Here is a 288,358-nt window from a genome sequence, read left to right as displayed (position 1 = left end):
CTTTAAAAAAAATATTTTTTCTTCGTATCATAGACAAAGGCAGATTATTCTTCACTATGAAATTACCCATTATTTTTTTTCAAATTTCACAGTTGCATTAAAAAAAATTAAAAGTGCTAAGGCTCTGCTGGCAGAAATCTGGCTATATTATTTTCACATGTAAGGACTCATAACAAAAAGAACGCTGCTTCACATAAAGCAATAAAATTTCAAGGATCTGATTCTAATATTAATCTGCCATTGTATCTGAAATTAATTACTATGTAATTATAATTAGACAAAATGCATATTTTTTTTAACACTATCAACAGCTGTTTGAAATTACATTTATCTGAAAACATTGGAAAACAGAAATGCTCCTTCACTATCTACATGGCACTGAATTTGCCAGCTATCTAGCACAGTATAGTGAAACCTGTTTCTTATATAAGGAGCCCTATATAACAGATATAATCATGAATATACAGCATGACTACTACAGCTCTTCCCCCAGCTCCTGCTAGGTAAGCAAGGGCATGTAAGAGAAGTATGTCTGAGAGAATGCCAGCACTCATGACCCCTTCGGTGTCAAGAAATTATCAGAAATACCTACCACAGGGAACTACACAGCTAATGAAAACAAAAATGATCTGAACCTCAAGGATAATGATAGTTCAATGTCTAATTATCCGAGATGAATTTTTGATGACACCTCCCCCGGCCAATTAGGTTGCTAGTCACCAAAGAGTGCTTTTGGCAAGGAGGGTTGAGCAGAAGGCTGGAAAAATAACAAGAGAAAATAGGACTGAAAATGCTGGAGCCAGAAGGGTACCAATTCTTCCGCCACTCTTCTCAGCAGCAGAAGTAGGCTCTGTGGGAGCCAGGAGAGCTACGACAGGTTTAAATCAGAGTGAGAAAGAGGATCAGCAGTCCTGGGAAGCTTCCCACAGCATCCAGGGTAAGTACTAGCACCGCCGCGAAACACAGTCCAAGCTGAGCGCTACCACCTCTCCCCACGACCCACAACACCGGTACCACACACAGCTGTGCAGCCTGCTCTGCCATTCACTGCCCTGACAGACAGGCTCTCTGAGCAAGGGCTGCAGTACAATGCCCAGAGACCTCAGCACTCCCTGTGTACACTAGAAATTGCACATGCCCCTGCCACAGCCTTCAGGGCTTTGTCCATCATGTGGTAGCATGCGTGTTCCTCTCTGTGAACTGTGACACTGGTCTCAGACTTTGGCCAGAAAAAGATGAAAGGATATCAATTTGGCTGCTGGCCAGCAATAAAATAAAAAGTAGCTATAAAACAGTAGAAACTAGGTATACGAAAGGCCCTGTACTCCATGTACATAAATCAGCATAGCTCCATTAAACTTCTCGTTAACAATCCCAAATGCTAGCACCAACACCAGCCAGTAACACTTTCCTTTCTTAGCCCACTCAGGCATTCAGGACATCATGTGGAAACAGCATTAGTTCACTCTTATTAAGCTTCTCCAGCTATTTTTCCAGCACAAGATGAATAGTGACATGGCAACTTCTGGAGAAGACTGATGAAAATTTTACTTAGTTGGACTTAAAAACTTGTTTGGTTTAAAAGAGTTCTGTTATAAATAACAGACCTCTGCAAACCAGTATGTCTGTATGGCAAGCTGGAAGAGTAGGGGGAAGACAGACAAAGAGAACAAACAGACGTCATTTTTCTTGATTTTTCTTCTTTCTCTTTGAATTTTACAAGTTTACAACTAGCAAAGCTCCGGTTTTTGATCTAGAGCCAGATAGACAATCTTTTTAACCAGAGCCAGCATTTACCATAGTGAAAAAATATCCACCAGAACCTTGTATCTTGTCATTTTCAATAATCCTACTGTATCCCACTAGGATTATTTTTCCCTAGGCAATAAATTTGTTCTCACCCAGTAACCTACCACCCTCTGATCCCCATTATTTCTGAAGCTTGTTACAGACAGATTTAGTTACAATTCTTTCTTTTTTTTGCTATTCCATGAAGCAGAAGTACTATATCATACCTGCATAACACATTGCTCATTCTCTCTGAGAAGTTACTGAGACAGCTGGTATCTCACCGAGATGTTTATTTTAGACTTTTCTCCAGCTGATGAGAACAGTGCAGCAAAGGAGGTGATATAGGAGGTAGAGCAAAGATCTCACTAAAACAAGTCTAGAGAAAGTCTGAGGTGTAACCTGTTCCTCAGTTCTGGGAAATATAAAAAAATCAGTTGTGTTAGATTTAGACTTGCTTGACTTCAAATTAATTTCTGCAATACCATCAGGCATTAATATTGACATTTCATGGTATTTGAGATGCTATTTATACTCTGTACACTAGACGTACACCAGACAGTTTACCTTCAATGCAAGCAGCTGGCCACTCATTTGGGAAGCCAAGGTGCAATAGTGTGGCTACTATCACCTTATGACCCTTAAAGATGATTGAACAAAGACTGTGATGCCAAAATAGCTCCAGATGCCTCTTGTATTTGGAACTGACTGCAGTCACCACCTATACATAGAAGAAATCAGTGCTGCTCTGTACTGTATTTTTATCAGCCATACTAAATGACCTATCTTATGCCTGGTAGGCTGACCATGTATGTTGGCTCTATAACATAGACTAATACAATAATTTAAGTTGGAAGAGGCCCTTAAGTCCAATGTCTTCCTCAAAGCAGAACTAACTTTCAAGTTAGATTGCTCAGAGCCTTGTCCGGGTGAGTTCTGAACGGCTCCAGGGATGGTGATTCAACAGCCTTTCAGGGCCCTGTTCCATTGTTTGACCACCCTCATTGTGAAAAACAAACATACATTTCTTCTGGGCATACTTCAGAAATATCCAAGTGACAACATGACCTAAAAAAGAGCAACAGACCGTGTTAAAAAGTTTGAGTAACTTCATGATATATAGTAAAGACTGCTTGTGAGTCTAACTGGTGGCAGTGGTATGACTGCAGGGCTACTTTATGTTTGCCCTGCTGCTACCTGAACAAAAATACAATAGTTCTGGCAAGCTCATGCTGAAACAGACATTGCTATAGCACTAACGTGGTGTCACCAGTATCCTGTTCTCAGCCCGACCATCCCAACACTTCTCTTTGATGCAGATGAACTTAAAATATTCTTGGGATAGTTTCACCACCAAGCTTCTATATGGTTCAGTTTTCCACATTTTAGAAATTATTTCCCTCTTTCAGACATGGGTGTATGCTGACTTCCCTTAGGCAAAAACATGATATCATTGATGTGTTCATAATCTAACCTTCTACCAACAAGAAAAAGCAAATTAACAATTTGAAAAAGCAGTTATTTGATACAACTTGATTCAGTTATGTTTATTTCCAAATAATGCCTTGGGTAGGGTTGATCTAAACCAGTGACAAGCACTGCTTTCTGCTGTATACCTAAACTAAGACTAAATTAACAAACTCTTTTAGTTTGTAATCAGGTTATAAAAATAAAGTGCGGCAAACAGAAACTAACCTGTTTGTTTTGTAAGTAATGTATGTTCTGTATCCAGACCTTAATTAGACCACATAGTAAGAGATTTTTATAGGCGGATTTTTATAGACACTTTTCCAGACATGCTGTGCTCCTGGATATTCCTTCCCCAAGCCCCAATCCACACCTTGCTAAATAACTTTTATAGGTCTAATTAAACAGGCTGGTGATTCAGTAGTAATCCTATTAAAACAACAGTACTTGAGAACTGGCGCTCTTACTATAGCATCCTCCTTTCTTTCCAGTAGGATTCCATAAAAATTGCTACTAGTAAGATCTCAGGACATTTCTATGTTGCACAATCTGATGACATCCTAGAAACGCCTCACGTAATTCTGTGTGAGCTGGATTGCCTACACAGTTCAATGCAGCACCAGAAAAGACAGATTAACTCTACTGCCAGAAGCAGTATGGCAGCAGCAGAGCAGCACTGCGCCCAAGCTAATTACATGCTTTTCTGCTATACTCCTCCTTCTTATGGAACTAGGAGAGAGCAAGCATTATTCACTGAAAACACCTCCTCAGATCTTTTATATCTAATGTTATTGAAAGAGAAGATAAACCTCCGTCTTTAAAATGTTGCCTAGAATTTAATAGGAATCTATAAAACTTACTCTCCAAAATAGAAGAATTCGATGGAGAATGATTTAATTCATTTTATTCTGATATTATTAAATTTAAGGAACTATTCTATAGAAGGCATGCAGGCCCATTAAAGTTGATAACAAAGCTCCTGATATTGGAATTGAAGCCACAATTCCAGAAGATAACTCAGAAAAATCAGAGACTGGTTATAATACTCTATACAACTCTGCAGGCATTTTCCATGAAGAATAAAGTGTTGGAAAGCCCTCAGAAATTATTACAAAAAGATGTTCATGCTCCAGGATTACCACTTTTCTAAGAACTCCCTTCAGTCACAAATATGTCTCTCACATAAGAATTTGTGTCTTGAATACTCCACCAGTACTATCCAGGTAATTCTGGGAGTTATGAAAGAATAGAGACAGTTGCTGTCAGTCAGTCCTGCTTTAGCCTTCCAGCATCGTCGTGGCACATTTTGTGAATGCAATATTGTAAGTTTGATTGTATTTAGCAAGCTGATGCTGCACTTTCCAAAATTAAGAGGATTTTTCTGGACTCTGTAAGAAACACAAAATTATGTGCTAAATTTTATTCTCAGTTATATAGAAGTATTTTTACTACTGATATGAGGCATTTTTTTTACTACTCTGAAGGAACAACTTCTGTGCTATAAGAGACTGAAAAAGGCTTCCTATCACACTTCCAGCAGGATCTTTAAACATATTGAAGTTATCCTCACACTTCAAACTCCACATCACAGTAAGAAGGTTTTTCTTGTGTCAATTTTATCAGACATTTTTATGGCAGAAGGTGAAACATTTTGAATAAAATAAGATATTCTCACCCAAAACTAATTCCATATTTTTAAAGGAAATTTTGCAATTCTAACATTTTTTAAAATACATGTTTTTCTATGGCTGAAACAACAATACATTTCTTCACTACTTTTATGGATAAGGTTGATAGATGCTGCAGTCTAGAAATGCTTTTGTACTAAGAAAACAAAGTTGAATAGATGGTTTGCAGCCTCAGTCTCCCCAGAATTCCCTAATCTTGAGCCAAGAAACTAAAAATAGCTAGAAATATACAAATTTCCTGCAAAATCCAATCCTAACCCATATTTGTAGTTAGCAACTAACATTTTAAGGTCATCTGCAATGACCCCCAAAATCATAACACACAAACTCTACCTTACATAGTTTCCTGAGAAAGCTCCAGCCAACAAAGAGTTAAGCACTGCAGCAGCCAAACACTTCCTATCTGGGCAATCTGTGCCACTAAAATAACAATTCCTCTTATTTCCACCCTGCTCATAGGGAACCAGCAGGCCTTTTACTCATTATTATTTATTTCTTTGATCTTCTCTCCCCTTGAACCTTACTGCACTTCCTTTTACAAGTTCTCCAGTTCTTTGGCAAAGGTGTACATATCAACACCATCTGGCTGCATGTAAAGAAACATGACTACATGCTTCCCTGAAGACAAGCCTGCTGCGCTAGCCATGAGCCACTGACATTATTTCCAGCTCAGAACTTCAGAAGTGTTCTACTCAAACACCATTGTGAGCACTTCCTCACAACAGAGGAGACGGAAAAAAACCTAAACCTTCCACTGGATCTATAATAGCAGGGAATGTGCATCTCATGTTTTATGAACACAAAAATTGCAAGCTCGATTATGTGTTACCACTATGTGCTCTGCCTGCCAAGCCACTGCTCTGTTTCCGATAAGTATGCAGCCATATAATGAAAAGACAAACTATAGATCTTGTAAGTTGTTTTTAAGAACTGCTTTTTGCACGTTAAAACCATCATAGGAGAGGCTTTGCATCTTAGGAAGCATGTTGGGATACCTTGCCAGTTGTTACTATGTTTTACCAAAATATTTAACCAATTGAGTAATAATAACCTCTATTTAACATACTCGCAAGTGGTGAGCAACCTCTGCTTTCCAGCAGCAGATTTATGACGAAGTAACATTAGAAGCAGCATTCTTAAACCAAAGCCTGTCATTTGTTAGTTAATTTCCACAAGCACATATTTGTATGTCTAAATAACATAGGCAGGACTCCCATGACAAATTAAAGTTAATGGAAAGTGTATGCATCTCTTAATTCTTGGAATAGAAATAATATCAGCACTGCATGCAATACTAAATGAAAGCTCACTATGAGCCTTTTAAGCACAGCACTTTCTTCAGATCACTACCTTTGGCTACGCAGTCCGTTTCAGTTTATGTTCAGAAATTACCCATCGTTAAGCTGCTTTGACTAATTAACCAAACTGAGCCTTACATTTGTTGAAGTGTCGTAATCTGTTCAAGTCAAGCTCAGCTCCTTCTAGTGATACACTTATCAAAACCACAAATACAGCCAGAGGCAAATATTACAATCACTACTTTGCCCTCAGGACCCCAAAGGGTCCAAAGCTCAAGCCTAGACAACATATTGTCAGCAGAGGCCCCCTCTCTGCAGCGTGCTTCGTCTTGACCATATGCCAAAGCCAGGTTTGTTGCCATTTTGGCTATCGCACAGAGTACGTTACTGGATCTGGGCCTTAGCTTGAAGACTATTGATGACAATCAGCCAGCTCTGAATGAAACACGTTTACGTACAGAGAAGTGATTTGTTAAAAAAAAGGCAAACAAAATATTATGGAGGCAAATTCAAATTGATGGCTGGACGTTCATTTTGAGGCCTGCACCTTTTAAAGTAAAAAAATAAATTCAGAACTTTACTCCCCTTTACCAAATTGTCCATGACACAGAAGCATGCTACACTTGGACACTATCCTGGCTTAATTCAGTCAATAAATTTTGCAGAGCAAAGGTCAGCACAGGACTTCAAAATAATCTCCAGCTTAACTCATTCCAATATATCTATATAAACCCCTCTGCATGTGTATGTGTAATAGTAAGGACATGTGTAAATGTAAGGACATGTGTAAGGCATGTGTAAATGTAAGGACAGAAATTTTCAGTCCACTGCAAAACCCAACTATACAAGTTGGGTTCTTGAAATCTGATAACTACTAGAAATGCAAATAAAGTCCTACAACGTTAGAATTTTCAAATACATTTTTTATAAGTTTGCCATCTGTATTCTTCTAAAACTACAAATGTGATACCATAGATGCTTTCTAATCATCCTGAAGAAAATGTAGAACTGTTCCTTAAGATGCAGAGAATGTGCATCTCAAATATACCCTAAATTTAAAAAAAAGACAAAAAAAGACATAAAAAGGCTCCACATTAACAAACTTGAAGACAGATACTACCTTACTACATTAAACTGTATCAAGCACAACACCCACTTATAAAAATGAGAATAATATATCATATTCATTTTATTTCAAGACAGTCATTGATAGTGAATTTGGAAGCCAGCTGTACACAGATCATATAAATAGTCTTTATGGTCTTGTTTTATGCTAGGTTTCTGTGAATTTTCAGGCTTCTTATTCACTAATTCTTTAGGCATAAAAACACCAGCAAGTACCAAATGAAATTATCAGGCAGAAGGTTTAAAGCAAACAAAAGGAAGTACTTTTTCACACAATGCATAATTTAATTGTTGAATTCCTTGCCACAGGATGGTTTGTGTGCCAAAGTTATAGGCCACTTGAAGAAAAAAAAAAAAGCATAATTTAAAGAATAGAGTTTCACCAAGGTCTACTGTATAAATAGGGCAAATATGATATTCAGCTCTGGAATTCGCAAAACCACAGAATGTTAGAATTTGACAGAGTAAGTAGGGGGAAGTGTCATTCCACTCTTGATTTACTCCCATTCCCCTCCCTGCAACCCCCCAATCTCCCTAAAAAAAGCCCCACACCAAAAAAAGCCAAACACAAGTCTGCTAGAGGGTACCATTGGAGGAAGATGTTACTGGGCTAGCTAACCTTTGGTTAAGCCTATCTGGCAGTGTTCTTTTTCCCATTCACTAACTCTAGTGAGCATGCAAAAATGTCTATCTGTAAAGCGACATCTTCTTTATGTAAGACTTTTGACATCATATAGCAAAAGTTTCTAAACTGGCTTTTCTAGCTGCTTTTTTTGTCAATGTTATCAAGGCAAATGCATCCCAATTTGCAACTGATAGTCTGTTCTTTTCAAATCAGACAAAGTTTGGATAATCATAGCTTACTAAAAATATCTGTTTAACATTTACATCTCAATTTAACTACAAACAGGCTATGTATATACACTGACCTCACAAAAAAAAAAAAAAAAAAAAAAAAAAAAAAAAAAGAGAGAGAAAGAAAAAGCTTGTCTCCTGCAGTTAGTTATTACTTTGATATTGAGTTGCAAGGTACATGCTGATATAATGCCAGGGATGGATCTGTACTGCTTCTAACTCTTGCATATGAATGAGCTCTGTTATGTGACCCAGACAAGACATTACCACTAAGGATGGAATTTACTCTTATTCAGAGAAATGCTTCTTTAGTATGAGAAGAATACATGTTGATCAAGGATAGAATATGAATAATATATACCAATGCAATATAACAATTTTCTGTATGTTACCATGTAGATTATTTTCCTCCTCCAAAGCAGCTATCTACATGCCTACACATTGGTGCCATATTTACTACGGAAAATGAAAGCTCAGGCGATGCTTGGCTCTCAGCTCACTCTTAATTTTTGCAGTAGCAGATGTTGCCATAATTCTTTTTCATAGCATCACCTTTATGGTTTTATCTTCAAAGAGGGCTGTCAAATTTATCTTCTGTTTAGATCATCAGCAACAAAAATCAGATGCTTTTTGAAAAAAAGCCAACTTTTTGAGCTAGGTGAAGCATGAATGTTTTTAAATCTTGCTTGTTTATATTTCTAGCAGAAAACTAAGGGTACATGCACGCTTTGTGAAATCATGAGGTAACTCAAATTCTTTGGATTTTGTCATGTTTTCATTTTTGAAAGAATTTTCAAAAATAGTTAAGTTAAAATACTATGTAGAATCTCTCCTTTGGAATTAATATAAAATAAAGCAAATATATTTTAATTTACTTCTATGTCTAACCTAACCTAAAGCAATTTTAATTTTGAATGAGGGTTCAGAGAAGGAACTGATGTCATTTAAGCAATCCCCATTAAATTCCAATGGATTAAGTTTCAGTTTAACTTTTCTAATACATAAGTATCAAGAAGTCATTGTGGCTTTTGAAGAAGTAATGAGTATTTTAGAGAGACACTCCTTAATAGGTACATGGGTAATAGAGTAGATTTCTTTCCACATTATTTATGGAAACCAATCTATGCTACAAAATACATTTAATTTGCTATTGAAACAAAAGACCTGAATATTGGGTTTATAAGCTTGTCAGAGAAAGGTACTTTAGAATCATGTAACAGCTTATCAAAATGCATCGTTTAATTTTTAACTAACAAAATGTTGCTGGAAAATGTGTGGGAAGAAGCTAATCAAAACCAGGAAGATTTTAATGGAAGAAAGTGTTCATAAAAGTGTTGAATGAAAGCCAGAGGAGTTTTTGAAAAAACTCCTGCTAAATCCACTGCCTCGGTCAGCATTATGTATAGTGTGATTCACAGTCATGAAGTTGGGCAAACTTTTGAACAAGTTATTTGTTCTGAAATAGTTTCCCTGATTACATTACAGTAGGAAAATATGTTTACTGTATAAGGTCAAGTTAAGTGTTTTCATTTATTTTCACATTTAACAAGGTTTTCTAACAAAGTTCTGAAACACCCTAAAATATTAGCTGTTATGAGGCTGATATTGTTGCTAGGTGTCACTGTTTGCAGATGAGGATGAATTTCACTTGTAAGAGAAGATCAAATGCCTACAATATTGGTGATACAAAATCCATTAGTGATAAAATAAAAAGATTTAATAAATAAATATATAATATTTCACATGTTTAAAAGCTAACTTGGGACAAACATAAGTTAGTAAAGGCATGCTACCTGGAAAAAGGAACTGCAATAGTTCAACCAGCAGGTTGCTTTAGATGGTCTATCCCAACTCTGCTACTTTGTTTAGATCTTTAGCATATGGGATTACAAACTGAAACGACCAGCTTAGCTGTAATACAGTTCTGATTAACTTGCCCAAGCCATGACTGTTTTCCAGTGGAAAATTTTGTCTACAGTTAAAACACGGATACATTATTTACTCAAATACTTCACTGTTTCAGTGATTTTTCTTGTATGAACTGCTTAAGGTCGAATGCAGCTTGCTGACTAGTACAACAGGATTTAGACAGTTTTCAGTCCAAACAAGAAAGCAATGTGAATACAGCTTTAACTACAACATGTTTCTGTCCACAGTGAATAAATGGATTCTTCACTCTTCTGCTTCTCCACACAGCTAGAAAGAGTTTGAGGATATTAGCGGCAAACATGCATCCTGAAGAATAATGGTGCTGACATTCTCAGAAAAAAATCATCATCTAGTCCACATTTTGCAAACCATACGGACATTTCTAAGGCCACCTGGACTTCCTGTGGTTTAAAACAGTAGAAATCTCTCAAGGAGGGGCTATAACTCATTCAAAGGCACACTCATTGTATGATTTGAACATTTCTAAAATTTTATGTAAGAAAATTAACACAGGGTTTAAGGAAAAAAAAACAAAACCCAAACTTGGAAGAAGTAAACTGTATCCAAACACCTGAAGAAACACATTAGTAAGTTGATGAGATTCTGATCAGTAGTCAGAGATGAGCCAGTATCACACAAATATGATGGAAGTTCCCAGACTGGAGATAATATCATCAGTACATGACAAAAAAACAAACAAAAAAAACCCAAAAAAAACAAAAAAAAACAAAAAAAAAAAAAAAAAAAAAAAAAAACAAAAAAAAAAAAAACAAAAAACAAAAACAACTGTCTGACCTGCCAGCTGATACCACACTATATCTACAGAACCTGAACAGCCACCTCAGATTGTCTCTCTTGGAGTTGTCTATGCCAGTGGTGAAACACATGGAAGATCAGAGGTCAGTCATTTCACTACTAGTGGCATAGAGTAGAGATGATATAACTCATGAAGGTCAGTAAGAAAAACAATTATTAAATACAGTGTATCCTGCAAGATGTTTGGTGAAAAAGAAATAGGAAAAAGAAAAGTCTCCTGATTCTTCTTAATTTGGTTAGTTTTTACTTTCCCCAATATATTTCCACCAGCCTGCTGTTCTAACTAAAGTCTATGTTCTCAGCAGTATAGTATTTAAACAGTAACAACAGCAAGAGTAATTTAATTACTTTAATCTTTAATCACTTCTTGGAGTAACACTTGCATAACAAACAAGTTTGTTTCTGTATGTGTGTATGTGACCAAGCACTTAAGGATAGAAAAATGATTTTTAGTTGGTTTTCTTTCTTAATAGAAGCAAAAGCTGAAGAGTTTCCTGAAATCTTTAGGGTCTGTAATTGCTTGTCAGCGCTGCAGACATGACCTTCTTAGTGAGGTTTTGGCTCACTGGAATGTCCTGATACTGGCAGACATACCAGCTGATTTTCAGGGGTCCTATGGATGTCAACCTCTCGAGAGGAGACTGAGAGAAAGAAAAATCTCTCACACATATATAAGCCAACCCTACAAAAAGTCTTCCTTATCAGGATAAAATACTATGGCAACAGTCTATATTTTACTGGACAACTACATAGCTTGCTCTATTCATTAAATATAGAGTCTGCAACATCTTACAGTCTACACATCTTTTAGTAATACTTTATATGTACATTATTATTAGAGTTTTAACAGTACACAAATGTACGTCGATTTGGTGTTCAGGAAAATGTACAGACTGTTAAAAAGGCTAGAACCCACTGGTCTCTGGGGAAACGTCTCTTTATGACACTCCTTCCCTGCCAATGGCCAGCTATCACATTTGTGGAGCCTTTCTTGAATTCCTGTCAATGACACTGGATCATGTAACAGTTCTGTAACAAAGCTGAAATCAACACCTCTAAACTAAATGGGAAGACGACAAAGAAAAGGGAACTGGGACATCATAAGAGGAAATACGGTGAGGGTAAAGTAATTTAGGTCAGAAGAGAATAAAGGAGACTAGAAAAATATAGGAAGAAGAATGAGAGAACGGTATGGTATTGTACTGGCTCTGGCTGAGCCCCACGGCAGCCCAGAGTGCTGTACTTGTACTGGTAGCGAGAAAGGGGGTGATAGCACACCAGGGGTTTGACTTCTGCCGAGCAGTGCTCACACAGCATCAAGGCTGTGTCCCCAACCTTCCCAGCCCTCCCAGTAGGCTGGGGGTGGGCAAGACCTTGGGAGGGGACACAGCCAGGACAGCTGACCCAAAGTGACCAGTGGGATAACCCACACCATACGACAACTGCTCAGATGTAAAAGCTATGAGAAAGGAGGAGGAAGATGGCGGGTATTCATTGCTTACATTTGTCTTCCAGAGCAACTGCTATGTGTACCAAAGCCCTGCTTCCCAGGAAGTGACCAAACATCACCTGCTGATGGAAAGTAGAGAATCACATTTTTTGTTTTCCTTCACTTCCACACATGTGATTTTTGCTATTGCTTCATTAAACTGCCTTTATCGTGACCAAGGTATTTTCCATCATATTTTCTCTCTTCCCATTCTGCTGAAGAGGGGGGTGATAGAGTGGCTTGGTGGGCACCTGGCATCCAGCCAAGGTCAATCCCCCACAGATATAAACAGTGACATAGATTTTTTTTTTTTGCCTCTTTTCTCTCCTGGCACTCACTGCTGTGTCAAGTGCACACTTGTCTCTTTTGTGAATGCTCACAATCAGCAGCTAGAAGAGAAATAGTCTGATGGCACTGTCCTGCTATGCAGCTTGCACAAATCAACAGTAGCATGAAACATTCTTTTTGGTTTAAAAAAAAAGCACTTAGCTTCAGCACATCCAAAATCCTGAACTAGGGAAGAATACAAACACATGAACAGTTTTATTCTATTGCACACTATTAGAAGATGAAATTTCAGCCACCAAATGTTAATGTTCTCAGTACACTGCACAATTTCATTTATCTATCCTCACTTACCCAAAACGTTTTGTGACAGACTGCGTTGACACAGTGAATAACAAAAGACCCATGTTAAAGTACCAGTAAGGACCTTGGGAAGCAGCAGAACTACAGCATCAGGAGTCTAGAGCGAACATAAAGTCTGTCCTCCTATTCACAGTTTTCTTACCAAAACAAAAAAAAAGAACACGTTAAAGTAGAGAAAAATGTTTCACATTAGTATTATTATGATTCAACTATTTCATTATTGCACTCTTCAAATAAGAAAATAGAGCTTCTAAGAAGAAGAACGCTTTTTTCAGGAAATCTAAGCTCAAGGATTGCTGTCAAACACAGAATCATAGAACAGTTTGGGTTGGCAGGGACCTTCAAGATCATCCATTCCCAGCCCCCCTGCCATGGGCAGGGACACCTTCCACCAGCCCAGGTTGCTCCCAGCCCCGTCCAGCCTGGCCTTGGGCACTGCCAGGGATGGGGCACCCACAGCTGCTCTGGGCAGCCTGGGCCAGTGTCTCACCACCCTCACAGGAAAGAATTTCTCCCTAATATCTGACCTAAATCTGCCCTCTTCCAGCCTCCAGCCATTCCCCCTGTCCCGTCACTCCATGCCCTTGTCAGAAGTCCCTCCCCAGCTTTCCTGCGGGCCCCTTTAGGCACTGGGAGGCTGCCATAAGGTCTCCCCGGAGCCTTCTCTTCTCCAGGCTGAACAGCCCCGACTCTCTCAGCCTGTCTTCCTAGGAGAGGTGCTCCAGCCTCTGATCATCTTCGTGGCCTCCTCTGGACTCGCTCCAACAGGCCCATGTCCTTGTTACGTTGGGGGCCCCAGAATGAAACACAGTACTACAGGTGAGGTCTCATAAGAGCAGAGCAGAGGGGGAGAATCACCTCCCTCGACCTGCTGGTCACATTTCTTTTGATGCAGCCTGGGACACGTACTCATCAGATGTTGTTTTGTTGACATGTTTTCAGTTTATATTGTATCAACCTTTTTACAATTTGCACAAAACCAAATCTTTCTTTGTTAGGGATCATCTTCTCCAGCTGTTTTTTATTGCACCTGAGATTATGATCTTCTGTTCACATCATTATTCTCAGGAGAGTGTATGGAGGAGGGGTAAAGTTTTCATGCAGCGAGAGGTCAAATCTCTTCTCACAGGAAATACCTACTGTCTTCCAAGAACTATAAACTAAAACTAGATTTGAAAGTAGGATTAAGACATTCATTGCAGACATGAACAATGGTGGTCCACAAAGCTCCTGGAGAAAAAGCCATGAGGAGATCATAATAAAAAGAACACAAAAACCCCAAAAAAACTAAACGTAGGGGAGGCAGGGGTGGGAAGAGAGAATTTGCCTTTGAACAGAGTTTTAAAGTCTTGTTGCCAATTGTTTCCTGGATGGCTGTGTGCAAGTTCTTTCACCCCTTTACACTTCTCTGCTCCCTGGTTTGTGCACAGTGTGTGTGTGTGTGTATATATATATATATATATATACACACACACTAATAACTGCCCTTGTGAATTGCATTGAGATCTATAAAGAATGAAGTATGGTTAATAGATAACTAGTAATATCACATTTAAGCACATCCTTCTAATTCCAGCTCTTCTCATACCATCATTCTCTACAAAAAGTCACCTCAAGCATCTGTTATTTTTTTTAAAAAAGCAATAGTTTCAAGTGATTACATTTATAATTTTAATAATGTAAGAGTTTTACAGTAAGATACCATGCACCCAAGAATTCATTACTTTTGCTTGCAGATTTTAATAAAAATACACTGTGAATTATTTAAGCTAAATGAAACTTGTCAAGATAAATTAATTTAGTACATGTTGTGATGCGGTATATTCCGGCTTTAATTGTGTTTGCTACTTACTGAGTATAGTGATTTGTAAAGTCCAGTAATACATTTTCCCAGCTATCAGAAACAAGAACCTTGGGAATGTTGTATCATTTTCATTACTCAGATTTTTTACTTGTTTTTTAATAAAAAGTTAAAGTTAGGTTATTACACTAAAAAAAACAAACAAACAAGTAGTGAAAATATTGAAGGGTTCAGAGGATTTCTCATGTACCTCTTCTAATTCAGCTCTAGTCAGCATTACCTAGGAGTAATCCCAGGATGATGTGTTTTCAGAAGCTGCTGTGCAAAAATTGTGAGATTCCATTTGTTACTGTTTAATTCTCATCACAAAGTAAGAACAGGGTCCCAGGAAAGTCAGTACAAATTTTGCTTCTGACATGAGCAAAATAGAAGACTCAATCCATTGCTTAAATATAGTTATTAGTGCCATGTGAGATGTCCTGGGGGACCCCACCTGGCTCCAGCCAGAGAAGTGTAAAGGGGTGAAAGTCTAGCAGTGCCTGAGTTTCCTGAGTAGGTCCTGTTCCTGTACCTGTCAGCCTTATGGGGAATCCTTGGATGACTGGGACACCTAAAATAGCACTGAGCTCTACTTTAGATCACTGAACTGAGCCCAAGATGTCTCCCATTAGACATTCCAGATTGATGGTGCCTTACACAGATACTGTTGTACATGTCTGCTGACAGCCCCAACCTAACAGATCTGATGGCATTCCTAACATAAAAATAAACATTAAGATATTTATATAATTTACATATATTTATATACAAATATTTTTTTAAAAAGCTGCACATTTGAAAGGAATCATCCTTTCCATTCAATTATGCCGTTACGTCTCACAAAGGCTACATATCAAAAATCACAACCAATGCTATACAGGTAAAATTTGTATAAATCTCTTTTCCAAAATGTTTTGCAGGGTAATTTTCTGGAAGGATCAGGTTGCAGGAAGCAGGATTCACTTTTGTAAGTTCTATACTCTGTATTGCTGAGAATAACATTTGCTTCTAAAGAAAGAATTCTATGTCATTGCTAGCTTGTGAGAGAGATGTGGTTGTTCACTTTTATCAGAATGGGATAGTCTTCCAGTTTTTGCTCATTTTAACGGAATCTGCGAGTTCTCTGCATGTCTAGAAACCAGACAATCTATTTTTCAGTTTATGCTAGAAATGAAGCCTGTATTGAGTTTTCTGGGTAAATTAATCAAGAAAATAACCTCGTTATCAGGAAGGCAGCTCAGTTTAGGAAGAATGATGCAACAGTCTTCCAGAGTCAATTAATACTCACTATCTAGGACAACATTTGAAACTCCAACAGTGCTAAAAGCTGGAATTATATAATAAAATAAAGCAATCAAGTTTGTTTGGATGAACTCAGAATCAATTTTTTTTTCTAAGAAAAGTAATGCTTATAGCACATACAATCTAAATTTCAAAACTGAATTCAAAAACTACTCTTTGTAACAAGTCTATAGATAGAGCAGTCATACAGTACTGTCTGAATAGTCCACAAGGCATTAACTTTTTTTCTTAGAGGTCGTTCAGTTCAAGAAGACTGATTCACATCTTGGTACAAGTAGAAACTTCATAACTTTGGCAGAAAAACACAGCTTTTAAATTTCTGAAAAGCCGTACACTCTTCTTGAGAGTAGGTATATTTAAAGATGCTGAATCAGGTTCTTTGTTTACTACAGTTGTCTTTATGCTGTACCATCTTCCCTTACCTTACCCACAAACTGAACAGGTCACTCCATCATCATTGGACATAAGAGAGCACACCATGTTCTTCTTATATCTGACTAAATTCAAGCGCAGATGATCTCACCCAGAGCAAATGTCATGTGCAGACCCAGTGTGCCTAAACATCAGAGCCGAGTTACATGGTCAGTCAGAGCAACCTGACAGTGCTCTGGATTGCCCTCTGCAAAGTGGGCATTCCCATAGTGTCATTGACACTATTACTGCAGAGCTGTTTGCTCCTTTTTTCTTCCCATTATTTTTCTTTTTCCAGTTTCATGTATTCCTTTAAAGACTTCTCCTGCTCTCACCCCCCTCACAGCACTTGCTGGTGGCTGATAGAAAATTGACTGGCCTGGTACAGAATAAACTTGCCTTGCATCTCAAGGAAAATAAGACACCAAGATAGACATTTGCCTTGCATCTCAAGACACAAATGAGGTAGACTCTAAAATTATAAACACGAATCTCCAGGTTTAGAAGAGAGGTCCAGGGGTTTTCACCAGTAATGAATACCTGTATAGCAAAAAATGAGGGAGGGATATTGCCACATACAAATGGGATATTTTATGCTGAATGAAAGGGTGGTCATAACATGTTGATAAGTCTAGCTGCCAGGAAATGGAAGGAGGAACAAAGAAAACATTGTGATTCACAACGAATCAACCTTCTCCAGTATATTGGGAATGTATGGGATGAGCTCTAAAGTGATTACATTTCCTCAACATAAATGCTAGGAAAAGGCATGTTGGGAAAGGCTGAATTGGTCTCATTCTTTGGAAAAAACTAACTTGCATTATAACAACTTTTTAATGTTTATATAATAGGTTTTCTTATGAAGAAACCCCAAGTTCTGCTCCTGGGTTGGGAAGCAGTAGTCCTAGTACATGTTGGTTTATGAGAGGAAATAGAGAAAAGAATACCATATCCAATTGATACTTCAGGGAGATTTGAAGGAGAAAGAATGCATATTTGGAATTAGGCCAGGACACTGGGGCTACTACGCCCTGTCCTACAAAAAGAGCCATTGGACTGTTAATAACCATAAGCAATCAGGCGCCTGGTTTTACGTCTGATCAGCGAGACTACACTATATATTCATTTAACTCACGCTTGCTTTTAAGTTCTCTCAGCTTCTATGGCTGGTGGGTTTAATTCTTTGTCTATCAATAAAGTGTGTTCCTTTACTTTTTATTCATCAGAAACCTGTAGCTGACTCATCTAGTACTACAGTGACCAAATCGTAAATGAAGAAATCCTGCACTGACAGAGAAAACAGATCAAGCAGCTTAACGTCCTCTTAAGATTTCTTATGTCTCTATACCATTCCTCATTTTACAGGCTTGAGATTTTTCTCAGATAAGATCTCTCTGAAATCATGAGATTATTTTAAAATAGATTAATTCTTTTTTTTTTAAATAGATTAATTCTTTTTTTTTCCCCAAAATGGTGGTACACAGTAAAATTCAGACTTTTAAATACATGCTGATGAAGAGGACAAAATGTATACACACTAAAACAAATAAATTGTTTACTTTACTGCCTTGATAAACTGTGACAAACTTTTCCAGTTTTTGAGGAGTTTCTCAATCTTCTGTCTCTATTATTAAATTGCTAATAGATATAGCAATAAACTAAGAGTAAAACCAATGTGGGAGGGTGGGGAAAACTAGCATTTAATTGCTTCAGGAGATAATGTTCCTCTAATCTAGCAAGCTAAAAACAAGTTGTAAGGTTTTTGAACAGAAAATATCAGTTAGGAAATAGTCTGGAGAAAGAATCCCAGTCATGTGTGCTCTAAGCTTCAAAATTCTTTATTTGTTCTGTAGTCCATATTTTATAAAACAGTTGCATTGAAAATTCAAATCTCCAGAAGTGCCTGAAGATTAATTCGGTGGAGCTCAGAAGCCTTCCTGTTTTGACTTTTCTTCAGAAACACATCCATTATACTGTCCAACTCTTACAAAGCAATATTTTCTAAGAGGACACCAATAAGCTCTCTTGCCATGTATGCTTCAACTGTTCTGGGAAGGAAACCTGCATTTTCCAGTATTCAGCTTGAATGACACCTTTCAGAGACCATTCTACAAACACTGTAAAAAGCTGTGGTTTTGAAGACATCTCTAGTTAGGTATTCTAAAATTTCTTGTGCTTTTTTGCAAAGAGCTTGCATATCGTTATGGCAGTGTAGCTGACAAACTATGAAGCCACATAATTTGATCAAGGCACTAGCAAATCACAAGCTTGTTTTAAAAGTCTAGTGTCAACCAAGTAAGACCTAGGCCACTTCATCACATAGCATTAAACACACATTAAACCCCAGTCAAATGAATGCTCCCTCTGAAATAAGCTGCCTCAGTTAAAAAAAAAAAAGTTTAGTCCTGCACATTCCTTACCTGGTTCATGTCTGTTATTCCACTTGGATAATACAGTAAATTTCCAGACCATGCTACACTTCTCAAAATTTTGGTCTGTCACCTTCCTTGTTAGCTCTGCAATAGGAATGAAGCATGTAGTAACCGGTAAGACCAGATCACTGAACGATGCTATTTTAAAAGCTATACCTATAACGTTAACACCAGAAGGTAGAATTCAGGTTTCTGAATTAAAAAAAAAAAAAAATAAGATTAACTCTAGCTGTTGTGTTCAATTACTAATTATATATTTATTTACATACCATGAGTACTGTTAACAGTCACACATCCATACTGTCCATAACATTTGCATCAAATCAGGAGGGTTATAATAAGGTCGGAGCAATATTGTGATACTCTTTGTTTTCAGAACTGAAGAACCCATCAGTTAGACACTTCTGCAAGAGACACGGGTTGAATTCACACAACCACTGTTTTCTGTGCTATTAGGGGTTTCATCTATATATGACTTCCAAAAACCCACAATCCTGCAAAGCAAAGCATATGAGCTGCAGCAGGACAGATCAAGGACAACTGTCTCTTTCCTACTTCTGTGAAAATTATGAGGGGAAAGTCCATTTAAGGCAGCACATTACTTTCATTTAGCAAATGGCACAACTAAAATGAGACTCAAAAAAAGTCAAAGCTGGGAAAACACCCTGTCAGTAGCCTGTAGCGCCCTGTAGCACCACTGAAAGTACAAAGCCTTGGGAAAAACAATGGTAGAAGGACCTCTTTATGTATTTCTTTTCACATAGTTACCTTTCTCTTAGCATAAATTATCCTATGTTGAACACTTCGAGATTTTGCATGATCATGAAAGTTAAACCACTCTAGGCGAGTGCAGTACAGAATACAGACCACCTAGAAATAGTAAGTATTGCAAGTACAAACCAAGTTGCCCCAGCTGAGCACTAGACCACTGAAACAGAGTATGCTGAAAGACTCCTTTTGGTCTTATCTATACTAATTAATAGAAGAATAAGAGATACTTAATGCTTATGGTCTCCAGATTTGGATGAAGCTATCTAAACTAATACTCTAAAGCTTTTATTTATATCAGCATGATTTCCAGCACCATCTACAGAGGACAGTTATTTGCACAAGGATCCAGTGCATCAAAGAAACAGAGACCACACTGCAGGACGTTCTTTACACAAATATGCACTCTCTAGATTTCTATAGACACAGGTACTTCTACCACATCCCAAGCAAAAGAAAAGTAGTGGGCATCCAAAGCAGCTTCACAACAGATACATATTGTACTGTAACAAAAACATTCTGATTGCATCTAAGTGGGCAAGCATTGCAAATTATCTGAAGCAACAACTTCACTCTTGTTAGCAACGTTCTGAGCTATTTATACTTACACTGATTGTTATCCTGTAGTCCTTGCCAGGAAGCATTTTGAGAGCCTTTTAGCCACCATTCGTCAGCTCTTCAAGAGCTAGGTCAGATGCTGAATATATATAAACAACCCTTTTGTGCTTGAACTTGAAAGGGAAATCAGTCATCTGTATATGATCTGTGTTACAGCAAAATGTAATTTTTTCCCCTGACAACGTGTTTATGGTTGTTAAGTTATCCTGATTGCCAAGAGAAATTTGTTTTCTGTGGAGAGTTCTGTAGCGTAAAATGTCACCTGTTTTACCCAACCCCCTCTTCATTCCTTTTTCAACTGATTCACAAATTAAGTTGACCCTCTGTTAGGTTGAAAAAATAAGATTCCTGAAAATTAAGAGTCTGGCACAATCCTATCCTAAGAGTCCATTTATCTTGTCTTTCCTACAAAGATAGTTTGCAGATTCTGGCAAAGATCCCATTTCCAGTAATAAAAATCCCCAAGGACTTCTGGTACCTAAGACCTTTTGTTCCTGGATCCTAACCACATTACTGTGATTAAACTATTACAGAAAATATTATTATTTGTATTTATTACAGTAAAAGGGAAAGAGCACAAAAATATTTGCATATTAAGTGCCGGATAATATTGTCACTGATGCATCTGAAGTGGCTTTGCAAGCCATAGGTTAAGTTCAAAGGTATTTTTTCTCTCTACGCGTTGCTTTGTTACTTTGATCTGAGAGGGCTACTGGTATATCACACGCAGCATAGTCTTTGACTGCCCAGCAAAGTCATGGAATAAGGCAGACTATACAGAGCACGGAAATTAATCAGATTCTATAATCATCCATAAATAGGTGCTGCCTGATACAATCATCTCTCTGCAAACTATCTGAAATTCAGCATTGGTTGTTACACATAGGTGTATAGTCTATAACCTTACCTTGCTTAACCTGTGCCTCACAGTGAATAAATTCTGAGGTACATGCTCCACATCCATTTGCCAACCAGTACTAATGTACATGTGCACCTCTCCCTGCCACTGGCAGGATGAGGTTTTCCTGGTGACCTCAAGGTTTTGCATTCCAAACATGAAGACCACTGTCTTCCCTGTAGCTCCAACTCACTCCAGTAAAATCATTATAACAAACTGCTTCATCTTTCTCGGTGTTGAAGGATAAAGTGTGTGTGAAGAATTGCATGCCTGAAACTATTTCTGAGCACTGAGCAGTTTTGCAGATGGGGCTAGGAGGCTGTTCAAAGTTCTTGTGACATTTCCCTTTCTTTTAACCACAACTCTATTCACTAAGCAGTATAATCTTCATTTTACCATGGGGTACGCTAATGTAAAGCCACTTTGTCAGCAGGCAGGTGACACCACAATTGAAATATATATCAGTTCAATCATTCACAAACCAATGTGTGTATTCCTCCTAAGATTTAATGTCATTTTATCAATGCAGTCCTTACTTTGCAGTTATTGATACTGAATTCCAACATGATTACAAAATCACATTTTTCACTTTATATTTTGAATGTTGAAGGGGTTTCCCCTTTATTAAATTACACTATATTAAGAGAGTCTGAAAATCCTCTGATGCATGACCAAGGACATAGTTCCATCTGTTTTGTTTTTCTCATTCATGACATAAATGATTCTGTTTTAACCAGTACATATATATTATCACTTTAATTCAACTTCATGTCTGTCGGGTTACATCATTTCTGATGTGTGGATACTCTGCTACAGAGCTTTGCAAAGCGATTTAAGTTTAAAGTAAAACCAGCTTTTTGCATAGCTCAGGTGTTTGGAAATGAGATATAGGTACTTAAGTTACCAGTTTTAATCGAACACATGGCACAAAACCATATCAAAACCTAGCAAGGCCAGTCTGGCTAAAAATAATTTTTATCTGAAAGTTGCTTGGTAGCCTATATAAAATGAATTAATTTCCTAGCAGTTTCTTAGTAATGCAGGTGTTTACACAACCAGACCTGTTAGCATCATCGGTAGATTGTCAGCAGTCTTAGCCCAAATTCCAGGTGTTTAGTCTTGAACTCAAATACTGTACAGTAGACCAGGAGAAACTCTGTTCTATGTCTTAGAGTCACACCATGCAAGTTTATTGGTTCTATTACAAAAAACAAAAGACTGTGTAAATGAGAGCAAGACCTCATGGCATTACATGTTGTACAAACACACATGTGCCTAAAATGAAGAGGGATTAATCCAAAATGAACTGAAACTTAACTTAGGAATCTAATCATCTTCAGCACTTTCAGGAGACACCTATGGAAAAAGTCAGACTGCAGTAAGCTGAATCACCTCCTAGAAGTACCTGTCTGTCTCTATGAAGCACCCAGCAAGCAGGCATACGTATAGCTCACAATAAGGGAACAGTCCCCAAGCTTCTTTGTCTAACAAACAAGTCTTCTAACCTAGAGTTCTCTACATTAAAAAAGAGGAAACAGACCATGTGAGATGAATTTAAAATTTCAAAGCTAAGCTATGGAGATTCATTGACCCAGACTGCTACACTCTCTGGTGATGGTACCACATTATGTTCTTGGTTCCTTTGATTCAAATGTTGCCACATAGCAAAAGAAGAATAAGAATGCAGAAATCCAGGAGGATTTACTAGAAATATCATGTGAATACATAAATATTTTTAAAAAGGTTCACTTATTTCCTTGTGGACATTGCACTGTATTAATGACTATCCGTTGGCTACTGAAAATAAAAAATAATCATGCTTATGTTGATCAGGGTATTCTGCCATTTCCTGTACAAACAGCACCTCCAGAAGCACACTAAATGAGGAACTAAACCACCACTGGTATCTGAGGACATCGGGGAGAAGAGCTTTCATTAATCACTGACCCTACCTCACCACAGAACAGCAGGCAATCCAAAGGCTTTTTTAATGGCTTATCATTTACAACGCGCAAGCTCAACATACAGACTAAGAACTATTACCCTTCGTTTTGTTTCCAGGGAAAAAAAATAAACCAAACAAAAAAAACCAAAAACCTGCCATATCTTAGTTTTAAGGTTTAGAAGTGTATCATTGTAAAAAAGAGGCCTGTTTCTTGCCTGCAACAAGGGGTGTTCAGATAGGAAAGCAGAGAGGAATAAATCACCTCCTTGCACAAAAATAACTTCAGTTATTTGCAGGATCTAAGCTGAAGCAGTGAAATTCTCATTTCTTCTCCTTTCGTGCCCAGGTAAAGGTTTTTACCCTCATGACACTCTAAGGAATTCTCTTTCAATAGCAGATATCTTCTATTTGTAATGCTGCAGCTACATAAATGTGCGTGACTATGAATGTACATGTAAATTTTTGTTTTTCCATTAATGCTGCAGGTAGAAATTGACAGACTTGGTCTCCTTTCCCCCTAGTCCAGTGATATTAACAGGCAACACACATTTACACCTCTCCAGAGATGGTGATTTTGCAGTTGAATGGCAATGAGGACAGCCCACAGCAGCAGAGGAAAGCCTGGACAATGGCAGAGGCTGGGTTCATGTACACCTCTATTTCAGAGAATAAATTATAAAACCATAAGTATGTGAGCTCTGAAGTTTAAAGCACATTACCCTTTCTCCCAGTTTAAACTACAATTAGATTAAAGCAATTTAGCTTGAGACAGAATTTCTCACTAGTACAGGAACAAAAATTAAATGTATCTATGCCCCCCATTCCCTCTCTGCTTCTTTCAGCACTTTTGCACTCCTGAATAGAAGAGAAATTGCTATCTCTATAGCACAGCAATTCTTCACGTTCTTAGTTCAGTTGGGCACAGCCGTGTAAGAATGAAGTAATAAAATGAATTATTTAAGAGATTACAGACTATATATAGCAATATGCAAGGGTCTTAATGTTTTTTAACCTTTTAATGCACAATCCCCCCCCCCCCCCCCCCAGCAAAGAACAACAGCATTGTTTAAAGCTCTGCACAAAGATAGGCATTGCACTGAAATCACTTTGGTGGGTTTTGGGGGTTTTTCTACCAATATAACAAAGAGTAGAATTTGTTCCATTAGCCCTGATATTTAAGGTCATTTTTACAAGTATTTGCTCAGAGATTGTGCTTCCCAGCTGTCCTCATTGCAATTTGCTTTGCTAATGTCATCAGAGGTTGCTGAAACTTGAATACGGGATGAAAAAACAGCAAAAAGCAGTTTGCTTTAAAGGTAGTTCTTTAACTGAAATGTAGCTTTTTGTTTTGAGGTTTCGGTATTCTATGCAACTCTCTTTAATAATTTTGAGCTCACACATGCATAAGCAACATAAAATCATCATCAGGGTTATTACCTAGGAGACACAGGTGGGTTGCTCTCCTAAAGCAAGTACCATTTCCCAATCCATTACTCCTTCCTGTAACTCTATAAATAATTAAGACAATATGCCTGTTTCACAGGAACGACTCTTATCATGTGCCATCTACAAAGGCCTCCACAGCTTTACTGCACACCAGAGTGTGTGCTACAAACTGTACTGCTTTGATTTTCCGTGTGTATGTGGAAATGTTTGGCTCAAACATAAAAACATAAAGTGGCATGCACTGAAACTGTAAGTCTTCAGTACCTCCACTTGTAAACTAGTTTTACAGCTGTAAATTAAAGGGATTTAAAGGCTTTTGTGCAGATGCTAATAAATTCCATTCACAAAATATTTTTTCCTCTCCTTACAGAACTCTCCCATGTGCTTTCACGTGATACACCTGTTCTCATTATGTGGGCATACACCACTGTCCTGTGATAAAGCATTCCTTCATCATAGAATAATTAAATGTCACATTTCTCTCATTCCTCTTGATTACTGAGTAAATACCTCATAGCAACAAAACAAATTGCAGTAAATGGACTGTACACAGTAAGGTACACTTCAATATTCTGAACAATATCTGACCACAACAAATTAAGACATTTCCATTCAGCATGAATTAGCACACACATAAATAAGAAATTATATCTGTAACAAAGATAAGTTTATACTCTTCCTAATTTTGTGTAACATGTATGATATACAATATGGAATAAAAATAGTTAAAGACACATATATTTGAAGCATTGAATCTTGTTCAGCACACTGTTTGGAATGGTTACACAAGCTGGTTTGTGACTGAGGCACAGCCTTAGAAACAACAAATGATGAAAACTTACATCAGTTGAAAGCATTGGCTTTTGTTCAGTTGCATAAAGCTAATATAGCAGGATGTATTCCTGTACGAGTATATGGCAAATGCATGAATATGATTGACAGAATGAAGTATAAAACAATAGTTCCTCATTCTCTTTTGTAATATTTCTCATGCATAGCTCAAGACAGCAGTAAGCTCCCTTCTTTCCCTTTAGAAAAAGATTATTCAGGTTTTAGGATGATCTCTTAATCCGCTGGTGCTGTGGGTTTAACTGGAAAAATGACGACTGCTGTCTAGTCTGTGAGCTGGGGAGGGCACCATCACAGCACTGAGCTGTTACCAGGAGTTCTGTACTGGGAATACCTCTGTGGATATCCTTAAAATATCGTAATGAAATCCTTCAAACATGCAAACTCAGGTTTGCATTCTATCGTTGGTAGTTGTAAGAAGGATAACCAAAGGTTCGGCCAACTGGACCCACGCAGCGTCTGTACAAGCAGAAGACATGTCCCAAAGAATAGGCAGATAGATGCAGAGTGTACCATATTGATTAGCTTCAGGCATTTATATACCTGCACTGGATCTGAATTGCATTCCCATCCACTGTGACAAGTGTAGGGAGGTCAGTCAACCCCTAAACTGTGCACTAACTAGGTTAGGTATTGTGAATACACTGTTCTCCTTCCACATTCACCTGAACTCCATTCTTCACTGTGTCTGGTTAGGATGCTGGGCTGAACGTATGCAACATCAGAGTGCTGCATTAAAAAAAAAAAAATATCTCAAAGATGTAGGGAGGAAATTAACCTTTAAGCAGCCTGTTCAGTTTATCAGCCTCTTAGGCTACTATACACACCAGAAATTTCTGCCAGTGCATCCCAGCTGGTGGAGAAGATATCTCTGCAGCCAGGTGAGTTCCCTAGGCTGCACAGTTATGCTTTATATCAGGATCTAGGAACATGGAGATTTTTTGCCTTACTGCTGCCCCCAGTTTAGCCAAGGTAAGGTAGGGAACATGTTCCCTACCATAATCAGTGATTGCTAAGGGAACATACAACATTTGCACAAAGGAAAAACAGACTGTCTTTGAAGACACAACCCCACTAATGACAGGAGACAAAAGGACACATCATAAATATGGATATTGCTTTTTAAAATAAGTACAATAATGCATTCACAGTTGAGTAAGCACATGAAAGACCAGCAGCGCACAGACAATGTTCAGGTCCTTTGCACAGAAGTGAGTTTACCCAGAAAAGAGAAATGTATTTCCATAAGCGGTTTTAATTTGGAGTGTTTTAATTGTTGGATGCACTTGTTTAGAGACATAGGTACTGTTCCTCTTTCAGAAGTTCTAAACATATAACACCTTCCCCGCCCCTTGTAATCAGTGAGGTTACAGTGCCATAGGAGAGATCACAAATACGGACAGAGCATGATTTTTCCAGTGTCATTAAGTGAGGACAAATTCTAAAGTCAGGAGAGAACAGTCTTTTTCAAAAATGCAAGAGAAAGAGAAAGAAATTGATGCCGTTTAAATCACGCTTTATAAATGCTAACATCGTCACGTTATCTTTATATCCAACTAAATTATGTGCGTTACACAGTAATAAGAGCTATATTTTCTGGAACAGGAAATCAGTAAAACAGTTTTCTATCAGACATTGCATCTGCTAGTGCCTCAGGACACTCAGACTGACTAATGCCAGTTAGGCTGATGTGTGACAATCATAGGCAAATTACATTTTTCCTGGTTGGTTTATTTTGTTTAAATTGTGTTAAGTGTATAAATTAAATAGCTTAAATGTATTCCTTCCAAACAAATAAAGTTCTCCTACAAAAGCAAAAAGACTGACAGTCATGGAGTCCTCTAACTGGTGGGTGTATCTCCATGGAAGCTTGCACATTAAGCCATTCTAGTTGTCACTGAGTGCTACAATTATGTCACTTGGCTCTATATATTTATATATCTACCTCTGAAAACTACTGAGAAATCTGAGCAAACCTCCTTTAACTGAATAAATTGAAAACCCCAAGAAGAAATATAATTGCTTTGGGAAATTATTCCTAACCCTTAAAATTGTAACCATTCTCGTTGCTTTAATTAAGTGTGGTTTGGGAGAGTAGATGGCTCAAGAGATTGGTAATCAGCCATTGGTTTACCTCTAGTCCAGGTCAAGGACTCAACAAACGGGATGCTGAATTATTGCCTCTCACTAAAATGTGATTAGGGAATCGCATTTTCCGCCCTAAGTGCTTGAATTCTTAAGAACCTTAGTGATACTAGTCCTCTAGCAAGCCTGAGTGAGAAATCAGGCAACGGCTCAGCTCCCAGACCACCTTTAAGCTCAAATTAAGTGTGTGTCATCCACTGGGCTGTGGGAAGCAGAGACCACAGATATATTCACTTCAGTCTGCAATCGCTGATCCACTGCCTTGTCTTTTGGACAGACAACATTTCAGTCCCCATGAAATAAGTGCAAAAAAGAGATTTAGAGAAAGATCTGCTGTTAGGTGGAAGCTCGACTTAGCTTCATTTATCTTTTACCCATGTCATGAATTCAGCAAGCAAATGGGTATAGTTTATCCAAGTACTTAAAATATTTTCACTTTACAAGCAACCAACAAGCTCCTGTGTTAATGCATAAATGCTAACATCATAATCCCTTCTTAATCTGGCAAGGGGTGGATGTTTTCATCCTTTGGCATACTGAAAGGTAATATTATTGGAGAGTTATTTGCCCATTCCCTGGTGATTGAGTCTGCAGCATTCAGAATTTAACTATGGAAGTGGAATTCTTGCCTTTCAGGGTTTATTTACAGATTTTGCCAGATGAATGTGTAACCTGTGAACTATAATTAGGGATTTCCAGCTGTTACCAGAAAGCTTGGAATGCACAGCTTGCAAGCTTTGAACATATTTAAAAATCACTACTGGTAATCCTAAAAATGTTATTAAACTACCTGGGATGGAATAGCATACATTTAAAGGTGTATTAACCCTTTAGTCACTACAATTATAGCATCTGTCTGTTATAGACTATATGTGGAGACCTTTGTGTGTCTGTGAGGCATTTAAGCACAGTCTAATTCAAACACCACCAGCTCAGTATTGTATTTCTCTCATCTGCCCACTAGGCAAAACTGGAAATCCCTGATTTTTGTTCTGAACTGATCGAAAATAATTTTGTGGAGCCTGAAAGAGACTGCCTTGGTCCTTTATTTAGGTATGTAACTAGAGGAAACACTGAATAGAAGAGGAAAGAATCATCTCCATCCATTCCTCCATGTACTGCATTAACTACCTATTTTCCAGAAACCTTTAATTCAGAATGTTTACTGCATTTCCTACAGTACCCATTATAAGAGTTATTCCTCAACAGGTTTTGTTTTAAATACAATTTACACAGCTCAACATTCTCCAAAATCAAATCTTTGGAGAGTAGCCTGACATTTAGCTTGTCTGAAGACAAATCTCCTCTAAAAAACAACCAAAAAATCAACAGAAAAAGTGTTTATATCAACTAGAAAAGCCAGATCTGAATTATGAAACTTTTTGAGAAGACAGATCTTAGTATATGGAAAATTGTTTTAATATTTTGGTTCATGACCAGCTCAAGCACTATTTGACATAAAAACCCACAGTTGTACCTTTACTACTTCCCAAACAAAGAACTGGTGAAGGACCTATTTATTTTTTTACTGTGTACAAAATTTTAAGTTCAGAGATATTTGAGTCCTACACCTCAGTATTAGTTAAGAGGACTTTGTGTCTACACAAAAAGAGATCACCTAACTTTCCAAAACTCTCTCCTGCCTAAATGAACTCTTCAGCTAGGAAAAAGTGTATCTTCAGAGTAAGAGAGAGAAAAACCCAAATGTCATTCTTGTTAAGAAGCAGGTCTGAATGGTTTCCATCACAGGAAACCATGATAGCTTCATTCCAAAATCCAGCCACAGTCCAGATTAACATATACTCTGAGACCATACACGTAAGTTCCCAGTGCTGGCCGCTTCAGTTTGAGCTAGTTTATTATTTTTTCTCATCTGATTTCTAGTCAATATTTCCAGAGAGACATAAAACAAAAGCAATCAAGAGGTCCTTTTAAAAAATACAGACATGTGTAAGCTTCCATAAATTATTTTTTTTTCCTCATGTTACTAAGTACAGCAATTCAAGCTTTGGCTGTCTGCCTAAAATTACAGTTTCCTTAAGTTTTAATTCAAACTTTCATCTATAAAATTGATTGTGCCATTAAAATGAAAGTGACATAGTTACCAACTACTCTCTATAATTAGATACTGTTAGGTGCTTCCTGTTACTTGAAAAACATTCTTCATTTAATATACAGAGAGAGGTAGTGTTGACTAATGAGCTGCTCCATTACTAACTTTTACCATTTAGTAGTAATAGTTTTATCAGAGCTGCAAACACTTTTGAATAGCTACAACTTTGTTTTGAGAGCTGAGCTGAAATGTTCCAAATACAGTAAAACTCTGGAGCACACATGCAATATGGATTCTTTGTTCACCTCCTATACAGGCTGAAAGAGACAACCTAGACTTAAATGGCCATTTGTTCTCATTACTGATCCCAAAGAATATTGTGAAAGAATGCAGCAATTAATCTAAGTATCCTGGCTATGTTCCAGCTTGGATAACTACATCCTCTACCCTAAACATCTCTATTTCTCTCCACTCTTTAATTTCATTTTAATAAATTACTCATTTCCCCAGTTATAAAACACTGCCTAGTGCTGCTGATGAAGAATGACTATCACGTTCCTCTCCAAGGATGGCTGCAGACCAAGCCTTACCTCCCCAGGGTCAGGCTGACTGGGGAGACAGCATCCCACCCACTTGAGTTGCTCCTCAATGGGAAATGCTGACTAAACCTAAGAGACGAGCAAAAGCTGGGAAGACCAAATCTGAAACAGTACATGAAACCTCTATAGGCAGGAGAATGTTCCAACCTAGGAGGGGAAAGAGCTCACTGCCATATAAAAACACAGTTTGTGTTTGCAGTTGTGGAGCCATATTCTCATCAGACTTTGAACATCTTTAACTTCAGGCTGTGGCCACACATTCTTAATTTCAGCTGTGTCAGCAGAAGAGGCCCCAACAGCCTATGTCCCCATCATAGCTTCCCTCTACCCTCTGGCTACTGCTCTCTTAGACCTCCCAGCTAAGCTACTTCTCCGAGTGCTTGTTTCAGCCAAAGTAAATCTGATTAGCATAAACAGCTTAATAACAGGTCTTTGCTAACACTAATCCAGTCCATGTTGACCGGAACAGGGTTCGAGAAAAGCGTAGCTCAGCTGCTAGATACCAGAGGACAGTGTATTCTTTCAGGGTGACAAAGACAGCCACCTGGAGGCTACTCTCTTCTTCCAGCTTATCTGCAGCCAAAGAAGGATCTAAAGACAAGCATTACTGTAGACATAGCCAAAAATGTATAAAGCAGGATGCTCTGGCATTAAACTGGAAATCCCATCTCTTGTCATAAAGCAGAGTTCAGATGATTAAATTTATACAGAGCTAACCTAGCCACATGTAAGGGCACAGAAATATTGAAACATAAGTCTATAAGATCAAACTACTGTTTGAAGAGATCTGACTTTAATAACAGAGGTCTTTCAAAAACCTTTTATACCTCTTATCATATTTTGTTGGTTGAACTGAAGTTTTCCACTGTTGCCACATCCTATTAACACTAGAAAAAAATACTAAGGAAGGAAGGGAAGTGATTGTCAAAGGTGAGCAGCAACAAGGAAAAGAAGAAAAAAGAAAAAAAGGACAAGAGCCAAATGTATGTAGTTCAGTATATAGCAGTGATACAGTGCAAGTAGCCATCCTGTTCTCTAACATCTAGTTCACATTTTCAAAAAGTGAAGTGTGCACCCAATTTCTAATCAGTTTTCTGGACTGTACAAACTGAATAATCCTGGCTACATGACCTTAGAGGAGACTATGCTTTTCAGTAGGATTGAGAGGTACAAATGTTAATGGGATGTGACAAACCAGAGAGGAAAAGAGTTGTCACTTTGCTGTTTTTCCTGGCTGGAGTAGAGGTGATCTTTCCCTGCCTTTCCAGAATTTGGCATCCAACACCAGGCTTCATAGCACTTAGAAGTTACGCTTTCAGCTCGTCAAATGGCCAGTGTATCAGATCCACTCAAGTTTTCCAGAAAGGACACAACACTCACAATGTTATTACTCAAAAAAAAAATGGCACCCTGCGTTTGTCAGCATTAAGTAAGCTCATTGAAACATCAGTTCAAGGCTGGAAATATTAGAAGCATATCCTAGCAAAAGAAGGTTGAATACTGAAGGTGGATTGCAAAGTTGGAAACAAGGTTACAAAATAAAACGTCAAGCGAAGAATTTAAGAGGACTCGTTCCTGAGTCCCTTCCAATTAAGCCTACATTTTTCCCTTTCTTTCTTTACAACAAACTCCCAAACTATTCACAAACCTTAGGCTAACAATAGCTCTGATAATTTATATTTGCTTCTACCTTTTCCTCATGAGCCTGGCTTTTCCCTTTCTTCTTTCAGTACAAGTAAAGCATTTGGTGACTGGTGCTGGAACCAATTCAAGGCAAATCAAACATTTAGGGTATCTCTGGAAAGGAAGACAGATAAAGGGGAAAGGGGAGTTAACTTTCAAGACTATTAAAAAAAACTTTTATGAATCCAGTATCATAGGAAACGTTCACTGGATGAACATCCTGTCTCTGGCTCAGTTTAAGCTCTCCACAGGGACCAAACACAGCACATTAATAATATAGATGACAGAACTGGCATGTAGAGTCTTTGTCTGAACTGTATTCCCTACTCTCTTCTTGTCAGCTTTGAGGCTTGCAACAAGTGGGTTGCTTCATCCATCACTCTCTTTTATATATCCACAACGCTAGATCCAGCAACTAAAACACTACTTCAGATATTTCTCTTAAGTGTGGCAATAGTATCAGAGTTTAAATAAAGATGTTTCTCATTTTCTTTTCTTTTTTATACACTTTATGTTCACACCAAATTTCTATTGTTTCAGTCAGAAAGAAGTGACATTGATTTTCTTCCTTATTTCTCTGTATAGCTTTACCCAGGGCACCCAGTTTTTGATTTGCAGTGCCAGTGATCATGACTAAATGGATAGTTAATCCATTCTGTAAACTAGGATGGCAGCTCAGTTCCTTTACCCTTTCTTTCAGAAGACATTATCCATGCTATCATAGAAAGAAAATTCTCTTATGAAACCATAAAAGCCTGAAAGCTGCTTTCTAACTTTCACCCCTCACTTTCCCTAAGAGCAGCTAATGGTTCTACCTATGTGGGCTATTAATTGGCTCTTAGTATCAGAACAGCTAAGCTCCCCGCAACCCTTAATTGTAGTTACCCTCACCACACTCCTGAGGTAAAGCAATGGTACAATTTCTGCTGTACTAACAGGAGGCACAAAGAGTCTGTATAACTCTCTCAAAGCATTCACGAGGTCTGTGGTTGAGGCAAGGTTTCAGTGCTCCCTTTGCAAGCCAGGGCTCTTTTCTCTTCCAGAACCAGGCAGCACAGAAGCAGGGGAACTTATTTGCTCCCTCCCCATCACCCTCCTGCTCTTCCAGTTTTGATGGATAGGAGGGTCATATATTGGCAGTTGTCTATAAACCCCTTATTTTGTGGGCAGGAGGAATAAATGGTTCTGTGTTGCTGAAGGAGATGTTACTACCAGTTCAGTAAGTCTGTGAATACAATCATTTCCTGTAGCATTTCCCTCAACCCAACTAAAGATTCCCCCAGCCACAGAATAGACATGAATAGCACTTCAGCCTCTCTGGAGGTCTGTCATCTTTGCCATCAGTTCATAATTTCAGGAAGAACCAGATCAAACATGCAAGAACGTGGTTTTGTATAACATTTGCCAGCCTCAATACAGACTTATAAGGAAACTTCTGGGTTTCTGGGCGTTCTGTAGTTATGGCAACTTAACTTAAAAACGTAAGTGTCCTGTCACAACTGAGACCATTCACCATTGTACTGAAAAGCATTCTGTTGTACACTTGCATTGGTAGCAGGCTAAGCACTCCCACCAATAGTCCCATAAGCAGTTTTCACACTTGTACTATCCAATTTAGGAGGGAATGTTGGTTTCATCTCAATTATATACTGTAATCCTCTATTTAATCCCTTCTTTCAGGTTTTACTGAAATTTATTCTATTCAAACTCTGCCTTTGCTGTTAAAGATGTTACTATCCAGTATGGACATATGCAGTGCACTACTTTCTTCTTAGATCACACCAGATGCTTTCTAGGTTATAATTATTCCTTAGGCAATTTTTCACATTTTTTTTAACAAATGAAAGTAAAACGCTGAGCAAATTGTCTTGCGGCACCACAACTATGTAAAACAAGTTTCCTAACCATTTGCATCCTCCATTCTTTAGTGCTCCTCTCCTTCACACCCTTTCAATATTACACCTGCCTTCTCTCTTAGTTCATAGAAAACTTTTTAAACCAGAGAGATTAGTAGCTGCTGCTGTCAAACTTTAATTACATGTGTGATGACTGTCCAGCTGGCTGCTGCTTTCTGGAATGGCTAAGATGCCAAGTTATAATCATTCCGCTTCAGGGGGGACATGCATTCTAGCCTCTTCTGAGCCACCAATATGCACTGCTAACACCTTTGGAACTAATATCCCTTTATTAAATTTGGCTGAAGATGGCCAGTGAGTTCCAAAGCTACTAAGAACTTAAAGATGGACAGATTGACAGCAGGGTTACATGTATTTGTCTTGAAAGCATATTGCATCTCCCCATAACAATTCAGCCATTAGCTGTCTCAAGATTCAAGACAATGAGACAGGTTTAATGACATTCCAGTACAGTCAAAAGACACACATTTTAAAAGCATATGGTCAATCAACAATGATTATCCTTACTACAGTAAAAGTCAGTGGATCTGGTTACTACTCTGCCTGGGGGTGGGTAGCCTTCACTTCTGTTAGAAGCACAAAGAACCAGTGTCGTATGGAAGCTCCACATTTAGCTTGTTTTGAAGTTTAGAAAATTGTCCCACCTCCCACCATATCTATGAGATTGCAGTGCTTTCCACACAAGAACACAAACCCCATCTCTGCCTTTGCCAGCCCAACTAACTATAATGACAAATACATTCCAGTTGTCATTATAATCCTGACGGGGGGGGCAGGGTAGTTTAGGTGAGCAGATTTTTAAAGTAAATCCCTCTTTAAGCTTTACTTAAAAGGTTCAAAATTAGTTCCGAGTTAGCTTTTCATGTCCCTTTTAATTTCTTTCATCTTCTGAAAATCTTGCTTGTGATGAACAGAGAGAAGCAAGCATTTCAAGGAAGGTAACTCTGGTTTTCTTCAGAACTTACTACTAAAAACAATCCTAAAGCCTCCATTATTTCTCATGTAAATAATAATGAATAAGTCAACCTTATCAAATCAAGGTTGTTGTGGTAATGATGCATCCACTGCCTCCAGATCTTGAGAGCCTCTGCAGCGAGGCCTATGCTGTTCAAGTAGGATATGATCTGATTGTAAGCAAAAGTACTTTCTAACCTTTACACATTGACTTCCTCTGTTCTGCCAATATATCTTCCAAACACATGTATGTCAATAAGGTTGTCCAGGTATCACTGGGTAGGTACACAGAAAGCAGTGCAATCATACAATCAATATATATTTTGACTTGGTTCCCCGTGCTTCATAACTACATGGTAAGCAGAAACATGAGGGACAACACAGTACTCAACTGCTTTTTTATAAGAGACCTTAGAACTTCAACACTTTCTTAGAAGCATGGGAATTTACAGTATCCAGATGATAGCCAAAAACCAAGTTACACTTTATGTTTACTTTTTATTGAGATAAAGTTTTGAAAGACCATCTAAAGGGCTTTTAAAAAAATGATGTAGGAGCAGTAGTAAATAGGGACACATACACCGATAACAACATAAGTTTTCTGTGGGGATATGTGTTAGCAGAGGTATTGGAGTGTACCAGTTTCTGACTGTAGCCTCTTCCTGTGTACCTCAAGCAAAGTGAATTTACCTTTTTTGCAATTTACCACACCACCATCAAAAAATCTGGGTATTGAACTTACAGCCAGTGGTCAGCTCTGAAACAGAAATTGCAGTGAGGTAGCAGAGTGTAGAGGAGTTTTCAGGAAAAGCAGAAGTGCTGCCAGGACAGAGGGGCATCTTCTTGGAGAAAAGGCAAACAGGATAGTAGAGCCATAAGAAGATGACAAAAATGAATATTTTACTCCTGAAAGAAAAAAGAAAGATTTAGAACCAAAGAAACAAGAAATCTAGGATTTTTTTTCTAGTAAGTTTTCCTCCCAGAAAGGGGAAAGATGGAAGGAAAGAGAGGTTAGGATAGTAATAGGTCTAGTGAAGTTTTCTGGGGTTTCCTTCTTTCATAATTCCTGAACAATGCTTGGAAAAATTTTGCATTTAAACCTTTTCCTTTGTAAAACTATGGCAGAAAGTGAGGCACTCCCCCAGACCAACAGGGATGTAAACTTTGAGCTATTCAGGATTTTGTTGAAGCTTGCAATTCTGCCAAATATGGAAGAGTTAAGAAAATGTAAGCTGTTTCTTTGTACAAATCCCACGTCAAGCAGAACCGCGACACTGTTGCCGTGCACAGCCAGAGACAGGTACCTCTGTGCTTAATCCATTTGGTTTATTCTCCCAAAAGGAATTCTCTGCTCCTTGATAGAACACTAATCTTCCATAATCTTACAAGATCAGGTTACCTGTTTATGCCCAGAAACTGTCTCTATCCTTATCCTAGCTTGCTTTCATGTCTTCTCCCTTTCTGAACAAATGCATTGTTTTGTGTCTGAGCAGGGGCTTACAATGTGTTTTCTCTTGTGAGTGGTATTGACCCAAAGGCATTTAGTACACCCTTCACTCAGACTCTGAGCAACATTTAGCATCACTTAAAAAAGGATGGCAATAAAATCTGTCACCCACAGCCAAAAAAAAAAAAAAAAAAAAAGCTAAACCTAAGACAAACTCCAAACAAAATAAAATTATGAAGAGACAGAGATCAGCACATCTCCTTATATTTACCTGGAGGGGAATTTAAAACTACAGCAAGTTTTGGAATGAATAAAAGGAACACAACAGAAAATGCAAAGAAAGTAAAGTTCCTTATAGTGTTAATTTCCCTGACTGCTTTGCACATGCTTTGAGGAAGATGCAGGGCAAATCGTTTCAAGATCACAGCATTCTGAGGCAATAATGTAGCTCATTTTGTCACCACTACAGATGGCAGGCTGTAATGAGCCCACGTTAATGACTACTATAGATATTCTATACACAGATATGCAATGGTGCGCTGTGAGATGTTGGCAATGAAAACAAATGCTGAGAGCCTTGGCCTCATTTCAGGTTTTGTTACAAGCACAAAACTCAGACCCAGTTTGTTCAAAGGTGGACATAAGATTAGTACATTCAGGAGAATTTGGTCCAAATTTAAAAAACAAACACCTATTAATGGGTTTGTACCAAATCATTTCCTCTCAGATAAAACCAGGTAAATCTCACAGGTTTTTTCTTGAACTGCCACATTCATTTTTGGGAATTATCTGACCGAACATAAATGACAAAACTGGACACCACAAAAACTGGAACTCAGAAACACACCTGCTTGGATTGCTTTTAGAGGTCACAGAGATGTCCTTTTAGCATATAAAGCCACACAGAATCTTGCATAAACATGCATTTTAACTACATACAGGCAGGGCCCCGAGCACACCAATAGATCCTACCTGCACCTGCCAGCCTCACCCAGGACCTGCACCCACACCATCCAGCAGTGTAATCTAAACTCAGCCCACCCATCCAGCAGTGTAATTTAAACTCAGGCCTAGGCCGGCAGTCCTGGCCTGAGCCGTGTCACAAGTATACCTGTTCCCTTTCTCACACCTGAGCTGCTGCTGTTTACACTGCCCACAGTGACCACAGACCTGTCACCTTACTCCCACCTGATGGTGGCTGGACTGCTGCTGTCACCACTCTGCTCTTCCAGCTCAAGACTGAAGGCCAGGTTTGAGCTTAAATAAGGCTCCTGAATGCACACGTGAGGGTGGAGGTCTCAGATGAAGCTCATCAGCACAATTAAGGCTTATTGGTATACTCAGGGCCCTGACATATACAAAATATGTGAAAGCTGGAAAAAAAGCCAAACAAAACCCAAACCAACTTGTACTGCTTATAGTCTTTCCAAAGAAGGTATTTCAGTGACAGCCTCCAGTCCAGGGAAGATAGAAAATGGCACCGTCTGGGGATGGGAAATTATTTTTCTCTTTGAAAAAAGGCTAGCATTTCCAACAGCAGTTAGGTGAAATGTGCTATAGAAATGCCTCTGACTCAACAACAGGCAGGCAACCTGACAAAGGATGTGCAATTACACATTTGCATGCAAAGCTGAAGCTACATTTTCAGCCCATAGGTCACATCAAAACAAACACTACTTTACTTCTTCCTGAAGTAGGAGATGAGTGAAGGCCATACCATGTTGGTATATGGCATCTCCAAGAGCTCTATCACATGGAAGAATCAAATTACATTTGGGTTGACCAGCTATGCTCTGTGGAATGGAAGCAATTCTGAAGGACAAGAATTTATCATATGAAGAACTGGCATTTGGGATTAGTAAACGAAGAGGGATCATTTGAATAAACTACCAGATGGGAAACACACTCGTCATTAAGGTCCCCTTAACCAGCTCCAGCTCAAAGCTAATCTGAAAAAATGGGTTTGGACACAGCACCAAGAATCAACATCAGTAACTCAGGTAACAATGGCCCAGGAACCAGCTAAATTAATCTGATGCGAGGATTATAAGGGTGTCTGATGTCATAAAGTTCTAATGGAGGAATTATTGACCTTGTATAATTTCTGTCTGAAGGGGTGATAAACTAATCATTTGTCACAGCCACAGGAGCAAAATTAAAACAATGTGAGAGTACAAGCTGAGAAGCTTGGTACAGCTATGAAAATTCATTGCCTTGGTATTAAAGACATCTTCCACTGCTCACTGTGAATAGTTTCACAGAATCTTGTTATCCTTTATTGAGCTACTGAGTGGGAGTGATTCTTATCTCTTTTCCAGTATCCTTACAGTGATGTCAACCTTTTCTTGTCAATGGAAATAGTTCTGATTTACTGCTTAACCAGAATAAAAACAGATGCACTAACTTTCCGGAAATTATATCTATATATTTGTAACATGGGCAAACAGAAAAGCTGTTTCTTTTTCAAGCTGCCACAATTTATTCCCAATAGGTATAAGGCTAATGGACAAACTTCTTAGACACTACCTGAAATCCTCTTGGGGGAACTGCTTTTTCAATGTTAGCATCACTGTGTTTCAAAGAGTATGTTGTTCATAAAGCACACTTTTCCTGCTGCAAAAAAGCTCAAGACACTTAAGCCCTGCCTTTTACCTGAAATATCCCCCAAATATTTGTAGTGCCTCCTGTATAATAATAGGTTTTCTATATGAGACCCATGTTATACACAAAAAATACAATAATTGGGTTTTATTATCTTAATAATTGTAAATTCCCTCATCTAATTGTGGTTAATTTAACATGTCTCTGTAATGCACTCCTAAATTACTCGTTTATAAAATAAATAAAAACAAAAACCAAACAAACAAAAAAAAATGTAAAAAAAACCCCAAACCATGCTGATTCCAGGTTTCCACACATTGCATTAATTACCTAGGAATGTCTCTGAGACTTCCTAGAGCAGATTTTCACAATCTCTTTATTATCCCTGTACAGACGTTTTAAACATACTGTAGCTACTCCAAGTTCATCATCCTTGTAAATTACACAAACCTTGTAATTGATATTTGTAAGCACAGAAAATCTGGAAGTGAAAAGAAATATTAGATGGCCTCCTGCTTTTAGCTCACAGATCTTCCACTTGAACAGATGGACTGAGAACTGATGCTATAAAGAGATGCAGATCCCGTCTCCACTGAATCCTGGGGAAGTGACTGAGAGTGCACACAGCCTAGTCTTATTCTCTTCGTATACTTATTTGTTGCTTAGGGAGATTTACTTGTGAGTCATGCAGTAAGCAGAACTTGGGGGGGTGTAGAAAATGGAATTGGGAAAACAAAACTATGCAAAAAAACTAAAAAGCCTTCCTAACAGAGTAGAAAAATTATTGTAATGACTAGTAAGAGCATATGCAAATACCCAGTAAGCCACAAACTGAAAGGTATAACTAGATAATTCAGATATTAAAGTGAGTTCTTTCCTCCCTCTCCCACCATCAGTGTGAGAGCCAGAAGCCTAGATCCTGAATTTGCTAAATAAAACTGTGTGTGCGCGCACACACACACACACAAAATTGCACAGCTCAATATATTCTGGACACAGATAACAACTGTTAGGAAGCAGAATATAACAGGCAGAATATTTAATGTATGTCACAGTGTAGTGTAGAATCTGAGCATCTCTTCCACTTCCTATTTCTCTTGTGGTACCAGAGTCCAGTGTTCTCTGACAAGGTTCTTTTAGATATTCCATACTTGGAGGGTGCAATGTCTAATAACTAATTTACTTATTTAAATACAGCTGATGTTGCAGAGGATTTCTGATTTAGCAAAATAATAAAAAATACACTGAATAACATAATGTAACCATAACTTACACTTAGAAAAATATATAGCATTTGTAATACACAGTTTGATTGCAGTCCTAATGTGATTCCCATTACCAGTCTCTACGCTCACCATCACAACACTGGGCATCCATAGTTGCCAGGAATGAATACGTGGCTTGAAGCCAGGTCAAACACTTTGCTTTCTTCAGTTTTTATACTCTGTGTTGGGCTGAGCAACATATTCACTCCCCACATGCTGGTCTGGCTAACTCAGGGAGACATTCACACTCTTTTAATGAACTCAGGGAGTTTATCTAAAACAAAGGTCATTTTACAGACACCTTTGTGCTGAGATAAAGTCAGCTTATTGTAACAGTTGTAGTCAGTCATATCCCTGCACTGTTCCCTGGGCTTCACAGGCGCATCGCTGTGGCCCATCTTCCTCTGAGCCTTCTTCCATTTCAGGGGTGTACTGGTCAGTCACACAGCTCGCAATCCCTGTTTCTCAAGATACACAGCATCACTTTCTTCTGAACAAGTTGAAATATGGGAGGGAGGCTGGGCAGCTTCCACCCTTTCTCTCGGGGAAAGAATGACATTATCTTGAGTGAAAAAGTATTTGTATCTGCTTCATCAAAGAAAGAGTACACAGCAGATCCACAATTTACACTTTAAAGAGTTTATCACCCATTACAGTGAACGGTTCACACATCCAAAACCTAGTTTGTGCCAGCTGCAGACCTGGAAAGGTGTTGCTGGACATCAGGTATCCTTCAGCCACATTGTGACTTAGGTCAGAAATATTTTTTTCACAACCATGACAAATCATTCTTGGTAAAATAAGGTTGTTAGGGCTATGACTTTCAGACTTTTTAGGGCTATGTCTAATACATTTGAGTCTTAACCTAGTTGTGTCAGGTACAAAGAGCACAGATTTGAGGACAGCAGTAATACCGATTGCTGAACAAACAAGTTATGCACCAACAGAAGCTATGACCACGTAGTGGCAAAAGCTCTTGTATACATCTCACCGTCACTAGCAGACACACCTTCTAGCATAAAGCACTTTTGTGCAACAGCAGAAAACTGTAGGGGCTTTCACCACTACACTAAAAAACAAACTGTCTTTGTTTGCCTCCAGCTACTGCAGAGGTTGCTGCCAGCCTCTCTGTATCTCAAGGTGAAAGCACACAGGTGAAGGAAAACAAGACTGCCAGATACCTCTAGCACTCCCACAGGCAAATGTAATTCACAGAGAATGACCATGACAGTATTACTGCATGTGCTTTTGTGAGTAGTCCCACTGCAGACAAGGTGTCTACTCAAAAGAGTGGAGTTAGTTGCAAAATTCGACAAATATCTATTTACACTTGGAAGTCAGTAACAGAACAGTTAGGAGAAAGCTCTGCAATCAATTAATTTTGTACCATTCCAGAACTCAAGCTAAAGAACACACCAGTTGGGTTGTACCAGTGTTGGAGGCAAGGTCTACCCTATAGCAGCTACAAGCCAGATGGGAATGCTCTAATTGTCCTCACTGAGGCCCTAAACAGCGCCAGGCATGGCTAAGGAAGGCTTCTCTTTGTCAGTAGCAGTCCCTTGGACTATGACCCCGGAAAAATCCTGACAAAGCTTAAATTGTACCACTTACAAGGTATAATGCAAGATGCAGCTCCTTGTTCACCCTAATTTTATTATCTAGGACAATGGCAATTGGCTGATGACCTCTCAGGACTAGCCTGATTTAGGAAGTTGTACTGGTCTGTATGAAGGAAGAGAAATTATATGATTTCTTCCTGCTGGAATTCATGTATGGATGGGGGGTGGGGGTGGAAGGTGGGCAGGAAAAAAGAAAAAAGAAAAAAGGAAAAAAGAAAAAATACTTAACTGAAAGGCAAATGATCCATTTAGAGAAGAGCAAATTATATGTATGCACACCAGCGGGGCCTGAACAGAAACAGTCTTGACCAGCAGTATATAAACACTTGGGCAGAGGAATGTTATGTTGATAAAAATACTGAAAGAAGTACTGAAATTTAGTCCTTGGCTCATTTATATACATAGTATATTCCAATTCCCTTTGATCAGCCACACTCTTCAAGGTGTAGTTGTGATGGTTTGAGGCTTTTTCCCCAAAAATCCATGGCAAAGCAAGCAAGTTACTGAATCACAGTCTTAGAAACTAGTAACTACATACTGGTGAGTTTGTGCCAGCCAAAGTACATAAAACATAACAATTGTTCTTTCCCCACCCACTGGCCATTTTCCACATTCTAGGTTTCCTTCTCATTTCCATCCTCCTTCATATTTCTTTATCTATTGCTACTGTTCTCTTAATTGTTGAGGACTTTGTCCAACTTCCTTGAAAAAGTCACCTTCTTTATCTCCTCCATTGGTTTTGATCTCACTTTAATTGTCAACTCTTCCTACCCTTGTGACTGTCATGTACTTGATTTTTTTTCCTCCCTTCTTTCAAAAAACTGTTGTTTCCACAATCACCTTTTTTTTGGAAAAGCTTCCTAGAGTTTATCAGCCATGACATTACACCAAACCAGTTATTTGTTAGACCAGAGTTTAATAGGAGAAACTGAGCTCTGCTATTTATACGGTTGGATTGTTTGGATATGGTCCTGTTGTTTTGTTGGGTTTTTTTAGTTCTAGACTCACAAGGACATAGTAGCCTATTAAATGCTACAGAATGACCTGGAAAGCCTATTAAAACGTTCACATTGTCTACTATATTGTATAAAGCGGTTTATAACACCTTCTTTCCTATAATATCTGAGTGTCTTATAATCAATATTACAGCTGTACTTGTAGCATGCAGCATGGCATATAGCAAATGAATAGCCCTGTTTTACAGCTAAGAGAGATACAGCTCTACATGCATAAAAGAGCATGCAGCAGCTTTTAGGTATGCAAGGCAGGCTATTTGAGACTCTGCGTTCTAGGGCAGTGGGTTAGTGACCCTGTGTGCCAGGCCTATGTCCCCACTGGCAAACAGATTGTTTTCTGACAGGGCTCCTAAGACACCTGCATCTCCCTACAGACTGTGATGGACCACTGGAGACCAGCATACAAGGAATGCTACCCAGTGAAGCTGACTCAATGATCAGCTTTTGTCTGGTTTGCTCCTGGAGAAAAGACTATAGGAACATGCTGTGTCTCCTCTGTTCCCTGTTGCAGCTATTATGACAGTCATCTCATTTCAACTAAATTTTTTATAGCAGAAAGATATCTCAAAAGAGCATTTCCTGCTGATTTCAGTCAAGTTGAAAAAAGAAGTATGTCCTGAGACCTGATTCTGAGAAGACTTATATCACTGTATCTCCTCATTAGACACCAGGGAATATGCAGAAAATTTATAAATGCCCAGCCATAGGAAGGATTCATGCTTCTCAGATACAAAAGGAAGAGCAACATAAGATACTTGTGCAGGAAACTGTAGGATCATACTCCATAAGGAATGAGGTTTTACTAGTGCCAGTACTCAAATAATTGCATGGTTGCAACTGGTGCCTGAACAATTAAAAAATAATAATAATAATTCAGAATAACTCAGAATTTAAATTGTAGCTTATGAGGTTCTCGCTGACAAAACAAAACATTCATCCTAAAATCAAAATATTTTGTGTCAAGCTAAAGATAAGCTTTCTGATTTTAAGACATTTAAGAGAACACACTTTCTTATGCACATCTAAATTCATGGCAAAAGTGGCAACTTGGAATTGTGCTTTCTTTTGAAACCATTTGCCTGTTTTGATCCTAACTCAGTAATTATTTTTGTTCTACTTGAACTCCCTTTTTCAGCAAAATCCCACTGGTCTTTAATTTTTGTAAAACTGTATTTCACATAATTTAAAAAAAACCTCAGTTCTGAAAAAAAAAACAATTCTCGTACATTCACTACTGCCTCACTGGCCAGTTTGTCTTATAGATTGAGACAAAAAATACCCGTGGAACAACTCTAGTGGGTGAAAAAATTACCAAGTTCAACCTTCACATTAGGAAACAGGAAAACAGAATGAGATTTTTGGATGAGCTTTTCCATGTGCATTCTTCATCCAGTGCTACCACTTTTGCTTTAGATCACACAGAGGCAAACATCAAAGTCAGTAAAATCTCTCATCTTTATCTCCTGCCTTGTTTTTCTTTCCTCTGTTCACAATAGCAGCCTCCCTCAGTGTGGGATAATTCCCTGTAAGGATCTGTCTTGCTCCCTGGTCCTGTGTTGATTTTCTCTTTTCACACCACAAGCATACCTTGAGTGGAATAATGTCCTGTAAAAGCTTAATAGTACGTGCTGCATGTTACCTATTTATGTTTTGAATTCCCCATATATTCTGAAAAATTCTTAATTTCTAGAAAAAACTGTGCATATAAATAGGTGGTATTCTGTATAAAGCACCACTAGCAGTAAGTACTTGAACTGTTAGAGGCTGACGGACAGGTGTACTAAGAATTTGAGGACAGACATTCAAATACTGTAGGCACACACAGCTCACACCTACTCTCATCCCAGTTTCTACAAGTAATAATAAGCAAAAATTAAACACAGTTGTGCTTACCCCACCCAGAGTGCAGGGGAGAAAAGAAGAGGGTTTGATCTGGGATGGTATTTCTATCTGTTATCTTCTCCAGCCTGCTGTTCAGGGAACAGAAAAATTAAGTCGCAGGGCTGTACACAGATAGCTCTCCATAATGTAGAGTAGCAGGAAGCCTGGATATGGTAGATAATGCAAAAGCATGAACAATATAGGCACTATATTCTGCAGAACACGGTGCTGAGACCCCAGACAAGCTCAGGTCCGCAAAAGCTGCTTAGCTCCTGCTCAGCTAGTTCTCATACTGTGTTCATTCCACTGCTTTTTCCCATTCTATCAGCACTATGCATGCTCATTTTCTTTTTAGCTAAAACCCCTTCATCACCCACAAGTGCAAAAAACAAGTCCCAGCAACGCTGGAGTTGGATGATCATTTTCAGTTACACGTTACTGCTTTACATATTTTCTGTGGCAAATCAACATTTATTCAGAAGTAATTTTCTGGTCTCAACTAATGAGCAATGAGTGTGACAAATACTGCTGTTAGTGACTGTGCTTTTTGAGGCAATTTCAGAGTGCATGATATCTGTGGGAATAGCCAAGCATATTTTGTTTCTCGTACATATAACTTCAAGTCCCAGTGATAAAGTCCCATTAAAGATATCCTACCCTCTTGACCGGGGTTTTTATATTTGCAAATGTAATGCTAGTGGCCCTGTGCAAAATGGATGTCCTTGGACTGATTTAATTGGGCGGAAACCTTTGAAATATGCCACAGGCTAATTCTCTTTGAGGGTTAAAACAATGAATCCCTGTAGAAAATAATATATTAGTGGGTAAAAAGATGAATTAATGGCAGTACTCAAATATATCTCTACAGCAACCAGAACAGCTGAATTAATAACATACCAGGGTTTTATTATGGCTTGAGAATTACAGCTATGATGACACTATGAGTAGCTCAGCCTTCCCCTTTATGGGACCTTTGTAGACATGGTAATCCTTTGCCCCTGGAGAATTTGTTCTCTCATGATGATCAAGCAAGGTTACTCCATTTACATGATCATCTCCTCCCTTAACCATCTCTCTCACACATGAATTTCTCCCCCTTCTCCCTTTCTCCCCCTTCAAGTTCACACACAGGTCACACACCAAAGTATCTGTGTTATACCTGGACTCGTGCAAATCAGTAGCTTTGAATTTCATTGCCCTAACTTCAAATTCATAGTTTTCAAGGGAATAAATGAGCTCTCATTCTGCTGACAAAAAGTTTCTTGCAATATATATAAAGGCATAAAAAAATCCTTCTTAAGTAATACTAAGAAATCAGGATGGAAACTCTCCTGTCATGTGCCTTGGTAAGAAGCTGGAATGGTTCTCTGTACAACCAGTGTAAATCTGGTATCCTTCATCTGGAGTAACAGTGGGCAGGCTGCACCTTGTGTTTCTATTCCTTTAATCTAATTGTCCAACGGAGGCCTCCTTGTGTGCTTCTGACACCAGAATATTTATCTTAATGTACTTTTTTCTGCAGCAAGAGTTTCAGGAGAAAAAATCCATCAGCTACAGCATTATCTTCAGTTGGCTAAGTGCTTCCTTGATTGATACGAGTGCCATCTTGTATCACAGAACCAGGGAGACATTTTTACCAGTATGTCTAGCTCTTGCAAGTGCAAGATGAGGCCATTGAATACTATACACATCTCCTAATATTATTTCTCACTTCAGTCAAAAACTTTATGTTGTTTGCACTACAAAAATTGGTTCAAGCACCAAAAAAACCCAAACAAACCTCAAGAATTTTAAGAGGATTTGATTAACTTGAGGGACCAAATGGATAAAAGATCATTTACTATACTTTTAAAATCTCTTTATTTCAGTTTGCTGGAGAAAACAAGGGCTTTGGGTGGGACTAAGAGGACCTGAGATTTCTTGGCCAGTTGTTTGGTTTTTTTTTTTTTCCCCAGGTAATTTTTCTAGTTAGTAGAGGAAGCATTGAGTGTATTTAGAAATTTGTGTAACTATTTTTGATCAGCTCAGAATCAGAGCTGCATAGGGCTGTAGGCAGAACCGCCATTCAGCTTCCAAATGCCTGGAAGAACCTGACAAGAAAGGAGGACAAAGACCTGCAAAAAGCAGCAGAGGCAATGGTGGAAGGAAATGAAAAGAGGAGGCAAGGAATTTAGTGTGGTAGCTTTACTTTAAAGCTAAAATTACTTTCCACTGCACTCAAACTCTTTTTACCACACATAATGATCACTTGGCCACATCTCTAGATATTTCTATTCTGTTTCATAGACATTTCCTGCAGATGGGGATTAGGCCATTTCAATCATGACCTGTTCACATAACAATTACTCAGGCAAAAGAGCTATTAAAATCAATGGGAGAGTTTGGCCCATTTAGAGAATGCAGAATAAACTCTATTACTGCTGGCATTTACCTAAATCTATGTTGTTATGGGTACTGAAAGGCGTCTTTTACTGTGCAGGGTTTCATAGAGGATAATTTCATCTTTAAAAGACTGCTATGTTAGGAACAGATCAAAATGACTTTGGCAAAAGCAATGCCTATAGCTCTCAGGGTGAGAGCATGGAGCTTGGTTTGGCTCCAGACTTTTTCAGATATCCTTGTGCCACCACTAACCTCTCTGCACCTGGATCCCCACCTGCCCTATACTGGGTTTGCTTACTTATTGGTCCTTCTTCAGAGAGGAAATGGTGTTTGTCTACACTACAAGCAGGTATGAGTTTGAAGCATGCATAGACGTACCCAAGTTAACACCTACAGGAAAAACAGACCTAGTGGTAACAACGGTAGAAAAAAAGCCATAGACAAATGCAACAGCTAGAAATTAGTAAATCAGTTACTTCAGACTAGAACTAAGCCATATATTTTTAAATAGATAAGCTAATTAAGTCATTAGAAGACATTACCAGAGGAATGTTTTAGTTTCTCGTCAGTTAAGTCTTTGAACTCTCTACATTTGAACATGTTTCCAGTACATTTCCCCATGTACAAATCTTTTCAGATGCAGTATCACTCAAGCTGAAGTGGTAATCTTCATGCCAAAATTGCTAGTTTGGGTGCTCTGACCTACATCAGCACAATGCCAGGTACACATTAAATAAGGTCTCCTCTTACTTCAGAAACTGGGATTTTCCTAATTAATTCCTGAGTGAAGTTCCAGAGACCAAGTAGGAAAACACGCTATCAAAAAAATTCCGGTCAGCTTTGTAGATTGACACTGCATCATATTTTGTATAACTGTCTGAATTCAGGGTGTTTACGCTGAACACCACCTTAGTAAACCTCCTCACCAGTCACTTACATCCATACAAGGAAATACCTCATTTAACTTTGCAAATAGATATATGCGAGACTGAAAAATCACATTAGAATTGATAGCAACAGGCCAAACAGAGAGATAGAGGGGGAGAGAGAACACAAGAATTGTCGCTCATTCGAGATAGGGCAAAAATGTCATCCTTTGCTGTAATAAATACTGCCTGTGTCAAAGCAATGCAATTATATACCTTGAGCAGAAATGTGAGTTATTACGAATCTGCCCCAGGCCAGTATGCTATGAACAGTGCATTGTCAGTGTGTGAGTGTAGTAGGAGCCGGTAATCTTCAGAGATTACAGGTGAGGGGGCAGGCCTGCCATCTTAAACTAACAAAATGCATGTTGTCTTTAGCTTACAGTTCCTCACAAACACTACCCTACATTCATTCTCAAGCCATTGTAAATTAGACCCTCAAAATCAGGTTTTCTTTGAGGTCTAGAAGTTGAGTTATTGACACTCCTTGGGGGAACAGGCTACTAAACTTTTGCATCAGAGTAATCTGGAATGTTTTGCGTGCTGTTTTCCGATCAGCTAGTTTGTCTAATGAATGAGATGTGAAATGAGTTCCTAGGGCTCAGGAGAAAGCTGAAGAAGGATTTCTCCATCTCTCTGAAACGCATAGCATTAACCCTGCATACGCTATTGCATGTCACTGTGTAACAAACACCTAGAGAAACCAATCCATCACCAAACCTTCTGCAAAGCATTAGCAGCCAAAAGCGATGGAAAGGGCAGGATGACTGAATTCCAAGAATTTTTAAAGAAAATAAAGTTTGACACACTAAGTTTTTGCCAGCATAACAGTGTCTGCTGGTGTTCTAAGGTTTTGTGCTGAAAAAAAGTCCCATACAAACACAACGCAAGATATCCCTAGGGCTATAGGTTGTTTTCATCCCAGAACCATACACAAATGCACTTTTTTGCTGGTATAAAGAGTCCACACTATGTCTGTTTGCCTGTGCAGGCATGTCAGTATTGCTAAAAAACACTGAAGGTGCTTGAAACTATTTTTAAATACCACAGTCTGAACCTCTTCCACAGCTAAGTCATTGCAGGAACTGAATAAGGACTCAGATTAAAGAAAAGAAAAAAAAAAGTTTCTCAGTTGTAAACTGCAAATGCTTTGTCACTTATTTGCATACATAAATGTAGAGCAGAGCATGTGGGTGCCACCCTAATATAAATGTTTCTTATAAGCTGTAATAATATCATATTTCCATATATAATGTCCCATATATAAGCACTGAAGGGTTTCTCCCCAAATTCCCAGGCCTGCCCCTACCAGCCAAGCTAGGCTCTTTCCTTCTCATGCAAATGTTGTATAAAAAGGGTGTGAGCAGAGCAGGGAGCCGTAGTAGAAAGATTCCCCAGGCCAAACTGGAACTTCACTAACATCCGTGGCAACCCTTGGCGTTATGCCTGTAAAGCCAACCTCTTTGCTATGCAGCTGAAGGTGCATGCTGAGTAAGAGAATGCAGGACCTGCTACTGGTTCTCTTCCTAGAGCCAATAAAATTGACAAGGATGAAGAGTTTAGAGAATTCACGGACAACTCAAATGAGGGAAGCCATCAGATGTGGGAAAAGGCTTATTTTTCTAATTGAACAGGATGGAAGAAGGCTTCCAAAATGGCATAAGCTTTCGGAGAAAAGGGAGGAAGCCAAAGCTGGCATTACTGTTGCCTCAGGTATCGTCCTTCTCTCCAATTACCAAAGATACTGTTATCATCAAATGCCATCAGTCATATTTATGCATTGATATTTCTAGATGAGTAAGATGCCCCCCTTTCTGGGCTGTATAAAAATCAGATTATATCTTCACAACAATATAAGCATCTAAAATGTTTCCCAAACAGCAGAGGGACGACTACTAAAATGTATCAAAATCATTTATTGAAACAAATCTCCATCAGAAGCATAGCATTCAGAGCCAACAGCGATCAGCACTTTAAACAAGTGTAAGCAACAATAACTGTAGCTGCTCAGTAGGTTCCCAGTATCTCAGCTTCACTCAAAGTTCGTATTAAGGATTCTCCTGTGGCTCACACAGTCTTAGTATTTAGCGAGCTGCATTCTGATATAGAGCTTAAGAAGAAACAAATCACACCACTTTGTGAGCAACTCTGAAACCAAATCCTTCGAGTATTATCCACTGTTTGAACTCTCTCACCACATAGTTCTTCAGCAAATAGCCTTTGTTACTAAAGTCACAGTTAAACAGTGTTCCTGTTTGTCATTTACACTCCATAGATATAAAGAAGTATAGATAAAAATCTGTTAGTACTGTATGGCACCCAACCACCATTCACTGGCAGTAATTAAATCCTGCTGTAAAACTGCTACAAATATTTCTCAAAAGCAGGAACAGATGTTTTTTTGCAACCAAGCAATGACGAAAATCTGACAAGCTCCATAAACCAAAGATGTGGGCACTTCAGAGAAAACTTCCTCTATGATTTTGTTACCATGCTGTCTCAATTTGCCAGCAATATTACAGAGATAAAACACGACCATTTTCTGGTATTATTATTCTTGTCTTTAGTAACACAATAAGTGTCAGGGGAACTGTGGAGGAAAAAAAATAATAATCACAATAATGAGGCACAAGGCTTACAAATTTACATTTCTGTTTCCAAACCATAATAAATTAGCACAATCACTCAGACATAGTTATGATTCACAAATCATAATCTCATATGGCTTTTATAAACTATGATTGTCTAATTAATATCGGTACTTACAAACATCTCCTGGCTACTCAGTGCTACATTTTTGGGGGGAGGTACTGAAATTCAATTACAGCACATGAGATGTTCTGAGCTGTGCCCAAGCTGTGAGACAGTTAAATGTATTTGAGATGTGGTGGGGCAGTACATACTGCATTTTACTGGTTTAGGTTTGCTGCAGAGAGAACCTTAGTCTTTCCTTCAAAACATGTCACTAAGCCACCCTGAAGAATTGCTTTACAATAAAGCAAATCTCCCCTCCAGTTCCAGAGTGTGTATGTTCACCATGGCGTTGTCATGATAGCTTGTCAGTAGGGTGAGATGAAGAGATCTATTTGATCTGCAGGGATGTAAATTAATAGCAGATACACCATGTTCAATCAAGAGTCACAGTAGTGACTGAAAAGCAAGATTCTCAACCAAGCTGGCTTTAATCCAGTGAAATGCAGTTTAAACAAAGAAGAGGAAGACACAGATCAGCTTTTCAAGAATGCTTAGCACCCGCAACTGAGGTAATATTTTTAAAGAAACAGCTCAGATGCAAGATGGGCACCTGCAAAAACAAATGCTTCTGCTCAGTGTCAAGAATTTATGAAAACTGGGTCATTTGGACTAAATGTCTTAACAGCAGCTGAGCCACTTAGAAAATCTGACATGTAAATTACGAGGAAAATATAGTGCCTGTATAGGCTCTTTACTGAAAAGCATGATGACACCAGCTATCATTTATTTAAACTAGTGCATTTCATTATGTCAGTGCGATTGCTACCCTGGTACATATCTTATTAGTGCTTATTTATTATCAATGTTAAGGAGGTTAACTGCACTGTTATTTCCTCTACTACTGGGTTTTATTACATGTCTGAGGCACAGAGTTTTGACTAAGCTCAGGCAGCAAAGGAAGTAACACAGGCTGTGGCTTAATAAAAAATATCCTCTAAAGGAATATAGCAATCAGGTAGGGAAAAACAAAGCAAATTTCTTTTGAGGAATATCAACAGAGGAAACCTAAAGCATCCGGTCTGATGAGAGCTAGATGAATAACTCATAAAGGTCATTTATCCAAGAAACTGAGTAATTTTTTTCTGTTGTGAAATATCTGTAGAGAATGTGATCTTTGTTTGCTTGGCAAATTCCCAGTGTTCTTTGATTTAACATTATGGGTTGATTCCTATCAGTTGCCGTGGAAAGTAGTTTCTCATTGTACAAGTAACATTAATTAGTTGCTGCCTGGTCAGAAAAGTTACCTTGTACTACTGCTGATCTATCATTGCATGACCTCAAAAGCACTTCCACTACTGATGCTCATAGTCAATTGGAACATACACATGTTTAAAAGCTTTCCCATTAGACCTTCAAACACTTGCCAATGTGATTACAAAGGAAAATTATATCAATAGGAGTCCATCTCTCAGAAGAAAATCATGGAGGGGGAAAAAAGAAAAAAAAGTGTTGCATTAGTAGTAGCATTTTTGTGTTATTCATCCACTAAACAGGAGCTCTGGTACAAGAAAACAGTATAACAGTTAAGCTACCAGCACGCAAGTAAAGATACATTAAATAGACCACAAAAATTTGAAAAAATTAAGGAGAATAGCTACAATGGTAATCAAGCTGTAAACCAACAGCTGCAATTTTCTGTGCCTTTCCTAACAGTTGATGGTGAGTGCTACATTTTAAATTCCTTTACATATTGTTAAAATTAGATTAACTCACATAGATTTTTGAAAAAAAAAATACAGTCTTCTTAAACAGACAGGAAAGCATGGACTCATTTCACAAAATAAACCGCTTGTTTCTGACACAAAATTATGCTTATCCTCTTGTAATCTCAATTTACATGAGCAGGCTCATCTGTACACACAAAAAAAACAGTCACTGGAGTTCCTGCAATATGCAAGCCAGGAGTTGGACCTGATGTTTCTTAAGGGAGAAAAATAAATCCTGGTTCTCAACAGGAAAAAAGGTTTGCTGCATGTTATGAGACAGACATCTTGCAGCTTTCTGTGTTTGCTGAGACAGCAGCTAACACGTGACACACAGACGGGGAATCAGAGTAGCCACCTCAGTTGCTGCATGAGGCTTCTGGATAAACAGACATTTTCCTTTACAATGATACTGGGAACACTGAAGCCTGGAGCGCATCTCAACCAGCGGTTGATACAATGGCTACTTCAGCTGTTGATTTTTACGTAACGTAACACTTGGGAATACATTTGTTGGACTTACTGTTGCACACTCAGAAAACACCTTTTATCTTCACTCCTCTCAGCTTGACTCCTTCAAATACATGCATACCTATATCCATGGATACATTTTGTATGTATGTCTGTAAAATAGCTCTTACCTTTCAACATTGCTTTCTTCAAGTCCTAGGAGGAATATAATCAGGATCAGCCCCCCCCCCAGCCTGAGGAGAGGCACCGGCTGCTGGGAAAAACCCAGCACCCTGGCAGAGGCAGGCAGGCAGCCCCAGAGGGGCATGGGGGTCCAGTGCACCAACCCAGCAAAAATAGCTGAAACAGGGGAAAGAAATTATCCCCTTTGCCTTCAGTTAGTACCCAAGCACGTCGCTGAACACCATTTGCTCCTGAGTGCTGTGGTTCGTTTTGCTGTAGGACTGCTGTGTGATTTCCATGAGCTGGGTCAGTTCTGTGGCATTAATACAGCCTCACAAGCAGCTATTACTTTCAAAAAAATCATTACTAGGCTTAGGAAAAAATGCCTTGTGCAGATGAACTCACTGCTTACCTTTCCTTTGTGTTTCACACCCTGCCGGCAGCGTGGATGGACCCTTCCAAAGGGCAGGCAGCGGGTTTTGGAAGGAAGCACCCTCCTGCCCCACAACAGCTTTTTAACAAAAGCACTCACTGTGCTTGTTAACCCCAAACCAAATAAAATCACCCACTGGCAGTTAAAATACAGGTCACAAAAGACCACAGCACTGCAGGAGGCAGTGGGTGCCCTGCACAGGGCTGGCCGCGGCTGCTGACCCACGCTGAGGCACCACAGCATTGCGGGCCGAGCTCAGGGGTGAGGGGACCTTTTGGGCTAGAAACTTTGTTTTCCTGAAGGATAAAAAAAATTCTCTCAATTGCCCCAAAATTCTGCTTTTTCCTGTTAAATCAGCCTTTCCATCACCAGCCAGCCAGTGCTGCCCTGGCAGAGTGAGGTTCCTGTGAGGCCACTGGGCCCACGGGCGAGTGGCTGCCAGGCTTGGGCGAGCACCTCGGCCCCCCAGGCTGGGACACCCCGGAGAGCCTGACCCCACCACCGCAGCCCTGCGGAAACTTTCTTGGCAACGCATTCCCAGGGAGAAAGCTTGACTACGAATAAAAAAGGGTCTCAGATCTGTGGTTTGCTCCTGCTGGAAGGGGTGGGCTGAGCAGGGAGCGGGCAGGGCCGGCAGCCGTGGGGTGTGCGAGGGAGAGCTGGCGGCGGGGCTCAGTCCCCCACACCCGCTCCCAGGGGCTGCCAGGCAGCATCAGGCGCACACATTTTACTCCCAAGCAGGTTTCTGTCACTTTTCCTCTCATTGCTCCTTCCCTCGTAAAAATTTCTGCTCCATTTTGCTCCTTTTTTCCTTGACGTACTGCTTAAGAGGGTGTTACGTTGTACCTTCTGCTCTTCTCCCCTCCACATGGCTCATTTCTTTGCCCTTTTCCATTTGGCGCCTGCAGGGCAGCCTGGCTCCATGTTTCACCAGTTGGAGACATGGCTACTGCTTTTGCTCCTTCATCTGCAATAAGGCAGAGGTGTTAGAGACAAAAAATATTGCACAGGCCATTTGGGCAGTCCCTCCAGGAGAGATAAAAATGCTGTCTATTGCAGGTTTATTGGTTCTTTAATTAACACCTACAGGATCAATTTTCAAGAATCCCCCAAAACCTCACTTGGGATGTCATCTGAAAGGCTTAAAGGCACTCCATAATATTTTCCCTAATATTCAAATTAGTTTTTCCTTTTTATGTTCATTCTACAGCTCCTAATTATATCATAACTTCTATGGTGTATGTAGAAGAAAAACAAGGATTCAGTCACATCAATTACATTATTTTGCATTAGTTTGCTCCTTAGCTGGCATCCTGCTAAGCATGTAATATTTATCAGAACATCTTACATTTACTTCTATACAGCAGTCCTTCCAGTACACTTTATTTCTCTGTTATCAGTATTTTTCAGGTCACTGATATCTTTATAAGATATCCCAAACACAAGTATGTGAGGATGCATGCAAAGATGTCAAGGCCTCAAGATACCACTTTGAAAAACTGAGGGCATCTAATCTAGGGGAAAACAGATTGTCTTTAAAAACTCAAGGAGTTAAAGCCAGACACAATCTATGGTTTGTTTGCTCCAGGACACATTCCAACAAATGCAACCTCAAACTGTGCTAGCCTTTCTTCCTGTTATATCACATCACAGATCAAAGCTAATTTTATGAAAACAATCGATCCCAAGTTTTTCTTGCTTTACTTAGTAAAGAAAAAAATCATTTCTTGCTATATACTTCCTAATTTGCAGCATGCCGTAGACAGGTTTTGTACTCCTCTATATAAGTTTGCATTTTTCCACTGTATATTTTATTTTATTTTCAGCTCAAGAGTGAAATCTACCTGTGGAATTAATAGTTTTCACTAGATAAATCAGTTTTTGTCTATAGGCAAAAGCAAAAGGGGGGGATGATGGAAAAAACGGAGAAATAAAGAAATCTCGTAAGAATATTCATTCAAATTTAAACACAAAGATGTTCCAAGTATATTAGCATCTATGATATCTTTGCTTTCTACAAATACCATTGAAACTGAGTTTTATGAATGCACGGGAAAGCAAATCTTAACTTTCTATACATGACCACTCACACAGGAATCTGATTAGGAGGGTTATGTTCATCTAGTTAAGTAAAAATAATACCATAGACTTTATGTCAATCAGTCCAATAGATTCACACAGAGCAGTGTGACAGTCAATTCCTTTCACTGCAGGACTGAATCAAAAATGAATAAACAGCCTGATAAGGACTGCTAAGTATGGAAATAGTTAACTACAGTGCAAGCAAAATCCATGAAACATTTAATCAAATCATTGTAAAATATGAATGAGCTTTAAAAGTAGTCAGAGACTGTACCCAAACACCATGAAAAGAAGAAAAAAGGAAAAAAAAAAAGACAACATTGGAAAAATACTATTCATGGAGATTTACGTACTTTCTTCCTTAGGAGGTTAAGTTGGGCTACACAGTGTTAGACAACAATCAGGTGAGAAGACTTGTGAGGTAAAAAAGAACAAGACTGGGGGATAATAATTTGATCTACTCAATTTTGATGAGAAGCGTGAAAAGAAATAGATGGGAGGAAAATCCTACTGGAAATCTGGATAAGCAGTCCCACAGGGAGCTTTCTAACCCCAGGAGATGCCCAGCCAAGCATCATCATACCAAGGAGCACAGAGATGCTCAGAGCAGCCAGTTTGACCTCACTGGCATTGCAGGGATCCTGCAGCTCCCTTCCTTTGACCTTGTTTACTGCCTGGGACACAGGACCAGGGGTGAACCCTGCTGTGGAGGAAGGCAACTCAAATTTATTTCTAGATGCAGAGCCCAGATTTCCAAATTTCTTCTCTTCAGGATGCCTGTGCTCTGCTTACCTCAGCAAGCTGGTGGACTTCACAGCTTGCTTGCTGCAGCCAGCTGCTATGCAGCAGTTGAAATCCTGTTTTAAAGCAACAATTCTTTCTGGAATAATGCAATAGAAAAACAAATTTGGAAGCAAATTATTCTGTTGGATTCAAGTGTTTCTTTCAACAGAAGCAGCCCAGCTGTATTGTGAGTCCTACCATATGGATGGCGTGATCACATTACCATTGTTCTCCTTCCCTGATTAAAATGGACATTGGATATGGAGAATGTATCTCTCAAGCCATTATGGATACTATATGCTGTAACAGAGCACTGTTCCTGTAACATCTCAAAGGGGACATGAGAGATCACTTTCTTGCCATTCTTCGGTGACCATTGTTAAATAATCTATAGGCAAACAGGTGGTTTGTCATACAAGAGGGGGGGAAATATCTTTTTCTATGACTTCCAGTGTTACCTCAGTGAAACACTCAGAGACTTTATTTATTTAGATGCTTTTAGAAAGTGCCTGAACCACCCAGGTGAGAAAAGAATGAACAAGTGTCTTCTGGAAAAGGAGATCCTGAACGAGGGTAATACTGGCCTTAACAGAGTTGTGCCTACGTTCAAGATGTGTCCTGCAATTTTCAGTCTTCCCAGCCTAGCAAAATGCTATGCATTGCCATACAGGTGATTCCAGGTTTGATTTTCATTTCCACTTCCCCTTTGTCAGATGAAGGTGCCAAATCTGCTTCAAGATAGTAATCGAAACCACATTCTCACTCCCAACCATGTTCTCAGCTCATTCAGTCTTCAAAGACAGAGTGTACCCCACTGTGAGGTCAAATTGGCAGGGGCTCTAGGAAAAGGCCTGGCAGGATGAGAAACACCCTGCTTTTAACAATCCAGAATTTGCCAGTTACCGTAGCAAAAAGAAAAGCCCAGGAAAAGTGAAGCACTTCTCAAGCCTTTTCAGGACCTGCCTTGCTCCATGCAGTGCAGAGCTGAGGAAATTCTTGCTTGGAAGCCCAGTTGATAGCACATAGATTAATCACATTGGTGTGCAAGAAAATAAGTAGGTGCATAAATTCCTTAGCTACGCTGTGCATTTCCCAATGCAGACTTCCTTCACTTTAATGCTGACAAGCTGTTGATTTTTTTATTTTAATTATGAACTGAAATTCCTTTTGCTGTCAGCTATAAATATAACAAACAGTCTGCTGTTTAACTTCAAATTCCATATCACTCATGCAAGTTGTAAGTTTAGTCAGCTTAGTATCTCTGAAATAAAATATTTGCCGGCAGGAAAATGAAAGGTTATCTCATATTAAATTAATACATAGTGATATGACTTGGTAGTGAAAATTCCAGCCGGATGACTACTGTTAATCTTGTAATACCATTAAACAAATCCACAGTCATAAAGGGTTTCTCAGCCCATTTCAAACAGTAAAAATGAAGGTGGAAAGATATTCTTGTGATTAAAGAACAGGTTTGTGAGCCTAACCATCTGACTTCTGTTCCTTGCCTTGTCACATACTGTCTGGGTAACATTTAATAAAATAACAACCTCTCAGTGTGCCTCAGTTCCTACTTTGTAAATTGGGGATAATCAAACATTCCCTTTTTTATAAATAGAAAAGACTATCTTTGGTAGAGAAACTAACTGACGTCTTTAAATAACACAAGGGGAGCCTCTAAGACAGGGATCTTCTGACGTCTTAATAGAACTAACCTATAAAAATAGTAAGAAAATTACCACTGTTCTCATCTGGGGCAGAGGGGCTACTGACTGTGGAAATTAAGCTGTTAAATGACTTTATTATTATTATTATTATTTGATACATTCCCAAATGTCAGTGTCTCAGGCAGACTGATCCATTCTGCAGCCGCGGTGTTCGCTTCTGCCCTGCTCTGTGAACGAGCTCTCCTCCTCCTTTCCCTGCCCTCCCCTCAGGTCCTTTACCTCTGTCTCCTTCCTATGTCTCCTTCACTCTATTTTCAAGACTGTCAAGGCTACAAGAGGTTCATGTTCAGAGCCTCTGACGCACTCAGAAGTCATAAAAAGAGGATGTCTGCCTTCTGCAGAGAAGCAGATAATCCTTCATTTTTCTTAGGACAGCAGGTTTATAAGAACTTGCTTTAACACACCTTGTCAGCTACTGGGATCAACAAATCTGTGAGAAGGAAATGCTGTTACCAAAAATATCTTTGAAAATCTGACTGGCATCTTTTTTTTTTTTTAATTTTATTTTATTTAAAAGGAGGAACAGAAAACCTAGCCAAACCCTTTGCTTACTTGACAGACATGCTATAGGGAAGAAAAAACGTCTCCAAAAATGAAGCTCTGTTGAAAGGCGGTACAACGCCTCACAACTCCAGTGAGTGGCAATAGGCAACATGGAAGAAAACAAGCTTGTCTTGAATTCATGAATCAACAAACTGGTTTCTTATAATAATTATGCATCATTATAAACTTTAAACTTCTAACTCATTATATATTATTAGCTGCTAATTCAGCCCTTCTCTTTCTTGTCTTTTGTCTCTTGGGAGAAATGGGAAGGTGTTTCAGAGCTGCCTTGGAACCTATCCCTCATGGTTGATTGCTTCAGTGCTATCCCCAGGACCATCTAGTTACCATCTCAAACACGGTTATTACTGTAATTTAGAATGGTATTAACAATTCTGTTAATCCATCTATGCTGGAAAAAAAATGCGTCCAGATATAACCGCGCACACTGAGAAGGAAGTTTTTATAGCAGAACTATACTTTCATATCTATTATTCTGTTCTGAGCTTTTGAGGGTGGGATAAAACCCTGGCTTTGTTGTAGTCTTGCAATAGAAAATAAAGTATTTACTAAGCAGAGGTAAGCCTTCCTGGGAATACACATTGCTAATCATCAGTCTTCACCCTTACTCCAGAGAATCAATGTCACAGACCGGGTGAAGGTCTTTCAGTGAGAGCAAGTTATTTTCAGGGTCATGAGGCCTCCTATAGCCTCAGCAACGTCTACAGTCTGTAGCGTCATTTAAGTAAAATGTACAAACACAAGTAAACAAAACCTATTATTTTTACTACAAGTGAATGTATTTCCTTCAGAGAATAACTACTTATAAGCTCAAGGTAGAGTCTGTAATTTTTGCATTTTAAAAAACCTGTCACAACAGGTACGCTTACAAAAGACCATTTCCTGCTGGTGAAGTCAAGCAAGTAAAGAATATTTTCCAGTAATTTCAGAGAAGGCAAGCAAGACCTAAGACCCAGCCCTTGTCTGAATTTAAGCATCTAACCCCAAAAAGTTTGAAATTCAAGTGAGGTTCCTAACAAACATAGACGCACCCAACCTGAAGTGTCCATAGTTCTAAAAAAAGCATGTTTCTGATGAGAGAAACCATCTAGATTCTCTCACTACCCATATTGCTTCATAATGCTTTGATAGCATTAATTGTCCTTGGTGCGGACCTGGTTGGAGATCACTCAAAGGAGCTGAAAAGACCCTCATGGATTTGATTTCTTTGGATCTTGAGTGAAAGAATACAAGTCTTGCAAACAGCCTATTTAGAAAAAGTTGTTAAACTTAATTACAAGCACTTATCCTGTCTTTTTAAAATGAGTGGCTGCATAAAGTACTCAGCCCCCGCAACCAAAAAAACAGAATCAAAAACGCCACAGAACCTCTTTAGTTCCCAAAGGTCATTTTGCAAAGTAACACATGAAAACGCAAAGAATTATTTGGAGTAGGGTATATAAACTTTTAAATTACAACTAGGGCAGCATCTGGGCTAATGGCATGAGCATGGACATCTGTCTATGGACCAAGCAATGGAAAGCTGTTTTACAGGCCACTGGACAAGCAATTTCTGTTACATCAAGGCAAATATCAACCTTTAACTTTCATATGATACTCATTAGTCTGTTCAGATAGTGCATAATACAGCCGAACCAGCAAAAAGATTAGCTGCAAAAAAGCATTATTTCTTTAAAAGTGTTAACAAAATTAGTCAAACTTCTTCATTCCGACTGCTGTATCTATTTATCTGAATCTAAATATATTCCTGAGAAAGTAGCTCCAATGGTATGCAACAAAATGCTATGCTTCTATTAAAGCTAGGTGAAAACAGAGAGGAAACTAACCTAGTTTATCTCATTATCAGTGTGCGCTTCAACTGTATCAGGTCCCAGCCCTGCCCACCTGTACCAACACTTCTGTAATTGATTCCTACAAGTCCTCATATGCTCTGGCTCCCAGTTCCATTTAAATGCAGATGTGGACTAATGGAAGGGCTGCACATTTCTGAACAGAAACTCAGGGAAAATATTACTTGCCTATTCAGCGATCTGAAAGCTTTTATTCTTTCCCTTAACAGCCTTTATTTTGTTGTGTGTATTTTTTTTTTTTTTTAATTTAAACAACATGGGGTTTTTTCCACACTCTGTTAAAGGAGGAAGGGGGAAAAGAGCTAATTATATCTGAACTGAAGTGTAACCATGGCCCTATTAAATAGGTAGCAGTTATGGGCTATTGATCGCAGTTCACAGGAAAAGCTTGTCATGTAGTGTCAAGAGGTTAATGTAATTACAAGAGCGGGCAGCAGGATCAGCTGTGTCCTCGAATAGGCGAATAACTAAAAGCTGCTTTAGAGACACATAATGTTGTCAAAGCATAAATAATTCATCCCAGCATTTGAGAAGAAATTACTGCTCCGTTCCAGCGTATTATTCAGCCATTAAAATCCTGCCCTTGTAAAGTCTTTTGATGTAGTCATATTTTCAGTTCTAAGAGCAGTTTTGGAGCATTCAGCTTTTATTAAGCCTTATATTGTGCAGTTTTCAAAGTATTAAAAAGGATATGAAATAGACTTACAATTTGTTTAATAACTGCATTGCGATTCAGATAAGAGGGAGAGAGCTGTGTGGATTTATAGAGTGCCTGTCCAGCATGAAGAGGAAGCCATGGCGTGATGTGATGGAATTTTTAAGTCCCCTAAGCTGGCCAGAATTAAAAGGGCTTCAGCTACTTACGAGCATTGATAGCTGCTGCAGTCTTCACAGCATTTGGTGACCCATTTCCTCGAGAGCCAGCTAAGCAGTTCTCCTGTTACAGCCCCTTGACTCCAGCTCTTTGCTTGTCCTTCTCAAAGTCTGTGGCAATTTGATACTGAATGGCTCCCACTCTTTGTATTTGTAGCCTGAGCCATATCTTGCTGTTGGCCGTGATGTGTACAGTTGCTCACATTTGCTGTCAGGGTGTATGGTGCTAATTTATGTTAAATTACAAGAAAAAGGCCCTAAGTAATTGCTCCTCTACCAGACTGCAGATAGCCCCATGCAGATAGGTAGTTTGGTGGAATGACAGAAGAGAGAGAGGAAGGACAGGGTGTTACAAGGAACTGCTCTCTCATCGATCCTCCTGTCCCCCTACCAAGTTAATCTGATGCTCAGGCATTTCTGTTACACAGCCAAAGCACACAAACTGCCCTTCTCTAATAACCCCTAAATGAAATTCCCAGTTCAAATTTGCAAATAAAAGAGAGCTTTAGGGAATCAGCCCATCTATTCACAAATTTAGGGTTGCCGTGACTTCGACCACACATGTGAAGGAAAAAAACCATGGAATATGAATATATAATTTTGTTGTCTGATGACTTTTTATTCTAATATTGAAACAGAAAAACAATTGCTTGCTTGAGAACAGGCTAAACAGTTTGAATCTTTAAGGAGAAGGGTTGTGGCGTGACAGAGAAAACAGGCTTTCATTTCAAGCTGACCGAAAGGAAAGTCACCCTGCACACAACCCCACGACTGAGCTCTCCCCACCATAATTATTCATCTTACTCTCCTGCTGGAGCCTAGTCCTTGTCCTTCCCCTGCCCACAAATGTGACCAGAGCTGGAAACCTACAGCTGGAGACACGAGCCTTACCCTGCCCTCTGCCAACACCACTTCTGCAAGAGCATTGCCAATATTATGAAGTCTATAGTGGGCTTTCAGATAACGATGGCTGGCTGTGAAACACTGTTCATTTCTTATTAAAACAGCAGCCTGTATTTGGTATACTAAAGAAAACAATCATAGAATGAAATATTACAGCTCTCAGATACTACAGGGATTGGCAGCAATCTGACACAAAAGAAAAAAAAAAAGGAATAAAAATTTAGTAATTAAGCCAGTCCAACTAAAAAAAAAAAAAAAAGTAAAATAGAAACTAAAGGCAAAACTGAGAAGACCACAGCTGCATGAAGTGGAAGCTTAGAAATAATTCTGGGGGAAAAGTTCAGCAACATAGGAAAACATACAGAGAAAACCTGAAGAAAGCAAAAACGTAGATTGCCCATTATTGTTTGCCTTATGAAAGCCCTTGAAACACCACTATTCTGGTGTAACAGTTTCTCTTCTGGCTTATTTTCAAGAAATACAAAACAAGTGAAGTCTTGCCAAAAACTGTTATTCTAATTTTAAATCATCTTTTGAACAGGACATCCCTCAAAGTTAGACATTTTAACAACACTACCGAAAGAGACCACATTTCTATGGTAAGTAACAGCTAGGTTTTATCCAGACATTTCTTTTCAACAACAAAAAATAAACAAATTTTCAGGAAAAAAAAAAAAAGCCTCAGGGCAAGCAAGTTGGTCCTCACCATGAACATCCTCATCTTTGAGCCATGTATATATTGTTTTTCCATGTCTGCTTCCAACGCGCTGGTGTACGGATGTTTGCTGTGTTATGAGGGGAGTTTGTCTTGGCTTTGTGTATATCTTATGGTGTTGACAGTGGGATTTTGATGTTTCTTGCACTATTTCATTCAAGGCCTGGAAAATAGAGCCAAGTTTATTCCTAAGGGACACTGAATTAGTATCTTAAAGTCACCATACATGAGTAAGATAATTAGGAATGTGTCAATGTTCTGTATACACAGGTTACAACTCCACATAAACAGAGGAAACTACAAAAACAAGCCTAAATAGCAAACTAAATGCAGCTCTCTTATGGTTCAAAAGTTATAACCCATGGAAAAAAAAGATAAACAATGCAAAATTAGGAGCTTTATGCTGTTTCTCTGTCCCTTAGGGTTTGTGTGGCCTGTGGCAGCCTTAAGATCACACCAAGTGTGCATAGGGATAGCTAAAGGCTGATCCCACATTGACTCCATCAGGTGGAGATTTAGTCCAGCTGAAGATCATGCTTTTTGTCATTCCTGTCATTAAATCTCATCACCCCCAGTCAGCCGGCTTGGTTCCCACCTTACAGTAGCGTTTGGCTTCCTTGAACATATCCTGTGATAAGCAAGGATCAACACCTGCTTCCTCTGCATGTCACATAGTAAAAAAGAAATCTATGCATGTGCTCCTGTGTTTGGTTAACAGCAGCTCAGTTGCCTACCATGACTAGGTGAAAACACGTTATTCATTGCCACAGGTTGGACGTAAACCCAAACTCTTCTTAGGAAACAAGCCAAAACCTGAAGTTTTTTCCTAGTTCAGATTCGAAAATTTGGCTGTTCAGCAGTTTTGAATAGTATCTGTGAAAAAAACAAACCACTAAAATTAAACAAAGGCTTGTTCAGAAGGTTTTTGACAGTTTTTTCCAGAAAGCTAGTTCCATGTTTCTAGTTCATAAAGCAGCCTGAACCCCATCACTCCCACAGGGGAGCAGTGGCTGAGCTGAGGTTTTTTTACTGTTAAGAGATTCACTAGGTGGCTGAATAAAATAACTCACAGGTTAAAATATTTCTTCTTTTGAAGACAATGATACAACTCTCAGTGGGGCTGGGATTTAACTTGAGGATTACAGATGCGGTGAATCAATCCTCTACCAACTTTAGAGGAATTAGGCCAATTAACACCAGCCAAGGGCACAGCCCTTTCATTCTACCCAGAAAGCAATAATATCCATTATTGTTTTTCCCAGCCAGCACTCTGCCATTCTTCTTCACCACCATTTCCCCTCCATATCCCACCTTTTCTTGTTTCCCAGTTCTGACACTTGACTTGCAGAGCCCTCTGAACCCTTAAAAATATTTGCTTTCTGAAAGCTAATAGAAATGTTTAGATTTTTGCTTTGTCAGCAATCTGCTTTACTCATATCCAGTTAAAACAGCTAAAAAGTAATCTCCCCATCTTCAGTGAGGAAGAAGCTGAGCTTTTAAAATATACAAATCAAGTGAAATAACAGCACAGGCTGCCAGCCCCAGATCAGATGGGCATGGAGGGACCTGTGCGATGCATCCACATCCCAGGCCACATCCAGGGACGTCTCAGGTCCATTGCCCACATCCTGAACTCTGTAGCACACAACAGACTTTGCATTCTTAGAATATCTTTTGGTTTGATAATTAAGAAATATAGTTAGGTGGGTTTCATTCATCAGAGTGAACATTAACTTGTGACTTCACTTTTCATTATGCCAACTCTAAAAATTAGCAAATTCTCCTCTTTGAAAAAAAAACCACCACCTTTGTAACATGCCCTTTTCCATATTTTTTTTTTTGTTATAAGTTTTTCTTCTGCTCCTTTTCTCCTCTTTCCCAGCTTCCCTTTTGTTTCTCAGCCTGGCTGCAGCTGTGCCCCAGCCACCACCGTCTACTTTCAGACAAACTTTTCACAGCCCAGAGCCCAGACTGAAGCAAAAACAACCTCCTAACTCGTCAGGGCTGCCCAGATTTATACCTGCTTGCAATGCTTGGTCTGAACTGAAGCGCTGCGAGACAAACAGCTCTGTGCTGTTTCATGCTAGGAAAACCCCCGTTGACTTCTTAAGCCATCTTTACGGTTCCACACTTCTAAAAAGCTGGGCCATAGAATATGAACAGGGTTTTTCAGTTTTGTGGGGTTTTCTTTCAAATTACAGTTTCTCACTGAGAAAGTGTGATTGATTCAGGCAGCATAAAAAAATCCCGTGCAACTCAGCTGGCCAGTCACACACTGAATTTCTAATAGCGATGCATCAGAGGACAGTTCACAAGCTGAATGCTTGTCTGTGCTCTTCAGCAGATCCATTAAAACAATCAGGTTTGTTTTACGAAGTGATAGATAAACAAAAAAAGCAATACTGCGTATATCAAATATCATCTACAGATGAGCACACAGCTGAAATGCAGCTGCTTTGACTGGGTTCCACTTGAACCAAAGCCCCAGAACCCAATACTGATGCTGAAGAGAAAAGAAAAAGCTGCAAAATTAATCAAATGAAGCAACACAGCTCCGATCCCACCAGTTCAATCATGCCTGAGGTAAATACTCAACTGCAAGTCATCTCATCTACAGGGATAACTGCTAGGTCATGCAGTCACGTATGGAAGAGGCATGCTTTTTTTGTGCAGACTCAGACTTTACAATAGACACAATTTGTTCACAAATAAGACCTCCAGCTGCGCAATTTAAGATTCCATATCCTGTTCCTGCTGAGATACATCAACAACATGAGATATTAGATATTAAAGATTATGAGATAAAGCAACATGGCATTCTGATCCAAAAAGGTAAGCTTGCAAGTCCATGAAAATCCCTTTCTAATACAAGCAGAAAGGGCTTAGCATTAGCATAAGTTTGTTTGACAGTCAATAAAAATTAAAACCATTAAGGATTTATATTCCAGCAAGAAAACAAAACTTAGCGTTACAAAAATCATCTGGCGACTTGTCCTGTGCTAGGAAGCTGTTTGGGTTATGTGAACACTTCGAATTGCCTGGGCAGCCCCATGGCTGTTGACAGTACCACGTACAGCTTCCCAGCCACACGTAAGGGGCAAATCCATCCTCAGAACACGAAGCACATCTATAGGAACGTGTGTGATGTTTAAGAGCTGCTTTATTTGTGAACAAAGGGAGGAAGTGTTCCAGTACCCAACAGCACGTTGTCTTTATTTCCTCAATGATTTAGATCGAGCTGCTTCTCATTTATTACTGAAATATGTTTGTATCTGTATTAGATACATAGATGTGCTCTCTGGACACGTGACAAGCATGAGCCTCTCCAGTCCTATAATGGGAGCGGGGCTGCCAGGAAATCATAGTGCATCCAGGCCTTGGGAAAAATGGAAAATCCTCACCAGTGGCAATATAAGAGTGAGGGACAAGGGACGTTTAATGGTGGAAAGGAAAAAACCTGACATAAGTGGGAATTGGACAATAGGAAATATGAATAATTTGGGATGGGGAAATGAAGGAAGCAATCAAAAAAACAGCAAGCCAGGACTTCATCAGACAGACTTTGACCTGAGATTGTCTTCATCAAGAATGAGCACACTAAGGGACTGAAGAACCAAGCAGAGGTCAAGAAACCCAGTTCTGGCACTGCTGATAATAGTGGGTGGTGTAATTACCAGTTAATGTGATTTTTCAAACAAAAACATCCAGCTTGCTTGAGAGAGAAGGAGAATTCCAGGTGAAACCTGCCAAGCATACCTAGTGATTTTCTAATGACAGTCCAGACTAGACCCTTGGTTTATTTATTGCTCTATCTGGTTTCTTTGATCAATACAAAACAAATCTGAGCTCAGGCCCAGAGCTGGCCATATACACTTCTGGAACACAAACCAATTCCATTCAGCCTTTCCTTCTCTGCTGTGAATAACAAAAGCTTATTTCAGTTGGCTCAGTGTTTAACAACAATTAACTCTGGGAGGAGGGAACGGAGACCGTATCATTTTTCAACAAACTGCAAAACTATAACTTAAAAAAAAAATCTCAAAAAAGCCCCTGTGTATGTATTTTAACTGAAAGCAAACAAACTTAGCATGATTTTGCAGGTGTTTCTGATTTAAGCCACATTTATTTGTTGTTTGCTACTTTCCCCCACGCCTTTAAGTAAACAATCTAAAGGCTTGCTATGACACAAAGCATACCCACCACAAAAGCACCAGCCAAGGCATCAGATCTGCAGCTTCCCAGCCCAGAAATGCCATCCCTCAGGATGCCCCAAGATGCGCAGAGCTTGGGTGCAACCCTGGCTGAGCCTGTAAGCACGCTGTAGTCAGGAAGGGCTTAGGGCCACTTCCACAATTAATTCCCATAGAGACAGCATTTGCATCTCCTGATACTGTGACAACTCCCAGACATGCTACCTGGCCAAAAGAGGAAAAAATGACCTTGTATCCTCAGGCAACTGTCTCCTTATGAGTTCTTCCTCCCCTTCCAAGCAGCGGCTGGCTAGCTAGTAGAGCCAAGAGCATGGGAGCACTGTAATTGTGGCTTGCAATTAAAAGAGATGCCCAGCAGCTGGGAAACACCACCTTGGATAATTTCCACAGCTGGCAAAGGCTAGATATACATTGACCACTGGTGGTTTTATACACCTTGCAAAGGTAATGTTGAAGAGAACCAGTTGCATTTACTGCAGATAGAAGCAATAAAAACGTAGCTGAAGTCAAGGTAGCAAAAAGGTGCAATGTCAACAGTGTATTTGTTTTTTCTCCTTAACCACACTACCCCTATGCACAAGTAAAAAGTGGGCCCAGAGAAAGAATCTTACCAACCCAATCACTATCATTTTAATTTGTCATCATTCCCACCCAAACTCTTCAAGTCAAGCTCAGGGCCAGATTGGTGTGACTTACTTATGTTCTTCTATAAGACCGAAGACTTTGTGGTGTGGTTTGTTTTGTTGTGGGGTTTTTTCCTATTAAAATGTTTGCAACAAGATATTTCTTATTGTTATTAGAGAAAAGACGCTGAACAAGGAAGAAGCCTGTGCTTTACAGGGAAGGTGATTGCTCCCAGGGACTCTGATTGCTTGTGGCAAAAATCCCCACAGGTTCAGAAGCATTTTTTAAATGTTATCCATCAATCCCATGAGAGTCCTGGTCTCAGCCCATCACCAGATAGCTCTGAAAGCCAAGAGTGATGAATTAGTCCTGTCAAGTGAGGGCTTGTATCTTTGGATCCAACGGGTTGCTCTGTGTCAAACGAAGAGCATCCTTGTGTGTTATGCACAATCATTGCCAGCTGGAGTTGTCTTATTGTGTTGAAAATAAACAATAATGACTTTAATGATTTGCCCTAGAACACACACTGGCAGCAGCATTGCTGTGGAAATTGTACTTCAGTACTTGACAGGTTCATTTTCAGTTGTGCAAGTAAAAGTAGTTGTCAGTAAAGTAAAAATACCGGTAAAAATCTGACACTGGTATTACAAAACCTGTCTGAATTGTCTCCTAAGGGTGGTCCTGCGACAGGCAGGTCCATGTGCACGGTGAGCTCATGGTCACATCCTCCAGAGCAAACTCTCGCTCAGCGTGTCGGTGCAAGGTCAGACACAACCTCAGCAGCTGCCTCCAGCAGCAGGTCTGCCAGAGGCAGGGGTGGACCAGTGGGGAGAGCAGAGGTGCAGCGCTCAGTGCTGCATCAGCCAGAACAATGCTCTTTTCATGCACATGTGTGTATACAGGGCAATTTCATATACACATGGCTAGATAGAGACAGATTTTGGACTACTTTGTTGGGATCCAAGAAGTCTTTTTGCAAACTCCACTGCCAGATGCTACCAGGCAATATACCAGGAACTTTTTGCTGGGAAAAACTTCTCAAACCCTTTTCAAAGGATCCAGAAACTTATTCCTCCCACCATATAACCTGTTACTCAGTAAGAGAAAAAAAACACCCACGCTTAATCCAGCACAGCTCCTGCACACCCGTCTCTGTATTTTGCTTATAATACTTGGTAGTGTTGAATTCAAGCACAGGTTTAACACGTAACTTACAAGTTATTCCCAGAATTGAGAGAGTTGTGTAGACTTCGTTGGTTTTCAGAACAGCTACCTCATAGAAATGCCACAGTCAATCAATTAAGAAAGCTAAAAGTAATCAGTCACCCACAGTTAATTGGATTTAGCAGTTGGTGAATGCTTTTGTTCTTGGATCAACTACACTCACTTTCAAAGCTGATTAAAAACTTTTGATGATCTCTTCCACCTGTTCAGGATGACAAACTGGCTCCAAAACCAATCACCTCCAAAACCCTGGGTAAACCAAAAGTAGCTCTTAGCAGGCTGCAGCCTGGTGTGAAGAGAAAAACAGGTGAAAAGTGAAGCAACACGTGTGTAAGGAAAGTCCCTAGACACCAGTTTTTGAAGGCAGCTAACGCTTAGGAAAGCAGAATCCTTGGGCACAGGAAGAGTGGAGATGCTGTCTGCAAATATTTGGTAACTGCCAGTGGCTTGTCTCCTCCCTGCCTCACCCAGCGCTGCAGGGAGCCCCCACACAGGTGCACGTGGTGTGGAACGGTGTCGAGGGTGAATCTTCAAAACTTGAAACAACAGAAACTGAAAAAAGCAATAGCCAGCTTATTAGGGTGCTTCCCCTCTGTGAGGGATCAGCAATGTCATCAAAAGATTCCCACAGCTCCTGCAGGCAAGGCTGAGCTGCTGCTGCCCCTTTGGACGGCTGGGTGACTAGGAGCAGGTCATGCCTCTGTGCACCTGCCCAAGCCTGAAACTCATGCAGTGGTATGAGGGGGGTCTTCAGTTTTCCATTTCTTTCCTCCATCTGTGGATACTAGAGGTCAAAAGTTGGTGAATGATACACAGATGTCCTGCCTCCTCAACAACCATAGTGGAGCACTTTGAAAGAGTCTGCAAAAATGACAGAAAAGGTCTCCGAGGACATCACGTTGCAATCCTAACCATTTGGCCAAACAAACCCAATCTGCTGTCATAATATGAACCTAAAAACAAAGCTGACAAAGAGAGGAGTTGCAGGACTCCACAGAAACCTTCCCGTCTGTTGTTGGATACCATTACTTTATATTCTTAAACATGTACTTCAAATATTTGCATGAATAATAAAAAAGACCAACCTGAATGTGCTATCACTACTTGAGTCATTGCCAAAACGCACTTCAAACTGTATTTCCTGGTGAAAAATATGCATAAAAATTACCTTAGTTTCCTGTAGCATGCAGCTAAGGACAAGATCCTTAAGCTGATGCAAGTCAGGGCAGCCCAAGTTAAATCAGTTCATACCACGTGCAGGACCAGATCAATCCATTTATCCTCATTTTCTTACTATTGTCAGTGTCACCTTCCCTAGGACATCCACGTTATGCTGCTTCAATCAAACCAGCAGCCTCTTTAAGTGTGGAAGAACATCGTCATTCAATTTTAACCTCATTTTTTTCCAGAAGCATTTTTTTTCCAAGGGAAGTTTATCCAATTTTTAAAAAGGTGAAAGTAAATGCTCTTTAATACTTGTATATTGTGAATCTGCTGGCTGGAAAGTCCCAGGTAAGTGCTAAGGCACAGATTAATGAGGTAAGCAGATGAACTGGGCACTCCCTGGCTTGCCCGGGGATTCTTGTGCTGAATTTTTAAGTGTTTGAGTTTCCAGGGGATCCCATTGGCACATGGCAACACGATGGCTCCCAGCTCCATAGCGCTTCTGAAAATGTGAGGCCAGAGTGTTTAAGGGGCTTTTGGATTTAAGTCTACTGAAAGCTCTCTCTCTGATGCCTGCTCACCTCCCAGATGTTTGTATTTTCAAAGCATATATGACTTGGCCAGCCATCTGCTGCACAGCCTAAATACTGATGCTGTCCCAGAGCCCATGACCTTCCCTCAGCCTCCAAATGAGCAGGAGCTCAGAGAGCATCTCCCAGGATAGGGGACGCCCACTCATCCCCTCACTTGCCAAAGAACCCTCCTGTACCTTTGACCCTGCTCAGCCCAGGTGACAGGAGGCCCAGGTCAGACCACCATGGCTGATAAGGAGGCGGCAAGACAACACCTTTCATGAAAGTCAACATCCCAGTAACACTTCGATTGTGCGAGAAGGACTGGCTGTGAAGGCCACGAGAGGCAGGCAGGAAGAAGGTCCTACACGGGCAGGACCTGCCTCAGGCAGCTCTCACCAAGACTGGCTCAGGGCAGGGTATGCAGCAGGCTCCAAGGCGTGAGAGGCACCAGAGCAGCACAGCAAGTCCCTCAGTAGCTTTCCAACCCCTCCAAGCTCACGTGGCCTCTTGCTGTGACGGTTGGCTTCTCAAAACCCCTCCCCCAGGTGATTATGATGGAGACACTTTGGGAGCTTCATCAGCAAGATACTTAATGCAAGGCTGAAAATCCAGCTGGGAAGCAGGAGTGCATTACGTGAGCTGCTGCACCCCTCGGCTGAGCAGCTCCAAAGCATCATTAGAAGTTGGCAGTAGGCACCCACCTGCACCTGTAATTGCCTAACAGCCCCAGACTGCCCAGCCCTGAGATTTTAGCTGTTGACCTCAGGGAAGACAGGTTACCTTGGTAGAAATGGGAGAAGGGCAGGATTCCTGATGGTGGTTTTGTTCTGCTGACCAGCTCTTTTTTACTTATTTTAAATAAAAAAAATATTAATGCCAAAATGCCTCAGACCATTTAATTCCTGACAACACTTTATAGAACAGAATCATGAGTAAATTCAAGAGCACTATAAAGACAAGGATTTCATTATCTTTTGTTGGTCTGGTTACAGGCTAGTAATCCATGGCAGATTACTGGAATATAATTGCCCTATATATATATATATATATATATATATGTATGTATGTATGTAAAAAAGTAAGTTAGTGTAGCATATTCCTGTGACTACTCTCTCAATCCAGTCACAGAGAATACATTTTACTAAGCTGATTGGAATGGAATGCTTTAGGTTTTAATTTTACTTTTTAAAGAAAATGTCTCCATATTCATGTAACTTTCTCGGAGGCTCCTGTAAACAAAGAATTCTGCTCAGGGCCACTGCCAGAAATAAGATATGTCAGAGGTCTGTAACCCATTCAATAGAGAATCAGTCAATGGCCCAAGGGCACTTCCTTGCGAGGGAAAGGGTAAAATAACTGAGGTCAAGGCCTCAAATGCAGCTCTAGTTTTAACCGTATTGGTGACTTAAAGCATAACATGCTTTTTTTTTTTTCCCCCTTCCCAATTGTCAAAAAACATTTTGTTTCTCCTGACACATCTACAACGGTCCCAATGTCTCCAGATAAACCATGTCTGTTCTCCACGCTGCTCCACGCTCTGCCCATGGGCAGCTATGTACGTTGTCACTGAGATGCAAATATATAAGGCTTTAGAAGTAAATAGGTTTGCTTGCCTCATGCTACTGCATAAATAAATACGTGGAGAGAGTGAGGGGGCAGAGAGAGAACAAATGTCTTTTTGGTAAGGAAATAGTCCAGTAAAACCCATATAACTGGAAGAAAATGAAACCACTGGGGTAAAAAGTTGTGATAGGATGTTTTCTTAGATTGGGGAGCTAAAAGGAAAAAAGAGCAGAGACTCCGAAAGAGAAGGGACAGTCCCCAAATATTCAGTGCTCACTGCACATTTTCAAACAGCTGTTTCTTAAAAAGATGCAAAGGTTTTGCTTTCATTTAACAATAAAACTAAATAATTTGTAAAATTTCTTTATGTGTGTGAAATAGGATCTGTATTTCAAGCCATGATACATTCTCTCTTAATAGACCAACTGGCTGAACAAAGGCATCAGAGACACACCCACTTGGCTGGCTTGCTCTCTCAGGTACAGAAGGACACAATGAACTTGCTTTTAAAATACAATAACCTAGTCCCATCAGCGGGATTTTCTTGGGACCAGCACTGTACGATACGGTTCTGCTGGCATCACTGGAATCTTTCCCAAGAAGAATGTGGTTCAAAATATTTTCCAGAGAGACAAGTCAAAAGCTTAAGAAAATTCCTAGAAAAGCCGCCATCCTTTCTGCCATACCTGTGAACTGTGCACATGTATAATTCAGATAAAGTGCCAGAACACCTGTATGTCCTAAAATAAGCAGCAGCATTGTAAAGTGACGGTTAAGGACACTACACCCTTGGCACTCAGGCTGCGCAGCACACGTCTGTACACGTTACCATTACACAGCAATATCCTTTACACAATATCCACTCTCAGTATCTGGCTTGGAGCCCTCGTCGCAGAAACTGCCCCTCTCCACCTTCTGCTGTTCTGGATGCTCTCACACCTCTGGTTTGCATTTTGCCCCTCCGCTTCTCCCTCCCCTCCCTCCTGCTCCTTTCACTTTCCCCCTCTCTGGCCACTAGTTTCCAACACCAGCCCACCAACCCGCACAGACGTAGCCCACAAGCAGAGCAACAAGTGCAGTAACTCAGCAGGGAGGTCGTGGTTCCCACATCGGAGGCGAAACCCTGGCCCAAAGGAAGCTGTGAAAACTAGGATTTCTGCCAAGGTGACATCTGGCCCCAGGCGAGATCCCAACAGGGGAGGGTGACTATTCCCAGCCGATCCCAGGCGTGCCCATGAAACAACATTATGATCCTGCAGGTTTTTCTCAGGCACAGCGCCCACGGATACTACCTGGTCTCCAATGAAAAATCATTGAGATCATTAACACGGTCAGCCTGACTGCAGCATCCTTCACACACTACAAATATCCAGCACACCACACAATCCCGAACAGTAACAAGAAAAAGTAACTTGCTTTAAGGTACATGTAGGAGTTACACAGTTTAAATGAACTTCAGGAGTGCGTTCCTGCGAAATGTGCTGAAGAGAATTAATTTCTTTGGGGCAAACATCAAGATTATTATTCTGAGTTCTGTATTCATATCTGTTGTGAGTGAATCACTACATTAAAAAAAAATATAATAATTACAAATAGTCCGTTTCAGGTTTGTACAGCAACTACTTTATTATTTTCAAATGCAAATGTTTGCATTGTTTTCTATTTTACAATTTTACAAACTAGGTATAAAAGACCATAAATAAATGACATAAGTTATGTGTACCTAAAATTCATGGAGGGGGAAAAAATTACAAATTAACACAAAATAGAAAAATCTATATATCTAACCCAGAGATCGTTCAAATGCACGAACCAAGAAATGCTGTTAGATTTTTTCAGTATGAACTAAATTATAATATGCCTCATACATTCTAATTTTAACCACAGTCCTTGCATATTCCAACACACTTGCAGTGATACAAAAAAATAAATGCACTCTCTTTTTATTTGTCTGATTAGTATTTCAGAATTTTTTTTTTCTGGTTATGAAAATGTCACATAAAAGAAAAATACTGCTTTTTAAGTCCCATTTACTGGTTACTAACCAGTTTTTTGTATTTTATACATATATATTTTCAATACATAAGATCCATCACAAAATTAGTACAGCAAGAAACCCGGACAAACATCAACCAGTGGTGTGTGAGCAGGACAATTTCTTAACAAGCAGAGCCTTATCAAGCGAGACAGTCCCGGTGGCAACCTCGCCCCCAAGGGAAGCGGTGCCGGGGCACCCACTTTCCTTGCAGCACCCACTTTCCTTGCAGCACCCACTTTCCTTGCAGCACCCACTTTCCTTGCACCCCAGCTCTGCTCAGAGCAGGTGGTGATGGCCCATGGTGGGTGGCGTGGCTGGCACCTCCCGGCGCCCTGACCATGCCTGGCTGCCACCGACAGCGTGGGTGCCCTCGCTGGCCCTTCCACAGACCTGCTGCTCCTCCTGCGCCAGAGCCGGCTGCACCGCGGTTAACGATGAGCGCAGAGGGTCGGTGAGGAGGGCAGAGCGGAGGAAGCAGGAGCAACCTGGGGACACCGCTTCACAGCTCCTGTGGGAGCGACCCCTGTCCCCCAGCAGTTTGCTGGGCTGCACTGGGCACCGCGGCAGACGCCAGCCCCCTGTGGCTAGGAAGCAATCGGGGAGCATCACCTGCCCCACTCTTAATACCCAGTGCGCCCTGGGCTCTAGCGCGCACAGCTCCGCTCAGACTCGCTTACACTAGGTTAACATTGAATTCCCCAAACACAGAAAGCTTCTCTAGGTAGTACCAGCAAGTTGCAGCACTGTTCCTCAGGCCACGGAAGAAAGAGTGCTTTCCACTGCGCTTCACCAGCTCCTCATCACCCGCACGAGGAACAGGACACATTTCACAACTCTCTCGCTAACTACTGTAACCTTACAGGTCTTGTTGCATTTTTGTTCCTTAACTGTGCTGGGAGCAAATGAAGTGTTTCGATTATTACAAGTTTTCACAGCTTGCACACAGAGCAAGGTGCTTCTGTGAACGGAAGAATTGCATATATTTATTCGCATTCAACAAGTCTCTAAAATCCTCTTTTTGCAGGTAAAAAAGGCTACTTAAGAATTCCGTTCAGGGTTACCAGTGGATGGATATGCAGGTGTTGCCTCCATCACCTTGCCATTGAGAAATTGGCCGGTCTTGATCATGAACAGGGTATTAGTACAAATAAATGACACTTAGGAAAATATTTAGCACCCTTACAGATCCTGTAATCCACAACTCCAAAACTAACTTGAAATTGTCCCGTCTCAGGCTGCAGAACTACTCATTAAGGTTAGTGTGGCAGCTAAAAGATACACCTATAAATACAGAAATTTAAACATTTTTTAACGTGTGTGTTCTTGTTACCATTGCAGACACGAGCTACTGGCCTGCTCTCACATGGCAGGGAACTCCTGCGCTTCCAGAGGTGTTTTCGGCACATTCACAGGCGGTTCTACACACGAGGTGACTCACACACAAACACAGGCACACAAGCACACATACGCACCTTTCAGAGGAGATAATAATCCATTATCCATTCAAGGAAAAAAAATATATTCATATCACTGCAATGGCACGTTTTGTGTAAAATGTCACTTCGGCAACGTATATTGGCAGCTCACAGGAACTGGGTTCTTTGCTGCGGCACCGGGCCTGGTGTCCATGGTAGGATGGGTAGTGCTCTGTCATCTGCATTCGTCCAAGATGCAGCAGTGACAGCCAGGGGGATGAGGAGAGAAAATAACAAAATATATAAATAAAACTGAAGGTAGGAAGAGAAAGCAGAAGGGGAGGAAAAAAAAATATCCAGAAGTCTGCAGGGCTTTGACAGTACATTCCTCAAGTGACAACTGGGTGCTGAGTCTTAACGAGTTAGTTATCTCTCAAAGGAGAAAAAAAAATGGAGTGGGTGGCATGGAAAAAAAAAAAAAAAGAAGAGAAAGTAAAAGTCACACTCTCTTCAGGGACTGATGACTGTTCAGCGTGTGTTTTCCAGAATCAGTGCTATGGAAGACGCAACTGTGGATCCAGAAGGCTTCATGTCTAGTCTATGTTCCTCCCTGGTCACTATGATCAATAGGACGGGCTGTGAGGCCATGAAAAGCAAAATCTGATTTCCCTGCACAAAAAGAAAACACAAATATATTCAAAATCTCTTTTGATTCCCACAACAAGAGAGACACCCACAGCTGCCCAACTGCCTCCTCTCCCATTCCCCAGCAGAAGTGCTGCTCCATGCAGCCAGCGCCTCCTTGGCTGGTGCAATCGCTGACTCACAGAACAGGCAAAGACCTGAACTCATCTCTGCCTCCATGAAGAGGGGACACGGCAGCAGGTTCATGGAATTACACCTCTCCCCAGTGAGGGGAGAAGGATTTTGAAAAGGACGCAGGAGAAAGCAGGAAGAGATGCAATTCTTGCCCAAGCGGGCGGCTGAACATCAAAGGCAGGAGGCTGCAGCGCATCGCCGTGCTCCCACCGGCTGCTCCGGCCAGCGAGACAGATACAGCCAGCAGGTCTCAAAGGGTGAGAACCCTCCACCTTCCTTGTCCCTTTCCTTTCCCTCACACTATTTCAAAGCCTTGCTTCCATGACATAGCTTATAAACAGGTATGGGGTTTTTTTTATATATATATATTTATACACACACACACATTTCTGTGCCACCTATTCTTTTATATCACTCTCCTCCAGCTAAAATCACATTCAAACGGATGCCCCCTCACTGGCCATATTTTATCACAGCGAACACAACCATCAATGGCAGTTCTGAAAACCTGGCATCTGAGCTGCCTTCACAGTTTTCACTCTACAGGGACACAGTTTTTCACTTTGTGTGGAAAATATTGGAGTGTTTTGAATTACCATTACTAGACTCCAAGAAAGCAATTTTACAAACAGGCCAGAAAATTGGGTATATTTTGGTTTTGTGCAAAAAGACAACCTCAACAGAATGCAACAGATTTACAGCAAGAGGAAACTTCAAGACTTTCTGCACTTAAGAAGCAAAATAACCTTTGCTGCTGAAAGTACACGAGTGTCAGGTCTTTAAGATGAGTAATCACTTCTTATGTTGCCTGGCAAAATGAATTTAAACATGCTGGTTTAAGTAGTTTTTTTTAAAGAAATCTTAAATTTCTTGAAATGGAAAAGCTTTTACAAGTAATACCGCAAAACAATTTTTACTAAGCTGTCATGACTTGACAGGATCCACATTTAGCATCCCATATTCTGAACAAGTTGTTCTCTGAGAAAGTTGGGGGTGAGGCAGAGTTAAGTGGTTAAAATCAGCAAGTTATTGTTAAAAGTGACAAAAACTGACGTGAGTGACAATACAGTAAGTGTGACTTGTCCAACTGAGTGAGCTCTTTTGGATTTAGAATAAAAGCAATTATTAAAAAAATCTGACATATAAAGCCACTAAATAATTTTCGAATTTGCTGTCAGGTGTGGAGTGGGACCAAAATACTACAGACAAAAAAAACAGTCTTAGCACCACCTTTCTGACATTGTGCCTGGCACAGCTGAAACACGACGTCTGTTCTAGAGGATGTGTCATGAAAACCTTTCTCATACCCAGCACGGCATAAGTGGGCCTGATCCTGTCTCTTTTCTAAGCTCCTCTCATAACTTTGGTCCTCGAAAGGACTTCAAAAGGAATCTAATTTATACGTTCTGTTCAAAAAGAGTAATAAAAGTTTTAATATAAATAAAATTCAAGCCTAAATGTGTTCAGAGCTTTACCAGATAAAAGCTTTGTCCTGTGTGACCTTACTGAGGACAATCACATTCCTGTCGCAGTCCCCTCCACCTAGCAACCCAGGGGATGCTTTCACGCACTCAACTTTCCATCTGTTTCCTAAGAGGAGCTGAAGGGCAGCTCTTCAAGCAGCTCATGCTCCACCTTGTTTGCCGTACTTGCAGAGGGGCACTTAGACCTTAGCCATGCAGCCCACACCTGGCACTCACACCCACAGCTGCCTTGATAATCCAGCCTGCGGGGCTGGTTTCAAAAGTGAATTTGATTCCCACAGCCACTAAGACTGGATCGCCGTGTCCAAAGCTCCTAGCACTGAACCAAGCGCACCCCAAGACACACTCCTACACCTTGTCTGCACACAACATCCTGACAGCAAGACCAGGGTTTGAAACAGTGCAATTTTCAGTCATCAGATAGAGAAAACAATGAGAAACACTCAGCGATTAGTCTGGAAAACCAGCACAGGTTCATACAAACCAGCTGGGAACCCCAAATAATACACACCACAGCACTACTTTTTTTTTTTTTTTTTTCCTCCAACAGCGATGAAATCCTAGCACAGTTTAAGAAATAAAGCACCATGAACGTGTTGGACACTGTACATCCACTGACCTTCTCTCCATGTGGCAAAGAGAATCGCTTCTTGAAAGAAAAGAAGTCTGAAAGCTCCACAGCCATGATTGTCACAGCTGACTACCGGCAAGATGTTCACAAATGTCTTTAAGCGGTAGGCTTCAGCACGGCACAACAACTGCCAATAATCTCCCCAGAAGTCCAGTTTTGCCCAGTAATCCGCAAGGTGGGTCATTTCATGTCTCAAGCCCGTAAATGGGTAGATCACAAATCAGCAGGCACCGATTAGCCAACTGATATTCTCACTGAGGTTTCTGCAAGTTATCAGCGATGCATCAAGTCCACAAAAAATATCCTAGGGCAGATTCTTCATTCCAGTGAAAGATGCACAACGGTGGTTTCACCCACAAATAAAACACTATGGTTGTAATCCTACAGGTCACAGGGAGAAGGAAAGTAATTTTGTTTTTTAAGCACAGTATCTGGCAGCAAACATAGCATCAAAACTTGAATGTGACTTTATATTTATATAGATACATGTATTTTACATATCGTTGATCAACAGAGAAGTATGTTCCAAGAAACAATTTGTTCCAGGTCTGGTTTAAAATGACGGCTTGTCATTTCTGGAGGCCCCCCTCCCAACACACACACTCGGTTTCCGCAATCTGTACATCAAGCAATGCTGCAGATCTTTATTTCGACGGGCGAGGAGACGAAGTAAAAAAAGTGCAGTTCTTCAATTAAAGTGCATGGATGAGGTAAACTAATTTCAAGAGTTTTGAGTTTATTTAGTACTGGCTCAGACGGGAACCATCCTGCCGTGCATCTGTTGCATTTGGGTGCGCATTGCTTGAACATTGCTCAAGATCTTGTTCTGGTGCACAATGGCAGTGATCCCAATCCTTGCCAGGTCACTGTGGAAAGCAAGAGAAGAAGCAGGGGGCTGAGAACCGTGGATCAGATGCCGGTGCAGAGAAAAATATTAAGCGTCAACCACAAGCAACACAGCAAAAGCAAGGCAGATGTACAGAAATGTTTAATTAAATAAGTGAAGGCATTGTGGAGGCATTTTAAAGTTATCCTCCATCCAAATGAAAGGCATTCCATTCCTTTAATGAGTGTAATGATATGCAGCATAAAGCAAAAGAGGATGATTAAATCCAGATTTACCAGTTTTTTTGCTCTATCGCTGAATACTTACTCCTGGTTCATATGCACCACAGCCTCTAGGGTGGTATAGCCGGCAGCTGTGAAGTTATCCTTGTATCGCTCCATTTTAATGGCTTGGAGCCAGTCACCGACAGAAACAACCGCCGAGAACTCGGGGGAGCTGGGATCCAGCAGGGCTGTGCTAGGTCTGGATGCCAAACAGTGAAAGGACAGAGAAATGGTGTCAGCTGCATCATGAATCGCAAACCAAATTATCCCCAACGATTAGGGAAAGTAGGGGCAAGACGTTGTGCCCAGCGAGACTGGTGGCTCTCTGCACAACAACGTAGGTCAATGCAAGAACCTTAACAAAACACAAATAGGCCAATTTTTGCTAAGAATGAATCTGACCTTAGGTTTCCATTTTTGCTTTCAGATCTAATTCGAACCACAATGCTGCTTACAATTTCTACTTCAGATGCAACCAAGTTCATAGAAAATGCTTTTACGTCAAAAAACAAAGAAGATGGCAATGCTGGAAGGCATTCAGCCTACTGGGTCTGTATGTCAGAAGCAGCAATGCACAACTTTGCCAATCCTGCATGTGTCAGACCTCAGCTCCGCAACTATAGAAACACTGCTGAAGTATGTGCAAAGGAACTGGGAGCTCACAGCCTGCCAGACTGGTTTGGAGAGCAAAACTCAGGGTGGGTTCAGAAAAATCCCATTTCTAGCCAGGTTCACAGGCATGCTCAGTACATTCAATCAAACTCAGGACAGCAGGGAGTTAATCCCCTCTTTAATCAATCCATTCCTGACCAGTGCGTGTGCCAGGAGTGGCAGGAATCATGCAAGCTTTGATCTTTGTTTCCACGGTGGAATGTGCTTCTCATTTTCCCTTGCACAGATTTGTGAATAATTATTTTTACAAAATTTCCTTCTCTTATTAATCTCTCATTCATTATTTCATGTATACTGTAAATCACAGTTTCATTAAACCATTATAAATTACTATTATCTATCCAACCAAAACAATTATCATTCAGCAATTTATTTGAAAATGCAGAGCATCAAAGATTAGGTGTGCAATAGCATAGTTATGTCTTGCCTAAGGCACCGAGTACGTGCTGGTAATACTTGGTACAACTCTTTTGCTGTACTATCTAACACAAGACCAATGATGGCAACCTAATTATATATAATTATGCTTCACATATAATGTCGTATAAGATATTAATAATATTATACACATATTTGGAAATCATATTCCGAAGAGAAGATAAATAAAGATCTCTAAATAGCCATGAACATGAAATGACCTTGAATAGGCTATTAACTTACACACACACACACAAAATGACCTTGAACAGGCTATTAACTTTTGTAAAATCTATCCATTTTCAAAGAGCACCTGTACATTGGAAAGAAAGCAAAATGGAGGAGTTCATACTGTGATTCTCAAATCAAATTACCACAGCAGACCATATTGTGATTCTCACCATGTAAATTTTTTAAGCCTCAAGGGTGGATACATTTTTGCCAGGCTACCAATGCAATTAGGGAAATCCGGGAGATATGTGGTGATAGTGGCCTTACAGGGTTAATAATCCATCTTCTGATAATGCACATTGTAAGCAAGAGTCACAAAGGAACTTACAGGTTTAAAAATGGAAAAAGCTTTTTTCCAGGATGCTGTTCTGTTGGAAGCTGAAACAGAACCTCTGTTACTCCTTCACTAATTCAAGAAACTTATTTTTGTATTGCCCGATGGATATTTGTGTATCTTCCCATCTACTGAAAAATATTTTCCCATTATCTTCCTCTTTTCTTTTAAGCTCCATCTTTGCTGTAAGCAAATTTACCTGACAAAGCAAAGACATTTGAAAAAAATAGAACAAACCCTGTGTAAAGTAGTAAAGCTCCTATTACTTCAGCAGCGCTTCACCAGCTTAAACAAACTGCTGATCTGTCCCAACAAAGATATTTTGGGCTTACCCTACAACTCTGAGAGTTTCCTTCCTACCATACTTCTTTTGCACATACCAGGTATACCATGCTCAGCAAACCAAAAAAAACAGAAACGTAATGCAGGATCGGTGGAGACATGAAACTGGCTTTCCACAAAATTAAATTCAAATTCACATAAAAATTAATCCACACCTTCCTGATGTCTGCAAGGCGTTGGCTGTAATGCCGTCATACTCATTTGCAAATCCTACACAGATCTAGGGTTTATAAAACTTGGTGATGTATTTTTCCTGCAGAAAACCACATCACTCCTGTTAGCTACGCTGCATTAAGGCTACGCGTTCGAGCCCTTTCACTGGAGGGGAGAGGGAAAAGACGCAGCAAACTTTGAGCTTGCCAGCATCAGAACTTTTCCAGGACGGGCTTAAAGCTGTGCTCTAAACCTGGGTAGTGTTGGTGTGATACAACAGCTCTGCTCACTTGATTTCCTTCTCACAGAGCTAAGAGAGTCTGGGGTGCCTGGCAGGGTTCAGCAGTGTGCCAGCACGACCCCTCTGCTCTCTTGCAGGGTGCAACATCTGCTGTACAGTCTGGCGCTGCAGAGCTGCGGAGCGCGCCTCCAGCCCAGCGCAGAGGTTTAGGTGACTTGCAGGTTTGCCTGTCATCTCCACTGTGCTCCCTCATACATCAGCATTACCAAAGCCCAGCTGACCTGGAGCTCTCGCTGCCTGTCCTCTTCAGGCTGTTGGGGTTGCGGATGAGTTTGTCCAGCATGTTGACGATCTGTCCGAATTTAGGTCTGTCACTGCGTTCCTTCTGCCAGCAGTCTAACATCAGCTGATGGAGAGCAATGGGGCAGTCCATCGGGGGTGGCAGCCGATACCCTTCTTCAATGGCTTTAATAACCTATAAATGGCACAATTAGGAAGACATTAGAGAACATCAGACACTACTCACATCTACCAGCTGAGCATCATTTATCCTAGGGCAATCCAAAGCATGGAAACAAATCCACAATTAAGTGAAACAACATGGAAAATTGCACTCAGACTCAGGCAGTTGGTGGTCTCAGAACTGTCATTGCTCTTCAGCAATTCAAAACTAAAAGGGTACAGCATCCAAAGTAGGCATCGGATACAGCAGGGTAATGTATCACAAAGAGCACGTGGGATACAGGGATGACAAAATAGCCCAGGTTAGAATTAAGCAACTATCCTTGTTGGACAGAGAATTGGAGAAGCAACCGCTCCACAGCAAGTCTTTAATATCTGTCACAGTTTTGGCTTCAATATGTTGAAGATGAAATTTTATCCATCATTTTTAGGATACAGTAGATCACCCCCTTCTCCCTCTCCTCCTGGGATAGCTCATCTCTGCCAGTAATACAGGCCTTGTAGTGAACCTGTTCTCTCACCACTGCATGCTCTGAACCAAGAAATGCAGAGATGGGAATTCTTTGTGCAGCTTTATCAATAAAGTTACACAAGTCCAATGCAGCAGCTTAAGTATGCACTTCATATTTAACAGAAAACAGAAAAACTCACAAGCTAAAGTCATTTCAGGCCCTCCAAAAAGGGCTCCAGGGTTCAGGACTCTGGCGGTTTCTTAGCACTCTCAGGAGAACACAATGTGGCCAGGACTCAATTCTGATTCAACAGGGACATGACCCAGAAGCCTTCAGATCTTAATTAATTTATATGACTTTGCTGGCAGGATTCACCATGAGACTGGAGACCAGGAGTGCACAGAGACTGAACTGCACTAAATTCCGTTCTGGGTTTGTCCAATTAGTGGCTAAAATCCACTGGGAGGACAGGGCGAGGGATACACTTGCACTATTAGCAGCTATTCAGTGACCTCAAACGAAGTGACACTCACTACTCCAGAAAGTACGCAGATCCTTTTGATTTCTCTTGATTCAACAGACGCTGAGAGTAATTTGAAATCCACTTCTGCTTTGTTGTGAAAAGCATTGCTCTCACCGTCGTTAAGGAGGAAAAAAAAAAATGCTATGTCTATGCCATGTGCTAAAAAAGAGAATGCAAAGACGGCACCAGTGGCTTTCAGTGTCCTGTTCAAGCCAGCTTCTTGACATGGTCTAGCACCACACAGTAGCAGAGTACACCAGCCTAACATGCTTGCTCTGCATTTGTTGCACTGAGTTCCACTGTGCTGTGTAAACATGCCTGATATAACCGAGACACATCTGGTGTTTTATTTTCTTGCTAAGTCTTGATGACTTCCTGTTAGCAAAGGAAGGCAAGACTGGGTGCCAGAAGAGACACTTCACATCAGAAGGAAATTAAAATTACATCCCCCGTTTAGATTAAATGCCATCCGCATCTAGACACTCTTTGAAAATGTTCAGCTCTACGTAAGAAAGCAGATGACTTGTAAAATGACTTAACCACTCCCTTGACCATATATTCAGATTAACATTTTCTTCTTCCTTTTTATGTTTGTAAATCCCCTGGGAAAAGAATTATGGATAATCTATGCCTCATTTTCACTGGGATATTTTTTTTTTTCATTTAATAAAAATTCTATTAGCAAAAGCTCTTATTAGCATTATTATTAAATACTCTTCTGGAATAGCAGCCATTGTGCATGCTCCCTCTTGGAATACACTGAAGTAGTCCAGATGGTATGGTTAAACAGGACATGCATAATTTAAGAATGGTCATTTAGGAAAGCTGCTTTTTAATGTCCTCGGGGGGCAGCTATACAATTGTCACAAGGATGCTCTGACGGATAATCAGAAGGGGATTTCATATGTGTTCTTTTAGATATCCTACAAGAAATAAAATCATCTGGAAGAATTACAAGCATGCTGGGGCTTGAAGAATTAACTCCTAACGGGAAGCCCCATTAGACTCAAGTGTTTCCTCTTAAAGACTTTCAATAAAGTTGAGATTTAATATCAACATTCAAATCTGCCTCCTTTTGACAGTATTACCATCTGACAGTTTAAATATATTTGTTCCCTTTCCCCCATTCTTCTTTCTTACTTTAACTGCTCATAATATTTTTCCTAAAATTTAAAAAAAAGGAAAAAAATTACCTGCACAATTTATAGGCCCTACCTTGCGAATCCCCTATCCCCTGACCATAAACCAGGCTTCAAGATCCAAGGAAGTCTTAGTTCCAGAGAGGTTCCCTAAGAAAACAGGAATCTACCACCCATGATATCCTTTGAAAAACGTGGAGTAAATGTCTTGTAACCATATAGCAATTGACACAGAAACACATCAGCAGACATCTAAGGACAGAGATAAAGGTGCAGGGAGAGAGGGAGAAAAAAGGAAGAGGAAGCTCAGAAGACTCACATCTTGATTGGACATATCCCAGTAAGGTCTTTCTCCGTAGGACATCACTTCCCACATAACGATGCCATAGCTCCACACATCACTAGCTGATGTAAATTTACGGTAAGCAATTGCCTCTGGTGCAGTCCACCTGATGGGAATCTTGCCACCCTGTCACAAATAAAAGAAACCACAGGCTGAGTCACTGACCCAGTAATGTGCATGTCTGACACTGTTCTACGCTGCCATTAAAAATACAAAATGGTTCTCTGTAAGCAATTCCAGAATCCTTCTTAAAAAGGCATCCACTTTCTCTTTTGCTTGCCATAAAACTGTCAGATCCAACCAGGAGGCAATGCTGCCCATCTGTTTTCTTCAGTCACAAGGAGGCGAACCAGTAAATGGTTACATGTATTTTTATCAGCCCTCTAAGAGATCTCTGCTTAGGGCTATGCTGAAGCATGAGAACAAGCCAGGGGTTTTACAAAGTATATATTAGAGATTTAGTTGACAAAACAAATAAGTACATGCTGTTAATTACTATTTCCTTGCTTGCCTGTCTGACCTGTTTGGCCTGTTTCAGAAAAATGGGATTATAAATGTTTTGCTTTTCAAAAAGGTGAAATAAAGAGAGGATGAACTGGGAAGATTTATGAATACCGTGGTGTTTCCCATGGGCAATATCCCAACCCCTACCAGAGATGTGAGATGGCAAGCAAGCCTCTGGGCTCTCTCAGTCCCTGTGGGAGGAGCTCAACATCACTCCATGGTGCAAGGCTGCTTTTGATACCTGTTGGAGAGAGCTGCCTCTTGTTGCAATACCTCTTTTTAAACAAATAAAACAACCTGGGCATCTGATTTGGGCCACTGAGGTCCTGCACTGTTTTAAAAGGAACTCACACCATCCTGTTTATCTGATTTTTCCTTAGCTGAGTGATCCCAGGCCAGAGATTTCTTCTTTTGTTTATGCTAATATGCAAGGTGTTTTTAATTGAGCTTTTGGTTTCCTGCAGTTCCATCTGGGGAATGACTTAAGCTGAACAAAGGTTTTAGGGCTTTTTCATTTGCTTTTATGCTTTTTTGATTAAGTTTATTTTGGTAGGTTTTTTGTCAGCAATCTTCTAGATAGTTTTTATCCATAACTGAGGGCAGCATGTGCATGCTTAATGGTTTATTGTTCTAATATCTCTCGCAAGTGTTTAATACAGACTTGTTCCAAAGCCAAGTGAAATCAAAAGGGGTTCTCCTGGCTTCTTTGGGCTTTGCATCAGGCTTTTTTTCAATGCGGTTGTAGCAGTATGTGCCTTGTGTGGCTATAGGATGCTCTCACTTTAATGAGTTAACACTACTAATAGGGAGCAGAACACCTCATTCTCTTAAAAAATGATGCTTTAAAAATTGCATTCTATTGCACCGACTCTGGTTATGAAAGCCTTCTTTCAGACGCAGATGCATGGACATGGTTTATACACGGTTGCTGTTCTAAAACTTGTCAACAAGGTCTTTTTACTTAGCTGCTTGAGCACAGTGGAGTTCATTCAAATTTTCCTGATCCTTCACTACTGATACCAAATGAAGACAATGCACTATAAAGCAAATGTCATCGATTCCCTGCAGTTCACTCTTGAGAGCAAACATAATACTACATCTCCACTCACTAAATTCAAAGGGAAGCTTTTCAATCATTTCTGTCTTGCCCTTGTGTGTTTGGATAAATTTTGATTTCCCTGAATACAGCTTTTCAGACCTCTGCTTCTGCTTCTTCAACTTGCCACCCTCACGAGTGAGAAATACCAAGGCTGGCCAGCATTTAATACTACATGTGTCTATCCTTCCCTGTAATGAACTGTGAATCCATTAAAGGATGAGTGTTGAGATTAAACCGCAAAATCTGAGTGCTGCAGACAAACTCTGCACTAGGGAGAACAGATGGAGAATGGCAGATATTTAAAAACGAAGAAAATAAGCAATTAAAAAAGGAGATTTTATAAACTCCGACTTTTTTTTCTTCGCACACATGTTAATTACAGAGGTATTGGTACAAAGGCTGGTAATGGTTGGGATGTTGTTTTGTGGCCAGAAGTACTTGCATTAGTACTATTCCACATGCAGCATATTAAAATGGCTTTTAGCAAAATTAGTTAACAGTGGGATGCTGAAATATAGATAAAATGAGAAAGAAACAAAAAACAGGAATGAAGGCCTCACACTTTCCCCAGTCCAAATTATTTAGGACAAATTTATGACTAGCTTTGCGATGTGCAAAAGTGGATTTATCTTTTTTTAATTTTTTTTTGGTGGCATATCTAAATTTGCTGCATCAAACCTCAGTGGGACTAGCCACTTGGAAATCATTTTGCATGTCTCTAGAAGTCAGAAGGAATAGAAGCCCAAGCTCTAATTTCTGGCATCAGATTCCTGTCACGCACTCCAGCACGCTGAAGGAACAAGAGGAATACATGGGTCACATCCTCAGAGAAGAAATACTGATGTAGCCACTGATGTAGCAGTAACAGTACATCAATTTACACTAGCTATGGAGTCTGGGCGAATGCTTATTTTTAGGTTGTGATATAGGTTTTCACTTGTGACTGAGATTATTTTAAAACAAACCATTGTCACCTCCCACATAGTCAGACAAACCCAAAATGTAGGAAAGAAAACCAGCCCACTGGACATTTTCTTTCCCTCCTTACCCGTGTGGTGTAAGCTGCTTCAGGGTCATCTTCCAGGACTCGGGACATGCCAAAATCAGACACTTTGCAGACCAGGTTGCTGTTGACTAGTATGTTTCGAGCAGCTAGATCCCGATGCACATAGCTCATGTCAGACAGATACTTCATCCCTGAGCCAATGCCACGAAGCATCCCCACCAACTGGATGACTGTAAATCTGCCATCATTCTTCTGCATATGGGGAAAGGAAGAAAATCACTGAGCATTAAGCTAAAAGCTACATTATTGCCATTGCTGAAATTGGCAAAGAGCATATCTCTGGATCCCCATCTTCTCTCAAATAAAATGCAATGCCGTTTCCTCGCTCTCCTGACTAGTGTCTATAATTCACCAGTAAAGTAAAAACGCAGAGGTTCTGTCACAGCTTCCAGTGATGCAGTATCCAGTTTGCAATGAATCTGGTTTTAATGAGTCTATAGCATTGCAATGCTTTCAAAAACGGAGCAAATCAGAACTCTTCCTGTTAAACATGGATTATTTAAGACCTTGCAATTTTAAACATTACATTGATTCTATATTCTTCCACTTTACATTCATTCTGGTTTTCGGTAGGAGCAACACCAGAAAACAGAATTTCCCAAGTACAAACATAATTTCTTTAAAAATGCTCAATTTTCAGTATCTTTCTGGAAAAAAAAACACCAAAAACAAACAAAAAAACCCCAACAAAACAAAAAAAAACCCACAAACAAACAAAAACCAAACCAAAATGAAAACCAGAAAATGTTTCCCTATATAAAATCTCCTTTGCTTATTATGAAAAAATCACCTACCCTGAGGAAGGCATCCAAGGAGCCATTCTCCATGTACTCAGTTATGATCATTACAGGTTTACCTAGAGTTCGCAGAAAGAAAAACACAATTCCTTGATGAACGCCAATGTTAATGGGATAAAAATGGGTTGCACATGATTTTACTGCCAAGACACCTGGCTTACACAATCTAATTTAATTTTAAAAGCAGCAAGCTTATGCCTCAGCTGTAGGGAGCAAGAGAAGAAATATTATAGGACAGAAACATTTAAAGGGCCCCATCTGGAAGGTTAACCCTTTGGTTGGCTCATTGACAAGGTCTTTAACTAAAGTGGCTACTGTTCTCTAAGGAATATAGGAACTGATAATTGAGAGCTAAGAACCAAAGATCTGTTCAAACTTGACAAAATCTTTAGTGTAATTAAATTGCTTGCAGACTAGAAAGCCTTCCTCTTTCACGATGGAATTTGTGAATATTTTGGTCTCTCTGCCTCTTTTGAAAGATCAACGCTTTAGGCAATTTAGAAGCTGTCAGAAGCTACAAGGTATTCCAAGACAACTGTATTCAAGAATGAAAAAAAAAATACAAGCTGTTCCTCTCAACTTTCTCTGTCCCAAATTTGTATCCCATGTCTCTCGTTATTTATAAATGAGTCAAAGCCATTTGCTTCGCAAAGTCAACCACAGGATAAATGATTCAATGAATTGTATCGCATGTGGGGCATCGTGCTTCAGCAGCGCTCAGCTTTCCACACTGCAATACGGAGAGCCAAGCTGGGCAATCTGAAGAGAAATGTAATGTAATTTTACTGACACGGGGATGCTTTCTAAGCACTCTCCTGCCTAAAACAACAGCAAATACATAAATAATGCTTGGTGTTGTCTTTAAGAGCTTTACAAAGCCATACAACACTGAAACTGAAAACATTTAGGTACATACAAGTAAAAGTATTATTTCACAGTGTTAAATCATGCTGGGTATTCAGCATCTAGACATTTGCAGAAACAAGTCCAATATCATTTCCATTCTAAAAGTGAACAATGGTGGATGTAAAGAAGTGACTTACCAAAGGTTCAGTAGCAAAAGCCCATCCCCAGATAAGCACTGTCTAGCCCACCTGAAGCCAAGGGAGCGTCTGATGATCAGCGCCGGGCTGGCATGGCAACCCTTCCTCCACTTAGGCTTTAGCTACAGGAACTATAGTTTCTCCCTACATTAAAAACTGTGTCCCAGAGGAACTCTGCTTTTGTACTTCCTTGAGCAGGTCAAGGGAACACTATGGGGAAAGAAGGGTTCAATGGACCTGTCACCTATACTGTAGATAGCTCAACTCTGTCTTGGCATCAGAGGTATCAGAACTACTCAGCTTTGTCTTGCTTCAGCCACCAGCAAGTATCTGCTCCAGAACAACCAGCTGTGAAAATCACCCTACCATGAAATGTTACAGCGTTGGAAGTTTCCTTAATCATTACTACCTCAGTGTGTTTTTCACCAAGATGTTTTTCTCTTCATTTCTCGGGGATTTCTGTTTTTGAAGTAACCTTCTTCTTTTTTTATTAGAAAACAATATTCTATAAAGACTGACAGTATTGAAATTTTTCAATTTTCAATGATTTATTTCACTTAGATCACCATCTATGTGCAATACATCATTTACTTCATTCACCATTACTTTTTTCACCTCTTCAGTCCCAAACCACCCTTTGCACACCTTTTACTATTTCTGCTTCTCCTTCCCTTCCCAACTGATATCAGAACTCTTATTATTGTTTTGGTCCCATGCAAATTGGCATGCCTGTGAAATGCCAGTCTGGCAGCTGAACCCCTTCTGATTTGCATGAATGCAGCAGAGAAGTGATGGTATTGCACAAAGCAAACTGGTCTAGATGAAGGGCTTAGTGACCTTGGCCGAGTACTTGCACTCTTAAAGGAAAGTGATGCAATAAAACATAATTCTCCCTCTAATTCACCTTTGCAGGCATTCTTTGGTAGAAAGAGAAAAACTCCAACCGAATCTGCATATGTCACTGTTTCATTTATCCTTTGCAACTGTGACCAGAACCCTTCCACTGAACAAATACAGCTAAATGAGTTTTAATTAACCTTCCTCAATCAAAAGATACTATGTCAACGTAGAAAGGAAGAAGGGGAGACTCTTTCAGTGCATTAACATGTAATTTCATTACTCAGGCACTTCTTTAGCAGGGGAGGGGGATAGAGAGAGGAGAAGTTACCATCAGTGACTCAATTATTAAAGTACTTGACTAGCAGCCAATAATTTATTCATGTTTTTCTGCTGCCTCTCTCAGCCCCCATCTACACCAGTATTTATCTCACATTTTAATTTTCAGTTTATTAAATGCATTCATTTATCACAGCATTCAGAAAACCTATGGAGAAATTGAGATAAATGTCTCCTTAAGTAGCCCTGTTTACCAAACACACCAGCTCCGAGGTAACCAAGCTGGCGTGCTGCAGAAACATCGCAAGCCAGGCAATGAAACGTTCTTGGGTCAGGTTACCACCTCCTCGGTGAAAATTTCAAATCATTTTAATTCAGTGATAACTGCATTATGCAAATGCACCCAGTCATTTATAACTGCTAGAGCTGTAATAGCTCAGGGGGTTCCAGCCTCGGTGGGATTTCAACACAAAGATTCCCCTGTTGCCTTTTACAGAGGTGCTAGAAAAATCACTGTCTGCAGCAAACACGGCGGCCTGACCGCAACCCTCCCTCTTTGTTATGACAAAAACAAAAGGAGAAAAAGAGATGCAGACCTTCAAAATCTAAAGAGAGTACTATCTTTTCATCTCAGTTTTGAGGGAGGCCCTCAGTAAACAATGGTCAAAATTAGTCCAAACCCCTGTTTTCCCCAACAGACTTTGTCTTGAAAAGCAAACAGCCACACGCTCTATGAGCCATTTTCAACAGCTGTGAGAGAAGGCAGTTTAGGAGAGGGCAACACAAATGAGCAAGGGTAGGATTTCCAGAAACACAAGTGGCAGAGTAAGCATCCAGCTCCCACCGACAATTCAGGAGGGACAGGGTTTTTCAATGATATTGATGGCTTTGACAACCCTCTGTGGGAGATACTTTGTTCTTCTAGTAATATTTCTCCTCCATGTCTAATTTTAATTCCTTACACTATTAATATCCTGCATTCATGTTCATCAAGCACACCATCAGCTGCAGAAAATAAGCTTCACAAATCCACCCTTTAACAGAGCTCACAAGATTACTGTCTGCTTGCTTTGCCACCCTGAGCACGAGCCCCTGCATCCAAAGGGTCTTTCAGGATCTGCGATCAGCGCCGGGCTTTGCCAACATGCTACCTAGGGCAGTCAGAGAAGGGGCAGTAACTCCACCATCGCAGCAGCACCTTATCAAGTCCAACCCAAGCACACCTGTCACACAGGTGTATTTTCAGTTCTAGTCTTGAAACAGCATCCAACGAATGCTGTCATTCTTTTTTCTAAGGCAGGGTTCATGGCACAATGAACGCTAACAGACTTAAAAAAACCCCAAACCAAACAAACAAAAAGATCAGCCAGGTAAATTCTGCAGAGTGAAATTATCACACCTGTAAATCAGAGAAAACAAATAAGCAGGTTTCATGCTGAAATAGCTGACTTCATTTCAAAGGCTTGCTCCTTACATCTGTGCTTTACACCTTAAACATATGACTCCATAGTTTTGTTTTGGTATTTTTCCCCCAACCATTTTAAATTCTTTGCTCACCATCTGCTTTTGCCTATCCTGTAACAATCAGCTCGGTCTAGCAAAGATGTGAAAGATGCCTGTTTGGCATAGCAAGAAGGGAGAAAAAAAAAAGTTCACCCCTGCAGTATTAATTCCCCTTACAAAATCTTGTACAAGCTGCCTACAGATAGAGTATCAGTTGAAACCATAAACCCATTTATAGCTGACAACAAGATTAATGACTTGTCCTGCACTGATTTCCTCCTATTAGCTATCAGTGGATCTGTTCCATCTGTCATTTCACAGGAATGAGAGTAAAAAGGGGAGGAAATAAAAAACAAAAAACAACCAGCACACACCACCGCATACTTAATTTCTCAGTGACTTCCAAATTGGCCTTGTCATGAAAATGACCTACTTACATTTAGTAACTACACCTTCCAAGTGAATGATATTGGGGTGGTCAAATTGTCCCATGATGCTGGCCTCGCTCAGGAAGTCTCTCCTTTGTTTATCAGTGTAACCAGCTTTTAGAGTCTTGATAGCAACACAGATCTCTCTTTTTCCTGGTACTTTGAGGCGTCCACTGCATACTTCACCAAATTCCCCTTAAGGAAAAAGGCACAAGAATAAATAGTCATGAACATGAAGCACATGCTTATGTTGTCAAACTGTTATGTCAGTTCATTTGGGGGAACTGTCATGCAAAAATCATAGGATCCCATGTTTCCTAAAAGCAAATTTAGAACTATATTTACAGAAAAAAATGCAAAAGTTCTGGCACTTACCCACACCAATAACTTTTTCAATCTTTATGCAGGAGGCATCAATTTCTTTGGCAAATTCCCTCACAGCTTGGTTTGGATCCTCATATGTAAAAGGATCCACATATGTTCTAACACCTGCAAGGCAGAAATGTTTTATTTGAAGTCACTGATCTACATGCTGCTAAACACAGAACATATGAGACTGAAGCCTTAATGATCTACAACAGCAAAGAGAGTGTACAATAAAAATGTACTGTAAGCCAGGAATGACTGATGAAGGAAGGAAGGTCTTAATGTATTTTTCCCCTGATGCAATTTTTTTAATGTAAACATTTAATATTTCCCAACATTGATGTAAGGAATCAGGCTTTTGCCAATAAATGAACTTCACAAATCACCAACATCACTCAAAGGCCAGTAGCCTGTCTATGGACCTGTGAGACACATCCCATTTCCCTTCTGGGAGCCAAGAAATTCTGAGCTCAGATCCTAGGTTTGGTACCTGGATGACTGAGATGGAACTAACAGTAGGATTCGGTCCTAGAAAAAAAGGCAGCAAAGTTCACATTCCCTTTCCTGCGGGATTGCCTCCAGCCCATCCAGCAACTGTTTTAGCAGAGTATTGTGGGGTAAAGTCATGCCTAGATACCGCTGTCCAAGGACAGATATCTTTCAGCAGAAAGGCACAACGGAAGAATTTGATGAACCTTTCTCCTGCCTGACCCCTCAAAACATTTTACCCCGATACTTCTACTTTGCCTGTTACTAAAGCACATAGTTTCAAAGAAAGATGTTTTCAAGAGAGGAAACCAGAAACATATTCATCTCAAGAGGAATGTCATCCCTTATTTCTCAAGCATCAGAACACGGGACATGTTTTACGAACCACATCAAGAAACCGAAGCACCACTGCCTTTTACCTTGGTTCAAGTGTTTCTCCTCATCTGCCTCTTGCTTAGCCTTACTGTACTTGCTGCGTCTGTCAGAACAAAAAAAAGGCGTTACAGTCAAAATAAATATCTTACTTTGAGACAAGCTCAGTCTTCTCGACCTGCTGAGACTTGAGCTGTTTGCACCTGCCACGACCTGTGCTCGGCAGCTCCCCTACAACAGCCCCTGACACAATATCCATTTACCAGCAGGGTAGGAGACTCCTCAGACTGCTTTAAGTGTTATTGGCATCAACAAAGCATCAAGAGAAACACCAATCTATTTGCATCTTGGCATTTAAAAAAAGAAAAGAAAGCTTGCGTTTTGGCTACTTTTTCTTCAATGTATATTTGCAATTCTGTGCAAAAAGGGGCCAAATTGCTTTTTAGCCCTATCATACAGGGATTTCAATGCTACAACAGAGTGTTTTGGTAGATTGATTTTCAAACATAATTAGGCCAATGCCAACACACTTATTTAACTGCAAATTTAAAACTGGAAACAAGTCTATTAACACAGAAATCAGGATGGCAGCAAAAAAACCCCTATCAAACACGCAGATCCCAAAGATTTTGTTTATTATTTTAATCACTGTATAATTGAAGGGGTAAACAAATCCCAATGGCAGAAGTCCTCTACTAACCTTCTGAGTTAGATACAAGGTAGTATAGCATTTTAATTCTATAGATTACTACTTCTATGCCTATAGACATGATATTGTGTCCAGTTACGTATTTAATTAGTTCAGCTTTAAATGTCACTGGATAAGAAAAGTTAATGCAAAAGGTTAGCTTGTTAGGGAAGATACTGAGGATTCAGCTCAGCCAAACGCATACTGGGACTTGAAGTTCCCCAGCATCTAACAGTACGTAGATGCAGAGATTTGGTTTGGGCTTTTAGCCATCAGTTCAGAACCAGGTGTAAGAACAGACACTGCCGAAGAGAAGGGCTTGGTTGCTTCCTCCTGGGTATGCCTGTTCTTACGGCAGTCCAAGTCTCCCAGGCTGTCAGACTCAGGTTAGCTAACTGGGATGGGCTTGGGCTGGAGTGAAGAAGAGGGAAGGCAGAAGGAGAAAGCAAGGCTGGAGAACAGGAGGTAAGATTTGGCACTGCCTGCAACGTGCAACCTGCTGCCTGGAGTGGGGCAGGAGATGACCAGGCCTGCCAGGGACACTGGGGTGAGACTAGGTTAGAAGTCTGGAAACGGTGAGTGGGTAGAGGAAGAAAACAGGAGTGGGTGAGAGAAAGACCTATCTGGAAATTTGAGTTAAAAGAGGTCAAAAACTCACAGATAACGTGAGTTATTCACAGATAAGAAGAAAACGTGGCTGCGAACCTCGCTTGCAGCAAGTCTTCCCGAGTCTCACCATTCCCCTCCCATCAGCAAAACTCATCTGCCCATTAGCACAAAGCACCTCACTTCCCACTCAGTGCCTGGCCTGTGGGGAACGGCAGCTTCCCATCCCGTCAGCGGAAAGGACATTTCCCAGCCTCTGTCTTTGCAGTCTCTTAACGCTGGGTGTTAAACATGCTATGCCAATAACAAAAACTATAAATTAACCATGAAACAGAAGGAGAGGAATATGCCATTTGACATGTGAAGACTACCCGACCTTTGAACCGAGCCTCACGGCTCCCAACATCATCATCATGACTTGTGTTCAGACATAAAAAGCAGGTACACATCTAACCATAAACGGTTGGGAGCTTTTTTTCTTTACGAAAGTCAATTAAACGCAAATGGCTCCAAATCACAAGAGCATTATTAAAAACCACACTGGATCCAAACATCAATTTAAACCATTTATTTGCCCGAGGACTTCCAGCACTGGTATAACAGAGCTGAGTTAAATAAAAGAACTATGCTCTGCTCGCAGTCACTGAACTGAGTAAGGAGGAGGCAGCACAAATCTCACCCAGTGCCATATGGGACCGAGTCAGCTAAGGGGATTGCAGAGATGATTTCAGGTATTATGCAACATCTCTCAGAGGAAAGAAAAAAAAGGAATTTAAAAAAAAAAAAAAGAAAAAGATTCTGCATTTTAAGCAGGACCCCTTCAAATTCATTTTATTAATGCTCAGGCACAGATGGGAAATATGAAACAAACAGGCTTTGCATGAAAGCATTTTGAGTACGAAAAAATGCTCTTTATCTTATTTTTAAGAGTACCAGCACCCTAACAACAGACAAAAAATAACCTCCCCCCCCAAACCAAAAGACATACAAAAAGCAAAGGGAAACAAAGGGATTACTGTTCAAGCAATATAATTGTAGCTTATTAAGTTTAAATAATACCTTCCAAACTAACTACCTACTTCCACTTCTGCCTGTGTCACCCGTTGACCTCTCCCGCCTGGCTGGGGGCAGGCCAGTCCTGCCTGCCATTGTCCCCTGGCACGGGCACCCCTCGGGGGCGGCTCACCTGGGCGGCAGAAGGGAGCCTTTGTCGCAGGTTGGAGCCCCGTAATTACAGGGATTTTGGCGGTGGCGATTAAATAGCCAGCATTCAGGAAAAGAACACAGAAGCTTTCAGGAACCGTGGGGGTCAGAGGCACAGGCAGAGCTACAGGTGGGGGCTGGCGATGAAGAGGAGGTCACAACAGAGGGTATTAGCACGCACTGAGGTGAAACGGCACGGCCCCACCGCCCCCACCGCCTGCCCCCCAAGCAGAGGGGCTGGGCGGCCGCGGCGCTCAGCACCAGGCTGGCAGGGCACCTGCTCCAACGCCACCGGCAGCTGGTGGCCAAAGGCATCCTGCTGTTGACGGAGCAGAAGACAATCCATCAATCAGAAGACTTTCTGACAGAAGCTTTCAGATGCCCAGAGGATTCTGCAGAGCCGCCTTACTCTACCCAAGCCCTCCTAGAACGTGGCTCTTTCTGTTTTACAGTCTCCTAAATCCTTTACAACTCCATTTGAGATATTGTAACTTCACTCGACGTTCCTGCAAGGCAGAGTTTAGAAACACGCTACCTACCGCACTCTGCTCTACAGATACACTCACCTTAACCTCAGTAAGTTTAAACTGACGTGTAGGCAGACTAGTTCTCCCATTAACACAAATGCTGTGGTCACGGGATGGAACCAAACAGTCTGAGCTGCCTGCAGGCAAAGTCCTATGACAAATTCTGTTGTAAAGATGAATTTGGGGATTTGAGCAATGACTTGAAAAAACGTAATGCTAAATGAGTAGCAATAACTCGGGGTTCAAAAGCGGGCACCTACAGCATATGCCCGGTTCCCACGTTTGCCTCACAGATGCAGAGAAGCCACGTCTGTGGGCCAAAGCACGGGTCTGATAGGACAAATATGACTTTCAGGGTCATGGTTAGATTACAAAACCTCCACAGGGGAACTGTATGGACAGAAAAGCTTTTTCTCATCTGAAGTCATTTTGGAACAAAGTATAATTATTTTGCTATTAACTTCTGCTGGCATAGGAACATCATGAAATATCCCAAAAGCCTACACCTCTAAATGACATTGGTAAAGTGGTTAAAATTGTTAGAGTAATAGTGAATATTAAAGTAGATTCTGTTTATTGAGAGCTACTTCCAGCTGCTGGAGAGCTGTGTATTGAGGAAGGCTATTAATTAGCAAGGCACCATGCATTAGTATGCACAGAGCAATTTCGCTGTCCTAGTATTTCATTCATCTTGCCATGTCTTTCCCCTTCCACAGCCTCTCCGAGACCTAGTGGTGCAAAGCTACGGGACACATCTGTACTCATGGCCACCAGGATACTTTTATCTCCCTTCCCACCAGTCCTTGGAGCAGCCTTTTTGTCCCTACCGCCCACCTGCTCTTTGTCCTGCCTTTGTCCAAGCTGAACACTTGTGGGCAGAGATAGCTGCACAGGCGGCCCGAGCGGTGAGGAGCCCGGCCGAGCACGAACCCGCATCAGCGTGTCCGTCAGGTACCTGGCTCCAGGCAGCCTTTCCTTTGACAGCTTTATGGCCGATACTAAAGAGAATCAATATGAGGGCAAGGGGTTGACATTTCATTTTCTAAAAAGTGATCCATTGAGGGCCAATCACCAAGCAGTGTTTATCAGCCTTGAGAAGCGACATTTTTTTATAGGGGGAGGAGAGGAAGGAATCATCTCAAAGCAGCCCGACAGGCTCAATTCTCCAAGGTGGCGACTCATAATTAGAAATCCAATGCATCCTGCTATCAATCCTGCCTTAAATAATAAAGTGATCAATAAAAGCGGAGAGGAGATTAAGTCATCAAGCTCAGTGATGCTATTTTCTGTTGCAATGGCTTTTAATAAACCTGTCTGTCCGCATTACATTTTCGTATGTTCTGCTCTTCTTTCTTCTTGCCAGCATGGAGGCTTCGAGTTGAACACCCACAGAAAGATATAGCAATGCATGCCTACTTTCCAGATACTACAATCATAGTGGCTTAACTGTTCTTTAAGACAATTTAAAGTAAGAGAGCAAATCAAAGAGGAAATTGTGCATATTTACGGCTGATGCCATTAAACTGATCAACAGAGACTGACAAAACATGCACCCCTCAGATCTCAGGCTTCAGGTACAGTAATGACACATCCATTTTTGTCTCAGAATTACACTGAAGCAAAATCATGCTGATCTTTTTAAGTGAGAGTGAACACAAAGATGAAGACAGAAACACTCACACTGTGTTTCTGTACACTGTTCTCCCATTTGCAGGACTGTTCCTGATGCCTGGGTTGAAACTGGGAGAATGAACAAGTACTTGGTAGAAGATTATGGTCTTGCTCTGATGAAATAACCATCGATCCAGTCTGCTGTGCTACTGCATATGATGCTGAATGACTGTGGCCTTCTGTTTTACAGTCATATCCACTCACACTGGAAGGACTAACCCAAAAGACTAATGCAGACTCATACAGACTTACACAAAAATCACAGCCATAGCAGCCTGATGGCTTAGTCCACAACAGTGCAGTTGTTTATTCCCTGCCTATGAGGAGTCAGTCCAAGAAAATCTACTGTACCCATACCCATTAAACTTAACTTCAAATTACACTAACCACAAATCTCTAGCTGGCATGCTTCTCAATGCCAGTTATTGGAATCAGCTTTGCATCTGAAGGGCAAATAGAGCTGGAACTATTGCCATTACATCACATGCTGCTTGGTACTAATGTTGAGAAGATCAAAGCTACATGGGAGAAGGCTTGTAATGCAAATTCACTGTTTATGATGCTAATCAAAGAATTTAGCTTTGTTTGGAGGAGACAAAAAGCTCCCTCATGAAAGAGAGAGAGGGAGAGAGAAGCTTAAGTTCTTACCTCCTGCTGATGACAAAGGCTGCAATGAGAATGACCACAAGAACAACACTGCCAGCCACTGAAACAAGAAGCACTGTGGGATTGGTACCATCGCCAATGATGGGGGAAGGAACTGGAAACAGAAAAGGGAGCATTAGTGTCAGACACCCTCAAAAAATCAACTTTGGTAGCACTCAATGAGGCTTTCTGGCTTGTGAAGGCAGTTTAGAGTAGCACTCAAATCTACTTTCAGGCCTTTACTATATAGTCATTTGACACAATTTTCCAACAGGGTGCTAATGAGCTGAAGACATGATGTTTGATAATGATTTGGGGAACTCCAGTTCACTAGGAACAAGGACTCCCTCTCCTTCTCCCTTTCACTGTTGCTTACAGGGTGTAATGGCTATTTTTTGCCCGCCTTTCTAATTGCTTTCCACTCTTCTTTCCTCCTCTTTTTTCTCTTAGTGGGGCCAGATGATCACTCCCCAAATGATGCAAAGAGAATAAGTTATTTTAAAATGTCTACCCTCTTCCTGATGGATTGATTATTTTCAGCTGTTAACATCCTGAAGAATGCTGCCACTAACTGGCACAACCTTAAATTGATTTAAGCAAACCTGTATGTCCAAAATAGAACAGGCTTGGTCACGTTGCCTTCCTGTCACAGAGAAGCAAACATTTTGGGGACTAAATCTGCACGTTTATTTGAGCAAAGTGAAAAGCTCTACTGACAACGTAATTCGAACATTCTGTCTTTATATGACTGCCTAAGGAAAAGCGCAAATATGTGAGCTGATGTAGGACACCTAACTGATCTATGTCAATACCTTGCAAAGAGGAGTAAGAGGGTTCTATTCTCCTACAAACAAGATATCCCAAACACATGTGCAACACCAACATGTACAGTAAACAAAAAAGGTACATAAATCTATCAAGCACCAATGGCTTCCAAATGTTTATAGGCTGTGTGTCTCCTTATGCCACACCAAAGTACTTCCATTGCTAGAATCTAGAATGTAGCATATCCAAATAGATGTCTCAGGTCAGATTCACGACACCCCTAACAGTCACGTGGCCATGGAAGAACATTTTCCCAGAACAGACACACCATAGACCAAGCAATCAATGGCAAACCCCCAGCATGCAGCTCAGTTACATTTGCCCTCTTTGCTCAAGGAAAAGAAAAAGAAATTGGTGGGCATGTCATTACCTGTGTTCGTTGTGAACTCAAATGGTCCACTGAAGTCTCCATATCCCGCTGCTGTCCTGGCCCGCACGTGAAATACATATGAAGTGAGGGGGTTCAAGCCTTTGATGTCAGTATTCCTGGAGGCTGTCTTCACAATGCGATAGCTGCGCTCGTTTTGGTCCTAACAACAAAAGAACACAGTGGTTGATCAAGTAAAAATGCCTCACTGCACCATGAACCATGGAACCTCACTTCCTTGCCAAAACTGTCATGATGAAAGAAGATGAGTAACAACGATGGAATTCGCAAAATATGTCCCGAGGGCCTTGCTCAATACCCCTAGCACTGTGTGCTGCATGAAGCTCTGAGCAAGCCAAAAAAGGATGATGAGGGCATAGGTATGATGCTTATATATCACTGATTATTTAAGAAATCACACAATTAAATCCTTTGGAAAACTGCCAAGCCTTCAAATAGGATCCTCTTGATGAACAAGCAACATTTTACTCATACGTGCTGGCACTTTATTTTTCTTCCTACCAGCCATGAGCCATATTAAAAAAGAAAAAAAAAATAAGAAAGAAAAGACTTAGAAAATGTCTTCCAGAAAGTTCAATCTTAAAAAAAATTCTATTTTTGGCTGGCAAATCCACCAGAAAATGTTAATAATCTAGCTTCCCTGCAAATCACATGCCTTTTTCTCTGTGTGCTAGGGAAGAAAATAAGTGATTATCTTTATAAAAAATACTAAAAGTACACATGTGCATGTCAGAGAACGAAAGCTTGCACAAGAAGAACAGGTAATCATTCCTTTTTGCAGAGAACCTTCAAAGAAAATAGCTCTTTTCACAGTTCCATACTTGAGAAGTTACTTGTAGGAATAGCATCTCCACCTAACTTGGAAAGTAAGAAGAATCTAATTTTCTTTCCTTATTCTCTATTAAAAGCCATCTTAGCCCACACTATCACTCTGAGTGGAAGCTATCGGCAAACAGATATTATTATTATTATTACTGTTATATACTTCATTATTATACTTCTGTCTGTGAAGTAAATCTAATGTCTCACTTCTGCCCAACATTATTGATTCTCATTATAAATACGCTTGCTACGAAAGCTCAGCTCCTAGGTAAGAAAAAATAACAAAATAAACTTATACCATACAGTTGGAACAGCCTATGAGTCTCATTCTTTCAAGCGACTATTCAAGTGCACAAAATCCTTAATTGCATTTTATTAAACTGAATCTACTTGGTTTCAAATGACGGAACCATAATGGAACAAAATAAAAAGCTCTCCCCAAACCCAAACAAAACTCCTTGCTTGTCCACCTCTGAACAGTACCTTTTCATAGTATTTGACTTCATACTCCAGGATGACTCCATTTGGCCTGTCAGGTTCCAGCCAAGCCAAGGCAACACTGTGCCTTGTTATCTCTTTAGCCTGGATCAAAGCAATTGGGGATGGAGCTGCCAGAAGAAAAAAAAAAAATTAGTTTGAATGAGGAACTTATATTTTTAATCATAGCTTTCACAACACAACCACTTGCAGAAATCGTGTTTTTCTTGCAGTGGAGGGAAGTTAGAAGCATTAAATGTTTTTTGTGTTTTCTCTTACAAAAATCACATTTAATCCTCTCTAATAAAGCTCATTCTTGGATTCTGGGCAATACTAGATAGGTGGGTTTTAAAGTAACAATACGGTTGTCTAAACACTGCAATGTTCATCACACCTAGGTATAAAACTCTGTAAGAAGCTAAGGTACTAAAAGATTCTGCCTTATTTTTATCCTTTCTTAGGCACAGTGCATAGACTTCTACTTCTGTTTTGGTTCACAGTGACTCTCTTCTTCCATCTCCTCAAATTAACTGATGTTACTTCATTAGCTATTTGCTTTACAGGAACTATGAAATTCCTAAGGGACCAATATGGCTTTCTCTAAAGCTGAGAAAATACTGCCACTGAATTAAGTAAGACCAGAATAAAGCTGAATACATATGAATTTGGACCCTCCCATGAAAACCAGGAAACTTGTATTTCAAGAGTCTGAGCCAATTTGTGCTTCGTAACTTGCCCTGCTTACGTCTGAGTCTGTGAGCAGCCACTGGAGAATGGGGAAGCTCAGCACCCAAGGGCCAGATTCTGGCTTTGATGGCTCTTTCTCAGCCAGAAGATATCAGAGATTGGTCCATTGTGTACCAAATTGGCATCATCTGACCCTGCCTCATGTGGCGCTGTACTGATGTGAGGAATGGAAAAAGCAGGATTACACTGCCAAGGGTAAGGGCTGAGCAATTTTTGGAAAAACTCTACCTAGCAACAAGCTAAACTCAAAGATCCTTTAAACTGTATCTGTGTGCAGTAATAAGGGCTGCAATGAAGAAGATAATGGAAAACATCTCATCGTGCACCCTATACTTTCAATAGAGCCCCCGCTAATGCTGAAGTTCAGGGTTTTGACTGGCTGGAGGACAATGCAGTCTCCCTTTGACTGTGACAGCAGCAGATTCGTGGCTGCGCTGGGGGAACGGGTTTTCTGAAGATTTATGAACCCGGCTGCCCCTTTCTTGCTGTTGTGTTGCTGTGTGGTCACGTCTCTAGCCAGCTGTTATCAAGCTCTTTTGACGGTGACAATAGCTGGTATAAATGGTGGAGTCTCCAGGGATAAAAAGGGACATTCATGAAATTTTTAATCTTATCTAACAAAGCTGTCCTGTATAACCAGAGATTAGAGGTCTTCCTAAATTGAATATATTTCTTCTTTTGTCCCCTGAAGCTGTAGCCGTGTTGCTCTTCCCCCCCCCCCCCCCCCTTTCCCTTTCTTCTTGTTTCTTTCCCTACCCTTAACTTTGGGATGACGATCCATGAAGCTGCTGGAGAGTAAAAAGTATCCTTGAAACACATATCCTTGAAAACTACCAAGAAAGACAAATAAATAAAAGTCACAATAAATGAAAAGAAAATTGAATGTCGAAAGCCTCAAACCTACTTGACCATATCAGACAGTTCTGACGGAAGTGAAAATAACCAGCAGACACTGCACAGCCACAAAAGGGTGTCTTCTCTTGATGTGAAACCATCAGGGAGCTGCCTCCTGATTTACTATTTGACAGTTTGGCATCTCTGTTAGAAATGCCTCCAGAACCTTCATCTCTTTTTCCTTGTCTGTCTCTCACATGCAAAGGCAAATACTGGATGACAGAGGAGACTATAAACACAGCCAGCAGGGAGGATCCAGGTGTGCTACATCAAGTTGTATCTGTGGCATGACTGAGAACCTGCTTAATAACCTCACAGTTCCTCAACAGAAAATCAGGCTTTTTTACTTCCCTTTTGCAGTAAGAATACTGCAAATTAGAAATCAGATTTCTTGCCCTAAAACACACACACATGTGACATTACTGATCAACCAACCACAAAGAAATCTGCTTGATCAGTGCCTCGTGCAAGGCAGGTAGGCAACGCTTTTTACTGAGGATCTGTCACTTATGCTGGTCTGACCTCAGGAATCGTAGAAAGAAAGTTCACTTTCCTCCCTTTATCCTCTTTTTAACTTCCTTGGTTTTCCGATTCATTTCTGCAGGCATTTATATTGGAATTTAGTGAATCCTTCAATATTGGGCCGGTAAGTGCTGTATGAAAATGCTTTTCTTCTCTGTTGTAAAATGGCTATTTGCAGCAGAAGAATATATATATTAACTACCCTTTCTTGTGAAAGATGCTTAGCTTTATATATAACAAGTGCTTTCTCATGTCTCTCAAAAAAGGACAGCTGATCTGAGGCACTACACCATACTGGAATAAACAACCTGCTCCTGGCCTCCAGGGCACAAAACAGACTTATACATCAATTCCTTTGTTACTCCTTACAACTGTAAGAATGGCTCTATTTTTTTCCTTCCTGTCCTTTATATGCAAATTCATCCTACTTGGCTTTTAATCTCTTCTTTTGTCCTGTATTCTGCAGATGAGCAATTTGTTTCTGAGGGGTTTTTTGTTTTGACTGTACATCCTGCCTCTGCATATGCCATACAGAAATGCTAAGAGTGCTGAAGTCCAGCGACAGGATGAAGTACCCGAACTGCAAGAAGCCGTCCAGGAGCTCTTTGACATCCCTGCAGCACAGACCAGTAACGGCCTATGCAATAGGATGGTGAGCTGCAACTCTGCAGACCTTAACAAACTGGGCTTGGTAAGCACAGGGAGTACTAACGGTTATCCCACTGCATGGATAAAGTCCTCCCTTGCCAATTCTCTCTTATTTCTGCAAATAGCCCGACCATCAGGTTTATTTGTTTCCTTGTTTTCCAGGATCCACCAGTTGACCTGAGTAGCTGAAAGACCGAGCTTCTGGAAGAACAACAGGTCTGGGTCCCCTTGGACATGTATTACCAAAGGGGCTTAAGAGTATGGTCAGTAGAGTCCGGGACAAAGAAGGCACTACCACTGCCAGCTCGTCATGGAAATGCGGGCAGCAGCCACAGCCTTCTGGGTGAGCTTCTGCAAAATATTTACTTTCATTGTTCTTCTCCCTTTTGCCTTTAAATTGCCTCTTAGGGATGATGTGAAGATAAACATGAAACAGGTTGTAAAATGATATTTTGATCATGAGTGGAATAAAAGACAGAATCTTCTCTTCTATGTGCGTGGGCTAACTGTTCATTATATACTTGCAGTCCTAGACAAAAAATGCTGAGGACAGCCTGACCAAAAAGAATACGCAATTAAGATGTTCACAATAAGATCAAATAATGCTTTTGGAAGAAAGTGGGAGATCACTTTTTCTTTCTCTTTTTGCACTTTCCTCCTCCCTCCTCCCTGACATTTGGAAAGGAACAGTAAGCAAAAACTCGTTTCTCAATCATCATTGCTTACAACAGCAAGTTTTTCTCCCACGTGTGCACAGACTGTACACACCAAGCACCAGTTCTGCCAGAACAGCCCATTTCACAGGGAAGAATGACAAGGTATTTTGGTGCCTAAAAAGGGGTCCCCTTGAACAAAAGCATGAAGTGTAACTTTCCCTAGTTCAAAGCTCAGCAGTTCCTCTCCCTTAAAAAAACCCACTCCCTACTGATGTGAATGTTGCAATTTTCTTTTATCTACTTCCTCAATAACCTGCCATTAAACACCTACTACTAGTTTTATTACTGCGGTTCTGAGCTTGCGGCCTACAGAGAGAGAAAGAGCACAGATGTACTACAGAAACTTCACCCAAATGCCATAAAGCCATATCCCAAGGCTAGTAAGTGTTGAATTGTAACAGTTTTGAGGCACTTTAAAAGATGGCAGAAGCAGAGTGTCAGTTTTTCATTACTGGTTCAAATTAGAAGAGGAGGGAGAAGGGAAAAAAAACCAGGAAATAAATAGATGCAATAAAGTCTCTGGCATGTAGGCATCCATGAGTGAAAACAGCCCTTTATAAAACTACAACACGTGAGTGCTCAGATATCAAAGATACACAATGCCCAGTGTTTTATTGAAGATGCCTTCTTAACCACAGCAGGGTTTACTTTCCACTCCCCATGATTTGAATTTAAATGGATCATGTTTACTCAAGGGGTCTTTCACTGATTGAAAAATATACCCACAGTTTGTACATTATCTCAGCTAAATTCAAATAACATATTTAAATTTAATTACTTGAAGCTTAGGGGTTTTCATGCTTTTCTTTTTTCCCTCAATTGCACACAACAACACTTATTTGTTCTTATCAATGGCTATGTGCTTTGTCAAGCATCAAAATTAAATGCTTGAAAGCACTAATGATGTTACTGTGATTAAGGGTTTTTACCTTCCAGGGTAGATACTAAAAGCCTGCTCCATTATTAATTACATTTAAAAAAAATAATAATAATAAAAAAAAACACCACCAAAAAAAACCCCAAACACAATACACCAAAAAAACAACACAAAGATTTCTGAGAATCTAACACTGAAAAAAAGTCCTTTTAGAAATCAAAACAAGGCAATAAAAGACCTTCTCTTAATTGGGACAAAACACATTTAAGGGAACCTGGCACATTTCAGGTTTTCTCTTTGAATATTTACCTTGTAATATCGTGGGGGCTTACACTGAATTTTGTAAATTATATTATCAAATACTCTCGCAGCAGGAAAAGGATGTACAACACAGAGAATCAAATATGGTTTTAATCACTTCTAAAGGCAACATTCTCCGGGCCCAATTCTGGTATTTTTACGCATGTAAGAGAGCAACCTAACTCTACTACTTGATGACTTCACATCAAGTGAACGGAGAAGCTTCCAGCCGTATTTAGTCACATGGACCAGAATAAATTCAGAAGAAAGCCGTTCTGCTCTTTCCTAAAGCGTTCGTGTTCAGTTCTGCTTCCCGTTGGTCCCCTGACCCTTCTACCCACTCCTCTCTCCTGCCTGGGCAGAAATGCTCCTCTGAGTAACACCACCCCCATGCTCCAAGCACAGGTCAGAGTATATGCTCTATGCTATACACATGTGCTTAGCATATGCATAAGCCATGGATGTACCTAAGGGTAAGCACATGAAAGGCTTCTGCACAGGTGAGCCGGTGTGTGCACAGATTAGATGTCTGCGCACGTCTGAAGACCTGAGCTAGAGTCTGGCATTCCCATTCCTCGCTGCCAGTATGACAGCTACACCTTTCTCCTAGGGACCGGCAATGGTCTGTGGGCAGATGTGCACTTTAAAAACTAACCACAGGTGTATTTTATTTTTTTTTCATTACTCCCTTTGTGTAAGTGGAGCAAACACTTGTACTAGTGATGACTGGGCCAGGTTAGGACTTGGACAAGGATCTAGAGGCCTGATTACTCAACCAAGCCACTGGAAGCCTCCCAAGACATTCCCGAGTCCTCTGTCTTCCCACCGTCCGCCTTTCCCTCCCCCAGGAATGACGACTGGTGAGGAACACCTCCCAGCTTGGAAACTGAGACACGCCAAGATTCAGGCCAGCATTTTCAAGCTTCAGCATTTAAAGCAAAGACTTTAAATCTACGCCACTAGAGTAAATTGCCCAAGGTTATCCACCCACACTTGAAAATCCTGGCCAACGTAACGTGGGAGCAGTGTGACAGCTGAGCCTGACCTCTTTCTCTCAATCCCTTCAGTCTGCCGTAATACTTCTGAACTAAACTCTCCCTCCTCGTTACTAGAAATTACGCTGCTCAGGAAAAGCATGAGCCCAGCCACAGGATACTCTCACAGGACACGTTCATCCCAAAATGACAGGCACAAGCGATCCTCCCTTTCTCTCCTGGCTCCGCAATCCAGTCACTGCCAAAGAGCTCTGAGAAAAACAAGGGACAAAGCCCTCCAACCCAGGGACCAGCTCACATCAGTTATGTTTGCAATGGTATGTTCATAAAGAAAGGGGCTAGAAAATGAGATTTTAAAGACTGTTAACACAGCATCATGATGTTTTAAACATTTCCTCCATTTTAAAGTTTTCATTTCTTGCCTCTCCCAAAAGAACCTGTGCTGCAGATCTTGCCAAACCACAAAAGCTGGCTCTGACTTGCATCAAATCAAAAGCTTGAAGGAAAACCCAGGCTGTTAGCAGCAACAAATAGTAGTAGTTGAGGGTTCTTAGAGTGCTATATTTTTACCACGCTATTCCAGCTTCAGTTCTCGGAGACAGTAGCTGTTGAGGCTCCCAAAAGAGCCTGTGTATTTTCTGGGTTGCATGTCCAATTCCGCATCAGTTTTAGCACAGACTACTTCAGCATACCAGAACTGCTCCAATTTAGATCAAACCAATTACAGGAGCTGAGGTCTGACCACAGTTCCCTGTGGTTTACGTCAGGAACTGTAATGAGACAGGGGTGATGAAGAAGATTTTGCACACCCAGGAGACAGCTCGTTCTGGCTATTAATTTCTGAGGACCAGCTCTCGACAGCACCACATTATTTTCAGGTACTGGCCCTCCAATTCTGAAAGCCAAATAATGATGTCAGCTAATGCAATGCAGGTCTGGAGTAACTCCAAAGATCAGAATCTGCAACCTGCAATCCTAAAGATTGCCTTAAACCAAAAGGCTATAGAGTCTACATAGTATTTAGCAAGAGATCTGTATTACAATTCAAGCATGGGGTCTGTTTAGTCTGAAAACTGCTTTTTTTTTTTTCTTTCTGCTAGCTTGCTAAGAAATCCTGTTAGCATGTTCTGACAAGGATAACTTAACGGTTGCCAACAGAAACATGGCAGAATACTGTGTATTTCCTGTAAGTATGAAAGCCAGCTTGAAACAAACAGGAAAACAAGTCTTTTAGTTGGAAGGCAATTTATAAAAATCTGTCTGAACATTACAACCACTTCAAAAAAGCAGCACTCAAACATTTCTAAATGCTTAAACTAGAACGATTAACACAAGAAGGGTGAACATACTCAGCGCTGTGAATTGTTATAAGAAATTCTAGAGCTATAAGCAATTTGTTAAGATGGGGAATTAGTCAGCAGCTGTCTGACCTGAGCAGGTTTGGAGCCGCTGGTCACAAAGCAGGTCACATTGCAGTTACTCTTCCCTCTAGTTGAGGTTAGAATCTGACCCAATGTAAACAACAATAAATTTTGTAGCCTAAAGAAGCCAACACTGATGCTCTACTGCGTTATACTGGATTGAGAGAAACAGAGAACATGGGCCACGGAGTCCAGACAAAGAGAGATTGCTGTAACTCTGAGAGTCCTCCTTTAGGGCCCGGAGCACTCGTGCTTCCAAGCAGAAGCCACAACCCAAATTTGGGTTGAACACTTCTGGGAAGCACATGCTGTAATCATCCTCTTCCTTCCCAGGTGCCAGTGCAGCAAGCACAGACCGCCCAGGAACCACTGATGCTGGGACACCGCGTACAGCACCCCAGGGTACAGCGGCGCTGGGGGAGCCGGAATGAGAAATTAGAGACCATAACCTCTAGTTATTAAAACAGATAATAATGTTGGAAACAGGACATTCCCCAACCACTCAAAATATGTGGTCTGGAGCAATATGACCCACTTACCACCTTCTCCTCAGGGCAACTCTAGCTCACCCCCACACCCTGCTGTTCCTCCCGGGAAGCCCGAGGTAGCCACCAGAGTTAATTCCTCCCCAGCAATAGCCTGTCCTTCACTTTTGTATTGCTGCACAGCAGGAGGATCTGCTGAGCTGCCTTTTCAAAACAAACTCCTCCACTCCCCCTCCAGCCCCTTCCACAAGGAAATCAAAGCAACCCTCAAAGACACATCAGATGTCCCCAAATGAGACCCCTGTCCCATTCTCTAAGCCCTTCCTGAAGTCAAGCAACCGTCCAGCCGCTCCTCCTCCTATTTTCCCATCCTCCCGCCCACAGTCAGAGGAGTTAAGACATGTCTGCATAGATTGCATGAGTCAACAGACAAGGTGGGTAGAGCTGTTCTTAAATTGTACAGGACCAACAAAATAACTTACTGTATCTGTGCCCTGCAAACCACTTCTTGTGCGCAGCTGTCAAACCACTCACAGTAGCGTACCAACAATACATAAAACAATACTAAAAATATTGAGCCTACTCTATGAATAGCCTAAAGGGGCAACCCTTTGTCTCACATTGCAAAGGACAGCTCTCACCTGATGCCTCATGTCTGTATCTATTAACAGAAAGCCTTTTTTTCTGGTCCTTGGTCCTTTCTTATACTTGCCACCAAGTTACCCTAACAGTTATGGCATAAAGCTTTACCCACTATGGGGCAAATATGTGATTTGGTACCAAACACATCTCCTAATGCTGTTCTTGGTTCTTGCACTTTACATTTTATTCATTGAAACATGGATATCTAGATGAGATATATATATATGCATATATGCATATACGGACTAAATAACTTCCTTTGTCACTTACTTTCAGCATTAAGAATATTAGATTTTGTAAAAAGAGCTGCTTAAAAGCCCTTATCCTATATGCCACTTAAGATTGAAAATACTGGAGTATCTTCTAAACAAAATAAATAAATGTTATGACTCATTTTGATATAGCAGTAGTCACTGTTTTAATAAATAGATTTGGCCATATTGCCTCATCCTGGCTTCTGAACTGCTACAGTAATAGCACAGCGTTACACTTTGCTATTTGGGTTTCTCAGATCAATCAGCCAAAGTCAGAAATGGCAAGAATCTTTGAGGAAGAAAAGGTAACACCATTATAAACATTTTACTGCAACTGTGATGCACAGCTCCAACAGCAACTGCAGGCTGGGTCTCATACGTGCCCTCCTGAGCCTGCAGCACCTAGAAGAGTCAAAATCCAGAACTCACCCAACAATAAAAATCACAATTCCCATCTTAACACTTGGAGTAATAAATTGTTTCAGCATCACCAACGCTAAGGAACTTTATCTTTATTTACTTCAAGCTCCGTGACACAGAAAAGGCTGGTGCAGAAGGTTTGCATTTATATTGCAGCTGAACAACATATAAATTTTAATTATAGTTGATATTCAGAGCATTCAGCTGGAACTCCAGTAAAGCACCTTCTGTACAAAGGTTAGATGGATTTGACATGATATGATCTCTGCCTCCGGGCTCTTGAGATACCCTTGAGACTGAACCAAGGTTTAGGTTTTGTGAGCTCATGTTAGCACTTTGTGAAGGACACTGGTCCGACAGCACTTGGAGATCCTCAGTTCTTCCAGGATGCTGCAAGACATCCTGCCATACTCCCCCATCCACATTCCTCTTCTTCAGGGGAAAAAGATACTCTGTGCTTTTGGAAAAGCACCAAAGAGAATCGGACCCCAGCCCACCTAACTCTCACACTCGGAGCTCTTCTAACAGGTCCTCTCACTAGAACCGAATTAAGTCCCCTTTCTCTTACCTGCAATGGGCAGATTTCTTCAGGAGATGAAAAACCATTAATTTGCTCAATGACAGAGAAAATGATATTCTGCATACAGTGTTGCTGCAAAAAGCAAAGCTACCTGAAGTTTGCTGTTCCGTACAAAAGAAGAAAAAAAATTTAAAAACCCTGACGAAGGACAAACTGGGCAAGAGTCTTAAGCTTCCTGAAACACATAAACCTTAAAATTAAAATCTTAGTTCATGATGTCGGTTACCAGTTACATCATAGGTGGCACATAATTAAACTTACAAAGGGGTTTCATTATTTTGGTTTTATGCCGGATATGGAAAACCAGTGCATTATTCATTTAAAAATTGTGTCAATTAGAAAAACCCCAAATGGAATAAGCAATTAAATATTAAAGGTGGCTGCCTCAGTGGAAAACAATCAGAAAGATAATTGGTAAAGTTTCCTGTGCAATGCAAGTGCCATTACAAAGTCTGAACAACTTCAAATCTAAAAAAGTAAATAAATAAATAAATAAAACCCCCAAAAATCAACCTCATGAGGTTATGAAGATTTGGAGCTGCACAAAGAAATCGGCCGTGTTTATTTCCTGGAGGAGTCGTGAGCTACAGTTTGGGCACATAAAAGCCCGTGAAAACAATAACCCCTAATTAGCTCAGCAATCGCACAGATGGGTCTGCGCTCCATGTCTGGAGCTTCGTTTTTAGTCCCAGATTCCCAGCAGACAGGAGGACACTGAGAGCCCACCCCAGCTCCTGATGAGGAGATCTCTGCTCCCCTCCAAGGCCAGGGCCCTGGCAGGTACTGGCAGGGTGGAATGGAGAAGTGCCTGGGATGGGGACTGCAAGGAAAAATATAATCTTCATTCAAAGCCTGCAATTCAAAAATCATTTCTTCTTCCAACAGCATGCAAACCACTTTTCAATGTTATGTGTCTCCTTGTAAGGTTCCTGGGTTTTGTCATCAACAAGTCCAAAAATTTTATTGTCTTCTCATTCGATCTAGGTGAAGCTGGTAACTTCCATCAGTCAGACTGAAAATAAGCTAGGAACCCCCTGTGCTACAGAGCCCCTCTAACCTAGGATGTTTGCAGCTTGTCAGTGTAACAAATGCAAATAAAAAGATTCTCTGTTAATGAAAAATGCCACATCTGCAACCGGTGCTAAAGAAGTCTCCCTTTGAGCCCAGCCCACTCTCTTCAATCAGTTCTTCCCAGTACTTGCATAGTCGCAGTTTTAACGTTCAGCACAGGCAGCAGTGAAAGCAAACAGCTGAACCGCTCGTGGAAAGGCACCACTGGGTCTGCACATCATGTCTGAAGTACAACGGAGAGCCCACAAATCTCTGCAGCTCCTACAGGACTCCTCTTGCCCACTCTGTCCCAGAGCGCTTGGGGAGCTTGAAAAACACAGGATTTAACGCTCAGCCCCTTACACATTCCAGTCACTTTCTGTCTTATTTATGTGCATGCACAATATCCTGATAAACTAGAAGGGAGGCTGCAGCCATTCCATCTGCATTCCCTTTTATGCTAAGAAAGATAAATTGAGGCTGATTCAGAGGACAGATTTAAAGAACGCAGTATGTTACCAAGACAAGCGCAATCTTCCCAGGGAGCCGTTGTAGTGGCTTGTCTTGAGATCATGCCTTTATTTGTTTGCTAAAATAAATGGACGCCACACAAAACTCAATTCATATACGAGACATTTCTTCCAGCCCACTGTACCTTCCTATTTTGCTTAGCCAGAACTGTCTTATTTTATTATTTATTGATGGGATCATTTAATGGCACATAGAAAATTAAAAATAATAAAAAGCTAATTAAAATCTTCAGTGCTTTCCTTTTAGTCTTCAGTAATCTATGGAACTGAGAGACATTTATATCCAAAGCACATTACAGTTTAAAGGTTTTTCTGTCTGTAATAATCTGTGGATACTTTCAATGGATTTTAATACAGACAAAACCAAAGAGATTTTATGGAACAGTAGAAGTATTTAATAAAAAATCAGAATCAGTCAATTGTCTTTTTAAGACCAGGTGATAGAATTGGATAGCAGGGATAAAAACCCTAATAAATTCTGCAGGAACTGTTCAGAAGACTGAGAAAGAAGTCATAATTTCCCTTTAAATTAACAGTAGGACTTTTCCATAAGGGATGTTTTGAATTACAAATGACCAGAGGAATAAAATACAAATGCTTCATCTTCCTACGCCTCTCTAGACTGTATTTAAAAAAAAAACAAATCCAAAACCATGATCAACTTTTGTTATTATCAGTTTACAAATCACAGCTTTCAGAGACCCTGAAACCATTCTCGGAGGGCACTACTAGGAGTTCTGGGACTTCGGTTCTTGAATTTAGTAATGAAGGCAGATTATCTTAATCTAAGGAGATGCCATGAAATCCTTCAAGTAGATGCAGATAGAGGCTACGCATTTGCCTGCTTTGTTTGGGAGGGGAAGCCCACTGGAACCCTGCCATAATAATGAAGCGCTCCCTGCACACCAGTTCACATGTGGGGCTAAATCTGAAATGACATTTCTCAATGAAAGGAGCAGTATTCGCTCGTGTGCTCAGCATTTTGATGTCTGCCAAAATCTGGCAAACATGATTATAGACATCCAGTAGGCATGCCACAGCTCTATTTAGTCCTCATGTTTTAACGCCACGCTATGCAAAAAATAAATAAAAAATAAAAGGCTGCCTTGCATTGCCATTCTGGGAGTATGACTGCATGCACAAGGATGGACTCGACACGTTTTGCAGTGCCTCATACAAGGATGGAATATCCGAACCCAAAGGGGGCTGCTTTACCACCCTTATGGGGTCAGTTCAGCATCCTGCCCTCCAAACTGTAAGCCAGGGCAGAAACTTTGGGCTTCAGGGACTAGCAATGTTTACTTGTGCTACCCTGCATGGCATTTTAATTAGTAACTGTGCGGATTTAAAACCTTTGAATGAACACACAGGGGCAGTTGTGCAGCCTAGCTTTTGTGTTTCCACTCTCTCAAAAAAAATCCTGTTTGAGGACATCAGCAGGGGGTTAATGGAAGCTTTGATAAAGTTCTCCAAAGCCTTTTATTGTTGCTCAACTACAGACTGGACTCTGCTGTCTCTCTGGCTGCTTTCCAATTAATTTAGCTGCAAAACAACTAGAAAATTTAGAAGCCCACCTAAACATTTGGTAGCCACAAACATTCTTGGGTAAAAAGTCCTTCCACATTAAAATATCTTCTTGCCAATTGCTTATGGGAAGCGCTCAGACTGGACGACAAGCTCCACGAATGTGAAATATCAGCACACTGCCAGCGAAACAAAACACGTAGTTAAATAGTCCACAGCTTATAAAAGCTGCAGCACCGTATCGTCATCTCTGTCAGTTTGGTAATATTCAACTGTACCAACATCACTGAGACCAGAATTTGATCCGATTTGGCATCTCCTAAACGTAAATTTATATAATTTAAATATGGTCAACGCTATCCAGTCCTGAAATTAAATGCCTTATACCCCAGGAGGATATGTAACTAACTTCCATTTCTCATAGCAGACCATGACATCTTTTTTAAAATGTGACCAAACTTCTATTTAAATGCTGCAATTACTTGTTGGCATTATCTGACATGCAACTTGTCTAAGCTGTTCACTGAACCCTGAAGCTGGTTATTTACTAAGGATCTTTAGAAAGCACTTTTTTTTTTTTCCTTCCGACCAAGACTTGTATCCCCCACCTTGAATACAAATTCATGGAAATGGGTGGTGCAGATGGCTTTGCCAGCAAGCAGGCAGTTGTTATTTTAATTATTATTTCTTTGTGGAAAGCTGTAGTTACCTTAAAATAATAATTTAATCCCCCTCAACAATAGTTTTCCCGGTTTTGTTTTTAAGATGGGAGCACGTATACTTATAACTACGCATTTATTACAGACCATCAGTTAAAGCCTGTGCAAGAACACAGAGTTGTTAATAAGAAACTCCCACTTGCATCTGCCAGCTTGGAGAAGCTCATTACTCAGACACATTATCTTACGCACATAATTAAACGTGCAGTAGAAGAAATCTGAAGTGGTCAACACACGGTATCTCTGAGGCTCTGAGAAATCTCATGCTCAGCACTGAAATTTGCCCATTCAAAATTATTCCTCGCTGTTTGCTTCCATGCAATTCCCAAATTTCTTGCGCTGGGAGCACTTATCTTCTTTCTAGATCTCCCACCACATTTATATTTGAAAGGTCTGTGGTTTCCCAAAATACGTTGTTGGGTTTGCTTCAGAAGTCCTTACGGCAACTCCCTCCAACGTAAATCTTCAGACAGCAAAAGCCAAAACACAACTCCCTGGGAGAAACAAAGCAAGGGAAGAACGAGGCAGGTCGCTGTCCTGCACAACCCGGCAGGTCGCCTCACCAGTTATGGCAGGTGAAACCCTACAGCAGCTGGCACCTTGTCATAACCTCTCTGCTTGGAAATGTGTGTACAGGCAGGGATTGCCGCTCATGTCTAGCGGATAAATGTGAAGCCTTAAAAACCATACTGGTTTAGATTCACAACGAGAATGAGAAAGTTACGTACAATTAGCCTGGAATTCGGCAAGATGCTGCAACAAATCACTCGGAGTGTCACGCTCATACATTACCCCTTTTTCAAGTCCCTACCTACTAGTTTTGAATCTCTTTCCCTATTGAATTCACACTTGACACAGCTCTGTCTGAGGAACAAGGAGACTGCTGATCCACCATCCTTAGTACAAACACCTTTAAAGCAAAATAAAAACACCCCTTTGCAACAACTCCCCTTTTCCTTTCCCTTGAAATTTTGCAGAAAAAAAAAAAGAATGTAGCAGCTAAAAGTATCACAGGCACATCCCATGCTCTGGACATCTGGCATGTTTCCAGATGTTTGCCAAGAGATTATTTTAAATCAGCTACGTGCCAAAGTTTCCTCCTGGGTTTGTGCGCCTGTAAAAGGACTCCTGGAACATGCTACTTGTATCCTGTGGCTGCAGGGAACAAGTAACTGGAAAGGGTGGGACCATACTGGTAGCAAGTAAGTAAAAAAAAAAAAAAAAAAAAAATTGAATTAACTTGACTCCTGGATGTCCAGGAAGGCTGCAGCCAGGTAACTGCTGTGCCCAGTACCTGGAGTGCCACTCGTTCCCGTGGGCAGAGACACAAACTCGCACACCTTCACAGCTTCCAGGCTGGGCCATCCAACTTGCTGCAAACCTCAACACTTCCCAAGTGGTCCAAAACACTCACATAGTAACAGCCTGTCTCAGCACCTTAATCCTGCCATCCACAGCACCCTAAACCTCACCAGCACTACCCTGTCCTCACACCACCCAAGGGAGCCAGGCGAGGAGCTGGGCTGGAAAACCCACCGGCCATGAAATGGGAGCTGACCTGCAAGAGCCTCCTGAAACCCTCAGCAGGCACTGGGGAACGGTAATACCAGAACAGAAAATTACTGATTTTACCAGCTTATGCTATTTAGAGAGTCTGTGAAACTGTGACATGACAGTATGATGAATCTTGTCTTCAAGTTCACAGAGCTCCTTTCCCTGGCTATTTGAAGATGACGTCTTCCTTGGAGTTATACAGCCCTGCAAAATTATGTTTCAACACAACAATAAACAGTCCATCACCAGGACTACATTAAAAAAAAGGAAAATTTTCGCAGGAGTTCAGCATAAAGCTATAACAGTCTGAACAACTAGAGACCTTGCTATTGTTTTAAGCGAAATTAACTTATTTTATCACCTCCCTATCAATAACATTCTCAGTATGCACATAAATATCACCACAGACAACAATAAAAAAATAGTGTGTTCACTCTCAGCAACCAGAAAAGATTTACTATTTATACTGAAACCAGGACTACACTCAAAGAACTGTTCAGAGAAGTTCAGAGAATCAGATGGATTGATCAATCTTCAGAGTATCTGTTAATTGTATTTTCCAGTAGTAGTCTAAGGGTATTCATACAGTCACCTAAAGAAAGCTCTGCGACTGAGATCAGCTTAACAACGTCTTTTGATGTTTCACTACGGAGCATAGATAAGTTACAAATATCCAGGAAAGTAGCACATTAAAAAGAAAATACTGAAAACCTGAGGTTTCCTGGCCTTGGCATGTGTTGCTTTTGATTGGCCTGAGCAACTATTACTTTGTCGATACGAGGAGTGCACGCTGACCAAGGGCAATGTATGTCCATGAATTTTTACTGACTGCAAATTCAGCTCTGCACAAGCTACACCACACCGGCAGAATACAAGACCTTATATGCATTTTCTGTGCTGTTCTGCGTAACACGTGAGGAATGCTAATCAGCATTTGAAAGGAAACGTGGGCTTTCAAAGAAGGCCCACCAAAACACAAAATGGGAATATATATTCCCCTACCAAAAAGTCCAGTAGAACTCGTGAGTCATCTGGAAGCGAATGACTCCTACTTCTTTCCTTCCCCCCTGCCATTTCTAACTTAAAACTCAATCATCCTCAAAGGATCGGGATCTTTCAGATTATTTTTTTTTTCCTTTTTAGTAATGGAATTAAGAACATAACCAACAAACCAACCTAAAAGCTAAATAAAGCTTAACAACAGCTGACATTTTCTCTTCCTAGAACTGAATGTATTTCAGGTTCATCACAGTCTGGTTACCACAACTGCAGCCTGTCCCAGAAGAATACTCTATTCACGCGGGTCTTCTCGGTGGTGCTCAAGTCATGGTGGCACCGTGACCCATTTTAGCTCCTGCCTGGAAATGGATAGTGAACAACCGCAGGGCTCTGAGTGACGGTGAGGGACCAGGGGAGCATACAAAAGAGGGGGGGGGGGGGGGGGAAGGACTGCAGCACTGCCAGCCACATCGCTCTGCCTCTGAGATGAAGCAGCTTTGAGACAGGCGAACAGACAGCTAGACAGGCAAGGTGTGGGGGATCGCACAGACAAAGGAGCTGGGGAGAGGAGCAAGAACAGCAAGAGGAAAAAATGGGACAGAGAGCCTGATATATTCATAAGAAAGATCAATTCTTGATCCTGAGCACAGGCAGCTTGCAAACATTCAGTCTGATGCAATGGGAGAAAGAGTAAGTTTGTTTATTTATACTGTATTTTCATCCTAATTGGCACATCCTGCCTCCACCTAGCTGTGCTGGTCCACTTAAGGAAACACAGAGGCCAAGGTAACCTAACAAGGTAACAAATCACCAGGCAGTCTGTTTATTCAGAAATACCAGCCGTTTTGGCTCCAACAAGCAAAGGAGCAAGAAGGACACCCATCCCTCATAAAATGCAAACAAAAAGAAGGAAGCAAAGCAAACAGCATAATGAGTTCGGCCTTTAAATCTCATTTTGAGCTTGTGGAGGCTCTCCCCCCTGCCTTATGAATGCCTTTAGCATCCGTGCAAAACCTTGTCCTTGCAGTGCTGCCCCCTCGGACACGCACAGAGCCGAACTTAGCAGTGAGCCTGGCTGTCAGGCTGGAGACCGAAGCACCTCAGCTGTAATCTTTAATAAAAATATAAACTGTTCAGCGCCTCTTCAAAAAACCCAAAAGCTGCCTGCTTGCTGTGAACAAGGTCTCTTTATTGAGAGATTTACTTTTAATTTCGAACAGCTTTGCAGCATATCCTTAGCAGAAAAAAAGAGCGAGCCCAGAGATTTTTGAGCTATTCAGCCAACTGCCTGGTGGAGTTTCTCATTGAAATTAGCTTCTCCTAGCAGCATCGCATGAGAATTGCTGGTTTGCATCTCTTTCACAAGTCATTTCACATTTTTAAAAGATGGACAAAGTGATGATTTCATTTGATTGAAAACAGAAAGCCAAAAAAATCACCACTGCTGGTGGAGACCCTTAATATCAGCATTTCCCAGTACCCACTGTGCTAAGAGCACCGGCTCCACATTTCAACAGCTCAGTGTTCCATACTTCGCTTTTATAATTTCTTTTTAATCTTATATGGGAAAAGAGTGTCAGTTCCCATCTCAAAAAAAAAAAAAAAAAACCTATTCTAAACATGTAGAATAGTGAGCTGAATTCAACATTCAACATTCAGAATTCTTAAAATGTCACAACATTGAAGTATTTCACTAGGAGACAGAAATTTTAACTTGGTTCAAAGCCTGGAATTTCACTTCTCTCATTAAAAAGAGAAAAAAATAAAAGCTATAAAACCTAGGACCTTTTCAAAGGAAGCAGGAAAAATACTTTTTCAAATGCTTTTTGATCCTGCTTTGAATGGCAAAAGCTTATTTTCATTTAAGCATTTTTCTACAGTATTGGAAACTGAAAAGAGTTTCTAAACAAAGGGAGAAAGTAAACTGCCTCGTTTCATTATCTCCAGGAGTAAAATGGCAAAAGTAAACAAAAAACCACCCGTGCCTTCCAACAGCACCTTTCATGTCACTGCAACACATTTCTTCAATTTTGTGCTGAATATACCAATAACTGATTTCTCATTGCTTTCTGTACGTCTCCAAATGCATACCTTCTATAGGGGCTGGCAGCAATGCAAGCAAACATACAAATATTTGGATTTCTGATTCAGACATCAAAAACTGCATTCGAGAATTTCTGTATATTTTCTTCAGATTACATGGTTGCATATTTGGAAAGTCAACTTGAAACTGCTGTTAAGTGGACGGATTTCCTCTTCCCTTGCATACTTATAACCCTTACTGAATTTAACTCTTAAGATGCACCTCTCGCAAACAATGCCAGCAAATTCCCCAGAATACAACCCAAAAGCACTGCTCATACCTAAAGAACTAAAGAGCCACATTAGTAACAATTTTTTTTTTTTATCAAATGTTGGAAAGCACAAGCACAGATAGCAAAAACAATAAAGTAATTTACAGATTTTCAGTGTTCGTAGCTCATTTCTATTAGCAAAACAGGGATAGAGTGTTATTAAAGGAGCTTGGCTCTAACCTGAATTTAGAAATTGCTGCAAGGAAACCAAGGTAGCTTTACATCAGTGTAAGAAAGGTGCAAGATCAAAACCAAGCCTGTGGCAGTGCTCAATCATGACATGATTTCTTTATAATGAAATATAGTGAAAGAAAATTAGTGGCACAAGAATTTTAATGCACCCCAGATACACATTTACAATGATTAAACAGATCAGTACTTGTAAAACCCAAGGGTCCAACTTTACAAACCTTTACTTAAGCAAACAGTTTCACTGAAATCAATGGGATTATTTGCATATGTAAGGACTGATTATCTCCGTTGAGATCTCTAGGTTTAGGCTACACATTTCTGTTTAGATCTTCTAAGCAGCAGAATATACAAAATTGTATGAAGAACAGGAGAACGCCAGCACCTTGGAATTAATTTTCATTTGTATCAGTACAGTTTTCTCCGGCCCTCTGAAGCATTTGATAGACTGGGCATGTTTCAAAATTGGAAGTGTTGGCAAAAATACAAATTTCCTGATGTGAAGAACTGCTACTCATGGATAATAAACAAAATCAATTCTTATTCGCATATTCAATCAGATTTTGGTTTGCATATTAAAGCGTAAGATAGTAGAATTTTCACACGGTAGACTGATCCCACTTACTTATTCATGCATATACGCATCCACTAATCCTTACACATGCCAAAATCAGTCAGAAATACTCTCTTTGCTAGGCATCCATAGCACAAAACACTGTCCCTGCCGCTGTTCTCAACCTTCTCTTTCCGTATAATGTATGACAGCATTCTCCCACAGCTTTCTCCCAAGACTCTGTAACAGCCCCTGTTCTCTATTAGTCTTCTTTTCACCAGGCAGAGCAATAGTTTGATTTTTTGAATCATAATTTAAAAGCCATGCTGTCAACTGTATGTGTAAAGAACAAAAACCACTGGACTAGGTTTTCAAAGGAGCTTCAGCATGGACTTGACAATTTTGCTTGTAACTGTCACTGCAAAACTGAACATATCTCCCACTGTTAATATTGAAGTGTTCTGGACTACAACTAAAATTTGTAGATTTAGACTATGCATACCTATTTTTCACCCACATCTAGTAAACAGAAATCACAATATTTACAGAGTCCATTACTATCAAAATAGGCGATATTAATACTGTACCATACACGAGAAGTCTAACGATAAATGATAACCCTGTAAGCTAGCCTCCAAGGTGCTGAATGCCTGCAGCATCTGTGGGACTTGAAGGCAATCAGTGCTGTAAGCGATTAGATAACAGGTTTGACGGTCTTGTAGCCAGTCTGACAGTCTGGATAACTAATTTGCATACAGAAGAGTGCCATATTTAAATGTATGTAATTTTGTGCATTAAATTAAAAATTCAACTGGAAACCTGTGCTTGAAATCTTAGCTAGCTGCATACAAGAAATGTTTTCATGTAATTAAAGAAATAAAATCATACAAACGATCATCAAAATGAAACTGTGATCTGCTGCAGCAGCCTTTACTAGGGCAAGCACAGGGGGCAGAAAAAAGTAGAACTGCCTAGGGTATCTGAAATAATCAGGTATAAACAGAAATAGTATTTCACTCTCCGGGATGAATGAAAGGCAAAAATCAGCCAGCAAGAAGATGAAAGCCCATATAGGATTTCTAAAGTAATGCCAGCTCTGATCAATTGAAACGTTGTTAGCAGCTGGTTAAGGAGGTATTTATTTAACAATAGGACAGAATCTAATTGACTTTGCAGGAGAGAGGGAGAGCAGGCAGGCGAGCAAGTGAGACTCATCTTTCTGAATCTCGCAGAGCCCTTTTTGGAAGATGGCAGAAGCACAACCCTGCGCTTCCCAAGCACGTATTTCGCCCTCTGTAAACACCCAGGGCCCATTTGTGCCCATGTGCAGGGTCTCCCCTACAAAGGGCCGAGCTACTGGTGGCCCTGGCTCTGTCCCCTCGCAATGCCAGGGCAGCCGTGCTGTTCTGCTTCTGCAGAATGCCTCCCAGCGTCCTTGCAGCATGCTGCAGCACCGCTCTGCTCCCAGCTACCGCAGTCAAACCCTCCTCTGTTTTTCTAGATGTAAAGAATTTAAACTAGCCATATAAATAAGCAGAAAATAAGGGTTTGACCCAGTTATGCATCTTCGGGCTCCCTGCATTCATTTGCTAATGTTAAATGCAATGGAAATCACAGCTTTCCTAAAAAAACAGGCAGAAGAGAGAGGAAAAGAATTTGCATTCAGGCTCCTACCTGCTTGGTTAGTTGTCACAGTGACTGACACAGCTTGGTCCTGGCTTGGATTTTGTTTGGACACTCCATTCACTGCCCAGACTTCAAAGGTGTAGTTAGTGTGTGCCAGGAGGTCGGTAATGGAGACCTTGGGGGTTTTCAAGCCATTCTGCTGGGGGCTGAAGTGCACACCGCTGCCACAGGACCGGCAGCGGCTCAGGTCACCCGCACCGCACCGCTTGCAGACCACGTTGTAGGAGATGTCTTCCCGACCACCTCTGTTCTGGGGTGGGCTCCACTCCAAGTTCACAGACGTCTCATTGACATTGGAAATCAGGTTCTGGGGAGCAGACGGAGGGCCTAGAGAGAAGAAGCTCACATTTTTAGTAACTGCAAAAAGCTTACATAGCACCTTCAGACTGAAGGTCCCGGGTGATACTGAGCATGTACAACTCCCAATTATGTCAAGGACAGCAGAGACCACACAGAATTTTACTTCTGTGTGTTCTTAATAAAGATGAAAAATTAACTGGTAAGTCAAACTTTGATCCCTTCATCTGATGAATTAACAGTATTTTCCAGCTGTAAATGATCTGGAAAGCCCAATATTGCAAATAAACAGGAGTGGAGTTTTTTCCACTTTCACCATTTATACTTCTGATGAAAAACTTAAAAATTACATATTTTACATTCATTTTTCCATGATCTCCTAAGCAAACCATCAATCACACAAATTCCTGCTTCACTTGAGATTTTCAAGGTCCCCCACTAGCTACCAACAGACTCTCATTGAAATTGCTGATCTCCTGGTATTTTTTTCTTAAGAATAGAAGTGCAATATTTTCCAGACAAGTTTATGTCAGATCACATTCAGGGAACACTGAAGCCCATCAAGCACAGAGCTGGACATGACACTTTGGGATGCAGGAAGGAGATCTGAGTAGAAAGCAAGGCACAGAACTAAGGCTCTGAAGGACAGAGAATAAGGGTTACAATAGGAGAATGCCAGAGAATGTGAAAGAATTGGGAAGGAAAATACTATGAAACAGCTGAAAGAAGAGCTGATACAAGAAAACTGGTCAGGAACAAGAGACCATAGAGAAAGCCTGGAAATCAGGCTGAATCAGAGACACAAAGACAGCTGTTGCACCACGGGAACAGGAGACATTAAGACTCAAACACACTGCCAAACAGTTCCCAGCTGGTTCCAGCACAGGGACTGTGGAATTTGGGGATGGAGCCAAAGGCAGGCTGGGGAGGACCTCCCTGAGCAGAAGGGCAGAGCTGGGCACAAGGAAGGGGTGGCAGCAGCAAAGCAGAGCCGAGCCCAAGGGACACAGCTCCTCCCGGCACCCTCAGCAACCCGCTGGGACCATAATGGTCAGTTCTGCCCCACTGGGCGAAGTGCCTCCAGCAGTGCCCTGCCTCGCACCGTAACCAACGCAACAGGCAGAAATCTTATTTATATGCTTAAATCTCCACAAGCCCAAAACCAACAAGCAAATTGAAAATGCAAAGAGCTAATCCTCTGACTCTTAATTTAATTTCAATACAGTTCAGGTGAGACACACTTTTCGTACCCTTAAATTTAACAAGGACAGTTCAGAACAACCCCGTGAAACAGATGGGTATTTCATACATCACGAAAAGCTTCACTGACCAGATAAAGGCAGCCTCTTTGGGGCAGAGCACGAGGGTGCTCTGGCTACACACACACACAGAGATACTTTGGGACAGGATATAAGGTCAATACTGTATCGAACAGAAATGAAACAGAGCGAGAACAAAGCTTGCAAAATATAATGATCTAAACCAGAATACAGTACAAATGGAAGTCCTTAATAATTACTCGTAGTTAGAGCTTTAAATACAAACATCATTCCTAGAAAAATACTGGATATTATTTTGTAGAAAGTCACAGATTCAATTTTTGTTCAAGACACAGGAGAGCTTCCGAAAGCTTAAATTCCATCAAAGCAGATTTTGATGGTTGGAAATTAAAGTAAGTTCAACATGATTTCCTGGTAGAAAAGGAAGGGAAAGAGAAAGTTCTGGCAAGTTTCCTTCCAGGTTTTCCATTTCTGTTATTTGTCAAACATTTTGAAACTGGAAAAAAAAACTCAACCAGCACCAACAGTTTCATTAACTGTACAAATAAATCAATCATAGGCTCTCATATTCCAAAGGTACAAACACAGTCATCAGGGTAAGATGGGAACCAAATAAATTATGGTGAAATTCTGCTGAAATTGCAAAGAGACTCAAGTGTAGCAGCAAAGAGGTTAAGCCGTTCAGAGGTGACCACGGTGAAGATTATTCTGGCTGCCTCGATTCATCAGGTGCATCTAAAAGCACCTGAGCACGCAGTGGAGGAAAAGGTTTTGAAGGCTAAATCACATCCTTCGGTCTGTGCTTGAAGCTGCCAGGATGTAATACATGTTTAACAGGAGACAGGACTTTTTATTTTAGGAGAGGCAGGTAGGTTAAGAAAAGAGTCTTAAATTACATAGAGGTCAAATGTATCTACTTATCTTCAGTATCTATATGAAAGGACTCTGCTGCAGGAGTAGCTGAGCAAGGATTGTTTCTCTGCGCTTGCTTCAGAAATAGGAAATTAATATACTCATTTTGAAAAGAGGGAAATCCTCCCTTCCTGCCAAACTCCTGAAATAGTCTCTGAGTTAATCAGGGCTGACAGGTAGAATTACTGCAAGAAGAGAGAACCTGGGCCAGCCTCTGCGATGGGGAGCCCTGCTGCCTGCTGCACCACCGGCTGCCATTCATGACTTTTATTTATACACTGGCAGTGTTTAGGAATCCTAAGGACAAAACCCTTTTACTCAATGACCAGTTACCAAACACAGTAAGAGATGTTTCCTGCTCCAAAAATGCTTAGAAACTAACAGAGAAAGAAAAGGAAAATAAACTAGTTTTAATCTGTGTTTGTCATGTGGAAACTGAGATAGAGGGAGATGCAGTGAGACGACAAGGGCACACAAGACGTGTCCTGCACATCTGGGCATCAGTCACAACTCTTCCAAGTCTCAGCCCCACGCCTCTGCCCCATAACCAGCTCTTCTTCCTTGCTTTTGCCAGGGGAAAAAAAGCTGGGCTTGCCAGCTCCCCTGGGCTGGAGAAAGGAGTTTCTGCTTAGCCTGCAAACACACAAACCTCTTTTTCAAAAATACACTCCGAGTGCAACGAGGTGGAAGAAACTCCTGAAATCATGCTCGAGTGGCAGCGCGAGAACTGCTGAGCAGGAGCCGATCTAAACCCCTTCTACCCCAAAACTCCCCAAACTGCCCCACGCCAGGGCTCTCTCTTCAGGGCAGGCAGGTGCACAAGGTGACAACATTCAGGAGAGCAAACAAAAGCCTCTGGAGGAAACCAACAGCCTCAGCAGACTGCAAACCTAAGTCCATGCTGTGCAGCAAAGGTCTGACCTCATCAGAGCGGCTGCCGGAGCTGGTGGAAGCTGAGGACGTGTCCTCCCAGAAGCCACTCAGTACCTGGCAGCAGCAAGCCCTACACAGAAACTGCTCCTGTGGGAAATCACAAGAGCTCTACAGTGGAAAAAAAAGCAAAAGGTGTTTTCCTACAGAGCGATCACTTGCTGCAATCACCCAGGCGAGAGCATCGACTCAGAGTGCAGCCAGGAGAGCCAAGATAAGGTGGTGCCAGTGCAAACACCTCCCCACCCTGAGCAACACCCGGCTCTGCCAGGTTGCCCTCATTTCAGGGGGATATTCGCAAAGGAAAGTACTCCCCGCGAGGAAGGTTCATACTGCCATAGTTACAGTCTGAAAGATGTGCCTTTTAGCTCAGATATAGCAGCCAGTTTGGGGTTAAACTCTGACTTACTCTGATGTCCATTAAGATATTTTCCAAGGCTCTAGGTCCAGTTTCACATGGGAAAATGTGCCAGAATGAATCAAGCTCCTCAGAAGCAAAAAGTCAGTAATTAGTATGTGGGACAGGGCATTGCAGTGTCTAAACAGAGACGCAGTGAAGCGGAAAACCTGGGAAGCAGATGCTTGCAGGTCACAGAGATGAGTGCACCACCTCCAGAATGAAAAGGAAGATGCGGGGGAGTCTCCAAATGGTGGGCTGACATTACAGTGAGGGGAAAAGCAATTTCTTTTCTTTCTGGAGCCTAATCATCAATGGAGCTGTTGGCACTGGGAGTGGGGAATAGTTTCAGATTGATGGGCCTGGTTTCAGATGTTGAAACACAGGGCGTATCTGCTCCTTCAATGGTGATCAGGATTTGCTTTGTTTCTGACAACAGAGCCACTGCCGCTAGATAAGATGAAAACCCTTTCAGGGCCCTGGCAGGCTGAAAGTGCCAGCACAGTTCCCAGACAAACTCAGCTAGAAGGATCCCACAGGAACAGCGTCCTGCCAGCCAGACCACTACCCTGACATAAACCCTCTGGCAGAAAAATCTAGCTATGGGGCAGATGAGAGGGGAGACAGGCAGCTATGCCTCAAACTGGTGCCAGTGCCTGCGATTTTGTCCTAAGTCCCATAATTTACAGCACTTTTCTTAAAACTGCTGCTGATGGAAGCATGCCATAGCATGAGCCATTTGGCATTCTGGAAGCATGGAGTTAAGACTGCCACACTGCCCAGAAGGTCTTAAAAAAAGTGACAGTTCCTACAGGGGAAAAAAAAATATATTAGAGACTTTTTATTTTGACAAACAACTGATTTTAAAATTCATTTGATGATGTTAGGAAGGCAGGTGCTCTCACTTTCCATGCCCAAGCCAACAGAACCTGAGGGATGGATCCACAGAGCTGCTCCCACTTTTCCCATCAGGGACTGCAAAGAGGGCACGGTTTGTTCATGGGGCCTCAAAGCCGGATCCCCCCACCCAGCCCATTTACCAGCACCGTGAGCAGACACGGGGGGAGCTCCTCTATGGGAGCGCAGGGAACGGAAGTTTTTAATTTTATTCCTTCCTGGAGCTCCATAAATCTTGCTTCACAATAAACCCATCAAAATCAACTGAGCCATGAAACAAATGGAAAGGCCCTGGGTGGAGCAGTTCATGGTGTGTGTCAGGGCTCCGGGAAACACCGAAGAGGCTGTTTAGCAACAAATAATCTTTGTCAAGCTAATCTTGCTATCTTCCTCAACCCTCCTATTAGATTTACTTAAATTATTGGGCAATGTCGATTGTTTGGCTTTCTCTTGCTGCAATAAGCTATAGCCATTATATCTACCCGTTTCTTTCCCCCACAGACAGACAGATCCGTCTGTCTTGAGGACAATGTTGTATCCCACATCCAATGACTATTCAGAAAAACAGAGCTTTTAATGGGTTAAAAGGACGAGTATTACCCGTACTAAAAGGAGTGATGTATTTTAGCACTCTCACTACAACCTCATGCTGCATTTTAACTTTTCATCCATCAATACTTCTGTCTCTGCCTTCCCACAGAACACTCTGGTTCCTCTCCAGTCAGCTCCTGCACATGCCACTGCAAGACTTGCAAAAGCCTGATAAAAGCCATGACGAGCACATGTATCAACACCTGAGGAGCTCCCTCCTACCTTCCAGACCACAGGACAACTCCGTGTGCTACATGACCTGTGTGCCACATTAATACATGTGCCAGCTCCCTGTGGATTCCAGGTCTCCATGAGCATAGTTAGGGAGCCTCTGTGATTCATACCAGGGATGGAGCCTGGTCCAAGCACAGAAGTGACTCACAGCTTCCACAGCGAAGACCCAGTAATGAACTTGCTATCCAGGATGGAACTAGCACCAGTGGGGTGCAGATGGCATGGGGTCAGGGCTGTGAAGCGAAGCAGGCTGCAGACCAGCACCGGGCATAATGACATTTCAGTAAGCTGTTTATTTGCAAGGTATGTACTTTGCATTTAAATCAGCTGCCCTACGCACTGAGGGACCATCAGAGGTTGTTGGCTCAACCATCAACAGGTTATTTGCCTGGTTTTTGGGTACCATCCTGCTGAGGAAGTTATCCCAAAGCCCCTTTCTTCCTGCCATCAAAGGATAACAGTACAAGTGCAGGAGGTTCAGCCTAGTGGGGCACTGGTAATAATCGTTCAGCCAAGGAAAAAGAAAGTCTGCCTTTAACTCTGAATGATTTCAAAGGCAAATAGCATAAAGACAATTAGCTGCAACTGAGTGAATATTCCTACTGCCCTCAGGGATCGGTCTCACCCAGCCCTTCATGCACGCCAAGGGGAAAGCACAGGCGCCAGGACCCTCGGTGTGCCCACGACGGGGTCTAACCAGGGTGCGCCAAGACGGTGCGCCAGGACTGCGAGTTCAGCACCACCACGAAGCCACGAGTCCAAAGGAGAGAGCCTCTTCCCTGACAAATTCCGTATACCACGAACCCATCTCAAAGAACGTGCTGGAGCTGGGCTCCTGGAGCTGGAGGGACTCGAGCGAGACAGGCAGACAGGCAGGATTTGTCAGGCGTGCAGACAGATTCCAACCCAGTCAGCCGACCCTTTCTCCCTACAGCTGTAAACCTGACTGATCTACGCAACTGAAAAATACCTGTGGAAACTAACCCTGGGATCTGAAGGTAGAACTGCCAGTGCACCATGCTGAAGAACTGTATTTAAATGGTTATGACAAAGGTTTTAATAAGGCTGGTTTTACATCTTCCTTTTTTATTCCTGATCTGCCCAGCAAGGTGCTTCTCTAAAAGTCTCTGTGGGTGTACACAGTCAATTCAATTACAGTTCTCTACAACTGGACCAGACAGACTTGTTTGACGTAAAGAATACTGTCTTCACTAAACCAGTTAATTTAGTTCAGCAACAGTGCATGGTTAGGAGGCGTGGATTAAAGGGCAGTGAAAGGAGAACAGAAAGAAATGTTTCCCAGCAAAACAGCTCCTGAGCGACTCTGCCCCATAAAATGACAAGAAATAAGGAGGAACTTGCAGCTTGGCTCTGTGCTGCCCCAGAATGATAGGATGCCAAAATCCCACTTTTAGACAACTAGCAGCTCCAAACTTTAGGCAAACAGCTTTTATTCACCAAAACTACAGGCAAGTAAAAAAAAAAAAAAATCCTTTTTCCTTTTTTTCAGAGGTCCCATGGAAAAAAGCACCAAAGCTAAAGTTGTGGGCTTTGGTTTGGCCAATTTTATCAGACCCAAGTAGCCACAAGATACCGTTTTCTTCAACAGAAAAGCAAAACCACCACAAAACAAACCAAAAAGCATCTCAGCACAGGGTTCTGACACTTACTGTCTTTAAAGTTAATTTAGCACTTACAAGAAACCCGCTCTGATGGCACCCAAAAATAAAGCTCTTAAGCCACGAACAGCCATCTGCCCGCACTCTGCCACAGCCTGTCCCCTGGCAGAGGGCTCCTTCACCAGCAGCCTCTTTCTTTGTGCCAGCTTCGTTCTCGACCACTAACACTGGTAGTGGATTATTTTGGCAGCGACATTACCCATGAAGGACTAAACTGATATTATCAGTATCTGGACTGTAACCACATCTGTTTACTACTAACCTATGGTACGGTTAATATTTATTACCATGCAAGATCTACCTGTGGGAGGAGATCTATTAAAAATGCAAGCTGAAACCCACACTCTCCATGGAAGTGCAAATGGAGATATTCCAAACATACAACCTCAAGAAGGCAAGCCTTCGTTAGGAGCACCCAGCCAGTCACCAGATCAGTGCATTTAAAATGCACCTTCCTTTAAAAGCAATATGCTTTCAAAAGGTATGTACGTGACTAAGTAACAAGCACGATGAAGCTTTTGAGCCCTGGAAGGAGAAAATTATTTTAAAAATAATATACTCAATCTGTGTGTGCACGTGTGTAAAAGCACATTTCTCTATCAGGTAACAGATGTGTCTGCAGCCAGGGCAATGGATAATTATTTTCAAGTGGGTTGTCACCCTGCATTCAGTCTGTGTTCGCCTGACAGTGTGAAATCGGAAGGAAGCTTCATTGGCAATTCCCACCAGACATCAGGAAACCTCAAGCATGTAGGAAAGACTTTAATCTTCTTTAACGATTCCTGCACTCTCCTCAAGGAAAATATCACCTCTCTTTGAGGCAGAAAAAGTAGACCTTAGCTTAATAAGGATTAAAAATTATTCCAACAAACAGCAAAAATTACACAAGAACCTGCTGCAGTTTGAAGCTTTCTAACTTAACCCCTGAACTGAGAAAATCCTATAAACATACTGTTAAATGCAGCGGAGCACCAGCTTTGCTAATCAAAGTCAATCAGGGAGACCAGCAGGCTTCAATGGGCTTTGGACCAGGACTGACAAAAGGATCCTCTTTATGAGCCTGCTCCGGAGACACTGACCCTCTTCATCTCTGGTGATTTCAAAGGGAACTCAGGGTATTAAGAAATCTTGAACTAATTTGCTACATAATAAACAAGATTCATGCAACAGGGAAGGTTGCTATGACTCACCGTCATTTAAAAAGAGCCTAGTACGAACCAGCCTGTTTTGAATCGGCAACTTGGCCTTGGCCATACTACAGAGGAGCATTTAAGTCTTTGATAAGTTACAGGAGCAGCAGGCACCTGGAAGTAAGCATCCAACAGTCTAATAGCAAGAAAACCTAACTAGAAATGCACTATCAGGAGCTGTGAAAAGCTTACCACACCTGCTATCCAAGATCTGAAAGCCAGGTTTTGTGCACAACGCAGCAAGAATACAGCGAACAAATAAAGAGGTTTAAAACAAGAAAAGATCCATGCAATGAAAAACTCCAAATATCTTCGGAGCATACCTACAAAGCGCCATGGAATGTCTTTCAAGTGCATCGAGCACCTTTGAGGGGCTAGCTCAGGCACGAAGAGGCAGTACGACTCTGCTAAGGCTCTTAAGTTGCGTTGCCAGCACCCCCACCGTGACCGTGCCGCTGCTCTCTCAACAAAGCCTCCCGATGCCGTTATGGTACAAATAGCCTTTAACAATTCTAATCAATACTCTTTAACTTGATCATGATCCTAAAATTCATCTCCCTGGAGGCAGGGCTGAGTGTGAAAACAGAGTTTGCTATTTTCAGAGCGGATGCAAAGAAAGTAATTATTAAATAATCAATGTCTATAAACTCTTTAAGTTCCCTCACTAAAATGCCTGGCAAAGCAGTGCCATGCACAGCCTTCAAGAAGAAGTACTTTGGCCCCCTCTCCATCTCATAAAGCTTCATTAAACCTGTACAACTGTGGAGCTGTCAATAACGTTTCGGCACGTGAGCTGCGAAGCCCTTCAGATAAGCTTTTGTTGTTGATCTTTAACCATCTGAAAGACAAGTTATAATGCAGAGTAAACACCTGGGCTGTGTAAGTTTAGGCTTAGAAATAAAGCCCACACTTCCCTGTGACAGTTGTATATGTTGCTGCCACTAATTGCTTCTTTCAGCAGTTGTGGACAGGTCTCCTGTTGCTGTGGGCTAATTTACACAAGCACTGACAGTTCGGACAACCCTCGCTTCTTGTCTGCCTGGCTATTCCTGACCATTTATCATTATAGATTATGTGTTTGTACAACTGGTGAGACCAAAGTCAACAGCCTGCAAGATGCGGCAGCCACTTGAAATATCAGTCATCTGCTCTGTTTTCACCGCCCTTCTTTACGTGCACGGTTAGCACTACAACTGGGTTTTAATAAGGCAACTGATTTGGTAAACAATTCTTAATTTATTTACTCAGGCAAGACTCCTTTGACTTGAGTGGGAGTTCTGCCAAGCTAGGGATCCTGGACCAGCGCCAATGATACAATGCCCATTTTACTGGCACGTACAGTTTCCTATTTACTTGCCAAAAGAACCCTGGTTACCAGCTTCACAAAAGGCTTTGTTCCTTTCACCTGGCAAACAATCCAATCAATATTTCCTCTTCCCTCCAAGGCTAAGGGAGTGAAGCGAAGAGGTGCAGTTACCACTGGCAGAGGTGGGGGAAAACTGATGCTTGCAGGTGCCACCCCTGTGGGCTCTGGGTTTCTCTTCCAAAAACCACCGTGTAAGAACGTTTCACATTGCCACCTATGCTAAGACATATTATTGCATCTACTCTAACACACTGTGCTGCGGACAACACCACCTGTGTTCACTCACTCTTTCAAGATAAAAAGAATTCCACTGTGGATTCCAGAAAAGTTATCTGACAGTCTGACAGGAAAGAAATCCAACCAAAAAATAATTTGTTCTGTCATTGGCCCAACTGCTGAATTTCTTACTCTGTTAGCCCTCTAATTTACTTCAACAACTCTACAGAACTGGGTCCTGACTAACCAAATCAAAGCCCCTCTTAATTGAGTAGATGACTGTTAATTTAAAGCTCTGGCCAGAAAATCAGAAGACAGCTAATAAACGTTCTGCTGTATTTAAAGGAGTGATGATTTTAAGTCTACTGATTATAAACACACATTGTCAAATTACTCCCTTCTCTTCAAGCCATAACCACTCCCCTTCTTATTCGATGTTTTCTCAATTCATTCAGCCCGTCACCGCAGACAAGGGGAGACAGCCTTCTCCTTTGAGATTCCCATCACTCACAATCCCTTTCTCTCGGTCTGGCAGCAATGCAGCAATGGATGGTCTATTTTCCCAGCCTACGTGGAGAAGAAAAATCACTCTCTCCATACTGCCTGCCCACTGTTCCCTCTGCTCTTGCAACTGCCATACTGCACCTTAAAAGACATTTTGATGTACTGTGTACATAATGAACCTTATATGATGTTTTAAGAACAAAATTTCCTTAAGGTACGGACATATATAAAGAAGTGGAAGAATTATTATGTCGTAAATTTAACTTCTGAAGATCAGAGGCTGTATTGGCACATACTTCTTATTATACAGAATGGGCTCCAAGAGCAGAGGTTAGACTGAAGCAGTGCCAGGACAAGTGTGCAAACCCTGGGAAGGAAGCATGGCGAAGCCGCCCATGCCATACTAGCCAGCACGACTGCGCATCGTACCCTACTTTCTTGTTCTTCTAAAAGCTAGAACAGTGATAATCGGCGTCTGTCTGGAAATTTGGAAGAGACACAAGTTAAGTTGAAGGAAAAAGAGCACATTTGTTTATTTAGAAGTCTAAACAATCATAATAAACATATGCTCAAATAATCAGCTCCTGTGTAATTACTCATTTGCAAGAACAGTTATTAGGTAGGTAAATTCACTCTTTTTTGAAAATGCAGGTCAAATATTTATCTCTGAGATATATTAAATGCAACACAAGATTCCGTTAAGGGCTTATATTAGACTGCAACATTTACAAAATTGAAGTGTTTAGACCTTTCAGACCTTTTTTAAAGCCCTGACCTTGGAAACAAATAAGGACAGTGTTATTTTAATGTGCATTCAAATTTTAACAACAGTCACACAGCTCTAGTGGAATCCACACTGAGTTTCCACTGTAGATTGCTCATCATTTCATTATGGTTCATTATGCTGATAACTGTCAGAAAGCATTAGAAGCAGGAGACTTGAGTAATAGCACTGAAATGGTAATTTAAAAACAATATACTTTCTGGAGGAAATACAGCAGTGCGCTAAATTCAATTAGAAGAGGCAAATGTAAAGACAAGTAAGTGATGTTTGCTGTTTGAAGTCAGGTTCTTCGATTTCTTGATAACCTAAACTGGAGAAAGCCCTTTTAAAGCAGGCACTTTTCTCTTGCATCTCACTAAATTTGCTCTCATTATCTCCAAGCTTCTCCGGTATAAACTGCCTTAAATGCAACCGTTTTAGAAATATTTCAGGCCACGCCAAAATATCAATCAATCAGTCACTGTTTGGGTGGCACAACAGACTAAATTATTCAGGGTCATTTACCAAGACAGATTTCAGGCCGGACACTCTATGCCGGTAATCTCTCTTTTGTAATGGTCTCCCAATTAAAAATCATTAATAATCTGAATCAAACAGACAATATAAACAATACAAAACCGTCCCGTTCTCATTCATAATGTGAGCATTGTTTGTTAAGAAACAGTTAGAGAACTCAACTCATTAACAGTGGGGACACAAGACCAATGCCCATTAACTTGGGTGAGAACTGCACCTGCCTGCACCAGGCTGCAATCCAGAGAGTATCTGCTTATGCAGAAGGAAATTCACGGATGAGGACCATGATTGAGACTGATTGCTTTCCAGCCTCAAGGATTTGTGTGTTGGTACGGCAATTTATTCTCCATTAGATTTCTAACCTTATGAAAATCCCACCCTCTTAGCAAGAGCTGAAATGTAATGAGGGTCTGAATAGCTGCCTTAACATTATTTTTGCAACACTTCCAAAAGGGAAAGGCATCCGTGTTTACCACAGTTTGTGCTCAAGCTTATTACAGGTCAATCATATCATCTCCATGCCAAAGCACACGGCTGACAAGCCCACCATGCTTCAGAGCTGAAAGTCTAAATTCCCAAGTCAGGTCAAAGCAGTAGATCCAGGGCGGCTCTGCTCCTCAGTGGTGACAGACACACTGATGATTATCCCCATGAGACAAGCTGGAGGGAACAGATGCATCAGTAAACATGTGTATGTCAGGGTGTCTATGCCTGGCCTTCCAACACAGCCCAGCCCACCCCACCACCTCCCACGCTCATGGCCCACCACATTGTGCTCCTACTTGTACAAGCTTCAAGCCAGATGTAACAACTCACTCTAGCAGAGCTAAAACAGCAGAATGCTAAAACCGGAGTTTGAGTTATTTGTTTAGATAGGATGCCTGGCTTACCTGAAGGCTAGGCACAGTTTTTACAACTCAGCAATGGATGGAGATGTCAGAGTGGTGTCATGGAATGAGAAAACTCTCGAGACCCACTCCTGAGCAGTGCATCAGGAAGCAGGTATTTCTTTTATTACTTACCACAGGAATTGTGAGAAAGGAAAAGGAAGAGGAATTCTCTAATTCCCTTTCATCCACTAGCATCATCAGGCTAATGGAAGGTTGTAACAGGCTTCCTCTCTCAGCCTAGAAGGTGAGATAAGTGACGAGGCCAGCCAGTTTATTACCAAGGAAAATCAATAGCCAAGGGTGAAAGCTTTACAAAAACACATCCTAAGAAGGCTGAAGTTCTTCATCTTAAAAAGTGTTTAGAAATAATAAAGAAAGGATCAATCCGCAGTCCATTCCAGGTGTTCTCTCCAAATTACCCAACGTTACTTTTATTCACCTGGTCTAATAGTTCTCCAAGTGAACAGAAACCTGATTTTACAAGCCAGTGGAGCAGAGTCTATCTTTTTGCTAGAAGAAGAGATCTCATATACTGTGTTTTATTTCTTCATTAGTGCCCCGTCACACTGAGCGATTACTAAATGCAGGCCTGAATAAGAATACCAGGGTTAAAGAGAGCATAATGAACAAAGAAGGTGCCTGATTATTATGGCTGTCAACACAAGGGAATTGGGTTTGTCACCTGGTTTAACCAACTGGTAAGAACTGATTAGAGCCTGAATCCATCTGAAAGAACCTTTGATGTTTACGGTCCCCTCTGTCTCCACATCTTGTCAGGAAAGGCAGGCAAACAGGGAGCTTCCCCCGGAGGGGCTGCCTTCAGCCGAGGCCTCTGAACACCTCCTGGTGCTTTCCACCAGTGCGTGGGCAGGTGGCTACCCGGGGTGGGGGGCACAGCAAATGGATGAACCCCCCCCAAACCCCTTGCACCCCACTCCTTGTGCAGCACAGAGGTGCACCAGGCACGCAGGGCTGCTCTTTGTGCCCATGCAGGGACGGCCACCGCAGCACCGCTCAAACACCGCTAACGTGGACCTCGCAGAGGGGGTGTCAGCCAGCACAGCAGTCAGCGGGGGAGCAACGCCGCCCCACAAACCAGCCCAGAATTAACCTCTGCATCTTCCTTCACCTTGGGTCACATAAAAAGAAGCTCTTAAGCTACAGGAAAATGCAAAGCTATGAAATGGGACCTCCAGAGACAGGCCTGTTTTCCAAGACCAGCTGTCCATGGGATTGCGGCGTTGGCTTGCGTTTGCATGCCGAGTCTCCCTCGTCTGCTGTAGAGATGAAGGCCGAGGCCAGCACCATGGCCCTTGCCTTCTCTTCTTCCCTTTTCATATTTTCAGGGTAAAAGACCAAGATGTGGGACTTCAACTTTGACTGACCTCCAAAGACAGCAATGGGGACGGGTGCCAGAAGCAGGCCCAAGACTTGACAAAAAAGGGCTAAGCTTGCAGGGGTACGTTTTGCAATACAAGCAAACATAATTTGCTTACAATTCCCCCATCTGGAAGTGTTTTGCTCTCTCCTCATACTTCGCTCACTGCACGTGCCTATTTAAATTCAACCAGTTGATTACTAATTTGATTTCAATTTGGTCAGGATATCATTCACTAGGAACAGGGCTTTATGAGAAACTTTTGCTGGTATAATGTTATTTAGGGTGTTCCTTTGGAACAATAGTTTTATTGTTGCATAAAGATATTTTTCCTATCAAAATGCTCAAGCTTTATGTCTCCTAGTACAGATTATATTATAAAAAGCATGTTCCTACCCACTTCAGCAAGGTTTCACAATACAGTTAGACCTCCATCCCCAGTCAGTGTTTAGCAAGGAATATACAGACCTCTCTGCTTTCCTACTAAGCAAAAGCAGCTGCTCCCGGCTATGCCCAGACCTGCTTAACCACCACCCAGCAAAACTCGCAGCTGAAACGGAGTACATCACTGAAGAACAGCTGGAATGAAGAGGGAGTGGGGAAGGGATGAGTGCTGGCTTAGTTATGGACATATTTTGTTTCTGCCTTGTAAGGGAGAAATTAAGATTTAAATAAATGTGAGTCATCTCTCCAAAATGAATTTAGAATATATTAAAACATTACAAAAGAAATATCTCAGCCTTCCCTCACTCACAGACACAAACACACTCTATACCTCAATATACAGCTGAACTCCAAAAATCTGGAAGCATTTCCAATAGCTTTCAAGGAAAGCCACACATGGATATCCCCTGGTAAAAGACGTCCCTTTCACTTATTCTTTCAAACTGCTCTGCTCCTATAGAAGTGAAAAATTAAGAACTAGATGACCACAATTCAACACCAGGGCATTCCTGGAATCCCAGGCATTCAACTGTGTGAGCCATTAACCAACACACAGGACAAGGAGCCGCTCCAGCAGCCTCACGGGTGTGCTCTGTGTGCTGCACCTCTTGTTCTCCCTGCTGAAGCCATTTTGGTGGAATTAAAGCAAATTCCACTTACTGTATATGATCTATTTATCTACAAAGGATAAAACAAACCATACTTTGGGTGTTTGTTTCATTAAGGTTTAAGATTCATTATTACCACCCCTTCCAGGGGAGCACTTTTATGTTCCTAAGGGTCACCAGCTGTATTTTGAGCAAATTAGATATATAATGAAATATATTACCTATTTACCGTAGGTCATACAATTTGAGAAAAGCTTTCACAATTTCTACAAATAACCAAAATTTAAAGAGATGAAAGGTGATGTGATCTACCGGACAGGTCCTCAGACTGGAACTTAGACCTGTATTTTATTTTCAGCTCTGTTACTGAGGTGTGCGAGTCACTCCTCTTTTGCAGCTTTGTCTCCTCCCAATCTCCTGCTTTATTTAGTCTGTAAGCTCTTAAGGGTCAGTGCAACCATGTCACCATTAGGAATTCAGGGCTGAGAACTAACACTTTATCTCCCAGAAGCGTGAGCCAAAATGCAAACTGCATCCACAAAGGGCTGTAAGAGCTACTGAATGCTGTGCTGTGGACGACACTTCTTACAGACACAGATCTCCAGGCAATATTTCCTACATACACAATGAAAGAAGATAGGAGAAGAAATGGATGATAAAAGGGGAGGAGACTGTTCAAAGACCAACTTACGAGTGCAGGGCATGGAGGCAGCATCATTTTCAGCTCGGAAAAAGCCCCGATCGCAGGTGCAGGAGGTAGAGCCTTCCCAGATGGAGTAGCTGTGAGGCGGGCATTTGGCACAAGCAACATCTGTCGAGAGAGCCTTGTAGTATCCAATTTTGCAAGCTAGATGGAGGAACAGAAAGGGAGAGTATTACTTGCCCAGGCTGTGATCATAAATTGCTAGCTTACTTATTCAAAATCAAGGCAGGAGACATTTCAAAGAGATCTAATGATGTCCTCTTAGCCCCAGGTGAAGAATTAACAATCATCACACTCTTAATGAGTAATCCCATGTCAGGGGACACTGATTTCTAATTCCAACAAGAGCCATTTTAAAAGCTGGCTTGGAGATGGTAACAAAAAATAAAATAAAATTATACTCGTCTATTGACACTGCCAGAAAATCAGCTGCCTCTTTGTGCCTGCTGTGGAGTTGCATGTTGCTTAACCCATGTCCACCTGCACCCACACACACAGACACAGAGCATGACAAAAGGGGTGCAATTGGTTTATTCTATGACCGCTTAAGGAATGGCAGCTGACAGTCAGACACTGCCAATTTTTAAGAGGCAGTGGGACAGGAACCCACTGCGATTGGCATGCCTCACATGCCCGGAAATGGCACGTCTCCCTCCTGGCAAGGCAGCATCCATGTGGCTCCTTCTCCCCAAGGGAAGAAATCAGCAATGCTCTCCACTCCTCAAAGGCAGCGCATAGCAGGAGCTGCACCACTGCCACCAGGTCCCGTGGGCAGTTGGCAAGTTTTTGGTGACATCATCTTCATAAATGCAAGACTTACTCAAATGGCTACTTTTACATCACTTGGAAAAAACTCATTAGCATCATTAATAACACATTTTAATACTGGCCAACATGTATGTCATCCTAGAAATTTCTCCCTTGGCTACAGATAAAAGCCCACCTTCACCACTGGCTTTCAGTGCTACAGAGAACAGAGAAAATACCCAGGCATGCAAACATGTAAAAAGGAAAGGTTGTTCTCAGTATTTACTGTGTGACTCACTCTCACATCTTGTCATTTATCACCTACGTTACCTTTAGGGTTCCCCTGCTACACACAGGCTCCAGTATGCAGGGCACAGGCCCCCGCACAGCCAGGGCTTGCTGTTTCTGTTTTACCCTTCCCTTGGTCCCCCTCGCTCTTTCCCTCCTTCTCTTACAAAGCCCTCCAATGGGAAATGGAGAGGGATTTTAGTGACACATTTATAAAATGGCAAGCCGCTTCACTCTTATTAACCAAAGCCATTTATGGAATTTCCTTAACGACTCCTAACTTTATGACGTGCCCTGTGCCATCTGTAAGAGTGTTGGGAGATCAGCCCGCTTCCGCTCGCCGTGGCTGTCACCGGACCAGAGGACCTTATAAAAACACATCGCCCAAGTGACGAAGATTTATGCTTCCAGAGTTTACATGCATCACATTATTAGATAAGGTTCAACTTGCAAGGTGCTTTTTTGGCCACGCTTCAAACGGCCTTGGGGTTTCAATTAAAATCAGAAACCACAGCTTTGGCAGGGAAGAATCACGGGGGTCAAACCCAGCCTCCCCACATCAGAGACAATTAGTCCCTGAACACAAATACAAACCCACTAGGTACCGCCGATCAGCCAGGCAGTTGCAGTACACAAAGGCAGCTCATGTAAAACAGCTTATTCTGCTTGTGATGTGAATTGCTCAGGGGAAGGAAGAAAAAAAAAATCCAACAAAAAAAAAAAGAAAGGAAAATTACCTTTCATTTTTTGATATGATTTGCAATATCTGGTGAGTGAGTTGTACTATCGCTACACATCCTCTTGTGCCTGGTTTAACAGCAGCAGCAGTCAAGTGGCAGATGCTGATCTGAGATATTCCTGGTTTTCACTGTCACGGCTCAGATCAGAAATACACCTAAGCCTGTATATGACCAGGACAGACACCGACAGGCAGAATCTTGCTGCCATGTATAAAGGCAAGGCATGGAAACAGAATACAAGACCAGACTGACTGCTCTTATCCACAGAATTCTTTCTATTAGTCAAGGTTTTTAAAATAAAACATGTAAACTCTAAGATTACTGTTAATATGAACAACATTGTTCACAGACTTTATTAAGCAAAGAGCCAACCTCAGCACCTTCCTAGTATTGAAATACTTAGATGATAAACAGTCAAGTACAAGGCTGAAGATCCTGCTCAGGCTGTAATATGCTGTTGGAAAGGTAGGAAAACGTGATGGGTAAAGATTTTTGCGACGATTCCGCTTCCTCACTGTCTTCTCAGATCAGTGGTTTTAAAGGGAATAGATGGATACAGTCGGTACTGCAAGGTCAACAGTCTGTAACGGAAGGATTTTTTTCCCCCTCGTTTCATGCACCATATTTTGTTTTCTACTATATTAAGCCAAGATCATTAATATTTCAAGACCTGAAGAAAGCTCTCCAAACACGGTGGCTGCTCCTAAAAAGCACACACAGCCATTTTGCTTTAAAAATCACCTACTCCTGAACACTTAAGTTTTCTTCATTTTACTGTGCTCATCAGAGTTTCACCACGTTTCAGCACATGACATAAAAGGACATTAGAGCATGTGTTGCATTAAACCAGTAGTTCTTTGCCCCTAAGAGCTCCATGATACCATCACTTAAAAACTCGAATCTAATCCTGTAAAAGCTGGAAGTACTGCTGACACACCTATTACAACCAGCTCCTGTTAAGGCTAAGGATGGGCTTTTTTTGAAGGTTAATGATTTAGTAGGCAAACAAGAAGCCTGTACACAACCCATTCCCTGAAAGTCTTTATTGCTTGCTCATGACAATTCTTCATGCAGCTGCTTTTCTAGGAAGGATTTGCTGGGCGAGACCCAGGATGAATGGAGTTCTTACACAGTTTTCGAAAGATACCATTGTAAAAAGATTAGTTCACATGTGCAATGCAAACTTTGAATTCAATTCCTTAGCTTTGCCTTAATTAGTTCTTTCTGTTAGGTTTTGGGTGGGTTTTTTAAGAAAAAAAAAAAAAAGAGAGAGAGAGAAAAATCTTTTCTCGTATTCAGATCACCCACAAGCATAGCAAGGTTGCAATCATCTGCACTAGATCTAAGGAAAATTGTCAAAATCATTTGCAGCATGAAAAAGCTGGTTTTTCCTCAGAACAAATCACATTGATTTTAAATGGACATCAACCTGAAATACTTATGTTGATATCTTTGAGTTCTAATGTTAAAACCTATTTGATTTCTATTTCTCTTAAAGCAAGAAAGGATTTGGCAAACATTGTTGGTCATTATTATATGCCTTTATGCTTTTTTTTTTTTTTTTTTTTTTTTTTAATTACCAGTGTGATACATGCTAAAACCACAAAGCCTACTCTGAAGAATTATGGAACTTTAGTAAATCTGGATGTAAATTTTCTTAAGCTGTTTTTCAAACTCCATTTTCTCATTAAAACCTGAATTTCAGACTCATGACTTTCTCACTAAAAAAAAAGTGAAAAAAACAGAATTTACGAACTCATCCCATAGTGAATGGGATTCTAGTCACATTCTTTTTAGTCACAGCTAAAACAAAATATATGCATTAAATTGCTTTTAATGATTTTTAAACAAGCTATGTTTTTTTCTGATTTGGGAGGGGGGGATCTTTAAAAATATTACGCTTGCAAATTTAAAGTTGTTAAAAAAAAAAATCCCCTGGCGCTTGCTCTGAAATTGTTCCCTTGTCCTTGCTGAAATGGCAATGAATCTTTCCATCATAGCTTGGAAAAGGTTTGACATGCTTAAGAGTTCTTTAGGAAAAAAAGAAAAAAAAAAAAAGGAAAAGATTAATGTCTTGCAAAGGCTTTTCTGAAGAAACCATCCCAATCTCTTTGTTGACAAGTTCCTGAATCATTAAAAATGCAGTACATATATATATATATATATATATATATATATAAAAAAAAAAAAATTCAGTGCCTGCTTCTCACCCAGGAGGAGGCTGAGTGGGACTCTGAGCGGGTGAGGGACAGGACCCTGGGGCCGGCAGGGCTGGGCACTGTGGGCAGCAGGTGGGATGGGGAAGGTCCAAGCGCTGACAGCCGCTGGGCAGGGGCTCCGGCAGCAGCCCGGGCACCCAGGGCAGCAGAAACAGTCTCTACCTGCTGCCTCAGCCTCTGCCAAAGGGGAGAACTCACAACAGAGAAAAACTCTGTTTTCCTGATTGGGAGCTAATAAAGAGAACAGGGTGGCTAAACAAGCACAGAAACAGAGTTTTGCTCAATTAAACGTCAGTGAACTTAGAAGAAAATCTGACAGGGATGTTCTAAAGTGCTGATTTGCAGCAGCAGCTAAAAAGACCGGTGGGATGACAGTCCTGTGCAGGGGAACATGCACAGCAAGGCTGGACTACAGAGCCGTCGCCTGTACATCGCTGTGCTGAAGGCTGAGACCTCCAAACAACTTCTGCTTCAGGAACGGGCCCTCAACCAGGACAGCGTCAGCAGCCAAACACAAACCATGCTCCTGCTGCACCCCTCCTTCCCCAAAGGGACTAGCGCACCACTGATAACATTTACTAGCACATGCAAGTGAATAGTATAGCTAGAAGTCTGTGGAGTTGGCTGAAATTTCAGAATCTATGCATTTAATAGTTTCTATTTGCTGAAGCAGAAAAGTGTATCAGCTACATACTCATGAAAATTTCAAATTTCCTTGAGATTCAATTTTGAATCAAATCTCCTTCCCACACACAACAGAAAAGGGGAAAACATTTTAAGTCAACAATTGTAGCCAACTTTAACAAAAAAACCTGAAATAGTATTCTTGATGAAATGAAGGACAAAGCAAAACATTTCAGAACAAATATTTCAGTATCAGGCTTATAAATTTCAGTGACAAAACAAATTTGTGTTTAAAGACTTGAAAAAATACTTGGGTAGCATATTTCATGTCTTTCATCGCTGGTTACTTTTTCTACAGCTCTTCCCTGTCTGGAAATATTTTAAGCTCATGTTTTAACTACACCCTTAGGAACAAAAGTTACTTTTATTTTTTCCCCTCTAATGTTGTTCTTATTCTTTCAGAGGACGGATTTTCTCTCTCAAATTGTAACAAAACCACATCTGCCACATAAGTAGGCTGCATCTTCTCAGCTCTCTTTTACTGTTATTACCATTTCTGAACAGATTTTTGTGTGTTAATTATAGAACTCAATTGTTTGGATAGTCTCTTTTGATGAGCTTTCTGCCCCGCACCATGAACCCCTCCGTTATTGTACAGCTGTTTTACTTCCAAATGCTCATCGGGGTTTTCTAATTGTCAAGCTGTCCCAGCGACTAGTTCTTTTGACCTAAAAGTCAAAGAAAGGGAGTCACCCTTGTCTCCCCGACATGAATACCACAGGAGTCCCAGTGGCCCCCCTAATACCTACGAGACAATGCCTTTCCAGATCATTGCCACTACAAGCATAATTGGGTTTGGGGTGAAACGAGAAGATTTTAAATAGGATGAATTAATGAGTTTCTTGTAAAATTAAGTCGTTCTCCTGGTCCAATCTAATTACTCACTGTAATGCCCCGGAGGGTGATAAATAAAGATCCTTAGAAGCCAGGATAAAAAAAGAAGAAGCTTTCTCTTGAGCCTTTCTTAAAAGTCAAGTTGCAGAATTCGATGTGACGTACCAAATGCTGTTTCCAAATAACGTCAGATTCCTTTGATGTTCACATCATAAGATCTTTGCCTCCTGTTAATGACTGTACAATTGCTACAAATTAAAAAGAGTTCCCCATATTTAACTCATATCTTTTATGAGAAAACCAGTATTTCTAAACATTAAGTGCATATTTCTGCTGCACAAATGACACTAGGAAATACACACACTATCCCACTAGGGAAAGAGCCTAGACTGACATCAGAGCACTTTTATTCTGTGATTGGGGACAAACCTGGGAAATTCAAAACAGAAATAAAGGGACCTTGAAGCACAAATAGACTATGATGTGAAATCCAAACTGTTTAAGCCACTGAAACTGTGCATGCAGGTATACTTGCAGGTACACATGCAGACCTCCTGTGCAAAGCCACAGCATAAACTGAGTGGCAGAGCTTTTCACACAGCCAGTCTAAACAACCTTAAAAAAAAAAAAAATCTTTGCATTTTTTTTCCCCAGTGTAGCAACCTTGGCTACAAGTCTGCAGCTTGTGCTGTGGTTTGATGGTTTTGTTTTGGTTTGTTTTTTGTTTTTTTTTTTTTTTTTTTTAAATGCTAAGGACTGACCCCGCGATGATGGGAGTGCGGGAGCCCTGGCAGGAGCGGAGGAAAGCACCGGCGCTCCAGACACCCACAGGGATGCTCCTCCGCTGGGGTGAACCCGGCTTCCTCCAGCAGCTCCTGCAGTGGGAACGGCAGTCTGGCAGCCACTCACCGCAGGTGATGTGACCCTGCTGCTGCCGCTCACCTCGCACCCACCTCCCTCCCAGAGCAAGCTGCAAGCAGAATGTGACCCCTCTCCCCACACTGCCCCAGGGGAGCCCAGCCTGTGCGCCATGTGGCTTCCACTGGGCTAGGAGAGGCTCACCTTCCTCTCCACCAGCCGCTCCACTGGGCTAGTGCTGCTGGAGGTAGCAGCTGTGCGGTCCTGCACCGCGCTGTCCCCTCCAAACCTGTGCAGAATGTGACCCTTCCAAGGCTGAAGTCCACATCCTCCAAGGGAGACCCTTATCTGGCTGGATTTTTCCCCAATGTAATAACTAAACGTTAGAAGACAGACACTGGCATGTGGCCTCCAGCCGCACACCACCACAGAGGCAACTCTCCATCAGCCACCTGCACCTGCCCCAGCCACTGCAGGAGGACTCAGCCATGCTGGACCAAGTGGTGGCGGCTCTGCTGCAGATGACTGCTACAGCCCTTTGGGCCATCAGGAAAGGCTTCACCACAGACAGCAGGACAAGGAAGAGGAGGGCAGCATTCCAATGCAGCAGCTGTAGGTATTCACAGCAGGACTCAAACCTTTGGCAATCCAGTGGTGCACTGGCTGATTGCATCCACGCTGAGGTAATGATCACCTCATTGAAAGGTGGCCAGATTTTCTTCTCTGGTTGGTTTGGTGGGGTTTTTCGGCTCCTGAGAGACAAGAAATTCAACTGCCTACTTCAGTTTCAGAAGTTAAAAGAAGTGAGGAGCAAGGAACTTGAGAGATCTTTGGTGTGGAAAAGAATCACAATCACCACCCAAGGTCTCTTCTTGAATCCTCAGGAGAAAAAAGGATGAGGCACCCACTGCAGACTGCAAGGCGCCCATCGCCACAACCAGTCAAAGACAGCAGGGACCAGCTGTGCACTGACTATGGCCAAAACCCTCTGCACTCTCAGGTACATCCCATCAGGTCCCATGGACTCATACATGTCCACTTAAGTGCCCCTTAACGCAGTCCTCTCCTGTACCACCACTTCCACAGACCCCTCTGGACCTGGAAGGCCAGGTGGCCAACCTTACCAGTGAAACACAAGGCAAAAAAGCCTTTAGTACCTTAGCGTGTTCCATGTCCTTGGTCACTAGGTCTCCTCCCACACTAAGCGGTGGGAGCACATTGTCCTCAGCCTTCCTTTTGGCGCAGGCAGAAGCATTGTCCTTTGTGTCCTTCATATCCCTCACTAGGTCCAACTCCAGCCAAGCCTTGGCTTTCCTAACTCCTCCCCTGCATCCTCAGGCAATGGCTGGATTCTACAGTCCTGGGCACTTCTCTTCGGTCTGAGCTGTGCCAGGGGCTCCCTGCCCATCCACCCTGGCCTTCTGCTATATCTACTCTGCCCTCTGCAGCTGCAATGGCACGGCCATGTGCTTTCAGCAGCTTGTCCTTCACAACCCACCAGCTCATGTGGGTTTCTTCACTGCCCTCCTGACAAGTACATTCCTGAAGAAGCCAACATCTGCTCTCCTGAAGTCGAGGTCTTAATTTTTTTTTTTTAATATACGTGAAGTCCAGTGAAAGAAAACAGAAATGAAGAAGTCACTAGCTCAGGATGGGACATCTGATACAGCAATCTGTTCAAGGCAGCGCTACAGGCACAAACAGAACTGCCAGGTGTATGGTACAAGAACTGGAATGGGCTATTAATTCCAGCCAAGGAAGCCTTGTTTGCCTGAGTATCATTTTCTTCATACAGCCTTCAGAGTCAATTGCCAGACTTTTTTATCATGCAGCCCTGCACTTGGACACCACACGCTGTGGGCACAGCCCTACGGCACCGCTGCCATCATTACACTTCCAAATCCTCCCTGGAGGGACAGAGTTTGTGTTTTTGAAGCGCTACGCCTAAGCAATATCAGTTCTCCTGAGTTTTACACAGAGAAATGCTATGCTTGTCTTCTATAGAAACTTTCCAAACCAACTTGTACCTCATACAAAAGAAATATAAATATGCTGATAACCCAATCATTTTAAAAGCTGAAACCTACTTTATCAGGTACCCTTTTCTAAGGAAACCAGACAGTCAAAAGCATAGAAGAAAAAAATACATGTACAATTGACATGTTAAATAAGCTCAATAGACACACACGGAAAAGCCCCAAAATGAAAAATTAGCTTTTATTCTTAAAAATTATCACAAATTATTCTGAACTGTGCTACACAGCTTATAGATCACAACTGTTAAAAAACCTCCCTAAAAATATACAAACTTGAAAATCTTATATTTCTATGAATTGATTATAATAGCTTATATGCAACACCCACTTTTGCTATAGCTGTAGTATTGGGGGGTAAACAGCTGGGGTTAGATTAACATTTTCCACATCACAATTGCTACTGAATGTCAGCAGTGCCCTGATCTTGCACTAGCACTGCCAACTCCACCTGCATACGCAGCTTCCAGACCCGTGCTAGAAGGGTCAGCTGAAAAGTCTCGTTGAGACATTGTAAAAGGAGAATCAACCCCCCGACAGAGTATTTGCTGCATTGGGTTTTTGTCTGAGATTTAAACAAAACCTAGAAACCTAAAAAAAAATCAGGGTCTAGGTGAAACAATTGCTGGCTGAAAAAAAAAAAAAAAAAAAGCCACCAAAACCCCTTTCTCAGGGAGAAGGCAGCACTTTCCACAAGGAATGAAAATCCCAACCTGCTCTGCTCTCTACAGGAAGATATTTGCTAGGACTGGCAATCGCAAGTGAAGCGGCCGGCACTCCACCACGGGAAACAAAGGACCGTTTGTCCTTGCCATGTCTTCAGGAGGCACCCCGTCCTTTCCAGGCAGCTGTAGCATCCAATTCAGCAGAGTATTACAACTTCACATTTATGTGCTTTAATGAAGAGGGATGTACTGCTGAACTGAGGACTCGGCACCTCAACGGTTTGCATTTTTATTCTTTTAAATATTTAAATAATAAACAGATGCCCTGTATACGATAAAGGCCCCTCTTCTCAGACACTGCAGTTGAGTGGCTGTGCACTTTTCAGGTGCAGAGAGCACTAACACTGCTAGCACACTTGTACAAGGGTGCTGAGAGCATCTTTAAAATATTACTGTCCAACTCAAGTGTTCAGACATTCTCGATTTCAGAGTGCTCAAGCTGTCACTGTGCTCTGTCACAGACTTCATCTAACTTTGAAAGTTTAATCACCTTTATACAAGCTGTGAGATTTAAGAGATGAGTCAACTAATCAGTTTCAAATAATTACTCAATTAGAAAAACAAGTTGATGGTTTCCCTTGAACAGAAGCAGCATGAGGAGAATCAGAAAACTAACAGGTTTTTAAGCAAACCTAAGAAGGGGGTTTTAAAATTAAAAAAAAAAAAAAAAAAAACACAAAAACAAAAACCCCAAAAAACCACAACCTAGAAAATGGTGATTTTTGTTCTTTAGGCAACTAAATTTTACGGGGCAGGGGTGGGGGGCAGCCGGGGTTGGGGGGCGGGAATCACTATTAAAGTTTTACAATATACTCCAGTGAAAGCTGATTAATTGGCCTGAATCTCCACATTAACAAGCCCTAATCCTCTTGTCAGGAGACCTGCCTACAAGCTGCTCTCCCCAGCAGTGTAAAAGCACTGATGGGAACAGAGATCTGTATCTCAAAGCACTGTCCAGCCAGCCTGGGATTATCTCTCATCTCCTAAATCTTAACAGCTCCGTAGAAAGGCAATTAAACTTCCAAAGTTAGATGAAGTCTGTGATAGAGCACAGTAGCAGCTTGAGCAGTTTGACATGGAAAGGTCTAACACATAGCTCCAACAACATTACAGTTTAAAACCACTATTTACTCCTAACACAAGCATCAGCTGGCACCAGTTGAGGGTCTTCTACTTACAAAGAAAAGTGTATTCTTAAGGTATTAAAGGTATTTTCAGTTATTTTAAAAGTGCTTGTATTTTATACAGCCTAATGAGACATTGCAAGTTGGCCGAAATAATTATTACATTAATACCCTTTAACGAATTGCCTATTGTCAAGAATTTGTGGATTGATCCTGCGCATAAATCCTTTAATGCCGTCTCCTTTGTGCAAGTGGAATTTCACTCCGCAGCAGAACTCGGCATAGCTATAATTTTTTCTGCTACTGTTTGAACTTGTATCATGACTATGATGGAGTCACGTCATGCCAGCAAACTAAAAACTACAGTGGTTTTTCTGGGCTTTTTTATTCTTGGGTTAACTGTGAACAGACCGGAACAGAGTTCAAGCTCCTATCTCCAGAGCTATAGCAAGATGCCTTAATATGGTTTAATCATCATATTCTCTCTAAATGGCTGTATGGCATTATTTAAAAAAAAAAAAAAAGCGCTATTTTGGTCTCCCCAGAGAATTGCTTCACACAAAGGTTTTGGAAGATGCCTAAATATAGACAGTTCTGGTGAGATCCGGGTCTATGCAAGATAACAACTCTGCACTATTTTTGACCATTTAACAAAGATGCTGGGAACACAATGGCTTCAAACACACACTGCTTTGGCTCTCCTCAGCACTATAGAAAATAGGCAGAGGTGCTTATAGAATCATAGAATCGTTTAGGTTGAAAAAGACTTTTAAGATCATCGAGTCCAACCATTAACCCAGCACTGCCGTGTCCACCACCAAACCATGTCGCTCAGCACCACAGACACGTCTTTTAAACGCCTCTGCTTCTGAGAGACTCCCATCAACATCACTGTAAAAAACTATCAATCCTCTACTAAGTAGTACATCAATCAAAATAGTGGTGTGCAAATCATGATCCATTAAGCACTTCACACTTGATTACCCATGACATTTTAGAGAGGGTCATACATTGATGAGTTGCTTCTCTCTTCTTTGCCCTTTGCTGTTTGGAGTGCATGACCACTTTTAGTTCATTACCAATGCAAAGTTTAGCACAAAGCTTAATTTCAACAAGAGGAAAACAGCAGCTCAATTGTTTAGCCTTTTCTCCTTACATTTGCTCAAGTCTTATGTTTCTCTATCCTACATGGCTCACACCTTCTCAGAAGAAGTGTCGGACATGGGGCACATGTGGGTGGACCCTTGTTTAAACATGGTGTTCACTACCAAAGACATTCTGAAAGTGGAAGACGAAGATTCAAATCACTCAGGATTTCTCTAAATATCTTTCTTCCTCCATTTATCCTAGATGTGAAAATCAGGCTGAAGATTTGCTTCTCGTTGGGCTAACTCAGAAAACCCCAAACACGCAGGGAGGCATCTGGGAGCCATCCTTCTACATTTGTTCTCACTGATGGCTTGATGCTTCACAACAAGGTGCAATCTCATGGTTACAGTGGACACTGAGACAGTCACCCAGGTCTAATTCCTGGCTTTGACACAGATGCTGAGGACAGCTTGCCTGACCTTCCTCTGGCACTCACCAACAGTGTGTATCACAGTATTAGGAGGAAAAAAATCATTCACTCCTTGCCAGCTGGTCTGGCCTCACCCTCTGCTCAGTAACTTCCAGCTCATCTTCCTGTGGATCATGGGAGGTTCCTGGACGCAGATAACCCTCTCTCACAGGAGTTAATAGCAAGAAAGCAGCAGGGAGCAGGGGAGCAGGGCTGTTCCTTTGGGGCCCCTAATTTGAAGGGTGTAACTACACAGACACCCAGAGCATAAACTTCAATATCCCTGCCTCAGTTTATCCACTTACAAAGTGGCAATAAAATTCACAATAGATACATCTAAAAACTGCTGTGAGGTTTAATTAAGCAATAAGTGCCTATAGAACTCTTGGAGATCTCCAGATAACAAGGCACCAGTACAAGAAAGGAGGTGATTACTCCTGATGAAACAAAAATCTCATGGCAACAACCTGGCACACTCAGTAGGGAATATCCAGGGCTCTCTCAGCTCTCCCTTTGCAGCCTTGGTAGAGGAAGCTTGTGGAGATTGTTTACCTGCTCTTTTGCATCACAGGCTTTGGCAGGATGTTTGAGAGAATGCAGAGAAATGCCTGCATGGGCCGAGTGCTCAGAGCTGTGAAACGCAGTCCCTGTTTAAAAATCAAAGAGCCGGGAATCTGCTCCTGTCAACAAGCCTTTCAATGGAGAAGAATAATTTAGCAAGAATAGATGAAATCTCCCACCTTAGGCTGATCTGGGTGGCTGTGAGGAGAAACGCGTTTTGGCAGTTCCCACATTCTTTTGTCAAGCTTCTGTTGTCTGGGAAAGTGTGGAGCACCAGAAGCCCTTGCAGGTGAATACCTCGGCTGTTTCAAGCTTACTTGATTCAGAGCAATAGCATGTTTATCTAGATGTTTGGAAAGTTATTAATGAGATCAGCAAATCCTTTCCATGTATAAATTATAAATCACCTTCAGCAATGCCATGTAAATTACCAAGTCAAGTGAGAACGTGCTTATTTATCTGTGACAGTCTTTTATCACTAATAAATAAAAGCAAGAGGGAATTATCTGGGGAGAAGCATATTGCTCATAGCACTGAAGCACAACCTGTTAGGTCACGAACAGAAACACCGGTGCAGCAGAACCCCTGTTAAGTTGCTTATCACAACATCCTGAAGGAGATGCCAGCAGTGGCACTACTGCAACCTAGGAGCAGGAAAACAGCATGCTTGCTGTCCAGGCTTGCTGTCCAGGTGCACTCCTAACAGTTCCCACCACACTGGTGCATCAACACTTGCTCTGCAGAGAGCAGATGTCTTCCCCCCACCTGCACTCAGTGCCTCTTCCCATCATCACACCTCCCTGCAGAGTGAAGGAAAGGCACTGGATGTACAGAGGCTGTTTGGGGGGACCTGTTTTCACAGCCCCAGCAAGCAAGAGGTTCAGAAAAAGAATAGCCAGAGAGATACCAGTTTTATGACTGGCTGCTGCGAGTTCTGGATAAGAATTACAATCTGAGCTGGACTTAGCTTTTAAATCCTCTCCTATCCTGAATTCACAGGACACGTCATGCACTAATTCCTTTTAGCTGATGTATGGTATCTTTACATCACAGCTCTGCCCATCCATCTTCTAGGTCCAGATAACCCACTGATAACAGCACTGATAACACAGCTGCTGCTCTAAAGAGTACAGGATTTGGCCCGGTTATGCAATGGGTCTATCACCTGGTAGAATTTAAAAGTTGGTTCGTTTATGAAGACAGCCATTTGATGAATGCTTTAAGACAAGCTTTTCCTCAAGAGTTCTGCAGAAAGTCTCCCTTTGTAGAAGAAGGTACATTTAAAAATTAAATAAAACCCTGAGGAAAAGAATTGCAGAAACAAAAATGGTTGTGATAGATCTCTTCTTCCCCAGCTTAGCCTTTGCCACGCACCTCCAAGGGAGGCTCTTGAGCAGACACCAGTGGAAATGATGAATTAGGAGAGGGGTGGCAGGGGCCCTGTGGATCCCTCCCAGTGAAGCATCCAGAGTATGAAGCCATCAGTACCAGAGCAAAATCGCAGTGGCTGAAGGGTTACACAGTGGAGGTGCCTACTGCTCCTGCAGGAGATGGAGCTCACACCCTGGGCGCTGTAGGAAGCACACACACTGAGGCACGATAACGCAGTTTCAAGATAAGACTGGCTGCAGCACAAGGAATGAACCCACAACTGACCCAGTCACTAAAACAAATGAAGACTGCTCAGGTGGCTGGGTGAATGCTAGCCAGCACTGACGAACGAATGACATGTTCCTTCCCGCTCTCCACGCGGACCCAGGCAGTCCCATCCCCAGCAGGGGCACTGACCAGCCGTCCCCAGTGGGGCTTTGCCACATGGCCCTGAGCCTCCTGTGCCCCCGGCCGCCTGAGCGGGCACCCGCAAGGCACAGCCCACGGGCTGGGATACACAGCCCAGCCTGCCGAGCCCCCACCCCAGCAATGGTGACGCACAAGAAAAGCTTCCTTTCAAATTCCTGGTGGATGTTGCACAGCTGCCAATTAGGAGAAAGTGACAAAAACAAACACAATTTTGCTTCTAATCTGGAAAAGCATCCGTCTCCAACAAAATATTGGCAAATAGACCTAACAATAACATCCCATTTTGGCTCGGAGGCCCTCATGGCTGACATGATAGAGGTATTTATTCAAATATCTACGTGATATGTAGATTAGTTCAAGATAACAAACAAAGAAACTAATTGTGGTAACCATGGAGCTATTTAGAAATGGCCAAAAGCACCACTGACTTCAGTCCAGGCCACAAAAATTCACTCGAGCAAAGAAACCTGGCGGTGAGTCTCACACAGGCTGCGCAGGCTCCAGAGCTGGCGCGTGACTCGCGTCCGCCCTGATCACCCCACACTCTTCCTGATGCGATACATTATCAGCACCTAGTTCTTACGAGTGCTACTTTTATCTGCTCTCACTAAACCATATCGAGATTTAATTTTGCCTCAACAATTAACAGAATGCAATCCGCGGCATCCAAATGGCACCTAAGATAATTCAGGAAAGTGAGGTTTTAAAGTATTTTTTTGGTGATCTTACACCGGTTAAGCAAATAGATGGTTTGCATACCCAAGTATATTTTCAGTACCTATCTTTCACATTTCAAGAGATCCCGAATTCACACAGAGTAACCTCCACTTCCAAACTTCAGCCAAACAGACCTGAGGCAGAAATGTTCTCTTTTTCTCTTCCTTTGTCAACTATCAGTGGATTCGTGCCAAATTAAAGTGAAACACCCTGCCAAACTTCACTGCCCTCCCGGTGTGCCTGTGACTGTCAAGTTTCATACAGTAAGGCACCATACAACTGCAGACGGATGATCCTCAGGAGCAGCCATCTGTGGCCACCAGACCTCTCCCCTGTGCTCACCTCACAGAAGGGTGACCTGCACCCTGCTTTGACCACCAAAACCCAGTCCACTGTGGATCTGTTAGGTTGCCCCAGCCACAAGTCCCTCAAGGACCACCGTTTGCTTGAATTTTCAAGCGCTTCAACACTTCAGTACCAAATTCTTTATTAGCCTATCAAAAAAAAAAAACCCACAGGAGAACCCGTTCTTTCAAAAACTAATGCTCAGGATCAGCATATTAGTTTTCAGTGTTCCTTACCTGCAATTACTTAACACTTTTTCTTGCCTGCATTCGTTCCTTAAGAAACATACACTCAAATAAACAAACCCGGGACTTTCTTACAGAACCAAACCACAACATTTGTACATGATCAAAACTTGAGGCAGTTAAGAGCAGCAGGAGGAGAAGTTCTTGCTGCAAGGAATTAGTTATGGTGCATCCAACGTGTCAAGTTTATTTGCTAGATGTATTTTTCCTTTGTGAAGGTGCAGCCGAACAGTGGCCACTAATGGGTCAGTAAATTTGCACTGTGCCAGGCAAAGCCCTGAACACATGAGATCAGCAACCACCTGGGGAAGGAGGGGAGATGGTTATTTCATTGTATTTTTCTTATGCATCTGCTCACATTTTGTGAATGTGCCACTCAGCTACCATTTCAGTTGTGCCCAACACAACATGGGACATAAGCAATCTTCTGAAAGACCCGTATGAATCACCTTTGGCAACATTAAGTGGGTTTTGATGTTGCAAATGCTTAGTGACTTTACTCTGAAATACACAAACAGAACTGTTCCTCCGCACAGCAATTTTAGGGATTCAGAGGAATACAGGGTTTAAATTTTTAACTGAAGGAGAGTGATTTTTAAGCCTAAAGCAGATACCCCCTACTCAGACTGGCTTAAAGCAATAAGGCAAGAAGGAAAGTTGCTCCTGCACAGTAAGAGTTGCACCAGACTCATCCATGACCTTAAAAACTAGCTCACCAAGACCCCTGGCTGAAGGTCTCCGGGGTCCACAGAGGTGAAACAGGAGCCCCCTGCCCAGGCTGTGCCCTGCACCGGGCTTGCAGCGGGCAGGGGCACCCCACAGGCTCCCTCCCTGCCAGGAACATGACCCCCAACACAGGGACCGACAAAGCCAAGTCCCAGTATATGAAAAAATTTCCCAAAACTGCTGTTAAGGAGCAGCAGCCTCAGCATCCAAATACTTTATAGTTACCTGAACACTTGCAGAGCTGCCGCTGACTCGTATGCCAACTGCACTCGAAATTCTGCAACTGGGGATTAAACGTGCAGTCTCAGAGCTCATCTGCCTTGTTACACACACATAGCCCATGACAAAAAGCTTTTGCAATTCAAAGCACTCACGGATTCAAGGTCAGAGTTTTCCAGTTTCAAGAGTTCTTTATATGTGCAAAGTCTAAAGCACTGATACCAACAGATTGAGTTTTTAGCATCTACTTCAAGAAAGCAAAGATGAAGGCTGTCATTATTTCAGCTTCTTGAGGGGGACTTCCCTGTCACTGTGTGTTAGTGACTTGTTGAACAAAATGTTTTGCAGTAAATCACATGGAAACGTGAACTCAGCAAATGCCAGAGGCAATGACAGGCGGATATAAATGACAATTAGAAAGGTGTGTCTGGATGCTTGAGGTATGAGCCATGATAAAGCGCCTGTGAAATTTCACCTGCCCAGATTGGGACAGAGGTTGTGGCCTTTGGAAAAAAAAAAAATTAAAAAAAATCAGATGTGCTAATTAGAAAGAAAACTATAGGTCTGAACAGACATCCAAATATTCCAGCCTCAGCATGGAATAAAACCTACAGATTGTGGGAATTAGTCTGAATCAGACCTCATTAAATGGTCACAGCAAGGTTGGAGAAAGACAGTACAAGCCAATGGTTACTGCAAGCACCTCTTCAGCCAGTGAGAAGACCGAATTCTTTTCGCATAATCACTCACTTGCACTCAGGAGCTTCTAAAATGGATTTACCAGATCTCTGTTCACCTTCTCTGAGCTGCTTTTGACTTTTTAGAAAAAACATGGAACTGATAACAAAACCTGCAAATTTCAAGAAAGAGAAGCAGACAGACATATACTTTAGCTGATTAAATGTTTAACATTAACAACATCCATTACCATCACCAGCAGCTAGAGATGAATTACAAAAAGGAACACGAAATTGCATTACTGCATTCAGCAAACCTCCAGTAAATGCTACTTTTCACAGTCAAAAATAGTATACCTTACCAGGCCAGATTTCATCAGCCCATTCTGTCAGCAGTAAAAGCTGTTTTCTAGGCCACGGCATTTTCCATTAATGCAATCTGCCACTGCATTTTTAGAAAGCTAAGGTGAATGTGTGATACTGAGAGAGGGCAGTTGGTAATCCAGAAATGAAGGTCTAAAACTCCTCATATAGGGCAAGGTCAAAGAACAGCTGCCTATGGAAAACCCCACGCAGAGGGACCTGCATGCCACGTTCTAGTTGTGTATTCCCAGGAGCTTTATACAAAGGATATTTCAACTAAGCAGTAATATACTTCTCAACAGACGATTTAAAAATGTGGAGATAATGATTTCTCACATGGCTTTATTACTGCTTGTTCTTATAAATACATCACCTGGGTAGTTTTATCTCTCCCATTAGTTGATCTTTAAAAAGTTCTGATTATTAGTTACACTGTTCTGAGTGTTACATCTGGTCCTAGGTAACAGAAGAAAACAAGCCAAAATAAAACATTGTGGTATTTTTGAAGCACAAAAGTATTTTTGTAACAGTCACCTAGGATAAAATCCTGCCTGCACATGTCTAAGAACTTTGGTACTATACAGTAGTGACAAAAGAGCTGGTGACAGGTTTTGATAGACACAACTATTATAAGCTACAGGCAAACTAAACAAAAATTAACAAGCTCCATAAAGCAATTAAAATCCAAAGCGTAAAGTAGATGTAATGACTCAACAGCCTGATCACTGCTCTCATAAAACCAGCCTAATAACACATGGTCAGAGTCTCCTCGCATTGACATCAACATAAATTTAAGTAGCAAATTGAAATTCTCATCATTAGTGGAGTTCCACTGACATGAAAGTTGTACAGCAGAAGATGACAGCTCCAAGGGCTGTATGATGGGAAGACTCACAGGAAACTGGATTTGTGCAGCACACCGAATCTCAGTGTGGTTATGTTCGGTGTCCCTTCGCAGGCCAGAGGCCAGCTATCAGCAGTTTGCTGCACAATCGGGGCAGTACGGGTTGTTTTATCACAATCTCACTCTCTAAAGACAATTAAGTGGGCACTGTCACTCACCTGAAAGTCAAAGCACATCCTGGCAGTGAACAAAGCCTGGAACGATGGCCTAAATATTCTCCAGTGGGTTTAAAAAACAAACAAACCAGCAAACAACACCCCACCCCCCCAACCGCAGAAGGGAAAGAACAGCATGTAAACTGCAAACCCAACATTTTAAACCTGTCTCACTAGTGGGAGGACAGCCCCCCTCCCTCCACCCCCCCTCCTGCATTGGCAATAGTAACACTGCTTACACCTTCTATGCGATTCATTATCGTCATCCTCATGCTAGACTTGTACCCTGCTGAAAAGTTTCAAAGATGTTGTAAGACTCAATACAATAAAACAACTGTCCTTGGTCCCCCAGATAACAAGCAAGGCTTTTTTTTTTTTAGTGTGTAAAATAATCAATATGCATTCTATGCATAAGACATCTTCGTATCGTTTCTTTATGAAGGCAACTTCAGCCCTCACAAAAGAGGCTGTTCATAGTCTTAGGTAATGCAGAGTATATTAATTGGGCAATACCTCACACATATTTTGGAATGCTAATTCAGGCAGACCCTAGTTCCACTGGGCTGGCTGGTCACTCACTGACTCTATCTAGAGGGGTGACAGTGCATTGGGAACACAACAGCACACTTGGAGGTGAGTTTCAAGAACACTCGTATGTCACAATCTGGCTCAAGCAGTGCCCCCAAACCACAAAATCAGATGGGTTGAGTTTTAACGATCTAGTTCATGCACCAGATGCCATTGATAGTTTGGGATCAGCTTTTAACTTTGGATGGAGGACAAGAGTTCAAAAATTAACTAGACAGTCCCTGCCAATATCGGTCACCAAGCCTCTGCCAGGAATGAAGCAGCTATTATTCACTGCTTATGCAGCTCATATCAAAGTTAGCCCTCAAACTCATGATATTAAAGAGTCCACGCTACATAGTAATTTGGGACACCACCTGCCTTCAGCAAATGCAAGCAGGATGTTTAGGCAAATGCAACAGCCCATGAATCAGAAACCTCCACAGCTTGGGTTTGAACAGAGGAGCTCAAAGCAGCTGAGGATTTGCATGAATGCCACTGCACCCTTCCTCCCACGCACTTGAAGCCCTCCCTGCGGCTGTACCCTCAGCAATGCCTGCAGAAAGGCTGAGGAGGGAAAGTCAGGTGTGGCTCAGGCACCACCCTGCGATACAAGCCGCTGAAGGGTGCAGAACAGTGCCCCTCTGAAGTCACTCGAGGAGCCCACGGCTCCAGGATTAGAGGCAGCCTCGGGTTTCTTCTGATCTGTGCCCATTAGCACCGGCTTCTCAGGACCGTAAGACCTGCTGAGGCCCTCCGCCTCCTTCTTCCCTCTTGGGACTGCAGGTGTTGACTCAGCAAGGCTTGGGGCACTCCAGGCTGGGGACAGCCTCGTGGGAAGAAGCAGGTTTTTACAGTGCTTACCAAAGTCACTTTCTAGCAAAGCCCAGTCCATAGCCCCACTCCTTTCCTTCCCTATTTTCCAGACCAGCGTTAGTCAAACACCTTTGCTATCCTAAACAATTTAAGTACCTCAATTTGCCCAGCTTATTTTGTCCCGCTAGAGCCAGCAGCTACATAACGTGGCTTGCCACCATATTCCCCCTCATATATTCACCCTTATATTGTCTTTCCTCTTTCTCAAAATGCAGCTTTGTTAAACCGCCAAAAAAAAAATGCAGATAACCAGAAAGACACTTCTTTCCTTTAAACACTTTCCACTGCCAACAGACAAACTTTTGGCGACTTCCGTTTTGAAGGGTTGAGCGATCACGTGTCAATCTAAAAAAGCCCACTTTCAAGTTCTGATTCACTTGCTTCTTCCTTATGCACACAAGCCAGATGCACAGACATTCTGACAGAGGCCCCCACTCGATCAAAGCTGCCCCCTCGCCGCGCTGCCGGCTCCGTGCTTGCCTGGCACTCACCCAGGGGTGACACCGCTGCCGTGGCTCAGGTGAGGGCTTTTGGCACCAGCACCTCGCTCCGCTGACACATCCTTCCTCACTGCCTGGCACGGTCACTGTTGACCCCAGCCCTTATTTCCTGCTACTCCCTCCCTGTCGCAACACCACTCCCAGCAAGAGCTTTAAGTAACAGCCTGGGGTTCAAAAAGAGTGACTAATTCTTTACATTTAAGCCATACATGGTGATCTCTTCACAGGCAACGGCACTGACAAGCCCTTCCTGCAATACTCCAGCAGATGTTTTTCTGCGGAAAGGTGTTCCTAATCATATCTTAGGGCGATTAGAAACCCAAACTGTTTTTCCCTTTCTCCTCCTAGTCACCCAACGGCTGTGCCCTTGAAGTAAAGCCACCCCAGCCACCATGCAGCAGGACCAGTGTGGCCAGCTGCCCTGGGGAGTAAGGAAGCAGGAAGGGCTGAAGGATCTTAGCACAGGTGCCCAGAGAATGGGACTTCAGCTGAACCTGCTGGGATTCAGCAGGGTTCCCCTGAAAATGAGGGCTCAGGCAGAAATGGATGGGTCAGAAAAGGACAAAACTAAACAGATGAGCAAGAAAGACTGACTCCTGAATGGGGAAGAGCGTCCCAGTGGTCAGGGCAGGTGACAACTGGAGATGTCAACATGCTGCCCCCATAAGTGTTCAGCCTTATTCAGACAGGGTTAACTGGAGAGGCACTACAGAACAACACACCTTCAACCCCCTCGCATAACAGAGTGAGGTCCTAATATCAGGTAAACAGGGTCACTGTAAGCTTGTATTTTATCACTCTGGTATTGCAGAACACCACATTCAGACTCCCGTGAGAGCACTACAATAGTCTTCATGAGTTAAGAAACTCTAAATGTTAATACTAAAGTCAGTAGGATCTCTCAGCTAAAAAAATATACTTGCTGTTTATTAAAAACTAAAATGCTGCGATTTGCTAGCAGTCACGGAATTCAAAGGGATAATCGTGCTCTGGCACTTCACTAAACTCACGAGTTTACACTAGCAAACAAAATGAGCGGCGTAGGTTGAAGTTACTCTTTGATCTGGTAAAGAAATCCATAGTGATGCAGGTTCAATTACAGCATTTAAATTTATGACATCTACAGCGCTGTAACAAGTTGGTGACAAATGCCAATTTCATCTAGAAAACATGCATTAACATGCACAAGCTACAAAGGTAAAAAATCAATTGGCTCTGCAGATACGTCAAAAGATATACTTCGGCAGTTTATACAGTCTATGTGTATTTGTCAATAGATTTGATTGCAGTTCTAGTTACTATAAAAACCCAAGTATTACAAAGAAATTTCTAGTTTGGTATACTGAAAAGTAGAATTTGTTTCACTGATATTTGTGTGTGCGCACTTACATGCATATTCACAAATGCAGTCATTGTTACTGCCGAAGTTTCATTTGCATGCAAAATACCTCTGGTGCAAATTACCAATAACATAAGGGAGCCCATGAAATGTTAAAAGACTTCAAAGGATGAGAGAAAAGCTATTTGCATTTTGAGCCTGATCCAAAGCACATTAAAGTCAAGGGGAGTCTTTCCATTGGCCGCAACAGATGTTCTGACTCGAGGAAGTTTTGATGCAGGTTATTGACATAACAGTAGACCAGCAAGACCACAAAACCCACTTTCTGAAGAAACCGAAAGTTAACTTTGCTAAATACTGATTTACTGCTTTTCGTCATGGCAGTTGTCTCTCAGCTTCTCCTGGGACAGTCTCTGCTGCCACTCCCACCGTCTGCAACACATCTTTCTGTTCAACACCCCACATTCATTCCAGTTTTTACACCTACACATTCTTCTCTCCTGTTGATAGCTTTTTTTAACTCTTTCTCACTCTGTAGTTACTTGATTTCCTAATAGTGTTACTTAATTCTACAAAAGTGACTTATGAGACAAGTACCTATACAGGACAATATAAAATCTGCCAAAATATGTTTTGATAGATTGCTACCTATAAAGCGTATAGGTATCAACTGCTTTCAGTCTTTGAAAGACTGCTAGTGGTTCTCATAACAGAACTACTAGCTGCTCTCATGTATTTGAGAATAATCAGCTTAATCAATATTCAGCTTCAGCAATCTCTGTTCTAGTCCATCAATGTTTTAGTGCAGCTTTTCATTTGGCCTAAACATAATAATGCCTTCTACACCAAGGCAGAAAAAAAAAACCCTGTTCATATAGAGGACAGAAAGCACAACGCAGTAAAAGAAAGCAAGTGACTGGACTTGCAACAGTGTGGGTACCAGGCAGAGAAATAACAGCAAGTTTAGTTAAATAAGCTTGAATAATTTGTTCCTTTCAGAACAGAACATTTTTCCTGGCATGACCCAAGAAGAAATGAACTAGTAAAAGGAGCGTCTCTAGCACAAACATTATTAACAAATGCCATATCTATTCTGTATGTCACCAGTAAGCAAAATCAAACAACCACAATAGAACAAAAAAAATGTGCTAGGACATAGCATACATTTTTCTTCCTCTCCATACTTCAAAGTCATAAGCACTCCTCATATTTCATGGTAAAAGGTTTTATTTCTTGGTTCCCGCAGCTCAGGTAATGATATCGTAACTCAATGGTGGTGCAAAGCTCACTACAGCTCTGACCTCGTAAACAATTTTAATATCCTTTCTCCGCATCCCAACAGATACTGGCTGCTCGGGTGCAGTCCTGTATCTCCTCCGTAGGTACTTCCTTATTCAACACGTAAGCGAGCACATGCGCTGCACATTAAAACCAACCTGGATGCAAAGTGAAGGTTTCCGTCTGCGTGAGGGAGGCCATCTTTCAACAGGCAGGGATAAATTTGCCAAATACCTGAGGTGCGTGGGAGGGAATGCAAAATTAAGCCAAAACACAACACAGACTCACAAAGCAAGGCGCACGACACTGCATCTGCTACACACATCTACCCTGGGCTGCTTGAAGTGTTAGAAGCGGCGTGTTGTTTCAGAGCGATTAAAGCGGTACTGCTGCAAACGTGGGCGGAGGAGAGACCCAGAGAGAAGCAGCTTTTCTGCTTACCTTTCCAGGTGAGCCAGTAACAACAGGCAGAGCTCCTCATGGCTATATCGTTACCATGGGCTCAGATAAGGAGGGGACACAAAAGCCAGTGAAAGGAAGCTACAAACCTCATAAGTAGAGCCGTGACCTTCTGGAAAAGCCAGGGCCTGTTCAGTGTCACTCTGGCTCTGTGACAGACAGAAATAATCTGACAGAGGGTATCCAAGATGCCTGAAGAGGGTTCTGGTTAGTTAACTGGAATACTGAAATGCAGGGCAAGAGCTCTAGCAGGCGAGAGACCTCTTCACACTGAAGAAGCTTCTCATGGAGGAAAGAAGTCAAGACACAGCATGATCAAGTCTCTAGGTCAGACCTTGAGAGCTACCTTTCAGCTCCGAGATGATGGTGATCCCATAGCAACTGTGTAAGAGCATTTACCACAAGAGATGAGGCTGGACCCGACTCCAGTTAGTCTGTTCCCCTGCCCCACAAGAGGATAACCTGTACTTAAACCATGCTACCAGAAGTTTAGCTAACTAATTCCGAAAATCCTCCAATGCAGAGATTCCCCTGCATCCCCAGGCAATCTGCACTGGTACTACAGATCTGATTATGATTTTTTTTTTATTTTTTTTTTTTTTAAGTCTGGCCTAACCTTCTCTTTTTGCAATTTAAGCCCATTATTTCCTGCCCTGTTACCAGCTCCATCTTTATAGCCAACTTCTAGGCACCTCTGACTAAAGAAGAAAGGTGAGAGACATTTCAAGGTATCTTCCGCTCTAAGCAAGTCCAAACTTTGAACTCAAAGCAAGTCGGGCACTAAGTGCTAACAAAGGCAGACGGGATGCCTTAGTCTCTTAAGCCTGCATGAGAACTACAAATCCATCAGTCAAGGTCTGGACTAGCTAAAAAGACACCACCTAGTATTTCAGTTATTTCCTTCTGGAATAAGGCCAAAATACACTAGTTGACGTGAATAGGCAAAACAGATTCCACTGCTTCCTGAAAAATCTCTTTGAGAAACAAATTGAAAAGTACTCTCAAAGAAAATCTATTTCCCCTTATCACGTGTACTTGTTGTCGAAGGCCTGCCTGCAAGATTAACGATGTTGAGATCAGGGCAATAAATTTATTTTGAGAAATCAAATACAGAGTGAATGAAGATACAGGAATTAGAAGCTAATACAGAAAGAAGAGGCAGGTCAAATCAGCACCGGGCTATCTTGGCAATTTTTCTGTAGAACATCTGTAATACTTAATAAAATTAATTTTATAACAAGCTTCTGGTTCTTCAGATGGTCTTTACAACTACAAAAAAACCCCAACACCCCAACAAAAAAGCATCTGGAAAGGACAGGGGTTATTCTCCAAAAACAGCTGCGAGGTCTGATCTATTTCTTTGGCGTGACTCATCCATAGCCTCACCACTGTGGCTTTCAACTTCCCTGTACGGAATCAATCAGAGCAGTGGCACCAACCAGGTCTAAGTCTCCAGACTGTGGAAAAACTCCTGGGAAACATTAAGAACCTTTTCCCGATACCTGCCAACACTATGGCAGGGGAGAGGAATAGCTTTCATCTTTTTCAGCATAGAAGCACTAGGTAAGTTGCCAGAGTATCACATTTCCATATTCATTTCAGATTATAATGAGCTAGTTCTGCCCTCTGATACACTTCAACAACCCCTACTAACCCTGTCCGAGTGACACAGGTATATTTGACATAATTGCATTTTAAAGCCCAAGGAAGGTCCTTGCACTCTGAGACAGGCAACTTTTTTCCTTGCCCTACCCGCAAGTCCCTGTGACACAATCCTTCTGACATATTGCAAATCCCTGAAGAGTTATTCCTTCCAAACAAGTATCTTCCTTGTTATTTAGCTGGGCTGAAGGGCAGTTCACCGTCATTTATGACAGAGGCACAAAGACAAGTGAATAGCAATTACTCAGCATTTGTTAAAACGAAGGCCTCACCTTTAATAATTGCACAGTCACATTTCTTTGCGCAGGGTCAACCAGAACTCCGGAAGGGAGGCTTGCTGATTGACACAAATATGTTTGTATTTCAAAGGGCAAACTACAAAGTCAAATAAAAGGCAGTGTTTGCACAAGAGTTAACTTAGCCATTTGGCATTCTCAAAGAGCTCAACAATCCCATGGAATAGCATCTCTCCTTCGCTCGGCTACAGTACATTTTTAACTCCAGCTTTAATACAGGTGTACAGAGAGGTCAAATTACCACGATCCCTGCAGAAGGCTTAGCTAAATGCACAACTGCAAGAGAGGAGTTAATGGTGACCTTCCAAGAAGCACAGCAATGTGGTAGGCAGAGCCCCTTCCCCCCCAGCATCCCCCGGTGAGCTGGCAGCTGCTAACGCAGTGCGAGTTAGAGCTATGGGGGTCCTCCGGCTGCACGGAGAGACAAGCCAACACCCAACAAAGCAGGGAAGCCAGAGAGGAGACCTCCTTTCTCACACCCTGATGACAGTTCGTCTTGAAGTGTAAGGACCAGCTCTGCACAGTCACTGTTCCAGCACAGCCTAACGGGAAGGAGATGCGATACTAAGGCCACATACTGCTCTCGGGGCTGCACCACTCCCGTCAAGACAAGGGTGGTCCCCTGCAGTACTGGATCAGACCCACGGAGGGTCTCCTTCAGCCTCCATCAGAGCCAGCGCTGTTCCTTCACAGTGGCCAAGGTCTCCTGCCCCTTTCTGGAGCTGCCCAGCTGCCCTCCTCGGCAAAGCTGCAGCCCAGCACCTTCCCCTTCTGCGGCCGCTCCACGCTCTACCGCAACTGACTGTAGGTGGATTCTGTTCTCTTTTTCTCTCACAAATTAAAACGCTCTATCTATCCTAAAGCCATAAATGGGTGCTTTCACAGTGCCCACAACCCTTTGAGCTCACTTTCCCAAGCTACTGGGCGTGTTGAATTCAAGGTTACCAAGTACATTAATTCTAAGTACGTTAAAACTGGGCACTGAGTGCACGTCTTCAAAGAGCCACCAAGAACTTTAAGGTGAATCAACTAAATGGATAAAGGATCTGCACACAGGTAGATTCAGCCAAAAAGAATGGAAATAGTCCTGCAGGTGATTAGCAATGCACCTTAAGTTACACACACTGACTTCACCTCTTTAGTCGATTCCTTTTAACTTTCCTCCACACATAGACAGGTCTTTGAACCTCAAAGCATTACAAAACAGTGTACATTATCAGCTGTGCCTATAGGTATGCTTGTGTACCCCGCAGGCACTAAAGTGTCACGTCCAGCCTAAAATACTGAATCCGGCATTTTAATCTTGTACGGGTTTTTTTGAAGTAGCCCAAATCTGGGCCAGCCTGACAGAACTGTCTGGGATTAGCACTAGAGGACAGCTACTGCTTGTGCCACGGGAATGACTTTAGCAACAAACTGCAAAAAAGTTCTTACATATTAAGTGTAACTATTGCTACTCTGAGATTAAATATTACCTGGAAATTACACTCATTAACTGCAGAGTCCTTGATTAATGAGCAGGTGGAGTGCGTATAGGGACCTGGTCCTGATTTCAGCAGTCTTATTAGCTCTACCCTGGACACTTCTGATCACCACAAACATAAATGAGGAAACCCAAGAACTAATTATTAGTGGACAAAATGTGTCAACCTAATAATTGTGTTATGGTACTTCAGAGATTAAGGGGAGGTTGGCAGATGTGCAAGATGCAAACACTAAAGCCACTAAAAAGAAACAGCAACAGAATTCAGCTATCTTCTAGCATCTCTGGTGCGTGATACCACAGGAAGCCTCTCAAGAAACAGCCTCCATTTCAGAATGGGTCCAGTGCAGTTTTGACTACTGTAATCATTTGTTCATTGTTTTAACATTGATGGACGCAGGAGGAACCTTCAGTGCCCACTCCACTCCCAAGGAGAGGCAGAGGGGCAGCCTCTCCCACCAGGGCACAGACGCTGAGCAGTGCCCAAAGGCCCCAGGGAGGTGTTTATCAGAGCACAGAAGCCTGGCAACCAGAAAGGCAGGGGCGAGCAGCCCCCCCAGAGTTGCTGGAGGGTGCTGCTGCACCTTTGGAGCCGCAGAGGCTGGGGCTGCAGACAGCACACCAGGGAAACCAGAACCATCTTCTCCAGTTTGTTGGCAAACAGTGGTATCTAAGCATCTCCTGCTATACTTATCCAGCAGCCACTGCCCCCAAGCATTTCTGTGAAACAGTAGGGACTACCCACACACCCTCTTTTTAATTTGTGTTTACTTCTCTCTTGAAAAAAAAAAAATAATGAAGAAATCTTTCATGCAGAACATAGCTAAGTACAATAAAACCGAATACTCCAGCATCTGAAGAGGAGTTCAGGCAACTTGTGCCCTGTGACTGATCTCCTGTTTCTCCCTACACTTTCCTTCTAATCCTCTCCATAATTACACAAGCTGCCCGATCTTCTCAAAGCTACCAATTCCCCCAAGTCCATCTTCAAGTTGCTATCCTTGAAAGAGCCCAGGCACTGAATCAAGCTGTCTCAGCTTGATGCAACCCACAACGCTATTGATGGCTCCCCCAAAATACACGGATGCAGCTGGCCAGACCCAGAGCAAGGGTTGCCCAGACCCAGACCCAGCAAACAACAGGCAAGGGGAAGGTATTGATCCGATCCTTTTAACATGCTAATTTGCCTAGTGGCTGCTTCAGTCATTACAAGACTGGACACTTCAAAAAAAACTGTTTTCAAAGCAGTGATGCGTTTTTCAACTGCAGAAAACACTTAAAACTGAAAACAAATGAATTCAAGCACCAAGTTCACAGAAGCGCTGGTTGGTATTCTTCAGCTGCCCAGACAGGGATGTTTGATGTATGGAAAGACAGACTTGTTAATTAATGCTATTAAAATGTGGCCTGGCAAAAAGCCTCTGGGATTTAAAATAAGAAAATCCACACCCTTTAAGTGCACACTTTTATATAAAGATAGCCTGTATTAGTATGAAAAAAAAATCAGCCATAAACTCTTGAAGTGTTCCACTGATTTTCCACCACCACCACTTCTCAAAGTAAAATGCAGTTAAAAATGAAATTACCATAATTTAATTTCCATAATTCAGCATCAACACTAGAGCACATTTTGGCCTTTCTTAGCACTGATCATAGGGAAAATAAAGTTGATTGTTCAATCCCTTCACACTGCTGAGGACACACAGCAAAGGCCAGACAAAACCCTTGGTGTGACAGAGGCATTATTAAAATATTTCGGAAAGCAGCAGTGTTACTGACTAACATCTTTGCTACCAACACACAGTCTTCAATTACTGGTTAAATACAACATGAGGAATGGATACAACAGGATTTAATTAACGGTCTATGGAAGTACTGAAATATGTTATATACACAAGATTTGCAGACAGAACAGAAATCTATCGAGTGTTTTGCATCCGTGTTTGTGGCTCACATCATGCTTCTAGTAAAATCAGGGACGAGCTGTGAAAGCCAGGAGTGCTCTCAAAGCTAAGGGAGATAATGAGTTGTAACTGGGACCCACAGCATGTTATCCTGCTTTCAAAGATTAAAGAGAAGAAAACTTGAATTTCCCTTCAAGTATGTCTCTACTTACAACGCTAAAGTCAGCAATGGCCAGCAAGCTAGGAGAACTGAACCCCGATGAAGGATTAGCCTCAGCAATGGAGCTCAGCCTGCTCCTCTGGACCCAAGCCCAGGGCAACCACAACCTGCTGAGCTGAGCCCTGGCAGCACCTGCAGCACCATCCGCCCCCTCCACACCCACCTGCCCCCCAGCAGGAGGCAATTTGGGATGCCACCGACCTCTAACCCCTGGCCACAGGGGACAAAAAGCCCATGGGAAGCCACAGAAGAGTGCAGGCAAACAGGAGGAGCAGATTATCAACCTGACACTGGCTCTGGAGCAGGCAGCGTCATCAGAGCATACTTATTCACAGAACAAGGCATGAAGAGATAACACCAGAAAATATGAACAAAATGGAACTTGTTTCCTTGCCACTAAATTGTTAGCTTTATGGGACTTCATGCTGAACAGTATGAAAAAAAATCCAATTTGCTTTGAAGCGCATTAGTCTAACATCCTAATTATTGTTTACATTGCCATTTGCCTTCTATTAAGAATTGAATAATTATCCAGCACTCCATAGTTTAAAAATACAAGCAAACAGGATTATCTGGGTAATTAAGACACTGTACGGCAGCTTTGTACTGTGGCTGTACAAAGTATTCACATACACAAGCATAAGCAATGGTTATCGATCGCCTTAGCTCAAATGATGTTTAGGGAGTTCCCGCATGCAAGACTGGTAACTCGTTAGAGAAAGGTGACCGATGCCTTTTGATGAGCGTGGAGGGGGGAGAAGCTATCTCGCAGCTAGGACACTAGACCAAGTTCTTCCTTTTTGTCTTATCTCAGCCACAGGCATGCTGTATGCCTCTGGGAAAGTTACCTAGCCTTCCTCCATCCTCTGCAGCACCAAGAGCATCCCACCTCCTCCTGCCCGGGAGCCCCAGTTTTGCCCAGCCTGCTGAACCCACAGCCCCTCTGCAGCCCCTGCTGCACTGCACTGAATTTTGCAGATTCCTGGAGTGAGATTTAAACCCACCCACTTAAAAAAACAAAACCAAAAAACAAGTAGACCAGCAAACTGAGTTTTCTCTAGGCATCCATGACTAAATGAGCCAAAGCAAACACCAACCATACAGTATAGCTCCCCCAGCCCCCCAAACCTTAATAGCCCATCCATATTGTACTTTAACCAGCATGACCTCCCCTTCTGGGTTACTATTAGGACAAAAGCAAAGTTTTTGCACATCCCTTTTTTGTTTTAAAGGGCCTTTACTCCATTTAATTGCACCACCAGGTTTCACACTGCACAGTTTACTACCCCTGTGAAATTACCTTCAAGTTAAACGCTAATTGGACATCCAACAAAAACTAAACCACCACCCCAACCTTGTTTTTCCCTCTGGTTTCTTACAGGATGTAGCCCAAACACCATCAGGGTCCCAATTTCATACCACTGATTTATAAAGACACAAAATGAAAAACAGTTCTTTAAAGAAATATAGTACATTCATGCAGCATGTGTTCTAACTTATATCAATAAACCTTTCAACAAATCCATTCTGAACAAGCCTGCGTTTTGGGAGCATTTAATGAGCCTCAGCTTTATTTCAAGCCAAAGGCAAATTTAAGTAAAGTTGAAATAAAGAAAAGTTAAAAAGAAAAGAAAGCCACTAAAACCAAAAATAAAACAAAATATGGGTTCTTGTGTAATCATGAGGCTTAAGAAAGCAGAACTTTTCTCACAGACTATTTTCTTTTGATAAATAAAGACAGCAGTTCATTTGTGCATGTTTACCCAAGTGCTACCAGCCCCTTTTCTCCTTCGCACCAAACTGTAAATGTGGACCAAGCCATTTCTGCAGCCAGGCCAGCAAAGTGAAGGGCATGATACCAGGGCTGAGCAGGTCCTCAACTCAACACATCGAAAACGCTGTTAAATGTAATGCCTTCTCACACGTGTGAGAGCGTGTGCACTTACAGCACAGGTGGGATCCCGCCTCCTGAAACTGGTTATCCCCCCAGCAGAGGATGTAGCTAGCAAGAGGGGCTTCACGGTCACCAGCAAACATCTAAAGAAGATGACAACCAAGGGCCTGCAGCCCCAGCAGCCACGAGAAATGGTGCTCCCTGTGCCTCCAGCCACCGTTTTGCAAAGGTGGCCAGGGTTTCAGAGCACAGTGCTTTCCCACGTGCCAGCTGGAAGCCAGCAAGTGGGCTGCAAAGACCGGGGAAGGAGTGATGATCATAGCCAAGAGGAGACCTCAAGACATGAGGAGCACACTGTGCAAACATTACACTCTCTCAAACAAAGAGATCAAAAAAAAGCAAAACGTAATCCATTTGCATAAAATCCAAATCTGAGCTCTGCATAAACAGAAGGAGATTTTGGCTGGCGTTTCCAAAGGAAGCTCTTATCTCCTTTGTGAAATGGGGAAATGGGTGTGCTACTTTGCATGAGGGTGTATACAAAAGATGTAAATGAAGAATTTGCTGCATGCAAAAGGCAAAGCAGTCGACAGCTGCCAATCGCCATTCACAGGGAGAGTTTCCTTAGTCTCCAGCAGGAGGAAAGAGAAGCAAACCAAGATGTTTGCTTCCCAGGGAGGTGAAGCAGTCTCTGAATATTCATAAAATGGCCATTTAGTCATGGGAGTGTTAATTGTCTCCGATTCACAAAACTGTGTGACCTCACCTGCTCCTCGAAACATATCAAAAGGATGTGGCATAATGGAATGAAACCAGATAAGATATTTATCTCAAAAGTTGGGGGGGGGGGCTTTTTGATGCAGTCTCAAAAGACTGAAGTGTACTGCTGAGCATTTCTTTAATCACTTCTCACAAGTGCAATAAAGACCAGACTCAGTGAGGCATATTATTAGACAGATAAATAACCCCTACCCAGCCAAGATCTAAATACTGAAGTCATCACACACAAGATGAGTTGTATGAAAAGTTTTGGTTTGCCCCTTTTAAAAAAAAATCTCAACACACACCACACACACACACAAACCAGAAGATGTTTTATATGCTCCACAAAAGGCTACCCAGACCTGCCATGAAATTCATACTACCACAACAGCTCATCTGGCTTCGATTCTGAGGACCGTGCTTTTTACTAGTCACATGCAGAATGAGGACAGACTCCTCTGTGTACCAGCAGAAATTCTGTAAGGAATTCAGGAGGAAGCAATCACAGTCTTTCTCCAAGGGATACACAAAGGGACAACTGCAGCTTGACTTCTGATGGGGTCAGGGAGGAGAAAAGCAACACAGAGCCTGCAATAACATTTAAATGGAGATTCTGAAATGCACCAGGTGGTACAAAAAAGTTACAGAGCAATCAAGCCTTGGAAGATCTACTGAGCTACATGAGAACACAACACAACCAAATTATTCCTTCAGTGGAGAACTACCTAAATTTGGTTCAGACAGACTGTGTTTCAGTATCGCTCCCATGTCCCTCCTGGTAGCTTCCGTCTTCTCAGCTCCTTTAAAAACCTAACATGTTGAGTCTGTGCATTTTTTTCTTTCCCTGCCAAATATAATCAACCTGAAAAAATCCTTCTGAAATCTCAAATCTGTGCAGACTTAGCCACCCTTCTGATTACCCTTTTGTGCAGCCAGGCTGTTCATCAGTGTTATTCTGACAAAAAAGTTGTCTATAACTAAAATGGGAAAGTACACACAAATTACTTCACTTCCCCACCCCTACAAAACCCACCATCCAAAAATCATATCGCAGAAAAAAATATAATTAGACTGTACCCTGCTGGCGTAAACTGAACTGCTGCTCTCAATCACAGCCACTCTTCAAAGCCTCAGAGATAAAAAGAATCTTCTCATTCAAATTATTACTTCTTAGGAATGCTCTTATCAAAGTTTGAAGGAAAATTCTAAATACAGCAGTGATATGAAACCAGGACCGAGCCATATTTTAAATGACACTGGATTTTCTGCCAATTGGCCGATTCACAACTCAAAAAAGCAAGTGTGGATGAAGACAAAGCTGTTGGCTCTCATAACCTTTACAATATCACAGTAAAAATCTCAACTGTCTCACATATTTATACTAAATGGCAGGTCTAAAATTGAGATTTTTAATTTCACAGCATCAAAATCATCACAGATGGCTACAGTCTATTGCTTCTTTAATCTGTCTTTTCTCTCTTCCTGCTTGTTTCCCCCCTCCTCCTGCTTTGAGTTAAAAGGATATGTGTTTTATCATAAGGAAATCATAACTAAATCCAAACCACATTATATGAATGTGTAACAAAACAATTTACATAACAATGATGCATACAAGTGAAGTTTAAAATTACTTTATGTCTCAACTTTGCCCTAAAGCGCTAATTACCTTAGCCTTGAGATGTGCCACTACTTGGGATAGTCATGTTCCATCAACAATATTCCATGTTTATGCTCTCCTAAAGGGATAGCCAATAACACAGGAAGACTGGGGGAGAATAGATACTAATAAGGAAAAAAAACCCACACCAAAACAGCAGCAAGTTGGGGGTTTTTTTAGCATTAAGTTCACAGCTACAAGTGCAGCTGTAAGCAAAGAATCAGCACTCACCTGATTTCTACAGATCAGGACCAATTTTGCAAAACTACTCCTGTGTCACACCTGTGAAGCTTCCCAAATAAATATGGATTAATTAATCTGCTCCTTTCCCTTTCTGCCCTGGCTTTTTGCATATACATATACACACGGATATTCAGCAAGACAATTATCATCAATAACATCAGCTGGGAAAAAGCAAAATAACAGTCAGAGGAAGGACAGGTTTTTGTCACCATATTCAAACACCTCCATTCCACTGACAGAATTTATTTTAAAGTCCTGTTCAAGGTCAGAGAGTCATTAACTCCCACTACAGGAACCACTTTAGATGTGAAGTGACTTCCCATTACACTTCCCACACACACACACCAGAAATTAAGAAAAAGCAGCTCAAGGAAGATGTATTATTTAAAAATCAAAAGGTTGAATGAACTTAAAGCAATTTTTAGGGTAACCCAAGCGCCAGCTGCTCCATCGCAGCACTGTGCAGCAGGAGGCAGGTCCCAGGAGAGGACAGGGAGCTCCGAATTCTCCCAGGAATCTCCTCAACAAGTGCAAAGCCCCGATCCACTGGCCTAAATTATTTCTGCCCACCGAGCTTTTGTCAAACATTGAAGATCTTAATCAATCCTAACTCTGACCCTAGGATCACAGGGGAAGATGGATGAGGGAACGGACAAACTCTGACCTTTCCTTGTATTTGTCCTGCCACAGTCAACCTACTGAAAAACAATTGAGGTGGAACCTGCTCACCAGCCCCAGTCCCAACCCAGCACCCTTTTACAGCCTTTCCCAAACCCCAAGTCTCTCCCCCCGCCCCCAACCCTCTGTACCAAACCCACAGGAATCCTCCTCGCTTCATCCTCCTCCTCCTGCCAAAAACCTGCCAGAGCAGAACATTTGCTGAACTACGAAGTTAAGTGGGGAAAGAAAAGGGGAAGCCTCATTCAACAGTGTCAAAGGCCAAACTGCTTTAACAGCCTCGCTGGAAACCAGAGAGCAAGCCACATAGCTCTGGTAAACTTCACAAATTCGTGAAGAAGAGCTTCCCAGTAAACTGTTGTGGATGAAGAATGGCAAACGTGAGGAAAAGGAAACCACAAATAAATGCTGATGAAATGGGTTTAGCGCTTTCAAATTACGTGCTGGCTCAAATCCTCTCAAAATGACTAACACAGGCCAGCTTCACTCTGGAGAGCCCAAGAGACTGAACATTTCTACCTCCTTTGTAAATATGGCATCACCTGATCCTTCTTTTATTTGGGAAACAATTAGGTTTCCTGAGCCCAAGCTTCCCCAGGTGCAGCCAGTAGGAAAGCTGATATTCATTCCCAAGGTCTAGTCCAGCACCATAAAAATAAATTTAAAAAAAAGCATCCTACTACCGCCATTGCCCACCAGCAAAACCTCAAGAGATTTCCCTTGAACAACACAGGATTTGTTAGGCATTAGCTCATCACGTCTGGGCCCACTGACACCGAAAAATGGTAGATCTGTGTCAATCATAGTGACCCACTACTGACCTAATAGGCCTTCAGGAGAAGGCGGAATAATCTCTGTGCAATAAACCAAGATGCTCTCCCCGCCACCATTCACCTCTTCCTCTCACAACCCAGGCTGTAAAGGTATCAAGAAGCTTTGCCCAGAAGCTACCCAGCTATTAGAAAGCACCAGTACGTCCCCAGCCAGCAGTACCACAGCCGCAGGTTTGCATGTTCAATGATACGCAGGTTTTCAAGTTTCCATTCACGGGATTAAAAAAAACAACAAAAAACCCCACCCACAAACCAAAAGCACACCAAAAAATCCCCACCAACCAACCAGAGTAATTTACCCCAGATGACATGCTCTGTTAACCAGCTCATCTTTCAGCTCTCTCTACAGCCTGTGGTAATTTTGTTGCTGATCTAGCACACTTGGGCATCTTCCATACAGCAAAACCACCAGAATAAAAGGCTGAAGCTTATACTCAATGTTTCTTTCTTACCAAAGCTTAACTTCCATGCATCATAAATGAACTTCATATTGACTGTAAATCATCATTAAAAAAAAATCAAATAGGACATTCAAAAGACACTGTTCTCTTAGGAGCCCAGCACAAAAGCAGGCAGTTACTTGCTCTACTATCTTGTTCTCAGTCTCAAGATGAAAAAAAGTGACCTACTGAAAAACACACCAAGGAGATGTGAAGCAAAGTCATCTGGCACTAAAGAGACTTTTCCAAAATCATGGTTCCAAATCCACCAAGGAATTGAACACCATCAATTCAGCACCCAGTAAAATCAAGCCCACTGACCTGTGCAAGAATCCATTCAAGTTTGATCTTAATTTATGCTTACAAGAGCAAGAGTTTAGAAGCTGAAGCTAAAGATATTTTATTTATAAACTCCCTTCTCTCCTTCCCTAACCTTTTATGACTTCTTTTTACAGAAAGGGGAGGTGAAGAGAACACATAGGTATTGAGGTTTTTCTTCTTTTTAGGATAATCTGTCTTTTATACAAACTTTAATCCCCAATTCTGCAGCACACAGGATGGTGTGTGTGGGAGGGTGGGGTGAAGACTTTTAGCATTTCTAAGAGTATCCTAGCACCTCTATTATTAAGCTGACAATAGAGACCCTCTAAGAAATTAAAATATTTAACAAAGGCAGCAGTGTCAAATATCAAAGGGTATTTAGTGCTAAAAATCTGCAACAAGTAAAACACCAAAGACTTCCCCTTCCCAAGGTGGGAAAGGGATCCGGCTAAAACTCCTGCTTCCCCCCGCCCCCTCCCTGACTGGTTCTTACCCCACTGCATTATCCAAAGGAGACTTTGCCAGAATTTCCTGTGCTTAAGTTCACTTCAGATAAAATGTGAAAGATTTGTCTTTTTAATTGACTGCAGCTCAACTACACTGTCTTCCAGTCATTCACATTTTGGTGACTATTGTGAGCCAATTCAAATTTAAGCACCTGCTAGAAAATGTGTTTCACCTTCTGCCCATTGTGCCATTTGCACTATGTAATTCTTAGCCTTGCCACCTGGAGCTATTGGACTTCTTCATTAAACCCCTCTGTCCCACTACATCCCACAGGGGCTGCTAATTACTGGCATTACTCCATTTACTCTCATCTCCGATTCAATTATGCATTCAACTAAGCCCCAATGAAGAGTACAATATGGCTCACCCTACCTTGGCATTCACCATTACGTTCTTCGTAGCCAGCATTGCACAGACAGTTGCCAATGGGCACCAGCCATTCACCATCTGCCCCACAGTACATTTTTGGCACATCCTTCTCTTCCGAGTTATTGACGCAGGAGCCGCGAACCTCCACCAGAGAGGATGTATCAGCCCCAGTAATGGTGTCTGGAAACTGTGCCAGGTTTCGAACTGTCAATGGGCACTTCTTATAGAAGACACGAACAGACACCAAAGCAATGCAGGCACCGACATCCTGAAAAGCCAAGTAAAACCCCTTCTTGCTGAGCGGTCCGACATCCCTTATCTCTGTATTCAGCTTCATGATCCTATCGCCAATGTCCACCTGGGTGAAGCTCTCATCAGCAGCAATGGTGTCAATCTTGGCAAACTGGCTCTCTCGAATAAAACGCTCCTTATCATTGTTTGATTCATAGTAATAAAGGTTGAAAGTCTCTTTGCAAGTTCCCATGACACCTGGCAGGCTGTTGCAGTCTCTTAGCGTGAACTTGATTTCAATATATACCCTCTGAGCCCCCTCACGGGGAATCCAATCAGTTCGTAACCAATTATTCTGACTGGGCTCCATCACATTGCAGACTTGATAGGTGCGGATTGGAGTATTCTTCTCATCCATAATGCTTACTTCCTCCCACTGTGAAGAGGGAAAGGGGAAGAAAAATAGATCAGCATTAAAAGGAACAACAGAGCTTCACAGCAAACAATCTGCATTTCCACAACTAACACAGAAATTGTTTTCCTCCAACAGAAAAAGTACAAACAAACAAAAAATAACAAACCCACCAGCTGACCAGGCCATAGCCAGGAACTCAGCTACCTGAACATTAGAAGAACCGCCTGTTCAGGAGAAACAAGCTCCAAATCAAGGAACACTGAGGAGCAACCATGTGTTTTCAAGGCCCTCTGAACCAATCCAAGAATGCTCCATCAACTGACTGCGTGTATTTGCACTGCAGTTCTGTCCACAGGCCCCTGCCAGGGTCAGGGCCACACATAGTACCTGCAGCCGCACAGCGCAGCACTGACACTGCGGCGTGTCCTCTGCGGCAGGTAACGCACAGACCCCACCTTGTACGCGAGAACAACACACAGTAAGATCGCACGACTTAGTTACACAAAAAGCATAGGGCAGAGAGTGTAACATCCACGTTTCTGGCATCACTACCATGTATTTTAAACTCTTAAGCCACCCCTTATTATTTCTCTAAGCTGCCAACTTCCCTGAGCTAGCAATATTCCAGACACACTCAGCAAACAGTCTTTACTTTGGAGCTGTGCAGGAATAGTTGTCTACAGAGAACAGTCCTTGACTCACATGGCACTTACAGATTGAGACAGGTAAGGAGACATCATAGTCAGTCTACCAGCAACACTGCCATAACTTCGCTATCCAAACAATGTTTCTTGTTAGCAGGAAGGTGGGAAAAGAAGGAAAATTATACATTTTGTCCTAGATGAAATGTGTGATTCACATTCTCAAAAACCCAAAAGGTTAGCAGAGAGGGTAAGTGCTGAAAGATCAGAGTAGCAACATGCTTCACAGCTACACCCCTCAAAAATCCAGTTCAGGCATCTTCAGAAGTGCCAAACTAACAGGCATAATAATTATGAAACAACAACAATAGGTGCAATCCAGGGAAGGTATTGAAAGAAGCTATCAGTCCCTAATTCAGTAGTTCAACATGATGAACTTAAAGGAAAGTAGGCATAACCAGCCGTTCTGAAAAAAATTGTTTTATGGATTATCATAGACAGAAGAAAGTTTATCACAGTGCTGTCCTGGTAGGGAGAGATATCTTTCCAGAAAAAAAACCCAACCATAAAGCTTCGGTATTAGAAAAATCCTTCTTAAAAAAAAATAATGTATTCGATAACTATTGTCTGGGTTGCAGGCAATACAGTGAGGTATATAAAGTTTTCCAAGGATAACAGTAGTAACTTTAAAGAGACTTCCCAGAAGCGCTTTTCAGAATGATTGAAGCAGTGGCTTTGATAAACAGAAGCCTTCTTAACATTAAAGGGCTTCTTGTATAATATCCTACATTCTTCTCACAAGAATTGCTCTTATGCAAGTGATTTTTACTTAAAAAAATTCCAGCTTAGCTAAATCCCTTTATAGAATGACAGTAGTTAGCACCATGAGTCACTAGAAGCAGAAAAAATAATATTTTATTTGCTACCTAGAGATAACTGCAAATTAAAATGAAGGGGGGGAGGGGGGAGGGATCAATACTCAGCATGTCACTCCTTTTCACAGAAAAGGAAAAAATAAACCTTAAAAAGTCATCTATCAATGTAAAGTGTAACATGGTGTTAGTAAGAAGACAGTTGTTTAATTTACGGCTGCCACAGAGTTAGTTTACTGTTACAATATTGTCTTTATGATCCATCACTTTCCATTCTGCTTATCTTCAGACTGTCTATGCTACCTATTGCGTGTGGCACATGAGAAAGGAAGAAGCAGAGGGAAACAATACTTGTTGAAGGGATTTCCTTTAGTGCATTTACACAATGGAGGATGCTGCTAGAGGATTCAATGAAGAGACCACTGAGGTCAACGGACAGACTGCAACTAAATTCAGCAAGTTTCGGATCAGGTTCTCAACACGCCCTTGTCTCCTGACAAACATGCAAATATGCAGAACCGAGTTTCTTATTTCATAAACACATGAACACAAGACAAACCTAAGCGCATCTTACTGCCAGAGCTGAAAATAACTACAGACAGCCCCAAATTTCCAGCCACCGTAAATGATTTGTAGCTCTAAGTATGTGGTCAAAGCTGTAACTTTTTGCTTTGAAGCTGACATTAACTTTCATAATTCAACTCTTCCCACAGCTTAATGATGCAGAGTAAAACATTCTAGACAAAACCTGCTTTTCAACTGTGAAATGCAAGAGTAAATCATTAATTACATTTATAACACAATTCATTAATTCCTCCAGGGCTACTATATACTTGATTACTGCCAGTCACTGCTGAATGACTATGTTTATCTCCAGCCCTTCTTATCCACACAACCCTCACACTTCAGGAGCTGCGTGGTATCGCTGCAGAAAAACACCTTTTTTAAACAGACAATAAGGTACACACAGAAGAAAAACTAGCACTGAAGGAAAGAATATTCCCAGGAAGATAAAGGAGTTCACTTCTGCTGCTTGCAATAAATCTGCAGCATATGAAGTTAAAATAAATGCTTTCCAAGCACTGTATCCCAGAGACAGACCATGTACTCTTAAATTTTTCACTACTGGCTTAAAAATAGAACACACGTGTGCAGGTTTAGTGAAACTAGTCACGTCCACAATAAGAACACACATTTCTTTCTCAAGCTTGCCTGGCGCTTTCAGAGAAAACGTGGGGGGAAAGGGAGAATCCAACAGCCATTAATAATATACAGCTGTCCTCTGATCATCAATTCTACTACTGACTTATTAAAACTTGTACTTTAGGTCCTGTTTTAATATACAGCTTAGATATCCCTTGGAGAGCCATGTGAAAGACCCTGTCTCATTAACTGACCTTTCCAAGGAACAGGCTTAACAAGGAAGCCCGACTCTCCCTGAGATAGAGCTGTACCTTTCCACACTGTCAAAAGATGAGGGCAATTGCCTGCAATCAGCAGTGAATGTGCACCACCGGCGCTGCCAGAGGCCTGCCAATCACCTCCCCACTCTTTGAAAAACCGAGAAAAAGAGAGAAAAAAAATGAGTTTCAGGGACAGCACAGCGTGCTTAGGCAGAGCACAAGCCAGGTCTGTAGTCAAGTTCACCCAGAACAACAATAGGGGAGCAAAACAATCCCCCATTCTCCCATGTTATGGTTATTCAGGGCTTATGCATAATGCATCACCAGCCAAGGCAACCTCAGATTCCTTCCACTCACTGCTGTTTCCTTAGCTCTGCTTCTTCTAATTACGAGTGGGAACGCACACAAAAAAGTAAATTTGTAGTTTTCCTGAAGAATCCAGTGCTTTTCTGTGCACAGGCCCTGATCTTTCAGTACTTTTATTTTTCACTTGGTTTGATTTAGTTACTTCTGCTTAAACATACTAAGCCGCTTTACTCATTCCATAGTAAAAGGATTTGAGGTGGGTTTTCTTATATTAATGTTTAGTGTGCATTGCTGGCATTTTTCTTAAATTGTTCACTTTAAGAAAGAAAAGGCCTTTCTAATTGCTTATTAAAAAAAAAATAAATCCCCCGAGATCCCATGAAGTACAGTCTCCACCAGATCCCCGCAACTCCGAAGTCCAGCGTTCTCAGCAGTTTCCCACAGAGGCCCTGGGCACCCTGCAGGATGGGGCACAGCTGGGGGAACACAAGGGGCCCATTCGCTAATCTAAAGCTAAATTAGCTGAGATACCTTGCCTGCAGCTCACCAAGCAAAGGGGCTCTAAGCCCCGGCAATGGGTGTGCGAATCTCTTAATGTCATCATCACATCACCATCGCAAAAGAAAAAAAAAAAAACCCTCCAAGGAATCACCATTAAGCACCAGGTCCTTCAGTTTATCTGTTCAGAGACCAAAACACATGATGTTTACAACCCTGAAATAGGACAACTGTCCCGCCACGCCAAGAGGTCTGTCTTGTATATTGATTCCCTACTCCTTCGTCCAGGAATAGAACAGCAATTGCCCTGAACATCTCCCAGCCGAGACAGCCCACAGATATAATAATTACCGTCAAGAATGCCAGTACAGTCGCCAGATCACATTTCTTGTTGGTATTTGTTTTAAATAGGCATCTAAGCCCATGCCTCAACCAATCTCCCAATTCTGAAACCTCTTTTCTGCCCTTTTGGTTTCCACTTCTTCCATGACAGAACTATCCAAAGGGAGTATAGAGTTTCTCCAACAAAGAGTAATTCACTCGGTAAGCCAGGGAGGAAACCCGACCTCCTCACCACAATCAACAATAATCGAGCCATTAGGACTCTCTGAAAGTTACTAATCACCCCCTTTACCCTTTTGATCAGATAGCGCTTTAAAACTTACCCCTCCTTCCAGGGGACTTGCTATCCACCCCAGCTCGCCCTGAACCGATCTGGAATCCAGCAAGGTAACTGCAGAAAGGTACAAATAACACAGGTTAGATCCCAGCCGCCGAAAGGCGGTCGGTGTTAGAGCAAACCCTTCACCTGAGCGCTTCCAGATGCTGGAGCACGATCGCACCCACCTCCGACGGGAAACGTTCTTTCCGACTGCGCCGAGGCCCCAGGACCGCGCAGCGCTGCCCGGGTCAGACCCGCGGAGCCGCCCGGCCCGGCCCCGGCGGGCAGCGGCAGCGGGCACGGTGCGGACCCGCAGCGCCACGCTCCCCGGGCACGGTGCGGGCGCGGCGGCACGCCAGCGATGAGCGGGGAATTGTTACTTGCCGGGAGCTCGTCCCGCAGCGCGGCCGGGCACCGGCGGACCCGGCGGGGAGTCTTCGACGGTGACGGCGCCCCCCGCCCAGCCCAGCCAAGCTTCCCCCGCGGAGCCGCCGCCGAACTGTCCCGCGGGACGGGCTGCGGCACGGCCCCGGGGAACGGCGCGGAGCCGCCGAGAGCTGCCGGGAAAACCGGTTTAATGAGCCACCCTGCCGGCGCGGGGCCGCCCCGGCGCCACTCGCGGGAGCGCTGCACCCCCGCGGCCCAGCCCGGCACAGGGGACCGGCGGCGGCGCGGGGGGACGCGCGGGGGGACACCTGTGCCGCCGCCGCGGGCAGGCCCCCGGAGCGCCGCTCGGGCCGGTCACCGGCCGCACGGCTACCGGCCGGTGCAGCGCGGCGCGGGCGGCGGGGAGCGGTGCGTCGCCCACCGCCCGGCCGGAGGGACGCCGAACTTTCCCCGCGGCGCCCCGCCGGGGGAGCGCGGAGCCCGGCCGCGGGACGCGCGCGGCGCCTCACCTTCGTTGGCGGGATAGACCCGGGAGCCGGTGACGGCCCCGCACACGCCGACGAGGAGCGGGAGGAGGGCGCAGAACGGGACCCCGGCCATGCCGCCGCCACTCCGGCCGCTCTATCCCAGCGGAATAACTGCCTACATGGGGCGCGCGGCGGGCGATAGACATTGCCAAGGGGGCGGGGCGCAGCCTGCCCGTCAGGCCTCACCACCAATCGCTGCGCGCCCCGCGCCGGCCGCCCCGCCTCGCCCCGCCCCGCCCCCCCGCTCGCCGGCGCGGAGCTGGCTGCGGGGCCGAGGGGCGCGCTGCCCCGAGCCGGCGGAGCGCAGGGGTCCCGCCGGCAGGGGGGCGCTCCGCGGGGGTCTGTAGCATTAACAGTGTCCGAGCACAGAAAAATGACAAAAGAAGGGAAAAAAAAAAATAAAACAGTTCGGGGCAGCGATCGCCCTCTGCCCCGGTGCGGCGGACCGCCGCGGACGGCCACAGGCACGCCGCGCGCGCGCCCCCTCCGCGCGCCCAGCCCGGGGCGGCCCCGGGCTCCGCGAGCTCCCGCCGCCCCGCCCCGCCCGTCGCGGCGCCACCGTTGAGCAACAGCGCCACCTGGCGGGGGCGGTGCGCCCCTGGGCGGCCAGTGCCCCGGTGCCGGGGGGGCGGGAGGGCACGGGGCTCGGCGGGCACCGCCGGGAAGCGTTTTTCCCACCGAGGCCGGGGGAGAAGCGGGCAGCGGGGGCGGACCCGCAGCAGCTCCCGGCGGAGCTTCCCCGGCCACGCGAATCGCTGAAGCTTTTGTGCACAAGGGCAGCGACCGTGGGGGCGGCTCAGAACAGGCCGGGGCCAGGAGCGCTCCCCGCCGAGCGCCCGGGGCTGCGGGGCCGCGCACGCTCCGCACACGCCCCATTCCACAGCTGCGCACGGGACCCGCACGCAAATCCCCCCGTGACTCCCAGCCGCTCCGCGGCCGGTGCCACCTGCGTCGGCCGGTGCCGGTGAGGCAGCGCGGAGGGTGTGCCCTCAGCCAGGGGCGGGCAGCTGCACCCCGGCTTTGCTCCGGACGCTTCGACCGTGCGACTTTTTCGAAAATACTCCCGAAACGCGCATTCACAACAAATATGGAGTTTTTAAAAGTCGGCGGAGCCCTAGGTGCACCACGCAGCCGGAGCGGCAACCGCTGCCGAGGCCCGGGGCCAGCGGCCGCCCCCCAGAGCAGCCCCGCGCGGTTCGGGGGCTACCGGAGCGGGCCGGGCTGCAGCCGCCGCTGGCTCCCGGGGCTCCGCCCGAGCCGCTGCCGCTACTGGTACGGCTGCCGGGGACGGCCGGCGCCGCTTCTGCTTCGGGAAGCTCCGCAAACGGCAGCGGGTGCGGAGTCGGCACCACCCTCGGTCTTCACCTGAGGCACTGTGCGGGGGCGCTGCCTCAGTTTCCCCCAGGTTAGCGCGGCAGTAACAGCCCCCTTCACCGAGGGGGGCAGCCCCCTGCGCCTGGCCGCGCTGTCCCCTCGGCTGGGGACAAAACCCTGCTGGAATCAGCCGGGAGCGGTGCGTGGGCAGCCCCGGGACCCCCCGGCACCGCCCTGGGCCCCTGGCATCGCCCCCCAGTCCCCGGCATCGCCCCGGACCCCCGGCCCCGCCCCGGCCCCGCAGGCGGAGCGGGCTCCCGCCGCCCCGCGCAGGACACGGACCCGTCCCGTCCCGTCCCGTCCCATCCCAGCGCCCCGGCCTCGGGAGCGGCCCCCTGACTCTATAAAGACGTTTCTTCTGCCGGCGGTGAAACGAATTATTGCCGCCGTTAAGTTTAGTTTACGCACGGAACCCCTGCAGAAGCGCGATGTGTTAAAAATAATTTCGAATACATCGTCAGGTTTGAGTAACAATTTTGTGCAACAGCAAACACGCCTGTTGTGAACCAGCCGTTTTCTCTTTAAACCACTCTGCGTTTTCCCAAATTCAAATATCCGTAAAATACAAGACTTTTAAACACTCTTACTCCTACCTTTTACTTCAAAATATAGAGTATCTTTCACCTCTTTTTAATTTTAAGGCAAGAGCTAGGTAGGAACACAATTTTTTGTTTTTAAAACTTTTTTAAAGGGCTTATTAACGCAGTATTTACAATGAGGTTTCTATAGTCTGAGGCTTGGATTGTTTTCTTTTGCCTTATACATTTATTTTGGAGTACCCACTGGCAGAACTGTAAAGACAACCCTGCAAAGATAGCTAGTGTATTTTTCTCTTTCTGTAGAAAATAAATCTTTAAAGCAGCTGCTCAGATAATGGGAGTTAGAAAACAGTGCGGCACAGTCACTGCAACTGTTAAAAGTTACACTTCCTGACTTTAATTATCTACAAGAATTCTTGGCCTAATGAGGAGGAAGAAAAGGATTAGTTCTTTTTTTATTATTTACACAAAAATATAGGCAGTCCTCAATTAAAGCAATCTGAGTGTTCTTGTTTTCACATCTTTGATGTGTCTGACAGATCTACTACAAGTCAGGATAAACTTAATGGGAATGGTGGAGCATCAAAACATCTTCTTTTTTTAATTGAAGTTATTCTTGTTGCAATGCCAGAAAAGTCAGTTGTCATTAAAAAATGTTAAATACTTTGAAACCTTAAAAGTATTTCTATCATATTAATGCAACTTTAATTTGATAAAAAATTGCCCATAAAATAAACACAGACAAAGTAAAAACGGCCTGCAAATGTCATAAACTAAAATGTTCACAATTCTACCAAATCCACTTTATTTTGGCTCCAAGAAAAGGGTGGGTTTTTTTAAGAAACCTTGCCAAAATAATCACAATTTCCTTACTTTGTGTCATTTCAACGAATCGTAAAAGCCCAGCTTGGTTTTAACAGATGTCATTGATACTTGGACTAAACTCTGTTCTCAGCTTCAGCAAGTAACACCACCTTACAACAAAGTACCTGACATCAAAATTTATTCCTTAAAATTTTGTTACAGCCATTAGATCTGTTACATTTTTCTTAACTGCCTATTAACTGGGCAGCCTGCACTGCTGCCAACCTGCCGGCTCACATTATTGTAACTCACTATCAGGAGTGATTCGGCTTTGATGGGATCTAATCATGTTTGCACCATAATCAAGTTTACACCATTTAAACGGTCAATTTAATGCAGCTCGAAAAAGCTCAGCCAGCCTCTCTGATATTCGTCTCAGATCTTATATTTGTCTCAGCTCCTTAGTGAAACTACATTCATTTGCAGCACACACTGTAATAATTATGACAATGTGTTAAATGTTTGATCCTGGCTGCTTCATAGAGGTCAACCCCAGCTGAATTACTTAGAAATCTGTTCATAGGACTTGAATGGTACAAACAGGCACACAAACACACAAACATGGAGTTTTTGAGAAACCATAAGTCATCTTGAAATGTAAGGGCTGGAAGTTTGCTGTATTTCCTGCTCATTCACAGTTTGTTTTCTTTTAGAACACCAAGGGGATATATTAGTATACAAGTAGCTGGGCACTGACACACGTGGTTTGTCTTGGATATATTTCTGTAGTTAATATCATTTCTAATAGAGCGTTCCGAATGGATATCAAGTGTCTCTTTCACACACATACGCTTACATTACATACATACAGTCGCTTTACATTTTTCCCAATCATAAACACAACATTCGGAAGTTAAACACATTACAGCCCCTGAAAGGGCTGTGGTTTTGGATGAACGTTCTGTTCTGGTTTCACTTTATCTTTTCATTCTACATTTTTCTATGTCCACCTACTCATGCTCGTCCATCTCCCCAGAAGCTTTCTGCTGTCAGTCAAGTGACAGCCTCAGTAGGAAGCTCGATGTGTTCACGGGCCTCCTGAGGCCCAGCACTACATCTAGTTGGGGGGGCAGGGGGGGAGAGGAAAAAGAAGAAAGGGGGGGGGAAGAAGCACAAGCTCTTCCTTTAGTATGCAATTCCACAGCCTGCAGTAAAAAAAAAATCACCCCTCTGAAAAGCCTTTTCCTACAGAAATGCAAACCCACTTACTCCACTCCCACACAACTTCCACACTACTCGGCTATTTGCAAAAGAGTGTAAAATTCCACCAGGAAGTGAACACACACCCACAGAGTCTCATTCTTCAAGGGAACAATGCCCCAAGGGCGCACCTTTATCAGGTTTGGCACCAGAGGGTGACTGCCGGCTCCTTCCCGGTGGAAGTGCTCGGATGTGCCTAGCCTTTCCCTCCCCGGATTTACTGATTCTTAAGGGACCTGTGAGTATTAAACATTTGCCGATAAATTACTTGACAAAAGTTACCGGTAACTGTTTGAGAATAGCAGCTTTTTGTTAGATACTGAGTAAGAACTCATTCCTCAGGTCACGTTTACTTTAGATGAAGTTGCAGTCTGTAATACGAAAAGCCATAGGGGGAGAACATCTACGTGAAGGTAATATGCATTTCTATAAACATCAAGCTGGCAGAATGATTTTGTTTCAACTGGGATTAGCAGGAGTTTTGCTGCTGACCTCAATAAGGATCAGGTTTATAGCTTATTTGCAAATCCACTCTGCAAAAAAGTGAGCTTTAGGCACTGCAGATTATTTACACTTCCTTTTCTTAATCACAATCATCATTGCAAGAGTTTCCTATTTATTAAAGCCTTGATGCTGATTACAGGACCTGTGATAGTGACTTTATTCAGACTAGACACACATGGCAGCTTAACGGTAGACAGACAGATGCACAGATTTTTTGCCTTTTCTAACCAACAACATTAAGCAAAACTAGAAAATCGTGAGTTAAATGTAACAGGATTTTAATGACAATTGAAGTAATATAATTTATTACATTGCTACTGATGACACAATTCAAATCTCATAGTTATTCTAAAATTTGTAATATGCCATTATTAAGCTCCCGAGAGGAAATCCTATTACAAAAACTATTTACGAAGCTAGGAGTGTTTACGGTGCAGTTTATGCTTCCTAAAATAAACAGACATCAAAGGGCACTGGTGAAAGGTAAAATCTGAAAAGCCGTACAGACGGAGCAAAGAAAAGAGAAATAAATGCCCCAGGATGTCAGACCAGGCATTACCGCTTTTCACCTAATAAGCAGAACAAATGTCATAAATGCGAGTGCCCACCCCTGCAAGGTAGGTGTCAGCTTAGCGCGCTGCAGCTCTCGCCCTCGTTAAGACCAGGGGCAAGCAGCAACCCGCAGGTTTTGTCATGTGAAAGTGTGACCAATAAACCAGTGCAAATAACTGGATGAGGCTGCAGGTTGTTTGCAGCGCTAGCACAGATGCTCGGCAACCCAGAGAGGAATGTGCCTGCCTACCTTTCACGGAAAGGTTATTTAAAGCTGCGGAGGTTAACAGACACCTTAATTATTACAAACTGCTTTCGAGTATTGCTGGCTTTGTACTGCCATTCCTTAGCAGCTGTGCTGCTTACTCATTCAGCATCATTTGGGAGTAGCGTCAGCTACCAGAAAATAAAAGTTACTGGGATGAAGATGTAGGACTGGCCTGCGCTGGCCTTGTGTGCTGGCAAGCGGCGTTGGTGGGAGGAGAGGTGCTGGCAGCGGCCAGGGCCACCAGCCAGAGGGAAGGCTGCACAGGCAGGCTCCTCATCACGCTCCTTGGAGCACCTGCAAGAGACAGCCAGCTCGATGCGTGATGGAACCAATGCCAGCGAAATAGCCTCTGCCAAAAAATTGTAGGGAATCCGTTTGTAGCAATTTCAGAGAGCCTTAGTCGAATTTGAAGGCTAACATCTAAGCACAGAGCATTGCAAACTGCATCGACTTCTTTAAAAGCACACGGCCATATTTTTGCAGTGAGAAAAAATGTTCAGTCAGATTTAGTTTTTCTCTTTCAAGAATAGGGTCACAGTTTAAAATTTCTGAACTAGATTCTGTCCTGTGCTAAGGTAAAGTTGAATTTTGGTAGCAGCTTAGTTACTAAGCTTTAATAGGTAGGCAGAATTGGACCCTGTATGTGGAACAGAATAAATCTAAATTTAATATCAATGAAAAAATAATGTCTCCCAGATTTGTTTTCATAGTGGATTTTTAGGTTTTCTGCCATAATTTACTGCAGGCATTACTTTAAAAAAAAAAAAAAAAGATACAGGATTACTTTCTTTGCACCACTAAATGTTCTGTATAAATACAGATAATTTTTGTGCAAAGTCTCTGAATTGTCTTTTTGGTAAAATAATTGAAAGAACAGATTGTCAGAGCTCTAATACATTTTTATCCTGTGTGTTGAGAGACAGCGATCTTTTCAGAGATTATTTATGCAATGATGGTACCAATCAAACTGCACCAGAGACAGCTTCCCTACAGAGCACTGAAGATTTCTGGCACTTCTAATAGCATGTAAATCCTAATTAACTCAGATTAAACCATCTTATCTGAGATAGTCCACCCATTATTATGAACAAAATGATTGCAACCATATAGAAGAAAACTATTTGTGTTTAAAGTAAGAAACCAAACCAACCTATCCTTCTTTTCAAATGTGTGCTATTTTTTTAATAGTAGGGCAGAGAAAAACTCTTTAGAATTAAATATAAAATCCTTCCTTTTTGTTCTTAGAAGTGGAAAGCATTTGTGCATCTTTTTCTATGCACACAGGCATGACTGATACATTCGCAGGACAGCAGAAACGTTAAGATTGGGAATTTACATCTGGGAGAAGGACTCTGCTCCGAGTTTTGCACAGACTTCTTTAAACACCTACTGCAGCAAAACTTTTGAAGTTGGAGATAAGTGATTACCTCAAATGCCCACCTTAAAACAGTGATGCTAAATAAATATCAGGTCAGAGAGAACTGTAGGTGTCCCGTGGCTGTTGCTCCAATATTGCAAAGAATATGGAGATGCACAGTTTTGTTTGGTAACATCTATAAGGCAGTGTGGGACTTGTGGTCTATAGGTTGGCCAGCCTTAAAGTAATAATGACGAGCTTACCTCAGAATCTGAAGCGCTGGCTGTGCTTCTCTGCCCTGATTTCAGAGAGGCTACAGATACCAAAGAATGGTGGTTTGTTATCTAAGAAATTATTTGTTCTATTTTAGGGGAACCACTAATGGGAAAAGTGAGTATATGCATATGCGTATGCATGTGTTCTAGCTCAGTATTTGCACACTGATTCTATAGCAGAATATTGCAAATTCTTATTAACTGCATACAAACAAAATAGTAGGCAAAGAAATTAAACCTGCAAGAAAGACAATGGAAAAAACCCACTTCTTGCTTTTCTCTTATCAAAGCAGCAGCCATTATTTTCCTCAGTACTGTCACTGATCTTGGAAGAGTTCGGGGAATAAGGTAGTTTGTTGTGCTGGGTAACACTGCCACTGTATTTTCTTGTTCTCTTTTTATTTATACCCATCTGCTGGGTCTTGTCATATACTGAGATATTCTTGTATAGCTTCTAGCACAACCAGATCTCAAATCCACTCTCAGGGATCTGAGCGTCACTGCAGCATTAGAACAAAAAATGTGCACAGGTCTGTACCTGCATTACGCAGGCACGAACCTCATTTTAAGAATTTTTTTCATTTATGACATACAAATTAGTTCCTCTTCTTTCACACACTGATGGCACCAACAAACAATTTCCCTTCATTTGCAACCACTCTTTGTCAAGTCCCATTCCCCTCTGACTTTTCCTTCAGCACTAACCACCTTATCCCTTTAATGCAAGTCTGCCCCAAACCCTGAATGTATTTTCTTGTACACAGGTCTGTAACAACAGTAAAGAGCTCTGAATTTTCTGAATTCTACCTTAAGGCAAGGTTTCCACTAGAAATGACTCATTGGTATTGCTTTACTGAGACAGTCAATTGTAAGACTTTCTTAACACGTATGCAGCTGATATTTCCAGCAATATGCTTTTCCCCAACATTTCCTCTTGCAGTATCCTGAGGTAAACAGCAAAAATATTATGTTTGGGGAGAAATGTGCAACCACTTCAGCTTTTACAGGCACAAGAATGCCACCCTTCCCCTCAGCTGTCTCCCCTGCCCATTCTTCCTTACTAATCCTTATTCACATTACCACATTGGTCATAGTGTCTAACGCAGACTAAAATTAGTAGTGCAAAACTTGCTTACCCTACTTGAACAATGGGCTCAATTCTAAGGAAGATCGTGACTATCTATTTGCTTTGACCCGTTGCGATCCCTTGTCCCCCATTTCAAGGGCTTGCACAGCACCAGGAAAACAAAAACCAGCCATTTGCAGTGTGTTGGAAACAAAAGGAAAGGATTGCTGGTCATTTTTTGTGTCCACTCCCTTCCGCACAAAAGGAACAAGCATAGTAAAATTAATGTTTTTCTCTTCCCTTGGTTACTATCTGAAACTTTCATCAAAATATATCTTTGGGAGGGATCAAAGTAAGAGACAATGTAGATTTGTTTGAGTTTCCCCCACCATTCCAAAATATTCAAAAATGCCAGCAAGATACTCAAATAAAGAGCTGTAAAAGTAAAACAGATTCCCAGTGGTGACATCTGTTAGCATAAGGATTATTCAAACATCTCTAGAGTTTTCCAAAGAAATGCCAGGATGGCTTCCTACCAAAAGGCAGCTCAGTCTAATATCCTCCTTGGCTAAATCTACATACGAACCGTGTTTCTATATTTTGTTGGCACTAAGAAACCCACATGCTTGTCTTGACATGAAAATAAAAAGAGATTTAAAGGGAATCTGAAAATGTATATACTGGGAAACCAGTTTAAACTGACCTTGGGCTTAGGGAAACATCTTTCTGTGAAGCTGAACACAATTGTCGATGTAAGGTTCGATAAAGAATACATTTCTGCTGAAAGCAACTTTACCCTTTGGTACAAGACAGTTTCAATTTAAGAGGATACCAGTGTGATCAGGTGGTCTATAAAGGAATCATTTCTGTCTCTTTTGGATAAAATTACTTGTTTTGCCTGTGAACACGAACACACATGCAAATATGTACGAAACCTGAATAAACACACTGTCAGGCACATGGGTGGAAAAAAACCTGAGAAGGACGCACTACAAGTCATGCTGTAAACAGAAACAGAGGCCATAAAGCGACTCCAAAGTTGTTCCCAGCCACGTCATGCTCCATTTTCCTCATCCTCTGAGGTGGCCTATGCAGACCACCTACAAACAGCCTTGTGGAGAGTGTTACATACAAGACATGGGTATTATTCCATTTGTATTAGTTTAAGAAGCCAGCTAATGCCAGTGGAATTGCACCAGTAACGATGTGAGGTTTAACACCAGCAGCTCCACACCCCATGTGGAAATACCACGATGGTTTCATTACACTGGGAATTTCCTAGAGCCCATAAACTGATGAATTAACTTTACCTGAGGATTGCAACAATATTTATAGCATCAAGAATGAATCCATTAGAACTCAATGTTTCTGAAGCCTGAGCATAGTTACTAAGAAACTTAATTTGAGAGACATTTGCCAATACATCAATGAAATTAAATATAAGAAGACAGCATTTACCCTGATTCCGATGCATGTTTGTGATTTCTCCTAGATATAAATAAAGTTTCCTCCTTTAATTAAAATTTACTTTAAAGTGTTCTTTAAGAAAACATCGCTGAAATGTGATGTCTCCTTAAGAGTCTATCACTCACATGAAGCTTTCAGAAATAATCATTGCAACTTAAAAGGCACTATAGGATATTTAGACTAGAGTTATCTCACAACATGTTAGCTGGCTGCTTTGTTATTTGAGCTCTAAATGTTAAACACGTGGAAGCAACATAAAAGGATCTTCCCTGAAAAGCGCATTTTCCAAATTCTCTCTATCTGTTATTTAGAACCCCATAAAGATCTGTGTGTGTCTACCCATCTGCAGCCACATTTATTTTTACATGTTTTTGAGTGCATATCTCTCAGTGTCATAAGGTCTTCATAAATAAATCAACCTACTTAGATCTGCATGCTTTGAATAACAAGTCAGCCACCAAACCAGCAGATGGATACATTTTTAATTAGGTAAGCAGTCAATGCCTTTTGGTTTGAAAACTCGCTTGTTTCTCTTAAAAAGACAGAAAGTAACCAAATTAAATCCAAAATTGCAGTGGGGCAGCATAGTGGTTTTAATCCGCATGTAGCTGCAAATCAGCTTAGAGCCCAGCCTGTGTGACAGCTTGAACAAATGCAATATTTTATATCAAGCAAACCTCAAAGTGAAATATTTAAGGATCTTGCAAGAATACATTGTAAACAATATGTATTTTTCAATAACACATGCGGTTACTTATGCAATCTTCTCACTTGAGCAAGACTCTCTGATCTTAATTCATTTACTATGTTGCCTTTGCAATCTCTCAAGCAAAATATTTTTAAGCAGCAACTTTTAATTTACATAATCAGACATACTTTCCTGAATAACATGGAAGAATCTCAGAATTAACAACATCTTGTACTGCTTAAATAATCCATGAAAAGAAACTTCAGCAGTTCCAGTTAACTTCTTCCCACAAAAAGGTTTTCAGTTTTGGACTTGAAACAAAATTTAGCGTAGTGGATACACATCTTATCCATACCGAGCTTTCCACATTTCTCCAAACATCGCTGGCTCCGGAAAGTCCAGGCAAATACTCCAGAACACACCAGCTTTGGGGTGAGGGCTGGGCCACGCTGGAGAGCCCCAAAGGAGACCTCCGTATGCTGAGGAGTTCCAGGACACCTTGCTGCCCACCGGGAAAGGGTCAGCCTGGAGCTCTCGCTCCCGCTGCCCCCACCTTGCCTCTCCCTTCCCTGCTATGTTTTCCGTATTGGCTCCCATTTAACCAAAACAAGACCTTTTCTGTCCATTTAATTCTTTTTCCCATGAGTTTGGAACTTTTCCTGTGGTTTCCCAAGTGTTCTTCTCTCGCTTTTCTGAACTAGTGAAATGAATCAGATGAAATGACTAACACCCTGGAGAACGCAGCAGCCCTGGCCATCGCACCTCTTCCCCAGCTGGTGGAACGGGGTAAGAGGAGACACAACGGCAACCCTGACTGCTCTGACAAGGCTGGCATTCCCAGTTCTCCATTCAAGAAAAAGGAATGACCAAGAGGTAGCCTTATCTAATACACAATTAAGATTGTCTCAGTGTGACCAAGTAGTCCAGAAGATTGCCCTTTGAATGAAAAGGCTGCTTCTGGTAGTAAGTGATGGCTTCTCCACGGGCAAATGGCTGCCTTCTGCTTGGCTAAAACCATCAGTCCACCAAATTCCATGTGTACGTTCAGCCCCGTTTGCAGCTTTTCCATGCACAACACCCAAAACTCTCAAAAGAATTTGAGTGCCCAATACAAGGGTCTTCTGTCACTACTGAGGTGACAATTTTTTTTTTCTGATCTTTATTTAGTTTTATGCTTACAAAAAAAAAAATAAAATGAAAATTCACAGAGTAGAGAAAAACTCCAGACATAAAATCTGATACTTAAACAAAATGGTTTAAAAATAAATGGACCAGGTTTAATCTTTGATGTCACTTCCTTGGATTTCATGATACAACACCTGAGGTGAATTTTTTCCATTTTATTTCAGCAGGCTCTGTTTCTTGCGTATGCTTATGGTAAAATAGTAACCAAGTCTGCCACATGTTAAATAATAAAATTTAGTTCTATCATTTCTTTCTATCCCTTTAAAGTTCTTTTCAGTTGACTAAATGGAAAATACTATATCTCTGTAGCTGACTGGAAAAGAAATAAAGGTCTGACTCTCATCCCACTTTTATGGGGTTTGTGCTGATGTAATTGTACTGATTTCAAGGAAATTGCTTCAGATTTGTGCCACTAGTTAGATCAGAATATAGATGTCAGTGCACCCTGAAAATACACAGCTCTGCTAAAATGTTCAGGATTACTCTCAGAGTTTTACATCCTGAAGTCTAATTGCACTGTGTGAAATAACATTTATTAAAGATCAGATATGAAGCATAAAGATGGCAATTATTTGAAACTTTAGGATATAATATTTGCCCACTGGTCTACATGGGCCATTATGTTTAAAAACTGTAGTAGTAGAGGAAATAAAATTTCTCTTATATCTGGTATGGCTTTATATTCTTATTTGAAATTAAAATACTGTAAGATGGAGAATATTCTCAGAGCACACTGAAGCCAATCTGCATTGTTTAGAATTCTTTTTAGCTGATAGTTACTGTCCTGTGCTACAATTTTCCTTGTGCCTCATTTGAGATATGCGTTGTAGCTCAGAACCGAGAGGGAAGGAAAATGCTGTAATTTTGCAGTTGCTCCTGATGAGCACTCATCCACATTTTTGTTTAAAAAGCAGAAAATTACAGTGGTCTACACAGTGCCCCTTGAACCTCGGTTCCCACATACACCACTGGTGCTGAAGGACTCGAGCGCAGGTCTCGGAGCTCTGTAGGCTGCAAGGCAGGGGAAGGAGAGAGGGGCACCATGCCCATTGGCAGCAGGGGGGATGCGAGGACTGGAAAAAATGCCGTGAAAATGTCCTTGCTATAGGTTCAGCTCTAGGCTGTCAAGTTACAGCTCAGTATAACAAGACGAAGGATAATGTAGCTGGAGTCATTCGCATTCAGGTATTTTTGTAGTGGGATTTGGAGCCTTGTGCTCAGGCTGCCGTATGGACCATCCATGTGCCATCGCTCTAACGCAGAGGCACGGACCCTGTTAGACAATGGCCACAGTCATTGCTTCGCTGCTTTGCACACTTTCTTGGTAGGAGCTGTGCAGCCAGTAGTTCATGTGTCATTCTAGAAGCAACCGCAGAAAGATGGAGCCTTTCTATCCAAATGGAGGGATTTATGATTTATATTGATCTGATGATCAATATTGGAATAAGTTAAAGGAGGATAATGCTTGCTCCATTTAACAGGACTTCCAGATCAGTGTTTTGAACCACGAGAAGAACCGGAGTAAATTTCAAAACAATGTTTTTTGTGCTTATCCTCCAGCCCTACTCTGAACTGCTCTACTAGATCCTCTTTTAAGTAAAAGTGTATAAGAGCCTGAGGAACACAATACTATTGCTTAATTTTGTCTGCCTTTCATTAAAATTTATATGAGTTTATGCCATGCCTTTTACTGTTTTCCAGCTGATAAATGTTTTTTTAATATTGTGCACAGATCATTTTGCTTATAATCAAGGAAGGGAAATTAAGTTTAACATCTGAGAGCTTTAGGCAAAAATGTCAGGCGTGGACCAGATGACCACATGAGAGTTGCAGACTCTCTTTGTGCCCCAGCTTGGTTGGTATTGTTTTGATGCTGTTGCGCTGGAGCAATAGCACTAACGTAATTATGAGATCAAGCAACATCTGGCGGACTTGGCACCCAGCTCACAATCAATTGTTAGTTCGGGTCAAAGGATGAATGCGCCTTAAACGCACGTTAGGGTGCGCAATCATAAAGCTTGCATTAGCAAGGAAGGAGGAATAGCAGCATTCTTGAGTTTCATCGCCCAACAAAATTGATGGCCCACAAAAGAGCAGTGGCACAACACACAAAAGTGATGATGCCAGAGAGACTGATGCGCTACAGGCGGTATTTGACATCTTCTGGCTGTGGGCTGTTGTGTGTTGTGATTTATGTCACCGTAATGATTGATTACTTTCAGATCATTCCCATTCTACCATATCTCTGAGAATTTCCCCTCTTCTTCAAACGTCTTTTTGTTCCACAAGCCCTAGGCTGCAGATGGCATCAACCCACGCATCTCCATTGTTTGAAGCCTACAAAACTCCACCATTCTTTGGGGGAATGCTCATAGTTGAGTAGCTAGTGTCCAATTAAGTCCTGAAACTGTGGCTGCGGGCACTTTAACCTTTATATCCCTTTGCTCTTTTAGGAATTTCATTGCATTCAACAGTTGCAAGTCAACGATGCCTAAAAAAGTCATCAAGAAAGAAAACCAGAAGGAGATACATTTTTCAGGCTATGGGAAAGTGCTTCAAGTGATGGCTACAGCTGTCTCTGTCACACCTCCATAAATGTTCTTCTGATCACGTTTCACAAAATGAATTATCACGTCTGGCATGCACCATTACAGCAGACTCCATGTAAAGGCAACGGGCTAAATCTTCTGCATGCTGGGAAGTCAAAAAAGTCTCTGATGCATAAGATGCTTATGCAATTCATTAGCTTTCTCTGATATCTCAACCATTCTGTGTGACACATAAAATATCAATGACTCTATATTCATGTGATGGGAAAAACAAGAATTCAGGGCTTGTATCAAGAAAAGACTGAATTTTTAATATCTTTTCTATTTTGGCAGATCTAACATGGCACAGTATCAGGGGAAGTAGTATAGTGGTTAGTTAATATCTTCAAATCACAACAAGCACTATGACAGACTTTATGAGTTTCTATTTTCTTCTTCATTAGGAAGCAATAACACCAAGAAGAACTTAATTGCTGCTACTTTAGTCACTGACAAGATATCCAAAAGGACTACAAGTGGATGCATGCTGCCACACCTACCCCTTTGACTCTCTTTTTCCACAAAAGGCATTTTCTCTCACTGCGTACATGCAGTACTGCTGCCCAGTGCTCCCTGGAGCTCTGTGCACTCCCTCTTTCCCTTCTGGAACCCTTGGGAGGTGCAGAGGGATGTACCACAACCCCCCAAATCCTTCCAGTTGCATGTTCCTCAAGCAATGTCAAACGCTATTGCCCAGATAAAATATTAAGAAATATCAGAAAAAGCATTGTTTATTGTCCCTCAAAGCCCATACTGCTTTGTAACAGTGTCTGTAACATGTTTCATTTATCAGCGGTATCTGTTCTGAGTCAAACAGCTCAAAAAGAGGGATCAGCTCCTGTGTATATCTAGTAAGGATGTAAGATGTGGAGCAAGCTGAGGCCCATCAGTGCTGTGCAGCGGCCACACAAAGAGGTTTCAAAGTTGCCATGTTCCTGTCTGATGAGAGTCCAGTAACCACCACTTTCACTGTACTGGCACCATGGCAAAGTCCACCTACTGTCAAAAGCTACTGAAAGCTTCCAACTGGACCCAAGGAGGTCTGGTAACACCAGAAAAAATACCCAAAGGACTCACATTGTGGGGGGAAAAAATATTGACTGGAGGAAGAGGACAAGAGCAATAGGTCAGCTTGTGATGGCTGAAGTTACAATTGATTGCCCTGTTTCTTAAAAACTAAATTATCTTAAACTATGCTATTTAATATTTACTTGGACAGAGTTAATCTCTAAGTTTCAGTGCTGCTCATCTCTTGCTTTGTTTAATTTTTGTACAGGTAACTAGGGATGCAAGATATCTGTCAATGGCTGCAAGCTGGATGTATCCTCAGAGTGAAGATCAGAAGCACTGATCTGGATTTTCCTTTTTTTTTTTTTTTCCTTTTTTTTTTTTTTTTTTAATAAGTATCTGAGGAGTTCCTGTGAAAGTATTTAATGTAAGTGGGTCACAAAGAATGAAAGCTGTCCTTGGACAGCCTTTGAACAGGCACAAATATTTTTTCCTCCTTATTTCTTTTTTCAGCAGAATAGAAAACATAAGCCCCTTTCTGTAAGCAGTATTTCATTTTTAACAGGCTCTACAACTCCTCAGAAACCATAAACAGTGCTGAATGTAATTCAAATAGTCTTCAATACACACTCTCTGGGCCTGATTCCCACTTAAACTGAGGGTTGCATTATTTTTACACCCACTGTGAAACTGCTTTCACTGTTGGAATCACAAGGAAAGCTTTAGTCTTAGGGAGAATGCAGACCAAAATATTTCAAGAAGGGAGGAACACATTTGACATTGCCAATTGAAATGGCAGGTCCCATGCTGCAGAGACAGCACTGCCAGCCACGAAATGAGAGGTTTGACCCCAACTGGTATCGAAGCCCTATATTGACCTTACTGTACCAAAACCCAGCTCTCATTGGTTTACTTTACTTAAATGTTATGGTTGTGTAGAACGTCTTAGGTGCAAGTGAAGGCAGAGAAAGTTTTTCCAAAGCAAGCAGATGAGCCCCCGCACCCAGCCATCGTGAGCAGCTGCAGCCCTGGCCACCCTTCTGCAGGGGAGGAACAAGACCGTGGTGTCCCACAACATGCTGTAGTAACCTAGCTGTTGGTCACAGTAATCTTAAATTTTAGATAAATTCAATATAACCTGGGTTAAATGTGTCAAGAAAAAAAGGAGATATATTTAGAGAATGCATCTATGGCTTTCTTTTTGCCATACTGCCTTTTAGCTGCCTTCTGATGCCCTTGCAGCCGGTCACAGTTGCCATGAGCTACTGCAGCTCTCAGGTAATAATAAATTATTTGAGCTGACTGCACACTTGCACAGCTGGATGAGATGCTGGGGAGAAGAATCTCTTTCCAGCTGCGATTGGCCCAGAAAATAAGACTGGCAGCTTGCTCTTACCAGCAAAAAAACCCAAATAACCATTTGGTTATAGGGCAAGGCAATGTTTGCCCAAAATCTAGTTTACTTCATTGCTAAGAAATGAATTGTGTTTTCAGAGACAGCTCTGCACCTTTCACCAAGGCTTATGGCTAAGCATCAAAATTTCAAAGACTACGTAAAAGGTAGAGACTTGCATCGCATGCAATGCGTGCCCTCTCTGCTGCACAGCTACATGCTCTTCTCAGTACTGTTTTAATGAAAATCATGAGTATGGCTCTTATTCAGCCGAGCACTTAAGCCTAAGTATTCACTATAAAAGCACCTCTCGACTTCCTCAGGACCATTCGTGTTCCCGCCTTTGGCACTGAAGCACTTAGTTGAACCAAAGCCCATAGCATTATCTAATGAAAATAACTAAACGTATTAGACACACACAAAATTTGTGATCACCATGCCTGTGGAGCCCATTTTGTAGAATGGATCCCATTTATAGAATAAAATGGGACAGAGTTTTCTATTGTTATAGCATCTGAATCAAAATGAAGAGACTGAGAAGTTACACATAGAGTCACAGACTGGCTGAGGTTGGCAGGGACCCCTGGTGACCCCTTACCCACCCCCCCTACTCAAGCAGAACCACCTGCAGCAGGCTGCCTGCATCCACGGGCATACTCGTTAGTTTGAAAGCATCCGTGAATACTAGCAACACCTTCAAGCTAAACAAAAAGAAAAAAGGCAAAGCGAAGGCTCACAGGAGAACAGAAACAGCAGTGGACCTCACAGAATAAACTCTCCCCAGTCCCTAAACTGACAACATCTTAAGATGATACATCATAAATTACCTTCGCCTAAAGACTTGACAGAGATTTTCCTGTGAAGCAATATCTCCTTCAAAAGACAAAATCTTCTCTCAATTTAATCTGTATACCTCTACTTCAGAAAGATCATGGGAACATGACAGAAGATAGAACTGGGTCTACTTTTCTGAAGATAATAGGAAAAGCTGTGCAACATTTTTTTCTAAGTAAACTAATTTTTTGCCTGCTGAAAAATATACACTTTTAGTTCTATTATTATACCATTCCTGCAGTACCTGCAAAATGCTTGTATGCAGCAGAATCAGTCCACTTCTTTATCATGGAAGGGAGAAATGTGCTTATGCAGAAATGACCCTTTGAAGATATTGTCTGGCACAGTACTGCACCATGAGTGTTGATAGGGATTTTGTGATGGAGACAGTCTATTGTCATGGAAAGCAGGATTGCCACCACAGGTTGTACAATTCACAGATCAATATGAGATCTGACACAGAGAGCACTTGTACTTTCAGTGTTTGATTCAAAGTCACAGTCAGCAGAACCTATGAGCAGGGATGGGCTCTTCCCAAAAATGAAGCAGTCAGAAGAATGAAGGGAGTGAAAATACTAATTTCTAGACTGCACGTGCTTCCCAGGTTGCCTACAGCAGGTGTTTCTATACAAAGATAGAGTAAACTACTGTTAAAAAAAAATAATTCATCATCTACATGATAAACACAGTTCCAGTAATGCTTCTGTGAAAATAAGCCTTAACAGTAGGCTCAGCCTACATGCTTTCCTTTTTGTGCCCTCTTCCGAGTGGAAATAAGCTTGACAAGTGGACCTGTGTCTGAATTTCTAGTTCATGCTGACAGAAAGAGAGAGAGGTTGCAATAAAAATCACTCCTAAAACTTCCTGGGTTTCCATACCTCCACCACATTTGAGATATTTGCAGAGAAGGCACATCCCATCTGAGAGCACAGAAGGAATGACCAGTGTTCAAAGTGTGTTCTCGGGGAAAGAAGAATAAATCTGGAGTAACTCCACCAAGAATCAAACAGTGTTCTGATATATATGACTGGCATATAGCTCATAAAATCTTTCCCTGGGAAGAATCAGCATTTTGCAATTTCAGCTCAGTCCCTGTAACTTTCCTTAAATACTCTTCTAGACAACTTATTTATTTATTCCATTTATAAAGGATGCTCTGTTAGGACCTGCGGACACCTGTACGTAACAGCCATAAAAATCACAAATACATTTGCAATCCCTGACTGAACAGAGTTAGTGAAAAGAAATTCTCCATGTTCTGTACAATTCCTCAATGCGTTAAGCTATTTTAACAGAAGTAATTGTTTTTCTTCCAACTGCACCTGTAACAAAATCACTACATTTACTCTTGAAGATGTCTGCCTGAATACTACACATCTCCCAGGGTTAAAGAGCTGGGTTTTGGGGAGTTTTCCCCCAGATCAGAATCTTTTTAACATAATAGGTTCAGAGATTTTCTTTGAGCTACTTCGATGGCTGCAGCCCTGCATGGGGTCAGGCAGCAATGAGCAACCCTGCCATAATGGTAGGCTTTCTGCTATTCCCCTTCCAATGCAGAATAAATGTCCTTTCCTCACTCTGTGGAGTGCTCGATTTGCCACAGAACGGTTTCTTTCTGCAGAATTCTCCAGGCACACAAACCATTCTGTTCTGGTGAGCTCTGCACGTCTTATTCATGGTAATTATGCTCACATCTTTGATCTCAGATGAGATCTCTTGTGCATATTTTGTTCTATTTATGTCTTTGATCTTGTTACTTGTTTTTCCCCCTTTCTTTCCAGTCGCCTGTCTTTTCATTTGAAAGACATTCATCCTACATCACTTTAAAGACAAAAGGTGAAACACTGACGCATGTATCCTGAGTAACCTTGCAGAATATACAGTAGTACTGAGTAATTTTTTGAGCAGAGCACATCTGGGTTTTGTCTCCCAGTTTAAACAAGCAGTAGCACATCATGCCGCTGACACCGAGAATGCACCTAGGCAGCTGAAAGCGGTATGTGCTACCGAGAAGAGTATATTAAATAAAAAAAAATAAATAAAAAAAAAGAGCCCAGTTATTGTGATGACCGCAGTGACAGCAGATTACCCTGGTGGAGAGGAGATGCTCAGGACCCACTAGTGTGCATGACAAAAATCTGCTCTCCATGGCAACAGGCAAGTGGCAGGGGGAGAGCGCACACAGCATCCTGCAGCCCTCCCCGCTGCCCTGGCCAGGCTCCGCAGCTCTGCTGATGGTGTAAAGCTTCAGCCTCCACAGCACCTTTACAGTAGACTTGCCCCACAACAGGTATTTACAAATAAATCAAAGGAATCAATAAATATTTGTGACTTCTTGGGTGCTTGTATTGCTAATACTAAAAGCCTCACAGTTGCCCCGTCAGCCTCCTGCGCAGTGCTGGCTCTGGTGCTTAGCAAGGAGCTCCTCAGTGGGCCTGTAACATGTGCCAGCACTAGCACTTGAAGTCAACAGGATTTGGATTTATGGTTGAGAGTGAAAATGCAATACTGTTTTGCTAAAGCTTTGTGAGGTATCAAAGCAGAATAGAGGAGTAAAATTTCCAGGGCTCAGAATGACTATAGTAAGATGACCTAAATTTACTAGAGCATTTCTAGTAAGGATTTCAGGGATTAAGCTGAAAGCCTAGATGGATCTCCAATTACAACAGAAAAAGCATGAATGGGTAAGAGGTACGTAAAACAACCTTCTCAAACCCCAAATTCAGTCAAAACTCACAATCACGTCTTTACTGGGAAACAATTGGCATTTGTCACTGCACTCTGCTGCGCTTGCTTGGCTAAAACTGCGGAGGACTGACAGCAGATCAACGTGACACAACCATGACGAGTATCCTCTGCTCTCCTTTACCACCTCACAGAGAAAATCTCATATCAATAATAAACACATAGTTGTCACAGGAGGCTACAAGGCTGGTTAAGGATGAATGAAAGTTTCCTTCTGAGCATTTATATAGATTAATCAACACTTTTGCACTAGAATTTCTCAGTCTATGGGAAACGTGTGGATGAGGGGCAGAAGAGTTCATCAAGAAAGTTGTTTCTAAATGCCAAAGTTTATTTACCAAATCTCAGTGCGATTCTCAAGCAGCCACATACGTTCATACCACGTTCTAGCACTGAAAAGCTCATAAATCCCTGTTTGGCTTCCTCTGAAGCACATTGAAGTTATGGTAAAGCTACTATGTTACAGTAACATAAAGCTACTAGTGCCATAGTCTCTGCTTGCAATGTACATGTAATTAATTTCTCTGAGATCTCAATTACCTCTCTACTCATCCTGTCGAGAAAGTGGAGTTATTATCTCAGCAGGGAATATAGTGTCACATTGCTTACTTTGCACAGGTTTCTCTCCGTGTGACTAATCCTTCACCCATGGATATAGAGATGCAGGTTTTAGTTGCTAAAAGGCCTGTGAAAACAGCAGGCAGAAACTGTAACTCCCAGGTCATCCCTAATCCAACAAAAAGCATGAGCAAAATCTGTTCTTCAGTTTTGTTAATTATGCATAAACAGGAATTAAAGGATGGTGGACAAAAATTTCATAAGGGTAGAGCTAAGAAGATGCATTGTTATTAGAATACTACAGTTTTGGAAAAGAGAAGACAGAAGCTTTGAGTAATTTCAGTCTCTTTGATTGTCTTAATTCCAGCAACACAGAGCAAATGCTTGTTTACTTTGTGCTGGAATTTATCCTTACCTCCTCAGAAGCAATGCTCATATTTTCTCCTGCCTTCCAAAAGCATATAAAAAATATCACTTTCTTATTGTATACAAGCATTCTCCAAGCTACTTTCACTTTTTTTAAAAGCAGAACCAGTGGATACTTTGCAGCTAACACCTTTCTGTTGGCAGGATCCCTCCCCCTGCAGTTGATGTGCCTTCTCAACCTGAGCTGCAAATTGTGCAGCAATTATATCATTCGCTGTCTTTGATGATGTGCAGACATCCCAGGTCTTTTGCAACCCAACACAACACTCTGTGGGAAAATCCTTTCTGTTTAAATTTAAGATAAATGGAAAGAAACTTCCATGTGTGTAACTCTCATTTAAAACGTAATGTTATGGCATGGGAGCCTGTAAATCCTTGTTTGATTTGAAATCAAAAAACAAACAAAGATGTTGTAAATCCTCCCATACGTGTTCTTCCATGATCCCAGTAATATGGGATGATCCCAGTAATATGGGTTACACTACGGCATTTCAGAAACTATTTCGTATTTTCAGTCATTGCTTGGTCAGACAGGTTTCCCTAAATCCATTTTTCTTGCCCTATTTTAATCACTAAATCATTCAAAATTAGGACAAACAGGATCTCAGGAGGTCTAAATTGAGACCCCTGTCCCAGAGCAGAACTCCATTCCAGACAGGCATTTGCTAAGCTTTTCTCGAGAAGATCAGCATCACCCCAGCCAAGTGCTGTTTCAGTACCGCTGCCATTCCCTCTCCCCCCAGCACCGACACCTGCCCACCGCGTGTGGGTTCCTATTCCCCGCCTGGCCTCTGCCCAACACCTCCTCTCCTGAGCAGCTGGGGAAGAACACCCCCCAGCTCCGTACAAGCTTTTCTTGTGTGTCCGCATCCCCCCCTCATTTACTGGGGCTGAGATAGTTCCAGATAACCCCAGCAGCAGCAGCTCCAGGCAGGGTGCCCAGTCCCTGGGGTGCAGCAGTGCAGGGTGCCTGGGGCAGGGGGCTGCCAGCGCCAGGGACCCCTTTCAGCCTGGGGTGCTGTAAACCCCTATTTTTTTATATTTATTATATATATAAATATATAATTATATTATTAAAATAGGGGAAATCCCTATTTTAATCTGCCTTTGGCAGCTTCACTAATTACAGTTAGAGAGAGGGCTTAGACAATACAATCAGGCTGTAAAACTCCCAGCTAAAACATTTCCTGCAGTCAGTAACATTCGACGTGAAAAATGAGGCGGTTTGCGTCTAGCACTGGACATAACACAGCACTTCATCCGTGCCTGGGTCGCGCCGAGAGACAAGCAATGCCAACGGGAATTCCCAGCGCTGGGGGAGCGGTGGGCGGCTTCAGGAGGGTGCGAGGGTCAGAGCATGGCAGCAGAGACAGGAGCAGCTGGAGGCATGGAGAACTGCCAGGAACTTTCTTGACCTCATAACTTTTCTGGCGTTTGGGGAAATGACATAAAACACAATTTTCATTTTTATTTTTACTTCTATTTTTGTACGTGAAGAACAAAATGGTCTTCCAGTTGAATGTTTTTAAAATTTTAGGTATTGTTTTCCTGTGCTCAGGGAATATATAGATACTCTCATACATTGAAATGTATCTTTGTATGCATCATATAGATTAATCTATACTCAATACTCATCTATATATTCTATATTCATCTATAAAATTTAGGTTAATACACTGCTCTAACTTGCAAGTATTTCAACACAATTTTAGACCTTTTCCATAATGGAGTATTACCAAGAACCTGAATTCATTCAAACAAAAAGAAAATTTAAGCAAAATAGCTTTTTACTCCCCAGGAAGAGTTGTGGTCATTTTAGACAAGATTAAAAAGTTCAGTCTTCTCAATACCAAATTTTGTGATTTTTTTCTTTTTTGGCAGAAATTCTCAGTCAAAACATTTTGGCTGCAACGAAAGGGGTTAACAACTGTTAATGCCTTTCAACTGCAAAGATTTACATCACGATCATTTCTTTACTATGTGAATTTCATGCCTTAGAAAAGTATCTTAATTTCAGATTGAATACAATAGTTCAGCACTATAATTACCCCCCCTTTCCTTCTCTTATGGAAATAAAATTCATAATTCTTCCTGTCATTTTTACATATTATAGTCATGTCACCAGGAGTTTTAAAGTTTCTTTTTTAAGGTAGTTACTGGTGGTATAATAAAAGAGAGAAAATTAATTTCCTGTAGTTTGAATCAAAGTGCCCCAGTGTCTCAAGATGCAATGTTACAGTAAAACTGTAAAGTTAATGGAATATTAAAATCTGTCAGTTGAGCTTCTCAGGGAAAAATAGTTCATTGACTGAGGATTGAGAGCGTGATGGTAAAAGGGGCTATGTAAATCACCAATTAACTGCTCAAAATTAAAATGTCAGAGGAACTGTCCTTTCTGTTTACAGAAATAAGAGCTGTATTGCAGCAATCAAAGGCTCCTTCTAATTTTTAGGTAAATAACAATTATGGATTCTTTTTAAATATCATATGGCAATAACAGTGCTCCAAACACAAACAGTTTTTCTGTGCCTTTGCTGGAGTGATTAAAATGTTGAAGGCATCACAGCAAGTCCCTGAGCTCCTTGACAGCTGTCATTGCTATTGAACACAACTATAACAGCCAGGGAGAGCTTTATTGGTAAACTGTTCTGCGTCGCCACAAAGGCAATCTCGCCATTTCACACAGGCATCTGTTGCCATATTTTGGAGCTTTATTCCTTCCCTCTCAGACTGAGCTGGTGATTTGGTGCCATGTGCAATTTCTCCCTCTTTATCAATACCATTTGGTGAGGTTTGTGCCACCAGAGCTCGGAAGGTTTTGTTTCCAGGAAAATGAGCAAGGAAAATACATTTTTGCCGAGTATAATGGTCTCTTTCTGCGCCAGTCATGTGCAACAATAAAGCTGAGGGCTTTTCAATAGGGAGTGGTGTGACTTCAGTGTTTAAATATAAATGCACAGAGTTTTTATGAGAAGTGCTGCACCCTTCCAATTTACATCTTTTTTTATGGTAGGAAGAGGAGAAAGCTACACCACAATGAGCTGCAGCTTCAATAAAGACAGATCAGACGGCCCCCACGTCTGGCTGTGCACCGCCGCACAGCCGCAGCCCCGGCAGTGCCAGAGCCCCCTGCCAAGGGCAGCCCCTTCTCCCTCGCCTCCTGGAGCTGCCCTGCCCCTCACACCACTGCACCCCTACAGCTTTTCGCCTCACAAACGCCCTCGGGCACAGGGAAGCACGTTTGCTCTACTTTCTGTATTTTACAGACAGCAAACTGAGGCAGAGTGAAAGGCGATTATGTGTTCAGAATCCCCCAGGCAGCCTATGACAGGGCTGGGAGCTGAACCTCAGCTCCCCAAATCCCTTCTTTAATGGGGGCACGTTCCTGGCCTCTCTGCCAGCCTGCCCCAGCATCTCATCTGCACCCCAGGCAAGCCAAACATCAGAAACCCCCAATGGTGGGTAACCTACATGCTGTCCTACATGTGGTACCCAGCTCAGCCACCTTCTGCGGGTCCCCACATCCCCCAGGTCCCTTACCAGCACACCCCCAGCATGCAGCAGCTGCTCCCTAGATGATTCCTGCACCTATCCCGGGTACATTTAACACCTCTTCCTTCCCCACAGCTACTCCACATTTGGAGAGCAGCATAGCTGCAGGGATGTAGCCACAGCAGGTAGCTTTAGGCAGCAGGAGAGACACAGTGTCCCAGTGAGCACAGGGAGGAAGGCTGGGACAAAACCAGAGATTAAGCTGCACTGAATATTCTGGCCAGGGAAGTGATGGAGCCCAGATGCATCAAAAAGGTTTAGATGTTTCTGCTGGATGCCCCTGGAATGATAACCAGGTTATAGGGTACAGCTTTCATCTGCTAACAGCTGAAACACTTCTTGGCTTCCCCCCCCATAGTGGAAAATGGGAAATCAGGAAAGAGTGATGTCAATCACAAAGACAAGGACTGCTGCAGTATCTAAAATATGTATACATCTTTGGGTGCTGAAAGCAGTTAATAACAACCTGTATTTATACAGCTCTAATAACCCAAAAAGAAATCTTAAGAATAGCATGATTCAAACAGACAATAAAAGTAATTTTTATTCTCTCAGTCCAAATAATGCACTCCTTCAAATCTCTTTGCACAAAGCAATAAGCAATTCTCTTTTCTGAAGAAGTCATTGCCTGAACAACATTTTAAAGTTAGAGAATTATGATGTCTTTTCTATGTTCTGCACCTTTAAATCTGTCAGGCTGCTGCTATCCATTTTAGACTTATTGTGTTCATTCATGTGTGCAGACACACACATTGTGTCATGGAGACTGCAGCATGTTCTTTCCTGTTTGGTGTTTTTAAATATAAGATTAAGTTATTCAGAATGAAATGATCTATTTATTCTTTATTGAAATATAGAAAGCTTTATCCAGCACTGAAATGCATTCATGTTTAAGGTGCAGAGTGAGAGCTGCTCAGCAGCACCAAAGGAACACCAGAACTAGATGTGGTTAGAAAATAGATTTTCTGTCCTGCAGAACAGTCCAAAATTTCTTCTTCTTTGTTGTTGCTGTTCTGAATCAGGGCAAGAAGCTAGATTTTTAAATGTTTTCACATGGTGCAATTCTACAGGAAGGAGATTATTTTTTGTTCGGTATCAGTCCTTGTAATTTTTATGTAAAATGCACATTTGAAACCAAAATTATTTTATAGTGACACATTTGCACTTCAGAAATGACAAAACCCAGTACATTTGGATTCCTACTAAGTTCCCACCTTTTTTTTGGCCAGTCCCCATTTTGCGAAGAAGGGCCTTTTTGTTAAAGTACTATTTTCTACATAGGAGCTGCTATTTCAAAAAAAGAAAAAAGAGACCAGATTCAGGTAAACAGAAGCTTCTGAACAGTTAAAATTGTCTGTCTGCACAATTGAAATGCAAGGACAGGACCTCAACATTCACTCTTCCCTAATTGCCAAGTGCAGCCAGTAACTTCTTACAACTTGCCAGAGGTATCTCCATGTTTTTGGGTGCTCCCCAGAGATCCCCTAACCCCAACTTTCAGATTTGTTCATTTCACTGTTACAAAGCATCATCTTAAGTTTCAGACTGTCTCAAAAAGCTCTAGGAAATCCAATACCATTCCAAATAATCAGCCCCACACTGGGTTTAAAAAAAAAAAAAAAGTGAACAGAAGTACTGTTGCATTAAAATAAATGGCTAGCAAGTGGTCTAAATAAAGAATTGCTATCTGATGCCTGAAAACAGATTTGACTGAAAAGGTATGCTTTCAGACTAAGAAAGCAGAAAAAACTAATTAGACAAGAAGCAACCGTGAACAAACATGTTAGCAGAATCAATAACTGGAACTGATCAGCTATTTCTTTAATTGTGCCAGCTGGGCTCTAGCGATGTGCTTAGAGGAGCATAATTACCCATTTTGGTTGTACAGCAGAGTTCTTTTTCTTCCCCTATTCTTTTATTCACCCTCCTTTCTTTTCTTGTACGTTAGAAGCTGGTCATATGCCATTAGAGAAAGAAAAACAGAGTTGAGAAATTAGTGGAAAATGGGCCATCCTTATACGTAAGATGATATTATGTGAATAATTAGAAGTAGCCCTGAACAGTTATGCCAAATGTGACCTAATAAGAAAGTGAGCCATCAAGGAAATGTAACTTATTTCTTAATGTAAAAGGACATTGTGTGTGCTGTGTGCAAAGCAGCCCTGTAAAAAAAAAATATAAAAAAATAAAAAGAAATAGCGATCATTCTCTTTCATATTTCAACATGCGTACCAGGGATTGTTCTAATTTGTAAGGCTGTGACTGATCCAGGCACAGAGTTCTGCACTGAAGTCCACGCTGTACAGCTGCCTGCTACTATTAGAAAGAAACCAGGACAGACATAAAATAAAGCACAGAAAGGAGAGGGAAAGCAGAGAGGAAAGAGTGAAGGGGCTCACTGATTAATTACCAAGCCAAAAAAAAACCAACCCACCCTTCCTTGACTGATGTTTACCCATCTGTAATTGACAGCAAAACAAAAAGATTTAATAACTTCAAGGCTCTTATGGGCAGCTCCATGGAAAATCCATAGCGGTGCAGAGGAAGCTTGGCTTTTTTGATCTATAGCAATGGCTAAATGGGTCTCCATTAGAGCAATGGCTACCCCGAAAAGTGAAAATTAAAAAGTGAAATATACATTTAATCAGCAACAGGCTAATATATCAAAAGAGTCAGCCTATCCCAACAAGGGTCCTGATCCAAAACACATTGACGTGAGTAGAAAAAAGATTCATGCCCACAAAAGCTTCAGCTCGGAAACTCGTCCAAAGCTGATCTAAACCCTTTATACAGCTGAAAGCCTCAGAAAACTGACTGGTCCTATTTTCTGGTTTCAGGCAGGTCACCCCCTCACTGCAGGAGCAGTCCTAATTGGTGACATGACCCAGAGAAGCCCAGCACCGTGCTGGGGGGGGGCTGGGTGGCCCAGCAGCACCCTGCCGCCTGGCCAGGCTCCGCGGGCAGCTCCCGGCAGCGCCCAGCCACCCCTGGCTGTGCCATCGCCCCAACACCCACCGCTTCTGCTTTCCACCTCCCTTGGGCACGCACCTTTCTGAGCTGTAAACCGCACACCTGAAGGGAAACCCCTGTGGGAGCGCAGTGGGAAGCTGAAGAGAAGTAAAAGGAAGTAGAAAAGTGAGACCCTTTGGGAACGAGATGTAAGAACAGGCACCAGTAGCAGCCAGCAGCCTTAACCCACAATCCAGAAAGGCCAGAAAGCACATCAGGGCTATTTTCCCAGCAAAGCCATGGATGGATGCTGCACGCCAGGGTCCCTACAACCTTAAAAGCCAGCCAAATGCATTCAAGTGCCAGCAGTCCCAGGGCTGGCTTAAGTATTCCAAGGAGGCTTGTGTAGGTTAGTATTGTATCTGAGGTGGCATTTCTGTGCTTAATTTCATTTTTCTAGCTGAAGCAATTTAGCTTTATTGTGTGGCGCATATGTCTTTTGATATGGAAAAGAAACTTTTGTGAGGCGATATTCAAAGGGGTCTGCATTTATGTGGGCAGTTACCTCTGGCAGGCATCAGTTCTTGATGGAGAAGAGTAGCAGATTTTAGAGCTAATTAGGGAAATTATAAAACAAAAAGGCATTCTCTAACAATGAAAGATTCTTCAGTCAAGATCAGTCAGTCATCCTGACAAGGAAAATAATTTAAGATTGCTTGGTGAGAGAATAAAAATGTATTACATGGGGTTAAGTCCCAACAACGTTCATGTTATCTTTTAACATAAGTGTCTGTATAGGCACTTAGCATTATACAATATACACAGAATATCATAACAGAAGATCTCAGTTTCATCTTCCAGTCGTTCAAAAAGTTTCGAAGTCCCTGATCATTTAAATCTTTGCTGATTATTCATCACTACCACATTTTCAGAGAGGAGATACTAAATTAGCTACTTACTATGGATGATATTCACAATGCTGCTGAGCACAGTCACAGAGCCAGCCTCACAGAAGCAGGGGATGATAACGCTTTCTGTGCTCACCCCAGGTATGATGAGCTCCATTTCAGCACCAAACAGGCTGGCACAAAAAGTGGTTGTGGGGCTGGGCTGAGGAAGAATGCAAGTTATCAGTCATGACCAACAGCTATCAGCCCTAATGTAGGTGATACAGAGCAACGTTCCAAGGACTTCATCTTTAAAAAGCCCGGTTATACAAAAAAAAAAACTCAGAAGGGAGAAATTTGCCCAAAATTAAATCAAGGTATTGATTAGATTTCACCAGAACCTATGTTTACACTAACGGCAGTCCTGGTTTGACTCTCCATCCCTAGGCCCAGTTAAGGTTCATTTCCACAAATGTTTTAAGAGATGGAAAGCCAGCAGAGCTCTGCCCAGGGCTGCCCCAGCGCCAGGAAGCCCATGCTCCCACTGACGGAGCACGCCAGTGCCCCGGTGAGGTGTCCCAGGCAAAACAGGACTTCGACGAGCTGAGAGCAGCCTGGAGGAGCATGCTTAGGCACATGGAGATAAAAGTTTTCTTGCTCCTCCTTTACAGCAAGGACCACCCTTCACTTTCGTCCTGCGGGGGTGGGGGGTGGGGTGGGGGGTGGGGGGTTGACTTCATACGCAGGGAGGAGGTGCCTGAAAGACGCGGGCAGAAGCAGAGTCCCTGGGAAGCCTCATGCAAGGTGGCCGGCAGGTGGGACACCAGCCCCTGGCTTCACAGATCAGCAGAGTGGGCTGGCTGTCCGCTGCCACGGCACTTCTGGAAAAAAGCAAAGCTGAAGGCTCCAGATCATACAGTATCGCTTTAACTCCATAAGAGTTAAAAATTCCTCTTTGACTTTGCGTGATTGCTGTTTATATGGCCACGGTCCTTGGAGGCATCAGCTGAAGTCGGGTCCCCACTGCGCCAGGCGCTGCACCAGCATATGGTTAGAAGCAGCCCCTCTCCCCAAGGGCTTACAGCCTAACTGCACTAGACAGGCCAAATTAACACCGCTCCTGCTTTCCAAGTAGGAAGCTGTGACATAGAAGGATTTCAGTAGGAGCTGGGAACCTAAATGTTTCTAAAATACGGCTTTCAAGCTTTCTGGGTCTCAGAAGCAGAATAAAACTCTACCTTCTCCTCCTATGAAAATACAACCTGACTTTGGAGTGACCTTCAGAGCCTGGGATACAAAGGGAGCATTTGGGCTCGTTCAGAGCATGAAACCTGGCCCCGGTCACACAGCCTGCCGTAACAACCTGACAGGTTTTACATCTCTAAATGCCAAGGTGAGCATTTACTCTGAAAGGGGAAATGTTTTAAAAACCAAAACAGCTCTGAGAACTATTAAGCAAAGCTGTCATCAGTAAATTATTCCTTTCTGCCGGTACGTTTTTTTTCCCCTCCTGTAGTATGATCTGAGAGCTAAGTACAGCAGTCAATATGTAGTAATCAGGCTAATGATTGTCTAATAGCTAAATTAGAAGAGTGACTCTTAATCATGCAATTGATGCCAATAGTCTAGCACTGAAATCCAGACATGAAGCAAAACTCTTTGATTACACTTCATGTTTTTAAAGACCTAATTAACTTTTATAAGACTTCTTGATTTTTAAAATATCTTAAGTGAACGAAGCGTAACATTAAAACTCTATAGAAAGCGGCAAATGTGTTTCTTTGACATATCACTTGCTAGGTCTACAAAGAAGGTAGACCTCCATACAAAACTGTTAAATTTTCATAAGATTCCATAAAATTATGGAACCCAGAAACATATATAATGTTACAAATCTTTTGAGATTTGTATTAATTTTCTATAAATCTAAACTCTCTAATAAATATAATTTAAATGGTCTTGCAGAAATACAATCCATTAAGCACTATGTAATCTACTCCAGGACCATCTTACAATGAACCCTAAGTGAATTTGTCCAGTTGAAGCTTAGAGAAAAGGTAAAGGGAAAATGAAAAAAAAAAAAAAAAAGTAAAATATAGACAATATAAAACATGGACAAAAAGACAAATGAGCCTATGCAATCTCCATTCTGTGCACTAATTTATTTGATTAGTCATGTACCAGTTCTATAATTCGTAGTAGGAAAGAGCTTCCATTAAATTACAGTGATTTCAAATCCTTTATTACAAATCTGTTGAACTACTTCTAATGAAATAGGAATACAGAGATTCTAATTTTAAAACAACAAAATCTCAAAATCTACTTTGCTGAAATTACTGACGATGGAACAGGGGAACCGTCTGGCCTCAAATAAGATTATAGTTCCTGATGCTGCCAAAAAAATAAAAAAGGTCTAAATATCCTACCAGAGAGTTGCTTGCAGTCTGGATGATCTTGCAGACTTCCTGCCAGAAAACCGTCTTAGAAGCCAAGAGGAGTTTGCCACAGTAAAAAAGAAATAAGCTATAAAACATACATCTAATGCTCACAGAAATCAGTGAGCAGTCTTTTGGATTAATATAGAAAAAATCAGTGCAATTAATGCTGCTAAAGACCATTCTTAGAAAAATAATTGTTGGCTTCAAGCAAATTAACTGCATGGGTACAGAAAGCGGGATTTGGCCCATCACTGCTGAAGAGACCTAGGGAACACCATGGCAACTGAGCAAATTGCTTCGAGGGAATGGGCAGGGAAGAGATTTAACAGCCTTTTCCCCTGCCTACATATTGAACTTGCTGAAGTTCTGACACTCACTTCAATCATGTCCGGTATGCTTTCCACCACGGGGAAGCTACACCCTCTCACTTTAAAGGAATTTTGGGTTACTCTCCATCTGCCCAGGTAAAGAAAACAAGATCCTCAGGTACTACAACATTTCAGAAATCAGATAACGAACTGAAATCATATGTTTCATGGATTAGGCTGTCTCTGAATCAATTTATATTGGGTATTTTGCTGGGAGACTGATCCAAATTCCATACATTTTTTTAATTACTGGAAAACCACTTCAGCCAATTCTCCCATTATGGATGGCATATTTCATCGTTGTTCAATATTAAATCATAAAGGGAAGAAAAAATTAATGGTGAGGAGTAGGAGTTAGCATTTCACTTCCCTGCAGTGACTGCAGAATTTCGCTGATTACTCTGATGGGTCACTGAATTGCCTTCAGATAACCAGGTCCCAAATTCAAAAGCATTTATTCTATTATTATTACTTAAAAATTCAGTCTTCTGTTTTTTTAACAAAGGTGCGAGTCAAAATAGAGTTTTATAATATGTTATAATATGTTTTCCCTGGCCCCCTGCCTGCAGTTGTTTGGATAGCTGGCAGAGCGTGGTATCTGACAGTACAGGAACATTGTGGATAGTTTGCCATTCCTATGGGGATCTATCTTTGGCAATAAATTTGGACTGGATGTCTGCTAGTAGAGTGTGTCAAAACTGTGCCAAAAGCACTTTTGGACATGTAATAATAATAAATGAGTGTTGCACAGCATTAGTAAAGGAATTCTAATACAAGTTGTCCATCATATCACAGTAAGTTCTTTACCATGTTGCTGAATTTATGTCTCATAATAAATTAACTGTATCAAGTACTTCATTCTGTAAGTTCAGTAAAATAAATACCCATAAGTCTAGGTAACTTCCATGCCAACAGAACAATGCCCATATGCCTGCACATTCCTTTAGCGTACAACTCAAACAAACACAAGTCTAAAAGCTAAATTCATGGCTGGAGCAGGAGGGCACGTTGGAGCACAAGCCGCAGAGCCAGGCGTGCTCACACCAGCCGTCAGCCGCCCACTAGCCTGAACTTCCATAGAAATCCTCAATTAATGGCATACATAAAAGTTTGGTCCACACTCCATTTTACTGGGTCTGGAACAGCCGATCTAAAAGGGCTTACCATTATATAGTTTTCCAGTCTGATGCAGAAATGCAGACAACAAATCTCTGCAGGAGAAATATGGCTTAATCGCTATGAGAATCACGCCAATCCTTTAGTACAGCAGTTGGTGTTTATAAAACAATAGCTACTGTTCAAAGCAAGCAAACAGATAAGAAATGTTGTGTATTTAGTGAAAAGCCTCATAAATATGAGAACAGGTAAATACCCAAACGGATTTTGGCATCTCCCAATTCTGAGAGCATTTGTGAGAACAAGTGTGTTGGTATGATAGGAATCTCTGAAGATGCCGAGGTTTGGTACACAAGGTGGTACCACCAAATGGCCATTACACGCTAGGAGGCACACATGGCAGCCCAAACAATTATTATGCTCAAGGGAAATTTAAACTATAGTGGAAGAGTTGAAAAGGACTTAATTTAAAAAACAGAAAGTCACCAAAATCCAAACTTTGCAAAGGAAAATACACATTACTTCTACCTGCTTTTTTAAGAATACTTAAATAATTTGCTCTTTTAGAAGGGGGGACAGCTCCAAACAGGCTCAGTTATATCCATGATTAAAGCAAGTCATGGTTAAGGATCTATGATTCGGCTTTTACCCAATAGCTTTCCTATCATATGGTCTACAGACACGAGAAACATCTCACAACATTAGGTTTGAAAATGCTGGCCAAAGCTCAGGAACAAAAAACTTTAAGGCACACCAAGAACTCACCCTTTCAAAGCCAAGAGAAGCTACAGGTGAGCCTACCTGCCAAAAACCCTATTTTTAAAGCTGCTTAAATATGGGCTGGAAAACGTTCACGTTTGAGCAGCGACTTGCAGGCAGACTGCCCAGGGATGGTCTGAGGGGTGCATGAAGGAATGCAAGTTGGCTGAATCAGACATGCAGCACATGCTGCCTTCTGCCAAGAGGCATGTCTTCTGGAGGTGCAATACAGCAAAGAACAACACAGGATGGTGTGTTTAAGATGCTATAATTAGCACTGCATGCTTCACAGCAACATGGCCTATGGACAGCAAAATTATCTGGAATTTCTGTTGTGCTGTGTACAGCGAAGTGTTCTTCCCAACATGAATCACCCAAGGAGGGAATTCCTTTCCAGTTCATTCCAGGCATTTCAAAAACACCCTACATGGCCTTCCAGGAAGACTCATGGCCAGCAGCTCCACATGGTATATAAGCCAGGCTGCCCTTCTCCACCCAGATAAGAGCAGATACCTTCTGAGAGAGACTGCACACTGCAGCTCTCTGAATGGAGCAGCAGGCAGGCGTCGAGCCAGGGCGCAGCTGTGATTGATGTGCACTTTGTGTGCTTTGTGGCTTACTCTATGATATTTCTAAAGGAAAAACTTCGGTGGAGTGACTAGCACGTCAGTTGTGCAGTTTCCATCACCAGCAAAGGGAGCTGCACAGCTCTACTCCTTCAGACCCACTGAAAAGACGCACCACAGAGCACAGTGACCCTCAGTCACACGCCTCCGTCTAGGTTGTGCCAGCACATGGGCTTGGGTTAGCCAACAACGTATTCAGGAATAACAGCTCAGCATCACATAATTTTTATTTGTATAGGTGTTTTTCTTTATTAGTTTATTGTACCAAAGGAAGTGACAGTGAGGGTTGCATCGTGGCAAATGGCACCAACCTCAGCAAGAAAGGCAGAGTTGGAACCTCCCTCTACAGCTTACACAGCAAAGGATCATGCACGGTGAGTCCAAAGGGACTAACGCGGAGCAGAGGGAAACTACTCCTGCTATTAACAGCCATCCAGTAGCAACCAGCAGCAGGACCCACCTGTTAAAACACTACCACCACTTGACGAAAATGGTCACAATTTTCACTTAACCCTGATTTTACTCTAGGAGTATGCATCTCTCGGGTCTGCTCTTGAGTCAGTGTAGCTGTGTGCTGCCCTACTACAGGGAAACAGAAAAAACATAGTTTATGTTGGCAATTTTTGTTGTTGTTAAGAACGCCCTTCCTCTTGTAGTAGGTGTAAATGTATTTCAGCAGTTAAGATGTTGGTTCAGTCAACTGAGATGGAGTAATTTTATTTCAATAAATGGTATTTTTCAACAGTCCCAGATGAATATTTGTATTTCTCATAATTGCTTAGGAAAGAAAAGTCAAAATGTTATACTGCGAAAGTGCTCTTATTGCCTTTTCTTTATAAATACTGTCGTTTTAATTGAGATACAACTTCCACACTTTCCTGCAGAAAAAGCTACACATTTCTGAAATACATTTCTTTTAGTGCTAAAGAACAAAGAGCAGACATTTGAGCAAAAGTCTTATTATTTCACTTTTTCATCTGAACAAATATACTGGTTTGTTGTGCCTCTAGGAAAAGTATGAAGGATAGAGTGCTGTGGCTCAGCTGTTCCTGTGGTCTCTTCTGGACATCTATTATAAAGCTATTGGTGACAGTGGAGGATTGGTCTCAGAGTAGCCCACCTCAGTTTAAATGTTAATAACTATTTTTCCATGGTCACTATGTGACCAGTTCCTTTCTGTAACATTTGTATTCTGACACTGATTTAAAGCACCTTTGGTCATATCAACATCCACAGCAAGAACAGATTCTGGGCAAACCTGTCACCCTGCAATAGGAATATAGGTACCAGCAAAGCAAGATTCTCCCAGGAAAAATTGTACAAGCTGCTTCAGGAAAGCAGAGTTTGGATGAAACACCCACCTCTATGCTAGAGCTTTTACTAGTGAGTGTCTGAGCTCTGCACGCTCCTGACCCCTCCAGCTATATTGACAGAGGGTAACAGCAGAGACCCAGCCTACCTGCTACCTTTTCTCCCTCCAAAACAGCCAGGGGAAAATAAGTCTCAAAAAATACAAATACATCATATTGGCCAAGAATTTTATGGAAGAAAAGAAGGTCAGAAGGTTCTCTGCAGCCCCTCCAGGGCTGAGGCAGCACAAGCCCTCCTGTTTTCAGTGCTCCATCTCCCACTTAGCTCCATGAGATCAACGCTGAGTTTGCCCTTGCAACCACCTGCTGGGTGCAGAACACCCCTAAACAGGATGGTTGGAGATCTAAACACCTGTATGGTAGGTGCCTATAATTAATTCTGGATACACAAGCACTGTTTCATCCAAGCTTCTGGTAGTTCATTTTTCTGGTCATGTGCCGAATTACGTCCTTGGGTTCATGTACATTTTAGTCCCTAGCTCAGAGTGCTTGCATGCCCACTGACAATGGGAAATGGGAAAACTTAAGCCCTGCTTCATAAATCTAAAGACCGTAAAGGCCACATAATAGCATTACAAATTTCTTAACATAATTTAATTTGCATACATGCAACTCTTAAAAACTCTGATTTTCCTGACAACCAGAGCTGATGTGTTTTGATTCTGCTTTTATTGTGTATACTAGCATCTATTAGTACCATCATCATAATATATGCAGAGCGATTAATTCATGAAGTAAAAGCTTTTCTTCCCTTCTAAAAGCCACTTAAAGTAAACTGTAAACATCACAAACACTCTCATTCAGACTGATTCAAAGTTCTTAACTGGGGCCAAGAGGCACAAGATGAAATGTCTGCAAATGATGATGGATGGCTTCAGGCAGGCGTTGCTCAAATTTGCACTGGAACCACTCCTAGTACCTTGCTAGAGTACAGCAAGCTGAAAACCATCAGCAATCATTCCAGATAGGTTATAATGCCTTGCAAGTTCATGGAGTCCTTCTTGTATGCAGCATCTAGTGTCATCAAGAACATTAAAAATCACCTCTTCCCAAATTCATTTGTCCTTTGCATCATTTATGCATTCAGAATAACCCTTAATCAAATTTTGGTATTGTTCATCAAGTGTCACGGCATCTAGTACCACAATGCCTCTAATCATGAGCAAACTTGCTGTATTTTAAGGAATATTCAATCTAACAAATACTGTGAACATAACAGTGGGGTTTTTTCTACATGTGATCAGAAATATGTTTTCCAGAGGTACTTAATAAGCTTGACCACTTTAGCCAGAGATTAGCAAGGTACATAAGGACATGTATAACTTCAAGCATATGTGCTTTACCCCTGATTATAGCTGGGCAAGTCATATATTTAAGTTAAGTACATACTTAAAGTCTTTATGGAAACATGAATTTAATGCATGAGAGTTTGAAGTTGGGGTTGGTTTGGGTTTTTTTACTCCTCCTGTTTGGACTGATTTCTTCAGCACTTCTATCATTTTTGACTGATTATTACCCAATTTATTTTTAATTTAACTTCATACATGCCATATTTCCTTTCAGACAAAACACTTAATTTCTCTTTAATAGATTTCTGTCTTGAAATACTGACCTATTTACCCCTGGAAAGAAGTAAAATATAGGCTCTGGTATAATGCCTACTGAAATAGGTCTTGAACAGGTGCAGGATCTGACACACATAGAAGCCAGTAAAATGCAAATGGTATTTAGTTATTGAGGCAAATGGCAAGCTTTAAAGCACCACCTGTGTATATTTTGCAACATATCATAAAAGTGGTGAGAACCGTCCTCATTTATTCATGCATTAACTTGTGACATTTGGCTCAGAACAAAAAGCTGTAGAAAAGGCTAAGTTATGAGATGTCAAGGAAAAATGATATGTCACGCTGTAAGATGGTGCACTTTATATTTTAATGTTCACTTCAGTATTATTCTCAGTCCTGTAGCAAGGAAAAAGTCTGCTTGGGGTGGGGGGCAGGCTGAAAGAGGGACCCCAGAGTTATGTTCGTCCAAGTACATTCCTAGCCTGATTTTCCCCTCCTCTTTGTTAGAAAAACACAAAACCGACGGCCTTTTTGTTCCCTCGTTTCTGCAATGCAAGCTTTTCCATCTCCATCTCCACCAAGCCACTCAGCAAGAGAGAAATCCACCCCCCTCCAAGAGGCCAGCGTAAGGCAAATCACACCTAAAATGTTACGTGAGGTCTGTGAGTCAGCAAGGTGGATCCCCCACCGGCACGTAACATGCCAGAGGACAACTAATCCCTTAACCGCTGGTGGAGCGTCCTGACCTCACACTTCCATTAATGTTACAAACTGCCTGAGAGGCAAATAAATCATCTCCCATGTCAGCATTTTATATAAAGTTGAGTTTTATTTACTTGTTATGTATTTAGACTGTTTTAATAGCTACAGAACCATATTAACATAAGAAATTGCAATGCTGCCTCACTATTTACTTCAATATATTTACTAGTAAAATCTGACAGCTGACAGCTTGTGAATGTGATGGTAATGTAATCATTACATTCACACTGGATAGAACGCAACTTTCTGAAAACGTGTGATAATATTTTCAGACTTAAATGATGGTTTAGGAATAAAGACGTAAGTATTTGTTTATGAGCAATCTATCCATGTTCATTAGTAATATTCCTGAAGGTTTGCAATAAAAGTTATTTGAGATTAATTAGAACAGAAGCAGCTAATTTGTCTGCCCGATTGGTTATCACATAAACCCTGACTTGAAATAGCACCTAAATAAAACAAATATAAACCTGCCACAAAGATGTGAACATGCTGTCCCAAAAGGCACAACCACTTAACTTGTGTAATTGTCAGTACAGTCAAGAAAAGCTGTTCTAAGATTTGGTTTTCGACACCGGGTTATACAGCATGTCCAAACAGAGCAAATTAAATTAGGCTGCGTCTAAATTAGACTTCTTCCAATGGCAAGATTGCTTTACATCAACAGAAACATTGATCTGCATTAGCAGCATCTACTGAAGGTGACAGCGGAGCCAAGAGGAGATTTTAGAAAGCCACTTGTAGATCTGATCCAATTTCCCCCTTCCTGAAAAGAAGACCACACGTAAGTCTCATTGAGTTCAAAGAATACAGACAAACTCCGTTGTTCTTGTAATACTCCAATGTTTTCAGGAAAAAGTTGCCTATTACAGTCCATTCTGTTCACCTCATCCCTTCTCGACATAAGCCAAATCTCTCTATTAGTGCATTTATTTACAGAGCACTTGAGCAGAACTCTATCACCTAAAACCATCTCTAGTGTCTCAGGGTAATAAGCCCTAACGTGAAGAGATCAATGTCAGTTTATACACTTCTCATTAGAGCAGTCTAACAAAAAGAAAAGCCTTTAAAAGTCTCTGCTGTTGAGCTTATTTTAGGATATCAAAAGATGACCCAGAAGGCTTAAGTTTCAAGATTTCCCTGCTCCATCTTCTCAAGACTTCTTTGTACATCACGTAGAAGCGGTAGGGGGGCAGGGAGGAAGGGGGGAGGCGCTTTTCCCTGAGGGACCTGCCAAGTCTCTTTTAAGGATGTGCTTCTGAAAGCTGCGTCTGCAGCTACCACCAAATTCCACAGGAGCCGAGGCTGACGGCCAAGAAGAGGGTCTGGATCCTGTATGGAAACCGAGGCCTGACTGCGGGAAGGAGAGGCTTTTCTGAAATGAAACGTTTTCACTCCATGAATGTCTCTAAAATGGGCTGTGTATGGGAAAATCCAGGCTGCCAGTTATCGATCCGTTCTGATCGGTGACTCTGCAACCAACAGCATGACAGAGTATTGCAGAGAAACCAGACTGTTAAAATGAGGGCTGAGTAAATGCCTGGGGAGGCTGGGGGGGGGGGGGGGGGGGGCGGGCAAATAATCCTGAGAGAGAGTCTCTCTGCTCTTAGTAGTTGCCAAAGGTGTTACGTGCACTTAGCAGGCAGATGGCTGTGACCTGCCCTGCTCTACCTAGTTAACAGATCCATGGCAAATATCCATGAGCTCCTGAGTGATATACTTTTTATTTATTTTAAATTTTAAAGACAGTAATTAAGGAGGGGGGGAGGCTGCATGTCTTTATTTAAGTATGGAGTCTATATGCTCTATTTTTTTGGGGAAAAATCATTACTGCTGCCTGTTCAGAAACAATGTCATGGAGCAGAATCACAATAACCATTTCTTTGATCTCCACATTATCAAAATAGATTCAACCTTTTGTCACAAATCTACGTTGTACAGTTGCAGAAAAAGCTGACAAATGATAACAAGCACAGCAACAGACTTGGACTGAAACATATTTCTGAAATTTGCTGTATTCTGGAGAAAATCACAATATGCTAAGCAGTAGTCTGTGAACATCATGGAACTATTTCTGCTTTATTCTTCATTTTATTTTAAAAAAAGAGATTGAAGTAAGAATAAAATCCAAGACAGTCAACCACAGCTGTTAATGAAACAGGTAGCAACATCCAAAGGGGATGACTGATGCAAGATTACTAACTCTCTGTATTAATTTTAATTGAGGATCATTACTTTGTGGTGGGGGAATGTTCCTGAGCCTGTTGTAAGGTACTGACCACCCCACCATCATTCCAGTAAGTCACTGAGACATTAGTTGCTGCACTTGGACAGATTTAATTTTGATCTGTCTTTTCCCTCTGTCTGCACTGTCCCTCCTGACAGCACAAACCTCCACATGGGGTATTTATAGGTGCTTCCTTGAGGACGGCTATACTATGCCTTAACTCAGTAAGCAAGCCACAATCAATGAAATTACACTGTTCCCTGTGTTAACCGATGTTGTACACATGACAAGTTTTGTTCTGATTTTCTGGTGAGGTGCTGGAGGGGAACTGCTTTGCATGGACTCGTGTCTCATCAGGCACGATGCAAAAGCAAGACACAACGGGTAAATGCATCACAGGAATCATGCCCTGCTTTCTTTAAAATTAACGGGGTTTTGTTGATTAAAGCTTCATCTGACTAACATCCTCTTTCTTGTGTCCATCTTCTATAAAGAATTCAGGTAAGGCAAGGTCAGCTGCTCACAGCTAATTAATCATCTAGCTGACTGCTAAGTATTATTTAAACCGTGCTAACTACTAAATGACCTTGCAATGTTTTTCTTGGCACCATCATGCCCCTAGAAAAGGTAGATCGCTCCCCAACAGACGTACCACAGGTGAATGTAATAAGTGGTCCGAAAGCTAGATGGCAAAGCATTCAAGAGACCATGTTTTGCATAGATGAGAAAGACACGAATGTATTGTGTACTGAATATTACAGAAAATCCACCAGGGATCAGCAGATTGGTGTAAAATGGAAAAATAATGAAAAATGAGTTTGCAGTAAATGGTTTGCCTCTCTCCCACTAGCAAAAAGTCCACTTTTATTAAATGTAGAACCTCATTATGCATCTAGGTAATTGCCTGGATGAATCTGGGACAGACAGAAAAGTTAAGAACCATTGGAAAGTTAATTTGAACATTCAGCAATGGCTCAGAAATATTTCTCCAGTTTTGAAACAGAGGCCTTCCCTAGTAGACGAAAGTCCTTTTCATCCAAAAATAGGTTAAAAAACATCCAGGAGAAGTGCAGCTGAAGAAAAGGTCAATCTTTCCTCAGTTCTGTCACCCCTGTTTTGTACCATAAAGAAAGAGGTGGCACAACATGTGGAAAAAGAAAAGGCATCAGAAATCCTGGAGGAAACTGCAGCCAGCTTCCTTTAAGGGAAGAGGGAGAGTATGGACGGGGCTTTTATTGGAAGAGCAGCCCCGAAATGCACGGTCCCTGCTCTGCAGGAGTCAGGCATTGCTGCACCAGACTGCAAATATAACCATCAAATACACATCAGTGTTTTCTCTCCAACTTTGCATATTGCCAGTGAGAAATAACAATCATTTGCCAGTGCCTAAATCAGCCATTAGGGGAAAGTCATGCTGTGTAACTCTGAGATGTATGTACAAGAAAATCTAAGCTATTTACTATTATATTCTGTAATAAAGGTGCTCATTATTTTATTAGAGACAATAGATGAACTGCTTAACATAGAAAGGTGAAAATCAGGTGAAAAGAGGGAGGTAATCAATAATTAATTATGCATATTTGAGGGGTTGCTTATGCAAAAATCAGGGGGAGAGAGAAAAGATAACAATCAAATTACAAAACCATGATCAGAAAGTGAAAACAGTGCTGACTTGTAAATAAACCACAAAAAACAAATCAAACATTGTTATGTGTTACGGAAGGGATATTTAAAATGAACAAAAATATATATGGTCTCAAGAACTAACTGAAACGAAGTGAGTTCTCAGCAGATTTCTTCTGAGAAAATACAGTACTTTCTGACTTAGAGGACAGTTTTTGAAAGGATAATTAAAGCAGTTTATGATGAGAAGTACTGCATAAATACAAAGACATGGGACTAATAAATAATGTGCTTGTGGAAATGTTGGTTTTTATTTTCTGTGGAACCTATAAAATTTCCACTAATTTATCATCTCATTTTGTTTCAAGGAGTTACATTTGTAATAATAATTTTATTAAGCACATTTGGGAAAAAAACCTCTCTGCAACAGGAACAATACATCGTACTGCGTCTCACAGGCTACAGGAAAATGATTTTCAGGTACAAAAATATATCTCATGAAACATTTTCCCATCAGGTTATTAGCATAAGCATATTGGAAAGGGGAAGAAAATGCTGAGTTGGGACATGGATCAGAAAAGAGTGTAAGCCCTGCCTTAACTGTGTTTCTGAAAAGACACCTTAAGTTTAAGGTTTTTTTGTTGAAGGAATTCCATATTGTTGTGGGACCTACGTAAAGCGTGCCAAGATGCATCCTGGATTTAAGATAACTTTTGCTTCTGCAGACCCAAACACAAGGTCTTGCTGTTACAGATTTGCTAATAAGTTAAGATTGATTGACTTTATTTGATTTTATAAAATCAATTATGTAATAGAAATATATTTTAATGAAACTTATAGTTATACAGTAAAAGCTGCTATAAAAATCCTCTGTACAGCCCCGTACCAAGGCCAGAGGAATTGGTCAGAATCACCTAGTAGGAATGTTTAGAACTTAGATGACAGACTTAAGATTCAAGATGATTGTTTATATGTAACATAGGAGAATGTACTAAAATGTCAAAATGAGAATTAATGTGAACTGGGGAGAGTTGAGTGAAGCAACCCATAATTGCTGGCCAAGAAACAGTTACCTTAAGTGAAAGGTAATTCCGGCAGGGGGAGATCGCGACCACCAACTCATGTACCACCTACCCAAATCGTACCCCAGACCCATTTCCAGACCTTTCTAAGCTTTACTGAGCAGAATCGGATATGGGAGGAGAGTATGTTAATGATTTATGGGAAATATTATGATTATGCATGAATACTTAATGGATATGTATGAATAAGTTCTATATATGGTGTCTGATTTTGAAACTTGGTGTGCATCGATCATGGGAGGACTCACTCACGCACCCGGCCGTCAATAAAGAAGTGTCTGCTTATCTACATCACATTGGTGTCAATAAGTTCTTCATTCCGAGATTTCGGTAACATTGCTGGTGATAAATCTCTCGACAATTTAAGTTAGCTCATCTGTGACAGTGCAATGTCTCTTACTCCAAAGAGATACAGAAGATCCTTGGGTCAGGGTTACTACTGGTCAGAGCAGATTGTCGCAGAGCAATGCTAGGTCCCAGCTCGCTAATTCTGTGCAAATGATGCTAAAGCAAGTCAGGCAGTAAGAGAGAGAACTGCTTGTTCTCCATTCTAACCGCTGTGGAAACCAGAGTACCTGACTGCTTCCTTCTGCAAAGGCAGGATTAGCAAAAGCCCATCAAGGAAGGCAGCCTGGGAAACTGCAAAGGAAGAAAGGGAGTACATAGAAGATGAAGAAATTGGCCCAGAGCTATTTGACAGAAAAGACGCCATTTTCTCCAGCCCTGCTGGAAGGAATGTTTTCCCTTCGGTTTAAAATTAGGCTTCAAAGCCTTGATATCTGTAACGCATAGCTCCATTAAGATGACTTAACTGTCATTCACAGAGATCCATCCTCCGTAATCCCTGTCTTCACATGGTCTTTTTGACATCTCTCCCAAAAGGGCTGAGCACCATATGCACAGGCTGGCAGGCAGAAGCCGGCTCCAGCAGGGATTACCCCCTGGATTACAGCTGTCCTCCTTGAGGGCAGTTTTAGCTGCTAACCTGCACCATGGAGCTGGGTGCTGCCCTGCCAGCGGCACACACTGAACAATTTCCCAGAGGAACTTTCCTAAGCAGCCTGTCATTAGCCTGGGTGTCCATTTCAGCAGCGACTATTCATCTGGCCACCCAAGTACCTAATGGCGCTTCATCAAACTGTAACTAAAATCTGAAAATACACATATGTTTTTTAAACACGACTATTAGTTCCTTTTAACGCTACAGACAGTACACAGCTGTTTTGAGCTAATGGATGTTACTTTTATTGTAAGATTGCTTGAAAATATAACAGATCACATAATGGCAAACGAACAAATACATTTTTATCAGCATCTGAAAAGAGTCATTTATCTTCCGGGCTATGTACTGAATCATGACACCAAATGATAAGTTTTATCTCTTTTACTGTCAAACTCAATCTCAGTCAAGCCCCAAATTGCTAAGAATACAAGTGAAGAGTGAGCTTTACTCCCAAATGAAAATATAAGAGAGGCTAGCTAGCTGGCCTTTCCCTAAGTGGCTTTAATCTTTGTGAGGTTTGGCTTAAATGAAAACGTATGGCAGTGTCATCCTCCAACAGTCAAGCAAGAGACCCAGCACCGTTCTTCTGGCTGGGAAGGTTATCAGCGAGCAGTGTCTGTCTTCCTCCTCTGCCTTCACCTCCTTAGTTTTCCTCAAAAAAACATCAAGCATTCCCCAGTCACCCAATCCCACTCTGTTATTCAGTTAAATGCATAAATTTCCTTTTATTACGTCTTTTAAACAAATCCAACTTTCCATCATACTGTATAATTAAAACTTAATTTTGTGCTAAACCTTGATAAATGATACCTAATATAAAGGCTGACCCCTTGGAATAGGCTAACATTTAAGGCTTTGATGAAAAACAAGTACTTATGACCTATAAAGCAACAGCTGTAATATCTTCACTTAACTCATGGATAGCTGGCTCATTTAAAAGACATCATATCACAGAACTCAATCGTTTCCTTCTGAATTACTTCAGAAAGACCAATAAAATTTAATAGTGACAAAGGTACCCCATATGGATGTCCTAAAAATGACTGTTCACACCAAAACAGAAGCAAAACAGCAAACATACATTTTAGCTGCAGGGTGCAACCCCTGGCGCTAGCTATCCCAGGAAAGATTCTTCAGTAAAGGGAAGGTGAATTTACACTCTTGCAGTGATCAGCCTAAGATCTACAAAAAATCCTCTAAGCCTACCTTAAAATAAATATATTTTTAAAAAATCAAAGACTGCTGACACAGAAGCAAGAGCCTGTGGCAGAAACAGAAGTGCAAGAAGATTTATGGTAGGCTAATTTCATTTGAAATAACCTGTTTTCAGCCAGCTGAAGAAAACAGAACCCAAAGGAAATTCAGAGGAAATAACCTTTAGGTCAATTTGATATCTGTTTCACTATGTGTGAAGAAACATCCTTCACAAAACCTGGACCCTCTAGTCCTAGGAGAACTGATAATCAAGAGTAATGCAGAGCAGAAATTGTTGATTGTCATGCTCAACAACGGACAGTCACTGCTATCATATAAAACGCGTGGGCACAGCACTCCCTGAGCGGCCACTACGCACAGCCTTCGGGGGGGCACGAGGCTGAGAGGGTGGGAAGTGCTGCAGGGCCACGGAGCTCGAGGAGATGGCTGTGCAGATCCTGCTCCTCCCAGCAGCATCGCTCTCCCCCACCACCTCTGTACCCCAACTCACCTCCTCGCCCGGGGCTTGCTTTCCCTTTCCTCACTCTCTCTTTTGCCAGCCAAGGAAAGCATGTACCAACCGCTTGCCTCCGTGAAAATGCTGCTGTAACGGCAGCCTGGCAGGTAGCTGGTGCTAAGCGTGAGCAGAGCCAGACAGCCTGTTTGTAAGAATCCACAGGTTTGTTACTGCATGAGGCTGACGGACGGACGGGGAGGGGGGATTAGCTTTTAAGGGACAGAATCCCTGACTTTTCCATCTTTGATCAACACTATATTCTGCATATAGGCTTGGGTTTGGAGCGATGAGGGCTCCTCAAAGATTCTGCTTGGTGCAAGAAGCACATAGAATCCAGGCACTTACATTTTATTTTAGTAAGTCACAATTTTAAATTGAGAATATTGCTGTTTGCTTCCCTCCTAAGGATTATAGAAGTGCTTGGAGTTGATCTAGAGTCCAAAATATTTTCTGAACACATTTTCTCTGTGTGTTCCTTTATTTGTAAAATAACAAGTAAATAACTTCTCTGATACTTCTGCCAACAACATCAGAAAAGAAACATTTTCCTGCTAATTTATTTGGTTTTATCTGCCTGTAGTTTCCACAGAAACCAATGTCACCTGTGATTATCTCTGTTATGACCTCCCATGGCAGTCAGGTTTGCACTTTTTGCCATAACCTTCCATACAGACTTTATTTGTCATGAATAATAGAAGTCCCACCACATTATGTATCTCCATTTCATAACGTGATTCAATATCAAGAATGTTGGCTTTTGGAAAAAAAAGTACCATTTTAGAATAGCAAACCCTTGAAAATACTTCCAACCTGGATTTTGAGTGCTGCATAAGTCATTGCAAAACCTCTGCTTAATTAAACGAACAAGCAATGTGGATCTACATCAATAGGGAAATGGCAAAAAACACAAAAAAATATTTTAACAAGTCTCTGCAGGGAACACTAAGAAACAGGTAGCATAAAGCAAAAGAAAGAAGAACATCCCACAAAATTCTAATAAGAAAAACCCAACAGTCATGCACTTAGTCTGAGATTATGTAAAGTAGTTCTAATTATTGATCTCAGTTACACACCATGTAATTTTCAATTTTACCTACTTTGTTGCTTCATAAAGAGGAAGTAGAGTGTAAGCTATTTTAAGTCTAGCTATTTTTGAGGAGGAAAGAGGGAGAGAACGAACATCTGAAGTAAGGTGCCAAGTTCTATATGCTTAAAAATAACTGTGGGGCAAAATCTCCACTCAGCACGTGCAGCAGAACTTCATTCTTTCTAAAGATCCGATTTCAGTTGCAAGATGCATTAACTCTGCACTGATCACAAGTACCAAGATTCCATTTTGGGTGATGCCAAATTTTCTATCCTGAAAAATTTTGTTTAAATATAATTTAATCTTGATGTTAGTTACTTCGAGGACAGATGTGGTTAGGAAGTGCCTCTTCCAAAGCTTTGCCTCAGCTGCATATCTTCTTTTGCATGAGGGGATTCCAAGCCATACCTGCCTTCTACTTGGAAATCCCTAATCCTGTGTAAAAGTCTTTCTCCCGGAGCCAGGGCTATCCTTCTGGAAGTATCCCAAACGCATGTCATTGGGATGGGACAAGAAAAATGGGACTGCTCACCCTTCCCTGCAAAAATAAATTCAAGAGCAAAAAACTTGGATGGGGGTGGGGGGTGGCGGTGTCACTAAATCAGAGTCATTGACCAAAAAACCAGGGATGCCACTCTGCATAATCCACACCCGATCACAGCTGTAGTCCCTTGTCTAGCCTATCTCCCTGACCCCAGCAACCTCTATTTTCATACCTTTCTTCACAATTGTCTACAGAGCATCTTTCCAGAAGATGTGCAGCTGAATTTATTCTGGCAGAAGGAATTGATCATAGTTAGTCTGTTAAACTACTAAAGAGTAAGCAGTACCACTCTTCCTTTTCCTCTTTTGATTGCTTTTTTAGCAGACAAAATGACAAATAAAGAGAAAGGGAGCACCCTGCTTGATTATCTGAGAAGAGGACCCTACCTTCAGGAGAAGTTTCCAAGCTCTGGATAATACATTGCACAGAGCATCTCTACTACCTGAAGAAAATGACTGAAGACTCCCCTCTCCCATTTTCCTGCTGGCTGGTTTAAACAACTGTGCTCAACATGCTGCATGGTTTAGACCCCATTCTGAAGCAGCACTGTGCTTTCCCCATGAACTGTTGGGGAGCCTGAGGATTTGTAGCCACTCTGACTCATTTTCCTAGAGCTATCCCCAAGCTGAGCAAAGCTACCCCAATGATTGTGAGAATCAAACTTATCGCTGCGAACACATATTATAAACACTTCATTCTGCAGGTCCTAGTTAGCACAGACACGACAGAAAGAGTTCTAAGTAACATGGTAGGAGATGAATGCTCAGCTTAAAAGTAAAATTACTGTCTCTTTGTCATTTTCATTCATAGCATGAACAACCCTACTCCAAATCAAGCACAAGTTTTTCTTCTGTCTGACACAGAAGCAACTGCACTGTGTTTGTCTGATGAGCTCTCACCACCCCTAGACCTCTAACCCATTCTGCCTATTCCCTTTCTCCTGCAAAAAGCAGAGGAAGATGGATTTTAGCAGCCTTCTTACTCAGTCCTAGAGGTAGCCTCCTGCCTTCTCTCATTGCATCGGCAATACCTACCATTTGAATAGTTCCACATGCAGTCGTGAACCTGATTTCACCACATACTTACCACATTGTTCTTTCAGGTCAGGCATAGAAAACCTACCAATCTCCCCGCCGCCACAGCAGACTTTCCAGTCGGTTCTGTGTTCAGTCCTAGGAACAGCACGTGTGAATTATCCATACCGATGGGCATATATTTTGGCACAGCAGTTTAAAAAGTCAAAGAAAGCATGTAGAGCCTAAGGTCATTGCTATTGTAAAACAAGCTTCAAAGATACTCATCACAAGTCACAGAATAAACAGCAGTGGAACTTGTCCTGCCTAAAGAAAAATGAAAGAACAATGATTAATATGTTGTAATAGACCTTTTCATCCTTATCGCTTCCAGACTGTGGAATGTTATTTCTGGCACAGAAATTCTTGGTCAAGTACGAAGAGTCATCGATTGGATAAAGTGCTTGATTTAGCCCATTTTTATTCTATTACAGAATGACAGAAAGAGGTTTTAGGCAGGAATAAAATCAATAGGGGGAAAAAGCAGAACTTGGCAAAATAGCTATGGCTTGAAATGAGAATGATATATTTGTAATGCTGAATTTTAGGGCAAGGATTCATTAAAAAAAAAAAGGACTAGAAATCTACTGTCAGGCATCAAATAAGTATGAACAATAACAGATTATTTCAATAAAACATCCTTTATCCTTGTCCTCTCCCCCAAAAACAAAGCTTTGCAAACTGGTGCAAGCAGCTTCTTTCCCTTGAGTTGTCATACAAGGGTTCCTCCACAGATGTGCCAGAGCAGGAGGCAGCATCTCCACTGGTCACCCCATTCCCCTTCTCATTGTGAGACTTGGGCTGCACGAGACTCGGGAGCCCTGCAGGTCTGCACCACCCTCCTCCCTTCCCAAACAACAGGACACGTTACGTGCCCCTCCGTGGATGACCTTGACCACCGACCTCATACAGAAGAGGGGCAGGGGAGGCTGGGGGAATAGTTTCCCTTTATGTGTGCAAAATCACAGTAATACTTCACAGGCTGAGGCCAGGTTTTTGGTCATACATCTGAGGCTGAGAGAGTTCTCTTCCTCTCCGAAGGTTATTAATTGTTATTTATACAAAATAATATTACAAGGTCCAGGTCAAAATTAGGGTCTGTACACTCCACATACCTGCAGTCAGGCACTTTCAGTGCCTTGAAATGTTCAAAATGTATCTTTTAAGGAAATTAAATTAGGGCAGCGGTAGAGGGAGTGCAACCTTAACAGTTGGAATATTTCAGGACACTTCTCACTATCATTTATTAAAAAAAAACTCTCTAGGATACACGTTCTATCCCAAGTGCCACTAATCTACACAGATTTAACTAGCTGGGTTCTTGTGCAAGCACATTACAGAGCTTTCCTGAGGCACAATTTAAAGATGGAGACAATTCTGACTTTTCAGATCACCCAAGGAAGAGCATTCCTCTTGGTATGGACAGATTGGCCATAACCAAGCTAACCAGATATTCCTCACAATTAAATACATGGTGGGAGGACATGATCTCGCCTGCAGCACCAGAAAGTAAGGTGTCTTTAGAGGAAAACAAGAGCAGTAAAAGTAACCTGCATCTATTAACAAAAAAATCACAGCCTCGTGATGGTGATAAATTTGGCAGGGTTCCTGTGGCAGGCAGGGTTCACTGTCTTTGGGACAACCCTACTTTGCTCATGCAACTTCTCCCTGCTAAATGTGGGCAGCAAAACCGCACTGTGCCCTCCGCAGGTTTTTCTCCCGGCACTCCCTAACTGGGGGGGGGGCTTTGTCCCGCTTGTCTTCCCACCCCCTCACCCAGCCAGCCAGGGCTGTAATGCTTTGGCACAGAACCAGCAAGGTAAACACTCTGCCAAACGTCAAGATCCTCGGGAAGAGTCAACACAGGCTTATTCTTCCTTCAGTTCTGTGATCAAAACTTCCACAGGGAGACTGATAAGACAAGGGGGCTGTTATTGTTAAATACAGCAAGTACACATGGGGTAGATTAATCTCCACTTTACTCCAGGGTAACTGATAGCCTAAGTCAAGTTAGAGAGATAGGAAAATGAGTTTCTTTCTTTGCTTAATATTACATTAAGTTTCTTGTTCATCAGAACAGGAATGCAGCTCATAGGGGAAAAACCTACTTATTCATAACTTAAGGAAGGGGATATATGACAAGTGGTAAAGTCACAGGAAAGGGTGGAGAACACAAATATCCCATCAACTGAAGAGAGGAAGGTTTCTAGTGAATGCACAGAAAATTGCTCGAAACTGGAACCTCTGAAGCAGGGAGACATCAGAAGGTCAGAGAGGACTGCTTTTGCCCTTTCTTCTAGACCGCACCTCAAAGCACTGAGAATATTTCATTTTCCTCCATCTAGTTGTCTTCATTAGCTGAATTTCCCCCTGCACACAGTCCTCTGTCCTGAGAGCTCACTGGACACTTTTGTGCCCTTTAACCACAGGCTCTTCCCTGGGTGAAAGAGGATAGCTCAGAGGAGCCCTGCAGTTCCTCCTACCTGCAGGTGAGCCGAGCCCAGTCCCAGCTCATCATGCAACAAAGCCCTTGCCCTAGGATGCCATGGCTTAGTGTCTTTCTAATGCATTTGCCAGCAAGTTTCTGCCATCCTCCTCCTCTCTGCACTTCTCCTTCCACCCTTTTCAAGCCCCTGTCCTCCAGGTCTCCTTTACTGGGGGCCAAGGAGACTGAAAGGGGTGACACTTTGCCCTGCCCCAGAAACCACAGAGGTAAATATCACCAGTGTTTCCTCAGAGCACGTAAAAGTCTGTATCACAGGCTCTTTTCACTGTGCACCAAGGCCAGGGCCAAGGACAAACTGCTTTGTAAAACAGAGATCTAGGGGAGAGAGAAGAGAGGGTAAGTCAAGCTCTTATTGAAGTCAATGAGCAGGATCAAACCACTAATCTGGGTAAACAAAATACAGAAAATGACATTGATTGCAGATTGGCTTTAACAATGAATAATTGTGCTTTAATGTGCACATAAATGTGATAAAAATCAAGGCAATATATTCAAAACAAAATAAAAAATACAAAGGGGTATTTTACAACTAGGCTCCATTACCATCTATCCTAATGAGATTAAGTAGTAATTGCTGTGTCAAGAAAAAATATAGTGGGCTTGGTGAATGAAAGATCATGATAGGAACCCATTGTATTATAGGCTCAGGTCTAGCTGGAAAGAAGTGATGGGATTTTTCCAGCACCGCACAAACAGGGGGTTTTTTTATTTTTAATTTTTTTAGTATCAAAGGCCTTTCCCTGGAAATGTAATTCTTAACAATAAAAGCATTCCTCTTTAAACATACTGTAAGCCCTGCTGAAGCTATCTGCAGGCTTTTCATTCTTTCACTGTAGTACAAAAGTATCTTGAAATCAGTAGGTTTTTTTAAGCAAGCTTTTCTGGCTTGTTTTCTTACTGAGGATGCAAGGTTTCTAGTAGTGGGATTTTTTTTTTAAGGTATTACACTTGATCATCTCAAAGTGCAAACTTCAGTACCATCTAACATTAATGAATAATGGATAAAAATACTAGATTGCTGAGGTTATTTGAACTTGCATTGCTGTGAATGTAATACAGGTTTGTTTGGGCTCATAGGTTTCGTAAAGCCTTTAAGAACCAGACATCAATATCACACTAGAATTCAACAAAAATTAAGCAATTACACTTTTAAAGTATCTTTGAAAGTTTTGGCATTAATACTTTCTTGGACCTATACACTAAGTACGAGGTGAACAGAGGACAACAGTTGAATTGATACATTTTCTATAGCAAGAAAATACTGGATTTCTTTGTCACAGCATTAAATTGCATTAAGATGAAAATAGCAAGTCTAGAATTAAGTAGCAGGTAGAAGAAATTCATGTTTCCTCCCTGATCACTTTGTTACTGAAATCCTTTAGGCAGGTGAGAAAATAAACAGCAATTTTCTTCGACACTAACATGTAGAATAAGCTATACCACAGAAGGCTTGGTGACAATATTAATGAGTGGTGACATTACTTACATCAGCAAAGTAAATTCATTTTGACAGTAATGGAACGATCTCTCTGGAACATGGTGATGGACACTACTTGTAAAGCTCACCTTAAGACATATTCTAACAGCCCACTTGTTCAAATCCTGTATGTTGGTACAGTGTCAGCTCAATGTAAATGCAGAACACGTTTCTACCAGCAGCTAGCTTCAGGCAGCAGAAACAGTTTGGAACAGAAAGACTTGAGGAAAAACAAAGAGAGTCGAGCTGGTGCAAAAGATGAAAATGGAATTCGGGTTTGGTCTTCCTTACTTAAGGGACCAAAGCAAGTAGACTTCAGTGACAAAAGAAAATAGAAGAAGAAAGAAGCAGAGACTGCTTCTTTTGTTCTATTAACTCAGCTGGCACTGATGAACTCATCCCTCTCCCATTTTCCTGCCAGCTGCCTCTAAACAACTGTACTTGACAAATTACGTCAGCAAGTCAAATCTCATGCCTTGTGCATGAGGCTCCATCATTTGATCCCATACAGCTGCTGCAGGTTTTGTTCCCATCTGCTCCTCACTAAGGGTCCATCAGGCAACAGCCTTTTCACTGGTATAAGCAGTGATCTGTCAAGAGCCACCACTCTATGTGGTGGTGAAACCTACCACTTCTAGGCTATGAAATCCCATATGAAAAAAACCCAAAACAGTCTCCTTATTTCTCATTGTGGTCCCTTCCTCATCGTGTGACCATGTCTGCTCTGTTCTGGGAACCCACCTGTGGAATATCACCTCTGGGAAAAATAAGCATGAGTGTCCTCCTGGGGATCTGCCTCACTGTACCGACATCCCTTTCTGGAGGTCCTGTATTAACTGTCCTCACTCTCATACCTTCAAAAAGCAAGACCTACAAACTGCTCAAGTCACTCATCACCTACTATATGGGAACAGCAACAGGCAAGCTAAACACTCAGACTATAATGGCATCCTAAGTGCCATTTAAAACACAACAAATTAAAACACCTTCTTGCTTATATGTTTTCAGGTAGCTATTTCATGATCAAAATATCACTAATATCACAGACTAAAGAGCCAATGCACCTCCAGTCAGAAGTATGGTACAAGATAGGGAAATAGAGCTAACTGCTACAGCTGACCCAACCAAGAACTGTAAAATTTTGCGGGGGGAGGGGGGGGGGGGGGGGGGGGAAAGGCAAACAAAACCACCCTAAAGATTCAGGGTCATGGTGACAACTATAACAAAATAATACATATCTTTGGTTATCTTAAACATTCTCAGTTGCTTATGTACTTTCCTTAAGACACTTACATGATTTTCTATTTTTATGCACTGGTAATTGGAGTTTATGATTTACATATTACAGTGCAGTAGAATCCAATTATAGCAAATCTACAGAGAGACTGTATTTATTTCAGGAGAAGATACTGAGGAACCATGTCAACACGTAGCAACATAATGACTTGCTCACTTTCTGGCTTTCATGCAAAACATTGTAATGATTAGGTTTCAGACACTGCACGAGGATACTTAAGGATGAGCTATAAAACCATTCCACATCTGTGTTTGTTTTATTAGCAGAACCATTTCTGGGAAAAACAGGAAAGCAAATGCTGATCCAGCTGCTAATTCTGGATAACTCTTTTATGTCACTAACTGCATTACCAAACGCTACTTCTTGCAATCCTTTCTCCATGTCCTCCTTTCTCCATTAAGTATAAATTTCTTGTCATTCACCCCATCAACACTGAAGCATAATTATAACTGATGTTAATTGCATAGGTTTTACATTCCATATAAATTCAGTTATGGAAAAGATGGTTTGTCGATGGTAGATTGACAGATGATATAAAGAAAATTAATAAAAAATAGAGAGCTTGTATACATTCTGGGACAGGCCAGGATGGAAAGGAGTAAAATACACTTTTTTACAGGTAAGCATTCAGTTTATTGATAAAATTATCTCAAGTGACAATCACCTTGATCTGAATGGAGCTGCTCATATGCAATTGCTGCTCAAGACCACAGCTATTACTAGTGCTCATCAAATCTCAGACTCCAAAGCTTTGTTTCTCACTGGATCAGCAACTGCAAGTCACCCCACATGCATAATTTTATACAGGTAAATTCAACGGGACTATTCAGTCTGCTCTGAATTGAGATATGCTTAGCTGATTTTCTGATGGACTTTGTGGGAGCTGAGACTACCAAAGCTGCTGAGAAAATGTGGGTATCCAGCGCTGCTATTCATTTTTAAAACTTCAGGCTGATGACCTGAATATTTCAAATCTTTCCTTCCTTGTGAATATGCTGTCTTCAGGAAAATATTTTCACATGTAACTGTTGTATTTTTTACATATCTCACATCCTTCTTCACAAAAAAGCTGGTATGATTGTTCTTGAGTCAGTCATTGTAACAAGCTTGTGCTTGATTAATTAATAACCCTAGTAAAGAATAATCAGGGAAGTGTGCTACTCCTCCCTCCCCCTGACCCCCATTTGAAAATCACAGTGCAGCATCAGCTGACTGCAAAGCCAGCTTGAACAATGACACAATGACACTCTGAAGTTGATAACTCTCTGTGCTCTATTCCAGAGCAGCAAAACTAATCATGTTACTCCTAAAAGCTCTGTTGTATCTTTAAAGTATCGGAAAACATACACCATTGTGAGAAAACTAAGTGCTGTTTCTCCATCTCTGACAGTAGCTTCCCTTTCAGCATCTTGATAAAATTAAGGTCCTGTAACAAAGCAGGCAAGGGAGCATCTGTGGCAGGATTTGCTAGCACTCGTGAACAGCTGTGTGCACTCTGACTTTATATACTTTTCCCAATAAAATTGTGCATAACTGAAAGTGATGCAAATAACAATAAAGCTTGCATTCAGGGACACTGTAATATCTTTGTAGACAGATATATTTTTCTCCCTGAGAATGATGAGAAATGACTATAAAATACAAACCTGCTTCATTTCTATTACAAAAAAAATCAAAACCAATGCTGCCAGCTAACCATTAACTGAAAAATAATGAGGGCTAATGAAATAGCAAGAGTCCAGATCTTTCAGTGCTGAGACAGGTCTCTTGAGGAAACTGAAAATGAATTAGCCTGAGTTTGACAGCAGAAAAAAAGGCGCCTAAGACACTGGAAGGTGGGGACGAGGCTGTCAGAGAAGGCGTAGAGAACAGATTGACAGACAGCCTTATATGAAAAAGAGTAATTTAGGGGTTAGAGAATAACTCAGAAAAATGTTATAATAGTTAGAAATCATTTTAGAAAAGTAGTGCTAAGCAGACTGTCATTCCAGCATCAGGACTGTTCAATGGACCTGTATCATCATGGAGAGGGTCAGAACAGATGACCATAATGGTCCCTTCTGGCCTCCAAATCTGTGACAATGTTAGAACCATCCAGACAATATGCTGCTGCAATTTTGTGCTCCCATGTAACTCAGTAAGGATTCTTCCTTTTCTGTGTTAAATAAAGCTCAGCCACAGAGTTGTTAATACCCCCTCCATCTACTTCCTAGTACATAGCTAACATGATGGTCCCAACAGCTGGGCTTGGACCTCCCAGCTGCTTAAAATAAAGGTCCAGCAAAGGCTGTGGAAACGGGTGCAAGTGTCTGTGGGCTATAAGCTCTTAGCTTAAGGACCCTCTGGTGTTAGCCCTGCTTTGTGGGGGGGATTGGCCTAGAAGAGCTCCAGAGGTCCCTTCCACCTGCATTTTTCTAAATATCTTAACACTGGAGCAACTAAATAAAGTATACATTACTCTGTTTCACCTGGAAGTGATATTACTGTCTGCAGTTTTACTTCTGCATTTGTTCAAAATTGGCCCAACCTGAACAGTTAAGTACCTCTTCCCAGATAAAGTCTGGTCAAGATCCAAAGGCAGACAGAGCAGCACGCCCTCCTCTAGAAGGTACCTCTTCCGCTAGCCACAGTTGGAACAGGTCTGAGGAACAAAGCCTTTATAAAACATATCTGTAGTGCCTTGGTATTAAAAGCAAACACAGTCAAAGGAGAAGTAGCATCGTTGCCATCTGTAGTTTATACAACAGATGAGTAGTTAGAAGACTTGCAGGACTTGGCTGTTAAGCTGAGATCTCACATCTCCTAGGACAGCAGTGTAATCCCTGAATGACAAGGTGAGGAAGTTTCATTCCCACCCCAGGGGCTGTGGCACCATGCGGAAGGAGATGATGCAGTTCATGGTGGCAGAGGGCATGCAGGATGGGGCAGGTTCCTGTCAACAGAGCCCTCAGTTGTCTGGGGCAGAATCACACATTTTGATGCTTGGACATGAATGGTTGGCACAAAGGGGAAACAGGAACCAGAGCCAGGACACATGGAAAAACAACCCTGGTTGTTCTGGCTCTATAGAAGGACATGCATAAATCTCTGTCACAAAGTATGCAATTTCTAAGATATTTGGCTCTAGACAGGACAGCAAGAGTCCAAACACCAGAGAAAGTATGAGTCTGAGTCTACCTATTTTTAAAAAAACTAGGTAGCACCAAGTATTCTGATGAAAGCATGCTTGATTTTGGATGGAGGCGCACACAAAAAGGCATACACGTTCAAATTAACATATCCTCACTAGAACAGAATAGCTATTCGACAACAGACTGAGGCCTTGGAAGGATCATCTCAGCACCTTCAGTGAAAAATAAATGGAGTACCAACAATACAGTGCATACAGATCTTTTGGATGAGACCTGAGAAAACTGAGAAAGGCCTTTCATCTTAACCTCATGTTGTACTTTTGATCGGAGAAGTCTACATTGATGTCTTTGGTTAATAATACATCCTCTCTCACTAACAGGGCTCATTCACAGCTATTTTAGTGCCTACAAGGCACTGCATTTCCATGATGTGTACAGCATGTGCTCATAAAATGCCTTACGGTCAGTTTGATTAAGAAACGCTACAGATACACAGGGCTACTCCTTGTTTATGATACATGTCTCAGTCCAAACCTATCTGCAGCTGGGTCTCTGAATTCCTTGGGAACAGCTGGGATCATTAAAAAAATCTCAGAAACCCCCTTACGGCATACAGAGAGCAAAAAAGAAAGCTGAGTAGGTGTAACCTTCCTTCAGAATTACTGCCCCACATCACGCTGTTTCAGTAACTGTTTCAGTAACCCATAGCAGTTTCATGCTTATTAGAAAGGTCATGCCAATAAGATCTGCACCTTTTATTCAGTTTCATAGGTCAAGACATCTTAGCTAATTGAGAGTCCTCCTGGATAATCTGCTTGAGTACTTTATTATGATTTTGTATAAAGCTATCAGATGTTGCTCCTGAAGAAGATTATTGCATAAAAAAACTGAAATAAAACCCTAACTATTCTGTTTAAGCACTTAGACACCTGCATGAGATTGTTATTTCCAATAGTTCTTGGACTTAGCTGATATTGCTATATCCTCTACTTGGGAGGTTCCAGCTAAGAGCTAGTGGGTATCCCGTCTTGGCACGCACAGTGTTTCCAAGATCCGAATGTGCAAGCAGAAAAAGTTCTCTTCCCTGCCATGTGTTCCAATAAACTGACAGGGTGATTTCAGTCTTTGGTCCTTTCTCAACACAAAAAAAAAAAAAAACAACAATTTTTACAGAAGGAAAAGACACAGCAGAAGACAGGACATGATTTTCTGTCTCAACTGCACTTGTAAGAAAGGTGCAGAAGGAAAGGGGCAGCATGACAGTGATCCACATAAGACCAGCATGTTTTCTAGAAACCATCACTTGCCAGTTGTGCAATACACTCAGTGCCTTCCCTACAAGGCTTGCAGCAGAGCTGACATTGTTGGGACTCATGGAGTGTAAAAAAAGGTGTGGGGTGGGAATGGAAGATAAGATGCAAAAGCCTCAGTCTATCCCTGGTTTGCAGAAATGGTAGGAATCTCTATGATAACTTTCATTCCCAACTGCTGAAATTAAGGCCTGTCATCTCACCTGGCAAATAAAAATGGCAATTACTCTTAAGAGCATAAATGTGAATGGCAGCATCTGAGATAGAGCAACATCTTGGGGTTTCCAAAGTTCCTCTGAAGGACCTGAAATATGAACCAGCTCATGCAGATGAGTGGATCAGCTTTCCCCAGGAGTTCACTCTGCAGGGAATTTCTACACACAGGGTATAGAACACGCACCCCAGAGTGATTACTTCTCCTCCTCCCTGCTCCCCTCTTTTTGTAGCACCGCCATGCCTTGCCCGTTCCAAAAGAGTCTGCAGGATGCCAGTACAGACTCAACAGTATTTCAGCCAGAATAGGATGTATGATAACTTTGAAGTTCACTGCCAGAAGAAGGAACAAATGAAAAACCCGGGATTATTCAAAGTTATTAATTTTGCCTCATGAGTTTAATTACTAATCACTGGAGGTGGGAGAGAACAGAGTGAAAGAAAATCAGTGATTATCAGCCTGCAACATGTGGGTAGTTGCCACCCTCACAATTAGAGTGGCTATGACAATAGGTCTGGCATTTGGGTCAGCTGATACACAGCTTGAGGTTAAAAAAGATCAGCACCTGTACTGGTGTAAGCAACTTTCCTCTTCATTTTCCACCAGGCGTTCCCACTCCTGCACCATCCCCGCAGCTGCCACGCTGCCACAGGTTTTGGGGCCTTTTGATGATATTATTAATCCAGATCATTCCCTTGTCTGGTTTACCAGGCAGCCCTGCAAACAATTTCATCAGTACAATCAAAAGGGATAAATAAGATGACAACTAATGTATTATTTGTGGGGAAAAAAAAAACCCAACACAAAACAAGCAAAAAAACCTGAACAGTTACCAGGAACAACCATAGATTTACATGAGGGAGTTGCTGCCAACACATTAGATTAAATGCTCATGTTGAAAGTTTTGAATGAATACTAAAGAAGTTTTGTTTTAACAATTCCAGGTCATTACATTTGAAATTATTGCTGGGAAGTACATCCAGAACGAATCTCCATAGCAAAAGTACACTGAAGTTAGGGAGTAGTTCTGAGAAAGTTGTTTACCCCTTTAAAAAGACATTTGTTTTAATAGGAAGAGAGAAGATTATAAATAGTGCAGCACAAATCTTCAGTGTAGGAAAGAATCAATGCAAGATCTCAGATAAGGTCTGCAAACTGCAGTCGCGTGCATCAGGGCCAAGTCCCGCTTGCTCTTACACAACAGCCTTATTGACAAAAGCAGGATTTCTCCTGTGGGAAAAGGGGATTCCGGATCTTTGTTTAGAACATCTATAATTATGTTAGCAGCAAATTATACATAATTACCATTTTATTGTCTTTGAATGTATCTATCACTACGTTTATCCCTGGTGGACTCAGAGATTCCAATTTTTGGCAACCTCAAGCCCTTTCAGTGCTCCCATTGACTCTAACGACAGTCGGACTGGATTCACGTATAATCAGAGATGATAATGCAATGTGGCCATGCTAGAAGTGGGAGGTGCATGTTTGCTCCTAAGCCAAACACAGCAGGGAGAATCTGACATGCACACAGACAGAAAGCTCTTTTCTTAAGAAAAGGTGTTGCAAATAAAAACTCTCAGGCAAACAGCACAGACCAAATGCTGGCCTTTAGGTGAAGGTACTATAAAACTAGTGGGTATCATGTGTGCATGTCTGTGGACAAAATTAAGGTTTTTTACAGTGCCACAAGACTGAAATCATGGGGGATTCATGAATGGACTCCCTGAAACTAAAATGAGGGTCAGATGAGGACAAAGTAGAAAGCAGTTCTTTGGGTTTTTTTCATTTGAAAGGACTAATTCTAAAAATTAAACACATATATTTATGATAAAAACCTCATATATTTCAGAGTAAAACCTTTTCATACAATATTAAAGTTTAAAAGAGTCTTCTGTGATTATTTCCACTAAATAAAAATACCAGAAGAAATGTCTTTACCTGAAACAAGTTCTGAAGCATCATAAATAAACATGCATTCATGGTGCTTAATGTTGGACTGTAATATAAAGAGAGGAAATGCTAATGAAGCAAGCTGTGTTCTACAGACAAAAATACAATCTTGCTAAAATAGTCTTTATTTCTCTATCAAAAGTACATGTGGTTCTATGCTAATTCCTGTTCTCTGTTAAAGGAACAAAAGCATGATTATTGTCAGAATTTATTTCTAAATAAAGACGAGTTGCTAGAGGTGCAGGATGCTCAGCAAACCGCATTTCAGAAAAGAATTCAAACTGCTTTGGTTTCATTGCCTTTTTTCCCCTCTTAAGTTAGCTCAGATTAACAAAACATTTCCCAAGACAACACTGGAATACAAGGTAATATTTAGTTAGATCTAACTCCATCAAAGCCAGCATCTGCTTCCATCGACTTTAGTAAAAGTGCTAACTTGCAATTTAACCTTAACATGCAAGGCAAGGTGCTTGCACTGCATAAGCTCTAGAACAATGTTTGGGTATGATGAGGCTGATTTACAGTTAACCAAAACACCAGATGACACAAACTGGTCTGCTCCTGGGGCATTCCTGGGTAACCAGATGTTTGACGGTTAGCATTTGTACCCACAGATTCACTGCCTTAAGAATCTGCTCCCAGATGTTTTTGTACAGTATACTTCAAACTAAGTTATTTTTAAAATGTCTCTGTTCCCTATGAGTAAAGCCTACAATCATCTGTCAATAGCATGAAAGAGTTCTTTTTTGTGTGCATTTGCATTGTCTAATTAACTTTCTTCAACATACACAACATTCCTCATGCTGTGAGATATATGGGAGGTAAATCAGTACAAGATGGCAGTTTTTTGTCTCTCCTGGAAAGGCAAATTGCTTCTCTCAGTTACAGTTTTTCTTCCTCACTGGACCAATACACACAACCGAGAATTAACTTATTGCAGATGTAAACACCATTGTGCATCCCCGGTGGGTTCTCTGCCCAAGTCCCAGGATTTGGGGTTTTGTCACTACCTGGGTACAGAAAGTAGAGCCATTCTCTCTCACCATCTAATCAAGGTAATAATTACAGGCAGTGGATCTGAAGCTAAGAGGAGGAAAAAGGCTTTTCAATCACTGCCTCTGCATTTCAATCGAAGCCCCATGCTGTACAACACTGGAGAACAAGGTGTAAATCAGCTTAAGAACATAGTTCTGCATTCAATGCGTTGTGGTTTACAGCTCCCAAATGACCTTCATCTATCTTCCTTAGCTGTAGAGGTGTATAATTGAACTAAAGAGAGGCTTGAATAATGAGGTTGAGAGTGGCAGCTCGGCTGCTGTTGCTTAATAGTGTACCAGCCTTGCACTTTGTTTTCTGATATGTAACAAAATACTGTAGTGGGTCCAATTCTTCAGGGTGACACTTGGTGATAGTCCCTCTTAAAATAGAAAAGAGCAGGGGTTTTGCAGGCAAAAAAACTATAAATCTTTGGCTGCAACTAGGCTCCCAAAAATACAATTATATGAACCATTTTCTATTCAATATCTGCTCACAAAAGCTCAGAGAGACAAATTGCAATTATCTGCTCTCCTTTCAGTCATGGAATCTTTCTGGTTTTTTAACTTTTCATCTTTCTTGTGAAAGATTCCCCTCTCAGCCCAGAGGAGTACAGCGTGACACTTTCTAGCAAGACTGCTGTACTGGGACCTCACCAGAACAAGCAGAGATGAAGTCTCTGAGAGCAACCTCTCAAGCAACAGGACCTTGTTTTCAGATCATGCTTTTCCTATATTTATGGGTACTGGAGTCATCCTTTCTCTCTGTTAGTGAGGTTAACATTAGAGGGCTGCAGTCTCTTCAGACCTTCTAACTCTCCTTACCACCAGTTCATTACTGATAACTGCACTGGAAAAAAACGTCTAGCAGTCCAATAGCCCTGGATCAATGCAAGATGTCTCCCCAGTCAAGCAGCTGTTAAAAACAAATGTGCCTCCTGTGGCATTTTTGTTGATTTCATGGACACTAAAAGACTCACTCATGCATTTACAGCACCAATTAAGCAGTCAGTCTGCTAACTGCCTCCACGTTACACCAACAGTATCTCCAAGTCAGTACAAGATCTGAGGAACCCAGAGGAATCTGGAGCAGGGGCACCCAGACCTCAGCCAGCATCCCCCATGGGCCCCCCCAGCAGGAGGCAGGGTGAAGGGGGTGCCAGCTCTCGAGCCAGCGAAGAAAGCCGAAGAACAGAAGGAATGTCAGATGCAGCAACTGACTTCTGGAGAGGCATCTTCCCTGGCTGAGGAAGTAAGTTACAACGTGCTTTGCTCATGTTTGCATCTCATGGGGAGAACCACTACTCTTCATTCCCAAAATCCCCTCTGCGAGACCCCAGGAAGCACTGTGGCAGTGTTCCCTCCAAAATCATCAGTCTACCTCACATCTGACATAATATGATAAAAAATTACAAATTGTATTGCTTCCAAGATTTTCACTTATTATTTTACTCTCCTCCCTTCCCACTTTTTTTGTCTGTCTACCTGACAGGGAGCCCCATAACTGAGCTCTTAGACAATCTGATTTCTTACAGTTTCATCAGCAGGGTGATGCAGGTGACAGCAATGAGGCAAAGCGAGTTTTGGAAAACAGCAAGGCTAAGTTCTGTTGTCCAGGAAAATGCCAGGAGGTAAGATTCATTATGGGTTTTTTAATGCAGCAACATTTCCTAGAGTGAGAGCATATACACTTGAGAAACACAGAGTCCCAAGGAAAATAAACCACCAGCCATTTGGATATTCCACAGGGAAGTCTGCCATGCAAAATTTGACTTCAAAAAATAAAATAGATTTAATATATAAATGACCTAGTCTGGCTTTGTCACCATTGATTGCTAAAATACACAGCTCTCTGAAAGGAAAAAAAGTGGACTTACCAAATTTATGTTATTGCTGGCTCTAGTATTTCAAGTTGCCATTCTATCCCACATTAAATACCTCCAAGAATATTAAGCAATCATCATGCCCACATAACTTTATTGTACCTTGTAGAAGTAAGCTCCAGTTGGCTTCACTTGACTCATATGTTAAATTTTCTTTACAATAAAATAGTGGTACCAAAGCTGCAGGTGTATCAAGTTGTACTGTATAAAGTTTTAAGTTAAGTACTGTAATATATAAATGCTTGGCAGATTAAGTAATAGTGAAAGCCTTTAAGGGCAGTCTGATGTAGAGTACTGACTTAAAAGAGTAGTTCTGCTTATTTTTAATGGGCTTTTGTTTGCAAGCAAAAGTTGTTCAGTCTACTCCTAAGTCTTATCTAAAACACAGTTCTGAGAAAACTTCCCTCTTAGTGAAGACCTGACTGATGTAACAGTTAAGCATCTCTGTGTTAAGGTTTAAGTGCATTAAAGAAAGTTGAGAAAATACAGAATGGTAAGTTACAGCTTCTTCTTCACTGTACGACAAGTTGACCAGTGCAGCAAAGGCTGGTATCTCATTTGTGATACGGGATGTGGCTTTGGCACAAATCTGAAAAAATCTTGTTAGAGAAAAAGTAATAAAGGTGGTAACACTGTTTCCCTTGGGACTCTTAGCCTTCAAGTACAAGAAACCTGTGTAGAAAGAATAAGCTAGGAAGCCTTCATCACTCTCAACTTCACACCTCCAGTACCTGCCTACATAGGTTAAACACAATACCACACTCCGAGCTGATGATCTCCTTACATTGACTCTGACAACTGACTCTCCTTTATAGGAAAGCAGTACTGGATATTATTTTTGAACACACTAACACTGACACACCTGGTACATCTGCCCAGGAATAACGGAGAAACCGCCACTTTTCTCTCTAATGGCTTATGTCACCATAAAGAAGTGCAGAGGTAAAATTTACTTTGGATATCTGTTTGAGAGACAGATTCTGCTCTCAGGTCTTCCCATGTGGGTTTGCCACAATACCCTTGACTCCAGCTTGGTGGAGCTACTTTGGATTGACACCAGTTTACCTGACGTACGGGCTGTGCCTGTGGGCTGCTTCCTATCAGCCTACAGCCTGTGAAGGACTTCAGAGAACTGAACTGAACAAAACCTCCCGTCCCTTCCTTCATCACAGCCACCACTTGTAATGACAACGACCGGGCTCAGTTGCTGTAAATCTTACACATCACAGTGGGTTTCTCAAGGTAACCTGTCCACACAAAAGAATGGGAAAGCTACTGGTAGGTTCAAGCACACAGGGAAAGAAAAACATTTGCTTCTGCAGGACCGTGCCTCGCACTCAAAAATAAGACAGAAAGACTCTGGTATTCCTCCTCTTCCCCCATGCAGAAGGGGAAGTTCCCCTCATCATCAGTTTCCAGAATCCTGAGCTTTGGAGATACTGCAACTACCCCAGTTATGATGATCCTGGAGAGGTTTATGCTCTCTGAGATTACTCAATTACTGCCACTACCTTATTGCACATGAAGTTCTCAGGCAGGCTCTTAGTTGGCCCAATTTACTACAGTTCTCCTGAACTCAATGGAAAATCCTGAACATTTACAAAGGATGTAATTCTTCCCTTTCCTGACAGAGGCAGAAGGATAGCATGCATCGAGGACCTGAATCATGAAATGGGAAAACACTTTGAACTGCAGAATCAAGGCGGGTATTTTATTTATCTGACTTTGGTCCTCGGGAAGTTTCTCTAGCTACAGCAGGCTCAGAGGACACGCTGCACCCAGGGCAACAGCCTGTTCTGTTTGCAGCCTGGCAATAACGATCTTCAGCCTTGATTATCAATACAGCACCCACATTCAGAGCTTCAGCTATACCAGTGACCTTAGTAGGTAAGATGGGAGGGAACGGGGGCTTGAATTCTAGCAGGCAACATCCACTGACCACATGAAGTGATTTTGCAGCTGTTAGAAGCCACGCGCACCTGTGAAATCTCAATCAGCAGACTCACTCTGGCTGGTAGACAGCTGGGTCACTGTCACAGACACAAACATCTTGTTTAGTTGCACCTCACATGAAGATTTTTTGTTGTAGGAGTGGCTACTAAAGGCTTGGAAAAACTTTATATGCCCACACACACACACTTCTTCCTTGTATGGGGAGAACACAGTAAGGGGAATTCTGGTTCTTGCTTTTTCCTTTGCACATTCAGAGATATATAGGCCACATCACTGCCCAGTGAGTACTTACAAGCAAAGATATACAGAAGAAGTCCAATCACCTGTACTGGCTACAGCCAGAAACATGAGGCACCTCCTTATCACACTGCTCTTTGTGAACCAGCTTACCCTTCTCCCTTCTCACATACTGTGCTGCACATCATGGCAAGGTTTGTCTGAATGACTGAGCTGCTTTTGCTCAAACACGGCCTGTGACACACAAGCAACCCCTGCCTGCTCCAGACAGGGTCCATCAAGGAGAGGATACCTGGTGGGCTCTGTCATTAGAGCCTCCCATCTCCCAGTTTACTATTAAAAAGCCCACACCTACGCTTGACCTCTGCCTTCCATTGGTATTTACACTGAGGCACAGAAGAGCATTCCACTTCTGGACATCTCTCTCCCACTGAAAGAATCACCAGGACCCAAACCTTCTCATCCCCCCATTAGCTGAACACACTTTCCCTTAGTGGTGTCCCTTTGAGAGGTGTCCTCTCCTGGAGCTGGAGCCAGGCACCAGGGTCTCCACGCACACAGATGAGCTCCCCACCTTTTTGATGGTGCTTTCCACGTCTGAACAGCTCACTTCAAACCACAGTCAAATAGAGTAACACGTTATTATAAGCAACCGATATTTCAATCAAAAACACCAAAAGCTTGTCTCCATTTCCTGTGGAAAATCTTGCAATTCACTGCAAATAACTATACTAGTATTTAGCCCCAATGGACAACGAGGTCTAGACATTTGAAATAACCAAAAACCCCTCTGCCCTGCAAGGTCATCTACAAAAAAGAGCCACCAACATTTGGCAAACTGATCAACCTTTGCCAAATGTTGAATGCAGACAACTTGTCAGTCTGTCTGCCTGTTTGTTTTTGTGGGATGGGGACTCTTGACTCGAATCAGGAAGAAAACACGAAAGAATTGTTATATCTTTCTCTAGGAATCCTTTGAAAATAAGTGCCTTTTGGTGCCTTTTGGGCCTTTCCAAATGCAAACAAGTTGCTCCTGAAAGGAAGCACCATAAGTGCTCTCTGACGAGAATGTTTCAGCTGACTGCAAAGGCAGCCCAAACTCCTCCGAAGGCAAAGGATGCACAGCCCTCTCCTCACACCCACCCCAGAAACACACCACTGGGCATCTGGAGGCCAAAGAGACATGATCCCCCTCCCTCTAGCACAGCCATCTTTCAGGCAGAGTGATCAACTGAGCAGGGGCGCTGGGCTCAAAACATGCCACAGATCCACAGCTTACACATGAGAAATGCACACGAGCGGTATCTAGTCCCCTGAATATGCAAGGCTGGTGGAAATGTATGGAAAAGGCAGATGATTGACCCTGCTAAAACCATACTCTGTTGCTTACAACAGTAGATTTGGCAGGTCTGGTTGAACTAATACTCTTCCAAAACTGTTGTGTGGAGACTTACTGCAAAATGATTTATCTGGGAGATTACAAAAGCAAACCACAAAAATAAAAGCATCTGGAATAGTGCTGCAACATTAGGGAAGCCTGACTTACCAAGTCAGGTCCTGAATTGCTGCTGAATTCAGGAACTGGTAGAATGTCTACAGTTTTAATTAAAATCCTTTCCTTGTTGGAAAAATCCATAGAAATAGAAAAGTCCTGTGGGCAAATTTCTAAGAGTTTCTGCTTTCACTAAAACTTCTAATTAATGCTTGATTTCCAAATTACTTTCCCATCTCCACAACATACTTCCAAATCAAAACCAAAGTCCACGTGATCTTCCTGAGAAACACTACCATGGAAGCTAAAGCTGCTCCCAGCACTTGGCAGTGTCTTAAGCTGTGCACTTAATTATAGAAGAGAGAAAAAAATGACTTTGCATAATGTCATCGAGAGAGTCACATAACTCTGCATTTCATTCTAATTATAGAAAATTGTATAGCTTAAATGTGGACAGCATAGAGTCCTTGGGTATTAAGCTGGACTAACTCTATGCTAAATTGGCTATCCTAAGTCCCTGCTTTTTAGCCACCCTCCCTCTTTTCCTCTTCCTATAATTTGAAGACCTACACCATAACCTTGGAGCATGCACATACAGTTAAATATAACTTCTAAATGTAATTTATATATAATTTCTAAAGAGAGAAAGGATTGAGAAGGGATTTAAATTACTATTGAGCCAAATTCTTCATTTCATCTTAGAGGCACTGATCAGTTTATTGTTTTTTTTTAATGGATAATTACAGCTCCATGGTAAAGACTTACAGAGCACTCATAAGCATAGTACTAAAGCCGCTAAAACATCCATAAACTTTAAATATTTTCTTATTTTCTTTAATGCATTTTTTTCTGCCATGGATTGCACTGAAATTTTCTGCTAAGCCTAGCAATGCACTGACAGGCCCCACTGCTGATATTTTCCCACCAACCAGTTTTAGGAAAGAGGACAGAGCAGTTCCCAGAAATCAACAGTGGCCTGTCTTTGCTCAGTGTAGATCAAGAGCAAGTCCACCAGAATCAGTGGTATACATTTCTAATTTATATGCTGGTATAAATTAGAAGAGTAAAGGTCAAGGATTATGAAAAGGTGAAAGTTATCAATTAACTCTCAGTGTGTGATTATTTGTATTACAGTAGTCCTTAGAGGCCAATGGAGACAGAGCATTCCTTGTGATAAAAATCACACTTCAAGAAAACTGCTGATTCAAATATCTTAAAAGAATTTACCATTATCAGGATTCTGTCTGCACTTTTATCAAATTAAAACTGCAGCAGTTGTGCACCTTTGTTTATATTTTCTGAATATTTTCTCTTTTTTGAAAAAATAGGAACAGTTATCACGTAAGAAAATGTTTGCCCCTAGTTCCAGCACGTGTGTTTTCCGTCACACCCAGCCTCCCAGCAGTGAGTAAACTAGCACAGATCCCAAAAGGAAAAAACATTTTGTCACAGTTTACCTAAGAGCTTTCCAGCTGATGTGCACCCTGTCAGAGGTAGCTGCTACGACACAGTGGAGATCCATTTGCATCATTGTTTTTTCTAAGAAATAGTAAGACTCGGAGAGGAATGTCATGCTGTTACAAAACTAACATCTAATATTAGCATTATTGTGGGAAGCCAAAGAGGAATGCTCCTACCACAGTACGAACACAGCCTTTGCAGAACGTCACCCAGAATTTTGATTCTTAGCCACACTTCTGGCTAGACATCAGTAGATGGTCTGGTTAGGCTGAGGTGGTGCGCAGAGTACAATATAAGAATTGAAAGTAACTGATTCAAACTGATTGTTCTCTGGAGACTAAGCAAACAACTCGATGGACTAGGCTTTCAACGCCAATGATAAAAAGTGCAAACATTTTATTCAGCAGACAAGTTTGTGAAGAGACTGCCACATACATTTGTCAATTGTTAAAATTTCTCACTTAACAGTTCTGCCTCTCTCAAGTTAATATTTTCCCAGAGCAGAGACTGAAAGAATTTAATGATCACAGCACCCTTTAGATCTTCTGAGAAAAACAAAATTCTTGCCAGGTAATTGGCATCAGCCCCTGTTTACCAAATGCTCTTCAGCCTATAACCAATAAATGATTAACAAGGAACTTCTCAAGTCACTTTCCAGATGTTGTTTATTGAGACATCCTTGCGCTGCAATGACAAATGGGGCAGAAATAAGCAATGCGCAGCTTGGCAAGATCCTGCCACTCAGCAGAATATCCCCAAGGCTGAATAATTTGGGTGAACACCACTGTACAAAGGTTAGATCTACTTTCCTTTATATAAACAGAAATGTGTCCCAGCTGGTACTCGTTAGGTTTGAAGAACCGAACACTCGTATTTTCTCAAAACAGGTAGTAACAACAAGCCTTTAACGCAAGAGCAAAGGGTAACACTTCAGGGTAATAGTGTTTGAAGTGCCTAATGCTTTATTCTCATTTTGCTGTAGAAGAAATCTTAAGATAGCCACAAAGTTTGCTAGAATGAGCTGTGAAAAGTTACACTAATAATGGAAGAGGGAGGTAGGTTATTTTTTCCATTATTTTGCACCTCATTATACTCCTAAAAATAATAGTGTTGCTGTAATGATAATTCCAATACAAAGCAATTTATATGGGACAAAGCTGCATACATACTGCACCGATGTAAGGATGACTGTATTACCAGGAGCTGGAGGGACCCAAGTGACCACTAGAACCAGCAGTACTTGCTACAGTTAAAATGTCAAAATTCATAGCAAGGGCTGTACTGCATTAGCATCTATACATGCACAGTGCATGTTTGTAACTATTCCATATACGCACAGGGTGACAGAGCTCTAACCTCAGAACTACTGTGATGAAAATTCTGAAAGTCATTAACAATTCTTTTCCCAGGCTATCAAATGGGCTTGGATTAAGGAAAAAAAAAAAAAAAAAAAAAAAAACCACAAAAAACCAACAGATTGCATATGTATTGATATAATAAAGGTTAGCAGACCTGTTATAATAAAACTGTAATTGGAACTGATCTGCAGGGGACAGGCGGACACACGGGCAGGGAAATGTACATCTTAGTGACCAGATTCGCAGGTACAGTGTTGCATTAGGATCAGATGTTGAAATCTACTAGCTGCTTTTGCAAAATTTAAATCTCAGAAGCCTGAAATCCTACAGAAATTTGCATATTTTCAGTACCCTATGTTAAAATATATAATGGATCAGGCACATTTGAATAAGAGACAAAAAGAAGGATAATAGAACCTGTCTGGTTTGGGATTCAATCAAGAACTGGGACCCTCCCTTTGACTGGGATGTGATTCACTACTCTGCATCAGACAAATAACAGAAACGGTTCCTGAGATAAAGGGGGTGTTTCAGCAGCCAGAAAACAGGAGGGAATAGCAGCATCGCGTCGCAAAAAAGAGCCTCTTCCTTCCCCTCTCCCACACCCTCAGTACAAACGCTTTGTGTATGACAACAGATCCTTTTCCAACACCTGCAAGTGACCTGTGGTGATGCTTTAACAAGCCTCACTGATTTTGTCCTGTTTCAAATCCCTGTGACCCTCTAATAACAAATAAGACTTGAGGATGGGATAGGCTGGAGTGGCAGGCGAGCCAGTGCAGCCTCACTTACCCAGATGCAGTATTACCTGACTTCTGCTCCCTGTGGTTTCAGCCCTGTACTGGCAGTCCCCCATCAATTTCACTGGCACTATCTAGCCCCAGGGGATTTAGGATTTAGTTCTGCTAATCTCTGGATCCCATATAACATTAGATATTTAGGCTGTGATCTCAGGCAAGGATTTGTCCCTAGAGTCATATTAGATTACTAAGCCCCTGGGGAAAAAAATAATTAAGAAAATCCATAATGAGGAGTATCAGTCAGAGATATGTTCTATGCCACAAAAAACAACTGAAAGGCACAAAATAATCTTGTTTAAAAGGAAGAAGAATTTCCTTCTAAGTGGCAAAATGGCCACGTGTAGTCTGCAGGATCAGCTGGAAGTGGCTGCAGGTCGCTGGACGCAGAGCGGGGCAGTGAGGCCAACCGCCGGGGCTGGCTGGACCACACAGCTCATCCAAGAGCCTGGTTTGCTGGGCTCGGTGGGGAGGTGCTGGTAAATCCTCTGCTGCCCAGACTGGAACTGGCTAAAGGTTATTAAACTGCATTCATTCCCAGCTACACCACTCTCCTGCTGTAATAGCACTGTCAGCTTGCAGATAAACAGTGAGCTTAAGGAGGCATCATCTTCTTCGCATTTATGGAATTCAAACACCTGTCCAGCTCCTGCCCATCCAAATATACACACCAGAATAAAACCTAAACTCCAGTCCTGTCTCTACTCTACCACTGGCTGAGATTCCTTCTCATTTACGCTAGCCCTAAGAGGCACTTGCCAGGATACTGTGCTGAGAATTGACCCTCCTTTCTCATCTCACTCCTGCAAACAGGCCCCAGGCGTAGCCAAGGTCTCCCAGCACGTGATTTCTCTGGTGACCTCTAGATGCTGGAGTTTGATAGGTGATGATTCCACTACAAAGCACTTAATCAATAAATCAGTTCAGCTTCTTTCTGAATCAGGTACTGACACAACAGCACACTAAAGAAGGGTCTGAAAGAACTGTGTGATAATTTATCGATTATAAACAACCCAAGAGCCATTGTCAAAAGCAGCAGGCATTGTTCTTTCCAAAAATCAAATCCATACTCTAACGATCTGTTTTCCCTTATTAAACACTTGAAAGGCTTTCTTAGTAGCACTTTTTAACTACACGGATGTCCTATTTCATTTTGACACATACAACGTGATCTTGGCATTCTGTTCAGTGTATAGTTGCTTGTTTTGTTTACTGTTATTTTACGTCATATATTCTCCTTTGTAGTATTCATTTATAAATAGAAAAATCCATGTACTTCTTTGTCTCATCTGTCTTTAGTGACAAAATGTACAAAACAAAATGTCTGAGTAGCCAAAGAGAAGTCACACCAGAAAGAAACTGAGGAAAACAGCAGAATTTGTTTGAAAAATATTTGGAATATTCTGTTCTGATTTTCCTTTGAGGTTCATATGTGTCATATCTTTGATGGAAAGGTAATGACTGCAGACAAGCATGCAAGCAGATGTGATCCAAGCAGATTGCTTTGATGTATTCTCTTAAGCTTATTTTAAGCAATATCACTTGAAAATGACACTTCTCAAAAGTTGACAAACCAGGTTTCATTTTTTGCCTCATACAGGGCTGGTCATTTCACCTCTGAATAGCTTCATGACCCTTCAGGGTAACTTCAGTTGTATTTACTAACTCTTTGACTCTACAGTGAAGTTATTTTCTCTGTAGAAACAGATCAGTGGGAATAAGCTTCTGGGTTCTGCCTGGGAAAGGTAAGTGGATTTGGCATTAACAAAAAATTAATTTCAGTATCAGACAGGACACCTGTATCTTTCTGCCTGCAACTGTTCAGTGTTGAAATTCAAGAATCATCATAAGTGAAAAATCCTTTCTCCCTGGGAGAAGCCCGAGCCACGCTGGGCTGCAGAAGACAGAGTTGGATGCATCTCAGCACTGTGGACCACTTGTCATTTCCACAAGAGCTATGGCCGACTTCAGTAAAAGGCTGTATTGTGAACAGCTTAGAGAGCTACAGTAGCCAACACTGACAAGAGAATTTGGTTGATACAGCTGCAGGATGTTTAATATAAACTTGAGCTGCTGCCACCTAATTACCCCTTGTGTATTTCTTGTTTAATGCTCTTAGGATCAAGGGCTGTTCCTCAGAGCTCCTGCTGAGATGCAGCCTCCCAAATGTTTTTGAAGTATGCACATGTTGAAACTTGGTACCCACAACCTTACGGCTGAAATGAGCTGAAAAAGTACTTTGTCAGCATGAGACATTATTGACCCTTACAACATACCACGCTATTTCATGGTGAAACAAAAAAATATGCTAATTGGGAAAAGTATATAGTGCAGTCAATAGAGTTACGATAAAGATACATCAGTATAAACAAGATCATGGTCTGGCCCATTATTATTAATTATTTCCAGTAAGATTGGTTTGTGTGTATGAATACATTACTGAACACAGCTTTCTATTTGCTCTGACTTTATGTGCAGTGCACATAGTTAGATCTGGCAGAGAAGCACAGATACAAACAGAAAGGCTGAATGAGAGCCTGGGAGCTTCTGGCTTTGCTACCCGTTCATCGTAGAACCACATGGAAATAGTGTAGCGCTCTTTGTTCATGGATTCAAAGGCCTTTCCTCCCCATATATGAAGCACAAAGATTCTGAATTATTTTCAACCACTCCCACAGCTGTTTCAGAAGGGAATTAGGTAATGTTTGTAGGGATCTTTGAAAACAAAGCCCTGCATATGTGCTAAGTGCTATCTTTATTAGTTTCATAGGCAGGTCTGCAGTAGAAAAGCCCTAATAATTTTATTGTGCATTCCTGAATATTTAACTCTTCACTCCATTTTTTTCCTCACGGTAACATAGCTGTTCACACTGCCCTTGTATTAGCTGACTTCCCTCAAATAACTGAGCAAACAAAGTGGCAGTGTTTGCCACAGTCCTGAACCCCTCGGGTTTACAACCTACAAGTGGGCTGGCAGCACTGCCTTGAAATGATCCACTTTCCACAAGCACCCGAGAGAACAGATTAAGTCAGAAGAAAGGAAAACTGAAAACCAACATCCGTTGGTGCTTTTTTTATTTCAAAAGTGTTTGAGAGAGTGAGTGGAAGGAAGGAGTCTAAAGCTCCCAAACTACACTTTAAAGTATTTTACTTAAGTGTCAAGGACAAAAGCCCAAATGTCAGCTCTTCAGGGCTTTTTTCATGAATCACTGCAAATAGAGCCTGAGACAAGAAGTGGAAGACAGCAAAGAGACGTTAGGAAAATTCTCATGAGATTTGCACTGCACTTTCATGATTTATAGACGTATCAGAGCATGCTTTTAAAATAGTTCTGATTTGGTGCACTATTTGCAACACCGTTCTGCTTATTATCATAATTAACCAGGAATTCCTTCTCTCGGAATTTGCCTCAACTCTCCAGTCTTAGAAGGTAACTACATGGGTATTTCCTAACAGCATGTTGCTAACAGCTGGAAAGTGCTCTACCTGATGAGCTTCCCAATGCCCCCTTGTCTTAAATAACTATTACTGGCTTTGTTTTACCCTCATACACACTGAAAACTGGAAACACTCAGTCCTGCTGACATTCTGATGTTAAGCAGTACTCCACCCAAGAAACAGATCTATTAAAATCAACATAAAAATGAAACAAATCAGCACCACTGCTGGGATTTAGCTTTTTGGGTGACAGAGCACAGAAAGCTATGCCAGGAATGAGGCCCTAACAATGGAGAATTCAAGTCTCTTCTCCCTAGGGAGCATGGACAGCTCTCCAGGTCATCCAAAGAGCTCCTGCAGCCTAAAATACGAAGGACAGAGAGACTCTCAGCTCTGTTCCCATGACATGGAGCCATCAGTTCAGATGGGAGCATGGCCTGGTGTTGCCAGCTCCTGCTCTCATTGCTATGTGGGGACACGGTTACTCAGACTAACCTTATTACCACAGAAGCAGGAGCTGGTTACCCTCCAGAGCCCATCGCCAAACACTTCCAAAAGGTAAGGCCAGCTTCAGTACTTGTCCACATGCCATAAAATGAGTAAAATGCTATTTAAAATGTTTAGCTTGCCTCAAGTTGTGCCAGGGGAGGTTAGATTGGATATCAGGAAAAAATTCTTCCCCAAAACGGTCATCAAACACTGGAACAGGCTGTACAGGGAAGTGGTTGAGTCACCATACCTGGAGGTATTCGAAAGTTGTGTAGATGTGGTGCTGAGGGACATGGTTTAGTGGTGGGCTTGGCAGTGCTAGGTTAACAGTTGGACTTGATGATCCTAAAGGTCTTTCTCAACCTAAATGATCCTACGATTCTATGTTAACAATTTAGAGAGGAAACTGAGAGAGGCAGAAGGAGAGAGAGAGAGTGAAAGGAAACACCACACTTCAGAAATGAAGATTCCAACATCAAATTGTAAGGTTGGCATAAAAAGACTGGGGGGGGGATAAATCATCCAAACATGATAAATTTTCAAAAAAGCTAATCAAGTTCCTGGCAGTGGGCTAGAGTTGGCTTGTAACAAGCTACAAAGGCTTCTTCTATTCAGTCAAAAAAGAAAACCTTTGATACTATTTTACTTTGTATCTGCCTTATTTTGGCACATGTTGCTGGAAACTCAAACAAAAAGCTGTAACTAGGTAGTAAATAATCTCAAGACTTTTCCTCAGGTCGTGCAAATAACCTGTGTGCAACATAAGTCAAAGGTACTTTTGTGAGAAGAGCACTTAATAAGATTTATTCAGACTGCACTTCCAGTTTCACATTCCTTTAAATTCTTCAAACTCAGTATTCTTTCAGTAATACCAGTTAGAGCTTCACTGTTTTGTGTGATGTAAAGCAGCATTACTAGCATTTAGAGAGGAACGGGAATCCTTTTTTTATATTCATTACTGGACTATTACCAGTCACATCATGTGTACATTTGAAAAGATCCATCTGTACAATATATATAGGCACAAACACAACACTGAAAGGAATAGTAATACTCTTCTAACCATCCTCCTTATGGCTTCCTGAGGGAGACAGCTATAACTTTGCTGTAGCATCACCTTCAGCTGTTCAAGTGTCAGACTGTGAGTTCGCACTTGAGGAGTTTCCTACAAGCTTTTCTAGCTCATTTGCCAATATTAGCAACTACAGAGCGTAGGCACCCAGTTCAGGATTGAATCTCTCCTTAAAGATGTCTGACGCTGCACTTGGGAAATGCCTTGCCATGGTCTCTCAGACAGAAGATAGCTCTGCTTTGTGACTGCACAGCAGAGGGAATATCCAGGATCCTGACTAGGGCATTTCAATGCTACCCAGCTATGCCAATCCTGCTGATACTTCTGATACTGAAAAATCAGTAAAATTGAAGCTCTTTTGCTAAACCAGCTTGTAGATAAAGTCCAGAGTATATTCTCATAAATGTAATTTAACCTCAATATGCTAATCGCTGCCTGTGCTGAGAAACTATATTGCTGTTAGCCTCAAAGACAGCAAGCTCTGTTCAGTGAACACAACTGTTAGAGGAGGCAGGAGGTATGAAGCGTGTACAAGGCTGTTCTGACCACACTCCACCATCTCTTCAGCTCCAAACCAGCCGATTTGGGCAGTCCCTGGGAAAACCTCTGCCAGAGTCTGGCAGCAGAAGAGAGGGAGCCAGGAGTCCCATGGAGGCAGAGGCTTTGCACACACATTAGCATATGCACTACAGAGCTTTGAAAGGGAAGGGAAAAGAGGGCAGGGCTGCAGTTTAGAGCTGCTTCAGCAATCCAGTAAAGCTGGTAATCAAAGACAGCAGAAAATAGTAACAGCTAATGCGTAGTAGCATGGTTTTCTCAACAGCAAGATGCCTAAGGAGAGGCTGTACTACTCTGGACACAATTCTTCATCTATCTTTACTGAGCATAATTTAGCTGTGAATGGCTGCAGCAGAATCTGTGGCTGAATTCCTGGCTCTCAGTGGGAGCTGCACCAGCACAGACACAGAGCTTTCATTCCCTCACTTGGACTTTTCCAGACCATCTCATCGCAGCAAAATTAAATTGCATAGAAAACAAAAGCCAGTAAAAACATTAAACACACTAATTAGTCAATGGAACCAATGGTAGGAAACCATTTATTATAAGAATTAAATAATGATTCACAATGAATAATTTATCTAGCAAATTTAGTTTTGGTTGGTTGGGTATTTTTTCCCCTGCTGAGAGACAAGTCAGCTAACAATTTTGTAAGCCACCTTAACTCTGTGGTTTGGTCCCCAGTAGTCAGCTGTTTAAACCAGTTGTGACTGAGCAAGAAGCTAGCTTATACAATGGGGCAGATGAAACTAAAATAAAGGTTCTTTACGCACCTGAATTTAACCATTTGTGTTTATTTTGTAACACTGGCTTAGCAGGTATTATTATCTCATGGCCACATTAAGCACAACACGCCAGGACTCCTCCCTTCCCCTTCTTTCATTCAGAAAATGACTGCAAAGCTCAGCAACCTTCATGCCAGATGAAAGACTAGAACCAAAGAAGAGTCATTATGATCTGCAATATTGAACACAAGGCACAAATAACTCCCACATAATAACACTATAGATTCCAACCCTTCCTTCATATTTCATTGCTCAAATGACAAATAAATGAACCTATCAGAGTTCCTAGGATGTATCATAAAGTGAAAATATTGCAGATAGAATAAATAAAGCATTTTTATTGTGGTTAATAGCACTAGAGTGGCCAGAGTTACATTTTACTAAAAGTCTCCATTATTTGAATCAGTGTTGGACTCGCTATGAGTGGTCCCACCTTTCTTTTCCGCAGATTGAGCATTTGATCTCACATTTCCCATCTGAGGAGGTTGCAGCAGCTTTGCCTGACACTCAGCTTAAAGAGAGCCAAAGACAAGACAAAAGCTTCTGCTGCACACAGCAGGACTTCCCAAGCTGTAGGACCTGAACTACAACCCACATGCAGAGCAGATCATTGTGGTTTGCACCCCAGCAGAGCCAGGAGCATGAGCCTCACCACCAGAGGTGAGAATTGCCTCCGCTGCTCCTCCTGACAGCAGGACCTGGCCACTGCTGACAGTAGGCATGTGGTACAAAAGCTGTTTGAACAAAGGGAAAAAACTACACCAAGTCTGACCGGCCACACAATGCCCACAGAACTTGCCCAACTAAATACGTGATTGTTCTAGGAGATGAGATTACAGAGCAAGGCAGAAAAGAATGAAGATTCCTCTAGGAAACACACTTTTCCCTTTGCAGGTACTGACAACTCCTTCATAGTTACACATACACAAAAAAATCCCTTGCAAGCACAAATTTTGTAATAATCACTGCTGCTTTTTAGTAAGAACTCGCTTTTGACTGGCATGTCTGAAAGGCACATCAGCTTTCATATATGCTAAGCAGTCCTTATCCTGATTAGTCCTCCCTTTTTTTTTTTCTATTCATAGATCAGATAACATTGAAAATACCTGCACACAGACTGAAAAGACGTTTGAAGGTTTAGCCTTGCTCATCTTTCTTCAAAGGTGATAAAATGCAATACAGCATTTCATTAGGAGGCTTAATACATGTCTTCACATATCAACAAAATGTTTCTGAAGTAGTAGAAATGTACAGGTTTCATATATTCCCATCTTATTTCCACAGAAATTTACTTCAGGTCAAAGCGTGCCTGATCTGAAGTCCTCAACCCATGGTGTGTAATTTGCAACACTGTCTTCATGTCAATGCTCCACTGCCACAGGGCACAAACGTACCGTTTGGCCAGAAAACCTCAGCAAAATAAATTATTCCACAGCCATGCTTACAAAGGTAAACACAGAGCAGTAAACACTGGAGTCTCCCTCAACAAAAGGTCAGGCTGGAGCGTCTTCTGCACGCGTGGGGCTTGATGAGCTTTAAATAACAGGGATACAGACAGTGATTCTGCAGCTACAGACCTGTTGCATCTAGCTTCTCTTCTAAGCCTTTTGCTCTCAAACTAAGGGGACCTCTTTCTGACTACAAGGAAAAGCATGGTTAAAATGCAACGAAATGCATCTACACAGCTGCATACAAGTCCAGCAGTCTAGGTCAGACCTGTGGGAAGGAATGTAACTTTATACTTAGAACTGAACTTTGAGCAAAAAGATTGCTTTTGATTTGGTATTCAGAGTATCTTTTACCTTCTGAAATGCCACATGCTGACTTTGGACCTTTCTCTGCAGTGAATGTTGTCAGAGACAGAGCAGTATTGTTGCCAGACCCTGTACCCATCATGGGATGTGTCAAAGAAGGATTACACTAGACACCCCCAAACTCTGACCGAGGTTATAAGATCTACTTGAAAAATGCTGGGAGAAGAGCAAAAGGGGAAAAGAGCAATAGACACCCTTTTCAAAGAAATCAGTCACTGCGGATTCAGTGGGAGCACAAGGATCACTGTTCGGATAGCAGAGAAAGGGTAACCACTGCAGAAGAGGGAAAGGGAGATTTGCACTGCACTAATTCAGCTAGGAAAGGGGCCCGAGATCACAGGGAGCGGAGCTGCACGGTACTGAGCACTATCTCCATATATGTACCTAGCAGGCTGCTTCTAACTGCGGGGTGCCCATCACTCCTTGTCAGCTGGGTAAATCGTAGGCCAAAAAGTATACCAAAAATGCCCCTCAATTCACCGGTCCACTGTCATCCCAGGTATGGTTTACACCAGATGAATATCAACGCCTTTACTACAACGTTTTTAGCCTGAGATGATTAATTTAAAACAGACACATACAGCAAGATGTTTTTGTGGAGACAAAGCAAAATAGTTAGGCGATATCATCAGTGTCTTTTCTGCAGCCCTCTCTTTACGATAAAATGACAGTGCCTTGTTTTCATTTGGGTTTTAGCAGGAAGACTGCTGACACATACTGGTTATCCCACAATGAAATAAAAGCAAGGCTCCCATCCTAAATGTAGCACTGACACTTGGAACAAGAAAGCGAATTATTTAATTTCCAATACTTGCTTTCAAAGCACTAAATTATTTTAAAAATCCTTTATAGTGAGCGTAAGAAGATGATACTCATGAGACCTGTTTTTTTTCCCTCCAGTTCTGTGACAGGATTCCTTTTAGGCTCTGGGAAAGAAAAGTTTCTTATCCCCTTTGTGCCTCCAGTTCTCGTAAAACATAAATCAATCATTGGCAACCTTAACACAATTAACATTAGATACAAAAGTAAAAGATGCTAATGCTTTAAGGCAGTTCTTAGGCAAGTTAATCACAGCTATTGCCCCCATTGCCTTCTAGAGACAAATGTACAGTTAAAGTTTATCAGTGCCCTGAGAATTAGATTTGTTCCCATGCTCATAGCAGCATGATCACTGCCCTACATTTTAGTTGTCTGCCAAATCATAGCCCCTTTTTGTTCTTCTGTATCATTTTATTGTCGTGGTTGGTTTTTTTGCTTTGGGCTTTGTTGTAGCGTCATGTTTGCTGATCACACACCAGCTTGCTGTCTGGGAGCGCATTGTTTGATTTAAGCATCTGTTGCTATTCAGAAGGGGCCGAAGAACAACACATGGCTGACAGGGTTCCTCCTCCAGGTACCGGCTCCCCAGGAGCCCAGCATGTACGTGTCAGATAAGGGGGAGCACAGGAGGCAGCCACTGCCACAAGCCCCATGCTCCGGGGCTGAGACCCACGGGATGCAGGCGAGGAAGAGAGGAGAAGGTGTAAAGAAGCTGGGGTGCTTGTTCTTGGCCTCACCAGCAGGATGCTGGTAGACAAAGGGATTCTTTCCACCAGATTAAACTTGCAAATTTCCTACCTTGCAGGATTGGCATTGTAATTCAAACTCTGTGCCACTGAGAGTTAATGATTTACCACTCCTCACAACCCACACAAACTGACACCAGAGATTTGTGAGCAATTAATTGATAGAGCATTACAATCTCAGATAAGTAATAAGCACTTTTACTCACAAAGCTGCCAGCACACGTTGCATAGCTTCCTGATTTGGCCCAATCAGTGAAATATGCACCGAACTGCATCTGTAATAGCATTATTCACCATCTAATTATCATTATTTGCATTTATGATAGGTTAAATGCAGTGAATGGGATCAGACACACAGGAAGCACTCGGCACTGGGGATACAGAAATAGTAAAAGGGAGATCTCACCTTTGGAAAGTGACATTGCCAAACAGAATACGTCCAGAATTTGGCCTAATATACAATGGTGAAGACAACAAAGCCAGAAAATAAAGCAATAAATCAAGGAATGCAATGCCCTGGGATGTTAGCATGCCTCTGGGTTGAATCAAGACATACAGGTGGAGAGAAAAAGAAACAAGCTAGCAACAGCCTAGATCTTAGCATGCCACCTTTGACAGCAGCACCAGTTCAAGGAGCTCCCACCTACCCTTGCCCAGTCTGATTGCTGCTCTCAGGTCTCAGTGCGGCTCTCTTGTAAAAGATCAGGAATGAATACTACAAACTCCATAACCCAGCAAACATATCATAAAACTTAAACTGTTCCTAACTGTCAGAGTAGTTAGAAAATTATAAAATGTGCAGCTTGGGAATCCCCTCTCTAGGCCTGAAGGCTTGGCTGAGCAGTAGAGGTACAATGAAGAGTCTAGTGCTAGAGCAGGAAAAAGGGTTTCAGATGTGTCCCAGTCATTGCATGGATCCTATATTAAGCAATTTTGAAGAAAAAGCATAAAGTCCATGGAGCAGAGACCAGAGTGCCCCTGCCAAAGGAAAATCCCCAATCACTAGGGCACAGAGCAGCGGTCACCCTTTGTCTTCCCCTCTGCTTTACAAATCATCTCCTGCACACTTTAGTTCAGGGCACTCAGGCCAAGGCTGTGGACAGGGTGGGTGCAGCACTCCCTGGGCTCCTGGCTCCCCATCTCAGCTCCTTCACTGTGCTCACCCCTGGATTCCCCACGAAGGAAACCAGGACATGCAAAGGGATGGATTTCATCCCCACATATGGCTGTGAGGATGCCTGAGGGGAGCAGGACTGTAGGGGCACAGCACAAAGCCATCCGCAGGGGCAGCCCCGTTGCCCTGGGCTAGCCCAGGAAAACACACACAAACCCCTGAAAGTGAAGCAGGAGGTTCTGACTTTCCCCTACCAAAAGAGGGGAACATTCATCTTCCACACCTTAGCTTTCTAGCCACCGGGCTGCTGTGCAAAATGTCCATCGCACCGACATGACTCTCTTGGAAAGAAACAAGGAGTGAGCAAATTCTGCAGGCAAAGGCTAAGGCAATTTCCTTTGTGGGCCATAAATCCCAAGTAGAGAGAGGCACCTCCTGGTAGCACTGAGAAAAGCACCTGTATGCCCTACCTCTCAGGAGCCCGACGCACCCTCTCCCTCATCATGTGTTTTATTTGGGTTTAGCATCCACTCTGACCCCATGAAACCCATTCTGAAATAGCCAGAACATTTGCCTTACTTCCCAGCACCTGACTCAGAGCTGTGAAGTCCATCCCTAGCCCCCCGCTGCCTAATAGGCAGTGGCTACTATGCTGGTGGGTCTGAGATCCAACCTCTCTGCCTCAGTTTCCAAGCATAAAATAGGAGTGATTCTGTTCCTGTCTCTGAGTGGTTTTGTGGCACAGATACATATTCAAAGACTATCGGCCTTGCAGATACAGCAGTAATGAAAACTCTACAGACACAAAGGGTAGCTGACAAAACATTTTCATAAAATGCAGAAAGACTTCAGCCCCAAATCTGCAAATAGACAGTTTCATCACAGGCTGAAATTGCTGTGGAAAGGTCCAGTCAAGTTTCCACAAAAGAGCTCAATCGGGCAGGTAAACAATGTTACACTACAGAATGAGGATGCAAGAGCATCCGTCACGCAGCAACACTAATGAGACAAACAAGCAAGTCCACTGGGTTGACCCCAGTGCACAGGAGCCAGACCCCTGGAACAGATTGCCTTTCTGATCGTCTTCCATTTAAAAGTTTGCTAAATCAAGCAGGATTACTAGGACAGGGCCACAACACTTGAAACAGACTGCTTTTCATTTCTAGACAGAGTCACAGCAATCTTCATGGTTCTGATGTATTAGTTATGCAGCTTCACACTAATTTGCTTTGCAGGAATTCTGCACTAATCTGTGTGTGCAAACTGAGCAAAATAAATGTCTTCAAATATCCTCTTACTGCAAGATTCTGCTTTGGTGTCAAACCTGCTGGGGAGCTGTGAAGAGAACTGTAGAAAACAGTGGTAAATACTACAGCAGTACAAATTCATCCAGGCAACAGCCTCAATTCTCCTTCAGCTCCAGCCAGTGATGACAGCCAATAATTTCACTGGCCCTGGCAACAAGGTATAAATTTCAATGGATAATCAGGTTCAAGAGGTTTTCCTGTGGACCAGAGGCCAGGAAGCAGGACTACACCTGACAATCAGAAAAGGAATTGTCATTACCTATTTTCAGAAAGCAAAGCTTATCAGTTGTCATTAAAAAATGTGTATTTAACTCATTTTGTATTTCTACTTGCAAAGCCAGCAAGAAAAAAGAGATCCAAAACCTAAACCAAAATATTTAATTTATTCCACTCTGGATAGGTACACTCTTAAAATATATAATCAGCTAGTAAAATCTCTTCCCATCTTCACACCAAATTCCATTCTTCCCAACAGCAGATAGCACCAAGAACCCCAGGGAGGGTCCTCATTGTGATATCATGTTCCTAAAGAAATCACTACAAGAGAATAGCTACAGTTCATAGAATTAGCCACACACCTGCTAGTGGCAGCATCTCATGGTGATGGACATCCTTCTCATGCCAAGGTTTGAAGACTTGGGCAAGTTGCTGCTCCATAGGCTGGCATATACCAATACCGAAAGTTATTTAAAATCTGCAGTTTCTGGTCTATCTTTGACCTTCAGGACCTCCTTTGATTCAGTTTTTCTTTCTCACAGCACTTTTAGGTAGCCAATGATGATGTGATTTTATAAATCTGGCATTGTCCACCTATTCAAATGTTTACAGTTTGATTGTACTGCATTGTACTGTTATATATGCAAAGCATTGTGCCTACCAGAGAGATACAGCTGATGTCCTTTGGCATGTTTACAATACTGTCCTAGAGTAGTGGACCAACCTTTGAAACATAAAAATTCAAGACCTATGAACTCTGTCATGTTTTTCAGCATTACATGGTTTTCAGCATGTTAATTATTTCACTTTCAGGGATAATCATGCACATACTGCAGTTTGCATCTGTGTCAATGCAGACACCATCTCTCACATGAAAATGTCCACAGTGTCAAAGCTCGTGTATGTACTTCTGCTTCTCTTTTGGAAGGGAATTTATGCTCCTCCAGTGCAGATGTTCCCCTTTCCTTCCATGAAACCCCTGTCTAAAAAGAAGCCAAAGGGAAAAAGGAAGTAACATCATAATTCCATTTTTTTTTATTATACAAGAAGCCAGCTCTCCAGGATTACATTTTAGCACTCAGCTCTATAATGAATTATTTACCCTAGGAACACAAAAATGCTTTATTTAAGATGACAGAGAACCTGTAAGTTTGCTTCTTATATATGCATTGACTAATTAGATTAATTAAGCATGCATACACTTCTGAACAATCAGGCAGGTGGCAAATCACTTTTAAGATGACTTATATGATTCACTCTATCATCCTCACACTTGACAAATGACATCCATTCCAGCATGAAACTGGGGCAGAAAATAGCCTATTATTTGCAATGTACAGTACCATTATTTTCACATTTTATTTACTTCTTTAAAGAAACTGTAAGACAAATAAACAGTTTCCAGCAGCAAATCTCTTTCATATGAGCACCTAGAAATATAATTCACGGTACTGTATTAAAACAACAAAACCTGGTAAAGCTATTAATGCCACGACTGTAACTGAAATCTGAGATAAAGGAACTCTGTTGTATTGCTAAAGAACTACGCTGAAGCTCTTGGACAGAGACATTGCAGCCCACTGAACAAACACAACTCTTCACTGTGTTTCAACCTCCATGTGTGCCCCTGCACATCCTGCACCAGGAGGAGATGGGGCAGAGGCAAGCTTTCTGCTGGCAGTGCTGCAGCCAGCATCCACCAGGTCTGTGCTAAGTGAGTGCCACCCTCTGCCCAAGTCTAAGAGATGCTCCAGGTCCCCCATGTCCACAAGCAATCAGTCAAGTGACAAAGCCCAGCTCCAACTTCAGCAAGTCTGCATGCTCAACGATCTCACCAACGATGGAGCCTGCAGCAGGAACCAGAGCAATGGTACCAGGAGCACAAAGGTAACATAAGCTCAGCAAGAATGGGAGTGTAATCAACACTTGAACTGGTTATTTCCAGAAACCAAGGCAGGCGCCGAAAAAAAACCCAAATCTGAATGGAAAGGATTTAACAGAGTCTTTCCCCATCTTTATGAACTTAAATGCTGAGGCTTTCACTACGAGTTAATGACTGGTTTGCACTACTCCTTTCTTTGTGCGCTCTGTCACTAATCAGGAACAGCGAGCTACCTCAAAGCCTCATTACTAGCCAACAAAAAAAGCCAATGAATCCTCAAACAGAAGTTTTGCTGTAGTGGCATATTGCCATTTAGCTAGAGGGAGGCAGGAGAAAGCGAGTCAGCAGTGACATATTCTGTGCATCCAGCTGGGAGAAAAAGAAAACCCAAGTATAATACCGCATCTTATCGGAAGTAGTTAATCTGACATAACTTACTTAACAAAAATTACAGTCTATTAAAAAGGCATGTAAGCAATGCAGCTGAAAACAAGTCTACACGGGAATCAGCTAGCATAATTACGGCTGGCTAAAAAATAGGAGAGACAGAAGAAAAACTGCATAATTTACCAGCTGACAAATGTTAATGACAAATAGAAGAAAACAGGTCCTTGACAAAGAAGAAATAATAGCTGCTTACTTTGTAGTTTCACTCCAGAACTCAAATATTTTTATCGTGCAAGGGGGTGGGAACAGGGGACAACACACACCATCTTGCATCTTTGTGCAACTAACAGATCAGCACAAAATGGGGGAGTCTCCCTGATACGGGTTAGTACCATCTTTAGTTTAGTGCTGGTTACACACAGGTTGTGTGTGAAGAAAATACATTTACGTCTGCAATCTTGCAAGATTAATATTTCTCTTCATCTCCTAACAAGCGTTGTGTAACATTAAGCTTATGAGCAGTCCTTCTGGAGCCCCGCTTTAAATTCAGGACACGCTGAGCTACTTTGCTGGGCTGGAGCCACGGGGTTGCCACAGGGATTGCGCTCTATCTTTTCTGCAGACAGATAAGAGGGCTGTGAGGATTTAAGCATTATATCCCGCTACCCACAAATATAATTTCGGGGGGGGGAAGTCATTGTCATTTTCAGGTTTTACATTTTTGTGCTTAGTTTTAGGATAATTTCATATATTAGAATTGTAACAGAGCGATTCTAATGCAGGAGCCTTCAGGCGAGCACCTCTAGGATGGCCTGCACAGAGGTTGGAGGTCCCGTGCTTCTTATTAAACTTCCCCCCCCCCCCCCCTCACATTAAAGGCAGTCAGCATTATTCACCTTAATGATGTAGCTGCCACATGAAATTTAATCCTGGATGGGATCAAGGCCATGCATTTGCAAAAGGAAAGCTGTACCGCAGCTGAAGATTCTTGGACATTGGGCGCTGTACAAGACTAGGGGGGACATGCATGCCTCAAAGTAAGAGAGCAACTGATTTTACGATATTGGAAACACGCAGAGTTATCTTGGGAAGGAGACATGCTAAAAAACAATCTCAGGCCAGGACTAGCAGCTTGATTTTTAAAGGTGTATTGGCACCTAATAGGCAACTAGAAGGATTTCTTGCATCATTAGGCCTCCAAATACCATGGCCTGAGGAAGCAAATATGCTGATTGTGATCTTGAATGTTGTTCATGTCCTCCACTCTGGAATGCCTCCACAATCCGACTGTCCCCTAGATGAACATGTTTTTTTCAAATTTCCATTATGTTTTTATCTGAACCTAATATTTTATCTGAAAAAAAAAAAATCTAGTATGACAAGTAATTATTTTTACACACACATTCACATGGTCTTTCAGAAAGCCAATTTTCCATAGCAGAAGGCAATCATTAACAACACTCAAAACTCTTATTCATAATTAGAATTTGTTTAAAAGTGCCTTATCAGATACCTAAACGTGCAGTTCTGTTTGTAGAAGACATCTTTTCAGGTAAAACAAATCTTGGTTAAGAAAGCAAGGGACAAAGAAAATAGGACTAAAAGTGATATGAAACAAGCAGAAAGTCTGGAAATTAGTATTAATCAGAACAGTCTTTCATCGTATGTAATTTGTGAGAACCAAAAACTACCAATGAAATGTCATAACCAGAAGGGACAAAAAAAAAAAAAAAAAAAAAAAAAAAAAATAGCTGGGAAATGCTCCAGATCTGGTACAAAGGGCAACAATCCACAGAAAGAGAGGCAAGGGCTGCAAGGCAGACAACACCCAGCCCAGCACCAGAGCATGGTTGCGTCTACCCAAGCTCCCAGGCAAACCAGCTCATATTCAGCTGTGCATGCTCAGCCTTCGACCTAGGAGGGCTGTAACGGTGTAGGTTAAACCACTCAGCCTCATTCTTCAGAAAACCATTTCACACTACTAAATTGGAGGTTACAGAAAGCCCTGAGGATTCCCAGGGGTGCTTCAAGCATCAAGAAAGAAACACAGTCCAGTGTGATTCCCACCTACCCTTGCTGAAGAGTTGAGCCTTTATATTTTCAAGAAAACAAAACACTGTATTATTTAAACTGAAAGGTACTTTGAAGAAATTAAATACCTGGTGAACACAAGAAAGTTTTTCTTGAACAAACGCTTCTCATGCACTGATTTGTCCAGCAAAGAATGGGGGAAGTAAGCATGGGAGGAGAAGGGCCTAGATAGCTGGTAGCACCCTCTTTACTGTCCTCTGCCTTGCCTTACTATTCTCACTCTGCATCTTCAACATCTTTACCAAGTACTGTAAGTGTGTTTTGACAACCTCTGATAACCACAAGGAATTAAGTATAAGCGTTACAAATATATGTTGGCAAAACACGTGAAACAACACGTATGTAATAACTTCAGCAATTTTGTTTAATATACTCTAGCTTTCAAATGTTTTGCCGGCTTGTCTGAGTAAGCTGACTCCGGCGTGAACACTGCAGGTTTCACTGGTTGGAATTTTTTTAAATTCCTCCCCCCTCTCCTTTAGAGGTCAGTCTCTCAAGTAATAGCTTCTGCATTTTAGCTGTCAGCAATATTTCCTCTTCTTTTCTCCTGCTGCTCAGGTCAATCATCTTTTCCCACTGAGGTTGGAAAACCTGCCTGCTTCTTCGCTTTCTAATTATAATCTCCAATTCATCTTCCTTCACTTTCACTCAATTCTTGAACCACGTTGGTCTTTTTCTTTCTCTTTCTGCCACTATGCTTTTTCTCTTGTCGCAAGGGTTTTTATACAGCTAACCAGGATGATGCATAACCAGTAACTAGCATTTAGTTTCTATTCATAAGATCCTTGTCCCTTCTTAAGTGTCACCCTGCAGTTTAAGCGCACACAGCTGCACATTTATTATGTGGAGCGAGCTGTTAGCAATTTCAGCCTGTAGCAGAGGACCACACGTGTTGTGCCTTCCATGTCTTGCTCCTTCTTTCCTAGCCTCCTAAAGCAACCACAGGTCCCACTTCCAGGACCCCACTCAACCCAGTGTCGAGCAGCCAGAGGAGCGCCTCCCAGTTGTGACTGGGATACTGCCTGCCTTCACTGAGGAGCTGCCAAAAAAACAGTGCAAGAAGCCACCAGAGAAACCAGGTAATGGTGCACACAGTAGGGCCATACTTGGTCCTACAAGCCCAGGAAGCAGCCTACCTTTTTGTTACTGACAGTGTTATAAGCAGTCTCGCAAGAGGGGTTTAAAAAGAAAGAAGATTCAAGAAAGCTTAATACACAGCAGCTATCCATGCCAGAGGATTTAATGGTCTGATTTTTTTAATAACTTTATCAATATAGATGTGTATTAAAGCCTTTCTGGATATATACATTTCCATCTCATGAAGCAAATTAGCCTTGGGAATTGCCAATAGACAAATAATTCTTTTTAATACCTGTCATTTCGAGTTCTCATTAGTTTTTATAAATAACACAACCAAAACACTGGTGTTATGTAAGGGAATTTAATCTGGGTATTTCTCAAAGACACGTTACATTTAATTGACTTCATGCATCACATTGAGAGCTTTCCAAGCCATCAGAAATGGCGACACCACTCTTAGGGCTATCAGGTCAGGGTGAATGCCAGGGTTTCTCAGGTAACTCTCACAAGTTGCTTCAGATTTCTTCAGCAGTCAGTTTTAAACCAGCTGGGTTTTAATTCAGACAGTATTTGAGCACATTGTATTTTTAGCGTGTACTGCCTGAAAACCTTGGTTCTGGGGGCTTGGTGGGAATGAAGATGGCCTTCAAACTCATGGATCTAACCTGGCTACCCATCAGGACACACAGCAGCGATTTCCATAGCTTTGTTTTATGAACTCCACAGTACCACCACAGGGTATGCATCTTCTCCAGAGCACTGGGGGAGGAATGGCCTCTCCGTACAACTGTGCTGCTCTTCTTCCTTATCAGCCCGGACAGCCTGGTTCCACCCAGCCTCGGAGGAAAGGGCAGCAACAGCATTTGCTTGAGAGGACAGTCAAGAAATACCAAGTGTCTATTTGGAGCTCTCTTTTTGGAGCCAGCTGTACCAAGCCAGAGCTCACTTTTCAATCTGTTAGGGCCATTTTCCCCCTCCTGACAATTAAAGCTAATATAAAGACTAATAAAATTAGCCCTTTGGAGCCAACAAGTCCAGAGATCTCAGTGTTACAACAAATACAAGACGCATTAGTGTGTCTTATATGGATTTAAAGCAGTCAAAGAGGTCTCATGACTATCAAGAATCAGGAAACCTAGCCACAAGGGTTTCTTTAACCCTTTTTATTAGAACCCAAATTCTTTCCATGCTACATTTTTCCAGTAAAGCAAGCAGAATGCTACCACCAAATGTGGTCATAAAATGGAAAAGACTGAAAACAAATGACATATCTCTTGTGGGTTCCCTTTCTGGACTACAGTTCTGTGCAAAGTCAAGTTCTCATTAACACTCAAAAAGTTTCGAACACCAGCTAACACTGAGTGAGGGGAAACCAGAATTCATTCCATCAATTGTATTTGCAATATACTGTGTAACTAGGTCTACAACTAAACAGTGAGTACAAACTTGAAACAAGAACAACATTCCTCTGGCAAGGACTGAAACAAAAATAAAGGTACAGTATGTCAAAGAACAGAAACTCTAGAGAAAGCCATGGAATGCACATTTAAGTGAAAACTGGTGCATTATATGGGGACACTGAAATAAAACATCACATAAAGGTAATGATCCTAATCCCAGTCAAGCCAATAGTAACATTCTTCATTATTTCAGTGGGAAAATGTTTCCACGCAAATTCTAAGTGTTTCACACATCATAAATTTAAAGAGCTTATTTTTTCCTGCCATCTTTCAACAATATCTCAGTTAATAAGAAATTTGCAAGTTTCCTTATCACAAAACAGAAAAAGAAGTATCAAAATAAATTATAAACTGGTGTTCACAATTTACAGAAAAGAAGCAAAGAAGAAAGTCCAAGGCAGTGCCCAGAAGATCTGCTCACATAGCAAAGAAAATGGAGAAAACCACATCAAATCTCTGCTGAGTTTTCCTAGTAGGTTAATTCTGAATGATAATAGAGTTCCAAAATTAGTCTGTGTAGGCAGGTGTAATCATTACCAAGACTGATTGACTGTAAAGTACCAGTGTTCAAACCTTAATTTAAATCTCTGGTAGAATTCATATTAAAAGACATATTAGGTGGTCCCTGTTAGACTGCTGTGAACTTTCCATTATATAAAGTAGTCTATAAAATATTTTCCAGTGGACTGTTTGCTGTCTTAATTATACAGTGTGATATATAATCTATATCATTCCTAGTTCATTCTCTCCTTGGCAATTTTCCAGCAGTAAAATAATAATCCTGTTGTATATTTTCAAGTCAATAAATAGCTCAAAAATAAAATAAAATAAACTTTCACCTTAAATGTCCATTTCTCCTCTTTTGTTTGTGTTTCTTAAAAAGAAAGCTTTTTAGTCTGATAGAAATTAAAGAACCAAAATCAACAGTTCGAAGCCTATCAAATCTAGAATAAAATTATAAAATACGGTTTTGGGGGGTTGTGTTTAAAGCTGAAATTATTTGGGTTCAAAGGACAGTGAATTCATTAAAGAAGCTACTAATAAAAATCATTCAGGCCTTTTATTTAGTTTTTGATATAAAAATTATTTTACATTTGCATTACAAGCTCCGACCTTCCTGAGGGAACAGTTATGACTCTGTATATAGGGTATGCTCCCTGGAACACAGAAGGGTTATTGTGAAGGTAATCAATCATGCCAACAACCCAGCAGTCTTGTAAACAGCGAACAAAACTGTTAGCTCCAGGTTCCCTTGCAGCTGCTTTTTTATTTGTGCAGTGTATAAATACATATGTATAATCAATATTGTAATTAAATTCCCACACTCTAATACTACTGTAATCCCTGGTAGATTAATTCCTAAAGTACTGCACCTGGAAAGAGTACAAGATGATATTGACAGCTCTGTACTTTCTAGAGCCATCAGAAAAATGCTGTCAGTCACAACGGACTACTTGTGCCGCTCTGATGACTGGTTAGGGGCTCCATTACAGCTCTCAGGCGTTTACAGTTACTTTTATTCCACATAGATGTTGGGTGTCAGAATAAAATTAAAATAGAGATAGCATTAATAATAATGGGAAAACAGGAAAAATCCCCCTCCCACAGGCCACGTGACCGCAGGTAGCCATGCTCCCACCATCCGTGCTGCTGCTGCAGCCCTGCACCCAAGTAATTCCTATGGCCATGAAGGAGGAAGAGGGAGGGAAGGAAGAAATGCTCCATGCCAGACAAAAAGCTTGCACAAGTGGCAGTTCACTCTGATTTTTAGGCAGTTTCTCAGTCAATAGTTCATGGTCCTAGCTCTGCTTGACTTCAGTGGAGCTTTGTCAGGGCATGCCTCTCAGAAAAGTCAGATTGTCTACCAGTGTCATTTTTTGGAGAAGTGACCATTAACTTGCTGTCACACTACCACTACAAAGACAGAAAAGCCCACTCTTTCCAATAATGTTTTTGAGAACCTGGAAGAATACACAAAACACACAAACTTAATTACTTGAAACAAAAACATTTATGACACTATACTAGGGTGTCATAGTAAAGAACAGTAAAACCAAGAAATATTTATTCTTCATGGAGACAGTTGGTTTTAGTTAAAATAAAGCTTGTTTAAAAATCTCAGGACGAAAATTCCTCAAAGGCTTTTCAATCCTAGATCTCAAAGTACCTAGTCAAAAATAAAAAGCACCTTTCTTCATTTTACAGTTGAGTAAATAGATGTGTAATGATCTTATTCGAGATCCAACATAGAACTGGAGGAGACCTGGGAAGGGAACCCATTTCCCAAGTCTGGTAAAATGCTTTTCCAAAACACAGAGTTCCTAGATTTAAAATAAAAAAAAAATAGATAAATAAAAAATAACCTACAGAATATTGTTAGACCTGTGTAAGGCTATCCCAATTCCACACCTTCTCACGTCTTTTAGAGCCTACCCATAAGTGATAACATTTATAGACCAACCTCAGCAGGTGAAACACATATGCTGGACGTAGGAATTTCTGCCAGTTTTAGTAACTGCATTCTGATTTCACAGGGTGTGAACAATTTGAAAGAGCTGGAGATTCTCCTTAAGCTACATGAATTATTTACCACAGTAGTGCCACAGACCCAGTTCTTGAAGAGAAACTTCTTCTTCAGGTCAATGTCCTTGAATTACTTTTATCCAAAAAAAAAAAAAAAAAAAAAAAAAAAAAAAAAGCACTTAGACGATGAATATACACCTCTTTCACTAAAAGACTCATTAATATCAATTGGGACATTGTGAAAATGCTGCCTGCAGGTTTTCCAAAAGGTGCACAGATCACTGGACTCAATTCAGCTCTAGGTCGCACCTGCATCTCCAGGCATTAGTGGGGCAGTAAAGCCCCCAGTTACTAAAAATGCACAATATACTGGAGCAGGAGAAAGCATGCAGTGGTTCAAAGCTACAAAACACAGAATTTCCTCTCTCCCTCCTTCCTACACTGAGCTCACCTTTCCCATTCAACTCACAAGCTGCCTCCTCAGCTGAAGAAATCAAAGAACAGCAGAACCATGGGTGATTTTCCACTGGGAGATTCAGAAAAGCAACTTGTGAATCAGAAAAACCTGTGTATGTACTCCTTGCTCCTTTCTGTACCACCCACACACACACACTTATTTTCAATCCAGCGTTACCACAAGCATTATTTTAAGAAGTGCCTTTGAACTCAGTCTTGCAATACAGCTAGACAACAGAAGTGGGAAAAATGACTGTCCAAAGAGGCAACCAGCTCTGCTTCCCTGTGGTTAACAACTCTGCGTTGCACTGGAACTGTCACAGTAAAGGTTACAGCTGGCTGGCACCCAGCTTTGGTACACGCGGAACAGGTTAGCACTGTTAAGGCTGGAAGAGCCAGCTTCTCTTCCCTGTATTCCAGGAAATCTGCATTCATTAAGTGTCTTAGACTATTTACAATGCTTATGTGGTCATTAGTAAACAGACCTTTTCCCTGGTCAAAGGTGAGAATACCTGGTTACAAAAGCACCAAATACCTCCTGTGGGAAAACAGCATTGATAAAAACTTCTTATTCTCACACAAGTTTTTCTCAATTGGCTGGAAGGAAACCATCCCACAAGTAACACAAGGAAAGAAACAAGAGGGTTCATCAAATTAAAGATTATCACCAATATTTTTTCCACAATAATGTCCAAACTGTACTGATTTATCAGGGATCAGCATTCTCCAAAAGAAAACTGCTCTGTAGCAAATGATCCATCTCCTGCCATCTTTATTCATTATCAGAGAGATCACGTTTCTCCCAATAAAATCAACAGAAGACTCCCATTCAGAAGCACTAACAAAAGAGTAGATACTTCTAAAGGCATCAAAAAGAGCAGAGGAACAGAGCGAGCACACCTTTCATTACAGATGGGCCAAATAAAATATATTCGTGGCTGTACCAACAACCTCATTCTTGTCTCACCTGTGACAGTTGCACCTCAGAATAACTTGATTCCCTTCAGAGAAGTTGCTCTAATGCATGGCAAAATAAATGAGATCAGGAACAGTGGGACATGGAAAAACAAAACAGACTGATGCCAACAACCACTTAGAATTAATTTTTTTTAGCTACTTCTGGGACTATTATATTGCATCCTATGTAATCATTAAATAGCATTTTACATATTCTTCATCTTTTAAAGATCGTCACGTAGATTTATAAGGGAGGAAAAAAAAAAAACAAGAAGGAAGAATATCTAGACTGAAAAGACCTCTGGGCTTACTTTGAAAAATATTTTTTTTATCCTTTTTGTATCATAAAATAATTCTTTATTCTAAAGGGAGTGCATTCAGGTGATGAATCACTGCCTCAGCAGAGATTTTACAGCCCATGATCGAGTCATAAAGGAGAACAAAGCTGAGAACTGAGCCAAGGTAGCTGGTAGTTGAGAGGACTGGGACATAGGCAGCAGCTATGGGTGAAAACATACCAACACTGCACAAAGGATAAAAGAACAATTATCAAGGCCAAATAGAGACATTCAACTCTGGCAGTCCAACCCCATGAGACTGAATATAAGCTTTTCTCTTTTTTAATGCTTCATTCTAATCTGATATTGACAAAGATTTTCATGTCCTCTGATGTTTCCCCTGAAAAAGCCTAATGTTCTTTCAAAATTAATGTTTCATGTTACATATCTCTCTATTTTCCAGGAAACACAGAAATTTTACCTCTTCAAAAGCTTCACACGTTTTTTGTATTGTCCCAGATTTAAACTTTCCCATCACTTGAGCAAAGACCATGTATAACAGACTTTTTTCCTGTTTGTTTAAGTGATGTTTTAACAATTGAAGGTCTGCCTTCCTCTTGGGGGGTGGGGGTGGTAAATTTTATATTTATGTCTTCTTGGCCCTAGACCTTCTCATTGCCCAATTTATTTTTCCACTTACTTCAAGCCATCAACCTATCTCTGCCATTAGCTCTGATTTATAACGCCCAGGAACATAATCCAATCATGAATCTTCCTTGGGAATGTTGTAGTAGTGGCATGAGAAAAGAACCCCATTTAGTACTCTTTCTAGGCTAGAAAACATGAAATTTCCAGAGCTATCAAAAACATGAGAGGCTCTTTTGTCTGATATCCCCACTCCAATCCTTGCAATGCATCAGCTCGGCAGAGAGCAGGGCCATCAGGCACCTACAGGTATGGAGGAAAGGGATTTCCTGTCTGACAAAACTAAGAGTTCAAAACACTCCCTTCCCACAACCGGATTTAACAGAGACCTTTCAAACCGCTTCCCCAAAAGAAAAGAGAAAGACCACTCTACCTAACCCTCTAGTCAAAAGCTAGGATGAGGAAGATCCAGAGCTCAAACTCCCAGCCTGAACTGGACAGAGCAGCTCTCAGTTCTACAAGTCAGGCAAGCATCCCACTTGGGTCATTCAGAGGTCTCCGTGCAGCTATCCTCTCTCAAATTTCCAGTTTCACATTAAGAAATCTTATCATTTCCTATCTCTTACTGGGAGAAAATAATTCCAATGAATCACAATTTTTCCACCTAAACACCTCTTACTAAAGTTCCACATCTTGTTTGTTTTCAGCCCACATTTTTGTCACATATTTCACAGGATTGCTATGGGGTGGGATATTCCATCTTTTATTTTAAAACAACGCAGAGAAAGGCTGTAAAGCATTGCCCCACTAGACCTCAAAGCTTGCAAAATCAGGATTGCAAACAAAGATAGCAGGATTTATTTATTCAGTCAATTTCACGATCTCGCTGATGTTATTGCTTACTTTTTCCTGTCTTTATCGGCTGGCCACTTCTGCCGTAAATCGTCTAAACAGAGTGGAGGAGGGCTGTAAAATGATCTTAGGATTTATGACACTTCTTTTGCAGGATAAGGTTCTGTGATGCAGAATACAGAAGATTCCTATGGAAACATGAGCCCTCTTTGGTCATTTTGATCTTTTCAGCTAAAACTTTCTGAAGTCACATAAGTGACACGGGAGCCTAACCCCGTTAGCTTTCAGTGCAACTTGTGCCTAACTGTCAATGCTGCTTTTGAAAAGGGAGTTTAGAATAAAGATGTAGTCAATGCTATGCAAAAATATCAAATACTTAGAATCTGTTAGAAACATTTTGCAGTGTAGTTTTATAGCCAGGAGTCACCATTTCAGTCTGAACAATTTGGCAATTTTATATAGGGAGTGTCCTATATTCCTGTGCAGTTTCACACTATGTTCTGAACACCAATGAAGATTCATCTTGGACACTGTAGTGCAATGAACAGCAAATTAATACATATTGATATGCCACTTGTCATAAAAAGTCTTGCCAACAGTTCTCACAGATCTCTTCTCTATTGTTTTGTCTAATCAATAAAAAGACTTATCTCTGACTTTTACATGAAAATGGAAAAGAGTGAACGCTTACCCATCATGTAAAGCACAGTGCTCTTCTGAGAAATGTTTGGCAGATACTGCTTCTTACAGTAACACTTTGCTTTAATGGCACTTTAATGCTGAATTGACAGTGGAAGTCCCATGGAAATGTTCAAGGCATCCACATTAATGCTAAATAAAAGTCATTATGATTTTAGAGATATGCCAGACAGAAATATCTAATCTGGCAGACTCCCTGTGAGCATGAGTGGGAGATGCTTGCTAACCTTTTGAAAAGGCTGTCAGCCTTTAGATGCAATGATCTCTTACATGTACATAGCACTTTCCTCACAAAAGTACCCAACTCTCCTTACAGGCTCCTTCATGTTTACTGTTACAATCAAAGCTGCGCTCACGTCATTTCTGAGATGAAGGGGCATCAGACAGGCAGGCAACGGGAACACGATACATAAACAGCACTGGTGGTAACAGAGACATTTTGCCAAGGATGAGCTCTGTGGAGGCTCCTTCAGTAGCCTTAGAGCAAACAGAAGAGACCTTGCTGTTGCAAACTAATTGTTTATCTTAAATGTGCAAGAGAGAAGAAATACAGCATGAATTTTGCTGAGATTTAGGATGGGATTCAAGCTTAATGAGTTTAAATCATTCATGGTTTGAATCCCTTATTAGAACACAGAAAGCCTGAGTCAGTTCCTGGATTTATTCCCTGCTCCTGCCTGCCTCCACGTCCTCCCCAAAATGAGCTAGTCCGTGAGATTCCCTTACTTCAGCTTTCACTCCAGGGAGGGGACACACATCTTCCTCAGATAAATAACAAATGTTACTGTACTTTCACAGCCTTGTGCAGAGAAGAGATACATTAACATACTGGTATGCTTACTATATTGGAAAAAATATAAAGACCATTTTACAGAAGGTGAACAAAGCTACAAAAGCTACTAACTGGTTGTCTGTGGTTTACATCTATATGCATTTTTCCTTCCCTTTCCCGCACTCACAACTGCATATGCACAGAGAAGAAAATGGCTTCAGAAAGGACCAGACAAGCAGGTGTTTCTCTCATTTCATATTTTCTTCTCCCAAAGTCAAAGGCAGATTTTCAAGGGAAAGCATAAATGCCTGCATCAGGCAAAAGTGAGGTCATGAAGCTACTCATGGGAGTGCTACCTTTGGAACAAAGATTAGGTTGGACCCTGAAGCAGGAAAGTTAATTTTCCTACCAAAACTTGTCCTTTAAATGTTAAATGTGGTTAACCCTGACACCCATATTTATATCCAATTGCACTTTTAATCTTACTCGTCTCCTACTCTTTAAATAAAGTGCTCTGTCTTAAGCCAACCCTAAACAAACCATCAGTTTTCTAAATCAGTCATGTGTAAAAATCACCAGTTGAAAGCAGAAATGCTCCAGCTGCTTGGAGCGTATCAACCTCATGTTTCAGCATGACTTCATGGGCAGAGTAGCCTGATGTGGGATTTCCCATCGTTTGCCTGCCCCACAAACCTTCTCCAATGAGGCTGCTGGACATGTAGAGCTCAAATAAACATGAAAAAATAACCCCTACATTTCTTCCAGGTAAATTTCTGTGTTGAGAAAAAGAAAGAAAAAAAATCAGAAAGGGCAAACATACATAGCCCTCATTGCAACAGTATTTCTCATCGTTGGCCGCTATGATACTGGTAGGAAACTAATGCCAATTTTGAAGACTTGAGCAGCTTAATTAAACCACTTCCATTTCAAATAAAAAAGCTCAACAGTAATTAATAAAAAGGATGTGGCAATCTCAGCAATAATATTTCATATTTACTGTTGGAGAAATAATCCCTTAAAAAGGTTAAATGGGCTCCAAAGGTGCAATAGAAAAGAATAAATTCTCAGGCAAGTTCAAATTCGGTTACGGGCTACAGAGCAGGTTCCAGGCAACGTCTGTAAGGCAAGACAGCTTCCTTGTTTGCAATAACTACAGAGACAATTTCTCCATCTGCAAAAGAGATAATGGTGTTGACCTTCTTTGTGTGTTCCTGTGACATCTACTGATGAAAAAGATGCCATAATAAATACACTTTCTTCTTAGACTATAATCCTGTGAAGTTTCTATGCAACAGAGCAATCAGAATATCTTCTTCTGTCCCAGCATACAGAGACTGTCCTTGAGAACAAAGCAAGGAATAGAGAGAAGAAAACATTCTACTAGAGAATTTAGATGTTCTGCATCAAACAAGTAGCAACTGGGAACCAAGTGATGGGGTAGCTACCATCACTACTGGTAACTAAACCACCCCCCATTTCCCTGACCAAACCTGAAAGCAAACAGCAGCTCAAGATTCATAATTTTAGCTTCTGTATAGTTATCAAATACTTAAATTTTAAAACTTACAGAAGAAGTTGGCTGTTCTTTTCTGCAAACACAGCAGCCCCCAGCAGGTAACATGAGAGCTGTGCCTTTTAGTGGACAGATAAAAGAGTAGAGGCTAGAATATCATTATGCTTCATTTCATGAGTAGAAAATCAGGGCAAAGATTATTAGAAACATATCCCAAAAGCAAAGCACACAGCCCTAGGGCATATCTGCTGCAGACCAGGGCCTCAGATTTGCCTTTAGCACAGGCCCAGAACTAGAAACTTCCTCATGAATGCAGAAGGACACACTGTCAGACATTTTTTCATAAACATTTTTTTTAAATAGTTAAAATTTAATTCTGTTCTGAAAGGCACAAAGTGTCTTGCATCAGAGATTGGCCATTAAAATGCTGACTACTTTACAGATGTCACAAATGATTCAATTTCTCTAAGGAACGCACAGATATGGATGTAAAGGCTATCCAACCTTTATTGTGATTAAAAATTTGAAGCCACAAAGCAAGTTAAGAGCCTAGGAAATAAGTCATCGGGCTCATTTGAAATATGTGTGAAACAGTTCTAACTTATTTGCAAATACACAGAGATAGCATCTGTCAAGTTGTCTTACTGACAGCCTCACTAATTTGGGGAAAAGTTGAAGCACCCGGTGAAGGGACTAAAACACACTTTACCCAAAGAACAGGAACACCGCTGACAGGAGTGAGGCAAGAGTTCCCATACGGCCCTGTCAGTATACACTTCAGCTGTGAACTGTAAGGGATCAGCACTTCTAAAGCAGGGAAACTAACCCATTCTTCATGCCTCTCCCAAGCCACAGTATCCTTTTTCTGAGGCCGCCAGGAATGGAGTCTCACAAGTCACTTTTCATTATGCCCACCTAATGCAGTTGCAGTATGTGATGCATTTCTATTAGAAATGTAGGGCATTCGGATACTGTGAGCCCAGCTAAATTTACCCACTGGAAGCTGCACTATTAATTTAATAGGAAACAAACCCAAAAAACCCACTTTATTTTTGCTGTGTCTTATTCCAGTCTATAAGATTTCTTCCTTCAATTTCAAGTAGAGCAGGTCTAGGCTCCTAAGGAGAAAATTCACTAAGAGCCTGATTTCTACAGTTTTTCAAGACTTGAGGAAAAAAGCCAATAGCAGTGAAGATAGAAGGAAGGCAGGCAAGTTAGCATATCTGGAATAATGTTATCCCAAACCACAGTTCTTACTTTACAGTATTGCATGAATCCCATCCAGCCTCAGTGGATTATTAGGTCTGAATTTGATAGCTTAATAGCAGAGATTACAAAAACTCAAATATAAAACCAGCAGTTGGAAAGTATAGAAATTCGTATATAGTCATTCCTTTCTAGCATTAGCTACATTCTTGCAGAAGGTAATGTTAAATCTGCCTGGAGAAGGTCAAGACCACACAAAGAAAATAAATCATGGCATCGCTATGTGGACCTGTCTAAAGGTTAAGGATCTAAAGGACATGCAGATACTCTAAAATATAAACAGCCCCTAGGGGATAATTACTAAACCAACTCCATTTGAGCAGTCCTGAACAGATGGTTTAGTAGGTATATCGACTATTGCCATGTTTTGTGAAACTATTTATTACCCGCGGAGACTGGGAACAAAAGATACTGTAGACATGTAGCTGGTTATCTCTCTAATCCTGTGTATCCTTGTATTATCTAGTGACCCAGAAAAATATTCCCAGAAGTACAGTCTCCCACAGGCAGTAACTACATAAAGTAACATCAGATAACGTCCTGTGTGTATAAAACCTGAATAGATGAAGCACAGAACAAGCTGTTTGGCTGAATTTTCCAGCCACTGTAAATTATAGCGACTGCTGTACAGTTCAATGCACCTGAGGTAACACTAAAGCTGCTGGAAGTATATGAAAGGCTCAAGTTTACGCTTGACTGTGAATGCTGGGTCCATGGCTGCTCAGCTACTGGCCCAAGTTTCTTCAACCACAAATACTTTTCTACCTCTCCCAGGCATCACACGTACCAATGTGGTATATTTCACCTGAACTTCTTCCAGTTCAGACTAGGGATAGGCTCGTACCAGTTTATTCAGGGTTAGCGTGACCATGGTGAAAGGCTGAGGGAGAGAAGGCTAATGTCTCCCCGCTGATCCCAGGAAGGGACTGGGGAGACAAAAGGGGCTCCTGCCTCCACAGGTGGGCAAAGCCAGGTTTATGCATCACTAACTACCCACCCTGTTACAACAATGGTGACTAGTAAATTGGGTTACACTGCTATCCACAGTGTAACAGGCAATGATGCTTGAAATAAATCAGCAGTTTGAATAGGATGTGTAGTAACTGCGCTGGGTACCAGGTCAGAAGCTGTCAGCTCAGAGAACTCTTACTGGGAGAGGGACTTTTCAGTACTGATCTCAAAAAAACCCCTTGTAGTCATGTCCTGCAGTTCAGCCCTACATTATTTTATCTAGGACCAACTATTTTAGAATTACTAATTCCTATTTGCAGCTTTGCTCCTTTTTAACTGTGTTTCAGCTTTGCAAAACAAGTGCGCCAAAGATCACACACACATACAGCACAACCGTGAGCAATACTTTACCTCCTCTCTGTCACAGAGCCAGCTTTCCCAAGGGAAAATTTCGAACCAGTAAAATCCGAGCATTTGACATTTCATTGGGACTTTTGAACATCTGGCCTGCACAAGGGTCTGCCACAGAGCTGGAAAGCTGTGCCTTTTCTATAGCGTACAGACAGATCAACCACGCACAGCACACATGGTATACCTGAGCCTGTCCAGAAGCAGTGGATTTACGTGCCTGTGTTAGATGATTCATGTGAATGCAGTGATCTGACATGTCCCAAAAGCACCGCAGTCGCAGTACATGTGCTGACCATATGCAGTGTGCGACGACAGTGAGACCAGTGCTCCCTGGAGGGGTCAGGTCTGCTACAAACGGGCTATACAGCACACATACAGAAATACCTGGACACAGCAGCCCCGGCCTTCCTCCTTACCCATCCATCGCTACAAGCTGCAAGTTAGTCAGAGACATGTGCTAGTGATGGCAAAAAGAGCCATACAGTACAGAGGAATGATGACAAGCTGCAGTCACTTCATTTGTGAGGCACCAGAACAAGTCACCAGCAAGTAAACCTGACCGCCATTTCCTTGAGAGACAGGGCTTGCTGCTCGTTACAGCTTTTGCACTTAGCACAGACCTGTGAGCAACCCTCCGAGTTCCCCTGAAAGCCCAAAGAGCAAGCAACAAAGCCTCCTCTTCAGAAGGAGGAACTGGTAATCCTGGCCCTTCCCCTTCATATTTGGCCAGTTACTTAGCTTAATCAGGGGGAACATCACATCTTGGCATGCCAAAGCCCCACTGCGCAGGGCAGGGGAGGGATAAGCAGCACTGTGAGAGCAAAATAAGAGAAACTGGCCAGATGTTAGTTTGAATTACCAAGAGAGAGAAAACAAACCACAGCTGGGGAAAAAAAAAAAAAAAAAAAAAAAGAGGTGTCTTCCAAAAGCACCCATGTAAGCAACAGAAGATGAAGAGCTATGTAGCTTATTTTATTAAAACTAGAGCAAACAGCACTGGAAAAGAAGATCTCATCGCATATTTGGGTTCCTTGGTTTCAGGTACTGGGCAAGTAATAAGCACAAAATATTCAAAGCTCATACTTTAGGTCTCAAAGGGCTGGGTCAGATACTCGGATCTTGAATTGAGAAACTGGGCTCCACATGGCCTGTAATCAGTGTCTTATATAGAGGGAATGTCACAATTCCTGCCCGTTTACCACCTTCCCCCATAAACAGACTTTCCTTTTTCTTTTCTAAGCTGACGCAAGAAAATGGTTGCTAAAAAAAGAATTCAGAGCCCTGACAATTTGGACAATCTTCCACTAATCTTCCCTTCAGGGTGCCCACAATCCTTTAAAGCATGACAAACTGACAGAGGGAGCTCCTTTATAGTCGCTGGGCTCTATATCTTTATAAACTGGGGTCTTCTGCATGCAGCAGAAAACCCAGCAAGGCAGACACTGTACAAAGGAAGGTGGAAACCGGCAGTTTTAAGAGTGCTTGAGGGGCCACCAGATGAAAGGAAAAGATCTAGGCACAATAATATGATTCTTTAGGTACAGAAGGGGAAAAAAAAAACTGCTATAGCCTTGTTGGAGAAGAATCCCACATGCCTACTAATCTATCTACCAAGGGTTACATGACACTTAAAAAAAGAAAAGTTTGGCAGGCACTCAAAGCAAAAAATCAGCTTACCAGGGAGCACAGCCCTGCCCTCATCACTTTTCTGCTGGTTTAGATGTTATTTGTAATACAGCCAAACTGATATGCCCTTGACACGTGCAGCAGAACGTTACAGCTCCAGGCAGCTTTTGGCTAAGTGAGGTTGAGAAAATTGTATGTCTCTGTGTGTAATGACAAATAAGTTTATTCTCTCCCCTCCTTTTTTTTTTTTTAGGTTTATCTCTGTTTTGATAATGCCACCCTGACTGCTTTGAAACTGCTACTGTGGGGAGAACGCGCACACCAGCCATTAACAAGCTCATTCTAAGCTATAGGTAAACTCTTATATAGATTGGAAACACACATGACAAATACACCTCCTAAGAAACCACCTCTGACACATTTCCAATTGCAATTTTTACTGGTATATCTGATATTGAATGACTTCAAAAGCATTGCAATTATAAACTAGGTACCTGCCACGTGGTACTCCAATTTCTAAAAATAACCAAGCCTGAGTTCACACATTATTTTTCATTTTAGACACCAAAAATAACATTGTTACAGTTTGGACATAATGGATATCATGCTATAACATACTGTGATGCAGCCATATCACATTCTGTTCTACATATATGTATATGTTCATATTGCACAGATTGCCTGTAGTGCAACATGTATGTGGAAGCAGCTCACTAGCAAAGGCAGGCAACTCTGGTGGCAGTCGACATTCTGCCAAATCATCAAGGCACATTTTGCCATGGTTATGCTACATAGTTCAAATAAAAACACTTTTATTTTGGAGATGGGAACGCATGAACCCTTTCTGGAACAACTACAGAAATTACTTTTAAAAATGCCTGCTTAATTTTATATGACTCAGATCTTAAGAATGAATATTTCACACAAATTAATCATTCCCTGTCGTTTCTAGCAGCACAATCCCAAGAGAAAAAAAAACGGAAAAAAAGGAAAAAAAAATGGTGCCTAAACTTGAAAGCTTTCCTTCCACTCTCAATTTAAAGATTAGGATTATCAGGAATACACTCAGAGGATCAGAAACAAGATCACCTAGATATACATGTGAAACTGAAAAGCTGAATTTATTACTAAACACATAGGTCTTTCAAGTATTACTGCATACAGTAAAGTAGTACAAAAATTGTACAATTTAAGAATAAAATTGTTTCCAAATGAACTATTACATAAACTCTAATAGCATTTCCAATTGACAAGATTACATATTTTTGAATAGGCTTAAACAAAAAAATGGGGACAGGGATGTCTAAAAATAGGACCCCTCAGTTAATAAAACAATTTTAAAACCTATTAATTTACTTTGTCTTTTCATTACTATTATTATGGCAATCAGTTTTAAAGTATGTGAATAAACACAAGTACAGCACTAGTGAGAAAGCAGGATTAAGGTGAACACCTATGTTTTCAAAAAAACCCCATCCTTTTAAAGATTATAATTCACAAGCTGTGCATACTAACACTACTTCATCCTTCTCAGCAATTAACGAAGATTAAAAGAGAGACTGACTAAACAAATAGACTTTGAAGCATCCTTTCATCTATTTAAGAAACTGTTGGGATCTTATTGCCATCCCTTTGCTGTGTTTTATAGCTTCCTGAGAATCTTAAGTAAAATATCAATCTGCTTGGAGCAAGTCCTACAGGTATTTTTCAAATTAGAAATACCTGAAAGTTTATAATCTCCCTCTTATTCATAAACCTCTTGACAAATATGATTGGAAAAGAGTGATATTTTGTCTCTTTATTTCCTGTACTTGAAAGATATTTTTTCTGTGAGTCACTATATTAGCATGTCACTCTTTCACTCCAGGGCAAGAAGGAACAGCTCCAGCCATGAACCAGCCCCTCATCCCAAAGGGCCGAGAGGAGAGGCATCCACAGAGGGATCACCTGGGAAGAAGACAGGGGGCAAAGTCACTTGGAAAATGTTATTGTGAGCTGAATCAGTCCTGAGAGAAAACAGTGCTAGTATAGCAAACTTTTTAAAAATGATAGAACATTAAATTTAAGAAGGAGTAAAGCCACCTGTTTTGTGTTCCAGGATAAGCAGCAATTAAACTCTCACCAGTTACACTACCAGTAACCACTGTACCTGCACGTGTGCAAACATATGAGTAGACTAACCATACAGCAAGATACAAATATCTATCTCAATGGGAAAGCACGCCACAGCTGCTGCTACTCATCTAAGAAAGTAATTAGAAAAACCTAAAATGTATTACTTCTATTTGCCTTCATCTGGGAAAATTTTTGGTTGGGATTTGAGAAAAATGAGCGTTGCAATATGTGTAAGCAGTTAAAAGCAGAAAAACTGGAAATAAAATTGTTTTTTAAAAAAAAAAAAAAACTCCCTTAATCTCTTCCCTGTCCTCACAAAATGAAGACTTGAAATGAACCTCGAAGTTCACAATGTATGTGACTGGGAGAGAAGAAGGGAAAAGAAAAGAGAGAGAAAAAGGAAAGAAAACCCTCAGTGGACTCTGACACTCTTCAGAAATTTAAAATCTCAGCAGTCTGTCCAGGGATGCAAAATGGATGTTACTGGTGTGACAGGTGACCTCCATGCATCTCCAGCTGCAGGACAAGGCCCAGGTGAGGACTGGGGCAAGGCTGACACAGGGATTCAAAGCCAGGCACTGAAAAGCTGTCCCAGCAGAGCACTTAAGACTGTGCACAATTTAAGCAGTCCCATATTTAAATGATCTGCTGGAAGAAGGCTTTTGTTTTGAAAGTTCTTATCAGTGCCTTCTTTTAATAGGAAATCAATATATAATTTGTTTTCTAGAAAGTAGACACCCGTCCTTCAGGACTTGCGCAGCCAAGTTTAGCTCTGGTGGAAAATTGAGCAGTTTTGGCCTAACTTTTCTTTTTCTGTGAATGTCACTTTCCTTACCCTGGGGATAGGAGGTAATGGAAAAGCAAAGGGAATGAACATCATGGTATAAGTTATACCTAATACTAACTATGGCTGAATTATCAGCTCTTAAATTTTTTCAATGATGCTGGCAAAGCAGAAATCCCAAGGTGAGCTAAAAAGTGATCAAAATATAAGAAAAATGTGATCTCTTCCCCTTGCATTTGGCCTTTAGACTAGCAGCAGGAGGAGGAAAGCTGATAGGGCTGGTTGCCAAGAACCCTGCCCTGCAAGTAGGGACAGATGGGGTTTGGCAAGGGCTTGGCAACAGGGGGGCCCTGGAAGTCCTCTTCTCCCTTAATAGCAATTCAGGTCACATAAAAGAGAATCTTAATCAAAAAAAGAAAGGACTGAAGTGTCTAACTCTTCCCCAGAATAAAGCAAGGAGTTCTTGGGTTTTCTGGAAGGAACTGGAGTTGCAAGAAACCAGAAAGGAGACGGGGAGCGCACTCTGGTCTGTTCCTAGGCACATGCAAGCAGTACATCACTTCGGGCAGATTGTACCATAAAAGCAGCCCAAAGAAAACAGTTTGAATCCCTTCTTCACTTCCTTCCTGATTTAAAGACAAAAGTGTGGTCTTGCTGCAAGATGTTTATTTACAGCTGCTTAGAGTCAAATGCAAACAAACATCTTGTAACAAGCTGCTTGATGGCTGCCCATTACATGTACAAAGCTTAGCACTGCTTCAGCAGATACTTAGCAATGCTGCTGAAAGGCTAAGCCGCTGTGAGAATATTCTGAATTAGATGTAATGTCATTTGCCTACCTTCGTCATTCCTCCCATGGAAAACTAACGTTCAAAAAGACAAAACATCCGATCTGCAATCTTAGTAAGAAATAAATCCATGAACAAGTGATAAAAGGGGAATGATTTGAAAGCTGTAGTTTGTATTCACATGGTACTAGAGTTGAAGGAGTAAAAATACAATAAATAGCAGCTCCATAGTCACACTTTGAAAATCCACACTTAAAAGGAAGACACTGAAGATAGATTCAAACACTTCATAAGTAATACTGAATTGTGTATACAGAGTACTGGATCACTTTTCGTTCACGTGCCAGTATGCTTGCCTGATTTTTTTTCTTTTTTATTATTGACACTATTAAAATTCATAAACCAAGATAACCTGTTTTGGTATGACTTCTCCCTTTATGAAAAATAAAGTATGCCCATTTACGAGACAAGAACGTCTTTGAAGGGAGAAAATTTAGCCCTTTGATCAAGAACGACAGTCCTTCAGATGAGCACAGACTGCACAGACAGGATCTCTCCCTTTGGTTCACTGACCGCATCATAGCCCTTATGCAGCAGATGTAAATATCTGCTGTTACTTGTGTTACTGTTCACAGCATGAAGTTCCAGTGTGCTGTACACTGCACAGCTGATGACATTACATCTGGCATAAACTGTTCACGGCCCAGATTCCAAGTAACTTACATTTACAAACCTCCTGAACCTTGATGCTTGAAGGACTCCAGGTTTTGATAAAAAGGTGCTAGTTAAATTGCTTCTTTTGAAGAAACTTTTCTTACAACTAGAAAATGTTAAAGTGTAAGTCAATATTTTGTTCTTACAATTTTAATATGCTATGCAGCTAAGAAAAGGGCAATGGTTGGATGCCTCTGCTGGCACCTACCCTTAGAAAGCACATCTGTTTGCTCCACAATATCCGATTGTCTGTATCTTTGCCTCCTACACAACAGCACAGTAAAGAAGGCCACCTGATGTAAGCTTTCCACAGCTTTAAGAGAGGAGAAAGAGTAACGCGTTGTACCGAGTGGGAACCAGTCTTTTTGCAACAGATGCCTAGAGCGCAGGCGGCACAGACGTGCAACCCTGATGCAGTTCTGTTGCTGGAGAAGGCTGCAGTGCACAGCCTGGCACCTCCCGGTACCTCGTCAGGCTGATGGTAGGTCTGTACAGATCTGAAACGAGCCAGTTAAGCAGCTGGCCTAGATCTACTCAGGGCAGAGAGCAGATTGAAACACCTTGCAATATCGTGTTCCAGAGAAGCTCAAAGTATGAACATAGGCATATTTAAGTATTAAATAAAAGAGAAGTTTAAACCATCAGGGTTACTTTCTAGAGCTGACGTTGGCAGGTCTGTTGTCTTTACAAAACAGCTCTACCAGCAGGATTCCATCCATTTAGTTCAGTAATTTAAGAGCCAAACAAGTTAACTTGTGTAAACACAGATGCACCTAAACAGAATTGAAACAAGCTTGGATTTGTTTGCCAGAAAAAGCTAAGGTATTTAAATGCACTGACATTAAGGATCCACACCAGTTTAACTGG

At 41.6% G+C, this 288,358-nt stretch overlaps 1 protein-coding gene and 1 long non-coding RNA gene across 3 annotated transcripts; one reads left to right on the top strand and one right to left on the bottom strand.

Annotated features, from left to right (window-relative positions):
• Nucleotides 1-71,152: 71,152 nt before the first annotated feature.
• Nucleotides 71,153-202,489, bottom strand: EPHA4 (EPH receptor A4). Of its 2 annotated transcripts, XR_013931638.1 has the most exons (18): nt 181,130-202,489; nt 180,238-180,305; nt 175,210-175,873; nt 138,385-138,540; nt 122,569-122,907; nt 101,928-102,052; nt 100,605-100,764; nt 99,413-99,524; nt 94,117-94,175; nt 93,218-93,331; nt 92,852-93,037; nt 88,750-88,811; nt 87,938-88,147; nt 85,263-85,412; nt 82,649-82,842; nt 80,021-80,176; nt 78,856-79,733; nt 71,153-76,602 (listed from the first exon to the last, which is right to left on the bottom strand). XR_013931638.1 is itself a non-coding variant. In XM_080409020.1 (17 exons), exons 1-17 carry the CDS (start codon nt 181,218-181,220, stop codon nt 79,619-79,621), a joined length of 2,961 nt encoding a protein of 986 aa, XP_080265146.1. In that variant the 5' UTR covers nt 181,221-202,489; the 3' UTR covers nt 71,153-79,618. The 2 variants fall into 2 exon arrangements, 1 of the variants encoding a protein (XP_080265146.1); XM_080409020.1 differs by having other exon boundaries at nt 71,153-79,733.
• LOC308072351 lies at nt 103,387-105,224 on the top strand. Its single transcript, XR_013931639.1, has 4 exons — nt 103,387-104,208; nt 104,351-104,457; nt 104,551-104,775; nt 104,895-105,224. It is a non-coding gene; the product is annotated as an uncharacterized lncRNA (long non-coding RNA).
• Nucleotides 202,490-288,358: the final 85,869 nt, after the last annotated feature.

The sequence above is a fragment of the Falco punctatus genome (genome assembly GCF_963210335.1).
Source record: "Falco punctatus genome assembly, chromosome: 13".
NCBI classification, from domain to species: Eukaryota; Metazoa; Chordata; class Aves; order Falconiformes; family Falconidae; genus Falco; species Falco punctatus.
Note: the sequence above shows the minus strand (reverse complement) of the source record. Positions and strands in the feature narration are given on the sequence as shown.

Bases quoted from the DNA above. Each gene is read 5' to 3' on its own strand.
- EPHA4 (XM_080409020.1), bottom strand. From the start codon at position 181,220: ATGGCCGGGGTCCCGTTCTGCGCCCTCCTCCCGCTCCTCGTCGGCGTG. The intron at 175,874-180,237 runs GTAAGTTTTAAA...CCCTCTTCACAG, and splicing joins CAAGTCCCCTGGAAGGAGGG to TGGGAGGAAGTAAGCATTAT. The intron at 122,908-138,384 runs GTAAGTTGGTCT...TCTTCTCTCTAG, and splicing joins TGCCTCCATGCCCTGCACTC to GCCCTCCGTCTGCTCCCCAG.